At 51.1% G+C, this 242,438-nt stretch overlaps 5 protein-coding genes and 1 pseudogene across 29 annotated transcripts; 3 read left to right on the plus strand and 3 right to left on the minus strand.

The window, feature by feature from the left end:
- The first annotated feature begins 14,950 nt into the window (after window positions 1-14,950).
- KLF2 (KLF transcription factor 2) lies at window positions 14,951-17,877 on the plus strand. The gene is made up of 3 exons (XM_003316174.5): window positions 14,951-15,335; window positions 15,553-16,369; window positions 17,194-17,877. Exons 1-3 carry the CDS (start codon window positions 15,261-15,263, stop codon window positions 17,367-17,369), a joined length of 1,068 nt encoding a protein of 355 aa, XP_003316222.2. The 5' UTR covers window positions 14,951-15,260; the 3' UTR covers window positions 17,370-17,877.
- A 27,964-nt stretch (window positions 17,878-45,841) lies between these two features.
- Window positions 45,842-162,457, minus strand: EPS15L1 (epidermal growth factor receptor pathway substrate 15 like 1). Of its 13 annotated transcripts, none has more exons than XM_016935385.4 (25): window positions 162,304-162,407; window positions 132,583-132,624; window positions 132,297-132,386; window positions 131,267-131,314; window positions 128,193-128,288; window positions 127,361-127,423; window positions 124,785-124,910; window positions 119,265-119,324; window positions 115,674-115,907; window positions 111,907-112,064; window positions 108,520-108,676; window positions 108,124-108,209; window positions 104,443-104,515; window positions 95,286-95,447; window positions 94,426-94,623; window positions 93,017-93,181; window positions 86,035-86,158; window positions 84,641-84,691; window positions 83,053-83,189; window positions 76,911-76,971; window positions 75,869-75,951; window positions 67,719-67,851; window positions 64,518-64,565; window positions 52,387-52,592; window positions 45,842-46,447 (listed from the first exon to the last, which is right to left on the minus strand). In XM_016935385.4, exons 1-25 carry the CDS (start codon window positions 162,334-162,336, stop codon window positions 46,301-46,303), a joined length of 2,781 nt encoding a protein of 926 aa, XP_016790874.2. In that variant the 5' UTR covers window positions 162,337-162,407; the 3' UTR covers window positions 45,842-46,300. The 13 variants fall into 13 exon arrangements, 10 of the variants coding, with proteins under 10 accessions (XP_016790874.2, XP_063657380.1, XP_016790876.2 ...); XM_063801309.1 differs by having other exon boundaries at window positions 46,315-46,447; window positions 52,494-52,592; XM_063801308.1 differs by lacking the exon at window positions 45,842-46,447 and adding an exon at window positions 47,396-47,630.
- Window positions 103,356-104,269, plus strand: LOC748627 (small ribosomal subunit protein uS5-like; annotated as a pseudogene).
- On the minus strand, window positions 132,610-189,667 carry CALR3 (calreticulin 3). 4 transcript variants are annotated; one of them, XM_054673104.2, is made up of 10 exons: window positions 189,313-189,667; window positions 189,025-189,126; window positions 183,633-183,836; window positions 178,408-178,502; window positions 177,170-177,355; window positions 175,914-176,021; window positions 175,686-175,817; window positions 173,839-173,931; window positions 172,329-172,500; window positions 132,610-132,624 (listed from the first exon to the last, which is right to left on the minus strand). In XM_054673104.2, exons 1-9 carry the CDS (start codon window positions 189,401-189,403, stop codon window positions 172,357-172,359), a joined length of 1,155 nt encoding a protein of 384 aa, XP_054529079.1. In that variant the 5' UTR covers window positions 189,404-189,667; the 3' UTR covers window positions 132,610-132,624; window positions 172,329-172,356. The 4 variants fall into 4 exon arrangements, with proteins under 4 accessions (XP_054529079.1, XP_063657384.1, XP_016790891.2 ...); XM_063801314.1 differs by lacking the exon at window positions 132,610-132,624 and adding an exon at window positions 163,198-164,214; XM_016935402.3 differs by lacking the exon at window positions 132,610-132,624 and having other exon boundaries at window positions 172,287-172,500.
- C19H19orf44 (chromosome 19 C19orf44 homolog) lies at window positions 189,508-214,665 on the plus strand. 9 transcript variants are annotated; one of them, XR_008540964.2, is made up of 9 exons: window positions 189,508-189,739; window positions 194,071-194,830; window positions 196,346-196,661; window positions 199,985-200,058; window positions 202,801-203,290; window positions 206,319-206,414; window positions 207,791-207,957; window positions 210,436-210,653; window positions 213,409-214,665. XR_008540964.2 is itself a non-coding variant. In XM_016935399.4 (9 exons), exons 2-8 carry the CDS (start codon window positions 194,072-194,074, stop codon window positions 210,611-210,613), a joined length of 1,974 nt encoding a protein of 657 aa, XP_016790888.2. In that variant the 5' UTR covers window positions 189,508-189,739; window position 194,071; the 3' UTR covers window positions 210,614-210,653; window positions 213,409-214,665. The 9 variants fall into 9 exon arrangements, 2 of the variants coding, with proteins under 2 accessions (XP_016790888.2, XP_016790889.2); XR_008540965.2 differs by lacking the exon at window positions 213,409-214,665 and adding an exon at window positions 211,315-211,927; XM_016935399.4 differs by having other exon boundaries at window positions 210,542-210,653.
- On the minus strand, window positions 211,206-235,591 carry CHERP (calcium homeostasis endoplasmic reticulum protein). 2 transcript variants are annotated; one of them, XM_016935398.4, is made up of 17 exons: window positions 235,353-235,591; window positions 234,869-235,042; window positions 228,756-228,940; window positions 226,336-226,473; window positions 225,919-226,070; window positions 224,093-224,204; window positions 223,909-223,998; window positions 222,957-223,212; window positions 221,390-221,565; window positions 218,549-218,984; window positions 216,352-216,590; window positions 214,817-214,950; window positions 214,122-214,208; window positions 213,679-213,822; window positions 213,464-213,580; window positions 212,934-213,028; window positions 211,206-212,665 (listed from the first exon to the last, which is right to left on the minus strand). In XM_016935398.4, the coding sequence occupies exons 1-17, from the start codon at window positions 235,375-235,377 to the stop codon at window positions 212,472-212,474; spliced, it is 2,754 nt and encodes a 917-aa protein (XP_016790887.1). In that variant the 5' UTR covers window positions 235,378-235,591; the 3' UTR covers window positions 211,206-212,471. The 2 variants fall into 2 exon arrangements, with proteins under 2 accessions (XP_016790887.1, XP_016790886.1); XM_016935397.4 differs by having other exon boundaries at window positions 224,093-224,237; window positions 235,353-235,535.
- Between the last annotated feature and the right edge of the window lie 6,847 nt (window positions 235,592-242,438).

A 242,438-nucleotide genomic window follows, 5' to 3' on the forward strand; every position in this document is an offset into this window, starting at 1 on the left:
CCCTGGGCCTCCCCACTCTCCCCATCAAAATGGACCCATTCCTGCTCCAGGCACCAATTCTGCTGAACACAGAAGACACAGGAAGCCATCTGCTTCCTGGCTCTATGGAGTTGCCTGTTCTGGGCATTTCACACAGATGGAATCTCACACTACGAGGCCTTTGTGTCTGGCTTCTCTCAACATCACGTTTTTGGGGTTCATCCATGCTGTAGCATGGGTCAGTGCTTCCTTCCTTTTCATGGCTGAATAATATTCTATACTGTGCATGGACCACATTGTGTTGATCCGTTTGCCTGTTGATGGACACTTGATTTGCTTCCACTTTGGGGCTATTGTGAGTGTGTGCGTGTGTGTGTGTGTGTATAAGGATTTGTTTGCATTCCTCTGACACTTTTTTTTTTTTTTGATGGAGTCTCGCTCTGTTGCCCAGGCTGGAGTGCAGTGGCGTGACCTTGGCTCATTTCAACCTCCGCCTCCCAGGTTCAAGTGATTCTCCTGTCTCAGCCTCCTGAGTACCTGGGACTACAGGCACCCACCACTACATCTGGCTAATTTTTGTATTTTTAGTAGAGATGGGCTTTCACCATATTGGCCAGGCTGGTCTTGAACTCCTGACCTCAGGTGATCCACCTGCCTCAGCCTCCCAAAGTGCTGGGATTACAGGCATGACCCACTGTGACCGGCCATTTTTTTTTTTTTTTAATAGGGTCTCACTCTGTCACCCAGGCTGGAGTGCAATGGCGTTATGGGAAGGGAAGTGTGCCAGCCACCTCTGGTGGGCAGAGCATGTCAGGGAGTCCAACAGGGCTGATCAAAGAGATGGCTTTGCCAGACACAATGGCTCATGCCTGCAGTCCCAGCACTTTGGGAGCCTGGGGTGAGATAACTTGCTTGAGGCCAGGAGATCAAGGCTGCAGTAAGTTGTGATCATGCCACTGTACTCCAGGATGCTGTCTCTACATAAATAAATAATAAATTATACTGTCCTCCAGCCTGGGTGACAAGAGCAAGACGCTGTCTATAAATACATAAATAAATAAATTACACGTGGTGGCTCATGCCTGTAATCCCAGCACTTTGGGAGGCCGAGGCAGGCAAATCATCTGAGGTCAGGAGTTCGAGACCAACCTGGCCAAACCCAGTCTCTACTAAAAATACAAAAAAAATCAGACGGGCGTGGTGGCAGGCACCTGTAATCCCAGCTACTCAGGAGGCTGAGGCAGGAGAATCGCTTGAACCCGGGAGGCGGAGGTTGCAGTGAGCCAAGGTCGTGCCATTGCACTCCAGCCTGGCGGCAGAGAGAGACTCTGCCTCAAAAAAAAAAAAAAACTAATAAATTTTATGATGTGTAAATGATATCTCAATAAATCTGTAAGAATAAAATGAAACAAAAGAGAAAAAGGAGTCCCTAGCCCAGATATATGGCAAAGAAAGAAAGAAAAAAAAAGGCCGGGTGAGGTGGCTCTTGCCTGTAATCTCAGCACTTTGGGAGGTGGAGGCGGATAGATCACTTGAGCCCAGGAGTTCCAGACCAGCCTGGGCAACATGGAGAAACCCTGTCTCTACTAATAAGACAAAAAAAAAAAAAAAAATAGCCAGGCGTGGTGGCCGCCACCTGTAGTCCCAGCTACTCGGGAGGCTGAAGTGGGAGGATTGCTTGAGCCTGGAAAATCAAGGCTGCAGTGAGCTGAGATCGCACCACTACACTCCAGCCAGGGCAACAGAGCAAGACCTTGTCTCAAAAGAAAAGAAAAAAGAAATCACTCTGAAGTTAGCACTCGTAAATCAGACATTTACAACCACGTACTTAAAATGTCCCAGATGCTAGTGATGTTCATACTGCTGACATTAACAGTCCAGATTCGCCACTCTCCTGGACGTGACCCCTCGGCCTTCAAGTTTCTGCTTAAAAGGTTGATTGTTCGTTTGTTTGTTTGAGACAGAGTCTCGCTCTGTCGCCCAGGCTGGAGTGCGGTGGCACAATCTCGGCTCACTGCAAGCTCCGCCTCCCGGGTTCACACCATTCTCCTGCTTCAGCCTCCCGAGTAGCTGGGACTACAGGCGCCCGCCACCACGCCCGGCTAATTTTTTGTATTTTTAGTAGAGAGGGGGTTTCACCGTGTTAGCCAGGATGGTCTTCTGACCTCGTGATCTGCCCGTCTTGGCCTCCCAAAGTGCTCGGATTACAGGCATGAGCCACTGCGCCCGGCCCGGAAGAAATCTTTTAAGGCTGGGTGCAGTGGCTCACGCCTGTAATCCCAGCACTTTGGGAGGCTGAGGCGGGCAAATCATGAGGTCAGCAGATCGACACCATCCTGGCTAACACGGTGAAACCCCCTCTCTACTAAAAATACAAAAAATTAGCCGGGCGTGGTGGCGGGCGCCTGTAGTCCCAGCTACTCGGGAGGCTGAAGCAGGAGAATGGTGTGAACCCGGGAGGCGGAGCTTGCAGTGAGCCAAGATTGTGCCACCGCACTCCAGCCTGGGCGACAGAGCGAGACTCTGTCCCAAAAAAAAAAAAAAAAAAGTTTTTTTCTGCCTGCCTCCCCTCCAATCCAAGTCAGAGCCCTGTTATCCTGCCCTGAGCACTCCCCACTTTTCCCTCAGCCTTCCCATCCGCCTGTGACTCTGTGTTGCTTGGATAGAGTTTCAGTTAACCCTCAGGCTCCTCCCTGTCTGGAAGCTCCATGAGGGCAAAGACTGGCCCATTCTGGTAGACAGCTCACACTCCAGCACCTGCCCAATAAGAAGTATTCCTTAGCCAGGCATGGTGGCTCACACCCAGCACTTTGGGAGGCCAAGGCAGGAGGATCATTTGAGACCAGGAGTTGGAGACCAGCCTGGGCAGCATAGGGAGACCCTGTCTCTACAAACAAAATAAAAAATTAGCAGGGTTTGGTGGCATGCACCTGTAGTCCCAGCTACTCAGGAGGCTGAAGCAGGAGGATCACTTAAGCCCGGGAGTTTGAGGCTGCAGTGAGTTATGACTGCACCACTGCACTCTAGCCTGGGCAATAGAACAAGATCCTGTCTCAACAACAACAACAACAAAAGAGTGTTCATCAGTGTCTATTAAACGCATACTGAGGCCAGGCACGGTGTTTCACACCTGTAATCCCAGTACTTTGGGAGCCTGAGGTGGGGAGATCACCTGAGGTCAGGAGTTCGAGACCAGCCTGGTCAACATGGTGAAACCTTGTCTCTACTAAAAATACAAAAATTAGCCAGGCATGGTGGCACACTCCTGTAGTCCCAGCTACTCGGGAGGCTAAGGCACAAGAATTGCTTGAACGGGGAAGTGGAGGTTGCCGTGAGCCAAGATTGCGCCACTGCACTCCAGCCTGGGCAACAGAGAAAGACTCCATCTCAAAAAAAAAAAAAAAAAAAAAAAAAGCATACTGAGAGGCAGCGATAGTCTGGGAATTCAGTCCAGACTTTGGAGTTGAACATAGCTCTGCTGGCTTCTCCCTGTGCTTGAAGCTAACGTCTCTAAGCTTTGGCCAGAGTCAAGATTTTCTGCCTTGTGGGCCACGTGGTCCCTTTCAAAATGACTCAACTCTGTCGTCATCCCAGGAAAGTAGCCATTGCCAGGCGCAGTGGCTCATGCCTGTAATCCCGACACTTTAGAAGGCCAAGGCAGGATAGGATCTCTTCAGGCAAGGAGTTCAAAACCAGTATGGACAACACAGACCCTGTCTCTACAAAAAATCAGCCGAGCGTGGTAGCCCACGCCTGTAGTTCCAAGCTACTTGGGAGGCTGAGGTGGGAGGATCAACTGAGCTCAGGAGGTCAAGGCTGCAGTGAGCTGCGATTGTGCCACTGCACTCCAGCCTGGAAGACAGAGCCAGACCCTGTCTCAAAAAGAAAAAAAGTAGCTATAGATGATGGATCTATGAATGGGTATCGCTGACAGTAAGATGTATTTATGCACACTGAAATTTGATTTTCATATAATGTTTGTGTTTCACGAAGTACTATTCTTTTTTTTCCAACCATTCATAAATGTAAATCCATGCTTAGCTCATGGGCCAAATGAAAGCTGCAGTGCCCACATATTATATGATTCCATTCATATAAAAATGTTGGCCGGTGCAGTGGCTCACGCTTGTAATCCCACCACTCTGGGAGGCCAAGGCGGGCGGATCACCTGAGGTCAGGAGTTGGAGACCAGCCTGACCAACACGGTGAAACCCTGTCTCTACAAAAAATACAAAAGTTAGCCAACATGGAGAAACCCTGTCTCTAGTAAAAATACAAAATTAGCCGGGTGTGGTGGCAGGTGCCTGTAATCCCAGCTACTCAGGAGGTTGAGACAGGAGAATCGCTTGAACCCGGAGGCAGAGGTTGCAGTAAGCCAAGACTGCGCCATTGCACTCCAGCCTGGGCAACAGAGCCAGACTCCGTCTCAAGGAAAAAAAAAAAAAAAAGTCTAGAACAGGCAAATCCATAGAGACAGGAAGCAGATTGGTGGTTGCCAGGGGCGGGGGGAGGGGAGTGGGGAGTGACTGCTGATGGGGACAGGGTTTTCTTTGGCGGCGACAGAAATGTTCTGCAGCCAGACAGAGGTGACATTCGCAGAGCACTGAACGTACCAAATGCCACTGAATTGTGCACTTTAAAATAGTTAATTTCAGCTGGGCGCAGTGGCTCACGCCTGTAATCCCAGCACTTTGGGAGGCCGAGGCGGGTGGATCACCTGAGGTTGAGAGTTCGAGACCACCCTGACCAACACGGTGAAACCCCATCTCTACAAAAAATACAAAAGTTAGCCAGGTGGAGTGGCGCATGTCTGTAATCCCAGCTACTTGGGAGGCTGAGACAGAAGAATCACTTGAACCTGGGAGATGGAGGCTGCAGTGAGCTGAGGTCGCACCACTGCACTCCAGCCTGGGAGACAGAGTGACTGTCTCAAAAATAAATAAATAAATGAAATAAAATAAAATGGTTAATTTCAGGTTATGTGAGCTTCACCTCGATAAGAACATATATACATATGGATATAATTTACATAGGAATATGCATAGAATATAAAGAATTACACTATTGATATTTTGATTTTTTTTTAAGCTGCAAGCCATCATTTGCCAACCTCCAATTAAGATAAATAAAAATAGCTCCCAGAGATGGAAGGGTTCTTCTAGGAAAAATCTTTTTTTTTTTTTTTTTTTTTTTTGAGAGAGAGACAGTTTCGCTCTTGTTGCCCAGGCTGGAGTGCAATGGCGCCATCTCGGCTCACTGCAACCTCCGCCTCCAGGGTTCAAGCGATTCTCCTGTCTGCTACCTTCATAAACACATGATGGGCAGACATTCTCATGCCCCTTTGATGAATGAGGGACTGAAGTTCAAAAAGAAAACATCAGGCCAGCGCAGTGGCCCACGCCTGTAATCCCAACACTTTGGGAGGCTGAGGCAGGCGGATCATCATTGGGATCAGGAGTTTGAGACCAGCCTACCCAATATGGTGAAACCCCGTCTCTATTGAAAATATAAAAATTAGCTGGGCGTGGTGGCACATGTCTGTAATCCCAGCTATTCAGGAGACTGAGGCGGGAAAATTGCTTGAACCTGGGAGGCAGAGGGTTGCAGTGAGCTGAGATTGCGCCACTGCACTCCAGCCTGGGCAACAGGGCGAGACTCCATCTCAAAAAAAAAAAAAAAAGAATATCATTCACTCAAGGTCAACAAGTACAAGTGCCAGAATCTAAACTCAGGGCTCCAGCTGTCCATCGCTTACCTCACTGAACAGACCAACTGGGAGGATTAAATGAGAAAATACATCCAGACAAGCCTGGCCAACATGGTGAGACTCCCGTCTCTACTTAAAATACAAAAATTAGCCAGGTGTAGTGGCGTGTGCCTGTAATCCCAGCTACTTGGGAGGCTGAGGCAGGAGAATCACTTGAACCTGGGTGGTGGAGGTTGCAGTGAGCCAAGATCGTGCCACTTCACTCCAGCCTGGGTGACAGAGTGAGACCTGGTCTCAAAAAGAAAAAAAAAAAAAGAAAATACATCCAGATCCTCAGCATAGGGCCTGGTATACATTAGGTGCTCAGTAAGTATTGCTCTCTCCCCCTCTTCTGTCCTGTGTGTCAATAAGACCGAGGCAGTAATGGCCTGGCTGGCAAGAAGAAGATGAGAGGTTCTGATGGGAACCCATCAGTCATCAGCCCAGTGCAATCCCGCATCTTCCCCAAGCACTCGCGACCTATTTATATAGTAGTAAGAAAACTCCAGAGGCAGGGCCAGGCGCGGTGGCTTAGGTCTGTAATCCCAGTGCTTTGAGAGGCAAGGGCAGAAGGATCGCTTGAGCCCAGGGGTTTGAGGCCGCAGTGACCTATGATCACACCACTATACTCCAGCCTGGGAGACAGAGCGAGACCCTGTCAAAACACACACACACACACACACAAACTCCAGAGACAACCAGGCAAATCACAAAGTGACCTTTCCTATCAGACCTCAGCTCCAAGCATTGCAGCGACAAGGTGGTGACCCAAGATAAGCAGCGCACTTGCAGAGGGTGCCTCTGCCCGTATCTCTCCGCATCCTCAAGAAACACAGAACTATCAAACATTTTTGCAACATGAGGAGCCAAGTTTTGCAACATACTGAAAAAGGGTTGTGCAAACTTCAGCAGAAACACCCCAATTGCCCCAGCTGGGAGTCATCATCCAGTTGCTGCTGTAATGTGATTGTAATTCCTCCAGTGTTCATAATTTGTCTTGGAAGCTCAGCTGTATTTTACATGACGTGTTTTCTGTAGAATTCCTGAGTACTTGCTCTTGGGATCTGAGCCAAGTGCACACAATAGCTATTTGGGGCAAAACAGCTGGTAAAGAGAAAGGCAGCTTAGACCCTGAAGAAAAGTGGAAAGAATTCAAGGTTACTAGAAATGTCCAGGGCCCAGTAAAAGAAGATTGTAATCTCTCTATGTGCAGAAACAGGCCATATACTTCATCAGTTTCCTCTCCATGCCCAGCTCAGCATGGAGCGGAAGCTCAGTATTTATTTGTGGCTCAGACGAAAAACTTCTTGTTTGCAAGTTTCCTGAGCCCTTGAAGACAGCCTGGCAGGAGACAACAAATGCAAAGCTGCACACGTACCACTTATCCAATCCCCTGTTGGTGACAGACATCACCAGTCAATCAGTCAATCACAGACATGACCAATCCATCACAGCACTGGGCCTGGCTACAACCTCAGAATCTGCACCAGCACAGTGCTAAAAGCAACTATTATCAACAGATTTGAGGAAAATATTCTGCCTCCTTGGTCTACATTTATAATGTTGAGTTGTTAGGAGAAGATAAGGGGCAGCAAGAAAGAGATGACAATAAGATAATCACCATCGAGGCTGGGCACTGTGGCTCATGCCTGTAATCCCAGCACTTTGGGAGGCTTAGGCAGGAAGATCACTTGAGCCCAGGGGTTCGAGACCAGCTTGAGCAACAAAGTGAGACCCTGTCTCTACAAAGATTAAATATTAGCCAGCCAGGCCAGGCACGGTGGCTCACGCCTGTAATCCCAGCACTTTGGGAGGCCAAGGCGGGCAGATCACCTGAGGTTGGGAGCTCAAGACCAGCCTGACCAACATGGAGAAACCCGGTCTGTACTAAAAATACAAAATTAGCCAGGCATAGTGGCGCATGCCTGTAATCCCAGCTACTCGGGAGGCTGAGGCAGGAGAACTGCTTGAACCCAGGAGGCAGAGGTTGTGGTGAGCAGAGGTCGCACCATTGCACTCCAGCCTGGGCAACAAGAGCAAAACTCCATCTCAAAAATTAATTAATTAATTAATTAAATAAAAATTAGCCAGTCGAGGTGGTGCACACCTGTAATCCCAGCTACTCAGGAGGCTGAGGCGGGAGTATTGCTTGAGCCCGGAAGTTGAAGGCTGCAGTGAACTATGATCGCGTCTCTGCATTCCAGCCTGGGTGACCCTGTCTCCAAAAAACAAATCATCATCAGGAAACATAAAGTTCCCAACAGTGGCCGGGTGTGGTGGCTCACGCCTGTAATCCCAACACTTTGGGAGGCCTAGGTGAGTGGATCACCTGAGGTCAGGAGTTTTAGACCGAGTCTCCCTCTGTCACCCAGGCTGGAGTGCAGTGGCATGATCTTGGCTCCCTGCAACCCTGCCTCCCAGATTCAAGTGATTCTCCTGCCTCAGCCTCCCAAGTAGCTGGGACTACAGATGTGTGCCACCATGCCTGGCTAATTTTGCTTTGTTTTTGAGATGAAGTCTCGCTCTGCTGCCCAGGACGGAGTACAATCAGCTCACTGCAACCTCCACCTTCCAGATTCAAGGGATTCTCCTGCCTCAGCCTCCCAAGTTCCCAAGTAGTTGGGATTACAGGCACCTGCCACCATCCCTGGCTAATTTTTCTATTTTTAGCAGAGATGGAGTTTCACTATGTTGGTCAGGCTGGTCTTGAACCTCAGGTGATCCACCCACCTCAGCCTCCCAAAGTGCTGGGATTACAGGCATGAGCCACCACACCCAGCTAATTTTTGTATTTTTAGTAGAGACGAGGTTTCACCGTGTTGGCCAGGCTGGTTTCAAACTCCTGACCTCAAATGATCCACCCGCCTCGGCCTCCCAAAGTGCTGGGATTACAGGCGTGAGCCACCGCACCCAGCCAAGGCTTGCAGAGCTCTGAGGGTAAAGTCACCTAACTAGTTCCAGGCAGGGCTGAGAATGTGACTTCATGCCCAGTGCTCTTTCTCCAACATCATCATTGGCTGGGACTTCACGAGGACAGATACCTATGCAGGCAGATGCCAACCAGATAGCAGGTTCATAGGACAACAGCAGGAGCGGGTCTGTGCTCCAGGCCCCCTCCCAGTGCCAAGCCTCTCCTGCACAGAGAGATTCCACAGTGCCTGAGATCCCCTAAAAGGCTCATTCACTCATCTTCACAATCAGCCAGCAAGTACTGTTGAACACTGACAAATGCCATCTCATATTCTCAAAAGGAAACTGAGGTTCCGAGAGGTTAAGTGGCTTGCCTAAGGTCACACAGCTAATGTGGCAATTAAAATTCTTCTAGGTCGGGCACGGTGGCTCATGCCTGTAATACCAGCACTTTGGGGAGCCAAGGCAGGAGGATCGCTTGAGGCCAGCCAGGAGTTAAAGACCAATCTGGGCAACACAGTGAAACCTCATTTCTCTCTTTTTTTTTTTTTTTCTTTGAGACAGAGTCTCGCTCTATCGTCCAGGCTGGAGCACAGTGGTGCGATCTCGGCTCACTGCAACCTCCATCTCCCGGGTTCAAGCAATTCTTTGCCTCAGCCTCCTGAGTAGCTGGGACTACAGGCGCCCACCACAACGCCTGGCTAATTTTTGTATTTTTAGTAGAGACAAGGTTTCACCATGTTGGCCAGTCTGGTCTTGAACTCCTGACCTCAAGATCCACCCGCCTTAGCCTCCCAAAGTGCTGGGATTACAGGCGTGAGCCAACATTCCTGTTTTTTTTTGTTTTGTTTTGTTTTGTTTTTTTGAGACAGGTTCTCACTCTGTCGCCCAGGCTGGAGAGCAGTGGCACGAACTCAGCTCACTCACTGCAGCCTTTGCCTCCCGGGTTCAAGCGATTCTTATGCCTCAGCCTCCCGAGTAGCTGGGATTACAGGCACGTGCCACCACGACCAGCTAATTTTTGTAGTTTTTGTAGAGACAGGGTTTCACCACAGTCTCTTTTCACGCTGGTCTTGAACTCCCGACCTCAGGTGATCTGCCTGCCTCAGCCTCCCAAAGTGCTGACATTACAGGTGTGAGCCACTACACCTGGCCCACAAGACCAGCCCACGAGACCTCATTTCTGTAAAATAAAATGAAAAGTTCGTGTTCTTTCCATGCACTGGCAGCTCTCTGCATTGGTTCTGCTGGCCAGGCACTCTGCTGAAATGTTTCACGCTGCCCTGGGAGGTCCTCAGTGGGTGGCCACTGTCTTTACATCACTTTTGTTTCAACAAAGCGGGTCCGCAGCTGGGCCCAGGGGGACACAGAGATGAGTCAAGGGAGGCCCCTGTCTTGAGGGGTTCACCATCTGGGGAGGAAGCCAGGCGGGAGAACAGCTGGTTACCACGATGTATGAGTTTCCTGTGGTGGCCGCAACAAAAGACATAGACTGGGTGGCTTCCAACAATGGAAATGTATTCCCCACAGTTTTGGAGGCCAAAAGCCCAAAATCAAGGCATCAGCAGGGTTGGTTCCCTCTGGAGGCTCCGAGGGAGAATCTTTTTTTTTTTTTTTTTAGACGGAGTCTCACTCTGTTGCCCAGGCTGGAGTGCAGTGAGTGCAATCTCGGCTCACTGCAGCCTCTGCCTTCCAGGCTCAAGCGATCCTCCCACCTCAACCTCCCGAGTAACTGGGACAACAGGTATGTACCACCATGCCCAGCCAATTTTTGTATTTTTTGTAGCGAGGGGGTCTCACTTTGTTACCCAACCTGGTCTCAAACTCCTGGGCTCCAGTAATCCTCCTGCCTCGGCCTCCCAAAATGTTGGAATTACAGACATGAGTGACCACACCCAGCCATCTGAGAAAGAATCTGTTCCCTTGGCTAGGTGCAATGGCTCAAGCCTGTAATCCCAGCACTTTGGGAGGCTGGGGCAGGCAGATCACTTGAGGTCAGAAGCTCAAAACCAGCCTGGCCAACAGGATGAAGCCCCATCTCTACTAAAAATACAAAAATTAGCCGGACATGGCGGCACGCACCTGTAATCCCAGCTACTTGGGAGGCTGAGGCACAAGAATTGTTTGAACCCAAGGGGTGGAGGCTGCAGTGAGCCAAGATCATGCCACTGCACTCCAGCCTGGGCTACAGAGGGAGACTCTGTCTAAAAAAAAAAAAAGAAACAAAAAGAATCTGTTCCCAGTTTTGCTGCTGGTGGCTCCGGAGATATCCCTGGGCCTGTGGCTGCCTCACTCCAATCTCTGGCCATCTTCACATGCCCTTCTTCTCTGTGTTTGTGTTCCTGCATCCTTTCTCTCCTAAGGACTCTTGTCGCTGGATCAGGGCACACCTTAATCCAGGATGGTCTCACCTCAAGACGCTTCATGATGTCTGCAGAGAAACTCTTTTTGAGACAGTCTCACTCTGTCGCCCAGGCTGGAGTGCAAGGGTGCGATCTCGGCTCACTGCAACCTCCACCTCTCTGATTCAAGTGATTCTCCTGCCTCAGCCTCCCAAGTAGCTGGGACTACAGGCGCAAGCCACCATGCCTGGCTAATTTTATATTTTTAGTAGAGACGGGGTTTCCATGTTAGCCAGGCTGGTCTTGAACACCTGACCTCAGGTGATCCACCTGCCTCGGCCTCCCAAAGTGCTGGGATTACAGGCGTGAGCCACTATGCCCAGCCAAAGAAACTCTTTCTAAATAAGGTCATAGTCACAGGTGCCAGGGATTGAGACTCAGACATTTCTTTGTGGGGCCACCATTTAACCCATTACTCATGGATTGAATTACTCATGGCAAGACCCTGTCTCTACAAACAAAAATCAGCCAGGCATGATGGTGCACATCTGTAGTCCCAGCTACTTGGGAGGCTGAGCTGGGAGGATGGCTTGAGCCTAGGAGTTTGAGGCTACAGTGAGCCATGACCGCGTCACTGCACTCCAGCCTGGATGACAGAGCAAGACCCTGTGTCAAGATAAATAAATAAATAAACTATGGATTATTATTATTATTAGTTAATAACAATATATTCCTCTCTGCTCAGTAATTGTCACCAATGCGCCACACTAATGCAAGATGATAATAGGAGAAAGGTTGGGGTGGTGCGAGGGGTGCTACCTGGGAACGCCGTGTACTTTGTGCTCAATTTTTCTGTAAACCTAAAACTGCTGTAGAAAATAAAAGTCCAGACCGGGCACTGTGAGTCACGCCTCCCAAATCCCAGCACTTTGGGAGGCCGAGGTGGGCGGATCACTTGAGGTCAGGAGTTTGAGACCAGCCTGGCCAACATGATGAAACCCTGTCTCTACTAAAACAAAACAAACAAACAAACAAAAATTAGCTGGGCATGGTGGCGGGTGCCTGTAATCCCAGCTACCTAGGAGGCTGAGGCAGGAGAATCCCTGGAACCCAGGAGGCAGAGGCTGCAGTGAGCAAAGATTGAGCCACTGCATTCCAGCCTGGGCAACAGAGCAAGACTCTGTCTCAAAAAATAAACAAATAAATAAAGTACATGAGTTAAGGGAGGTTGAAAAAAAAAGAGAGAGAGAGAGAGAGACAGACAGAGACGACGGAGCTTCATAAGTGGAAATGGAAAGAAAGGAACGCTGGTCGGGGGCGCAGTGAACACAGAGGGGAATGTGCTTGGTGTGTTTCAGGACCCAAACAGAGACAGTGAGAGAGGAGGAAGGCAGAGAGGTACCTCAGACAAGCTGCAGGTGCCAGTGAGCAAGGCTCAGAGGCCCAGGGGACCAAGGTGCTCTCTGACAAACTAGAGGGATGCTGTGGTCGGAGGTCTTTTTTTTTTTTTTTTTTTTTATTAGACAGAGTCTTACTCTGTCACCCTGTCACCCAGGCTGGAGTGCAGTGGCACGGTCTCGGCTCACTGCAACCTCCACCTCCCAAGTTCAAGCGCTTCTAGCCTCTTCAGTAGCTGGGATTACAGGCACACGCCACCACGCCCGGCTAATTTTTGTATTTTTAGTAGAGACAGGGTTTCACCGTGTTGACCAGGCTAGTCTCCAACTTCTAACCGCAAGTGATCTGCCCGCCTCAGCCTTCCAAAGTGCTGGGATTACAGGTGTGAGCCACTGCGCCCAGCCGACGGTCTTGGCCAAAGCAAAGGAACAAACAAACAAAAACCCTTCCCGGCAGCTGCCCAGGCATCCCATATCCTTGAGGAGAAATTCCTGATTCCCTTAATCTTTCCATCATTATCATACGGGGAAACTGAGGCCCAGAGAAAGGCAATTCAATTCCCAAAGCACACAAGCAGGCCCATCTCCCAAGCGCTGGTAGAGAATTCAGTGTCACACAAGATGTCACCTACTTCCACAACAAAGAAAAGAGCCTGTGTGAACTCACAATAGCCATTTGGGGTAAGGTACTATTCTTATCTGCATTTCGAAGATTGAGGAGGCAAGCCCAAACAGCCAAAGCCACTGGTTCAAGGTCACACAGCGCGTGCTCAGTGGCTGAGGCTGACTCGCAGCCATTTCAGTGGCAACTGCAGAAAGCAAGTTTGTACTCAACTTGAAGTCTCCGGTGACTGGGTTTGGTGGGGGCTGCAGAGGGGACCCTGCAGAGTGCATTTCTGCAGGGGCTGAGAGTCCAAGCTTCCAGGGCAGGAGCTGCCTGCATCCCTCACCACCTGGCTCCAAGTTCCTCCTTGGGATGCTCTTCCTCCCATACCCACATGGTCCCCAATGACTTTTTCACATTAGCTCACATTTCACCCCCTGGGTGAGATTCAAAATTTCCCCATTTCCTCCCTCCCACTCCCTCATCTCACACTCACTTTCTAGTCCCTTCTACTGCTCCATTTTTCTTTTTAAACCCCTATCAGTAAGGCCAGGCGCAATGGTTCACACCTGTAATCCCAGCACTTTGGGAGGCCGAGGCGGGTGGATCGCCTAAGCCCAGGACTTCAAGACCAGCCTGGGCAACATAGTGAGACCCCATCTCTACAAAAAAATACAAAAAAAAAAAAAATTTAGCCAGGCATGGTGGTGTGCACCTTGTAATCCCAGCTACTTGGGAGGCTAAGGCAGGAGGATCTCTTGAGCGCAGGATTCGAGGCTGCAGTGAGCTGTGATTGCACTACTACACTCCAGACTGGGCAACAGAGGGAGACCCTGTCTCAAAAAAACTCAAATGAATAAACCTCTATCCTTCCCTCCTTCACTAAAGTGGAGGTCCCCTAGGGCAGGGATCTTGTCTATCTCTTGGTTACTGTGTCCCCAGTGCCCACCCAGGGCTGGCAGACAGTTGTAACAGGAGTGACAGTCCCTGGCCAGCAGGGATATGGTGTGGGGGACAGAGGTGGAGCATTGAAGGGACCCATTGGCCAGCATTGTCCTCTGATGCCCCCAATGCTGGAGCTGTATCAGGGGAATGACTGTCATCACTGTCCTCTGAGTTACTTAATTCCTTTATGGAAGTCAGTAAAGGAACCCAGCCTGCCTGTGCCTGCCACACCTCCAACTTCTCCCAGCCACCTCTGCCTCAGTTTCCCTGCACTTGACGGGCTTATTGAGGTTGGGGAGGAGGGGGTGGGTGTCTCAAATGTCAAAGATTTAATGTGTCTTGATGTTACCACACAAAAGTTTTGTTTTGTTTGTTTTTTTGAGACAGTCTCCTCTGTCACCCAGGCCGGAGTGTAGTGGTGTGATTGTATCTCACTGCAGCCTCGACCTCCTGGGCTCAAGCGATCCTCCCACCTCAGCCTCCCACTACACCCAGCTAATTTTTTTTATTTTTTAAGAGATGGGGGCCACTGTGTTGCCCAGGCTGGTCTTGAACTCCTGGCCTCGAGTGATCCTCCTGTCTCAGCTTCCCAAAGCGGTGGGATTACAGATGTGACCCACTGCACCAGGTCTACACAAGGTGTTTTTTTTTTTACAGGGTGATGTGCACACGGTGGGTCCCTCTGGGTGGTCCCACAACAGATGAGGGGCCCAGCTTCACCCATCCATGAATCCTGGAGACTCCAGACTTCCCATCCATCCAGGGTTCTGCAGCCCTCTCTGAGGCTGGGGCCAATCTCCCCTTCCGTCAAGGGATCCGGGGAGGCCGCCAAGCCCGGTGCTCCCCTGAGAGTCTCTGAGAGGCCCCGACACCGCCCCCGCTCCAGGTCCCCGGGATGCTCGCGCAGGCGGGAGCCCGGGGCGCCCGGGGGATCCCTGAGCGTCACGCCGCTGTTGTGGAGCGCGTGTTGACAACGTCGCCGGGGAGACGGGCGGGGGCGGGGCCCGGGAGAGGGGGAGGCGCGGCCCTGGCGGCGCGCGAGGGGCCGGGCTGTCAGCGCAAGGCCCAGGCCGCCGCAGTGGCCACGGCCGCTGCCGCCCGCCGGCTTATATACCGCGGCTAAATTTAGGCTGCGCCCGGAGCTCGTCCCCATCCGGGACGCGTTTCCGCCGCCGCCGCTTTGGCCCGGCCCCCGCGCGCGCCGCGCCTATAAGGCTTGGGCGGGCCCGGCCGCGGCCCACAGAGCCGTCCCCGCCCGCCCGCGCCCCGACCAGCCCGGCCTCGGGCAGCCACTCACCGGTGTCCCCGTCCGCGTCCTTCCTCCCCGGGTCCCGGCCATGGCGCTGAGTGAACCCATCCTGCCGTCCTTCTCCACTTTCGCCAGCCCGTGCCGCGAGCGCGGCCTGCAGGAGGTGAGGGCGGCGGGGACGGCGGGGCGGCCGGCACCGTGGGCGGCGGGCTCGGGGTAGTAGAACGTGGGCTGCGGGGTGACAGGACGCGAAGGCGGGGACTGCAGACTCAGGAGAGGAGGATGCGGGCCACGGGGATCGCGGACTTAGGGTGGTAAAAGGCAGGCAGCGCCCCCCGAGCCCCGCCGCCCGCTCACGCCCATTGCCCTGTCGCCCGCAGCGCTGGCCGCGCGCCGAACCCGAGTCCGGCGGCACCGACGACGACCTCAACAGCGTGCTGGACTTCATCCTGTCCATGGGGCTGGACGGCCTGGGCGCCGAGGCCGCCCCGGAGCCGCCGCCGCCGCCCCCGCCGCCTGCGTTCTATTACCCCGAACCCGGCGCGCCCCCGCCCTACAGCGCCCCCGCGGGTGGCCTGGTGTCTGAGCTGCTGCGACCCGAGCTGGATGCGCCGCCGGGGCCCGCACTGCACGGCCGCTTTCTGCTGGCGCCGCCCGGCCGCCTGGTCAAGGCCGAGCCCCCTGAAGCGGACGGCGGCGGCGGCTACGGCTGCGCCCCCGGGCTGACCCGTGGACCGCGCGGCCTCAAGCGCGAGGGCGCCCCGGGCCCGGCGGCTTCGTGCATGCGAGGTCCCGGGGGCCGCCCCCCGCCGCCGCCGGACACACCGCCGCTCAGCCCCGACGGCCCCGCGCGCCTGCCCGCGCCCGGTCCGCGCGCCTCCTTCCCGCCGCCTTTCGGTGGCCCTGGTTTCGGCGCGCCCGGGCCCGGCCTGCATTACGCGCCGCCTGCGCCCCCAGCCTTCGGTCTCTTCGACGACGCGGCCGCCGCCGCGGCAGCCCTGGGCCTGGCGCCCCCCGCCGCCCGCGGTCTCCTCACGCCGCCTGCGTCCCCGCTGGAGCTGCTGGAGGCCAAGCCAAAGCGCGGCCGCCGCTCTTGGCCCCGCAAACGCACCGCCACTCACACCTGCAGCTACGCGGGCTGCGGCAAGACCTACACCAAGAGTTCGCATCTGAAGGCGCATCTGCGCACGCACACAGGTGGGCGGCACGCACGAGCCAGGAGCGCAGGCGGGGGGACGCGGGAGGAGAGGTCGGATTCCCAGCGCGCGCCAGAAAATGAATTTAGGACCTCCCTTGGGGCGTGGCTCAGGGGGATCGGGCAGGTGGTGCACGCTTAGGACTCCCCAGGAGGCGTGGCTCGGGAGGTTGGTTGGGGGGGCACACAGGAACACTCCCCAAGGAGGTGTGATCCGAGAGTTTGGAGTGGGGGCTTGCACGCTTAGGACGAGGGGGGCCTCAGGAGGTTGGGAAGAGCACTTAGAAAACCTCCTGGGGGCGTGGCTAGGGAGACAGTCTCAGAGAGTTGGGGAGGGGCAGCAGGTTTAGGAGCCGCTGGGCACTTGGCTCAGAATCTCCGGGGTTGAGGCTCAAGTAGTTGGGGAGTAGGTGCGCGTTTAGGAACCCCGGGGAGATGCTACGTCTCAGGAAGCTGGGGAGGGCGCTCAGGCTTGGGACTCCTCTGGGGACAAGGCTCAGGACCTTGGGGAGGGAATGTTCGCTGGGAAACCTTGAGAGATTCCGTGTCTTAGAATGCTGGAGAGAGGGTGCATGCTTAGGACCCGTCGGGGGGGCGTGGCTGACAACAGTGGGGAGCGGACCTTGCGCCCCTCCGACCCCCTGGGGGTGAGGATCCGGATTGTGGGGGGAGTTGGGGATGTAGGGCAAGGATCCCTCAGGGGAGCAACACTACCGCGGGGAGCGCGTCAAGGCCCTGGTTAGGGATAGGTTGCGCTCGCCGGGGTAGCCATACGTGCCCTGTCCTGGGAGGGAAACTGAGGCTTACTCTCGCCCCCTCCCTGCAGGTGAGAAGCCCTACCACTGCAACTGGGACGGCTGCGGCTGGAAGTTTGCGCGCTCAGACGAGCTCACGCGCCACTACCGAAAGCACACGGGCCACCGGCCATTCCAGTGCCATCTGTGCGATCGTGCCTTCTCGCGCTCCGATCACCTGGCGCTGCACATGAAACGGCACATGTAGCCGGGACGCCCCCGCCCACCTGCGCGCGGCCGTGGCGGGTCCCACGCGCCGGGCGCGGCCCCCTCCCAAACTGTGACTGGTATTTATTGGACCCAGAGAACCGGGCCGGGCACGGCGTGGCTACAGAGGGTCTCCCTCGATGACGACGACGACGACGCCACCACCCCAGCCCCCGTCTGTGACTGAAGGCCCGGTGGGAAAAGACCACGATCCTCCTTGACGAGTTTTGTTTTTCAAAATGGTGCAATAATTTAAGTGGCATCTTCTCTCCCACCGGGTCTACACTAGAGGATCGAGGCTTGTGATGCCTTGTGAGAAATAAGGGCCTTAATTTGTACTGTCTGCGGCATTTTTTATAATATTGTATATAGTGACTGACAAATATTGTATTACTGTACATAGAGAGACAGGTGGGCATTTTTGGGCTACCTGGTTCGTTTTTATAAGATTTTGCTGGGTTGGTTTTTTTTTTAATTAAAAAGTTTTGCATCTTTTAAAAAAAATCACAGCACTGGTCTGGCTGCTTGGAACTGGGGCCTTGGGGCACTTGGGAGGAGGGGGGAGCGGAGAGTTTGATGGAGGGCAGCCCCACTAAAGCATCGTGTGCAGTGGGTCCTGCGTCTGCCAGCACCGGGACTGCCAGCTGCTGTGCCTGCCTGCCAGGAACCTGTGGGTTTTTCTGTAAATTTAGACACTGCATTTTAGGACTGAGGGAGGGTTATTTTAAGGTTGTTCTTTGAGCCATAAATTGCCTCTTTGCCCCACAGCTGGGGAAAGTGCTGGTCCCACTGACGTGGCCTCCTCTACATTGAAAAAACAAAACAAAACAACTTACCTCTTCCTGGAAGCCTCTGAGGTTTTAGCCAAATTTCTGGAGTGCCAGCTCTATATTTTTATTTTTATTTTTAAAGGGGGTTAACCTGCTGAGTTTCTGGCATGTTCTGCCCTTTACTCGTCTCGACATTTAGCAAGTCTTTTCTTAAGGGGTGAGTTCCCCATTCTGCTAGCGGAAAACAGTGAAACCTGCATTCGAGGGCCATGCATGAAGCTCTTTTCCAGATAAGGAAACGGAGGCCCAGAGAGGTAGCGGCAGGGTGGTGGAGTTGGGTTGTTAGCCTGCTGTGTCTGCCTCCAAGGGTCCCTGAACCCCACTGGAAGGGAGTGGTAGCTTTCTACAATGACCCACCTGTTGTGTGCATTGGAAGGCTGGGCGAGCCTCCTCCCCTGTAGGGTCTCCTGGTGCAAAAAATTCACTGCCTCAATGGTAGGAGGTGACCAGTCTGAAAACCCACCTGGAGAGCAGAGGAGACCCCTAAATCCCCACCACCCCAAGTGTCTCAGGCAAGGAGGTATCTCTCCCCCCAGATTTCCCCTGCCACCCCTCACCTTCCCCATTCTCAGGGGCCCCGGGTAACCATGACCACCAACCATTGCACAAGTTTCCAGAAAGTGAAAATAGCTCGTAAGCAGCGCCTGCTTTAAAACACTCTCACCCCGTTGCGACAGAGGCTGGGATTTCCTCCCTCCCTGCATCCTTCCTCCTGCCCAACTACAGCAGCCCTGGAAACAGCTGAGAGGTGTTTGGTAATCCACGAAAAGCAGAAATACGAGTTGACAATCTGATTCATTTTCCGAGAGTAAATAGCCTGGCCTCACTTCCGCTGCTGATGAAGGGTGTGAATGTTTTTGAGCCTCCTGTACCCTCTGCGTGCAGCTTCTGCAAAAACCGTCCCAAGACAGAATGTTGGCCCCTCGACCTGGGGAGATGATCCCCCTTTTTAAAAGCTGGCCTCTGCAGTGCAGGGGCAGAAGAAGGACTCGCGGGTGGTTTAAAACAATATTAAGGGTCTCCAGGTTTCCCTGTTCAGCTTAAACTTAGTGATCAAGCTATTTTTCTTGCTTATTTGAAAATGTCTTCCAGGTTTCTCCTGGAAGCTTCTGAGTCCAGTGAAAGGCAAATCGTTCACGGGGCTGAAGCTGTTTCTGTTTCTTGCGTGTCTGTTCTGTTGGAGAACAGACAGAATAGAAAGTGTGATCATTGAACACACAGTTGTACGTTTCAGTAAGAGACACCAACTCAGGCAGCGCTAGGTCATACCGACTAATCCAGAAATATCCCATCATTTTTTTCTGCCCCTTTCTGACACTCAAATGCCAATTTCCATGAAATATCTTCTGGATCTGTGATGCTCAGTGGAGAGTGACCCAGTCTGGGAACATTTTTGGTTGTCAACTCGGGGGTGCTGCTGGCATCTGGTGGACAGAGGTGGGGGATGTTGCTAAGCATTCTGCAGTGTACAGACAGCCCCCACCACAGAGAATAGCCCAGCTCTGAATGTCAGCAGTGCTGAGGTTGAGACATCGCCTCTGGTTCCTAAAAGATCATTGCTCTTATCAGCAAGAAGGTGACTCTGTGCCACGAAGCAAGCTTTGGTGGCAAATGCCACCCAGAAAAAGGTACAAAGAAAACCTCACCCTGGGGCCATCTTCACCTAGGATTCTACAACCCAATCCCAATGCAAGTTTTTCTTTCTTTCTTTCTTTTTTTGGAGACAGTCTCGCTCTGTTGCCCAGGCTAGAGTACAGTGGCACAATCTCAGCTCACTGCAACTTCTGCCTCCTGGGTTCAAGCAATTCTCCTACCTCAGCACCCCCTAGTAGCTGGTATTACAGGTGCATGCCACCATGCCCAACTAATTTTTGGATTTTTAGTAAAGATGGGGTTTCGCCATGTTGGCCAGGCTGGTCTCGAACTCCTGACCTCAGGTGATCCACCCACCTCAGCCTCCCAAAGTGCTGGGATTACAGGAGTGAGCCACCGCACCCAAACTCTCTCTCTCTCTGTTTTTAGAGCAGGAGATTTGTGGTCACTGGCTGAATTACTTTTCATGGCTGTGATTTTTGCTATATTCTTTCTTTTCCCCAGGCAAAGTTATAATCATTTGTCGATGCTGTTTTTTCCCCCAGTTAAACATTTGTATTGTCATTTTCATGGCTGCATAATATTCCTTTTAGATATGGCAGGAGTTATTTATGCAAACAAGCACTGTGGGTAAAAGGGTTGAAAAGGGTGAAGGTTTTATTTTGTTTGGTTTGAGATAGGGTCTCATCTGTCACCCAGGCTGGAGTGCAGTGGCACAATCACTACAATCTTGACCTCCTGGGTTCAAGCAATCCTCCCGCCTCAGCCTCCCGAGTAGCTGGGATTACAGGCATGCATCACCATGCCCGGCTAATTTTTACATTTTTTTGTACAGAGGGGATCTCACTATATTGCCCCTCCTGGGCTCAAGCAATCCTCCCGCCTCAGCCTCTCAAAATGCTGGGATTATAGATGCAGACCACCAAGCCCAGCTATGGCGGGGGGTGGGGGAGAGGTGACAGTTTTGAGGGGCTTATTGGCATGGTGCTGGGGAGAGAGGTAGGAGCTATTTTTCTGCTAGGCACTTCCTGTAGTTCTGGGGGCCCCAGCACCCAGGCAGGCTGCAGAATGATGTGGTGTGAAGTGGGAGGAGGAAGGGGGCGTTGTCAGAGGGCAAGATGTCTATAGGCTCACCCCTGACTCAGCAGCCAGCCCTGTCAACACGGTTGAGTCAGCACCCACGCCCGGCAGCCCCAGGTGGAGTCCCAGGACCATAGGCTCAAGCTGATTTGTCAGGTGCCAGGGCTGGGTGGCTCCGATTGCCCTGGCCTGAGCTGTGTCAGCTGTGCCAGACCAGCGAGCATCAGCCTTGGAGCTGGGCACAGCGGTGGCTCATGCCTGTAATCCCAGCACTTTGGGAGGCCGAGGTGCGGGGATCTCTTGAGCTAAGGAGTTTGAGACCAGCCTGGGCAACATAGAGAGACCCTGTTTCTTTGGGGGTGGGGGGTGAAGAGAGAGAGAAGAAAGAAAAAACAATAGACATTTGGAGCTGAATCATTCTCCAGTGCAGGGCCACCCTGTGCGCTGCAGTGTTCAATAGCATCTCTGGCCTTCACCGACTCAATGCCAATTAACACCCATCCCCTGGCCAGACCCGGTGGCTCACACCTGTAATTCCAGCACTTTGGGAGGGCGAGGCGGGTGGATCACTTGAGCTCAGGAGTTCGAGGCCAGCCTGGCCAATATGGTGAAACCCTGTCTCTACTTAAAAAAAAAAAAAAAAATTAGCTGGGTGTGGTGGCAGGTGCCTGTAATCTCTGTCATCTCAGCTACTTGGGAGGCTGAGTCAGGAGAATCACTGGAACCTGGGAGGCGGAGGTTGCACTGAGCTGAGATGGCGCCTGGGTGACATAGGGAGAGTCCATCTCAAAAAAAAAAGAAACCCTCAGATCAGCCGTGCAACTTTGCCTGCCTGTGCCTCAGATGAGTTTGCTGCTGTGAAAATGAAATGAGACACTAAAGCTCAGAGCCCACCCCTGGGGTGTGGCCAGCACAGTGAGTGTCCTCTGATAAAGCTGGTGTGCCTGAATTTTAAGGCCCCTTCCTCCCTCTCTCTCCCTCTCCCCACGACCCTCTTCGCTCGTTCATTCATTCATTCACCTGTTCATTCAGCAGATGCTCTGTATGGCAAGCAGATATGACTCAGAATTTCAGGAGTGACTCTGGCCGGGCGCAATGGTTCACACCTGTAATCCCAGCACTTTGGGAGGCCGAGGCAGGCGGATCACCTGAGGTCAGGAGTTCGAGACCAGCCTGGCCAACATGGTGAAACCCCGTCTCTACTAAAAACACAAAAATTAGCTGGGTGTGGTGGCGGGCGCCTATAATCCCAGCTACTCGGGAAGCTGAGGGACGAGAATTGCTTGAACCCGGGAGGCAGAGGTTTCAGTGAGCCGAGATCACACCACTGCACTCCAGCCTGAGAAACAGAGCGAGACTCTGTCTCAAAAAAAAAAAAAGTGACGCAGCCTCTGGGCCTTGCCCAGAGTCAGTGCCAAAATGTTTGTCGCATGACCTAACTTTGTGCTAACGGTGGACCCTGTGACCCGAGCTTGGGTGCTTTCATTCTGGGCACCTTCAACAAATTATCTCTTTCAACCTCCCCACAAGCCTGAGGGTTGCCTAAGCACCCCCATTTTCTAGAGGTGGAAAGTGGGGTTCAGAGAGGGGAAGGTTAGCTGGGGGACCTGGTGCAGGTTGCAGAGCTGAGGCTTCAACCCGGGTCTGCCTGGCCTGGCCACCGCAACTCCTCCTGTGCCTAGAAACATCTGAATGCACCAATGCATCAGGTTTGCCCTGTTTCCCTCCACACACAGGTTCTAGGGGTTCCTGGAAGCCCTGCTGAGTTCCTTCTAGGCTTTTGTCTAAAAGGAACTGAGAAGCCCATTTTCCAGGAATATCCCAGACAGGGAGGGACAAGGGGCCGGGAAGAGGCTGGGTGAATAGGGTTCCCTGAGGTGCCCTATAAGAAGTTAGGAGGAGGCCGGGCACAGTGGCTCACGCCTGTAATCCCAGCACTTTGGGAGGTCAAGGCAGGTGGATCATTTGAGGTCAGGAGTTCGAGACCAGCCTGGCCAACATGGTGAAACCTCGTCTCTACTAAAAATACAAAAATTAGCTTGGAGTAGTGGTGGACACCTGTGATCCCAGCTACTTGGGAGGCTGAGGCAGGAGAATTGCATGAACCCGGGAGGCGGAGGTTGCAGTGAGCCGAGATCACACCATTGCACACTAGCCTGGGTGACAGAGGAAGACTCCATCTCAAAAAATAATAATAATAAGACGAGCCTGGGGGCCAGACACCATGGCTCACGCATGTAATCCCAGCACTTTGGGAGGCCAAGGCAGGTGGATTACTGGAGGTCAGAAGTTCAAGATCAGCCTGGCCAACATGGTGAAACCCCATCTCTACTAAAAAAAAAAAACAAAAACAAAAATTAGCCGGGCGTGGTGGTGCATACCTGTAATCCCAGGTACTTGGGAGGCTAAGGCAGGAGAATCACCTGAACCCAGGAGGCAGAGGTTACAGTGAGCCGAGATTGCACCACTGCACTCCGGCCTGGGCAACAGAGCAAGACTCTGTTTCAAAAAAAAAAAAAAAAAATGCTAAACATGGAATTGCCATAGGTCCCAGTGAGTCCCTTCCTAGGTATAGTCCCAAGAGAAATAAAAACCGGGACACAAACAGATACTTGCACACACGTGTTCGAGGCAGCACCATTTACATGCGCCAGACGGTGGAAACAGCCCAAATGCCTATCAACTCATGAATCAATAAAAGTGTGGTATATCCATATGACCCAGTGGTTTTTGTGTTTGTTTTTTGGGATAAGGTCTTGCTCTGTTGCCCAGGCTGGAGTGCAGTGGTGCGATCACAGCTAATTGCAGCCTTGAACCCCTGGGTTCAAGCCATCCTCCCGCATCAGCCTCTCGGGCTGGTTCTTACTGGGGGCTCCCCTGGGTGCAGAGAACAGGCCCAAGCTGATGCCAGTTAGGGAAGCCATCCCTACAGTTCTAGAAGGGATACTGAGCCCAGGAGGCTGGAGACAGGGGCCTCACCAACCCTCTGCTCGTAGCCTGAGCTCTTTCTCCAGCGTGATTTGATCTGCCCCATCACCCTGTTCTTTTCTCTCTCATCCCATGTTTTCTTTCTTTCATTCTTTCTCTTTATTGTGATTAAATATACATAACATAAAATTGACTGTTTTTGTTTTGTTTTGTTTGAGACAGGGTCTCACTTTGTTGCCCAGGCTGGAGTGCAGTGGTGTGATCACAGCTCACTGTAGCCTCGACCTCCTCAGGCTCACGTGATCCTCCTGCCTCAGCCTCCGGAGCAGCTGGGACTATAGAAGTGTGCTACTACGTCTGGCTAATTTTTCTATTTTTTGTAGAGACTGAGTCTTACTGTGTTACCCAGGCTGGTCGCAAACTCCTGGGCTCGAATGAACCATCCACCTTGGCCTCCCAAAATGCTGGGATTACAAGAGTGAGACATTGTGCCTGGCTAAAATTCACTTTTTTTTTTTTTTGCAACAGAGTCTTGCTTTGTCACCCAGGCTGGAGTGCAGTGGCACGATCTTGGTTCACTGCAACCTCCCACCTCAAGTGATTCTCCTGCCTCAGCCTCCCGAGTAGCTGGGATTACAGGCACACGCCAGCACACCTGGCTAATTTTTGTTATTTCAGTAGAGACGGGGTTTCACCATGTTGGCCAGGCTGGTCTCAAACTCCTGACCTCAGGTGATCCGCCCCCCTTGGCCTCCCAAAGTGCTAGGAATACAGGCGTGAGCCACCACACCCAGCACAAAATTGGTTATTTTTAAGTGTTCAGTTCAGCAGCATTAAGTACATTCACAGCATCGTGCCACCTTCACCACCACCCATCTCCAGAACTTTTCCCTTCTTCCCAAACTGAAACTCTGATCCCATTAAACACTCACTTCCCATTCTCCCTCCCCAGCCACTGGCCCCCACCCTTCTTCCTTCTGTCTCTACAAATTTGAGCACTCTGAGGACCTCCTAGGAGTGGAATCATACAGTATCTGTCCTTTCCTGTAGTTTATTTCACTCAGCATAATGTCTTCAAGATTCATCCACGTGGTAGTGTGTGTCAGAATTTCCTTCCTTTTTATGACTCAGTAATATTCCATTGTGTGGAAGGACCACATTTTGTATGTCCATTCATTCTTTGATGAACACTTGGTCATTTCCACCCCTTGGCTGCTATGAACATGAGTGTGCAAATACCCATTCCAGCCCCTGCTATCAGTTTTTTGGGGCTGTGTCCCTAACAGTGGAATGGCTGGATACCCTTTTTTACTTTTTACTGTTAGTATTTTTTGAGACAGAGTCTCACTCTCTCGCCCAGCCTGCAGTGCAGTGGTGCAGTCTCAGCTCACTGCAACCTCTGCCTCCTGGGTTCAAGTGATTCTCCTGCCTCAGCCTCCCAAGTAACTGGGATTACAGGCGTGCACCACCTCACCCAGCTAATTTTTGTATTTTTAGTAGAGACGAGGTTTCACCATGTTGGCCAGGCTGGTCTCGAACTCCTGACCTCAAGCGATCCTCCTGCCTCGGCCTCCCAAAGTGCTGAGATTACAGGCGTGAGCCAACGCGCCTGGCCTGGGTATCCTTTTTAAAACTTTATTCGTGGCTGCTGATAACGCTCAAAAGAGTTTTTCTTTCCTGAGCAGCTCGCCTAAGAGCCATTGACCCAGGCTGAGCATCGTCTGCGAGCCTCCCTGAGAGCTCAGATTCACACCAGCCGGCATCTGTCGCCTCAGCCTGCAACATTCTGGGCCTCGATTTCCTCTTCTTTGAAATGGGGGTAACAGCGCAGAGCAGTGGGAGCACGGCCAGTGCCCTGGCCTTGGGGGCCGCCCGGAAATCGGGGTTTTGCAGCAGCTTGGGTTGTGCAGAGAGGCAGAGGCTGTCAGGGAGATGGACGGGCCTGAGGTGGAGGTGCCGCTCACACCCGGCACGCCCGCCGCCTGCTCAGCCCACAGCCTGCTCTGCGCAGCCAGCTCTGCGCAGCCGGCTCCCCTCCCCACCCAGGCCCCGGCCATCCCAAGACAGCCTCCTCCAGAGGGGACACAGACCCCTGCACACCAGACCCAGAGACTCTTAGGCCGGAGACTAAGCTGAAAAGCCCTCACTCTGCAGGGTGGGGAAACTGAGGCCCGGGTATCCAAATCCTCCAGCAGACAGACGCCAACCAACCTACATGGGTCTTGGGGTCTTCCTGAGCCACAAATGCAAATCCCACAGGAGGAGCTGGCCCCTCCGGTGGGGTTCCTACCAGGGACGTGGCTTGCCAGGATTTGACCCCGTTTTAACCTAGAACAGCCAGGTGTGCTGGCTCATACCTGTAATCCCAGCACTTTGGGAGGCTGCGGTGGGAGGACCACTTGAGGCTGGGAGTTTGAGACCAGCCTGGGGAACATAGCAAGACCCCATCTCTTAAAAAAAGAGCGTGGTAGCAGGCATGGTAGCATGCATCTATAGTCCCAACTACTCAGGAGGCTGAGGTGGGAAGATCACTTGGGCCCAGGAGTTTGAGGCTGCAGTGAGCTATGATTGTGCCACTGCACTCTGATATGGGCGACAGAGCAAGACCCTGCCTCTAATAAATAAATAAATACATTATTTTTATAATTTATTATAAAATTATAAATTTTATAAAAATTAATTTAATTTAATTTAATAAAAAAAGCGAGGTAGCTCATGCCTGTAATTCTAGCACTTTGGGAGACCAAGGCGAGCAGATCACTTGAGGCCAGGAGTTCGAGACCAGCCTGGCCAACATGGTGAAACCCTGTCTCTACTAAAAATACAAAAAAAAAAAAATTAAGCCGGGCGCGGTGGTGTGCAGATATAGTCCTAGCTACTCGGGTGGCTGAGGTATGAGAATCACCTGAACCCAGGAGGTGGAGGTTGCAATGAGCCACGATCACGCCACTGCACTCCAGCCTGGGCGACAGAGTGAGTCCCTGTCTCAAAATAAGTAAATAAATAATATCATCTAGAACGATGTAAACAGAACATTGCATTGACATTTTGTCAATTGCCACAAAATTGACATTTTGTCAATGGTTTGTCATTGCAAGCCATTTTGTTTTTTCTCTCCCCGCCATCCCCCCTTCTTTTTCTTTAAACATGGGGAGTTTATAAATCCATGAGACCTAACAAGCAGCTATAGGACACTCCACACAACAGCAGGACACACTTTCTTCTTGAGGGTGCAAGGAACATTCCCTGGGAGAGGCCAAAGCAGAAATCCAATGCATTGAAAAGGATCGCAATTCTAGAAAGTATGTCCTCTGACCACAATGGAATGAAGTGAGAAATAAGAAACAGAGAGGAATTTGGCAAACTTAAGAAATATGTAGAAATTCAAGAACGCATTTGTAAAGACAAGGAGGACCTACTCTCTAAGATTCATCAGAAAATCCCAGCATTTGAGACCAGCCTGCGCCACACGGTGAGACCCCATCCACAGAAAAAATACAAAACAATCAGCCGGGCCTGGTGGCGTGCACCTGTAATCCTAGATACTCGGGAGGCTGAGGTGGGAGGATCACTTGAGCCAGGGAAGTGGAGGCTGCAGTGAGCCGCGATCGCATCACTGCACTCCAGCCTGGGCAACAGAGTGAGGCCCTGTCTCAAAAAAAACGAAAAGAAAAGAAAAAAAGAAAAAGGCCATGTGTAGTGGCTTACACCTGTAATGCCAGCACTTTGGGAGGCTGAGGCAGGTGAATCACCTGAGGTCTGGAGTTCGAGACCAGCCTGGCCAACATGGTGAAACCCCATCTCTACTAAAAATACAAAAAAAAAAAAAAAAAGACAACACACACACACACACACACACAAAACAAACTAGCTGGGCATGGTGGCAGGCACCTATAATCCCAGCTACTCAGGAGGCTGAGGTAGGAGAATCGCGTGAACCCAGGAGGCGGAGGTTGCAGTGAGCTGAGATCGCACCATTGCACTCCAGCCTGGGCAAAAAAGCAACACTCCACCTCAAAAAAAAAAAAGACAAAAAAACATTCTAGCAGTGGGAAGGTCCTTTAGGGGCCTGAGCTCCTGAGTGGGGACCAGTCTGGCTTTGTGCAGGCAGGGACTCAGTGCACCTGGGGCTCTCTCTGCAGATATGAGATGTGCATGGGCTCTTCTGGATGTTGCCCTAGTTGAGTTCCGAGGGCTCCTGTGGGCTCATGGCTTCTAGAGTGGATGATTCCCCCAAGATCACTGTGGGGAACACCGAGAGTGGCTGCTTCAAGGCTGCCAGTGGGGACTCCACTGGAGGTCCGCTTCTGGGGGGCTGCCACGTGTCCCCAGCTTTAGTCAGGACCCCTCCCACAACAGCATCCCCTGCTCCCATCCACATCTCCAGGTCCTCCAACTCCTGTGACCCTTCCCCAATCCCACATCTTTGCACAGGCTGTTCCTCATGGCAAAAAGCCCTTCCTGTGTGTCCTTGGGCAGATGCCAGTCCGCCCCCCAAGGCCTGGCTCCGGCATCACCTCCACTGGGAAGCCTGCCCTGATTCCCATAGAAGCACCCCAGCCTGCCCTGTGCCAGCTTGGACCTCACAGGGTGAGAGCGCCAGATCTGTGGCTGGCTCCTCCTTCCCACTAGACTGGGCAGCAGCAGAGAGGGGTGCTGAATGACTCGGGGGACCTGGTTGACAAGGGGTCAGGACCGTGAAGGGGACAGTGGTTTTACTCCCCTGTCATAGTCACAGAGAGCAACACACAAAATCCAAGGATTCCTGGGATGACAGAATTTCTGGCCCCAAGGCCAAGATGATGCTGGGTAGAGTGTGCAACGTGTAGTGTAGATGGGGACTTGGATCCACTGGCCCTGGCTGCCTGGAGATGCTGGGTAGAGCACGTAGTGTGCAGCGTAGACAGCATTCAGAGTCCCTCAGCCCTGGCTGCCCCTACCTCTGCCCCTTGTGCCTGGCCATGGCCCTGGGTGCACGCCTGGCCCTCTCTGAGCCACAGCTCCCTCCCACCAGGGCTGGTGAGAAAAGTAAACCGAGAGTGCTGTTTCCTGCCACCCTGCTGGGTGCTCAGCCTCCCTCCACCCGCATCCTCTCGAGTGGGTAGAATCCCAACTGGGGGCCCTCTGGCAGGGTCCGGGAGCTGGCACGCGAGCAGGCACTCTGGCTCGGCCGTGCATCCGTCCATGGGCCACTCTCCGAGACACGTGGCTCTAAATGGACACAGTCATTCAGGAAATAGCGCCTCACCCACCAAATGCCAGGCGCCACTCAGCAGGCTGCTGTAACTCCGCAGGCTGCCTCCTGAATTGCCCTCCACTTTCAACCTTGACCCCAGGTTGGCCTTTCTGGGGACTGTCCCAAGATCGAGAGACACACTTCACAGCCAAGCCCTCGTCTGCAGCCTCGGAGCTATGAGATGTTCCAGCTCCAGGGAAAAAACTCAGGAATCAGAAGTCTGGCCAGCCCCATCCCACTCCTCTTGGCTTTAATGTAACTCAGAGGCACCGATCCTGGCTCTTGGGGCAGAATTCTCCACATTCCTGGTGTGTTTCCGTTGAACCCCAAACCGCAAACACATCCTGACATCTCATTTCCTCAATGCGCCCTGGTGGTGACTCGGGCCACCTTGCCGGGAGCTCGTTTTGAGTCATACAGAGATTTGTCGAAGGAAGGGTTTCTCATCTCAGAAGTTGGAGGCCGTTCCCACCAACCTCCCTCGCTGCATCTGTACAAGAATTGCTGGCGGGGCTGCTATTCCCTGATGCTTGGATCTCAGCGCTCAGTGACTCGGGAGGCACTGGCCAGGGGCCCTGGACAAATCTAAGCTCAGTTCCTCATGTCACCACTGTCAACCTCAGGCACGGGAAGGCGGCTCTCAGCCTCTTTCCTCCTCTGTAGAGCTGGGCTCTTCGCAGCTATCTTGGCCGGGCTCTATCTCAAATGGATGGAATCTGGGCTATGCCTGACACATAGTAGGTGCTCAGTGAAGGAATGGTGCCCATTAGTGAGAGAGGGAGACAGGGCTGGGCATGGTGATGTGCACCCGTGGTCCCAGCTACTTAGGAGGCTGAGGCAGAAGGATCCCTAGAGGCCAGGAGGTCGAGACAGCAATGAGCTATGACTGCACCGTTGCACTCCAGCCTAGGCAACAGAGCAAGACCCTGTCCTTAAAATAATAATAGTAATAATAATTTATTGAACTCCTGACCTCAGGTGATCCACCTGCCTCGGCCTTCCAAAGTGCTGAGATTACAAGCATGAGCCACTGTGCCTGGCCGAATAATAATCTCTAAAAAATTAATCTAAACATAATTTCTAGGCTGGGTGCGGTGGCTCATGCCTGTAATCCCAGCACTTTGGGAGGCCAAGGCGGGCAGATCACCTGAGGTCAGGATTTTGAAACCAGCCTGGCCAACATGGCGAAACCCTGTCTCTAATTTAAAAAAAAAGAAAAAAAAAAATTAGCCAGGTGTGGTGGTGCATGCCTGTAGTCCCAGCTACTGGGGAGGCTGAGAATTGTTTGAACCCAGGAGGTGGACGTTGCAGTGAGTTAAGATCATGCCACTACACTTCAGCCTAGGCAACAGAGAGAGACCCTGTCTCTAAATAAATAAATGAGAGAGAGAGAAAAAAAAAATCCAAGGAAACAAGCCCATTCATTCTACTTAATTCCGCTGGTCTCTGGGAGGCAGGTTGGGGGTGGAGAAATTCCATGTTTTTAGAGAATTCTGCCGTCACCAGCAACTGCCCCACCAGGAGCTAACTTCAGCATGGGCGGAGGGAGGGTGTCTGCCCACGACCTGACCTTGAACTGGGCCTTTCTCAAATGTAAATGTGCATCTCCTTTGGTGCTTTTTTAAGTGGGAGAGGTCCCTGAAAGGTTGTTGCCTGGAGGAAAAGTTTTGGCAATTAACTTTTATTATTGTTTGCTTGCTTAAAGAAACTGGGGGCCCAGAGCAGTGAGTGGCTTATGCCTGTAATCCCAGCACTCTGGGAAGCCGAGGCAGGCAGATCACTTGAGCCCAGGACTTCCAGACCAGCCTGGCCAACAAAAATTAGCCAGGCATGGTGGAGTGCACCTGTAATCCCAGCTACTCGGGAGGCTGAGGCGGGAGGATCACTTGAACCCAGGAGGCAGAGGCTGCAGTGAGCTAATATTGCTCCACTGCACTCCAACCTGCTGGGCGACAGAGTGAGACTGTCTCAAAAAACAATTGGGATGTTCATCAAAGCACTATTCATAACAGCCAAAAAGTAGAAACAACCCAAGTGTCCATTAGAGAATGAATAAGAAAACTGTGATCCATACATACAATGGAATATTATTCAGCCATGAAAAGGAATGAAGCACTGATCCATGCTACAATGTGGATGAGCCCCCAAAACATTCTGAGTGAGAGAAGCCAGACGCGAAAGCCCACATAGTGTGAGATTCCACTGAAACAAAATGCCCAGAACAGGCAAATCCAGAGAGACAGGAAGCAGATGAGTGGCTGCCAGGGGCTGGGGGAGGGGAATGGGGAGTGGCTGCTGATGGGGACAGGGTCTCCTCTTGGGGGATGCAAATGTTCTGGAATTAGACAGAGGTGATGGTTGCACAACATTGTGAATGCACGAAATGCCACTACCTTGTACACTTCATGGTTAGTTTTATGTTATGTGAATTTCAGCTCAATTTTAAGATGTAAAAAAAGCAATTGAGAATAAGTTGCTTCTGTTGTAAAACGTTACTTTTTTTTTCAGACGGAGTCTTGCTCTGTCGCCCACGCTGGAGTGCAGTGGTGCAATCTCGGCTCACTGCAACCTCCGCCTCCCGGGTTCAGGTGATTCTCCTGCCTCGGCCTCCTGAGCAGCTGGAATTACCGGCGCCCGCCACCACTCCCAGCTAATTTTTGTATTTTTAGTAGAGACGGGTTTCACTGTGTTGGCCAGAAGGGTCTCAAATGCCTGACCTCAAGTGATCCACCCACCTTGGCCTCTTAAAATGCTGGGATTACAGGCATGAGCCACCATGCGCAGCCACATTACTATTTTTAATACAATTATTTTGTCAATATAACATAAAGTTTGGACCGAGTATCCACTGATGAATGAATGGATAAACAAAATGTGGTCTATCCATCTATCCAGACAATGGAATAGTATTCAGTTTTTAAAAAGAAAGAGATTATAGGGCTGGGCGCGGTGGCTCACGCCTGTAATCCCAACACTTTGGGAGGCCGAGGAGGGCGGATCATGAGGTCAGGAGTTCGAAACTAACCTGGCCAACATGGTGAAACCCAGTCTATATTAAAAATACAAAAATTAGCTGGGCGTGGCGGTGCGTGCCTGTAATCCCAGCTACTCAGGAGGCTGAGGCAGGAGAATTGTTTGAACCCAGGAGGCGGAGGTTGCAGTGAGCCGAGATCGCGCCATTACACTCCAGCCTGGGCAGCAGTGCGAGACTACAATTCAAAAAAAAAAGAAAGAAAAGAAAAGAAAAAGAAAGAGAAAGATTCTGACACATACATGCTCCAACAGGAACTATCCTAAGTGAAATACGCCAGACACAAAAAGAGAAATACTGTATGAGTCCATGCATCAGATTCATAGAGACAGGAAGTAGAATGGTGGGTGCGAGGGGCTGGGGGAGGAGGAAATGGGGAATGAGTATTTAGTGGGGGCAGAGTTTCAGTTTTATAAGCTGACAAGAGCTCTGCTGCGTAACATGAATGGACTGGGGTGAGCCGTGAGGGCTGGAGGGCCCTCAGACAAGAGAAAGGATGACAGTTCCAAGGCTTCAAACAGATGCTCTGAGAGAACCAGTCCTCAGAAAGGCTGAGAATCCCTGGAATTTTTCCTGGGCTGGAAGGGATCTGCTCTATGGCTTAAAGGTCTTGGCCAAGGGCCTGAAGAACCACCCATCTTCCAGGGCCCAGGCACTCCGACTCCTGAAATTTAAATACAGGCGCTTTCTACGCATGAGTGCCAAACCATTTCCAGTAAGTCTCATTGTCAGCTATAAAAATAACTACTGTTGAAGCAGAGACAAGCTCGTGATGCAGCCAGGCAGTGCCACAGAGAGGCAATGGCATCTGTCCCTGTCAAACGGAAAGTCCCCTGGCCAAGCCTCTGAATTCAAGTGAACATCTTGGTCTTGGATGTGACCATCTGAATGGTGGTCGAGAAAGTGCTTGGTCCATAGAAGGCACCCAGGACACTTGAGCCCCCTTCTCTCCCATGACCTTCGTACAATGGCACGGAATGGAGACGCAGGGCTGGGACTTCCCCTCCACCACACCGGTTTCCTTTACAATGAGATTCCATTCCTATAATGAGGAATAATGTAGTAGCTTAGTTAATACAGACAGAACTGCCCCTCAGTCGGTTCTTGGGTAGTGGAGCTAGAATATATAGGCCCTGCTCTAAAAGCTCAAAGCAATCCCTGGACAGTAACCATAGCTTTAATAATACTCATCTGGGCCGGGTGCGGTGGCTGAAGCCTGTAATCCCAGCACTTTGGGAGGCCGAAGCGGGCAAATCACAAGGTCAGGAGTTCGAGACCAGCCTGGCCAACATAGTGAAAGCCTGTCTCTACTAAAAATACAAAAAAATTAGCTGGGCATAGTGGCGGGCACCTGTAATCCCAGCTGCTCGGGAGGCTGAGGCAGGAGAATTGCTTGAACCTGGGAGGCGGAGGTTACATGAGCTGAGATCGTGCCACTGCACTACAGCCCAGGTGACACAGTGAGACTCCATCTAAAATAATAAGAATAATACCCATCTGAATGAATAATAACAAAAACCAGTACCATTGGCTGGGAGGCGGAAGTGGGGTTATGGGGAATTGCTCAATGGGTACAGAGTGTCAATTTCGCAAAATGAAAAAGTTCTAGAGATCTGTTGCAGAATGGCATGAATATATTTAACACTGCTGAACCATGCACTTAAAAGTGGTTTTTTTTTTTTAAAAAAAAAAGTGGTTAAAGTGGAGCTGGATGCAGTGGCATGCACCTGTATGCCCAGTTACTCCAGAGGCCAAGGCGGGAGGATTGCTTGAGCCTAGGAGTTTGAATCCAGCCCGGGCAACATAGTGACACCCTGTCTCTAAAAAAATAAAAAAAGAATAAAAATTTCTATAAATTAAAAATAAATTTAGGCCAGGAATGGTGGCTCACACCTGTAACCCCAACACTTTGGGAGGATCCCTTGAGCTCAGGAGTTTGTGACGAGCCTGCACAAAGTAGTGAGACTCTATCTCTAGAAAACATACAAAAATTAGCCAGGCATGGTGCTGCATGCCTATAGCCCCGGCTATTCAGAAGGCTGAAATGGGAGGATCACTTGAGCCCGGGGCGCGAAGGCTGCAGTGAGCCGAGATCGCACCACTGCACTCCAGCCTGGGCAACAGAGTGAGATCCTGTCTCAATAAATAAATACATACATAAAATAAAATAAATGAATAATTTTTTTTTTTCCTGAGACAGAGTTTTGCTTTTTCAGCCAGCTGGAGTGCAGTGGGGCGATCTCGGCTCACTGCAAGCTCCGCCTCCTGGGTTCACACCATTCTCCTCAGCCTCCCAAGTAGCTGGGACTACAGGTGCCTGCCACCACACCCGGCTAATTTTTTGTATTTTTAGTAGAGATGGGGTTTCACCGTGTTAGCCAGGATGGTCTTGATCTCCTGACCTCATGATCCACCTGCCTCGGCCTCCCAAAGTGCTGGGATTACAGGTGTGAGCCACCACACCCGGCTGAATAAATTTTTAAATGGTTAAAATGGTAAGTTTCATGTTTTTTATCATAATTAATTTTTTTTTTTTTTTGAGACAGAGTCTTGCTCTGTCACCCAGGCTGGAGTGCAGTGGCACAATCTTTGCTCACTGCAACCTGCACCTCCCAGGTTCAAGTGATTTTCGTGCCTCAGCTCCCAAGCAGTTGGGATTACAGGTGTGTGCCACCACACCCCACTAATTCTTGTATTTTTAGTAGAGACGGGGTTTCTCCAGATTGGCCAGGCTGGTCTCAAACTTCTGGTCTCAAGTGATCCTCCTGCCTAGGCCACCCAAAGTGCTAGGATTACAGGTGTGAGCCACTGAGCTTGGCCATAATTAAAAATTTTTAATTAAAAAAAAAAATCCAGCCGGGCGCGGTGGCTCACGACTGTAATCCCAGCACTTTGGGAGGCCAAGGCGGGTGGATCACGAGGTCAGGATATCGAGACCATCCTGGCTAACATGGTGAAACCCCGTCTCTACTAAAAATACAAAAAATTAGCCAGGCATGGTGGCGGGCACCTGTAGTCCCAGCTACTCAGGAGGCTGAGGCAGGAGAATGGCGTGAACCTGGGAGGCGGAGCTTGCAGTAAGCCGAGATCACGCCACTGCACTCCAGCCTGGGCAACAGAGTGAGACTCCATCTCAAACAAAACAAAACAAAACAAAAAAACCACTACTACTGTTTCTACTACTTTACTTGAACATCTAGAATATGCCCTGAGGGATAGCTGTTATACCTCCATTTTTTTTTTTCTAGACGGAGTCTCAGTCTGTCTTGACCAGGCTGGAGTGCAGTGGTGTGATCTCAGCTCACTGCAGCCTCCGCCTCCCAGGTTCAAGCAATTCTCCCACCTCAGCCTCCTGAGTAATTGGGATTACAGTCACCCGCCACCACATCCAGCTAATTTTTGTATTTTTAGTAGAGACAGGGTTTCACCATGTTGGCCAGCCTGGTCTTGAACTCCTGACCTCAGGTGATCCACCTGCCTCGGCCTCCCACGGTACTGGGATTACAGGCATGAGCCACTGTGCCTGGCCAATGACCTCTATTTTATAGATGAAGAAAAATGGGGACTCCAAGTAGTGATTTGAGCAACCCAAGGTCACACTCTCCAGGGGTGAAGCTGTCTTCACACCAACTCTGACTTAAGGCTGTGCCTTTTCCAAGATGTTTGTTGCCCCTCCATGGCTTCAATATCTTCTCTGGTCTACCTCAGGGGAAGAGAAGCCACAGGTATCTTGCTCCAGGATCTAGAACCGGAAAATAAACCAGGGTTCTGGTCCACCATATTGTTCTCTTAGAACTAGGATCCTCATTTCCTTTAAAAAGTGTGTTTACAGTTGAACAATTGCTACATCTTGTCTTGAGTCTTTTTTTTGGCTCTCATAGTGGAAATTCTGCCCTTTGTCCTTAGTACAAAGAAATAATGTTCATCACAGACCAGGATCTCAAAGTCCTTGTTTCTGGCCTCAGAAAGCGTTCTCTCTCCCAAGTGAAGGTTAATATAGGAATAACAATGGAAAGTCACAGAATTGCTCGTTTATTAAACTAGTGTTTCTTGCAATGGTGTTTTAAAAGTTTATAAGAGATATATTATTGATATATAACATATTGATATAATTACACATTGTTGATATATTATTGAGACATTATATTAGGGGAGTTTTTTGTTGTTTTTAGAGTTGGGGTCTTGCTCTGTCGCCCAGGCTGGAGAGCAGTGGTGCCATCGTAGCTCACCTCAGCCTCGAACTCCTGGCCTCAAGTGATCCTTCTGCCTCAGCCTCCCAAAGTGCTGGGATTACAGGCATGAACCATTGTGCCCGGCCTGTACATTAGTGTTATTTGAACTAGGATTTCCCCCTTAACTATGAAATTAAGGTTATCAAGAGTGAGCAAAATATTTTAAATAAAGATGAGGCTCATAAGATAATGTTTATTCAATTTTTCTTTTTTTATTATCTGAGATCCTAAAATATGTGTCTTTTTGGAGACTTGAATAATCATCTTAAGGGCTTTTAGAGCTAGAAAGGTCTTCACTGGGCCGGGCGCAGTGGCTCACACCTGTAATCCCAGCACTTTGGGAGGCCAAGGCAGGCAGATCACTTGAGACCAGCCTGAGACCAGCCTGAGAGCAGTTTGAGACCAGCCTGGCCAACATGGTGAAACCCCGTCTCTACCAAAAATACAAAAATTAGCCGGGCATGGTTGTGGGTGCTTGTAATCCCAGCTACTCAGGAGGCTGAGGCAGGAGAATCACTTGAACCCGGGAGGCGGAGGTTGCAGTGAGCCAAGACTGTGCCACTGGGTGACAGAGTGACACTCTGTCTCAAAAAAAGGAAAAAAGAAAGGTCTTCACTGGTTGTCTGGTCCAACCTCCTTGGCCAAATAAGAAAACTGAGGTGCACTGAGGTTAGGTCCAAGGTCATGAATAGAGAGCACCCCTGCACGTCAGTCAGAAAGGAAATGAGGCTGGGCACAGTGGCCACGCCTGTAATCCCAGCACTTTGGGAGGCTGAGGCAGGAGGATTGCTTGAAGTCAGGAGTTCCAGACCAGCATGGGCAACATAGAGAGACCTCATCTCTATGAATAATTTTTTTTTTTTTTTTTTGAGGCAGTCTCACCCTGTTGCCCAGGCTGGAGTGCAGTGGTGCGATCTCGGCTCACTGCAACCTTTGCCTCCTGATTCAAGCGATTCTCCTGCCTCAGCCTCCCAAGTAGCTGGGACTACAGGCACCCGCCACCATGCCCAGATAATTTTTTTGTATTTTCAGTAGAGACCGGGTTTCACCGTGTTGGTCAGGCTGGTCTTGAACTCCTGACCTCACATGATTCACCCGCCTCGGCTTCCCAAAATGCTGGGATTACAGGTGTAAGCCACCATGCCTGGCCAATTTTTAAAAAGTAGTTGGGCATGGTGGCACATGCCTGTGGTTCCAGTTACTCAGGAGGCTGAGGTAGGAGGATGGCCTGAGCCCAGGAGGTTGAGGCTGCAGTGAGCTATGATCACACCACTGCACTCCAGCCTGGGCAACAGAGCAAGATCCTATCCCCAAAACAAAACAAAACCAGAAAGCAAATCAAGGAGTGATATTTAAAGACCCACTCGGCTGGGCGCAGTGGCTCATGCCTGCAATCCCAGCACTTTGTGAGGCTGAGGTGGGCAGATCACCTGAGGTCAGGTGTTCGAGACCAGCCTGGCCAACATGGTGAAACCCCATCTTTACTAAAAATAAACAAAATTAGCCCGGCGTGGTGGTGGGTGCCTATAATTTCAGCTACTCGGGGAGCTGAGGCAGAATTGCTTGAACCTGGGAGGTGGAGGTTGCAGGGAGCTGAGATCACACCATTGCACCCCAGCCTAGGCACCAAGAGCATAACTGTCTCAAAATAATAATAATAATAATAATAATAATAATAATAATAATAATATTATAATAAAAATAAAGACCACTCAATGTAAACACGACTCTACCCAGGCAAGCCCACATCACGTCATCTCTTTGGAATAAGCTTGCGATAACCATCATATTTCCATTTCCTTTTATATTTTTCCAAAAACAGCTCATGATACAATTTGTACAGGTCCTAGTAACTTTGGGGAAAATTTTGGAAAAAAAAAAAAGTAGCATGTTTCAAAGGAACTTGATCTGATAAGAGGCAGAAATATTGACTCCATTATTTCAAGAGGCAGTTTCTTTGTTTCCCAGACGCTTCCTGACAGTTTTAAAAATAGCCTTCCACAACTGTTCCAGGATGAGAATGTCCTTTTACATAAAATGGGCTTTGAAGATGTGATTTCATTTACTCAGAGGAGGCTGTAGATCATTCGTCATCCTTTTCCAAAACATGGCTTGGACCGGGCAATGTGGGCCCTTGAATTCCAGTTGAACACCAGTCCAAACTGGGTTGTTGGATGCGGAGAAGATAAAGGGTACCCACAAAGGGGACACGGCTCGTTACAATCTGGGAGACAAAACGCAATGGGGTTGCAGTCAAAAGTTGCCTCTTGCGACCAGGTGTGGTGGCTCACGCCTGTAATCCCAGCACTTCGGGAGGCTGAGGCAGGTGGATCACCTGAGGTCAGGAGTTCGAGACCAGCCTGGGCAACATGGCAAAACTCCATCTCTACCAAAAAATACAGAAATTACCCGGGCATGGTGGTATGTGCCTGTAGTTCCAGCTCAAGAGGCTAAGGCAGGAGAATCGCTTGTACCCAGGATGTGAAGGCTGCAGTGAGCTGAGATCATGCCACTGCACTCCAGGCTGGCTGACAGAGCGAGACTCTGCCTCTAAAAGAAAAAAAAAAAAAGTTGCCTCTTTCGGATGGGTGTGTCGGCTCACCCCTGTCATCCCAGCACTTTGGGAGGCTGAGGCTGGAGGATTGCTTTAGGCCAGGAGTTTGAGACCAGCCTGGGCAACATAGCGAGACCCCCATCTCTACAAAAAAAAAATTTAATTACCTGGGCACGGTGGTGCACACCTGTAGTCCCAGCTACTTGGGAGGCTGAGGTGGGAGGATCACTTGAGCCCAGGAGGTTGAGGATGCAGTGAGCTATGATCGCACCACTGCACTTCAGCCTGGGTGACAGAGTAAGGCCCTTTCTCTAAAAATAAAGAAACAAAAATAAAATGAAAGTTGCCTCTTGTCTGCTGTATTGGAGGTTTCTGTACCTGCTGATTCAACCAACCCTAGATCGAAACTACTTGAAAAAGGGCCAGGGGCGGTGGCTCACGCTTGTAATCCCAGCACTTTGGGAGGCCAAGGCGGGTGGATCACCTGAGGTTGGGAGTTCGAGACCAGCCTGGCCAACACAGTGAAACCCTGTCTCTACTAAAAGTATAAAAATTAGCCGGGCATGGTGGCGGGTGCCTGTAATCCCAGCTACTTGGGAGGCCGAGGCAGGAGAATCACTTGAACCCAGGAGGCAGAGGTTACAGTGAGCGGAGATTGCGCCACTGCACTCCAGCCTGGGTGACAAGAGAGAGACTCTGTCTCAAAAAAAAAAAAAAGAGGCAGGGCGTGGTGGCTCACGCCTCTAATCCCAGCGCTTTGGGAGGCCAAGGCAGGCAGATCACAAGGTCAGGAGATCGAGACCGTCTTGGCCAACATGGTGAAACCCCATCTCTACTAAAATACAAAAAATCAGCCGGGCATGGTGGCAGGTGCCTGTAATCCCAGCTATTTGGGAGGCTGAGGCAGGGGAATCGCTTGAACCCAGGAGGTGGAGGTTGCAGTGAGCTGAGATCGCGCCACTGCACTCCAGCCTGGAGACAGAGCAAGACTCCATCTCAAAAAAAAAAAAAAAGAGAGAGAGAGAGAGAAAGAAACCATTTGAAAAAAACAATCAAAAGTTGCCTCTTATGTGAAAGATCTGATGGCTAGGAGGGGTCATTGTTCATTTTCTCAGACGTGACCTTGGCATGGAGTATACGTAGCATGTCAGTCGCCACACGTCTCAGTGACGTGCGCTTCAGGGCATGTGGGCGAAATGGCATCCTGACTCCAACTTGCTCTAAAGTGCTTCTCCAGAGCAAAGGAAGACAGCCATGCGGCAAAGGTGGAAAATCTGGATGACAGTTGACGCTGGGTGGGGGTATTTACTGTCCTTTTCTCTTCAACTATTATGTTTGGAAATTTTCATCATACATTTGTTCCAATTGGATACTCTATTCTTCAGGAAAGGGCGTGAGTGTCCTTTGCTGTGGAAGAGACTGCCAATGGGAGAGGGGATGGATTTGTGGATTTGATGTTGATTATTTACACAGCAGGGGAGTGTGTGTGTGTGTGTGTAGCAGGGAAGGAAGGAAACAGGATTTGAGACTGGCTTCTAACTTTTTAAAGGGTCTGAGGACCTCTTTAAAAATCAGATGGAGGCTGGGCACAGTGGCTCACACCTGTCATCAGCAGCACTTTGGGAGGCCGAGGCGGGAGGGTCACTTGGGGCCAGGAGTTGGAGATCAACCTGTTTCTATAGTGAGACCCTGTTTCTATAAAAATAAAAATAAAATTAAAATTAAAAAAAATTAGCCAGGGCCGGGCACTGTGGCTCATGCCTGTAATCCCAGCACTTTGGGAGGCTGAGGTGGGCAGATCAAGAGGTCAGTAGATCGAGACCATCCTGGCTAACACGGTGAAACCCCGTCTCTACTAAAAATACAGAAAAATTTGCTGGGCGTGGTGGCGGGCGCCTGTAGTCCCAGCTACTCAGGAGGCTGAGGCAGGAGAATGGCGTGAACCCGGGAGGCGGAGCTTGCAGTGAGCCGAGATCGTGCCACTGCCCTCCAGACTGGGTGACAGAGCGAGACTCCGTCTCAAAAAAAAAAAAAAAAAATTAGCCGGATGTGGTCAGCTACTCAGGAGGCTGAGGCAGGAGGATCACTTGAGCCCAGGAGTTCAACGCTGCAGTGGGCTATGATTGCGCCACTGCACTCCAGCCTGGGTGAGAGAGCGAGACCCCCATCTCTTAAAAAAGGGAAAAAAAGGCCGGGCGCGGTGGCTCACGCCTGTAATCCCAGCACTTTGGGAGGCCGAGGCGGGCGGATCACGAGGTCAGGAGATCGAGACCATCCTGGCTAACACGGTGAAACCCCGTCTCTACTAAAAATACAAAAAAATTAGCCGGGCGTGGTAGCGGGCGCCTGTAGTCCCAGCTACTCGGGAGGCTGAGGCAGGAGAATGGCGTGAACCCGGGAGGCGGAGCTTGCAGTGAGCCGAGATCGCGCCACTGCACTCCAGCCTGGGCGACAGAGCGAGACTCCGTCTCAAAAAAAAAAAAAAAAAAAAAAGGGAAAAAAAAAAAGATAAAAAGTTATGAACACTCTGCAAACCCACATACAATAAAAAACAAACCAGGGCTGGGTGCGGTGGCTCATGCCTGTAATCCCAGCACTTTGGGAGGCTGAAGCAGGCGAATCACGAGGTCAAGAGATCGAGACCATCCTAGCCAACATGGTGAAACCCCATCTCTAATAAAAATACAAAAATTAGCCAGGCATGGCGGCGTGTGCCTGTAGTCCCAGCTACTTGGGAGGCCGAGGCAGGAGAATCACTTGAACCCAGGAGGTAGAGGTTGCAGTGAGCTGAGATCACGCCACTGCACTCCAGCCTGGTGACAAAGCAAGACTCCGATTCAAAAAAAAAAACGAACAAAAACAAAAAACCAGCAAATGTGCATTCAGGGGTTCACTGCTTTCCCTAAAAACGTCCCCTCCCCTGGGTAAGAGCTCCTAATTCAATACATGGTTTTCCATTTCTAAGATATCAAGAGCCATCACCTGCCTCTTCTGGGTACGGTGAATATGCAAATAAGCAGAAGACAACAAGAAACTAGAAACCCTGAAGTTTTCTAAGAAACCCTCAATTCTTTTCTCAAATCAGCAAAACAAGCCTCCGCCCCTGGCTGGCTTCGGAGCTCTGGGCAAATGACTGCAGGGAATGAGTCTCAGTTTTCCCTCAGGAAAATGGGCTAACATCCACCCTCTTCATTTACAAGGTTGCTTTGAGTTTCCAACAAGATAATGGAAGTTGAATCGCTGTGAAAATTGTGAAGTCCCAAACCAAATGGTGCCAAAGCTGTGACTACCCTGGAGAGAGGTGACTCAGCGCCTTCTCCAAAGGGATCTATCACGGCAGAAGCACATGGCTTGGGACCTTCAGATTCACTCTGGGGTTTTCCTGCAGGAGGAAGGAAGTCTTGGGAATTGCCTCCGGCCATGACCACTTTCAGGAAGCTGCTCGTTTTTGCAGAGAAGATTAGGGGCATCTCAGAGGTTACAAAGCCCACGAGGCCCCACCAGGCCCCAATCCACAAAGCAGGCCCATTCCATGGGCACCAAGAAGACGTCCCCTCCCAACACCCTCATCTCCAGGACTGCAGGGACCCCTCGAGGGCCTGTAACTTGGAAAAGGGGGATTACCAAAGGTTTGGAATCTTTACATTCGCCCAAATCCACCATAAACTTCAGTTTATGGTTTATAGATGACCCTTGAACAACACAGGTTTGAACTGGGTGGGTTCAGTCATATGTGGATTTTCTTTGTTTTGAGCTCGAGTCTCGCTCTTGTTGCCCAGGCTGGAGTGCAGTGGTGCGATCTCAGCTCACTGCAACCTCCGCCTCCCGGGTTCAAGTGACTCTCCTGCCTCAGCCTCCCTAATAGCTAGGATTACAGGCATCTGCCACGACACCCAGCTAATTTTTGTATTTTTAGTAGAGACGGGGTTTTACCATGTTGGCCAGGCTGGTCTCGAACTCCTGACCTCAGGTGATCCACTTGCCTCAGCCTCCTGAAGTGCTGGAATTACAGGCATGAGCCACTGTGCCTTGCCTGTATGTGGATTTTCTTCCACCTCTGCCACCCCAAGACCAAGCCTTCCTCCTCCTCCTCCTCCTCCTCGGGTTACTCAATGGGAAGATGATGAGGAAGAAGACCTTTATGATGATCCACTTCCACTTAATGGATGGCCAATATTTTTTCTCTTCCTTTTCCTGAGGATTTTTTTTGTTTTTGGAGATGGAGTCTCGCTCTGTTGCCCAGGCTAGAGTGCAGTGGCACGATCTTGGCTCACTGCAACCTCTGCCTCCCAGGTTCAAACGATCCTCCTTGTCTCAGCCTCCTGAGTAGCTGGGATTACAGGTGCCTGTCACCACGCCTGGCTACTTTTTTGTATTTTTAGTAGAGATGGGGTTTCACCACGTTGGCCAGGCTGGTCTCGAATTCCTGGCCTCAAGTTATCCTCCCACCTCGGCCTCCCAAAGTGCTGGGATTACAGGCATGAGCCACTGCTCCTGGCCTTTTTTTTTTTTTTTTTTTTTTTTTGAGACAGAGTCTTGCTCTGTCACCAGGTTGGAGTGCAGTGGCACGATCTCGGCTCATTGCAACTTCTGCCTCCCGGGTTCAAGCCACTCTCCTGCCTCAGCCTCCCGAGTAGCTGGGATTACAGGTGCCCACTACCATGCCCAGCTAATTTTTGTATTTTTAGTAGAGACGGGGTTTCACTGTGTTGGCCAGGATGGTCTCAATCTCCTGACCTCTTGATCCACCCGCCTTGGCCTCCCAAAGTGCTGGGATTACAGGCGTGAGCCACCATGCCCGGCCCTGTATTTTCAATCTCATGAATTACTGCCCTGAGACGAGTCTATGTAACAAAATATCTGAGGCTGAAAAACTGCTTTTTAAAAATAAATCTACCTGAGGCCAGGAGTTTGAGACTAGCCTGGCCAACATGGCAAAACCCCATCACTACTAAAAATACAAAAAATTAGCCAGGCATGTTGCCTAATGCCTGTAATTCCAGCTACTTGGGAGGCTGAGACAGGAGAATTGCTTGAACTTGGGAAGTGGAGGCTGCAGCGAGCTGAGATCACACCATTGTACTCCAGCTTGGGTGGCAAGAGTGAAACTCTGTCCCAAAATAAAATAAAATAATAAATAAAAATAAATCTATGTCCAGTGGATCCAGGTCAACACCAGCCTTCTAAGTCATGTTGATGACATGGATCTTTGATGTGATTTGATGTCAATACACTTCATCTCTGTGGTCTTCCTCCCCCAAGTCCAGCTCCACATCTAGTCACGGGAAAAACATCAGACAAATCCCAGTGGAGGGACATTCTACAAAGCACCTGACCAGCTCTCCTTGTAACTGTCATCAAAAACACACAACGTTTGAGAAACTCACACAGCCCAGAGAATTCTTTCTTTTTTTCCTTGAGACAAGAGTCTCACTCTGTCGCCCAGGCTGGAGTGCAGCGGTGTGATCTCGGCTCACTGCAACCTCTGCCCCCCGGGTTCAAGCGATTCTCCTGCCTCAGCCTCCTGAGTAGCTGGGATTACAAGCGCCTGCCACTGCGCCCGGCTAATTTTTCTATTTTGAGTAGAGACGGGGTTCCACCCAGCCCAGAGAATTCTAAGGAGATGTAAGGTCTGAATGTCATGGGGGATCCTGGGACAGAAAAAGGACATTAGGGGGAAAAACGAATTTTTTTTTTTTTTTTTTGACAGGGTCTTACTCTGTGGCCCAGACTGGAGTGCAGAGGTGCGATCTTGGCTCACCACAACCTCCACCTCCCAGGTTCAAGCGATTCTCCTGCATCAGTCTCCCGAGTAGCTGGGATTACAGGCATGCTCCACTACCACCCGGCTATTTTTTTTGTATTTTTAGTAGAGACGGGGTTTCACCATGTTGGCCAGGCTGGTCTTGAACTCCTGACCTCAAATGATCCACCTGCCTCGGCCTCCCAAATGGCTGGGATTACAGGTGTGAGCCACCACGCCCTACCTGCATTTTTTTTTTTTAGACGGTGTCTTTCTTGTCGCCTGGGCCAGAGTGCAATGGCATGATATTGGCTCACTGCAACTCCACCTCCTGAGTTTCAAGTGATTCTCCTGCCTCAACCTCTCGAGTAGCTGGGATTACAAGTGCGCACCACCACGCGCGGCTAATTTTTGTGTTTTTTTTTTTTAGTAGAGACAGGGTTTCACTATGTTGGCCAGGCTGGTCCCCAACTCCTGACCTCAAGTGATCCCCCCCACCTCGGCCTCCCAAAGTGCTGGAATTACAGGCATGAGCCACCGCACCCGGCCAAAAAAACAGAGCAATTCTGAATAAAGTAAGGACTCTAGTTAATAATAATGAATCCGTATTGGTTCATTAATTGGGATGTAAGTAATGTGTAATGTAAGATGTTAAAAATAAGGTAAACTCTCTAAGGGGCTTATGGGAACCCTTCGTATTTTCTTTGCGATCTTTCTGCAAATTTAAAACTGGCCAGGCACAGTGGCACATGTCTGTAATCCCAGCCCTTTGGGAGGCTGAAGTGGGAGGATCACTTGAGCCCGGGGAAGTGGAGGTTGCAGTGAGCTGAGATCACACCACTGCACTCCACCCTGGGTGACAGAGCTCAGACCCTGTTTCAAAAAAAAATTTTTTTTAAGGATAAATTGTCTAAGGGGCTTATGGGAACTCTTTGTATCTTTGTGATTTTTCTGCAGGTTTAAAACTGTCCTAAAAAATAAAGTTGGTTAAAACATAAAAATGGGCAGGGCTTGGTGGCTCACGCCTGTAATCCCAGCACTTTGGGATGCTGAGACAGGAGAATTGTGTGAGTCAAGGAGTTTGAGACCAGCCTGGGCAACATGGCAAGATCTCATCTCTTAAAAAAAAATTTTTTTTTAAAGTAAAAACTTAAGATTTAAAGAGCAATGTTCCACCTGGTTGATCTGCTTCCTGATACCCATGCAGGGAAAACAATGTTTACAGAGATTAAAGAAGCTTCTCTTGTTTTGTATTAAAATATTTTATATTAATCATTCAAACTTCATTTTATACAACGAGTGCATACACCACTGGGGGAGTGTCTGACTGATGCGTGGGAGGGCGGGCGGGGATGTCTGCAGCTATGAGTAGGGAGGAGGCGGGGAAGCCCTGGGTGCTTCCTCTCCTCGACTGACCGCTGTGTGTTCGTTCCCAGAGGAAGAGCGGGAGGCAGTCAGCCCCGGGGGGGGATGGCACAGTGGAGAGATGGACCTGCAGAAGTGGTGGCCAAGGCCTCTGTAAGGGCTTCCCCAGGAGATGTGACCTTTCCAGGTCTTGCAGCCAAGTCTGCTCACCCTGAACGAGCCCCCGAGTCCCGGTCCTTGGAGTACGGTGGCAACGGTGTGTGTGTGTATATATAGACATCTGCACTGCCCCCTCTCTGGAACCCACCCGTGCCCTGTCCCGCCTACACACGGCCCTCGCCTAGGCGGCAGGCATGTCAGCCTTGCTGAGCGCGATGGCCAGTTCCAGGTCCTCCTGCTCCTGCCGCCGCAGCCGCGCCAGCCTCTCCTGTTCCGCCTTCTCGCTCTCCCGCTTGGCCCACGCCAGCTGCTGCTCCTCATTGCCAAACTGCAAAGGAAAAACGGAGAGTGGGTGGGTGATGTGGCCCTGGGGCTGGGACCTGCAAGCTGGAGGGAGGCAGGGAATGCGTGGGAGGGGTCAGGGTCCTGCCCACCGCCCAGCGGAGGGTCTGATGTGCAGGGGATAAGCATGTCTTGGCTGGGCCCAGTGGGCGTGCGAGACTGTCTCAGGCCCCCCATCTGGAAAGCAGAGCGGACGGGATGCATGTGATTGAGTGACCTTAACCGTGACCTCTGGGCCTCAAAGAAACCAGCCACCCCGCCCCACGCAGAGAAGTGAGGATGGGCCCTTGATGCTGGAGGCCAAGAGGTGCAAAGATGGGGAACTTCCAGCGTGCATGGCTCTAAAGCCCCACAGCACAGACAATTCTGCACTCTGGGAATGCGGTATTTCTACCTCCAGCCATGCTCCAGAGAGCTCTGAGACCCTCTGAGGGTCATTTTCTCTTTCTTTTTTCTCTCTTTTTTTTTTTTTTTGAGATGGAGTCTCGCTCTGTCGCCAGGCTGGAGTGCAATGGCGCGATCTCGGCTCATTGCAACATTCACCTCCCAGGCTCAAGGGATTCTCTTGCCTCAGCCTCCTGAGTAGCTGGGATTACAGGCATGCGCTACCATGCCCGGCTAATTTTTGTATGTTTCGTAGCGATGGGGTTTCACCATGTTGGTCAGGCTGGTCTTGAACTCCTGACCTTGTGATCCACCCGCCTCAGCCTCCCAAAGTGCTGGGATTACAGGCGTGAGCCACCGCACCCGGCTCTGAGGGTCAATTTCTCCCAGAACACTGACAAAAGGTGTGGCACTTACACTGCCATTTAGTCAAGTTTTTATCCGTGGGGTGTTTTTCTAAAATGTTCAGTTAAAATAAAAACTTAAAAAAGGGAGAAAACCATCTTGATGCTGAGATAGGTGATTTCAAACAACTCAAAGTACTTTAGTCATGAAAAGAAAAGCCACATCCCACAAGCTCCTCCCCCAGGGTGGGTCCCCATGTCCCAGACTTCCCTGAGAGGTCACTGGCATCATCGGCCCCCTCAGGAAAGCTGCTGCTGCTTAGGGATTCAAAGGATTCCCTTATTAACGTCTCTCTGCGATGCACTGCCTCTGACCAGCTCTCTGCTCAACACTGGAGTAACACCAAAGATAACATGCGCAGTGGCTCTTCCCCAGGCACCCTTGGGAGCAGAAATATACAAACAATCCCAGAACGATCCAGGACCCAAGGACCCAGGCTCTCGAGGAGGGCCCTGCAGACTCCCCCAGGAAGGTGGGGGAAAGCAGCACACAGGAACACTCACGGCCTCTCCACCACACGCAGCACTAGGTCTGCGTGACAACCTTGGGGTGGGCCCGCTGTCATCTCATCCCTCTGACAGCTGGGGACACTGAGGCCAGGGAAGGGGTGGCTCACACTCTAGACTTTTTCCCCCCCAGGCCTGCGGGGAGCAGGATACTAGGTGAAACTGACAGGGAGGATGCGTCCCTGCGAGGTTCTGGGTGTGAGGCTCAGTGCCCGACCTTGGGGTCGCCAGGATGAAGCGTGGGGTGGGATAAGCCAGACTGAGGAGGGGCTCGTGGGCCCCAGGAAGGAGCTGGGATTTCCCCGTGGAGGCTCCGTGGGCGAGCGAGTTGGGTGATCAGATTGGCAGCGTCTGGATATTTCACGGCTTGATGGTGGCATGAGCGGGAAGCAGGAGAGACGAGGGCCAGATGGCAGGGCTGGGGGGACTGGGCAAGGTGCAGGAGCAGGTAAATGCAAGGAACCTGGTTGGGAGGCAGATGTGGCAGTGAGGGGAATGCAGGGCCCTGGAGGCCTCCCTCTAGCTGGCCTCAGGACCCAGATGGGGGACACAGGCGGAGTGTCAGTATCAAGAAAAGATGTCCCTGGGAGGAAGGGCTGAGTCTTGACTTCTAAAAGAGGCACTGCCCAGCTAAACACTTGGGGGTCTGATGAGTCTCCAGGTTGGACTCCCTCCCCGCCATTGTGTCACTGCCATGGGCACAGATAAGCATCCCCCCCACCCCAGTTTGGGGAATTTTCCAACACCTCATGGGGAGAAAAACAAGGAAAAACCAACAAGTGCAGGTGGAAATTATTCCATGGTGCTGCTGACAACAGTGGGAGGGAGACAGTGCAGCTGACGGGGACCTCACCCTCCACCAGCCTTGAGGACAGGGTGGGTGGGAGCTGACAGTAATGTTCGCGTGGATCCAAATCAAAGCCTGGAACGGCCAAGTAACCGGCCTGCTGGGTCTGAACCACAGCCCTCTGGCCGCCTTTGGCCCCACTGAGCCCCCGTGTCACAGTGTCACTGAAGCGCCTTCCCTTGACGGGTCTGTGTTTCCAAATGAAAGGTGTCAGCAGGAAAGTTCCTGGTGCCTTCAGAGTCGACGGGTTCAAGGCCAGCTCACGAATCCACTGTGGAGACTTGCATTGGTGAGGTCTGTATGCACTTAGGAGGCACGCTGGGCTGTGAGGCCTGGGAGAGCTCTCCTGAAAGGGGACTCCGCAGCTCCCTCTGTGTCTGCTGTCTTAGCCCTGGACGGGGCCACCTTCTAGTTCTCGTATCTGGGTGGGTCACACGGGCCAGAATCTGGATGTCTGTGGCCGATGCAAAACCAATAGTGGCTGGGAAACACACTGGCTCTGATTTCTGCTTCCCTCTGGCATTACCATGCAACCGAGACACCGTAGGGGCATGACACCACCCTAGCCGAGGCCTGCCCACTCAGGATGGGGTTCATTTTCAGAAGCAAATAAGTGGTTCATTTCAGCAGCCTCTTGGAAATCCGCAGTTTAGACAGCTCGGCATGCTGGGCGATGGGATGGCCCCGGGAGGCGCCCGGCACCTGTCCTCACTGGCGCTCCAAGGTGTCTGATGGCACTTCCACCCTACCATGTGCAGGACACGCCTAGCCACTTCCCATTCATTCATTTACCGACAATGAAATTGCATCCAACTCCTTCAATAATTCGAAGCACGGCCTAGCTGATCTGGTATTTGCACTACTCTTAATGCGAACTTCCAAAAGAACCGTTCCGCTAACCTAGAAATGCCACTTCCTAATACACACATTTGCCTGAGACAGAAAGGCCTGCTTTTAAAGAAATACCAGAGAGGGAAGAGGTTTCCCAGGAACAGCCACACACGCAAATAACCCATTGATGGAAATTTGGGGTTTGTAAATTAGAGGGTTCTGGAGAGGCACCGCCGGGGCACCACCTCCACAAGTGAGGTGCGGGTGACCTGGGCCCCCCTGACTGCCAGCATGGACTGGGCTGCTCCTGCACAGGTAAAAACATGCCCTGAACAGCAGTTTCAGAACGTCCACGCTGAAAGAGTCACGCTGCCAATCTGCCGAGCAGTCAGACAGCCCTCTTGGCATTTGCTCAGGGAAGTGGAATCATTCAAACCAGAGGAAGCAGCTGTGCCCTCTTCTAAGTTAGCACAAATAGTCAAGATCCAGTGAACCCAGAAACCACCGGCTGATCGGCTGAGCCCCCGAATGCCGTGAACATGGAGAGACGTCATCTTGAGTCCCCAGAGGAGAGCTGGTTATGGATGATTTTAGACAATGATACGACCCAAGGGGACAAACAAAAACAATTAAGGGTCCTGTCTTCACTCAACCCATCCCTTCAGAGTGGCTGAAGTACACTATCTGATCATTTCCTCTGGAAAAAAACTGGGGTATTTGCAGTGGGAAAAGTGATTTTAAACAGAAAACAGGCCGGGCACAGGGGTTCATGCCTGTAATCCCAACACTTTGGGAGCCTGAGGCAGGAGGATCATTTGAGCCCAGAGTTCAAAGACCAGACTGGGTAGTAAAGTGAGACCTTGTCTCTATCAGAACATTTTAAAATTAGCCAGATGTGGTGGTGTGCGCCTGAGGTCCCAGCTACGTGGGAGGCTGAGGTGGGACGATTGCTTGAGCCCAGGAGGTCAAGGCTGCAGTGAAGCTGTGACTGCACCACTGCATTCTAGCCTGGGCAACAGAGCAAGACTCATCTCCAAAAATGTAAAAACCAAAAACTTAGGGAAAAAAAAAACAAAACAAAACAGAAAACAACAGGGCTGCACCCAGGCCTGGGTGGAATTTGCTTTCCCACCAGGAGATGAGGGTGATAAAATGGCTGGCGCTATTTTAAAACTGAGGTTAACAATTGTTCTGGAACTACCAGAAATGCTTAGCCAAATGATACCTTGAAACCTTGGGTGTTTTTTTTTTTTTTTATGCTTTTCGAAAAAACGAGCCCTTTGGGGGTTGGGGTCACAGGAAATAGAACTATGAATTTCAGAAAGAGAACAGTCATTTCTTCAAGCTGCCGTTCACCCCACTTACCTAACTCTTCCCTACCCAAGACAGAGTACCTGAGTCATGTGTGAAGAGTTCTGTTTTTTTTAAATCAGCATTTAATATTTTTCCACCAGAAAATAAATGAAGGGCTATTCAAGAAACTCTAGATAAAGCAGGTTTTGTTTCTGGCTTTTATTAACAATGTCACCATTTTGTATAGACCCCCAGTGCGCATCTAGGGTCAACAAAATCAAACTCACTGCCGTTGTAAAATATTTATAGGTCACCAAGAGCCAGAAACAGGTCAGGGTCTTGGGCGATTTAAATAAGCCACATGGGCCAGTCACGTGTAACCCCAGTACTTCAAGGTGGGAGGATCGCTTGAGGCCAGGAGTTCCAGACCAGCCCAGGCAACGCAGCAAGACCCTACCTCTACAAAAAAAAAAAATTAAAAATTAGCCTTGCGTGGTGTTGCACGCCTGTCATCCCAGCTACTCAGGAGGCCAAGACAGGAGGATTGCTTGAGCCCAGGAATTCGAGGTTACAAGTGAGCTCTGATCGCGCCAATGCAGACCAGCCTGGGCAACACAGCGAGACCCTGTCACTAAAATAAATAAATTGACAAGCCATAGGATAGCTGTGCACGGTAGAGATTATCAAGACGGCTCAGAAACAAATCGGGTGCTTTCTGTGCATTGACATGGCAGGGCTGTGTTCAAAGAGCCATCCCAGGAGTCGAAGCATCTATAAATAACACGTCTCACACCTAATGATGAAGGAACTAACAAGCCCAAAGGAAGAAAGCGAGGGCATCACACATAGTGAAACCAATTCTGGGAAGACAACACCTGAAGCTTTCAGAGAACAAGATTTTCATGTATCAAGGAAGCTGCTAAAAACTCCTTGAAGCGACGGCATGTTACAATCTGGAATATTTTTTCACACAGAGAAAAACAAAGCCAGGCTTTCGAAATCCCGGGATTTGCTTCCGAAAAGGCACTTAACTTTGCTCAACAGTTTTTTGGAGCTCTTTTTGTTTTGGCTTTCAGAGTGGCTGTTCTAGACTGGATTTCTTTTTTCATTGGAGCTGGTAACTGAAATTTAAAAGCTTTAAAAAAAAAAAACTTCAAATTGCTCTTCCCTGGCGCGATCTGCTTGAAGTCCTTCAATTTGCACTTGTGGCACAAAATGCATGGGGCGGGACTGTGAAAACTTGTGCACAAAGGGCTTTTTGGGGACAGCAGAACCCTAATGTAACTTTCGCAATCTTCTTTTCATACTTCGGAAGTGTTTGACATCTTGGCTTCCAAAAACCAGTGAACACAACAGCCTCAGTGCGTCAGAAATAATACAATGAATCTACCGTGAAGGACAGATAAGTCCCGCCTCCCTGCTGGAAGAAAACGTGCCCTTATGATAGAGCATCCAAACTGCGGCTCTTTTTTTTTTTATTGAGAAACTGTTTTTCTTACAGAAGTGGCAGTGTAGAATAAATAACGCGAGGGACAGAGAGTGTGAGGTACCAAGAAGCTAAAGAAGCTGGGAGGTTTGCCTTTAAAAGGAGACAAAAATCCCAGGGAAGCTGCAAGCGGAAGGGAGGGGGGTGGCCGGGAGGCGGAGGACTCAACTTACAGAGGTGAAGTCTGCAAAGCCCGAGGCAGAGGCCTTAGAAGGTTTAGCTGCGGAGGAGGGGACAAATGGGTCTTTTCCACTAAACGGGTCCCCAAACCCCTTTTTACTTTGGAACGGGTCGCCGCTGTCAGCCCCGAGTGGCTGGAATGGATCGGGGGCCTCGGGAAAGTCTGCGGAACCAAGCTGGCTTACAGGTGTACTTTTACCTGGAAAGTTTAGGAGGAAAAAAAAAGGAGAAAGAAAGAAATATGAGTTACTCACCCGGACAGAGCAGAATGCTGGTGGGCACAAGCCCGGGGCGCTTCTCTGGGAAGAGCTTGTAACTTGGCTAACAGGCTGGACGGGGGTACCCTGGGGAATCCCAGTTTTAATCAGCTTTATCCCAGGGGCTTAACGGGTTGTGAACAACACAGGAAAAACACTGCAGATGACTCCCATACACAACGCACACAGAGCAGCTAAAACTTGAGTTGTCCTAGAATAGTTTGCATGCAGGTACGTTTCAAACAGATTCATTTTAGCATGGCAACACATTTATTAACATACTAATTTAAAAAATCATGGCTGAGCAGAAAAATACACTGCAAGCTTCTAACAGTAAAAAAAAAAAAAAAAAAAAAAAAGGCAGCGGGGAGAGTTACTTGCAAATGAAAAGGAGGAATTAGTTTCACAACGTGGTATGGTTATTAGGTGTGTTAGTTATAAGGGTCTGCACACAGCTCTGCCATGCTGAGGTTTAAGTTCTTTTTTTTTTTTTTTTTTGGAGACAGAGTCTTGCTCTGTCACCTGGGCTGAAATGCAGTGGTGCAATCATGGCTCATTGCGGCCTTGGCCTCCAGGGCTCAAGCGATCCTCCCACCTCAGCCTCCTACAGGCATGAGCCACCATGCGTGGCTAATTTTTGTATTTTTAGTAGAGATGGGATTTTGCCATGTTGCCCAGGCTAGCCTCAAACTCCTGCCCTCAAGTCATCTGCCCGCCTCAGCCTCCCAAAGTGCTGGGATTACAGGCATGAGCCACTGCACCTGGCCTTAAGTTCTTTTTTAGCCCCCACTTCTGTCCCTCTGGTGTTGGTGGCTCCAAGGGGCAGCGTTTATCTGGGCCTTTCTGGGCTTCTGCCAAGCAGGGAACTCCAGGATGCCCGGTCCCAGCAAGGTATATCTTGACAGGGAGGTGAGAGAGAAGTGTTCAGAAATGGAGGAAAATGACACTGTGTGGGGGACATGGCCTGAGGACGGTAGCTTTTCCCAATGCGTCCTGCCAATGTACCAGAACATTCCACCAAGAAGCAGAGGCCTGTTAAGATCTGCTTGGTGACGGGAGGTCCCACCTGACGGGCCTTCCAGCATCTGCAGTTTGCAGGCCAGCCGGGCTGACTCCATGCTCCTGACACCCCTCTATCTGCCCAACGGAGTCCCTGGGCATTCAACGTGGTCCACGCAGCACCCCAGACTGGAAGCTCAATAATATGCAACACGATTCCGGCGTGTTAACTCTGGAAGTTTCGAAGCTAATGTTTAGAAAAAACCAGGAACTGCCTGTCCCTCCAGGGTTGACCTTGGATCTCTGGCTGCACCTCCAGAGAGCACCCTGGCTCCCAGCCACACCTGCCACGCCCACCACCTGAGCCCGGGACACCTGCCTTCCTCATCCGGTAGAACGAGCCCACACAGGCCAGCCTCGGTCCCTCTCCATGCCCAGATCTAAAGCCTTTCCCTCTGTTCCCCCAGCAGATCAGCCATCCCAGGCCTCATTTTTGAGGCCCCAGGTGTCCTTGTGGGCTCCGGGGCTACAGCCCCCATCTGCCGCCTTTAGCTCTGGGCCTCGGCAAGGGAAAGTGCCTCCTCCCAGCTGGCCTCCGTTTCCTTATCTGTGAAGTGGAAATGAGAAGGAGGGCGCCAAACAAGGTGACATTCCTGGGGTCCAGGAGTCTCCTCCCACTCAGTGTCCTGCACCGCCGTGCCCAGCATAGGCTAGTGAGAACCTAGCCTGTAGCCCCCCCTTGCCTGTAGCCCTACTTCTGGAAATGGAAATTCACTTTTCTCTCAACCGGCAGTTCTGGGCCAGCATAAGGACTGCTGCTTTCTTTTTGCATATTCAAGGAAAAACAGTCTTCCTTCCCACGGTTTGCACAGAAGGACTCGGAGACAAACTCCCCTGCAGCCCACCCTTGCGGCCTGCCTGTCCGCCTCTGCCCGTCCCACAGGGTTCCACCGGGGTCGCCGTTGCATCCTTAGCTGACCTCTGGCCACCAGCTGCAGGAGATCCTTCCAGACTCCTTGTCTGTGTGAGTCCATCTAAGAGGCTCCTCCTCAGGGTTGGAGGGCGAGCTGTCCTGGGCTCTATTAGGACTCACATGGATGAGAAAGAGGGGAGGTCGAGGCCTGGTATCAGTCTCCTCCTGTGGCCTCAAATCAATTCACTGTCAGACCCAAGGCCCAGTTAGCAGAGGGGGCCCTGCAATCTGGAAGGGGCCTATCTTTGCCAAAACTTGTGGGCAAGCCATGCTGGAGACCCTTCCCTAGAGGGGCAGTGCCCAGCCCACGCGGGCAGGACAGGAATGTGGCCCCTCTCCTTCCGACAGCGCCTGCCCTCTCAGGGCAGTCCCCACACCCGAGCTTTCTAGGTGTCTCCCTTTTTCTATCCCCAGATGCCCCTCCCACCTTTAGCTCTACTGCGGCCTCCTCCTACCCCGACCTCCCCGGGGCTGCAGAGAGCAGGGTGATCTGGCCCAGGGTTCCGCTGGCCTTGAGGAACTGCCTCACACCCCCACCTTGAGACGGCCTCCCATGCAGGGCCACTCCTGGTCCCAGGCATGAGCCAATGGTAAGCCAAGGCCTCGCTGCCAGGTCTCCCGGAGTTGCCCCGTTCCCTCTCCTAAGGGACGGGCAGGCAGCTCTGGCGGGAGGGGGTCAAGTGAGGCGTGCCCAGCCTCCTGTGAGCCCCAGGCTGTCCACTGGAGCAGAGGGGGCTCCCTAGGGCTCCTGAGCAGGATGGAGGGTGGGCGAGGGCCCCTCACCTCCACCCTCCCGTCCCTAGAAGCCTCGTCTCCCTATTGGCCGCCCACCAGCTCGGCTCCCTTCCCTGTGAGCCAAACCCACCCAGCAAAGTGGCCTCAACACAGGCGGGCCCCAGCACCCTGCCCAGACTGCTTGAGGGCTTCTCCCACTTGGGGACGACACCCCAGTCTTGTCCAGGTGGCACCTCCTTCCCCAGGAACCCCCAAACCCAGGGCTTCTTTCCTGGCTATGCCTTGTCCCTCTGCCTGGAAGGCACTCCCAACTGGAATGCCATCACAGGCGGTGGCCTTCTCAGGAAGAAATGGCAGCCCCTTCCCCATCATGCCTGTGTTCAGCTCTGCAGCCAAGCCCTGGGGCTGGGAGTGGCCCTGGAAGACGGTGTGGGGCATGGCGGCCACCCCCCTCAGCCTGTTTCTTAATCCAAACAAAGGGCTGTGTCCCCCCAACAACTGTTCAGACGTTCAAGTCCTAACCCCTGTGCCTTAGAATATAACCATACTTGAAGATAGCATATTTAAAGGGGTAACTGAGTTAAAACGAAGTCAAAGGATCAATGACTGTCTTCACTGAAAGAACTTAGGACACAGATCTACACACAGAACAGCAATGTGAAGATGCACCAGGCCAAGGAGAGGCCTCAGAAGAAACCAACCCCACTGGCGCCTTGATCTTGGACTTTGAGCCTCTAGAACTGCGGGACAATCCATGTCTGCTGTTTAGGCTGAGATAGAGCAAGTATGAGCAGGGAGCCACCAAAGCCACCGGCAGGGGCACCCTGGGGGACAGTGTGACAGTGTCCTGCACCCCAGCCTGTGGGTTTGCAGGGGATAGGGACAGTGACCTCAGCCAGTCCCTCGAGCCCCTGCCTGCTTCTGCCCAGCTTCTCCCTCCACGGGAAAGCCCCCCCTCCCCCAGGGTCCCTCACCACTCTGCTTCCCGTGGCACTGGCCTCTGGCACGGCTGAGGGTCAGCTCTGTGAAAAGCGGGCCCAGCATATCACAAATGCCAGCCAATACTGCCCCATGTCCCTGGTGCCCTCCAGCCCAGGGCTCGGCACACAGTGGGCTTCAGGAGGTCCTGGTGAACCAGGTGCCACCTGTTACAGATTCCACGGGTCTCCAGGGACCTGGGGCCCTTTGGAGCAACACCCTGGGGAGCAAGAAGGGAATAAAGGCATCTGCCCTTCCTGGTTTGCAGGAAACAGCAATGTTACTGTGCATGCTTGGGTATTTGATTTTTCCTCGAATACCTATGTGATATGGATCAAATAGCAAGATTCTAGCAGAGGAAACAGTTAAGTGTTTCCAGGGGAGAAGCTCAAAGTCCCAGGACACGGTGTAGCCCCCTGGGACGGGCAGCAAGTCCAGGGTGGACACTGCTTGATTTCTCGAAGCCGTTCCTGCAGGGAGTGATCACCTGAGGCAGATTTGCAAGAATGTGGAGGGCGGTGTAAAGGGAGGACGCCCCAGCCAGGCCCCCAAGAGCGACTGCCACGGTACAGAAGGTTCAAATAAATCAGTCATTTTTGAGCTGCTTTTCTTCTTCTTTTCAATGAAGATCTTCCTCCCTTGGTTTGGGGGGTTTAAAAAAAAGAAATTGGTTTTTGGGAGGAGTGGTTAAGAATTCTGCCTGCTACCATTTCAAGCTGAGGTTTCTGATGCGCAAAGAGATGTTCAGAGAGATGAAAAGCTTCGTTCACACCAAGAACTGCCTGTGCCTGGTTTTGCTCTGTTGCCGAAACCGTTGTTATTTAGAAATCATGACTATGGTAATATGAAACCAGGGCACATCAACTGCTGGCCTCTTGTTTTCAGAAGGAACATCAACAACAACAACGGTTTTTTTCTCAGTTGTTAGTGTTTGTGCTTTGGTAAGAGAGGCGATTTTGGACCTGACACGTGCGAGGTCAGCCGAGTGCCCGGTCCAGCTCTCGACCTTGCTAATGACCGGACGCTTTGAGCAAAGAAAGCCCCCGGCATCACTGTAGGGCCACGGCCCTCAGCTCAAACTTCCCACTTTTGCTCAGCGATTTATTTTTAGCGGCTGTATTTTTCAAACCTTCTAGGTCTAGTTCCTGCTTTTATGTAACCACTTCTGCTAACTCCTTAATCGTTTTTTCCGATTTTGTGAGGTATAGCTTATCTCAAACGTGACAAAGTAACTTTAATCTGCCTCCAGGCCCTGAAGCAAAAGCTGCCACGCGCACCCACGCCAGGGTTTTATACTTTTTTATGGCTCCAGAAAACATGAGTAAGGAGAGAGCTTTACTGACGCGCATTTCAGAAAAGGGGATGGAAATCATGAAAACAAAACCCAAAAAAGTTGGTATAGAAACATCTGGGAATGATGGCATCAAACCAGGTGCCAGGATGATGCCTGGCACCTGGTTTGATGCCATCAATCCTAGATATTTGCAGCGGGAACTACCGGGGACCACAGCAGATGGCAGTGAATAAAGACAAATGAAATTAAAGACCCTCTTGGGTGTGCTGACTGCCTACCGCAGGGAGACTTCATTAACAGGGGGCAAGGGATACAAGACTGAAGAAAACGCAAAATAGAACTTATTTTCAAACCACAGCAGTTTCAACAGTTACCCAAGCGGTGTACCGAAACCACACACAGGACTGACTTTAGCAAAAACAATATGAACCAAATGGTTTACCACAGTATGTGCTGTTAAAAAAAAAAAAAAAAAAAAAAAACTTGGTGGCCGGCTCCACCCTGATAGAAATTTCTTTAATTCTCCTATTTCTCAAGCTTCTTCTCGAGGCTGCGCACGCCCCTAGCACCCGGGATCGGGGCTGTGATGGGGCTGGCTCTGCTGCACTAGCGTTCTTGGTCAGCAAAGTTTTTCAAGGTTCTGACTTTTCTATCTTGCTTTGCAGGAAGCCCTCCGCTTAAAAGCATCCTCAAGAGCTGGGTGCAAAGCAAAAAAAAAAAAAAAAACCCCAAAAAACAAAAAACAACAAACAAACAAAAAATTGAATAGAAATATACAATTGCAAACCATAAAAACGGTGAATGCTATAAAAACCTTGGAAAGGAAACTCTCTTGGTTTAAATGTTTTGCTCAGGAGGAGCATAAAAGGTTCAGGTGAGGTACGGTCTCAATCAATCCGATTAATAAAAATATTAGTAATAAACATGAGAGTGAGAGAGAGAGAGAGAGTGTGTGTGTGTGTGTGTGTTTGATCCTGGCTAGGTTCTGTTTATACAGTTCAGTTCAGTGCTGTACTTGGAAAATGCAGTTCTGCAGATGAGAGATACATACAAAAACAAAAAGAAAACAAAAAAATACAAAACAAGGGTTTGTGGTCAGGGAAGCTGCCCACCTTCGCTATTATCCTATACAACACAGAACGATCACACAACTCTCACTCATCCTACACAACAGTGGACATGCATACACAACCATCATTGATCCTACACAATGGGACACACACACACAAGCATCACTGATCCTACACAACAGTGGACACACACATACAACCATCATTGATCCTACACAACAGGGGACACACATGCACAAGCATCATTGATCCTACACAACAGGAGATGGCCACACAACTGTCATTCATCCTGCACAATATGGACACTCACACAACTCCCATTCATCCTACACAACAGAGGATGCCCACACAATTGTCATTCATTCTGCAGAACACAGACACCCACACAACTGTCATTCACCCTACACAACAGGTGATCCCACACATCTCTCGTTCATCCTGCACAACATGCACACCCACACAACTGTTATTCATTCCACACAACAGGTGGTGCCCACACAACCATCATTCACCCTACACAACACAGGCACCCACCTGTCATTCACCCTACACAACAGGCGATCCCACAAAACCATCATTCACCCTACATAACACAGACACCCACCTAACTGTCATTCACCCTACACAACAGGTGATCCCACAAAACCATCATTCACCCTACACAACACAGACACCTATGCAACTGTCATTCACCCTACACAACAGGTGATCCCACACAACCACAACTGTCATTCATCCTACACAACACAGATGCCCATACAACTGCCAGGTTTCTGAGAGTCACACTGCCTAGGAGAGCAGTGGCCCGGGCGGGGCACCACTCCAGCAGAGCTCATCCAAGGCCACTGACATGTCTTATTCCACCCTCCCCATCCTGCCCGAAAAAAAGCTTAGCTGCGGGGAGAGGGGAGAAAGAAAACAGTATAGGTTCTAAAATTCATCACTGCTCGGGGACTTGTCTTGAAAGAGTGCTTTTCCCCAACACACGTCAACGTCTTCCTCTGGCTCCCATCTAAGACACATGAGGGGAGTTTGTTTTTTACAATGTGACACACGGGACCACGTAAGGGACCTGCAGGCTGGGAGTCCTGCAGGCACCAGCCCCGCGCGCACTCTGCCTTAGATCAAAGCTGTGTCAAGCAGCACAGCCCTGGGAGATAAGAATCTGAGGTCCCTGCGATCGCAGCGTTGAGATTTTCCACTAAAAATATTTACCGAATTTTGAGAAAATCTGCTTCATGCATTGAAGGGAACAGGATGAGGTTTGGTTCTGAACTGTTGAGAAAAGCTGAACAAATATTTACTACGAGCCACTGCTGGCCGCTGTGTTTTCCTGCCCTGTGAGGTGTGTGAGGTGGGCAGGGGGCTGTTGAACCCAATGGCTGTGGCCTCATCTTGCCATTAAAAGAAGAAAGTGGGGAAAAGGTGCTGTGCTTTGGGGTCCTCAAAAGGCAAATATCATTTGAAGTGAGAAATAACAATTTTCTAGAGGTCACCACAAAAGGCTCCCATGACATTTACATAAAACCTGCCAGGCAAGGGCTGCACCAGCCCTGGAAGAAAAAAAAGTGTGTGTGTGTGTGTGTGTGTGTGTGTAGGGTGGGGTATGTGATTTGGAAATGAATTTACAAATCACAAGCCAGTCTTCATGACAAAAATAATACAGACTGGCAGGTGTCACAATTCTGGCTTCTTTGAAAATTCGCATTTGTTCTCTGGCGGGCACCTTTGACATACCCTGCGTGAACACCCCTGGGTGTCAGCCCCATCCTCTGGGGGGATTTCCAGGGAGAGATGCTATCTATGCATGAGCCAGGCACGGGGAGCCCTGACAGGGCAAGGGGGCCCAGCTTTGTTCCTCCCTACGGAGTGTGCCAATGTCGCAGACGCCACCTCTGCAAAGGGTAGGAAGGCGCCTTGCCCACATGTAACAAGATCCCTGAGAACGCCGTGCAGCGAGTCTGAGAGCTGGTTAGGGGTCGTGCATGAAAGGACCCAAAAGAGCCCCTGGGAGGGGAGCAAGTGAGGCGCAGAGCCCACCAGGAGCTCCCATGGTGGGGGACACTTTTGCTCTCTTTATGGCCAGATTCCCCGTTGCCCGAGTGCATGTGGTATTTTGCAGTTAGCAGTGGCAGGCAAGGGGCGCGCTGACTCAGGGCTTTGAATAGGAGAGATGAAAGATGAGGGGCCATGTTCACCCCGCCAGAAAAGCAGGGAGGCGGTGCCCAGAGCTGCACCCAGAGCCCCCTTCTGAGGCGTCTGCCCCGGCCCTCACCTCCCTCAGGTGCCAAGCAAGGGGTTGAGGTGTCCTGGAGGCAGGTACACCCGATGTCCCCAGGGCGATGGCTCCCGTCTGTTCACACCTATACTCAGATGCTGGGGTGGAAGCCCAGCCACTCTGGGCCTGCACCCCACCCTGCAGCCCCCCAGGCCTCAGCATTTGCACCCCACTGAACACCAGATGATAATCGAGTCACACGACACTCCCTGGATCCGCCTCTGGGTACAGTGTGCCCAGGAAGGCAAATGCTTCTATTTTCAAACTCAGTGGTCTTTACAGAACAGAAAGTGCTCCAAACGGCAATCTGCCTGCAGTCAGTTTAAACATACAAGGCTGACATTCCTCCCTCTCAGAGTGGGACCGTTCCTTGGCACCATCAGCGGGTCCCACCCAGCCCTAAGACAGACCTTCCAGAGGGCTCAGACGGAAGCTCTGAAGCTTCCTTGAACACAGCAGTGCTGGGGGATGGGGGGCGTGGGCAGGAAAGAGGGACTCCACCTGGTTGGCCGTTTTAGGCTCCTTGGGACCCCCTCCCCATCCTGGCTGGCAGGCAAGTGCCAGAATTTTCCAGGCCCCTCGAGATGGTGGAACCACTTGTCCCATTGTAGAATTTCACATGTACCCACCGGATTATCTCTCTGAGATCATCGTGGGAACGCAATTGAAGTAGTTAAGTTCAAGGCTGAGGTGCTAACCGCAGGGTTCAAATGGAGATGCCATTTTTAAAGTGGATCTTGTGCAATCAACAAAAGGTTTTGGGACCCACATGGGCACATGATGGGGAGAGGTCACTGAGCCCTGGTTTCGATGTTGGCCTGGCATTTCAGAGAAGTGGGAGAGCTGGCAGCACTTACGACCTCAGGGCTTCCTCGGTGGCTGCATCCTGTGTGGCACCCCCGGCAGGGAGGTCAAGAACCCACGGCCACCCTGGGTGGATGCCACACACAGGTACGGGAGGGGCTTGTTTGCAAGGGGAAGAATGACTTTTGTCTTCTTCTTTTGTTGAGAGAGCTGCTCAAATCAAACAGGACAGCCGCTGGTTAAACTGGATCCCATGTCACTTAGGTAAAAGCTGTTCGTTAGTGCAACTGTGGGGTGGGGGCGAAAAGACATGCTCATCACCATCACCTATGCGGCTTTGTTTAGCAGGTGAAAAGGTCATTAGCAGTAATAAAATAATCATTAAATTGGGGAGAGGTTAAAGGTGACTGGCTGGTTAGCGGTAGAAGTGCGCTGGCTGGTGTCACCGGGCGCTGCAGGCAGGAACCGCAACGCAGGGCCGCGCTGGCAGGAAGTGGCAAGGGTGGGGCCGGTCGCAGGATCCCACTATCGCAGCAGGGCTGAGGCCCAATCACTGACACCCACACAGCCGTTTCCTGCACTTAAAAAAAAAAATCTGTTTCTCTCTTTGCAAATCAACAACTTTTACCTAGAAACTCTTCAGCGGTGAGCTCTGACTGATCTTGATCTCCGGTCCGTTGCAGAAAATATACCATTGTTTACCTGGGGGAGGTGTGTGCCACGGCTAACTTTAACCTAACTCTAACTGACAGGTTTCGGCGGCCTGCTGGGTCTGTGCTGCATCTGCCTGAAAGAAACCAGTTTCTTCTGCCCAAAACAGACACCTGCTGGTTATTTAATACCTTGATACACCTTTCTTGAAAAGACCTCCAGGCAAGAAGAACTTAGTACCCACACCAAAGCTCCATGCATGCCCCAGGGGATGGCCCTTGGTGGTCCCCAGAGTGCACTTTCTGGCTTAGATCGAGACAGAACTGAGTATGTGGCCTTGAGGGCAGATGGCCAACTGTGGGCTACTCAGGTGTACGCTGTGACCGGAACTCTCCCTCGAGGAACCTCTGCAGGTTCCCAGGTGGAGGGGTCCACCTGTGACTGTCCAGGTCAACACCTGTCTGCCCGTGCACCCACACTGCATGCCAGCCACACCAAATGTCAATTTCACCTCAATTGACCTTTAAACAAAATAAGACAAGCAGCTCCCACGGAATTTGAAAACTGCAGCCTCTAGAACACAAGAGACGGCACCAAAGCCACACGTGACTCAGACCCAAACTCACATTTGGTCCTGTATGAGCGATGACCCACAGAGGACGCTGGAGCCCTCTTTGAAGTTCAACTCCCTGCACGCTTTTTTTAACGGAAAAGATTTCCACTAAACTGTGACCTCACAGGGAGAAAAGGGCCCAATTAATGACTCCCAGAATGTGTGCAGCCACCTCAGCTGCCCAGCCTGTCTTTCCTGGAAAAGGTGCCCATATGGCAGAAGCCTGCGTCCCGGTCCCTGTGCCGCAGGGTGGGGATGGGGGCTACAGACCACATACAGCACGTCACCGTGCAAGGCGCTTCACCCACACACCCACCTGCTAGGCCTGAGTGGGTCCCATGGTCAGGCAGGAAAACTGAGGCCCAGGGAGGTTAAGTGACCCACCCGGGGCCTCCCTTTCCTCCAATGTCCAGAAACCAGCCTGATCAAGCAGTCCCCTGGATTCTAGCAGAATTGGCTGCCCAGAGGACAGAAGGAAGCGGCCTCAGTTCTCCTGTCCTGGCCTCACACGTCAGCCATTTCCTGGCACAGAGGCCTAGCAGGGTTCTAGAAACCTCTGGGTGCCCTGGGATGGACAAACCCTGGATGGGAGCATGGGACATCAGACATGTTCCATGTGCCAGGCGGAGAGATGACAGAAAAGCTTGTTCCTTCATTGTGATTTCCATGAGTGCAGGTGCCAACGCTGTGTGCATGTTTAAGACTGCCCACTGGACAGCCTATGGGTCCTTCAGACTTTTTGTCAGTCTGTCTATCTCCACCAGCTCAAGGCTCGACCGCCAGGCTCACAGGGGGTCGCATTTCACCTTCCTCCTCACTCAGCCACACTGGGACCCACGCATCTCGCGCAAAGCCCCAGCATCTGGGAAGCCCTGGGGTGGCCAGGGGAAGGCGGCCGTCACTGTGTGCTGGCCGTGTGGTCTCCCTGAGCAGAAAAAGGCTGGGGTAGCAAGAAAGGCAGAAAGGCTTTTTTTGGTTTGTTTGTTTGTTTTAAGAAAACATAAAGTCCAGCAGTTTGAAAACGTTGGACTTTATGCTTAAAAAAAAAAAAAAAATTCACAGATTAGCTTCACTATCTCCTGTCTTAAAGAAGCCAAGAAAACAAGAGATCTGCCTTGTGTCTTCCTGGCGAACTTTCTGAGCACGACTTCACCCGACACTCATCTGCTGACCGCTCTTGCCCATAACCGGAGGCCTCCTGGCCTGCACGTGGGTCTGTGCCGTGTGGCCAGGAACCGGGAAGGGAATTGTACAGAGCCCGGCTCTGATTCCCTTGACCAGACAGCAAGGGTAGGGCAAGCATCTTCCTTTGCAATTCCCCAAAGAGCCAAACACTTCTCCCCAACATGTGACTCATCAAAAGGTCAACCACTGGGTCAACTCAGTGTTTGGACTGTTAGAGGTTAGTACGGAATCACAGGACAAATAATGCTGCAAGCTCAAACAGCAACCACCACACGGTCTGTACCTACCACCCAGCAGTGAGTACAATGCAGAATTTTTCTGTTCAGCCATTGCTTCTGGGTAAAAGAATCAAATGAGAAATATTTAGGCCTCCACACAGATCTGCAGTTGCTCCGGACTTAAAATGCTGTGCGTGCATTGGCTGTTTTAGAGAATGTTCTGAAGCTCATGGCTTGGTTCTCGTTACTCCTGTCTCGGGGCAGGAGGCAGGTCACTGGGTGTAGACCTGGCCCTGCTGCCACCTTGCTGTGTGACCTTGGGGAGCCCCCATGACCTCCCTCCCCGCCTTTCCTCTTCCAGGAAATGGGCATGGCCTGGCCTGTCTCCCTCACGGGTCTTGCTGGGACCTAGTGAGATAAGAACTGTTCAAGCACTTCCTAAGGGCCCATCAATGTTAATATATTTCTGCAGAGCACCGAGCGGCACAGCAACCATCAACCACAGCAGAACAAAGAGGCAGTGGCCTGTGCCACGAGTAAAGGAGCCCAGGACCCCCTGGGTCTCAAATTGTGCAACAGCTCCCTAAAAAGCCTCAACCCTGAAGCCAGGCCCAAGGAAGTCACCCAAACTCCCGTTATCAAACGTTCTACTTTTAACAAGCATTCTTTTCTGCTTTCGAAGCCCACAGTACACTAACAACAGAAGCCAAGGTGGGGTGGGTAGGCTTGCAGAGGGAGACACGATGGGAGGTGATAACTGAGGGAAAGTTCAAAAGCAGACCCAGCGCCGGGTTTAGGTACGTGGGGAGGCGGGGGTGGCGGTTTCCATGAAACACTGAAAATGAAGCTTTGCACCTGTGAGCTGTTGAGTGGGATGGCTCCTCCTCAGGGCCCAGCAAATACGGCACTGCTCGGCAAGTGTGTGCACCCATATGAGAATACGTGCACATGTGTGTAAATGTGTGTACACGTATGTAAGCACAGAGTGTGCATGCCCGGGTGTGTATGAGCACACACGCACGCATATGTGTGTGCACGTTTGCATGCATGCATTATGCAATATCTGTGTAATGCTCACCTGTATTCATGTATATGTTCACATGTGAATATGTGCATGTCTCAATGAATGCATGCACATATATAAGCATGGAGGGTGTGCATGCCCAGCTGTTATCTATGAGAGCATGTGTGTGTGCAGGCATGCACAATGCAGTATGTGAGTGCATGCTGCTCATCTCTATGCATGCATGTGTGTACTGACAAGAGAATATGCACACATGTCCACAGATGCATATAAGCATGGAGAGTGTGCACGGAGGGGTGCATGGGAGAGTGCGTGTGTGCCTGCATATGCGTACATGCAGGCACATGCGAGAATACTCATGTGATGCAGTATGTATGTGAATGCATGCTCACCTGTATGCATGTGTGTTCACGTGCAAACAGGTGCATGCATGCATGTGTCTGCAGGCATGGAGGATGTGTACACAGGGTACACATGTGCATGCAAGAGCATACACGTGTACATGCACATATATGCATAAAAATACATGGCCGCACGTGGGAATGTGCACATGCATGTGTGCCAGCTGTGTGCATGCATTGTGATTATGCATATATGTGTGTGTGTGTGTGTGCTTCTGCTCCCATCTTTTAGGCAGAGTGAAGAGGCCCACTGCCGTTCCATCAGGAAGCCAACAAGGATCCCTGAAGAGCCACTGCCTCTGTGTAAGGCACAGGTGGCCTCTTGCAGATGGAAGGGAGTCCCTTTGTTGTTTTGTTTTTCCTCCTCTTGATGGTAAATGTCTTTGATGTGTGGCTTACAGAAATGATCTCTTTACGCATCTGTATCTGCTCAACAGTTCACAGAAAATCTGCTCTAAATCCACACAGCCCATACTTGGTCATACTTTTTCTCCTGACTCATCCACAAGAAAGCCAACCTGGGCACTGCGGGCTGGGTCCCCATCCTCCTGAGAGAAGGCCATGACAGGAGGAGAGAGGCGGTGTTCTAAAAATAACTTCCCCTATGTTCACCTCTACTGACAGGTGGCCGAGGTGCAGGACCGAGGGTCACTCGTAACTAGTGAGCTGGGGGCATGCGGAGCCTGCTAGGTCCATTCCAGGACCTGCGATGACACAGGGGCTGCAAAGTGAGGCCAGTAGCAGATTCCAGGGGAGGGGCAAGTGTAGGCAGGAGGGTGAGCACCACTTCCCTCGCTGGAGCTGATGGAAAGGGCTCGGGGGCACGCCCTATCTAGGGAAGACAGGTAACAGAAGGCATGATCCTGGGAGTGCGTGGGTCTCCTGTGGCTGCCCACAATTCAGGGACAGTGTGGGGAACAGTCTGCCTGGAGGTTAGAGAATAGGAGGCGTCCCAGACCGGGGCACAGATGGAACAGGCAATGACCGGGTAGATAAATGGATCAGGGAGCTGCAGTGACTCCTTCTGCCACTTGAAGCAATAGCTTTCTGTTTGAGAGTCTGGCCAACTGGCCGCTGGCCTAACTCTGTCACACGAGAGAAATCCCACGTGTGAGTTAAAGGGCTTCAGAATCCTCAGGGGACCCTCAAGGGCCAAGGCTAGGAGACATTGGCAGCACTGGCCATGGGGAAGAGGGGCAGGGCCTGTAGGAAGTCCCCTCCTCAGAGCCGTGCGTTGAGATGCCTGGGCAAGCTGGGGCAGAGGAGAGCCCCGAGCCATCCTGCCTCCTCACATCAGATGCCACCAAGGACAATCTCCCGCTCCCTCCACTCTCAGTCCTGAAGCAGCTGGGGAGGGACTGGACCGGGGAGGGACTGGACCAAGCAGCGACTCCTGCCGCCCTCACCCCCAACAGGCCCTCCCTGAGCACGGACAGGGAGAAGGACGGAAGAGAAGGGGCCAGAGTGGCCACAGGGCTGCCGGCCATGAGTGGCTCCTGAAGTATAGCCAGGGCGTCGGGGTGGCACTGACATGCTCAGGCGGAGGCTGCACGAAGCGCCCCCAGCCACAAGGGGAGCTCTAAGGCCAAGGCTTTGTGCACTCCAATACAGAGCCAGAAGCCCAGGGGCCCACAGGACGGGGCGAGGGCGGGCAGGCAGGAGGCACACACCACGCACACACGGCACTTGCGTGGACCTGGGCGGCTGGGCCGGGGGGACCCTCTTGCTCCCCACACAGGGTCCCACGGCATCTGCTGCTACTCTGGGCTGGTGAGCAGGGAGGCCCTGGTCCCCCGCCATCCTGCACCGGCAGGCGGTGGCTGCGAGAGAAGAAAGCTTACTGACCGCTGGGCGGTTTAGGCCGTGGAGGAGCAGGTTTCTTCGGAGGCAGAGCAGGAGTGTCCTGTTTACTTTTAAAGGGGTCATCTGAGAATCCTGCCCCTCCCAAGGAGGAGGTGAAAGGGCCAGAAGGTGGGGGCTGTAAGAGAGGACACGAAAGAGAGGCAAAAATAGTTGTTAAAACAAAGGTGACGGATGTCCACTGAACAGACGCTCATGCTCCAAGGGCCCTGGCAAGGCCTCCTACCCTCTGGACTGCACAACATGGCCCTGCTTGGACGTGGGGTCTCTTTCAAGCCCCATGCTTTCCTCCACCCTCAACAGCAGGGGCCCTCTGGCCTGTGGGTGATGAGCTGCCCAACATAGGGTGGCAGAGAGCAGTCCCATACCTCCATGGGCTTCTAGCACCAAGGGCATCCCCAGTCACACGAGGCACACTGGGTCTTTCCTGACTCCAGGACTTGGCACACAGGGTCCCTTGGGCCTCCTGCTTACACTTCAGAGACACGCCCCACCCTCACCCCTATGCTGGCTGTGGTGCTTGGCACATGCCCTGGTGTGCCGCCTCCCCACTGAGCTGGCCGGTGTGGTCACTGCCTTCAGTTAGTGATGGACAGCTCCAGGTGCTGGGTCAGCTGGCACCAGACTTTCCTCCTCCATGCCTCTGGGCTGCACATGCAGCACCTCAGGTGGAAGTGCATCCTCACATGCCCGGCCACCCGCACTGGTCAGCATGCCCACGCCGCCTCCACTGGGCTCTGACCACCTCTGGCCCGGACCCTCGGTCAGCCTCCATCACACCCATCCACATCCTCCACCCCACACCTGCTGTCTCAAACCCAAATCGGACCATATCCTCCAGCTTAAAGAGAGAGACAGTCAGAGATAGTTATAACAATTGGATAGATGAATGGATGGTGGGTGGGTAGATGGATGGAATGGTAGTTGGATGAATGGATAGACATATGTGGATTAATGGACGAATGAATGGCGGGTGGGTGGATGGATGGATGGATGGGCAGGTAGAGACAGGGAGGCGGGTGGGTGGTAGACAGGGAGGCAGATATGTGGCGACGTCTCGCAGGTAGGTAGGTAGGTAGGCACTTCCTATAGGGAAGCTCCAAGCTCTCATTAAGGCATGCAAGGACTTCATCGCTGCCCCAGCTGCCCGATTTTTCAGGCTCACCTCTGAAGTCACCCCTCCCCTCACAATGCCTCCTTAGTCCCCAGAACCCACTGACCCCCCAGCCGCTGACTCAGCCTCCTGTTTCCAAGTCCTGCAACACTCAGGTCTCCTGCTGGGGAACTCGGCCCACCTCATCCACCAGGAACCCCTCTCCTTGCTCAGAGCCTGGCTGGACCCCACTGCCGTCCCCCAGAGCTCTCCCAGGGCTCTCCCTGGGGCTGCTTCCTGCCACCCACGCCTGCACTGCTCACTGAGCCACAGAGACACGCTTCCAGGCCTCTGCCACCTGGAGGGCAAGCACAGTCCTCTCCCCGGCACCTGCTGCCTCCAGGCCTGTGATGAGCAGATACTAAGCGCCGCCACCTGGGGGGATGCTTGTCCCTCACTTGGAGCGCCGGTGAGGCACAGGGGAGCCAGGGTCTCCATCAGCCACAGAAGGGCCAGCATATCTCAGGCATCTGAGGGAAGGGGCTGGGGTGTCCCAGGAGGGAGAAAATCACTTTCTATGGGCAGAAGAAGGATGAGTAACCACTCTTACTAAAACAGAAAATAATTAAGTCTGTAATAAAATAGAAAATAACTACATTTTTACTAACAGAGGAAACACATTGTTACAAAAATGCAAAATAACTAGGAAATTATAGGACAAAGAGATAACACTGCGACAGGAAACAAAAGGAATGGGCAGAAATAGGGGTAAAAATGATCATGTGTTCCTGGCCGGGCGCACTGGCTCACTCACGCCTGTAATCCCAGCACTTTGGGAGGCCGAGGCGGGCAGATCATGAGGTCAGGAGATCAAGACCAGCCCAGCTAATACGGTGAAAAACCCCATCTCTACTAAAAATACAAAAAATTAGCCGGTCGTGGTGGCGGGCGCCTGTAGTCCCAGCTACTCGGGAGGCTGAGGCAGGAGAATGGCGTGAGCCTGGGAGGCGGAGCTTGCAGTGAGCTGAGATCCCGCCACAGCAGCACTCCTGGGCAACAGAGCGAGACTCCATCTCAAAAAATAAAAAAAATTAAAAAAGATCATGTGTTCCTCCAAGAGCATAGAAGAGAAAGATCAGAGTGGGGCAGAGGTGGAGGGAGGGGCCGGGGGTCTTTAACTTTCTCCCCAGCAGGGAAGGCCTAGAGACAGAGAACAGGTCAAGAGCACAAAGGCACACTCCCAGGGTTTCCCTCGAGAATCTGAATGCAACAGATTGCAGATGTGGGGGAAAAGGTCTACCACCACGTCCAGCAGACAGTCTTAGAGGTATGGCTGCCTCTGCCTCCAGCGTCTAGTCACACCGATGCAGCTGACTAAGGCTCCAGCGTCTAGTCACACTGACACGGCCATCTAGGCCTTCAGTGTCTAGTCACACAGACAAGGCCATCTAAGGCTCCAGCGTTTAGTCACACCAATGCAACCGTCTAAGGCTCCAGCGTCTAGTCACACAGACGTGGCCGTCTAAGGCTACAGTGTCCAGTCACACCAGTGCAGCTGTCTAAGGCTCCAGTATCTAGTCACACAGATGTGGCCATCTAAGGCTCCAGCATCTAGTCACACAGACACGGCCATCTAAGGCTCCAGCGTCTGGTCACACAGATGTGGCCATCTAAGGCTCCAGCATCTAGTCACACAGACACGGCCATCTAAGGTTCCAGCGTCTAGTCACACAGATGTGGCCATCTGAGGCTCCAGCATCTAGTCACACAAAAGTGGCTGTCTAAGACTGTAGACTAGCCACACCAATGCAGCCATCTAAGGCTCCAGCACCTAGTCACACAGACACGGCCATCTAAGACTCCAGTGTCTAGTCACATAGACGCGGCTGTCTGAGGCTCTAGCTTCCAGTCACACCAATGCAGCTGTCTAAAGCTCCAGCATCTAGTCACACTGATGCAGCCAGCTAAGGCTCCAGTGTCTAGTCACACAGATGCGGCTGCCTAAGGCTCTGGCATCTGGTTACACAGATGCGGCCGTCTAAGGCTCCGGCATCTAGTCGCACAGACGCAGCCATCTAAGGCTCCAGCATCGAGTCACACAGACGTGGCCGCGTAAGGCTCCAGCATCTAGTCACACCAAAGCGGCCATCTAAGGCTCCAGTGTCTAGTTACAGCAATGCAGCCATCTAAGGCTCCAGCATCTAGCCACACAGACACGGCCACCTAAGGCTCTGGCGTCTAATCACACAGACGTGGTCATTTAAGGCTCTAGCGTCTAGTCACACAGACACAGCCGTCTAAGATTTTAGTGTCCAGTCATGCAGATGCAGCCGTCTAGGCTTCTAGCGTCTACTCATACCAATGCAGCCGTCTAAGGCTCTAGTGTCTAGTCACACAGACATGGCCCTCTAAGGTTCCAGGGTCTACTCACACACACGCAGCCATCTAAGGCTCTAGCGTCCAGTCACACCGACGTGGCCATCTAAGGCTCCAGGGTCTAGTCACACAGACGCAGCCATCTAAGGCTCTAGTCACACTGACACATCCAGTCACACTGACACAGCTATTTGAGGCTCTAGCTTCCAGTTACACCGATGCGGTCATCTGAGGCTCTGGCATCTAGTCACACAGATGCGACTCTCTAGGTCTCTACAATTTAGTTGCACAGACATGGCCGTTTAGGCCTCTGGAGTCTAGTCAGAGATGTGGCCACCTGTGTCTCTGGCAGCTAGTTATAGAGATGCAGTCATCTAGGCCTCTAGCATCTAGTTACAGAGATGCATCAATCTGGGCCATTTGCGTCCCGTCACAGAGATATGGCTGCCTCGGACCTTGTGTAGTCCTAGAGTCGAGGTTGCTCGGCCCAGTCAGAGCCACATCAGAGACAGAACAGGGAGGTGGCCCCTCTAAGAGGCAGCCTACCCATTCCAGGTCCCCCCGATAAGGGCAGTGGCAGGTGCCCCCAGGGAGGGGAAGGGGCCCCAAAGGCTCCTGCACACATGACCCCACCAGACCCCTTCCCTGGGCTTCACGCCGACCTCTGAAGCTGCCCAGGCAGGAGACACTCGCTCTGTGCTGATCTTCTCACCTAATAATAGGCCCAGTGACCTGGCAGGGGGTCCCACTGTCAGCACCTCTGCCTTACACACAAGGAAACTGAGGCACACAAAGGAGGCGCAGCCTGCCCACATCACATAGCAGGTCCGCGGCGGATCCAGGGCTGCCACATCATCTGCCTCCCAGGCTGGGGCCTCCAGACGCTGCCCTCAGCTGCCGAGGGCCACCCCAGTGGTGGGTGCAGGGCCTCGTCCTGGGCAGACTGTCCTGCCCAGGCTGGAACCCCAACCCTGCCACCTACTCAACACCCTGTGCCTCGGTTTCTTCATCTGTAAAATGGCAAGAGTGACAGAGCTCGGAAGGTTCCGGCAAGAAGGAAATGAGGTGCCATGTGACAGGCATCCGTCCACTCACTGGCACTAGATAAAGTTGGCACATGGACCACACGACAATGATCACACCAAGTACGAAGCTGCGATTGGAATCTGGGAGTGCCCCCATCTGCTGCCCCAGTTGTCCCCAGGCCTGTCCGAGACATGAGGGGCAGTGTCGGCCTGCAGCTTAGCTTTAAAATGGGCCGTTTAGGGTCGGCTGTTTGGGAAAGAATGGGGGAAAAACACTGGCCCGTCTGTGGGTGCTTCTGCGATTCATGGAACATGTCCCTGGGCCTAGGGCCCGTGCGAGTCCCCCGCGGCCTGGGATGGGGAGCCAAGCAGGTCTAGATGGGAAGTGGTGTGACTGGCCGGGCCTTGTCCTCCCTGGGCGTGTGCTGGCTTCTGGGCCACATCTCCAGACTCGGAGTGGGGCCTCGGTTCCAGTGGCTGCAGTGAGCCTTTCTACCCTCTGTGTCGCGCAATAGGACCCGGGCAATAAAACCACACTCAGCCTGGACGTCCAAAGTTGTAAGACCTGGTGACACACTCAAATCAGAGCCGCCTGACCCTCCAGGCTGACCGGGGACACCTCGGGCCAAGCCGGCTTGGCGCCTCCCATGTGTGTTTAAACCCACGAGGCCAATCGGCAACTCGCGAGGCGACAGGCTTTCAATAAACGCCTGGCACTGCCTCCGCAGTGAATCAGATCACTCCTAGCTCCAGAACGCCCGCGTCATTTCCGAATCCCAATTTTCATGACTTCAAGTTTCCCAAGAAGCCTCCTTGGGGACTCAACTCTTTCCTACTCGGGCAGCGGCTTCAAGGAAAGTCTCTATTTTTAGAAAGGTTTCAGTAAAGCTGTCAGGGGCTCTCTGTGCTCGGCAAGAGTGAAGTGTGCTTAAAATAAAAGGAAGACAGAAAAAGCTACTATGAAAACCAGCTCTAAGAGAAACACGTTTGAGTTCACCAGTTGAAGAACTGGTTCAAAACAGAAGACCGAATTTGTAAACAGCAGCCCTAAATATCAATGCACAGCTTTAAACAATTGAGAAGTTGCTAAAAATGGGCTGACGACTAACCCAGTATTTCAGAGATGGCTTTTTTTTTTTTTTTTCAGGGCAGAAGAGGGTGAAGTAAGTTGGACTCTTGTTTTTACTCTCAAATGCTCCCTGGAAACATACTTTGGGGAATCTGTTTTTAAAGTGAGCTTATGTCACATAGGCTTGATACTGTCTAGAAAAATCTCTTCAGGTGAGGGTGGGGCCTCAACTAAGAGTGCAGGCCCGAAGAGCCTCCCAAAGGAAACTTCTAGAATCAGGCTGTGGGCTGTGACTCTCCTCAGCAAAGCCACGCAGAGGTAAGGTGCTTCAATTCAGGGACTTACAAAAGGGCCTCCCTGCTCTGCTCAGATGGGGAAAAGTTGACGATGGTTTTTTTTGTTTTTTAAAAAAAACACCTTCTTGCCACTTTCATTTCCCTTAGCATTTTATTTATATCCACAATGTTGTTCTTGAAAAACAGATAGGTAACCAAAAAGGAAAAACAGAGCTGCAAGGTCAGGGTTGAGCTCAGAATGCGGCTGTACAAGTGTCATGAAGGCAGCTGATGGAACGCTGGAATCAAAACAAGATAGTATTGGAGACCCATTTTCCACAGCTCTGTCCAACTCTGTCCTGGCCCGGCACCGCCAATAGGAAGTGAGACCGGCTCTGAAATCACAGCTGCATGTGTGTGAAGAGCCCCTGGTTTCAGGGCCCAAGGACAGGCAGAGGGCGGTCATTAGATCCCGGCCCTAGCTCAGGCTCTGCTAGCTCTCGCTCCCTCTGCTCACAGTGAGAGGAGGAAGACAGATCCAGCCTCCCAAAGGAAGAGGAGTCCACTTGCAACAACCAGAAACGACCAGGACGCCTGCCTTAGGGACTGCTGCCACCGTGTGGCCAACGTTTTCTGCTTTCGGGAGATGGTTTCCCGCCTGCCCAGGAGCCTGTGCACTGGGCCCTAAATCTTCTGCCAGTCCCAAACCGTGTCACAGCATGGCATATGAGGGATGGAGGCCTTCTCCGTGTGCTGTAAGGAGGGGGGCGCCATGCCAGGGCCTCTGGGCTCCCTCTGCCCAGGCTCATCTGTGTAAACACACACCCTGCCTCGGTCAGAAGTGGGATCTGCTGCGCCGCCAGGGCATGCACACACGCGTCTTTGAAAACCTGAACAGAATCTCAAGTGCTTCTCGGAATCTGTGTTCTGTGATCACAAGTTGCGACCGCTGCCAACCCCAAGATGCTCAGACACTCATCTGCTCCACCAGCTGAGTGAACACGGGGCAGCCAAGGGAGGCTGCCCAGTCACACTGGCACCTGGGGCACCTGGGCATGGGGTCGGTGGGGCCCCGAGGGGGCCTCATGCCTGGGGCACGCGTCTTCCAGGTACTCCCGGGGCTCCCTCCCCTCACCACCTTCAGGCTGACAGCAGCGCTCACAGGGACTGGGCCCAGCTGCTCCAGGGGACCCCCCACACCGGCCACCCCTTACCACCTGGGCCATGGGCTCCAGGAGGGGGGCTGTGTTCTGCTTGTGGCCACTGCCTCTTCCCGCAGCGTGGATAATGCCTGGGCCTCTGCAGGTGGAACTCGTGAGGAAAGCAGGCCCCTGCAGCCCCCCGAAGACAGAGCCCATCTGCCCCTGCCTGGGGGCTGCCGAGAAGGGACAGAGTGGACGCAGGTGTCAGGGACGGGACACACCTCATCTGCTTTCCTTCATTCCTGCCAAAGAAAAATGCTCCTCACTCAAAGAGGGAAACATACAACTCACAAGGAAGCACAATGGTGCCTCAGCCCTGTCCTTCCCACTCACCACGGCCCCCATTTCCAACTTTCCAGCAGTTTCTTCCGGAAGGCACCTCAGTCGTAAGGGGCTTCTATTGTTGTTTTTTGACTTGTCCATTCTGGATGTTCCCTGTAGAATTCTCTATGCTACCTTAAAGATGAGCTCCAACCACACTGCCAGCGTCTGGAGAAGCCCTACAGCCATCTGGGACCAGAGCCACAGTGAGTTCAGGTCACCGTGTGGTGAGGGCCGGACACCGACGGGTCCAGTCTGGTAACCAGCCTCGCTGCTGTCCTCCTTCAACAGTTCACTCCTCACCTGTGGATCTGTCTGCATTTATTCACGGAGGCCGGCCCTCACTTTTCAACACCCCTTGAGAGTTCTGTCACATGGGCGACTCTGAACACTCGCTGGCCCACTTTCCCTGGACGCCTCGCACCTGCAGGCCTGCTGCCCATGGCCCTCTCGAGACGCCTGTGCCCAACGCCTTCTCAAGTTTCTACTTGGCCATGGCAATGACTTCACCGTCTGAGACCTGATGGTCGTCAGACACCAGTGGGAGCCAGGGGAGCCCAGGGCACCTATGCCACTGGGAAGGGTCAGGGCTCACCCCGCGGGACTGCAGTGCATTGGATCACAGCCATGGATGCTTTCCAGACCTGACCTTGTGTTGTAAAGGTGCCGGGGAGATACATACGTGACATGAACAATTACGCCTGGCAGCCCACACCATGACAAGAGGCACAAAGACACTAGCAGAGGCGCGGGGGCTCCGTGGAGGGGCTTTACCTTGGACATCTGGCTGAAGTCGGCAAAGCCTTCAGCACTATTGAAGGACCCACTTCCGAAGGGATCTAAGGTTCCAAAGGGATCTGCAATCGGCACCAACAAAGTCAGAGTTACAGGTCTTTAAGAGAACATGCCTTCTGGGGTGGAGGGGAAATGCTAGATGGCTCCTGAACCAGGAGACTCAGGAAGGCTGCATTTATTCATTAGACACGTGTGTCTGCATGAAGGTCCCTCAGCAAGGCCCCCCTGCCCACTCTGGCATGGCGAGACGGTTTCTCACTGTGACGACCACTCTGGGAGGGCCAGCATCATTCACGGTCATCAGAAGAGTGACAAGTTGCCACAGAGGCATGGCCCCTGGGTCCCACTGGGTCTCAATGGGTCAGGAGGCGAGGAGCAACTCCAGGGCGACCTGCCACCCACACGATTTATACAGGGTGGTGTCTTTGGATAGAGGTTTTTGCTGTGTTTTCTCCTCTAACCTGGAAGGGATTTGCCTAGAGTACTGGATACACTCGCCTATGATACCAAACACTGCTACCCGCCCCACGCAAGCTGCAGGACCAAGCGGGGCCTGTTCCCAAAAGAAAGGGGGTGTTCACAGATGCTCCCATTGCATAAAGGCTCGAGCATGCATCTGCGAGTTCTACACTGTGAGATGAGGTTCCTTCAAACACAGAACCCACAACATAGGCCAGTACCTGGGGTCAAATTCTGGATTTCTTTTAGGGAAAAAACCCAAAGATACAAACCAAAGATTCATAAGGAGGAGTGAGTAAACAGTAGTTAATATCACTGGTGCTATTACTGAATTCCTACTGCCAAAATTCCTTTCCGGAAAGATGCCAGCGCGTGCCCAGGAAGGGGAGCAGCAGGGGGTGCTTGTTTTGGCCTAATGGGCTCAGGCCAGGATCTGGGTGCCACTGACTGATGACACAAACACAGAGGCCACGCTGGCTTTGGGAGTGAAAGTGTTAACTGCGGGGGAGCTCTGCTACTGCCCAAGGAATAGTCAGGAAGAAAAATAAGCCATGGGTCTCACCTGATCCTTTTGAGGAGACACTGGAGGATGAAAAGGGATCACTGGATTCAAAGGGGTCGAGCTAAGTGAAAGGAGAGAGGAAAGAGTAAAAAGCAGTTCGTTGGTTCCATCACCCATTCATTCAACCAGACCTTCCTGACGTCGATGTACAACATCCAGTGCTGAGCCAGAGGGAAAGTGGAATGATTAAAACTCAACCCAGGCAGAGTAAAATCCCAACAGATCAACCCTCCTGCAGATAGCACCTATCAACCTGGACGGAATACCCCCAAAATTACAAATACAAAAAGCAGTGGCCTGAAGGCTGGGAAGTGAACAAGGCAGGGAGAAGACTTTGGAGGAGAATTTGAATGTGGCAGAAGAACATAGCAGGAGGTTGAGTTTCCATTCCGCCAGCTACAGCAGGAGGGCACAGTGCGGGTGCCTAAGATTCTGGTAGAATCTGACCACCAGAGGATGGAGCCCAGAGACAACCACTCCCAGGGGAAAGGAAGGGGAATCGGGATGGAGGGGCAGAGATGCAAAGATGCAAGCCCTGAACTTCATGATCCACTCTCCCCCACGTCTCAGGCTGGCCTCTGCACACGCAAGCCTGGGGGGACTCGAGGCAGCCTGTAGCTGAGGCCACAAGAACTGAGCTGGGATTGGAGCTTCTGCCATCTGCTGGTGAGTGTCTGCAGTGCGAGTGGCACCAAGTTAACTGCCTGCTGAAACAAATCCATTCCTGCTCTTTGGAGAAAACAGACTACAGTCTCTACACAGAATGCTCACCATGTATCAGATACATTTCTAAACATATAAAGAACTGGAAAAATGTGACCAACTCTCACCGGAAAAGACAATCAGTGTAGCCAATCTCAAAATAACCCAGATGGTGGAACTCTGAGACAGGGACAACGTAAAACGGTGATTATAACTGTGCTGAATGAGGAAAAGGAAAATACACTTAAAATGAGTGAAAACACAGGTGACCTTAGAAGAGAAATAGAAAATATATGAAAGAAACAAATGAAAGTTCCGGAACTGAAAAAGTGTATCTACAATAAAAACTTCATCGCCGGGGTCAGTGGATCACCCAAGATCAGGAGTTCAAGACCAGCCTGGACAACATGGCAAAACCCTGTCTCTACTAAAAATACAAAAATTAGCCTGGCGGGCGAGGCACAGTAGCTCATGCCTGTAATCCCAGCACTTTGGGGGCCAAGGCAAGTGGATCACCTGAGGTCAGGAGTTTGAGACCAGCCTGGTCAATATGGTAAAACCCATTTCTACTAAAAATACAAAAAATTAGACGGGCGTGGTGGTGGATGCCTGTAATCCCAGCTACTTGGGAGGCCGAGGCAGAAGAATCACTTGAACCCAGGAGGCAGAGGTTGCAGTGAGCCGAGATTATGCCATTGCACTGCAGCCTGGACAACAAGAGTGAAACTCCGTTTCAAAAATAAATAAGCCAGGCTTGGTGGTGCATGCCTGTAATCCCAGCTACTCAGGAGGCTGAGGCAGAAGAATGGCTTGAACCCAGGAGGTGGAGGTTGCAGTGAGCTGAGATCATGCCACTGCACTCCAGCCTGGGCGAAAGAGCGAGACTCTGTCTCAAACAAACAAAAAAAACCCCACTTCATTAGGTTAGCTAAATAACCAAGAATAAAAGAAAGAGTAAGTGAAGTTGAAAACAGAGCAGTAGAAATTACTCAATCTGAAGAAAAAGGAGAAAAAAGAATGAAAAATAAATAAATAAATAGAGCCTCAGGAACCTGTGGGACAATAACAAAGGGTCTCATATCCATGTAACTGGAATCCCAGAAAGAGAGGGGAGAGAAAATGGGGCAGAAAAAACAAATTAGGAGAACTGACAGCTGAAAGCTTACCAAATTTGTTTTGTTGTTTTGAGATGGGAGTCTCACTCTGTCACCCAGGCTGGAGCGCAGTGGTGCAATCTCAGCTCACTGCAACCTCTGACTCCCAGGTTCAAGCGATTCTCCTGCCTCAGCCTCCCAAGTAGCTGGGATTACAAGTGTGCACCACCACGCCTGGCTAATTTTTGTATTAGTAGAGACGGGGTTTCACCATGTTGGCCAGGCTGGTCTCGAACTCCTGGCCTCAAGTGATCCGCCCACCTCAGCCTCCCAAAGTCCTGGGATTATAGGAATGAGCCACTGAACCGGCAATGAAAACTTATCAAATTTGTTGAAAAGCATAATTTACAGATTCAAGAAGCTGAGCAAAGCCTAAACAGTATAAACACCAATAAAACTACACTCAGAAACTTCAAAAACTACTGAAAACCAAAGATAAAGAGAGAATCTTGAAAGTAGCCAGAGAAAAACCACCTATTACATACAGGATAACAATGACCTGAAGAAATACTCCTCTCCACCGGGCACGGTGGCTCACGCCTGTAATCCCAGCACTTTGGGAGGCCAAGGCAGGCAGATCACGAGGTCAGAAGATCGAGACCATCCTGGCTAACATGGTCAAACCCCGTCTCTACTAAAAATACAAGAAATTAGCTGGGCATGGTGGCGGGCGCCTGTAGTCCCAACTACTCGAGAGGCTGAGGCAGGAGAATGGCGTGAACCCGGGAGGTGGAGCTTGCAGTGAGCTGAGATCACGCCACTGCACTCCAGCCTGGGCAACAGAGCAAACTCTGTCTCAAAACAAACAAACAAACAAACAAACAAAAACTCTTCTCATTAAGGACAATGGAGGCTGGAAGGCAGTGGAAAAACACACTAAACAAACAAACAAAACCCCAACAACCTACATCAAACACAATGTCCTTCAAGAATGACAACAGGCCCGGCACAGTGGCTCATGCCTGTAATTCTATCACTTTGGGAGGACGAGGCGGGCAGATCACTTGAGTTCAGTTCAGGAGGTCAAGACCAGCCTGGCCAACATGGTGAAACTCCGTCTGCATTAAAAATACAAAAATTAACCAGAAATCGCTTGAACCTGGGAGGCGGAGGTTGGAAAAAAAAAAGAAAAGAAAAGAATAATAGCTGGGTGAAGTGACTCAAGCCTGTGATCCCAGCACTTTGGAGGGGCTGAGGCAGGAGGATTGCTTGAGCCTAGGAGTTTGAGACCAGCCTGGCCAACATATGGAAATCCCATCTCTACAAAAAATAAAACAATAGCTGGGTGTGGAGGTACATGCCTGTGGTCCCAGCAACTTGGGAGGATGAGGTGGGAGAACTGCTTGAGCCCAGGAGGTTGAGGTTGCAGTAAGCCAAGATCACACCACTGCACTTCAGCCTGGGCAACAGAGTGAGACTCTGTTTCAAAACTAAAAATAAAAAAATGACAACACAGTCGACCTGAGCTATAAGAAGTGCTAAAGAAAGTTCTTTAGGCTGAAGGAAAATGATAATGGAGGGAAAACCAATCTTCAGTAACAAATGAAGAGTATCAGAAATGGTACATATTTGGGTAAAACTAAATGACTACTTTTTTCCTCTTTCTTTAAAATACCCGCAATGGATTAATACAAAAATTGTAACAGTCTTATGGAGTTTCTAATGTATTTAGATGTACGAAATTCACATGACGGCTATAACATAAGACATGCTGGCTGCAAGGGTGGGTGGACAAATGGACCTACATGGTTGCAAGTTTTCTACATTTTACATGAGATAATACAATACTAACCTCAAGTAGACTATGAAAAGTTAAAGCTGTACATGATATTTCCTAAAGCAACCTCTAAACAATCATTAAAAGAGGTATGATTAAAATAATAAAAGGCCAATAGACAGAATTCAAAAAAACATTCAAACAATTCAAAAGAAAGCAGGAAACAAAACATGGGATAAAAAGCAAGCAAATAATAAAATAGTAGACTTAAACCATATCAATAATTACATTAAATGTTAATGGACTAAACATTCCACTTACAAGGCAGGGACTTCTGACTGGATTTAAAAAAAAAAAGCAAGCCCCAACACTATGCTACTTACAAAAGACACCTATCAGTTTTAAAGATCCAGGTAAGTTGAAAGTAAATGGTTGAAAAATGATGTATCATGTAGTGAATAACATGAGGAGAATGAAGTGATTAAACAGACTTCAAGACAAAGAACATCACCAGAGATCAAATGGGAATCTTTTATAATGATAAAAAGGTTGTTGTGTCAGAAAGACACAACAATCATAAACACCTATGCACCTGACAAAGCTTCAAAATACACAAAGCAAAACTTGATCAAATTAAAGTGCAATATGAACAATTCCACAATCATAGGAGAATGTTTAACGCCTCTCTCTCAGACATTGGTAGGACTAAAAAACAAACAAACAATGAAGACACAGATAATCTGAACACTATGAGGAACCTCAACCTCACTGCCATTTGTAGAGCATTACACCCAACAACTAGATACACATTCTTCTCAAGTGTACATGGTTTGTTCACCAACATAGGCCATAAACAACAACCCTTGATTAATGTGAAGGTATTGAAAACATACAGAATATGTTCTCAAATAACAAATTTAATTAAAAATCAATAATAATAGTATTATAATATACCTAGGAGAAAAAGCCAAGTATCTAGAAATGAAACAACATACTTTTAAGTAATCCATAAGTGAACAGAATTCACAAGGGAAACTGGGAAATATCTCAAAACTGAATGGCAATGAAGAGATAAAGTATTCAAATATATGAAATACATGTAAAGCAGTGCTTAAGGGAAATATGTTGCTTTAAATTTATACAGATGCTCCTTGACTTACCATGGGGGTTACATCCTGATAAACCCATTGTAAGTTGAAAATATTTTACGTTGAAAATGTACGTAATATCCCAATAAACCCATCACAAAGCAAAAAATCAGAAGTCAAACCAATGTTAAGTCCAGACACTCCTTGACTTATGATGGCACTGCATCTCGATAAAACTATTGTGAAGTCAAAAAACTGTAAATTGAACCATCGTAAGTCAGGGACCGCCTGTACTAGAAAATGAAGTCTAAAATTAATGAATGAAGCTTGGATCTTAAGACGTTAGAAGAGCAAAGTAACCCCAAATAAATAGGAGTAAGGAAATGGAAAAAAATAGAAATAGAAAAGAGAAAATCAATGAAATAGAAAACAAGCAGTAGAGAAAAATGAAGCCAAAAGCTGGTTATGGGAAAGGTCAATGAAATTGGTAAACAGATCACCAATACCAGGAATGCCAGGGAAATTCTCACTACAGGTCTTAAGGACATTAAAAAGGGGCCAATAAGAAAATACTGCAAATGAGTCTTTGCCTTCAAGGAGCTTCAAGCGCTAAAGACCAAAAGGTCCACAGGGAGTGAGCGAGGTGGGCACCAGGGTAGCAGGAGCCCTGAGAAGGAGGGATGAGTGCCCGTCTCTGAGCAGGCCCCGGGCCTGGGTTGCAGCCTAGAAAACGGAAGAAGGCTATGAAGCACGCTCACTCCATCATGAAAATCCTCTGCTCCATCACCGAGGCTGCTTTTTTTTTTTTTTTTTGGTTTTGAAATCCAAGTTGACACCTATTTAACCCAATCTCTTGGGCATAATACGCAAAATACCCGGTGTCTGCCACGCCCGGGGATGGGAGTACAGGTATGCTGGAGTTGGAAACTGGAGGGTCAGAGTTGGCTGATGCTCTCAGGAGACACCAGGCAAGGCAGCCGGGCTGAGACGCCTGCACTTACTCCTGCCGTGACGGGAGCACCTACCAAACGTGACTCTAAGGTCCCCACCAGTGCTGTGTGTTACAAGGACCGTGCAGGGTGGCCGGGTCCATGCGAGCATGTGGTGCTTGTCTGATTTAGTCTTTTTTGGGAGATGAAGGGGCAGTGGGGGCAGATGACTAGAGTTGAGGGGTAGGAATGGGGATAGAGAAATAAGAACTATGGGTGACATCCTCCTTGCCCTGATGTGGGGCCACTGGACTGCTAACTGCACCTTGGGGCTCACAGGATGAGTCACTGCAGTGACTAGGCCAGTGAGCTCCCTCACTCAGCAGGAATGAAATCAGCCTGGGATACCAGCTCCCGGAGAACAGACACCATGGCCCACACTCGCAGGCACCACGTACACTCCACGAAGGGAAGGGGGCCTTCGGGAAGCGCCACCCTTACACACACACAGCAGGCACGCAGCTCTCCCGGGCAACGTCCCACCCCACTCACCTTCGAAGGTAAGGAAGGGTTTTTCGTGAATGGATCCGAGGTAAATGGGTCATTCTTTGTCTGTTTCTTGAAGAAGTCGTCAGTGGCAGAGCCACGGAATGGGTCACTTTCTTTGAAAGGATCCCCTCCAAATGGATCTAGACGGAAAAATGTCCCATAAGTAAACATTATACCGAGTGAAAGAACCCAGACATAAAAGAACACATCACAGAATGATGCCGTTTACATGAAATTCTAGAAAGGTAAGAACGCTAGTGACGGAAAACAGGATAGTGGTGGCCAGGGGACCCTGAGGAGAGGGTGGAGGGTGACAACAAAGGGGCCTCAGGAATGACAGAAGTGTTCTCAAATTGCACACAACCGTGCATATTTATTGAAACTCATCTTATTACATAGTAAAATGGGTGAATTTTGTTGTGTAAATTATACCACTCAATAAAACTGACTTTAAAAATAATAATATCCTGGCCAGGCACAGTGGCTCATGCCTGTAATCCCATCACTTTAGGAGGCTGAGATAGGAGGATCACTTGAGGCCAGGAGTTCAAGACCAGCATGGGCAACATAGAGAAAAATAAAATTAAAAATTAGCCAGGTGTGGTGGCACACGCCTGTAGTATCAGCTACTAAGGAGGCTGAGGCAGAAAGGCTGCTTGAGCCCAGGAGGTCAAGGCTGCAGTGAGCTATAATTGTGCCACTGCACTCCAGCCTGGGCAATAGAGTAAAACCCCATCTCTAAATAAATAAATAAAATATCCTGCAGGAGCTAGATATTATAATAATAATAATAATAAAAATAAACAACGCAGGTAAATCCATAGAGACAGAAAATAGGTTGGTGGGTGCCAGGGGTTGCGGGAGGGAATGGGGAGTGACTGCTGATTGGGATGGGGTCTCCTTTTGCGGGGATGAGAATGTTGTGGAACTAGATGAAGGTGATCATTGCACAACACTGTGAGTGTGCTCAATACCACTGAATTGGATGCTTTAAAACAGTGACTTTTATGTTACATAAATTTCACCTGAAAAAAAATAAATCGGTCGGGCATGGTGGCTCACGCCTGTCATTCCAGCACTTTGGGAGACCAAGGTGGGCAGATCACCTGAGCTCAAGAGTTTGAGACGAGCCTGGCCAACATGGTGAAACACTGTCTCTACTAAAAATACAAAAATTAGCTGGGCATGGTGGTGGGCACCTGTAGTTCTAGCTAATCGGGAGGCTGAGGCAGGAGAATCACTTCAACTCGGGAGGCGGGGGTTGCAGTGAGCCAAGATCACACCACTGCACTCCAGCCGGGGTGGCAGAGCAAGACTCCGTCTCAAAAAATAAAATAAATAAATAAATTAGCAAGCAATGTGATCCCACCACACTCCAGGGTGGGGTGTGGGCAGTGACTGGACCTGGGGAGGGGAGCCACCTCCAGAAGGGAACGGGACCGAGAATGGGTGCAACATGGATGGACGGCCGTCCTTCCCAGTTACATGGCTGCCATCCCCGGTGTATGTGGACACAAGTCCCACCACGTGCGACTTCTGAGCCAGGACTGGACACAGTCTAAAGACCGGTCTGGGAAACACTGAATTTTACCTGTTGAAGTTGTCTGCTGTTCTGCAAAGGGGTCATTCTGGAACGGGTCGCCTGGTTGGAAGAGGAGAGAAATGCTTATTAGCTCTAGGGCACAGGATGCGGGCCGGGCCCTTGGACACAGCCACCCACCTCCCAAGCCTTTCATTGCCTTCTACTCCTCCAGTGTAGGGAGAGAATGTTAGTTCCTTCTCTACTATCCACCTGCCCTCAAAACCTTGGCAAATCAAAGAGGGGGACCTGGAGGAGGCAGCTGTTTCTGGCTAGAATGTTTAAGATGAGAAGGAAGGTACTGCTGGCTGTCCCACACAGACTGGAGTTGGGGAAGACACAGAGTGGGCTAGAATCCACTCCTCTCTTCCCATGCTGGGTTTCCTTTATCCCATCTGCCTGCCACCTCCCTGGGTAAGAGGACACAGGACCCTGGGCTGTCCCTCACTTTATCACCGGCCCTGCAGCAATGAGGCGGCGGCACCCCTGGGCTTCAGGGGCTGCCAGATTCGCCTCTCAGACCCGGCAGGCTTCCAACCCAAGCTGAAGCTCAAGCTCCCGCTGCCCTCTCCCCACCTCAGTGTTTTTCTCAAAAATGTAGAGAGCCTTCCTCCTGGAAATACTGTTTTGCTCTGAAACATGGACAGAAACTTGGAAATCTTGTTTCTGGAATTCTTAGTTATTCTTGACTCAGGTGTGGCTCTGGACAGACTCCTAAAATTATCCAGACCTTAGGTTTATGTAGGAATCCATGGTTTTCCAGGTACTTTCATGATCATTACTAGCTCTGATTATTTTATCAACCCTGTGAGGTGAGCAAGGAGGAAATTTATTAACCTGCTGAGGGATTAGGAACCTGAAGTACTGAAGAGTTCAAGGGGGCTGGCCAAGCTGCCTTCAAATGTGGGTCTTGTGGTGAGCTTGGAACACTTCCCACTGTATCTCGATGCCTTGGCTCTCTGGTTAACAGGGTGAGATAAGAAGCTTAAAAGGCGTTCCTGCTGGGTGCGGTGCCTCACACCTGTAATCCCAGCACTTTGTGGGGCTGAGGCGGGTGGATTACCTGAGGTCAAGAGTTCGAGACCAGACTGGGCAACACAGTGAAACCCCGACTCTACTAAATATACAAAAATTAGCCAGGTGCGGTGATGGGCGCTGAGGCAGGAGAATTGCTTGAACCCAGGAGGCGGAGGTTGCAGTGAGCCGAGATTGCGCCACTGCATTCCAGCCTGGGTGACAGCGAGAGAGCGAGAGTTCGTCTCCAAAAAAAAAAAAAAAAAAAGGCATTCCTTTCCCCCTCCATTTCAGATAGTGGCATGTCCTTACTTTTCTAGTTGAAGAACCACTCTAAATTCGACATAAAACACACAGTCTTTCAATGAGAAAGTGGGTAGCAAGTGAGATACCTTTGAAGGGGTCAGCTCCTTTAAATGGGTCAGATTTGAAGGGGTCTTCTGTCTGGAAAGGATCCGGATGCAACTCTTGCGTGTTGTTGCTAAATAACAAGGCTTTATTTTTGAAAGGATCATCCTACAATTTTGTGAAGAAACAGGACAGGGATTTTATTATTTCTGAGTTAAAGCAAAGTACGGAATTCCATACTTAACTCACATTTCCACTTTGAGTAGCATGACCCTAAAAAGAATGATTTAGCCAGGAGTTCGAGGCTGGCCTGGGCAACATAGCAAAATCCCATCTCTATAAAAACAAAAATTTAAAAATGAGGCCAGGCATGGTGGCTCACGCCTGTAATCCCAGCACTTTGGGAGGCCAAAGCAGGTGGAGCACCTGAGGTCAGGAGTTCAAGACCAGCCTGGCCAACATGGTGAAAACCTGTCTCTACTAAAAATACAAAAAATTAGCTGGGTGTTGTGCCGGGCACCTGTAATCCCAGCTACTTGGGAGGCTGAGGCAGGAGAACTGCTTGAACCCAGGAGGTGGAGGTTGCAGTGAGCTGAGATTACGCCATTGCGCTCCAGCCTGGGCGATAGAGTGAGTGAGATTATATCTCAAAAAAAAAAAAAAAAATCAAGGTGTGGTGGTGTGTACCTATAATCCCAGCTACTTGGGAGGTTGACTCAGGAGATTGCCTGAACCCAGGAGGTGGAGGTTACAGTGAGCTATGATTGTGCCACTGCACTCCAGCCACAACAGTGCAAGACCCTGTATCTTTAAAAAAAAAAAATTAATTAAAGATCATTGAAGAAGTATGAACTTGAGTGAATAATAATGTTTAATACTGGTTCATTAGTTGTGACAAATGTACTATATATGATGTGACTAACAGGAGGAACTGGGTGTGGGATATAGAGGAACTATGCACTATCTTTGCAGTTTTTCTTTTTCTGAAACAGGGTCTCACTCTGTTGTCCAGGTTGGAGTGCAGTTGCACACTCATGGGTTACTCCAGCCTCGACCATCTGGGCTCAAGTGATCCTCCCACGTCGGTCTCCCGAGTAGCCAGGACTATAGGCGCGCACCACCAAGCCTGGCTAATTTTTATATTTTTTGTAGAAATGAAGTCTCTCACTATGTTGCCAGGGCTGGTTTTGAACTCCTGAGCTCAACTGATCCTCCCACCTCAGCCTCCCAAAGTACTGGGATTATAGGCATGAGCTACCGCACCTGACCTATCTTTGCAATTTTTTCATAAATCTAAAAACTATTCTAAAATAAAAGTTCATTAAAAAATCATTGAGTGGAAGCAACTCAAATGTCCATCGATGAATGAATGGATAAACAAAATGGAAAAACAAAATTTTTTTCTAAGTCAGAAAAAAATAATGAATTTGAAATGTCATCAAGAAAATTGTAACGAGCCACACAACAGAATCTGATTCAGCCTTCAAAAGGAAGCAAATTCTGACACATGCTCCAACATGGAAGAACCTTGAGGAGAGGCTGTTGAGTGAAATCACAGTCACGAAACAACGCACAAGGTATGATTCCACTTCTATGAGAACCCTAGAGTCATCACATTCACAGTGACGAAGTAGAACAGTGGCTGCCAGGGGCTGTGGGTGGGGGGATGGGGAGTGGGTATTTCATGGGGATGAAAACGTTCTAGAGCTGGGTTCCACAACAATGTGAATATACCTAACACTACTGAACTGTACACTTAAAGACAGTGAAGATGGTCAAGTTTATGTCTATTTTTCTTTCTTTCTTTTTTTTTTTCTGAGACAGAGTTTCACTCTTGTCATCCAGGCTGGAGTGCAGTGGCGCGATCTCGGCTCACTGCAACCTCCACCTCCCGGGTTCAAGTGATTCTCCTGCCTCAGCCTCCTGAGTAGCTGGGATTACAGGCGTGCGCCACCATGCCCAGCTATTTTTTGTATTTTTAGTAGAGATGGGGTTTCACCATGTTGGGCAGGCCAGTCTTGATCTCCTGACCTCAAGTAATCCACCTGCCTCGGCCTCCCAAAGTGCTGGGATTACAGGCGTGAGCCACCGTGCCCGGCTGTTTATGTCTATTTTACCTGAAAGTTAAACAATTTTTTTTAAATCACTGAGTCAGAAAAAAATAATAAACTTGGAAATGCCATGAAGAAAACTGTAAAGAGCCACTCAACAACAGCGGCACAGGCCTCATTTCAAAGGTGTGACCTTCCTCAATCATCCTTTTCTCGGTGAGTATGTACCTAGGTGGGCATTTGAGAAAATGGAGTTTTCATACCAAGAAACTTGCTGGTTGTTTCTGTCCTATGAGGAAATGAGTACTTATGCAGTTAGAATTACTAGAGCATACACAACGCTTTGCATTTTTTTTTAAAGTGTGTATTTCTAGAAACAAACAGGTTCATTTAAACGAGAAGAAAAAATATTTACTTTTGAAGAGCACATTTTTGTAATGGGAAGTAGTCTGAAAAGGGTGGGTTTGTCATATACATGGGAACAATACAGTTGGTTTAAATAAGGACTCTGTTTTAGTTAATAAAGACACACCCTCAGTGAAAACATGAATGTTTCACTGTGATATTAAAAAAACAGCACAACACCCTCATTGAATTTGGCAGATACACTGGTATTCCTGCGGAGGACTCACAAACCAGTCCAGTATTCCAACCGACCAAAACAAAATCATTAAAAAGCCGGGGCGTCCACGAAAATAGGGACAATGGTGTGGGGCAATGACATCAAAGGTCCAAAAGAAAGTTTCCTAGCAAGGCTGCCACCACCCTGGGGCAGCCAACTTAGGGGTGCAGGACAGTTATGAGAGGTACAGAGTTAAGACAAGCCACCGGTCTGGGCTGTGAATGAGTGTGAATCAGCATGAGTGCCGCTTCCTCAGCCCCCACTTCAGGAGAATGCACCCACATCCCTGCCATCTGATGAACAGGGAATGGTTTTTCTTACCTGGGAAAGAATAGCTGGAGCCTCCGACCACAGGGTTTTCCCAAGGTGGGGAAACCAAGCCGGGTTCTTAGACAAGTTAAGTACAGATGTCCACAAGCACTGCAGCTGGAGACAGTGCTGAGTGGACGTCAGGTGCTGACGACCACAAGACACACACGCCCAGCAAGCGTCTGATGGGGGTCTCGGATGCAGATCAAGATGGAGAAGTCCTACTCTAAAGAAGCCAGGAGGCCCACGTGGAAAATCTGCCTTTCACACTGCCCCATGGAAGGAGGAATATATTTGTTCCAGAAGAAAGAGAGGAATCATGACCTGGATAAAGCAGCGAGTTAAGAATGCCAGCTTGACCTCAGAATGAAAGCTTCTATTTAGTTTGTTTTTAAAGGTAGGATCTCACTACGTTGCCCGGGCTGGAGGGCAATGGCTATTCACAGGTGCAATCCCACTACTGAGCAGCATGGGAGTTTTGACCTGCTCCGCTTCTGACCAGGGCAGGTTTACCTCTCCTTAGGCGACTGGTGGTCCCCTGCTCCCAGAAGGTACCATACTGATGACTAACTTAGTGTAGACACCCAATCAGCATAGCACACTATAGCCCAGAACTCCCGGGCTCAAGGATCCTCCTGCTTCAGCCTCCCAAGTAGCTGGGACTACAGGCACTCGCCACCATGCCTGGCTCTATTTAGTTTTTAATTGGCATTTATTTATAAGGTTTTTTTTTCAGTGTTTTCAGTCGTCACTTGGAAGACTGCCAAATAACAGTAAACAATGGCAGAGAAGAGACTGAGGTTCTGGGAATGCTGGCTGCAAGCCCCCTGCACTGACAGTCAGGCCTGCAATCACTTTCTCAGGAGTCATTGGCCTGAAGCCACAATCACTCCTTCCCCTTCCAAGGGGAAGCCTGAGACCCCAGCAGGATTCAGGAGGTCAGGGTAACTAATAGTGGTTTTGATTCCATTGCACAGAATCAGAGTGGGAAACGAGATTTCCCTGTTACAAAGATACCATCAACTCTACCCCTTGCAGACCACCTACCAAGGAGAATAGACCCATCTGCCAACTTGGGGGACACGAGTACAGCAGACAAGGGCCAGGATGAATGACACGGCCCTTGGCAGAGATGTAATATCTTGAACAAGTTCAGCAACCAGTGCGAAGTTGTACCCTTCTTAGGAAATACACACGGCAACTCTGAAAGGGGGCTGAAGAAGCTTCTGTGACATTCCCGCCCTTTAGAGGAGTGCTGGGCAGCAGGGGTGTGCTGGGAATCAGTTCTCTCAGAAAAAAGGCTTGGTTTAGAGCTTCTGCCAATTCCTGTGGTGTAAACAGTCTCATTATGGTTGATTTCAAGTTTCCAAGCAACTAGCTCACAAGTTCCTCTTTTTTGCTTTTTGGGGTTTTTTTTTTTTTTTTTTTTTAGAGATTGAGTCTCGCTGTGTCACCCAGGCTGGAGTGCAGTGGCACGCAGCTGGCCTCAAGCAATCCTCCCACCTCAGCCTCCCAAAGGACTGGGATTACAGGTGTGAGCCACTGTGCCCGGCCAGTTCCTATTTAATAATAGGTTCTGGAAAGTCAATAAAAACTGGCTCCAGCATGCCACTAGGTCTGGATGTGACAGATCAATCAACCTTTCTTAATCTGTCCTCAGTAAGGCCTAAGTCTGGGATGATTTATTAGCTTCTCTCCACAAGTTGATTGGATGGTGAGCAAGAGGCCAATATTCTCATAATCAGATGAGAGACAAGAAATAAATATGGCTTTAAGAACCTGACTTTGGCAGGTGCGGTGGCTCACGCTTGTAATCCCAGCATTTGGGGAGGTCGAGGCGGGCAGATTGCCTGAGGTCAGGAGTTCAAGACGAGCCTGGGCAACACTGTGAAACCTCGTCTCTACTGAAAATACAAAAATTAGCTGGGCATGGTGGCACGTGCCTGTAATCTCTGCTACTCGGGAGGCTGAGGCAGGAGAATCACTTGGACCCGGGAGGCAGAGGTTGCAGTGAGCTGAGATCATGCCACTGCACTCCAGTCTGGGAGACAGAGTGAGACTCAGTCTCAAAAAAAAAAAAAAAAAAAAAAAAAACCCCTGACTTTTGAGATAAAGTCACGCTGCATGAGCTTCACATGGAATTTAGTAACCTGAGTAGAACTGTCCAAACATAGGAAGTTCCAGATGTACCACTGTGGATACGCTATTCTCAGGGACCTAAAACCCTCAACTTTGACCCACAAGGGAGAACTAAGACACCTCTCTCTCGGCTCTGAAGCAGTCTTGAAGTGTTCAGGAGTAAACAAAAATCTCTCTTCCAAGTATGTATTAAGAAATAGAAACAAGCCAGAAAAATGCTTTAAAAACTGTATTTGTACAACAGGATAAAAACAGTTTTTCTTTCGGATGCCAGTTGCAAGTTTCCACGTAACATATCTTATATCTACATTCCCAAAGTAATTGTGTCTCAGGTAACCTTTGCCCTGCCCAAAAGATGAACAAAAATAACCAGAAAGGTAAAAATCTGTCTTTGGAGTTGGGGGAATCACTGGCCACTTGCAAACTGCCACTTCACTGCCAACTTTTATCCAAGAAAACCGGTTTCTAAAAACCTGCAAAAGGGACGTTTAAGAGGAAGCTGTTCCCTGAACGAAGACTGAGCAGGACAAGCCAAAAGCGGTGCCAGGGGACAATGCCAGATGGGGAAAGTAGGAGCCAGGTTGTGAGGCGGAAACACACACGCCAAGAACAGCCAGGGAGCAAAGCGAGGAGTTCTGGCTTCTCGTAACTCATGAAGGATGAATGCTCATCGTTTAAATTTAGACAATAAAGCTGGTGATGACGGGCCCGGGGGCGGCTATGGAAACCACCTCATTACGAGTCCACGAGAAAAGAGAGTATGGGAGGAAAGAGGGAGGCGGTGCACCCAGCGGGGGCCAGACACAAGAGACAGATGAGCTCGCCAGCAGTGCCTTCCCAGCAGCCCAGGGGACGCGTGTGCTTCCCCATAAATCCTTGGGACTGAGGACTTGGCTGCTGAGAAAAGAAACACGTCAAGCATTGAACATAAAGAGGCAAGTGTGGTGTTTAGAGAGCACGAGCGCTCACTCTTATTCCAGGGAGGAAGAGGAATCCATGATGTACAGAGGCCCAGGAGCAGAAGGGCTCCAGGGATGAGCCCTGGGAGAGAGGGTGGCAGCACGGACAGAGCTGCTGGAGGCAGCAGAGCACCAAGGAAACATCCAGACCTGCGCGGCCCGGCCCGTCCGCTCCCGGAACAGCACCAAGACGAAATGGGAAACTGCATGTCCCCAGGTTCGAGGCTGCAGGGGCAGACTCTGGTGTGAACAGGGGGGATGTGACCACCTAAGGAAAAGGTCACACCTGTCTTGGTATCAGGGGCTCAAGAGCTCTCAAAAATGTAAGGGGCCGACAGTCCCCTGCCCCAGGCCTGATCACAACTCCAGGGTCATGAGGTCAGAGTAAAGTGCAGAGGTTTTTAAACATAACCAAAATTTCAGGAGAGGCCAATTCTTACTTGAAAGAGCAACACCCTGGGGCGCTGCTTGCCATTACTTCCTCATCTTTAGCAACACATTTGCTTTTCAAGGTGTTCCTTGTGGAAACACACATACACATAGACACATGCCCCTCAGATGTCCCCTGCCCCCTGATTAGTAGAATGTGGGGTTTCCACAATGAGCAGAAACTGATCCAATTTTGGTTAAGTTTGAGAAGCCCTCTGAATTTGGGTGGTTGGCCCAATGTAAATACTTCCGCAGAGATGGAGGGCATTCAAAACAGGTTCTGAAAGGATCCAGGCCTATCTTGGACTTTGTTCTGGAAGCCAGGATTCAGCATGGCCACCTGTGCCAGGCTGCGAGGCCTGGTGTGAATGCGCAAAGTGGCAGCAAAAACAACAGACAGCCGCCTGCGCTTGGCTGGAACCAACGTTGGCCATGAACAGATCTGGCAGGTGGGATGTTCTGCTGTCACACCAGGGGACCAGAGCCCCGTACTGTAATACGTTTATTCAACCTTTACCATGGCTCCAAAACTGCCTCTCTCTGCCAGGGAGACGCCTTCGCTCAGGTTGGCCAGGTCGGTCAGGCTGGCACCATGGGCTCCGTCGAGCACCTGGTCATACTGCTCCAGGCTCCTGTGGGCCTCCTGGCGGCTTTCATGCAGCTGGGAAAGTTTGCTCCTTGCCTGTGCAACAAAGACATCATCAGCATTAAGCAGGGTCAGGAAAACCTGTCAGAAAAGACCTTTTTTTTTAAGACACAGGGTCTCACTCTGTCACCCAGACTGGAATGTAGTGGAGTGATCATAGCTCACTGTAGCCTTGAGCTCCTGACCTCAGGAGCTCCTCCTGCCTCAGCCTCCTGAGTAGCTGGGACTATAGGCGTGTGTCACCACCTATATTTTTGGGCAACAAACCAAGACCCCATCTCTGCAAAAAATACAAAAAAAATTCTGTATTTTTTGTAGAGATGGGGCCTCACTATGTTGTCCAGTCTGGTCTTGAACTCCTGGCCTCAAGTGATCCTCTTGCCTCAGCCTCCTAAAGTGCTGGGATGACAGGTGTAAGGCACTGCACTGCGCAAAGCAACATATCTTTGCTCCTGACACCCAACTACAAACTCTAAGGGTTAGAAGAGAAAACACTGAAAGTAATCCTACAGATATTAACCATAAAGCACAAGAAAGGGCAGTAAATCTCTGAGCGGTCCATGCTTGCGATCAACTGTGGCCTATAAACTGGCTAATGGAGCACAGAGAGAGACCAGTTCAATTGGGAAAAGAAGTGTGCCTGGCCACTCCGACACAGGCGAGGGCCAGTGTCACAACCACTGTGTAGACTGGATGCCCAGGGCCAGGACAGAGGCCTTCAACTACTGCCCACAGGAGAGCAGGAAAGGGCAACGGCTGCAGGCCATGAGAAGCCAGCGCCCCCCCTGGACTGGGAAGAGGGTGGGGGCATCCCAGGCAGCTTAGAAAATGGGGGTCCTGCATGGCGCGATGCTCCAGGATGGCGCCTCCTGAACACACCAGTGGCTGTGGAGGATGACGTCTGTTCTCTTGCCCAAGGACAAAGAAGTCATCTCTCTGACTTTGTCCCTCTTGTTTGTGTGAGGACCAGGCTGGAAAGAACCCCAAGCTCTCTCCAAATGAGCCATTAATTAAGTGTTCCCACCCCACCCCGCCTACTCCCTGAAGATGCTGTGTGCTCAGGAAAGGAAAGTGAACTCCTCCAGGCCAATGCCAACAAACTCTGGAACATGCCCTGGGGAGTCCTTGGCCCTGCGCCTCCAGGCCAGCACCACAGCCTCCCAAAAGAGACCCTCACGTAAGTAACAAGGGTGAGAGCAAAGGAGTTCAGCAGTGGCAGCCTCGGCTCTTGGGGCTCGCTGGTCCCCGGCATGTGGCAGGGACCCGACTCCGTGAAGTACCTGGTTGATTTCGTCTTGCGTTGACTTCAGGGACTTGATGATGGTTTCCAGCTGGACTCGCCCAGCCTGAATGCTCTGCTCCAGCTGGGTTTCCTCCTGCTGCAATCGGTTCAGCTCCGACTTGGCTCGGTTCAGATCATCTTCCTGGGACTTTAAGTCAGATTCCTGAGATTGGATTTGCGTTTTCAATGATGAGATCTGAAATGAGATGTTAAAAGATGTTAAAGGGATTCACAGTGCAGGATGAAATGGGACTCCGAGAAAGAACTCTTAGCCCCCATCCCCGAAACAAGCTAAGCCAGGGAGGCAGACACCTAACCCAGGCCCGGACACCTGGCTTCCTTACAGGCCTCTTTCTACACCCAAAATAGAGACAGAAATGAAAAGGCAGATGGGCTCATCCCGCTGTGGCTAACGGAAGATCACTTTGGAATAATGAGGGGCATGACCAAGCACGAACAATCTGTCCATCCCCCCAGAGGCTGAGCGTCCCCATAGAGTTTTCTGAGGTTGCAGCCTCCGGGATCTGTGAGGAGCCTCAGAGACACCTGAGGAGGGGACACAGGCACCCTGGAACTCCCTGTGTTGTGGGGCACAGCCAGGGTGGGGTGTGTTCAGGGCACAAGTTCGCAGGGACCAAGGCCATTCACTTATACAACCTGACTTCTAGGAGTACAGGGGGGTGGCCAGGAAGTCAAGCCACAGGTGCTTGGACACTTTTCCACATGGTGTTTGGAGGAACTCTATTGACCCAGTAGGGTGTCTAAGTGTTGTGTTCCCAGGTAACACGAGCTCAGGGGAGTCCTTGGGAAGCCCCTGCCTGTGCATAGGGCGCTGCCCCGGAGGTGGCCGGGACCCACCATCTGAGTCTCATCCTGGCACTTCTGCCGGACGTCGCTCAGCATGTCTCGGAGCTTGGCCTTCTGCTGGTCCATCTCGTCCAGGCGGTCTTGAGCATCCTGTTTCTGAGCCTCGAGCTCCTGCAAACTGCTTGTTTCGCGGTCTAGGTCATTTTGTAATTCCTAGGGAGGAGTTGCAGGGGTTTATGTGAGGATGGGAAAAATGAAGCATGTCCAAGATAACGGGGGGCAGCCTGGGCCAGAAGTCCAGGGAAAGCCTCCGAAACCACCCACTGTGACCGTGCTCAGGGCCAGCATTCCGTGCACACCCACGGCCAATGTGTGCCTCTTGGGCTGGAGGCCCGGGGCCACTCTCTCACCAGCTCCCTCAGCAGATATTTCCTGATGGCCTAACAGAGGCCAGGTGCAAGAGAAGGGGCTGGGTCCCTGTGAGAAAAAGGCCCCAGCTCCCGGATGACATGCAGCTGTGGCTGCGGAGGGGAACATCACCTAAACGCAAATAAACGTGGACAAGTGGCACCAAGGGGGTCACAGGGAAACTGCAGTCACACCTTGTGGGCAGGGAAGATGCCCACAAAAGCAGCATTTAGGATGGTGCCAACAGGTGAGCAGGTGCCAAGCAGGTGAAGAGCCAGGGACAGAGCCTGGCGGAGGGAACACAGGGACCCCAGGGTGGGGGGGTGTCGCACTCCAGCTAGAGCAAAAGGGAATGGGTGGAGGCATCAGAGGCTGCACCCCACAGGCCACACCAAGGAGACTGTGCTGGGCTCTGCGGTGGGGAGCCCGGTGGGATGTGCGAGCGTGGGAGGCGGGACATCATGATTCTGTTTCTGAAGCTCTCTCTGACCCCGTGGGATGGATCCAGATGGTCAGCCTGAGGCTCCACTGCCCCATGATTCCACTTCCAAGAAAAGCATCCTGGAAGCATACAGCGTGTGCAGAGGCATACAACGTCTATGACAGCAAAATCCGTAAACAATGCAGATGTCCATGAGGTGCTGGCTGGAAGGTTCCAGCACAGCCCACACTGTGGGACGCTCCTTGGCCATGGAACGGGATGGCGCCGTGTGCTCTGCCTTACAGTGGGACATGAGCACATTGCATTTGTGTGAACGGGAAGGGGAGGGTATGTGTGGTGTGCATCAACCTTTCTGGAAGGCCCCCTCCAGGAACTCATGAACAGCACCTCCGGGGATGGGGACACCCAAGGAGAGGGCAGAGGCTTCTCATCTCCTGATTTTCAACCATGCAAATGCATTATCTGTCTTTAAGATAAATAACCAAAGCTGAAATAGCACAACGGGCATTGTGACAAGCCTCCTCCCTCCAGCTGCCATGTGGAGCGTGGTGCAAGGGCCATCAGGACGCAGGAACTGCAGGGGCCTCGGGTGGGGTCCAGGGAGAGGCAGCAGCAGCTGGGGCCTGAGTGAAGTGGTGGTCGTGAGAATGGAGAGGAGGGGTGGGTTTGCGGGGAGCCATGGCTGGGTGGTGGGGCTGAGTCCGAGAGCCGGCCTGGGCTGCTGGGGTGGCTGGTGCCCTGAGATAACAAAACCAGAGGTGGCCCAGGGTCTCCCCTCTCCTCACTATGGGGACAAAGACATCCTGGTGCTTCCCTGCCTCGATAGGCAAATCATGCCTCAGGAAGCTGTGGTCTCTGTTCCCCAGTCTCCCTGCCCCTGGCCTTTCACTTGAGGGCTGGATCTGGAGGGGACAATCAGGGTCACTTCTGGACATGTTCGACAGGAAACTCAGGAGAAAGACTCCAGTGAGTGTGCCAGGAAGGGAAGATGCTGGAAACATAAAGTCAGGCGTGTCAGCATCAAGGTGGTATTTAAACACGTGGGAATGGGTGAGGTGTCCAGTGGGGGGCACAGAGAGAGCCTGAGGTAGCCCAATGCTCCGAGCGATGCTCCCACCAGGGACGGAAGCCTCTAGAGCCTCCTAAGTCTAACCCTGGCCCCAGCACCGGGTAACGCTGGCAGCAACTCCCTGGTGTCCTGGGCCTCAGGGTTCTAGTTAGCGCCACACTGGCTCCTTCCAGGCCACGGCCCATGGCTCCAGGACACTAGGGGCTCCAACGCCTTTGGCCTGCCCAGAGAAGTTCCCTCCTTTACCTCCTCCTCAAACCAAAGATGACAAAATGTGTACACCACATCCTTCATGCACAGAGCAGAGAATATTTGCCCAGAAGAGGCATGACAGGAGGACAAGAGGGAACTCACTGGCCACATGCCGTGTACTGAATGCCTGTTGTTGAAATTCTCACCCCCAAGATGATGGTATTAGGTGTGGGGCCTCTAGGAGGTGATTAGGTACAGCCCTTGTGAGTGGGATTCGTGGCCTTATAAAAGAGGCCCCTGAGAGCTGCCTCGATCTTTCCACTGAGGGAGGACACAGCAAGAAGGTGCTGCCTATGAACCAGGAAGTGGGTCCTCACCAGACACTGAATCTGCAGGCCTTGATCTTGGACTTCCCAGCCTCCTGAACTGTGAGCAGTAAACTTCTGTTGTTTATAAGCCTCCCAGTGCATGGTGTGCTGTTATGGCAAGCCAAATGGACTAAGACACACGTGCCATGTCAGCGTCTGCAGTGACAAAGGTGCTCAGGGTACCTCACCACTTCTCTAAGAGGGTTCTCACAGTCTCAACCCCTCCTCAGAAGCTCCTGCCCTACTCACTCTTGGCTCTCTCTTCCCTTTCTTTTCTCCCCACTCCCCAGCACTTTTTTTTTCTTTTGAGACAGAATCTCACTCTATCACCCAGGCTGGAGTGCAGCGGCGCAGTCTCAGCTCACTGCAACCTCTGCCTCCTGGGTTCAAGGGATTCTCGTGCCTCAGTCTCCCGAGTAGCTGGGACTACAGGTGCACGCCACCACGCCCAGTTGGGTGATTTTTTGTTTTTGTGTTTTTGTATTTTTAGTATAGACTGGGTTTCACCATGTTGGCCAGGCTGGTCTTGAACTCCTGGCCTCAAGTGATCCGCCAGCCTCAGTCTCCCAAAGTGCTGGGATTACAGGTGTGAGCCACCATGCCTGGCCTTCTTTTCCCCTTCTTGATTCTTGCTTTCTCCCTTCTTGATATATAAAATCAATAAAGCTGAAATACACAATTGTTTAAACCTTGCTGGGTAATTTTTTGCACATAGTTTCTCCCCCATTTAGGAACCTGAGCTGCAGTTTCCTTCAGGGCAGTCTCCGTCTTCCCCCTTCATTGAAAAATGTCATTGCTCAGTCAGGCCACAGCACAGCCAACCCCTGTGACGTGACAACTCCTGGATTCCCCTAGACACTAGTGGAGACCCTGGGCCAGAAGGGGTGGCTGCTGATGGGACAGAGACTGTGTCTCCAAACCCCTGAACTGAGGCATTAAGTCTAAGAAGTTTGGGGGTGATAACACAGAATAACTGAAACAGAGTTAGTTGTGGGAGCTGGGGATGTGGGTGGCCACATCTAAAGGGAGTGATGGATAAGGGAAGGGAAGATGGGAAGAGCGTTAGGCCGGGTGGGGTAGCTCTGGACACCAGGTAACAACAGTGTGGAACTGAAGGAATCTGGACCTCATTCCGTAATGGAGAAGGAGCCATCAGAAAGTCCCAGAGGGACAAAGACCCACCAGCTCGAGGTTAGGAAGGGGAGCTCAGAGCAAAGAGAAGACAAAAATAACCCCAACAGTCCACGGAGTCCACACAATCCCTGTCAGAATCCCAGCTGGCTTCTTTGCAGAAATAGACAAGCTCATTCCAAAATTCATATGGGGCCGGGCACGGTAGCTCACGCCTGTAATGCCAGCACTTTGGGAGGCCAAGGCAAGCAGATCATCTGAGGTCAGGAGTTTGAGACCAGCCTGGCTAACATGGTGAAACCCAGTCTCTACTAAAAACACAAAAATTAGCTGGGTGTAGGGGCACGCATCTGCATTCTCAGCTACTCAGGAGGCTGAGACAGGACAATCACTTGAACTCAGGAGGCAGTGGTTGCAGTGAGCCGAGATCGTGCCACTGCACTCCAGCCTGAGTGACAGAGTGAGACTCCGTCTCAAAAAAAAAAAAAAAAAATCATATGGAAATACATGGGACCCAGAATAGGCATGACGACCCTGACAGAGAAAAAAAAGATGGAGGATGCCCATTTCCTGATTTCAAAACTTCTACAGGGCTACAGTAATCAAGTCAGTGATGTAGTAGCATGAGGAGGCAGATAGGTCAATGGGATAGAGCTGAGGGTCCAAAAATAAATGCACAGCTATAGTCAACTCATCCTTGACAAGGATGCCAGGGCCATTCAACGGGGGAAAGAAGAGTCTCTTCAACAAATGGCACTGGCCCAGCATGGTGGCTCACACCTGTAATTCCAACACTTTGAGAGGCCAGAGTGGGAAGATCCCTAGAGGCCAGGTGTTTGAGATGAGCCTGAGCAACACAGCGAGACCCTGTCTCTTAAAAAAAAAAAAAAAAATTGTTTTTGAATTAGCTAGGTGTGGCAGTGCACACCCTGTAGTCCTAGCTACTCAGGAAGCTGATGCAGGAGGATCCCTTGAGCCCAGGATTTTGAGGCTGCAGTGAACTAGAATCATACCACTGCACTCCAGCCTGGGCAACAGAGCGAGACTGTCTCTAAAAACAAATTTTTTAAAGTAAAATAATAAAAACAATGGTGCCATGACAACTAGATGTCCACATGCAAAACAATGACATTGCATCCCTGCCTTATGCTATATACAAAAATTAACTAGAAATGGATCAAAGACCTACATGGAAAAGCAAAAACTATAAAACTCTTAGAAGAAAACACAAGGATACATCATGTGACCTGAGATTTGGTAATGGGTTCTCAGCTACGACACCAAATGCAACAGCAGCAAAAAAAGGATAAACCAGACTTCACCAACATTAACAACTTGTGCTTCAAAAGACACCATCAAGAATGTGGAAAGACAATCCAGAGTGGACTCTCAGTGGATGCTGAGAAGGTATTTGCAAGTCACATATCTGACAAGGACTTCTACCTAGAAATGATAAAGAATTCTTCAAATTCAGCTATAGGCCAGGCGCAGTGGCTCCCACCTGTAATCCCAGCACTTTGGGAGGCCGAGGTGGGAGGATCACCTGAGGTCAGGAGTTTGAGACCAGCCTGGCCAACATGGTGAAACCCTGTCTCTACTAAAAACACAAAAATTAGCTGTGTGTGGTGGTGCACACCTATAATCCCAGCTACTTGGGAGGCTAAGGCAGGAGAATCACTTGAACCTAGGAGGCAGAGGTTGCAGTGAGCTGAGATCGCACTACTGCACTCCAGCCTGGGCCACAGAGTGAGACTCTGTCTCAAAAAAAAAAAAAAAAAAAATCAGCTATAAAAAGAACCCAATTAACCAGGTGTAGTGGCACATGTCTGTAATCCCAGCTACTCGGGAAGCTGAGGCACGAAAATCATTTGAACCCAGGAGGCGGAGGCTGCAATGAGCTGAGATTGCACCCTTGTGCTCCAGCCTAGGCAACAGAGTGAGACTCCGTCTCAAAAAAAAAAAATGCAATTTAAAAATCGGCAAGAAAAAAATTTTTTCAATATAAAAGGGCAAGGAATCGGAATGATTTTTCTCCAATGACTACATACAAATGGCTAATAAGCACATGGAAAGATACTTGACGTCGCTAGGGAAGCATGAGGGACATGCCAATGAAATCCACAATGAGGCAGTGCTCCACACCCACCACGACGGCTAGAAGGAAAAACGGGAAATGGGTAAGTGTTGGTGAGGCTGTGCAGAGCCGGCACCCTAGTACACTGCTTATGGGAATGTAAAATGGTACAGCCACTTTGAAAAACAGTCTGGCAGCTCCTCAACAGTTACCATGTGGCCCAGCAAATTCACTCCCAGGTATACACTCGAGATAAAGGCAAACAGGTGTTCACACAAACACTTGCAGACAAATGTTCCTAGCAACAATATTTACAAAGCCAAAACATCTATCAATGAGGGATGGATGAGTAAAATGTGGCCCATCGTGGCTTGGCACGGTGGCTCATGCCTGTAATCCCAGCACTCTGGGAGGCCGAGGCAGGCAGATTGCTTTGAGTCCAGGAGTTTGAGACCAACCTGGACAACATAGTGAGACCTTGTCTCTACAAAAAAAATTAAAAATTAGCCAAGCATGGCGGTGCATGCCTGTAGTCCCAGCTACTTGAGAAGCTGAGGTGGGAGGATCACCTGAGTCTGGGAGGCAGAAGTTGCAGTGAACCAAGGTTGTGTCACTGTACTCCAGCCTGGGCAATGGAGTGAGACACTGCCTCTTAAAACAAAAAATGTGCTCCATCCACACAATGGAATATTATTCTGCCATAAAAAGGAATTCAACGCTAATATATGCTACAATATGGATGACCCTCAAAAACATGATGCTGAGTGGAAGAAGCCAGGCACAAAAGGTCATGTGTTGTATGATTCCACTGATAGGAAATGTCCGGAACTCCCAGGTACCTGAGATAAATGCAAACAGGTGTTCACACGAAAACCTGCAGACAAATGTTCCTAGCAACATTATTCGCAACAGCCAAAAGGTGGGAAAACCCAAATATTCCCCGATGGGAGGAACAGATGAAGGAAATGTGCCCCGTTGTGGCTGGGTACAAATCCATACACACAGAAAAAAGATGAGTAGTTGCCAGGGGCTGGAGAAAGGGGAGAATGGGAAGTAACTGCTTAATGGGGATGAGGTTTCCTTTTGGGTTAATGGAAAGTTAGTGTCAAACTCTTCCACTCACTGAAAGGGAACAGTTAACGATGAATCTTTCAGAAAGTAACCTTCCATTTACTGTTCAGGGCTAGATGTTTTTATGGGCCTACTGGCGCCTATGGGAGAAACAATCAGGTTCTAACTCGATAGAGTGATGGTTAATCAACACGGTGATTATGCAAAACACCACTGAAATGTACACTTTAATACAGCACATTTGACATTAATTACATAGTCATCCTTCAGATTGGTATTAAAATTTGCAGATGCTCAAGTGTGACATAAAACGGTTCAGTGTTTGCATATAACCTACACATGTCCCCTACCCTACCACCACCCCATATTACTTATTCATTTATTTTTGAGGCAGGGTCTCACTCTGTTGCCCAGGGTGGAGTGCAGTAGTGCAATCACAGCTCACTACTGTCTTAAACTCCTGGGCTCAAGTGATTCTCCCACCTCAGCCTCCCGAGTAACTGGGACTACAGACACATGCCACTACACCCGGCTTTTGCAAATATTTTTGTAGAAACGGGGTCCCACTATGTTGCCCAGGCTGGTCTCAAACTCCTGGGCTCAAGCGATCCTCCGGCCTCGGCCTCCCAAAGTGCTGGGATTACAGGTGTGAGCCACTACAGCCAGCCTCGTATACTTTAAATCATCTATAGGTTATTTATAATACCTAATATAATGTAAATGCTATGTAAATAGTTATCATATTGTATTGTTTCATCAATTTGGATTATTTTTTATTTTTTTATTTTTTTAATCTGTGGTTGGTTAGATCCAAAGATGCAGAACCCTTGGATACAGAGGGCCAACTTGTCTCAATTTTAGAAAAAGAGAAGCCACCATCTATGGTTATAAGCAACTTTAAAAACTTTAGCCTGTAATTCCAGCACTCTGGGAGGCTGAGGCAGGCAGATCATGAGGTCAGGAGATTGAGACCATCCTAGCCAACATGGTGAAACCCCATCTCTACTAAAATACAAAAAATTAGCCAGGCATGGTGGTGCGTGCCTGTAATCCCAACTACTTGGGAGGCTGAGACAGGGGAATCGCTTGAACCCAGGAGGCGGAAATTGCAGTGAGCCGAGATCGTGCCACTGCACTCCAGCCTGGCAACAGAGCAAGACTCCGTTTAAAAAAAAAAAAAGAAAAAAAATCTTCACTCTCGCCAGGCTTGGTGGCTTACACCTATAATCCTAACACTTTGAGAAGCCAAGACAGGAGAATCATTTGAGCTCAAGAGTCTGAGACCCCATCTCTACTTGGAAAAAAAATATATATATATATATATTTTTTTTTTTTTTTAAAAACTTCTTCTCCGAGAAAACACCAAATGGCAGATGACACCGGTGCAGCGGGGGGGGTGGGGGGTGGTGTCAGAGGCCCTGCGATGGGCAACCACAGTAACTTCCACGGAGGTTTCAGCAGTGGCATCTGGGGCTGGGGTAGCGGCCGTGGACGGCGCCGGAGCCGGGACCAAGGCCACGGAGCTTGCAGAGGCAAGGCCAAGGATAAGGAGTGGATGCCCATCACCAAGCTGGGCCGCCTGGTCAAGGACATGAAGATCAAGTCCCTGGAGGAGAGCTATCTCTTCTCCCGCCCATCAAGGAATCTGAGATCACTGACTTTTGCCTGGGGGACTCTCTCAAGGATGAGGTTTTGAAGATTATGCCAGTGCAGAAACAGACCCACGCCAGCCAGCGCACCAGGTTCAAGGTGTTTGTTGCTATCGGGGACTACAATGGCCACATCGGTCTAGGTATTAAGTGCTCCAAGGAGGCGGCCACTGCCATCCGCAGGGCCATCATACTGGCCAAGCTCTCCATTGTCCCCGTGTGCAGAGGCTACTGGGGGAACAAGATCAGCAAACCCCACATTGTCCCTTGCAAGGTGACAGGCCACTGCAACTCTGTGCTGGTGTAACTCATCCCCACGCCCAGGGGCACTGGCATTGTCTCAGCACCTGTGTCCAAGAAGCTGCTCATGATGGCTAGTATCAGTGACTGCTACACCTCAGCCAGGGGCTGCACTGCCATCCTGGGCAACTTCGACAAGGCCACCTTTGATGCCATCTCTAAGACCTACAGCTACCTGACTCCCAACCTCTGGAAGGAGACTGTATTCACCAAGTCTCCCTATCAGGAGTTCACTGACCACCTTGTCAAGACCTACACCAGAGTCTCCATGCAGAGGACCCAGGCTCCAGCTGTGGCTACAACATAGGGTTTTTATACAAGAAAAATAAAGTGAATTCAGCCTGAAAAAAAAAAAACAAAAAAACTTCATTCTGCAGCCCCCAAGAGCTCATGTTTCCATCCAGGGCAGACCCCTGCCCTTCCCCACCACCAGCCAGGGAGGGAAGTTTTCCTGAACTACATTTAGCACAAAGTAGATGTAACCAAAACGAGCGAGACCCTTACCTGCACCTCGCTGGTTTTCTGTCTGATTGCCTCTTCCTTTTCTCGAATGTCTTGTTCCAGTGAATATTTCTCTCTGAATGTTTAAAAATATTTCATGAAAACAAGAGTGAATAATAAGCCTCCACCCCTTCCCAAGGCCTGATTCTGTTCACCCCCACAAAAGCCCCTCTGTGTGCTGGCAGAAGTCTAAGAATGAGCCCCAGCGACTGCTCGCCCTGTACAGTCCCTTCCCCGTCGACTGTAGGTAGGACCTGTGACCATGGGAGGGATCGCTCCCAACGTAACCACCCTCTAAAAGCAGCGCGCTTTCTCCACCTGGTTGCCCAAGTGGAAGTTAGAGACATCCCAAGTGTGATAAGGACCCAGCGTGCCTTTGCTGACTTTGAAGGTGGAGGGGCCACGTGAGGGGGAACAGGGGCAGTGTCCAGGAGCACGGAGTGGCCCTGGCTGACCTCAGAAAGGAAAAAGAGACCTCGGACCCCCAGCCGCAGGGAAATGGATTCTGCCAACACCTGAATGAGCCTGGAAACAGATTCTTCCCCTAGAGCCTCCAACAAGAGCCCAGCCCAGCCGACGCCTTGACCTCAGCCTGTGACACCCCGGACAGCCCAGGACAGCCTGTCTGAACTACTACTTTTTTTTTTTTTTGAGACAGAGTCTCGCTCTGTCACCCAGGCTGGAGTGCAGTGGCGCAATCTCAGCTCACTGCATCCTCTGCCTCCCCGGTTCAAGCGATTCTCCTGCCTCAGCCTCCCTAGTAGCTGGGACTACAGGCACGTGCCACCACGCCCAGCTAATTTTTGTATTTTTAGTAGAGACGGGGTTTTGCTGTGTTGGCCAGGATAATCTTGATCTCCTGACCTAGTGATCCGCCCGCCTCAGCCTCCCAAAGTACTGGGATTATAGGCGTGAGCCAACACACCTGGCCTTTTTTTGTTTTTGGTTTTTTTTTTTTGAGATAGGCTCTTGCTCTGTCACCCAGGCTGGACTGCAGTGGCATGATCATAGCTCACTGCATCCTTGACTTCCTGGGCTCAAGCAATCCTCCCACCTTAGCCTCCTGAGTAGCTAGGACCACAGGTGTGCCCCACCAGGCCTGGCTAATTTTTTATTTTTTGTAGCCGAGGTCTCAATATGTGGCCTAGGCTGGTCTGGACCTCCTGGGCTCAACCGATCCTCTTGCCTTGGCCTCCCAAAGCACTTGGATTATAGTCATGAGCCACAGCACCCGGCCTTCTTTTATTTTTAAACTGAGATAGAATTCGTGCATGTATTTCCTAGCACTGCTGTAACAAATCACCAACTGGGTGGCTTGGAACAGGAAAAATTGATTACAGGTGTGAACCTTATAAGGGTTTAGTGCCCTTATAAGAAGGACCCCAGAGAGCTTCCTTTGCTCCTTTTGCCCTGTGAGGACACGGCAAGAAGGTGACTCTCCAGGAATCAGCAAATGGGTCCTCAGCAGACCCGATCTGCCGGTATCTGGAGGTTGGACTTTGCAGCCTCCAGAACTGTGCGAAATGTCTGATGTTTAAGTCACCCATTCAGAGTGGTTTGTTATAGCAGTCTGAATGGACTAAGACCCTCCTCTTGTGCCCAAAGAGGCTGCCTCAGGGACAGGAATACCATGTGTCTAACAGACCCTGCCTCCTGCCCGGGGACCCAGGACTTGTGCAACAATAAGGCCCTCTCAGGAACATGTCGCCAGACACACAGTAAGTGATCATTGGAATATTCATTTCCACAAGCCCAGAAACTTACAATACAAAGTGCTCTTTAAACTGAAGGACCTGACATGCCCTTGCTGGCTTATGGCAGTGTGAAATCATAAGAGGAAAGCTCAGCCCACACTCCCCGAATCAAGGGCCACTCTCAGAGCCACCTGCTCAAGGGGCCACTGCAGGCCCCAGCCTCCTACAGATGGGTACTCTACACACACCAGCCTGTCACCTCCACACTGGGGAAACAAGGCTTCTGGCTGTCTGAGGCCACACTGGGGTGATTCACGCCCCAGCGTCCCTTCCTAGACCCTGACCCTTGCACGACAGGGGCTCCCTCCATCCTTGGCCTGCCCGGTCCTGATTCTCAGGCCTGCCCAGGCTCTAGGATGCTGGCCCTGCATCCTCAAGACACACTCAGCCTTGTCAGGCTGCACATCCTTGCTGATCGCCAGTTTGGATAACACGGCCCCCAGGAGCCGAGACAGAACAGGAACCATCTGCTGCACTGAACATGAAGTGGGATGCCTGACTCAGGCTGTGGCTCAGGTTTTCTAACCAGCCACCCACCTTGATCCCCTCCAAGACCTAACCTGCCTTTGCTCATCAGGGCTCTGCTAACAGCACAAAACCAAGGCCAGAGGAGCTGACAGAATACTGCACCTGTTAATATGACCCCCGGGGATCCCCCAGCTAGGACCAGGATCCATCCTCCCTGGGAAAGTCAAAGCCCTTTCCATTTTCAGCCAAGTAAACAATCTCTTTCCCACAGAGGGCAAAGCACCTTTGGGCCCTTCTGCATGGTGCCCCGACATCACAAGAGTCCACCCTGTCCTAGAATCGACTGGAAAAAAGATGCTGGCTGGCACAGTGGCTCACGCCTGTAATCCCAGCACTTTGGGAGGCCAAGGCCAGAGGATCACTTGAGCTCAGGAGTTTGAGACCAGCCTGGGCAACATGGCGAAACCCCATCTCTACAAAAAATACAAAAAAATTAGCCAGGCATGGTGGCATGCACCTGTACTCTCAGCTACCTGAGAGGGTGAGTGGGAAGATCACTTCAGCCCAGGAGGCAGAGGCTGCAGTGAGCTGAGATCACACCACTGCACTCCAGCCTAGGTGACAGAATGAGACTCTGTCTCAAATTAAAAAAAAAAAAAAAATATATATATATATATATATATATATATATATATCTAGCCAGCATGGTGGTGCGTCCTAGCTACTCGGGAGGCTGAGGTGGGAGGATTGCTTAAGCCTAGGAAACAGATGCTACAGTGAGCCATGATCACACCACTACGCTCCAGCTTGGGTGACAGAGGGAGACCCTGTCTGAAAAACAAACACAAAAAAGGATGTCATTCTTGAAGAGGATCCAGAGGGGAATACAGGAAGTGACTGCATTTCTTTATACCAGACTCTAAAAGTACAGACAGCCCATCCAAAGCCCTCATTTACACACGAGGAAACTAAGGCACTAGGCAAGAAGGGGAGCCAGAGACCTGGAGGCCCCTTCACACCTTCAGCTGCTGGGTCCTAAGCCCGCTCCTCACCATCCGAGACCCAATTGCCCTAGCTGTCAAGGATAACAAGGCCTTCCTAGCACTGGGGAGGGGCTGATGCCTGGGGCTACTGAGCTGCGACCTGCCTGGGACCACACAGCTGCCACGGGCTCTGCCCACGACCTGCCTGGGACCACACAGCTGCCACCCACAGGCTCTGGTCAAGACCTGCCTGAGACCACACAGATGCTACGGGCTCTGGCTGAGGCTGATTCAATTGGAAGATGTCATTCTTCAAGCCCCTTGAGCCAGTTTAGGACCTCAGAAGCTGTATCTTTTCCTTCCTTCTGAATAAACCTGTGATGAGCAAACTTCCAGGTGAGCCTCTGATATTTCCGATAACAACCTGGGAGAGTTCGTGTAACGTCTGGATGTGGAGGGAAGGGCCGTTTCCAACATACCTTTGTAACTGGGCGATCTCTTGACTGATGTCATCAAGCTCCTTCACGCCAGTAAACTCCCCGGAGCTGAGAGAGCCTGAACTGTCCTAGAATCGAATTCAGAGGCGAGATCTCTAATTAGCAACCTGACATCACCTGACAGGAGGCACCAGCAGTTCTCGGGCCCAGGGATAAAATTGTCCCTTTAGTACACAGGGTGAGGTAGCAAAAGTGCCAGCCCCCTGCCTGGGGAAATACCTGGGCAGCCAAGCCACCCTCCCGGGGGCCCCTGTTGAGGAAGGCAGGGACCACAGGCAGCACCCGCCACCGTGGGCTCATGTGTGCCACCAGTGCCACCTGGTGGCAGGCGGTGGGAAGGGATGTCAATACCCCCAGGGCATGACCAGCACCACTCACCGGGCCGGGCGTGCCTCTCTCCGAAGGCGGGACCATGTCCGGCGAGAGGACTTGAGGAGGGTCGATGCCTTTACTGACCTTCTGCTGAATGAAATACATAGCTAACGCGAATTGGTCTTTGCTTAACTTCCCCGTTTGCCTCGTATCGGCCAGGGCCCTGGGAGAAACGTGGGGATGCTAATTACACATCACAGGCGCCGACTCAGCCTGAACCGAAGTCACCGATCCCATGCTTTTCAAAAACGACAGCGACGAAAACAATGGCAGGGCGTGGTGGCAAGCCCCAGCTCCTTCCCTACTTCACATCTCCTTCCCAGGAAGTGGCCCAGGGGTTCCCCGCTCCCAGTGTCCCCCACCCTAGGAGGGCTGTCAGGGCTGAAGAACCCCAAGCCCCTGACCTGGGCTGAGGAGCCGAACCCCTGGGAAAACCTCACTAGGGCTGAGATGCAGCTGCCTCTTCCTTTGGCTTATCTCGTGCGTGGGGCAGGCTCTGATGCCGCAGGCATGGAGTAGACCAGCCCTTCCGTGGAAATGGGTGCTGAGACCAAGCATTGTCCCTGTAGCTCTGGGTCATCTGAATGGCCCCGGCCACTGGCCTTCAATGGGGATGAGAGCAGCACTTTGGGGTGTCATCATGATGAAGAAAGAATCAGCAACGACTCTCTTTCCTTGTTATGAACGGAACGTTTATGTCCCCCCAGATTCCTATGTCCAAATCCTATCCCTCAATGGGATGGTGTGGGGAGGTGGGGCCTCTGGGAGGTGATGAGGTCATGAGGGTGGAGCCTCAGGAGTGGGATTAGTGCCCTTATAAAAGAGGCCCCAGAAGGCTCTCTCTGCTCCTTTTGCCACGTGAGGACACGGCAAGCAGGTGGCCGTCTACAAACTAGGCAGTGAGCCCTCACCAGACACTGGATCTGCTGGTGCCTGGATCACAGACTTCCACCCCCCAGAGCCGTGAGAAATGTCTGTTTCTAAGCCACTCTGTCTATGGCACTTTGTCACAGCAGCCCAATGGTCTAAAACACTCCTCTTATGCCCAAATGAGGCTGCCACAGGGGCATGGCCACAATGCACAGGACAGTCCCCCACAACTAAGCGTCCCCTGCCCACATAGCTCTTGGATGTCGTGAAAGATGGGCCAAGGCAGCATCTGAATAGCAGCACCTGAATAGCAGCACACAGTGGTCCTGTGGAGCTGAGGTGAGAGGCTCCGCGACACTTATAATCAAGGAGCCAGCCAGGGCCGGGTGCAATGGCTCATGCCTGTGTTCTCAACACTTTGGGAGCTGAGGCGGGCGGATCACCTGAGGTCAGGAGTTCGAGACCAGCTTGGCCAACATGGGGAAATCCTGCCTCTACTAAAAATACAAAAATTAGCCAGGCATGATGGCGCGCGCCTGTAATCCCAGCTGCTCAGGAGGCTGAGGCACGAGAATCACTTGAACCCAGGAGGCAGAGGTTTCAGTGAGCCAAGATTGCGCCAATGCACTCCAGCCTGGGCAACAGTGAGTCTCTGTCTCAAAAAAAAAAAAAAAAAAAAAATGAGGAGCCAGCCAGGAAGGGAAGGGACCCTTGTGGAGTAAGGACAAGGCCTTTGGCATCTATGAAAAATGTCTTCCTTCACCCATGCTGCCCTCTCAACGAGGGACCTCGTTTCCCACCTCCCGTGTAGTTGCGGCAGAAGCCATTACGACAGAAGTTTCCCCCTTTACCAAAAGAGAGCTGGGACCGTTCTAACAGACTTATTTATACCCAAATGCGGTCCGTGAACAGAGCTGCGGAGAATGAGCAGATCTCAAAGAACATTGCTGATAAATGCCTAGTTGTCCCCACAGTTTGAGACCCTGATGATTTCATACTGCCACTGTCTCTCCCCAGTCTGCCCCTGCGGGCCCCAGCCTGCTCGTGGGCTGCAGCTGCCTCTCCACTCCCGCCCCTTCTCTGCTGCTGCCATCTCTCAAGGAGTGTGGGCTCCAAGGCCCACCTGTGGAAGGTTCTGAGAGAAAGAAGGAGAAGCAAGCTTAGGGGTGGCTCAGTCAGCGGCCATCCGGCTCTGACACCACAACCTGCTCTGCTGACCCATACGGTGGCAGCCATCGCAGGGACAAAGCCTCTGTCTTCATGCTCCCCCTCCTCCCAGTCCCTCCTGGTGTGTCATCTACTTTGGGCCATGCCCCGCCCCAGCCACTCGCAGACACATCTAGACTTCTTTTCTCATGGTTATTCAAGAGCCCGATCATCCTTTCCTTCCCCTTTGCTGCCCGCATGGAATGACCTCTGAGTTCCTTCTTTTGATCCAGGTGGATTAGTGATTTCCTGTGTCATTTCCATGTCATTACATCATGTGTCAATTGCAGCATGCATTATAAATTACTTTCCCTCTACTGACCCCTAGACATGACAGTCAGGGTGTCAGGGCGCTAACCAGGAACTGTATGTGTGTTGGTTTCAGAGTCATAAAGGGGACACTGTGTTTTGTTGGTTTCTAAAAGGGACACTGGATCTGAGGCAGCTGAGACCCACTGTCCCTAGCCAGTTGGAGGCGGCTTGGCCATTTGGGTGATGACTCTGCGACAGCTGGTTCTCAGGCTCCCACCTCACAGTGTGGACATCTGTGAATTACCACTAAGGACAGTCATTTCCCCCAAGCCACTAAGTAACATCCTGAATTTCACTGCTCTACTTGGAGGTATTTGCCTCTCGAGAATTATCCAGCAATTCTTTCCTTTTGATAGCTCCCAAGTGAAGCCTTCTCTAAGGCCACAAGGCTCTCAGCAACAAGCTCAAAAGTGACTTCAGCCCTGGCCAGTGGCAAGAGGAGTGCCCCAGCCCTATGAAGTCGGCTGTGTCCAGCCCTGGGGGAAAGAGGGGTTGAGGCCGACTCCTCGACTGGGCTCTGAGGCACTGACAGGGTCTCCTTGTGCTCACCCTCCCGCCGGGAGCCAAAGCACTGGCCTTTCCAGAGCAGGGCCTCCTGCCCCCGCCCTCACCCCACCAGGCCACTCTGCTAGAGGCTCCAAGGCCCTGCTGCCCGCACCTCCTGGAGGTGGCTGTGACAAAGTCCAGGCCTCCTGTTAGAGCCAGCATCACGGCCAGCAAGAATAGGGCCCAGCTGTGTATGCAAATGGCCTGGGAGCACTTAAGACGGACCAGAGGCCCTGCCTACTGAAAGACAGTGAACTGACCATCACGGAGCACGGGCTTCGAGCCTTGGCACGTGCACCTTGCTCAGCCTCTGTCAGGCCAGGGAGAATAAAGGACGCCAGACATAGCGGAAGCCTGTGACAGGCTGGAGGGGGCCCCCTGACCACCACCCTCCACAGTCTTCACCCACAGGCCCCCTGGAGCCACCGACAGCCACAACTGCCACCTGTCCGGCCTTACCATATGTGTGCTAGAAGGTTCTGGGTGAGGCCCGAGTGCATGAAGATCTCCTTCACCTCCTGGCCACTCACGTAGCCATCCAGGTCCAGGTCGGTCTTCAGGAATATCTCATCAAATCGCATCTTGTCTGCCACAGGCACCACCCAGTTCACTGTTGGCTGAAACAGTTTTTGGCAAAACAGTTAATCTGGAAGCTTTTTATGACCCCCAGACACATGCTTTTTGATGATGGGGGGATTAAAGCACTTCCATGCACATTTGGCATCAAACTCTCCTCACTTCCATGAGCCAAGAGGGCAGATGAGATCCTTGTTCTGTAACTGGCGAAACTGAGGCTGAGACAGATTGAGGCTGGCTCTGTGAAGCTCACCCAGATGCCAGTCTGCACCTCTCTCCACCCCATCACCCGCTCTCCTTGTCCATCCACCCTGCCACCCAGGGTGTGAGGGAGGCTGTGATCTTCAGGGGATGGGTTCAAGCATGCCAGGAAAGACCCTCCCGAGCACCCACTTGGAAGGACCGTCCCTGGAGAACCGGCCCGGCCATGTGCCAGCCTCCCTGGTCCTCCCACTCCTCAGCCCGCAAAGGCTGCCCTACAGGCAGCCAAAGTGTCCCGTCCCAGGACTCTGAAGACCACCCTTCTATGTCCCTGACCCCACTCCTGAGACAACAAAGATACCCCCAAGGTGTGAGTACACACACGTCACTGACAGGTAACAAATGAGACACCACCATCCAAGAGGGCCACCACCCATGAGGCCCCACCAACATTCATGCAGCCCCAACCCCACCAGGGCAGATGGAGCCACGAGCCCAGTGCAGCTCAAAGTTCACAGCCCTGGGGCTGGGCCACCCGCTGCACGTGCGACCCCTCTCGCCACCGGCTCACAGTTAACTTGAGAGAGGCAAACGCCATCGTGGGTCAACCAGGGCCCGGTCACCTCCTGGTTCAGAGGCATCGAGGCCCCTCAAGCACTCAGGGGCAGGCCCTTCCCGTGGCCTACTCCGCCTGCATTACCACGGGCCTTCAATACACCCACCACGCCACAGTTCACGGCATCTGTGTCCTGAACTCTAGACGTGCTTTTCCTCTTCCCTTTTTTTTTTTAATATTTATACAAATCACTCCTTTTAAACAATCTCATAATAGCAATGAGAATAAACACCTGATTGAATTATCTAGATGATGAGGGAGTGGAGAGAAAAAGGACAGGCAAATGTGGCTGGAGGGATTGATTGTTCCTTCTCCACGCAGCAACTATACAGAAAAGCCACTCCACTCCTCACCTTCAATGAACGCCATGATGCCTGAAACTGCCACTCAAAGTCATTCCTCTCAGTTATGAAAGGATTTCTTAGGCTGGGTGCAGTGGCTCACACCTATAATCCCAGCACTTTGGGAGGCTGAGGTGGGTGGATCACCTGAGGCCAGGAGTTCGAGACCAGGTTGGCCAACATGGTGAAACCCCCTCTCTACTAAAAACACGAAAAATTAGCCAGGTGTGGTGGTAGGCACCTGTAATCCCAGCTACTCGGGAGGCTGAGGCAGGAGAATTGCTTGAACCTGGGAGGCGGAAGTTGCAGGGAGCTGAGATTGTGCCACTGCACTCCAGCCTGGGCGACAGAGCAAGACTCCGTCTCGGGGAAAAAAAAATGCGGGGGGGGGGGATTTCTCAAAGAGTTCTCACAGTGTTGACAACCCGAAGATGTCCATAGGATTGAGGAGAAGGGACTCATGGTCAAGACTGGGAAACAATGGTTAAACTCATTTACTCTTCATGAACGTCCTGTGATGTCCAAATCTAACGGGCTCCTGATACCAACTCAGGGAAATCAGAAAGCAAGCTTGGGAAACAAGGGATACCATGTGACCCAGATCAGCTTAGTTCAGGGGTTTCACGTAGCAAGTATGTGTGATGAAGTACAGCAAGGACTTGATCAAACAATTTATCAAAATCCATGGAGCTAGGCCAGGCACAGTGCTCACGCCTGTAATCTCAGCACTTTGGGAGGCCAAGGCAGGAGGATCCCTCAAGCCCAGGAGTTCAAGACCAGCCAGCATAACACAGCAAGACCCCATCTCTACAAAATAAATAAATAAATAAAATTAGCTAGGTGTGGTGGCATCCACCTATTCCAGCTACTAGGGAGGCTGAGGTGGAAGGATCACTTGAGCCCAGGAGGTTGAGATAGCAATGAGCCGTGATTGCACCACTGCACTCCAGCCAGGGCAGCAGAGCAAGATCCTGTCTCTTATATATTTAAAAAAAAAAAAATCTATGGATCTAATTCAAATGATGAGAGTTCAGATGGCAAGAGCAACCTGATTTTTACTTGTGGCATTGTACCGTGTAAATTTTGTGAGCCTTCTCAAGTCTGGTGGACGTAAAGATGCCAATAAAGGAATTCCAATGAGAAATGGGCTTGCTGCCTTTTAAGTCACGGAGCTACAGCAAGCTAACCTCAGAAGCCAGGGATCACAAAGAGGTAACAGGAGTCAGACAAGCTGAGCTGTGGCGGGACACAGAAACAAGGGGGGTTCTGTGTCCCACGGGTCCCAAGAAGAAATTACGTATGAAATTATAGCTCTGGGATGACAAGAGTCCTAATAATACTTGCTGGGCAAACAAAAGGAACTCACTGCCTGATTTCTGGAGCCTCAGAGTATGTTAGCAGCAAGATTCTGATGCCAAATTGACTATAAACCCAACACGGGGCAGCCTTGTCGTGGAGCTGGCTCTCCCAGTGATGGCTGGGCTTTAAGGCCGGCTCAGCAGCCACAGGTCCCAAAGGAAGGATATCAGACCCTGGTGGCTGGAAGTGGCTTCACTCAAACCTGGCATGAGGGCAAAATCGGGTGGCCCTGGGGAGGCCCAGACAAGAGCATTGCTGGCCTGGAGATGAGGAAGTTGGAGTAGGGGGAGCATGTGGACTGTAGGCCCCCAGAAATGCTCGTTTTCATGACTGTGATCCTACCAATGCCGTCGTGGGGGCAGGAGCTATACCCTCCCACCCCACCCCACCAGGGGCCACTGGTAAAATCGGTCTAGTCAGAGGGTCTTGAGAGAACCACCAGAAGATCACTAGAGAGGTGGGTTATGAAGCTGGGTGACCTGTGCCCACCAGTGAGTTTGGCCCCACCAGCTTCATTGCCAGTAAAGCACCTCCCCTAACCTGACTTTCAAAACTCTTGGCAAGAGCTCTGCAGACACAGGCTGGGCACGGTGGCTCACACCTGTAATCCCAGCACTTTGGGAGGCCGAGGCAGGAGGATCACTTGAGCCGAGGAGTTCAAGACCAGCCTGAGTAACATAGGGGAGACCATGTTGAAATAATGAGATAAATGAATACTTTTTTTTTTTGAGATAGAGTTTCGCTCTTGTTGCCCAGGCTGGAGTGCAGTGGCGCGCTCTCAGCTCACTGCAACCTCCGTCTCCCAGGTTCAAGCAATTCTCCTGCCTCAGCCTGCCGAGTGGCTGGGATTACAGGTGCGCACCACCACACCCAGCTAATTTTTTTGTATTTTTAGTAGAGACGGGGTTTCACCATGTTGGCCAGGATGGTCTCGATCTCCTAACCTTGAGATCTGCCCACCTCGGCCTCCCAAAGTGCTGGGATTACAGGCGTGAGCCACCGCACCTGGCCACAAGTATTTTTTAAAGACATTTCATCACAAGCTTGACCGTTCTGGGGTTGCATGTTAAGAACTCCCGAGAAACATCCTACTGTGCTCTGAGAGGGGGCTGTGCCCGCTGAGGGCTCCGTACCTGTGTTTGCTTGAGGCTGTGCTTGGGGGACAGGCTCCCTGTGCTGTTGAGGCTGCTGACGCTGCCGTGGGACGGCGTGGAGCGGAGGCTGTCTTTTGGTGGGGGGCTGGCGGGCAGGACAGGGACGGCGCCAGGGAACACAGTCTTCTTTCTCTTGGAGGGTGGGATGAGGGACGGGGGCAGGGCGGAGGGCACGGGCTCCTTCTCCAGGGCTCGGTACACCAAGTGCATGGCCTGCAGGTGCAAACAACAATGGCACTGAAGGGGCAAGGCTGGGGCCGGGACCATCAGGAGAAGGCAGAGGGCAGCCCTTTGGGGGCTGCAGTGACAGGACACTCTGTCAGGACGCTCCCAAGCTGACCAGAGTGAAAAGAAATCATTCCTCATGAGTTATCTTTTATGTGTAACTTTCCAAGACATGTGTTGAATTATTCCTCGAGACTGAAATGCACACAGAAAGAATCCAATCAAGCCAGACTCCATATGCATCCCTTCACCACTCAGGGAGGCCACCAGCTCCAGGGCTGGCACCTTCCCAGTACTGGATTTGGAAGTCTAAAGACACCAGAAGAGAGACCCATACTTCAAGACGTTCAGGAGTAGTCCCAGCTACTTGGGAGGCTGAGGTGGGAGGATCGCCTGAGCCCAGGAGATGGAGGCTGCAGTGAGCTGTGATCGCGCCACTGCACTCCAGCCTGGGTGACAGAGTGAGACCCTGTCTCTATAAAACAAAACAAAACAAAACAAAAAACAGTGGAACTGAGGATGCATCCATGAGGCAGGCCACAGCCATAGAAATAAATTCCTTGTGGAAGGCCAACTAATAAAAGTGCAAGGAATGATGGTTTTGATTAGCACATCACCATTTGGCAGCCACCATGATCATAATTAATCTTGCCAGATTAAGGCGAGACTCATCAGTGATGGTGGAACTCTCACGGAAGAGTCTGAGAGTCATGGGTGTTGACCGTATCAAGGCGTCCCCCACAAGAGATGAACTGAGCACAGAGGGAAAAAGAGCAACTGCCCACAGGAACCCACAACCTTGACCCACCTTGACCCAGTGATGAATGTCAACATGGCAGTAAGAAGACATGTTGACATCACGTTCCCCCAGGTGGGAGGCCCATGTGGGGCAGGTGTGACCTCCGTGGGATTCCTGTCTCACAAGAGTGCATGACCTGGGTCATCAAGAGGACCTGGCAGCCAGGCCCAGGCCTAGGGACACTCCATAACTGCTGGCCTGTGCTCTTCAAAATGTCCACGTTGAAACCAGGCATGGTGGCTCATGCCTGTAATCTCAGCACTTTGGAGGCCGAGACGGGCAGATCACCTGAGGTCAGGAGTTCAAGATCAGCCTGGCCAACAGGGAGAAACCGCATCTCTACTAAAAATTCAAAAAAAAAATTAGCTGGCTGTGGTGGTGGGCACCTATAATCCCAGTTACTTGGAAGACTGAGGCAGGAGAATTGCTTGAATCCAGGAGGTGGAGGATGCAGTGAGCTGAGATCATGCCACTGCACACCAGCCTAGATGACAGAGTGAGACTCCCTCTCAAAAACAGAACAACAACAACAAAAAAACAAAAAGTCCACGTCAAGAGACACGAAGAGCGATGGAGGAACTGTTCTAGATCCCAGGAAACGAAAGACAAAAGACAACGGGATGTAACACACAGGACTGGGTTCTCTTTAGACAGAAGGGACATTTTTGGGACAACTGATAAAATCTGAGTAGTATCCTGGGATTAGATAATAATAGACACGCTCATACAGAATATAAGGGGTATATACAGGATATAATGAAAACATCATAAATGCAATGCTATGATGTGAATTTCCTGATTTTGAAGTGGATAATGGTTATGTGTGAGAGAAGTCCTTGTTTTTAGGAAATACGCACTGAAGTGTTTGTGGATGAAGAGGCATCATGTCTGCAACTTAACTCTGAAATGGTTCACAGGAAAACTTCGTGCAGCAGTGGGAAGGGCAAGAGAGTGATGGAGGGAGGGAGGAAGAAGGGAGGAGAAAGATAAAACAAATGTAGGAAATTAGTGACACTGGGAAATTTGAGTGAAGAGTTTTCAAAAGAATTTTCTGTCGGAGGCCAAGGGGGGAGGTCGCTTGAGTTGAGTTCGAGGCTGCAGCAAGGGTGTTCACGTCACTGCACTGGAGCTGGGGTGACAGAACAAGACTCTGTCTCAAAAACAAAAAATAATTCTCTGTATTACAGGTTGAGTATCCCTTATCCAAAATGCCTGGGACCACAGGGTTTCAGTTCTGGAGTTTTCTGAATTTCTGAATGTGTGTATTACACTTACTGGTTCAGCATTACTAATCCAAAAATCCAAAATCTGAAATTCTTCAATGACCATTTCCTTTGAGTGTCATGTTGATGCTCAAAAAATGTCAGATCTTGAAGCATTCTGGTTTCAGACTTTCAGATTAAGGATACTCAACCTATACTGAAACTTTCCTACATACAAAGAACTATGTCAAGACAAACACTTAAAAAATGAAAGAAGGAAGGCTGGGTGTGGTGTCTCATGCCTGTAATCCCAGCACTTTAGGAGGCAGAGGCGGGCAGATCACTTGAGGCCAGGAACTCAAGACCAGCCTGGCCAATATGGTAAAACCCCATCTCTATCAAAAATACAAAAAAATTATCTGGCTGTGATGGAGTGCACCTGTAATTCCAGCTACTTGGGAGACTGAGGCATGGGAATTGCTTGAACCCAGGAGGCGGAGGCTGCAGTGAACCAAGATTGCACCACTGCACTCCAGCCTGGGTGACAGAGCAAGACTCCGTGTCAAAAAAAAAGAAAGAAAGAAAGAAAGAAGGCCAGGTGCAGTGGCTCACGCCTGTAATCCCAGCACTTTGGGAGGCCAAGGCGGGTGGATCATGAGGCAGGAGATCGAGACCATCCTGACCAACATGGTGAAACCGTCTCTACTAAAAATACAAAAATGAGGTGGGCGTAGTGGCAGGTGCCTGTAATCCCAGCTACTTGGGAGGCTGAGGCAAGAGAACTGCTTGAACCTGGGAGGCGGAGGCTGCAGTGAACCAAGATTACACCACTGTACTCCAGCCTGTGTGACAGAGCAAGACTCCGTATCAAAAAAAAAAAGAAAGAAAGAAAGAAAGAAGGCCGGGTGCAGTGGCTCACGCCTGTAATCCCAGCACTTTGGGAGGCCGAGGCGGGTGGATCACAAGGCAGGAGATGGAGACCATCCTGGCCAAGATCGGGCCACTGCATGCCAGCCTGGCGATAGAGTGAGACTCCGTCTAAAAAAAAAAAGAAAGAAAGAAAAGGGAGGGAGGGAAGGAAGGAAGGAAGGAGGGAGGGAGGGAGACAGAGAGAGGAGAGAGGGAGGGAGGGAGGGAGGGAGGAAGAAAGTGAAAGAAAGAAAGAAAGAAAGAAAGAAAGAAAGAAAGAAAGAAAGAAAGAAGAGAAAGGAAAAGAAAGGAAAAGGAAAGGAAAAGAAAAGAAAAGAAAAGAAAAAAAAGAGAGAAAGACAAACGAATCCAGCAACCCCTGCGCACTGCACATTTCCTTCCTGGGCTGGGTGGGGAGGAAACAGCAGGACTTACCACAGCAAACTCATCTCGATCCAAGTGCCCATCCTTGTCAATGTCACTGAGGTCCCAGACCTGCAAGGGAGAGACCAGCATGAGTAACTGTGGGAGGAAGGAATGGGTGAGAGTGAGACCACCTGCCGCAACTCAGACTCTCAGCCGTGGCACTCACTGGGCTCAGGAGACGGCAGTCAATATACATTTCAGGACCAGTCTGCGAGTTCTCAGAAAAACCATCACCTGTGAAGTACTGTCAACTACCAGATCTGTGGTCTGACAATCATCATGATTATAATCATATTGATTATAAGATTATAAGTTTAAAGGCTATACTTTAAACTTACCCTGAGTTTCTTCTTTATTGTCTTACACAGACATCTTAGAAAAGACAGCTTTGATTGAGTACAGGTGTTGCCCTAAACACCCACACTCCCTATGCTCACTCCTGCAAACCCCACCCCTCCCTTGCATTCTCAGCTGGGCAGGGCTGCGAGCTCATGTCTGAGCAGGTCTGTGGGTCTCGTCTCGTCTCCCCAGCAGTGGATGGTGAGACAGGTGTCAGGCCACTCAGTGCGCTGAAGAGAAGGTAGGCAGGCGTGGGTTCTGGAGCGTGCCTAAGACACGTGCAGATCTCAAGCACCATCACACTGCCAGCTTCCTGACCCATGCCAGCCTTCCTGGATGGGCACACTGCCTGCCAGGCCAACGCTGGGCAGGCTGCCAGTCCCCGGATCTAAGCAGATGCCCGTGGCTCTATCCATGATGCTTCATGTGTCAGCATCACCTCTCTCCAGCCAATCACCAGGGCTTCAGTCCATGCAGGTTTCTCACATCTGGTCCTCCTCTCCACCTCCGCTGCTGCGTCTGAGGCTCAGGCCTCACCAGCCCACACAGCCAAGAGCCTCCAGCTGGCCTCCCTATCCCAGTCTTGTCCCTATGGCTACCACAGGAACTGCTCCAGAACACACACCTGACCCTGCCCCACCCTGCTCCTCAGCCTGGCAGATGGGGCCCTGTCACCTGGCTGCTGCTGAGCCCCTGACGGTAGCAGGTCCCTGCACCCCAACCCAGCCTCCACAGACTCCACGGGGACCTCCACCTACTTTGCCAGGGATCCAGGACTCCAACAGGCCTTTCTGGCTCCACAGTCCTCCCTCAGCCCAGGGCTTCCCCACCTCGGCACTACTGCCTGTTAGGGCTGGATCGTGCTCTGGGGTGTGGGCCATGCCGTGCACTGCAGGGTGGTGAGCAGCATTCCTGGCCTTGACCCACCAGATGCCAGCAGCACCCGACCCAGGTGTGACAACCAAAAATGTCCCCAGACATTGCCCAATGTCCCCTGGGGGGTGGAAGTGTCCAGGGGGAGCTGTGGCCCTAACTGGCATGCCAGGCTGCCTGAGGCCTCTGTGCCTTCACTCAAGTTGCCCACATGCCCAGACTTCCACCAGAGTCCCCCTCACCCTGGAGGATGTGACCAGGGGCACCTCTTCTAGAAAGTCTTCCCCAGCTGCCCTGCTCCCCGTGCTCGAGTGGGTCAGGGGCCCTCCCCTCCACCACTGCCCTCACTGGGCCAAACTGTGATTATCAGGGATGCTGTGGGGGTGTCTAATGGACAGGGCAGGTGAAGAGGGCAGGCTCTGGGGACAGCTGCTCCAGAATGCACACTGGACCCTGCCCCGCCCTGTCCGCAGTAGGACCTCATCCCTTCTCCACCCTTCCACAACTGTGCGACCAAGGTGACTTCCCAACCACCCTGAAGATCTGCTTCGCCATCTGAAAAATGGGTGGTGGAGGGGTGTGAGACACAGTCCTTAACAGGAGGGCTGCAAGTGCTGGATGTGTGTCTTCACGCAGAGCACTAGGGCCCGGCCTGCACATACTAAGCCCTCAGTAAATAAGTCTCAGCCTCTTAGCTATTACTTATTTGACTTCTTTGATGGTATCTAATTATCCCCACCTTCCCACTGCCCAGCATAAGGCATGGTCCACTGCAGGCTCTGAAAAATGCTTACTGAATGACTGACCAGATGCATGATGTGTGAGTGCCTGGATGCACAGATGGATGACAGCATGGATGCAAGTGCGCACGGATGAATGTATAAATATGGACACACGGGGACATGGCAGCATAGACGTATGGGCACAAAGACGCATGCACAGATGTGGATAAATACATTGCATGGGCATGTGCACACACAGATGAATGGATCATAGCGATGCGGAGGGACATGGGTGCATAGATGCATGGATACAAAGATGTATGCATGGCCGGGCACAGTGGCTCACGACTGTCATCCATCCCAGCACTTTGGGAGTCCAAGGCAGGCAGATCACCTGAGGCCAGGAGTTCGAGACCAGCCTGGCCAACATGGTGAAACCCTATCTCTACTAAAAATATAAAAATTAGCTGGGCGTGATGGGGTGCACCCGTGTTCCCAGCTACTTGGGAGGCTGAGACAGGAGAATTGCTTGAACCAGGGAGGCGGAGGTTGCAGTGAGCCAAGATGGTGCCAGTGCACTCCAGCCTCGGTGACAGCGAGACTTCATCTCAAAAAAAAAAATTTTTTTTTAATAAATAAATAATACTTATATTTATGGTTAGATAGAAGGTATACATTCTTTTTTTTTTTTGAGACAGAGTCTCACTCTGTCACCCAGGCTGGAGTGCAGTGGTATGATCTTGGCTCACTGCAACCTCTGCCTCCCAGATTCAAGCAATTCTCCTGCCTCAGCTTCCCGAGTCGCTGGGACTACATGAGTGTGCCACCATGCCCAGCTAATTTTTGTATTTTTAGTAGAGATGGGGCTTCACCATGTTGGCCAGGATGGTCTTGATCTTTTGATCTCATGATCTGCCCGCCTCGGCCTCCCAAAGTGCTGGGATTACATGCGTGAGCCACCGTGCCCGGCCAGAAGGAATAAGTTCTAAAGTTCAACAGCACAACAGGGGAACTATAGCTAACAATAATTTATCATATCTTTCAGAGTCTTCCAGAAGAGAAGATTTGAATGTTCCCAACACAAAGAAAGGATCAGTGTTTGAGGTGATGGATATGCTAATTACCCTGCTGGGATGATTACACATTGTGTGCATGTATCAAACCACCACGTGGACCCCACACTACAACTATTATGTATCATCAAAAATAAAAATAATAAAACGCAAAATAAAGCAAAACACGGTTGACTCTTGAACAACATGGTTTGTTGAACTGTGCAAGCTCACTTATGCTCGTATTTTTCTAACCAAACGTGGATACAAAATACAGTAGTCGTGGGACGTGAAACCCGAATATACAGAGGGCCGACTTTTGTATGTGCAGGGCTGATTGCAGGACTTGAGTATGCGTACATTTCGGTGTATGATAGGGGCCCTGGAACCAATCCCCCTAAGTATACCAAGGGACAACTGTACTTTTAGTTAACAGAAACAAATTGAGGCTTTTAAAATTAATTAATTTGGCCAGGCACGGTGGCTCACGCTTGTAATCCTCGCACTTTGGGAGGCCGAGGCAGGTGGATCACCTGAGGTCAGGAGATCGAGACCATCCTGGCTGACATGGTGAAACCCCATCTCTACTAAAAATATGAAAAATTAGCCAGGCGTGGTGGTGGGCGCCTGTAGTCCCAGCTACTTGGGAGGCTGAGGCAGGAGAACGGCGTGAACCCAGGAGGCGGAGCTTGCAGTGAGCAGAGATTGCGCCACTGTACTCCAGCCTGGGCAACAGAGCGAGACTGTGTATCAAATAAATAAATAAATAAATAAATAAAAATACAAATACAAATACAAAAATTAGCCGGCTGTGGTGGTGCATGCCTGTAATCCCAGCTACTCGGGAGGCTGAGGCAGGAGAATTGCTTGAACCTGGGAGGAAAGGTTGCAGTGAGCTGAGATCATGCCACTGCACTCCAGCCTGGGTGACAGAGCGAGACTCTGTCTCACAAACAAAACAAAACAAAACAAAAAATTAATTATTATTATTATTTTTTTAAACAGAGTCTCAATCCGGTTGCCCTGGCTGGAGTGCCATGGCATGATCTCAGCTTATTGCAGCCTCGACTTCCCAGGCTCAGGTGTGATTCTCCCACCTCAACCTCTAGAGTAGCTGGGACTACAGTCACGCACCACCACACCTGGCTAGTTTTTTGTATTTTTTTTTCAGTAGGGATGGGGTTTCACCATATTGCCCAAGCTGGACTCAAACTCCTGGACTCAAGTAATCTGCCTGCCCCAGCCTCCCAAAGTGCTGGGATTACAGGCATGAGCCGCCACACCAGCCTAAATTGAGGGGTTTTTTTGTTTTTGTTTTTGTTTTGAGACAGAGTCTCGCTCTGTTGCCCTGGCTGGAGTGCAGTGGTGCGATCTCAGCTCACTGCAATCTCCACCTCCTGGGTTCAAACGATTCTCCTGCCTCAGCCTCCCAAGTATCTGGGATTACAGGCGAACACCACCACACCTGGCTAATTTTTGTATTTTTTTTTAGTAGAGACAGGGTTTCACCATGTTGGCCAGGCTGTTCTCGAACTCCTGACCTCAAGTTATCCACCCACCTCGGCCTCCCAAAGTGCTGGGATTACGGGCGTGAGCCACCGCACCAGGCTAAGACTTTCTTTAAAGAGAATGCATAAAATTTTTCCTAAATTTGCAGCAGAGTTGAAAATACTTTTACTTTGAGCTTTATCGGAAGAAAAACAGTAATTAATAGTAGAAAAGAGCCAGGAGTGGTGGTGCTCTTGCAGTCCCAGTTACTCCGGAGGCTGAGGTGGGAGGATGGCTTCAGCCTAACAGTTCGAGACCAGCCTGGGCAACACAGTGAGACCCCATCTCTAAAAACTCAAAAAAAGAAATAAAAAAGCCCGGGTGTGGTGGCTCACGCCTGTAATCCCAGCACTTTGGGAGGCCGAGGCGGGTGAATCCGAGATAAGAGTTTGGGACCAGCCTGGCCAACATGGTAAAACACCATCTCTACTATAAATACAAAAATTAGCTGGGCGTGGTGGCATGCACCTGTAATCCCAGCTACTTGGGAGGTTGAGGCATGAGAATTGCTTGAACCGGGGAGGCAGAGGTTGCAATGAGCCGAGATCGTGCCACTGCACTCCAGCCTGGGCAACAGAGCAAGGCTCCACCTCATAAATAAATAAATAAATAAATAAATAAATAAATAGACACAGACACACATTCCCACATTCAGCACAATGGAAAGGGGGAAAGCCCAGGTTGGGGAGCTTAAGACTGAGCTCTACTGGTCCCAAAGCCCCAGGCAGCAATTTCACTTCTGAGTCCACCTCCTCATCTGTGAAGTGGAAGGATTCTGGCACCTTCCCCAGGGACTGGGTGAACACTGTAAGCCACACCCTAGGAAGCCCTGAGCCAGCTGGGGCTGGACCCACAGGAGCGCTGATGAAAGCCCCTGATGGCACAGGGAGAAAACAGAGCAAGAGCCTTGTAAGCACCGTGGGGAAAGGGAACAGTGGCGCCCACACACAGCAGGGACACTGAGTGCAGAAGAACCAAGCCCGTGGCCCACTTACCCTGCCCAGGACATCAAGAGGCAGCTTTGAGTTCATGAGGACTGGCTTGACTTTGTCTCCAGAGAGCAAACCATTGATGGGCAAGAGGCTTTCAAAAATCCCATCAAATTTGGCCTTTTCTTCCACCTAGTTGGAAAGAAATAGCCCGAGTAAGTAGGAGAGCGCACCTGTGTGAGTGTCCAGACCGAGCTCTGACCGAAAGCCAAGTGAAAATGGCCACGGACCCATCATCACCCTTGGCTAAAAGCACAAAATGATCTTAGAACAGTCTTGGCCCCTTGGTTTCCAAAGTGAACATATACCCTGAAGGAAATAACGTTATGGCAACCTCGGATCTGGGAGCCAAGGTCCTCAGGAGGGAGGCCCTGGCCCCGGGTCTTGTTCTTCGTCCTAGCTGCTGCCTGAGTGTGGCAGGAGTCTCCCATGGTGGGGCAGCGTCTTTGCAGGGAGACAAAGATCAGTCTCACCTGCCTCCAAGGAGCCCACTTGTACCAGAAAGACAAAAGTGTGAGCAGATGTTAGTGCTTGAGCAAATAATTATCAAAATCAACTTAAAGTACAGGAAGTCCTCTCTTTTTTTTTTTTCTTTTTTCTTTTTTTGAGACAAAAATCTTGCTCTGTTGCCCAGGCTGGAGTGTAGTGGCACAATCTCAGCTCACCGCAACTTCCGACTCCCAGGTTCAAGCAATTCTCGTGCCTCAGCACTCGTACCTCCCGAGTAGCTGAGATCACAGGCATGCGCCACCACGCCCGGCTAATTTTTGTATTTTTTGTAGAGATGGGGTTTCAACATGATGGCCGGGTTGGTCTTGAACTCCTGGCCTCAAGTGATCCGCCTGCCTCGGCCTCCCAAAGTGCTGGGATTACAGGTGTGAGCCACCAAGCCCGGCCACATACAGGAAGCCCTCCATTTCTAATGGTAAATAAATTAATACGTAAATAGGAATAGCTCTTCATGAACAGAGGGAAGGTGCAGCATTAGGATGGGGAGTCACAGTTCCTGCTGTTCTGAAAGACACAGGGCAGGCAGCCCGTAAAAGGGGCCATGAGTGAGGCAGTGGCTTCCAGTCTGTTCCACCCTCCAAAGGAAACTTAACATTCCTGAACTGTACACTTAGAAATGGTTAAGATGGTAAATGTTACGTGATGTGTCTTTCAACCACAATAAAAATTTTTTAATTTTTAAAAGACAAAAACCAAGACAGAGCCCTCAGTCACAGAGATGAGATCACCAGCAGACACCGCATGCTCTCACGGCTGTTGGTGCTAAGAAGCTGAGCGCTGCAGGTCTTTCTCGGGGGCCTGGGATCCTCTCCTGGCCATCGGACTTGCTGACTCAGTGCCTTCAGAAGCCCAGAAATGTTCACAACGGAAACAAACACTTGGCACTTCGGGCTTGTTCTTTCTGACTGTGGCTGTGAATGGAATGCAGAATCTCTCTTGACCACAGTACACCCCAATTACAGCATCTGGTCCTGCGCTCCCTGACTCCTCTCTGCGAGGTCCCCAGGCCCCTCAGTCCCAGCTCTTCCAGTGAGGCCTGGACATAACCCCTGGTGGAAAAGAGCCATCACATTTTAAAGTATAAGATCTCTTGGCACTGTTTCCCATGACAAAGTAGCTCTTTTTCAAAGTCCACACAATGCGCTGGGTGACAGGGAGAAACCCTTCACCACAGTGATTGCCACTGGCAAAGTGCTTGATGACAGAGGTGACTGCATGACTCCTCGGTCACATGACATATCTTCATGTCCTCTCCCTGCACAGATACCCCCACCCAGCCCATGACCTCTCCAAGAAGGGAGCAAACCAACCGTGTAAACATGGGACGAAAGTGCTTGGGACCTTTATTTGAGAGCAAGAGTGTTATTCATGTCAGGATTTAAGCCACATAAACGTGAGGAAATGTGACAGTCTGAAAGTGAAGGGAAGGTGAGGAGGCCTCATGTTATCTGGAGGGACCATGCTCACTTCCTTTAGAAGGAATTCTGTACTTAGAAGACAGCCCTCGTTTTTTTTCTTCTTTCTGGAAGCAGTAGCTTATCTTTCCAGCCACAACATCCTCTGTTTTAAAAATAACACTTCAAGTGCTGAGAGAGGCTTTTCACAAAGCAATCAGAACATCAGGGAGGAAAGAATGGTAACATGCAAAGTGGCTGGAAAGAAGCCAGAAAGCAAGGGACACATTTGGGGGTCCACGTGCTTGCAAGCTCTCACCGTTTCCTCTTCTATTCTGAATAACCAACACAAGCAGCAAAAACCACAGAATGTGACCTAAAGATGCAAGATTTAAACTGCAGCCCTTTAATAATCCAACTCCTGACACTTAGTTGTCCAGGTAGGCAACTCCCAATTCCAGTGAAGGGCCACAGCCTTTGTAAAAGGTGTTCATTAGAAGAGGCGTTTCATCCAAGTGCTGTGGCCACTCACACTGAGACAGAAGAGCTGACACAATCATCCTATAAAATGTTCTGAACAACATCAAACTAGAACAATTCCAGAACAATTCTAGAACAACTGCTGGAACAATTCTATCTGAAGGAGAGCCAAGGAGGGAGCTATTCCCGTTCACTTACCCTCACAGCCCAGTGGGCCTCTGCAGAGGGCGGTGTGACCATCAGAGGGCTGCTGGTGTCGTGCTGAGAAGAGAGAGAAACATTCCTTTGTGGCTGGCACAGAATTAAATCATAGGTGGGTGGGTTTGCTGAAAAGGATACACGTTTCAAAGTGCTTTCAAAAAAGGGAAGACTTCACAAAGTTAAACACAGAATCACCACATGACCCAGCAATTCCACTCCTACGTATTGACTCAAATGAATTAAAAACGGATGTCCAAACAAATCCTTGTACATGAATGCTGGTAGCAGCACTATTCACAACAGTCAAAAGGGTGGAAATAACCCACATGTCCAGAGAGATGAATGGATAAAGATGTGGTCCATCCAGTAAATGGAATATGGAAACACTGATCCATTCTACAACATGGATGAACCCTGAAAACACGATGCTGAGAGAGAGGCCAGACACAAAAGACCATGTTAGAGAATCCATTGATAGGAAATGTCCAGAACAGGCAAATCCATTGACAGAAATAAAATTAGTGGTTGCCAGAGACTGGGAGGGGGAGACAAGGAGTGATTACTTAATGTGGATGGGGTCTCCTTGCGGGGGGATGAAAATGTTCTGGAGCTAGACAGAGGTAATGAAGACACAACACTGTAAATGCACTAAATACCACTAAATAGTTCACTTTAAAATTATTAATTTTCTATTATGTGAATTTCACCACAATAAAAGGGGAAGGCTAGAGAAAACATGGAAATATACATGCACATACACACATGCACATACACACACACACACATCTGGTATTAGAAGAATGTGAACTTGAAGGACTTGGACACTCACAAATTTAGGCGGTGGCATGCTCAAATTCAGATTGCTCAAGGTAACTTCATGGCCACTCTGTGCACAGGCCACCAGTCTCAGTGCAACATAGAAACCCTGCAAGTCCAAAGAAAGGGAAGGAGTAAACAGCACATCGCCAGTGAGGGTAGGGGGAGCTGTCTCTAACAGCAGGCTTCAGGGAAAGAGGATGTGCACTTCAACAATGAAGACCATCCGTGCAAAAACCCCTTGGAGCGTTGGGCTGAACTGGACTCACCTTGGGGACATCGCTTAAATGAATACACTAAAATGGACTTATCCCGGCCAGGTGTGGTGGCTCATGTCTGTAATCCTAGCACTTTGGGAGACCGAGGCAGGTGGATCACCTGAGGTCAGGAGTTCGAGACCAGCCTGGCCAACATGGCGAAACCTCATTTCTACTAAAAACATAAAAATCAGCCAGGCGTGGTGGCAGGTGCCTGAAATCCCAGCTACTTGGGAGGCTGAGGCAGGAGAATCACTTGAACCCAGAGGGTGGAGGCTGCAGTGAGCCAAGATCATGCCACTTCACTCCAGGCTGGGCAAAAAGAGCAAAACTCCGTCTCAAAATAAATAAATAAAATAAAATAAAATGGACTTATTCCACTGCATCTGGAAATCTGTAAAATTTCAGATGCATATATTTTCCAAAAACTATGAGCTCCCAACATTTAGGAAATGTTAGGTTGTATAAAGCAACAAAGTTAAACATGGTTAAGGTTACGAATGATGGACCAAATATGTGCCGAATTTTTGTTTGTTTTAGAGATAGGGTCTCACTCTGTCACCCAGAGTGCAGTGGCGCAATCACAGCTCACTGCAACCTCAAACTCATGGGCTCAAGCGATCCTCCTGCCTCAGCCTCCTGAGTAGCTGGGACCACAGGTGTGCACCACTATGCCCAGCTAAGTTTTTACTTATTTTTTTAGAGGTGGGATCTCACTATGTTGCCCAGGCTGGTCTCAAATTCCTGTCCTCCTGCCTTAGTTCCTGAGTAGCTAGGATTACAGGTATGAGCCACTGCACCTGGCTATGTGTTGAATTTTTTTTAAAGCAGTCATAAATACACACGGTTGGTCAGAAACTCATATCTGTGGTTCACCACGATCCCCTCGGCCTCGTTGAATGGAACGTCCCCTGCCCACCCCCAGTGGCCTGACGTGGACCCCACCTAGACACGGGAAGGAAGTTGAACTAGGCTGTCAGGTGCCTCCCTCCTAACCCAGGACCCACCACACAAAGGCTCAGTGGACTTGTGAGGGATCACTTAGCTTGTTTTTTTTTTTTTATTAACTGGCCTAAGAACATGGATACTTTTAAAGCTATAAATACTGTTAACAGTTTTAAAAGTGTCTTCAAAGAGATAAGTGCTAGGATCGGCCTTTCTCAGCCTGCTGTCCTCAGAAGCCCTTGCAGAGTGTAGAGGATCATAAGAGGGTTTTGAGAAAAGGGGACCTTTCATCCCTGCAAGGTCTGAGAAAAGAGAAAAATTAATAAATAGTAAAGAAAAAAAGAAAAAGGAATTAAGTAAGTTTAGAGGAACTGCATTAAGCAAAGCCAAATTTCTTTTCCATAGGAATTCTCAGAACTTTTAACATGCAGACATGAGGCCGGGCACGGTGGCTCATGCCTATAATCCCAGCACTTAGGGAGGCCAAGATGGGAGGATTGCTTGAGCACAGGAGTTTGAGACCAACCTGGGCATAGTGAGACCTCGTCTCTACAAAAAAAAAAATAAAAATTAGCCAGGTGTGGCAGTGTGTGCCTGTGGCCTCAGGTACACGAGAGGCTGAGGCAGAAGATCACTTGAACCCAGAAGATCGAGGCTGCAGTAAGCAGTGATCGCACCACTGCACTCCAGCCTGGGCAACAGAGCGAGGCTCAAAAAATAAAAAATAAAAAAACAAAACAACAAACATGCAGACATGCACCATGAACCTCAAAGAAGGGAGGTACAAGTGAAGGGGGCTTCCTGACAGACTGGATCACAAGTCATGGCACAGCACAAACAAGGTCCCCTCTAACAAAACGGCCATCTACGACCACTTAAAATCACTTATAAGTACAGGCTGAGTATTCCTCATCCCAAATGCTTGGGATCAGAAGAGTTTCAGATTTCAGATTTTTTTTTTTTTTTTCAGATGGGGTTTTCACTGTGGAGGCTAAGGCATGAGAATCTTGTGAATCCAGAGGGCAGAGGCTGCAATGAGCCGAGATCATGTCACTGCACTCCAGCCTGGGCAAGAGTTAGACTCTGTCTCAAAAAAAAAAAAAAAAAACTCTGATTAAGGCCTTTAGTCAAAGTTACACCAATGTCTACTTTGTTACATTAATAACACCAATGTGGCTGGGCGTGGTGGCTCATGCCCATAATCCCAGCACTTTGGGAGGCCGAGGTGGGCGGATCACCTGAGGTCAGGAGTTCGAGACCAGCCTGGCCAAGATGGTGAAACACTATCTCTACTAAAAATACAAAAATTAGCCAGGCACGATGGTTCTCGCCTGTAATCCCAGCTACTCCAGAGGCTGAGGCAGGGGAATCACTTGATCCTGGGAGGTGGAGGTTGCAGTGAGCCGAGATTGCACCACTGCACTCCAGCCTGGGCAACAGAGTGAGACTCCATGTCAAAAAAATAAAAAATAACACCAATGTTATTTTCTGGCTCTGATCACTGTGCTGTGGTTATGTAAGACACCATCACTGGGGAGAGCTGGCAAAAGATACACAGGAACCCTCCAAGCTATTTGTGCAACTTCCACGAGAGACTGGTCCAAAATAAAAAGTCTGGACAACACTTTAATCACATGTAAGGTTACAAAACATTAAAAGAAAAATAAATAAATAAATAAATAAAAGATACACTAGCCATGAAAGATGGCTCCAAGTGTTTAAAAGACCTTTATTTCAAAATGAAAACTTCCCGTGTTAAGTTTGACAGCTGTGCTCATGCCTAGTAATACTTGACAGTGGAGGAATGTGGAAGGAGCCGTGGAGGTCACCCAGCCTGGGGGCTCTGCCCAGCCCCTCCACTTGCTCTGTGTACATGTGTATATACCTGTTTGTCCAAGAACCCTTTACCTTCTGGATCGGCCAAGTCCCATATCTGCGGAAACACAAAAATGCTCATAAGCATGACTGCCGATCACTGTCCACGTGTTAACAAAAACCAGAGCCGCCACCACCCCATCACTGGCCTTGCGGGGCAGGAGTGACTGTCCCCAGGTTGTCCTGCAGATGAAGAAGCCAATTCAGAGCAGGTGAATGATCTGCCCAGGGGCGCGCAGCCAGTCAGCGGCAGGGCCCAGAGGACATCCAGGTGCACTCAGCTCCCAAGCCAATGGTGTTTATGACACCCTTCTTCCCCCAACTAAAGTCCGCAAGTGGCCAAGTGTGGTGGTTCACGCCTGTAATCCCAGCACTTTGGGAGGCCAAGGTGGACGATTCACCTGAGGTCAGGAGTGCGAGACCAGTCTGGCTAACACAGTGAAACCCCGTCCCTACTAAAAATACAAAAAATTAGCCGGGCGTGGTGGCAGGTGCCTGTAGTCCCAGCTACTCGGGAGGCTGAGGCAGGAGAATGGCGTGAACCCAGAAGGTGGAGCTTGCAGTGAGCTGAGATCACGCTACTGCACTCCAGCCTGGGCGACAGAGCGAGAATGTCTCAAAAAAAAAATTAGCCGGGTGTGGTAGCATGCGCCTGTAATCCCAGCTATTCAAGAGGCTGAGGCAGGAGAATCACTTGAACCCGGGAGGAGGAGGTTGCAGTGAGCCGAGATCGCGCCGCTGCATTCCAGCCTAGGCAACAAGAGCGAAACTCTGTCTCAAAAAAAAAAAAAAAAAAAAAAGTCCACAAGCTATCAAGACCCCAAAAGTACTCGGGTTTCTTATCTGCTACCAAAGTAGTGGTGGGGGCTGCCACCTGGGCATTTGGATCCACCAGCTGCAGCCTGAGAGGTCTGCAGCGACCAGGCCACTACCCAGGAGGCCGGGCCCCATGGAAGGAGGCCTGCACAGGCTGGCCCTGACCTGCGGGGGGAGCTGTGAGGGCAGCCACAGAAGAGAAATCACTACTCATCTTCACATACCTTCCCAAGGATAATGTCCGAGAGGCCAGACTTCTTTAGAAAAAGCGCAGCTTCACTCGCCCCCACCCTCCCTGTGTGTGCCGGATCGACCTGAAATGGGAGACCAAGAGGCAAAATAACTTTTCAGCAAATGCAGCAGCAGGTGAAGTGGCACCCGCCACGCTAACTATCCGCTGACAGTGAACAGAAAAGGACAAAAGGCCGCTCAGCCGGGCTTCTATTCTGTACTGTGCTTTCAGCTCAGGCATGCTCTAGTTCCATCTGAAGAGACATCAGCTAAACTTACCTGCTTGTAATAAGATTCATACAACGAATTTCCAGTGGGAATCTGTAAATGAAACCACAGATATTGGTCAAAAGTGAACACAACCCCTTGGGGAAAAAAAGGGTTGCCCCCTCAATTTTGTCATGACCAAAATATATGATGATAGTTAGAGTCAAAATGCATGCACTTTAAACATCCTCTGAACACAGAATTCAGTTTATCTTCAGACACAGATATTATTATGCTTACCTGATTTAGAAAAAGTAAGCTTAATGTTCTTTAATAAATCCTGATTCTAGGGCAAACAGTATAGTCACTCAGGAAAGAGCAGCAGCAGCCCAGTGTCAATTTCCATTCACTGAGCAAAGGGATTTCAGCTCCGAGAGCTCAGAGGGAAAGGACACTCTATCCTCTGAGATTGTTCTCTGGCTCCGGAATCAGAAAAGAAGTTTCCACGCGTTATCATAAATCACCAGGCCTGCAAGCTTTCGACCAGTTTCCCGGGCCTGGGTCTGGTTCTCAACCATCCCATCCATCCTCCTCCAGCTACCTGAGTGCTCAGAGACGCGCACTGACCAGCCCGCGCCCAGAGAGCGCTGGCCAGTGACTGTTCCCACCAGGCCAGGAAGGAAGTGCAGTGTCCTCAGCTTGGCACTGAAGATATTCCACTTCCCGACACCTCAGAGCCCCAAGACATCGCTGTTTAGAGGTCACTTCCCCATCTAGGGTCACGCAGCTAATCGGGGCCACCAGAGGCCACACCTGGATCCAGCCTGGCTGGCGGCCAAGTCCAGACACTTCCCACTGTGTCCTGAGCTCTGCCAGACGTCTTCCAGGGAAGGGGAGGGACACCCAGGGGAGTGTGCCAACCTGGTGGGGAATTATGCAGTCCCTGAAATGCTGGCTGTAAAAGTTTACGCGTGTTGGTGTTTTAGTGAGTGAGGTGAAAAAAGAGCACACAAACCTGCCGCTGATGTAATAAGCGATAAAAGTGAAGAATGCACAATGACACCTAATTATACAGAATGGATGTGTAAACAGCTAAAGAGAATAGAACTGGGCAGGGAAAAGAGGACTATCTTGGGGGCACGATTACAGTGTTTATCCAACAAATTCTTGGACTGCTGTTGTACGATTTCTCACAATGAATAAAACCAGGGGGACGTAGACTCCTTCCAGTTATAGTCATTGGATTTGAACCAATACGCACCCACCACTTGCATATTGTTGTGCTACAAAGGGTCATTTGAAGCTAAAAATAATGCCCAGGCCGGGCGCAGTGGCTCACGCCTGTAATCCCAGCACTTTGTGAGGCCAAGGCAGGCAGATCACCTGAGGTCAGGAGTTCGAGACCTGGCCAACATGACAAAGTGAGACCCCATCTCTACAACAAATACAAAAATTAGCCAGGCGTGGTGGCATGCACCTGTAATCCCAGCTACTTGGGAGGCTGAGGCAGGAGAATCGCTTGAACCCAGGAGGCGGAGGTTGCAGTGAGCCGAGATCGTACCACTGCACTCCAGCCAGGGTGACAAGAGTGAAACTCTGTCTCAAAAATAAAAAGAAAAAAAGAATAATGCCCGGATTATGGTCAGCGTCTCTGGGGGACGCCAACACCTGTGAATGTATAAAGAAGTGAAAGTTGTAATCCCAAACAGCACTTTGGGAGGCCGAGGCAGGCAGATCACGAGGTTAGGAGCTCAAGACCAGTCTGGCCAACATAGTGAAACCCCATCTCTACTAAAAATACAGAAAATTAGTCAGGTGTGGTGGTGTGTGCCTGTAATCCCAGCTACTCAGGAGGCTGAGACAGGAGAACTGCATTAATCCGGGAGGCAGAGATTGCAGTGAGCCGAGATCGCGCCACTGCACTCCAGCCCAGGCGACGGTGCGAGACTCCGTCTCAAAAAAAAAAAAAAAAAAAGAAGAAGTGAAAGTACAGAGAAAACTACCATGACAAAATGAAAATAGAAGGAAAATAGCATAAAGATCTGAAAGGGGAGAGGGAAAAAGTCAAAAAAAAAAAAAGAGGAAAAGAAAGGGGGAAACACTGAAAAAGCAGGAAAAACTAGAATAACATGAAAAAGCAAGAAAAGCCAGAGATTTAGGAGCCATCATTTTAAAACAGACAAAGACATCATGGAAAACACGTAGGAGGTAAGTGTGTATAGCAACAGCAGCCCCCGGACGGCTGCCCCCCTCGTGCTTGGAGGCAGTGACACCATTCCTGGGTAAGGGGTACAGGAAGGAGTGGCTGTCACCCTTAACATCTTACAACCTCGTTAGATGACAGTGTCCAGCCATCACACCTGTGTCAACTTCTGGGTTCAAACTCCAGCTTATTTCCAAAATATGTCTCCCCAGAGGAAGAAGACCCACAGAAAGGAGGCCAAGGCAGGCAGGCTGTTTGTCATCTGTCAGTAAAGGTGACAGTGGTCAGGTCTAGGCAGCAAATAGCACATCGCCTGCCATGGGTTCACAGACTCCAGAGGCCCTCACTTCAGATGACAAAGGTGTCCTTCCTGCCAATGATCAGAGAGGTCTGGATCTGAAGCACATTTCCAGTCGAGTTTTTTTTTTTTTTTTTGAGACAGGGTCTTGTTCTGTCACCCAAGCTGGAGAGCAGGGGCGCAATCTCAGCTCATTGCAATCTCTGACTCCTGGATTCAAGCCATTCTCCTGCCTCAGCCTCCCGAGTAGCTGGGACTACAGGTGCGTGCCACCATGCCCACTTAATTTCTGTATTTTCAGTAGAAGCGAGGTTTCACCGTGTTGGCCAGGCTGGTCCTGACCTCAGGTGATCCGCCTGCTTTGGCCTCCCAAAGTGCTGGGATTACGGGCATGAGCCACCACGCCCAGCCCCAGGTGAGTTTTTTAATAATCTCATGAGAAGCAAGGGAAAGAGGTTTCCAAGCTACTGTGATTCCAGTGGGAAAAAAAGGGTTTCAGTCTTTGAGGCATGCAGGGTTATTAAATATCTGCTCTACTTCCCAGGCACTAATGAGCAACAAGATCCGCAACCAAGAGAAACAAGGCCCGGACTAATCCAGAAGAGTCGCTGAAGGACACAGCCCAGAGCTCCAACCTCTGCCCATCCATGCTAAAGGCTCATCCGGCTCGAACACTTGATGACCACCGGATGTCACTCTCAAAAGACCTACAGCTGAGGGAAAGCCCAGGGAGTATGGCTCAACCATTGCTCATCACCACGGGAGTCCATCTGGGTAACCTGAAACAATGACAGTGGTCAGAGGTTTTGATCTAATTACACATATGTCAGGTTTTGCATATGCAAAAGCAGAAGGGGGAAGAAAGAAGGTAAAGCACCAGGCCCCAACTGCCACTTCCTCTTATGCCAGGCTTCTTCCCGGGAACAATGGAGTCACACCTGCACGCTGCCCTGATATGTCATTGCGACAGAACTGAAGACACATGTTGCTAATGACATGAATCCCCAGCCCCAGGCAGTCTGTCACTGGCCCCTGTGCAGAGACCTCTTGGCCCCCAAAAGGAAGATTCACAGCTACTGGGAAAGAGCCCTCTGTGTGCTGAGAGCAGCCTCTGGAGCTGCCCACCCATGTCTGACCCCAAAGTGAGCCTGGGGCCAAGCCCGAGGCAACGGCAGAGAGGGGACGCACCAGGGGATGAGGCCTGCACCGTAAGAGGCTGCAGGTGGCACCAGGATGGCCGTAGGAATGGAAGGAAGTGCAGCAGAGCTGACCCAATGTGTTCTCCTGACCCAGCCCACTGTGCTGAGAAGACGCCATCTTCGCCTCTGCAGTGTGTGAATTGTTGATGAGGTTCAGTGTAGCTTTCAGCTCGGTCTTTCAGTTGCTCTTCCTAACTCAAAATGCTAAGAGACAACATGCAAAGTTCCTGTGGCCTCCTCACTTATCCTCCAGCCCAGAAACAATTTACAAGTGGGATGACAGAGAGAGAGGGGCACAAGGAGAAGGACAAGTTCACATCCTTCTGCTCTGAAGGCTTTAAAACACCACAATTCACACAAGCGCCTGTAACTGTAACCCAGGACAACAGCAGTTGAGATGGAGAAACCCAGCAGAACCACCTCGGAGGAGAAACTGTCTCAGGATTGTGTTCTAACGACTCCTAAGCAGAGTTCACCCAACTCTGATCCCCGCACGTGGCCAAGGGCAGGACGCCTCCTACATCTTCATGCCTGGCTGCCTCCTGCCCAAACTCTCACTCTCACTCTGCTAGCAAAGTACGCGCTCTTGTGCAAAACAAACCAACGATCATCAGCCTTGGTTCAAAATGACTTTTGGAAAGCAATCCATTTTCACTGTAAAATGTTCAGAGAAGCGCCTATAATCCCTTGTTTCCTATCCAGTACCTCTCATCCTCCCGACAATGCTAAAGGGCAGGTAATATTACTAGTCCAGTTGACAGGTGGGGAAACTGAGTTTGCCCTACTCAGGACCACAACAGCCAATGAGCAACACTCAGTGAAGCACCCAGGATATGTGGTCCTGGAGTCAGACCCTCACCTACTGTGCACCCTGTAATGACAGCCCAGGTGTCACAGGGCTGGGCACCGGACCACAGGACAGCCTCATGCATATGCTGGCCTGGGAAAATGCACATCCGTGATGACGTGCTGGAGGATTTTATTAAACAGAAGAGGTCAAAAGGCAACACTCAATTTGAGCATATAAATGGACTTGAAAGTCAGTGTTTTCGATGACCTGCCATTTCCCCAGGAAAGCTGAGACCCCATAATGGCTATGTTTTTCAATGCCACTGCCAAGTTTTGCAGGAAGTTAGGCATATAACACTGAAACACATCTCAGTCTGAGTTCCTACTTAGAAAAACATATGGATGCAAAAACATAGCCCGGAGTAGAGCTTGCTTGATAATCCTTCCATTTCTGCCTTCCCCTTAGAGGCCCCCACAGGCCTTGCACAACCATCACCCGATGTGAGCCCAGCCCTCCCGGCAGGCCGGCCCACATTCTGCGGGTGAGGTAACCTGGCTCAGTCATGTGGCAAGCATGGGGCAGAACTGGGACTTGACTCAAAACATTCAAAAGGCATCAGGGAAACTCTGGGGCATGTCTAACCTTCCTGGACTGGATGGGCAGCTCTCTCCAACTGCTCCATCAGAGGTTTCTATAGCAGAGCTAAGGTAAATGTTACCAAGAGAAGGAGAAGACTTGGCAAGTGAAAAGAGAGCTTCTCCAAATCACAAGGAAAAAGACATCTCAATTAAAAATGAGCAAAGAGAAGAGAGAGGCAATTCAGAAAGAAGAGATGCAGCAAAGTTAGAAAGAAAATGTTCCATCTCACTAGTAATTTAAGTATTACAGGACCAGGCACTCTGGCTCACACCTGTAATCCCAGCACTTAGGGAGGCCAAGGTGGGTGAATCACCTCAGGTCAGGAGTTCAAGACCAGCCTGGCCAACAGGATGAAACCCCATCACTACTAAAAATACAAAAATTAGCCAGGCATGGTGGTAGGTGCCTGTAATCCCAGTTACTCCGGAGGCTGAGGCAGGAGAATCACTTGAACCTGGGAGGCGGAGGCTGCAGTGAGCCGAGATCACACCACTGCACTCCAGCCTGAGCGACAGAGCGAGACTTCATCTTCGGAAAAAAAAAAAAAAAAAGGCAGAGAAGCTAAAACAATTCTGAAAAATAATAATAAAGTGGAAAGAGTCAGTCTACCTGATTTCAAGACTGACTCTATAGCTAGAGTAGTTAAGACAGTGGAGTATTGGCAGGGGGCGGGCACAGACAGTAATGCACAGAACAGAATGGAGAATCTGAGAAACAGACACACACAGATATGCCCAGTGGATTTCTTGACAAAGGTGCAAAAGTATTTCAGGAGGAAGGAAAGCCTTTCCACAAAGGGCACTGGAGCAATCGGCATCCATAGGAAAAACATGGGCCTCGAACTAAAAGTCTTATGCCTCGTACAAAATGTAACTCAAAGTGGATCATGAATTCAAATGTAAAACATAATCCTCAGGATCTAGGGCAAAGCAAAGAGTTCTTAGACTTGACACCAAAAGCCCAATTCACAAAAGGAAAGATTGGCAGACAAACTTTATGTTTGCACTGTGAAAGAGCCATGTAAGGCCTGGCGTGGTGGTTCATGCCTGTAATCCCAGCACTTTGGGAGGCCGAGGCAGGAGGATCACCAGAGGTTGGGAGTTCAAGACCAGTCTGACCTACATGGAGAAACCCGGTCTCTACTAAAAATGTAAAATTAGCCAGGCATGGTGGCGCATGCCTGTAATCCCAGCTACTCGGGAGGCTGAGGCAGGAGAATCGTTTGAACCCGGGAGGCGGAGGTTGAGGTGAGCCGAGATCACACCATTGCACCATTGCACTCCAGCCTGGGCAATAAGAGCAAAATTCCGTATTAAAAAAAAAAAAGGGAAAAAAAAAAAAAAAGGCCGGGCACGGTGGCTCACACCTGTAATCCCAGCACATTGGGAGGCCGAGGTAGGCGGATCACCTGGGGTCAGGAGTTCAAGACCAGCCTGGCCAACATGGCTAAAAATACAAAAAAATTAGCTGGGTGTAGTGGTGTGCACCTGTAATCCCAGCTACCCAGGAGGCTAAGCCAGGAGAACTGCTTGAACCCAGTGGGCAGAGGTTGCAGTGAGCCGAGATTGTGCCACTGCACTCTAGCCTGGGTGACAGAGCAAGACTCCGTCTCAAAAAAAAAAAGCCAGATAAAAAGATGAAAAGGCAAGCTACAGATTAGAAAGAAAGGTTTGCAAAGCACATATCCAACAAAGGACTACTACCTAAAATATATACTAGAGAGCTCTCAAATTCAACGGCATAAAAAAGAAAACAATCAAATTAAAACATGGGCAAGCCAGGCATGGTGGTGCGTACCTGTAGTCCCAGCACTTTGGGAGGCCAAAGCAGGAGGACTGCTTGAGCCCAGGAGTTCAAGACCAGCCTGGGCAACATAGTGAGACCCCATCTCTACATGAAATTAAAAAACTAGCCAGGCATGGTGGTGCACACCTGTAGTCCCAGCTACTCAGGAGGCCAAAGCAGGAGGATTGCTTGATCCCAGGAGTTAAAGACCAGCCTGGGCAACATAACAAGATCTGATTTCTTAAAAAACAAACAAACAAACAAAAACACGAAGAAGAAAAGAACATGGGCAAAAGATCTGAAGGCAAAAAGACATTTTACCAAAGAGGAAATATAGCAGATGGCAAATAAACATATGAAAATATGTTTAACATCATTAGCGAAAAGGAGAATGCAAATTAAAACCACAGTGAGATGCCACTGCACGCTATCAGAGTGGCTAAAATAACAAATAGTGACAACATCAAATGCTGGTGAGGATGCAGGCAAACTGGGCCACTCATACACTGCTGATGGGAAAGTTAAAAGGTACGGTGACTCTGGAAACAGACTGGCAGTTTCTTAAAAACAACAACAACAAAAAAAACTAAACACAACATGAAACTACCACATGAACCAGCAACTGTCCTGGGCATTTACCCGGGAGAAATGAAGAGTCATGTTCATACCACATCCTGTATGCAGTGTTGGCCACAGCTTTATATGTCACTGCTCCAAGCTGGTAACACCCCGGATGTCCTCCAATAAGTGAGTGGTTCAGCAAACTGTGGTCCAAGCACACCATGGAATACTACTCAGCAATGAAAAGGAATGAACGGCTGACACACATGCAATAATCTGGATGACTCTCCAGAGAATTATGCTGAATGACAAAGGCCAAACCTCAAAGGTTACATACTGAATAATTCCATCACATAACATCATTAAAATGATAAAATTGTAGAAAGGTGGTTGCCGGGGATAAGGAAGAGATGGGCTGGGAGGGAAGTGGGTGTGGCTATAAAAGGGCAACAGGAGGGACGTGTTCTGTACCTGGCTATCAACAAGACCCTATCTCTACAAAAAAAAAATAGCCACGCATGGTGGCACATGCCTGTGGTCCCAGCTACTCAGGAGGCTGAGGCAGAAGGATCACCTGAGCCCAGGAGTTCAAGGCTGCAGTGAGCTATGATCGTGCTACTGCACTCCAGCCTGGGCAACAGAGCTGTCTCTTAAAAAAGAAAAAAAAGCTTTCAAACCTTGATTCCGTGCTCTGATGCCCTCCCCAGTCCATGTCATTCACCTTGCTGCTTTGCTGAATGTCTAAACTCTCAGGGGTGGTTCTATTGCTTCTCGGTTCCTCTCCAGGGCAGGGAATGCATGCCTTACCCCTGTGTCATGCCCCACTGCAGGCCCTGAGTTCTGTCTGGGCTGCACGGAGGCCCTGAGCCCCAGGCATGTCCATCTTCTTTTTTTTTTTTTGAGACGGAGTCTCACTTTGTTGCCCAGGCTGGAGTGCAATGGTGCGATCTCGGCTCACTGCAACCTCCGCCTCCCAGGTTCAAGTGATTCTCCTGCCTCAGCCTCCCAAGTAGCTGGGATTACAGATGCATGCCAACACACCTGGCTAAATTTTTGTATTTTTTAGTAGAGACAGGGTTTCACCATGTTGGCCAGGATGGTCTCGCCTTCCTGACCTCAGGTGATCCACCCGCCTCAGCCTCCCAAAGTGCTGGGATTACAGGCGTGAGCCACCACGCCTGGCCAGGGCATGTCCAACTTCTGCTGGTCTCGCAAGGTGGTCATTTGGGTCCCCAGAGAATCCAGGACTCTTCCTTCAGATCCTGAACATAGCCATCATCATCAATATCCCAGATGCAATACTGTACCACCATTATGCAAATGTTGCTTCAGAGGAAACTGGATACATGGTACAGGCTCTTTTTTTTTTTTTGAGACAGAGTCTCGCTCTGTTGCCCAGGCTGGATGGCAGTGGTGCAATCTTGGCTCACTACAACCTCTGCCTCCCAGGTTCAAGCAATTCTCCTCCCTCAGCCTCCCGAGTAGCTGGGATTACAGGCACCCACCACCGTGCCCGGCTAATTTTTATACTTTTAGTAGAGACGGGGTCTCACCATGTTGGCCAGGCTGGTCGTGAACTCCTGACCTCAGGTGATCTGCCTGCCTCGGCCTCCCAAAGTGCTGGGATTACAGGCGTGAGCCACCGCGCCTGCCCAGACTCTCCAACAACTGCAAGTGAGTCTACCATCATCTCAAAATGAGAAGTTTTGTTTTTTCTTTAAAGACTTAGGAAACCTAATGACCAAATGCAAGGTGACATTTGCAGACAATCAGGGAAATGTGAATATGGTCTTGGTATCAGATAATACCAATACCAAAGGCGTTATTATTAGTTGTGTAAGGTGTGATAAGGCATTGTGGTTATGTAAAGGAAAACGGTCTTAACTGTTAGAGGTGCATGTTGAAATACAATTTCTTTTATTTATTTATTTTATTTATTTTATTTTTTTTGAGATGGAGTCTTGCTCTGTCGCCCAGGCTGGAGTGCAGTGGTGAGATCTCGGCTCACTGCAAGCTCCGCCTCCCGGGTTCACGCCATTCTCCTGCCTCAGCCTCCCGAGTAGCTGAGACTACAGGTGCCCACCACCTCGCTCGGCTAATTTTTTGTATTTTTTAGTAGAGACAGGGTTTCACCATGTTAGCCAGGATGGTCTCGATCTCCTGACCTCGTGATCCACCCGCCTCGGCCTGCCAGAGTGCTGGGATTATAGGCATGAGCCACCGCGCCTGGCCTACAATTTCTAAGATTAAAAAAAACAGGCCAGGCGTGGTGGCTCACACCTGTAATCCTAGCACTTTGGGAGGTCGAGGCAGGCAGTTACCTGAGGCCGGGAGTTCAAGACCAGCCTGGCCAACATGGTGAAACCCTGTCTCTACTAAAAATACAAAAAAATTAGCTGGGTGTGGTGGCGTGCGCCTGTAATCCCAGTTACTCTGGAGGCTGAGGCAGGAGAAATGCTTAAACCCAGGAGGCGTAGGTTGCAGTGAGCCGAGATCACGCCACTGCACTCCAGCCTGGGCTACAGAGTGAGACTTTGTCTCAAAAAAAAAAACACACACAACAGGAGGCTGGGTGCAGTGGCTCACGCCTGTCATCCCAGCACTTTGGGAGGCTGAGGCGGGTAGATCACCTGAGGTCAGGAGTTCTAAACCAGCCTGGCCAACATGGTGAAACCCCATCTCTACTAAAAATATAAAAATTAGCCAAGTGTGGTGGCAGGCACCTGGAATTCCAGGTACTCAGGAGGCTGCGGCAGGAGAATCACTTGAACCCGGGAGGCAGAGGTTGCAGCGAGCTGAGATTATGCTACTGCACTCCAGCCTGGGCAACAGGAGTAAAACTCCATCTCAAAAAAAAAAAAAAACACAAGCCAGAGCCAGGTGTAGTGGCACTCGCCTGTAGTTCCAGCTACTCGAGAAGCTGAGGCAGGAGGATTGCCTGAGGCCAGGAATTCCAAGCTGAGTGAGCTATGATCACTGGGCCTGTGAATGGCTACTGCACTCCGGCCTGCACAACATAGCAAAATGTCATCTGAAAAAAAAAAACAAAACAAAACCTAAGAACTAAAAATATATGTAGGTGGGGGAAAAGATCAAAGGGTGGTACAAAGAAATCTGCAAAATATTGATAACTGTTGTAAATGGGCAGTGGGTACATGGGAATTCATTAAACCCTTCCCTCTACATCTATTTTATTTATTTATTTATTTATTTATTTATTTTGAGATGGAGTCTCACTCTGTCCCCCAAGCTGGAGTGCAGTGGCACGATCTCGGCTCACTGCAAGCTCCGCCTCTCCGGTTCATGCCATTCTCCTGCCTCAGCCTCCCGAATAGCTAGGACTACAGGTGCCCGCCACCATGCCCAGCTAATTTTTTTGTATTTTTCTTAGTAGAGACGGGGTTTCACCATGTTAGCCAGGATGGCCTCGATCTCCTGACCTCATGATCCGCCCGCCTCGGTCTCCCAAAGTGCTGGGATTACAGGTGTGAGCCACCACGCCCAGGCTTTATTTTTCATAGAGACAGAGACTTGCTCTGTCACCCAGGCTAGAGTACAGTGGTGCCATCATAGCTCACTGCAGCCTCAACCTCCTGGACTTAAGGGATCCTCCTTCCTCAGCCTTCCAAGTAGCTGGGTCTATAAGTGCATGCCACCACACCCAGCTAATTACTGTTTTTTATTTTTTGTAGAGACAGGGTCTCGCTTTGTTGCCCAGGCCAGTCTCTAACTCCTGGGTTCAAAAGATCTTCCCACCGGGGCCTCCCACGGTGCTGGGATTATAGGTGTAAGCATGCCCAGCCATCAACTTTTAATGTGTTTAAAGGCCATTTGGGCTGGGCACGGTGGCTCATGCCTGTAATCCCAACACTTTGGGAGGCCGAGGTGGGCGGATCATGAGGTCAGGAGATCGAGACCATCCTGGCTAACATGGTGAAACCCCATCTCTACTAAAAATACAAAAAATTAGCCCAGCGTGGTGGCAGGCGCCTGCAGTCCCAGCTACTCGGGAGGCTGAAGCAGGAGAATGGTGTGAACCCGGGAGGCGGAGCTTGCAGTGAGCCGACATCGCGCCACTGCACTCCAGCCTGGGCGACAGAGCGAGACTCCGTCTCAAAAAAAAGAAAAAAAAAAAAAAAAAAAAACGACCTATCGGGTACTATGTTCACTACCAGGGTGACAGGATCCGTATTCCAAACCTCAGCATCATGCAATACTCCCATGTAACAAATATGCACATGTACTCTCTGTATCTACAATAAAAAAAAAGCTGAAATCCTAGAAAGAAAAAAGAATTTCTATTAAAAAAAAAAAAAGGCCATTTGATGTGCTTCTGCCTTGGCAAGGACCCTAATGGCACAAGCTGCGTAAGGTTTAAGTGTGACAAATGAGGAGAGCTTGGTGACAGGATTGTGCTTCTGTGAAACAATACAAACTGTCATTCCTTTAGAACACACACAAGTGTGCCCTACCATGGCTACAAGGTCTGCTCCTGGGAGACTGAGAAGTGAAGCAGGAGTGGGGGAAGGGCAAGAGGGTTCGCTGTTTTCCCCCCTTGAGGGCACAGATGCAGACTGCGAGGCACTGGAAACAGCAGAGGACTGGTTAAGCTGCTAATAAATTGCTGAGTCTCCATGGGACAGAATAAATACCTCACAGCCGTCAAAACAGCAGAATGTTTACAAATGGGGTCCAATCTTCATCAGCTTGCTAAATGAGAAGGGGGCAATCTAGCAGGTGCAGTGTGACCTGGCTTATAAGCACACGGTATCCTATCGCCCCGCTACTGGAACCTGGCGGGACAGGGCCATGCTTACCAGGATTTCTACGGGTCAGCTAGTTTGCTTCCTCATGGCTTCCTATGTTCCCTGGTGTACTATGTCAGCATGAGCTGCTTTTGTAAATTAGACAGAAATAGAAAGATGTGCAAGGAAAAGCAGGATCTGAAGGAATTTTCATGGATTCTCCCCAGGGACCCAAATGAGTGCCTTGTGAGACCAGCAGAAGACGAACATGCTCAGGGCTCAAGGCCTCCATCCAAACCATACAGAACTCAGGGCCTACAGTGGGGCATGGCACAGGGGTAAGGCCTACAGTCGCTGCCCTGGAGAGGAACCAACAAGCAAGAGAACTGCCCCGAGCATTCAGACATGCAGCAAAGCAGCAAGGTGAATGACATGGACCAGGAAGGTCGTCAGAACACAGAATCAAGGTTTGAAAGCTTTCTTTTTTCTTTTCTTTTTTTTTTAAGAGACAGCTCTGGGCCAGGCATGGTGGCTCACACCTGTAACCCCAGCACTTTCGGAGGCTAAGATGGGTGGATCACCTGAGGTCAGCAGTTTGAGACCAGCCTGGCCAACATGGTAAAAGCCTGTCTCTACTAAAAATATAAAATTAGCCAGGTGTGGTGGTGCACACCTGTAATCCCAGCTACTTGGGAGGCTGAGGCAGGAGAATTGCTTGAACTAGGGAGGCAGAGGCTGCAGTGAGCCAGGATCACATCATTGCACTCCAGCCTGGGCAACAAGAGCAAAACTCCACCTCAAAAAAAAAAGAGAGACAGCTCTGTTGTCCAGGCTGGAGTGCAGTGGCACGATCACAGCTCACTGTAGCCTCAAGCTCCTGGCCTTAAGTGATCCTCCTGCCTTAGCCTCCTGAGTAGTTGGGACCATAGCCATGCACCACCATGTGTGGTTAATTTTTTTTTTTTTTTCATTTTTTTGTAAAGATGGGGGGAGGTCTCATTATTTTGCCAGGCTGGTCTTGAACTCCTGGCCTCAAGCAATCCTCCTGCCTTGGCCTCCCAAAGTGCTGGGATTACAGGCGTGAGCACCGAACTCAGCATTCCAGAAACAGAATTGCTGGAGAAAAAACATCGCCTGCAGCAGGCTTCCTGCCTCGATGCACTGCCTTGTGGAGGATGCAGGACTATGCTGAGCCCTAAAGGTCTTCAGGAGAGACTGCCCGGCTCCATCTACACCTATGGGCTGTGTTCTCCCATCTTGCTTCACTAAGAGAAGCTGTCTCATGTGGAGGTCAACAGTGCTGCCAGACAAATGTGGATTTGAGTCCTGTCCTGCTGCTGGAACGCTGTGCAACCCTGGGGCAGGACGAGCAGCCTCTCTGTGCCTCAGCTTCTGCATTTGGAGATGAGGGTGAGCACTCCCACCCCCGGGGACTTGTCAATCACCGGCTGTTGTGATTCGTGGTATCCTCCTCATCGCCCTCCTTCCACTAGCTCCAGGTAAAAATGTACCCTCTCCCCAGAAACATCCCTCCATCTCTCTTCCACCTCCAGCTGCTGACCTCCCCCCACCCTTCGCATAAAACCTCCTGAAAGCCGGGTGCAGTGGATCACGCCTATAATTCCAGCACTATGGGAGACCAAGACGGGCGGATCACCTGAGGTTGGGAGTTCGAGACCAGCCTGACCAACATGGAGAACTCTTGTCTCTACTAAAAATATAAAATTAGCTAGGCATGGTGGCACAGGCCTGTAATCCCAGCTACTCAGGAGGCTGAGGCAGAAGAATCATTTGAACCCAGGAGGCAGAGGTTGCAGCGAGCCGAGGTTGTGCCATTGCACTCCAGCCTGGGCAACAAGAGGAAAACCCTGTGTCAAACAAACAAACAAACAAACAAACAAACAAAAAACCCTCCTGAAAAAGGGTCCACCCTTGGATTCCCCAGCTCTCCCTTCTTTGGACCTGGAAATTTATTCGTTTGCTCACTCAATCAACACATGCTGAATTCGTGCTAAGAGGCAGCACTGGGGATACAAAAGTGTGTAGGACAGAGTCCTGGGCTTCAGGCCAGGCGTGGTGGCTCACGCCTGTAATCTCAGCACTTTGGGAAGCCAAGGTGGGTGGATCACATGAGGTCAGGAGTTCGAGACCAGCCTGGCCAACATGGTGAAACTCTATCTCTACTAAACATATAAAAATTAGCTGGGCATGGTGGCGGGTACCTGTAATCCCAGCTACTTGGGAGGCTGAGGCTGGAGAACCGCTTGAACCCAGGAGGCTAGAGGTTGCAGTGAGCCAAGATGATGCCATTGCACTCCAGCCTGGGTGACAAGAGTGAAACTCCATCTCAAAACAAAAACAAAAACAAAACAAACAAAAAATAGAGTCCTGGGCTTCAGGAAGGGCAGGCGGGACAAAGTCAGCCCAGGACTATGGCACAGGGGACCGCATGATATGACTGCAGCAGTAGGCACAGTGAGGGGAACTCAGGGCTTGGGGCCAGGTGTGCACTGGGACAGAGAAGACAGGTGAGCTGTGGGTGATTCAGCATGGCCCCAGTCAGGTGGAAGGGCACGTGCGTAGGATGCCAGGGTCTGTGCACGCTGTGCTGAGAAGACGGGATGTCATCCCCAGGGCAAGCAGAGCCCGGGGAGGGGGTGCCTGCAGGCCAGCAAGGTGGGCGCATATGCATATGAGATGGTAAACGGTAGAAATCCGCTGCAAGGAGCAGGGCTGGAAGGAAGCGATCAGAGAGAGACTGCCATGGCCCTCCAGCAGCAGGACTCCAGCAGCCTGGGGACTGCAGCGACTCACAGTGCAGACACCCGGCGAAGGAGGACATGCCAGTTCCCTAAAAACGAATGTGTTTCCTTGGGATGTCCCCAGGGGCATTGAGGTGGAAATCTAATTGCCATTCTAGACACCTTGGTGCAGGTGTGGAGATAAACAATGGGACCTTCCCCACCCCCAGCCTCATGGAGCCGTGACAAAGCACAGAGACGGCTGCCAAGAGCTAGATGGAAGAGACAGGATGGAGGGCCAGTCCACAGCCAGCAGCAGACATACACCCAGGGCATCAGGAGACCTGGAAGGCGCCTCCTCCATGGCTGAGCCGGTCCAGGGAGTCTCGGTCAAGCAAGGCTGTGGAGCACCCGCACCAAAGCAGTGCCGGAGACAGGCCTGCCACGGGGAGGGAGGGAGGAGGCTCCACCACAGGAAACACCGGGGGAGCTGGGTCCTGGAGGGATGGAGGGGCGGGCGTGTAGGGAAGGGCTCAAGGGTCTTGTGCAGCCATGCAGAGGGCAGAAGGGATGGAACTGGAATGGCGCCCAGGCAGGAGGGGAGCAGATTCCAGCCCTCCCTCCTGAAAATGCTGCTTAAGAGCAAAAGCAGATGAAGCCTCTGAGCAGCCCTCCCAGCTGCTAACCTGTGTCCCCTGGACATCACCCCTCCCGGGCATCTCAGAGAACAGACCTATTCAGTTCCATCTGTTTCCTTCCTCTGACCCATGAGCGGTCTCCCTGGAGAGACATGGGAGAGCAGTCACCCAAGACTGGGGGGGAGGGGGGAACACCGAGAGGGGCTCAATGACTCAGCAGTGTGTCCTCCGCAGCAGGAACACCCACCGCCTCCCACAAGGGCCCACTTCCCAGAGTCTCCCAACTTTCCAAAGTGTACCCCGGGCCTTCCCAACATTCCTTTCCTGCATCAGCTACTCCTGGGCTCCAATGTCCCTGCCATCTACTATTCCCTAACAGAGCACACTGCCCAGGACTCGGTTGGGATGGGTCTGGCCTCCTGTCGGGGTGTTCCTGACAGTGGGGGGGTGGCTCCCTGCCAAGGACGCCAAGATCCCCTGCACTGGCCAGGTCAGTGCCATGCCACCTTCCTCCTCATCGCTGTGGGTGACAGCGTCAGCCTCCTAGTGCACTGTTCTTTTTCTGGCCCCTCTAAACATCAGGCACCCCTCGAGGCTCCCGGATCCCACAGTGAGCAGAAAGATGGTTGCTGCCACCATGGAGCATCATAGTCTGGTCAGGGCATCAAAGCCAGTGAGCTGATACACACACCAACACAGAAGAGCAAACGCACAGCAGGGGTGACAAGGACAAGGACAGGGGCTCTGTCCTGATGGGAGGGCCGCCCCGCCCCCACCCCGCTTGACCCACACATGCCTCTACAGAGCCTGGCCCAGCCTCCTCACCCACAGCCCTGCCTTCACCCACTTCCCCACTGCACCTCGCACACAGCCACTCCTCTGCTCAGAAAGGCTCTTCAGGGTGTGCAACGGAGGTTAAGGTCCAAGCCCTCAGCCCAGTCCTGAAAGTGCTCCCTGGCCATCTCCTACCTTGCTGGGCTGATTTCACTCCACACACACACTCACTCACACACACTCAGCCACACACACATACACACAATCACACATGTACACTCAGGCTCACACACATACACTCACACTCACACATATCACACTCAAGTCTCACCTCCTTCCCCCGGCTGGCAGAGCTCTACTGAACATATCGGGCACCTTTCACTCCTTGTCTTGGCACAAGATGCAGTCATGCATCGTTTAACTACAGGGATGCATCCTGAGAGTTGCATCGTCAGGTTAATTTCATCGTCGTGAGGACATCCTGGAGTGAACTTACACAAACCTAGAAGGCAGCGCCTGCTCCACGCCTGGGCTGTGGTCTAGCCTATTACTCCCAGGCTACAAACCTGGGCAGCGTGGCCCGGTACTGAAAACTGCAGGCAACTGTAACACAATGCTAAGTAGCTGCGTATCTAAACATATCTAAACATAGCAAAGGCACAGGAAAAATACAGCAGTATAATCTTACGGGAGCACTGTCACATATGCAGTCCATCATGGTTATGCGGTGCGTGACTGCATTCCCTATGTTTGGGGCCGCTGCCTGCTGCAGGCCAACGCCCTGCTCTAAGATGACCCTAGGTTCCCCCAAATGAAATAAGTCTCTCCTGCCTCCACACTCCCATAGCCCCAAACTTTGACAAGGGACACTTCCTGAAGTCGATTTGATGGAAAAGCTGCTGTAATGACCGGCCCCTCTCACTACATTCTTAATGCCTGGAGGGTGGAGGGATCACGCTGTGCCCTCCTAGAAGCAGGCCTTCAGTAAATGTCTGTTGAGGGCATGGGTGAGATTAAAGTGTTGAGGGAGGCAGGTGGTGGGCTGAGTGCAGGAAGGTGCAGTTGGTAGTGGGGAGCGGGCAGACATAGCTCCGTGGCTCAGTAGCAGTGAGGACAAGCCACCAAGCCACCCTGGGCCTCAGTGTCCCCATCTGTAAAATGAGAATAGACAGCACCTGGCCTGAGGATGCTGGTAAGTCCCAAATGAGAATATGCAAGTGAAATACACTCTGCAATGGGAAGCCATTATTACATCCCCTATTATGGTTACTCTTGTATTATTATTCCTGAGACAGGGGAGCAGGCTGTATTTACAAAGAATGGTGGGCGGGGAGGGAGGTCAGGCAAGGCTGTGAATCAGCACGTGAGTTGCAGGTGTAAAATCACAGTCCTTATAGCCTGCCCTGCCAATTGATCTTTGCCAAGCAATAAAGTATTTCAACAAATGTTGGCTACACTATGGTACATATGGTAGCCATTTGCTCTCTCAACTCAACAGCTAAGCAGCTCCCAACATCTAGGATAGAACAATATTTCAGTTCGGGAATGGTGGCTCAGGCCTGTAATCCCAACACTTTGGAGATTAAGGCAGGAGGATCCCTTAAGGTCAGGAATTCAAGACCAGCCTGGGCAAAATAGTGAGACCCTAGCCCTACAAAAATTAAAAATCAGAAAATTAGCTGGGTGTGGTGGTGTGCTGAGGAGCACCTGCAGTCCCAGCTACTAAGGAGACTGAGACAGGAGGATGAACCCAGGAGTCTGAGGCTGCAGTGAGCCGTGATGGCGCCACTGCACTCCAACCTGGGCGACAGAGCCTGTCTCTAAAAATAAAAAAAGAACAGTGTTTCACCAATTCTCTTAGTCTCAGCTGTCATTTTCTTAAAAAAAAAATACAATTTTACACACAGCAAGTAAGTACACACCTGTAAAAAACCCACTTAGTGTGAATTAAAGGACATTTTAAATGTGCATTAAATGTGAATTAAAGGACATTTTCTAGTGGCTAAGAGTCAACAACAACAAATTAAATCAATAAAGTCAACTGACTGTGAATGCCAACTCAGAGGCTGGCCTAAAAGAAAATGCCAACTCCATGGCCTGGTGTGAGCAAGCAAAATAACAGCAACAATTTGCACCCTGGTGATGGACAACCTTGCCCAGCCCATCAGCAATTGTGGAGCCTGCTCCTCCACTCCAGAAGCCTCGACCCACAGAGAAAGCTTCCAAAGCCAGCACGGGGGTGCCACGGGCACAGAGCGTTCTAGTTCTCAGCAAAGAAAAAACTCAAAGGGAAGAACATTTACAAGAACATGCGCCTAGGCCAATCGTGTCTGGGACCCCTCAACCACAAACAGTGCCATTTGTAGGGTGTGGGGGGAATTGAGGGGGACAGTCCATCCCCATAACGGTACAGTCCTGGTTAAACACGCTCAGTGTGAGGGCCTCATCATCAAGTTTTTTCATGTTTCATCTTTCCCCTTTGGAGAGTGTGAAATGAGATAGTTTTCTCTTCCACTGGAAAATATAAAATTGAAAAGCACGTCCTCTTCAGATTAAGAAAAGCCAGCTGGGGCCAGGCGCGGTGGGAGGCACTTTGGGAGGCCGAGGCGGGCGGATCATGAGGTCAGGAGATCGAGACCATCCTGGCTAACACGGTGAAACCCCGTCTCTACTAAAAACACAAAAATTAGCCGGGCGTGGTGGCAGGCGCCTGTAGTCCCAGCTACTCAGGAGGCTGAGGCAGGAGAATGGCATGAACCCGGGAGACGGAGCTTGCAGTGAGCCGAGATTGCGCCACTGCACTCCAGCCTGGGCGAGAGAGCAAGACTCCGTCTCTTAAAAAAGAAAGAAAGAAAGAAAGAAAAGCCAGCTGGGCATAGTGGCTGACACATGCAATCCCAGCACTTTCGGAGGCCGAGGCAGGTGGATCGCTTTGAGCTCAGGAGTTCGAAACTGGCCTAGGCAACATGGAGAAACCCCATCTCTACAAAAACTACAAAAATTGGCAGGGTGTGGTGGCATACACGTGTGGTCCCAGCTACTCGGAGGGCTGAGGCTGGAAAATCACTTGAACCCGAGAGGCAAAGGTTGCGGTGAGCTGAGATCGCGCCACTGCACTCCAGCCTGGGTCACAGAGTGAGACTCTGTCTCAAAAAAAAAAAAAAAAAAAAGAAAGAAAAGCCAGTTTTCTACAGATTGGCGTAATGACAGAGGCACGCTTGTTGATGTCACTTGCACAAGAGGAAAGCCCTTTCCTCACCCTCTGATGAGCGGAGGTGAGGAGGTAGCAGGGCCCCAGCCCTGGTGGTGCCCTGACTGCTGTCACCGGCCAGTGGGCTCGAGCAGGCGGCTCTGGGCCCTGTGCCTGTTTCTTCACCCGAGAGACAAAACGTTCCCTTCTGTCAACTACCCTCAAAGGCAGCTGGAGAGACAGACTGCGCTCCTGGCTGCTGTTCCAAGTACCCAGCCTCCAAACAACAGATATCACCAGCCTACTATGTGCCAGGAGCCCAGATTTCAGGGACTGGGAACCCAGCAGGGAGCAGGAAAGACAGAGCTCCTCAACCCTCCCGGAGCCCATGGTGTGGCAATCATAGGACAAAATGGTGGCTTTGGAGCCCATGGTCTGATTCAGACGCCTGTTCTCCATGGGGGTCTGACCAGTTGTTTTACCTTTCTCCCTCTCAGTTTCCTCATCTAGAAACAAGCACAGGGACGATGGCACCATTGTTGGTCCCACAACACTCCCTCACTCCTGCATCAGACCTGTGCCCCAAATCTCTCCCCAGGGCCCAGAGCTGCCTGCCTGGGCCCACTCACTGGTGAGGGCAGTCAGGGTACCACCAGGGCTGGGGTCCCGTTGCCACCTGTTCTGGCAGACCAGGTTACCAGAATCAGGGAAGTGGGGGGGAGGGCATGGTGGCTCACACCTGTAATCCCAGCACTTTGGGGGGCCGAGGTGGGTGGATCACTAGAGGCCAGGAGTTCGAGACCAGCCTGGCCAACATGGTGAAACCCTGTCTCTACTAAAAATACAAAAATACAAAAAAATTAGCTAGGCTTGGTGGTGTGCACCTGTAATCCCAGCTACTTGGGAGGCTGAGGCAGAATTGCTTGAGCCCAGATGGCGGAAGCTGCAGTGACCAAGATCATGCCATTACACTCCAGCCTGGGTGACAAAGCGGGACTCCACCTCAAGAAAAAATAAAGTAAAAGAAAGAATCAGGGAAGTGGGGCTCTGAGAAGGCAGAGAGGGGGCCAGGAAGCTGTGAAGATGGTGCTGGGAGAGAGGGCCTGTGCAGAGGGTGGGGGCAGGACACTGGTCCATGCAGTGTACAGCCAGTCAGAGAGGCTGCACCCAGCTGCTTCCTCCAGGCCTGTTGGAACAGAGGAGGGAAAAGACAAAAGGAGGCACAGGCGCCCTCTTCCTCCTGTCCTTTATTCCCAGCCCAGTGGAGGTGATTCATCCCACCGCTGTGGGTGCCACCTGACTTCCACGAGTGTGTCACACTATGTCCTAATTTTCTGTGTGCCTGGGTGCCCAGCTGCAGTTGAGCTGACCTGGAGGGTGGGGCTCGGTTTTATTTATCTTGGTCCCAAGACAGCACACAGTAGCTCAGCAGACAGAATCTCATGGTGCCCCAGCCCCAGAGCTGGTCTTCTTTTTGACTGTGCCTAAATGTGGGGTCTCACGTGGCTTGGAGGGTTTCCTGCAAAGTGATGGGTTTTGACTCAACTGACACAGCCACAGCCCACCAGGCTCTGCCCACCAGGCACTCCCACTGCTGCTGTCCTGGCTCCCTGAAGGTGGCCTCAACCTGACGGCTGCAGACACTATGCCTGCTTCTTCCCCCTGCTTCCTCTCCCACCTAGACCCTCACCTGTCCAAACAGCTACCCCACATATTCCTTCCACCCCCAGCCCTTTCTACTCTTCCTAAAACAACCTCAGGCCAGGTTCCTCTTGATCACTTCATGCCCATATCACAGAGACTGTCTCAGAGCTAGAACCCAGCTCCAAGCACTCCCTGTGTAAGCAGCCAGATCATCTAAAGGTGTCACTCCTCAAGAACCTGCCATAGCTCCCTACTGCCTCTCATAATGTGGCCCATGCTACTCTTCCTTCAACAGATGATTGTTGAGCACCTGAGTGCCAGCTGCAGCCTGGCAAACAAGGATGAATAAAACAGGCACAGTCTCTGCCCTTGTGGACCTAGTCTAGGTGGTTGGGGAAGACAGACCATCAATCAACCCCGCAAAGAGAAAATTATAAACGGCTAAATGGAAAAGGTGTCCATCTCCACCAGTGGTAACAGAGATGCTGGGCCAGTTTGTCAGGAAAGGCTTCCCTGAGGAAGTGATGCCCCAGCTGATATGAAAAGGTGTAGGGATTCACCAGAGGATGAAGGGTTTGGAAAGAGCATTCCAGAGAGAGGGAACAGCAGATGCAAACGCCTTGAGGCAAGATGAAGGATCGCCTGCGCAGATGACAGAAAGAGGGGCCAGGGGGCCACAGAGCAGAGGGAATGAGGACTGCAGGCCTGGGAAACACGGGGAGCAGGTGTGCTGTCAGCTGCCGGTAGCAGCGCCTGATCCAGCCTGGCTGGTGTGCCCAAGAGGAGGAGAAGTGACTTTATGTCAGCCTGACCTGCAGGCAGTCAGTAAACAGATTCTGTTATCAGGTCTACATTCCACACCACAGGCAGTGCAGATGGAAATCCGAGACAAATGTCTGCGGTCATCTGTGACCTTTATTTTCACCCCAAAGCTTGTAGTATCAAGAGCTGGGACTCCTATGAAGGGAAAAGCCCAAAGAAGCTTTAAGAGCTAATGGTCTGCACTCCATGCAGGAGCAAACTTCAGGGCCACCACTCTGACCAGCGGTAAAGCCCAGTCCAGCGCGAAGGACAGTGGGCAGGTCTCAGCTCCTCAGCCCCCATCAGCCACTGGCCACTCTCTCGGCAAGCAGACATCCTGTCAGTTAGGCCAATTTGTAGCCCAGACACAAACTCTCACGTCTTATTTACCAAAAGACCTTCCTCCTTTCATCCCTGAGCTGCCTAAATTAAAGGAAGGACATGAACCCCAAAGTCCCAGCCGCATGTTTTGGCCCTTTGACCTAGACCTGCAGCCTCTCAGCTCTGGCTCAGTCCTCTTTGCCTCCGTGTGAAAGGCTATTCCCCGTGGCCTAGACCAGGGGTGTCCAATCTTTTGGCTTCCCTGGGCCACACTAGAATTGTCTTGGGCCACACATAAAATACACTAACACTAACACTAACACTAATGATAGCTGATGAGCTTTAAAAAATTCACGGGTGGGCATGGTGGCTCATGCCCGTAATCCCAGCACTTTGGGAGGCCGAGGCGGGCAGATCACAAGGTCAGATCAAGACCATCCTGCCTAACCAGTGAAACCCCGTCTCTACTAAAAATACAAAAAAATACACCCACCAGGTGTGCTGGTGGGTGCCTGTAGTCCCAGCTACGCAGGAGGCTGAGGCAGTAGAATGGCATGAACCCAGGAGGTGGAGCTTGCAGTGAGCCGAAATTGCACCACTGCACTCCAGCCTGGGCAACAGAGCGAGACTTAGTCTCAAAAAAAAAAAAAAAAAAAAATTCACAAGAAAACCTCATAATATTTTAGGAAAGTTTACAAATTTGTGTTGGGCTGCATTCAAAGCCATCCTGGGCCACATGCAGCCATGGGTTGGACAAGCTTGGCCTACACCAAACACGCCCTCTCCTCCATACAACCATGTCCAACACCCAAATGGAAGCCAGTCATCTGCCCCTCCTGCAGCTTGGACCACCCGTGACCTGAGCCTCTGCTGTGGGCCGGGCCTGGACAACTCAATTCTGCATGGGCCAGAAGCACTGATTACCACTCTGGCAGGGAAACCTTTGGATTCTCCTAAAGACAACTGGCTGGGAGTGGTGGCTCACACCTGTAATCTCAGCGCTTTGGAGGCAGAGGCAGGAGGATCACTTGAGGTCAGGAGTTCGAAACCAGCCTGGGCAACATAGCAAGATCCTGTCTCTACAAAAAAATTAAAAATTAGCCAGGTGTGGTGTTGTATGCCTGTAGTCTCAGTTCCTTGGGAGGCTGAGGCGGGAGGATCACTTGAGGCCAAGAGTCGAGGCTGCAATGAGCTTTGATTGCACCACTGTACTCCAGTGTAGGCAATAGAGCAAGAGCCTGTCTCTAAAGGAAAAAGGAAGACAATAAGCAGGCCTTTCCATGTCCCTCTCTACCTTTTAATGAGATGAGATTAAAGTAATAAAATAAAAACTCAGACTACATGATATCTAATAACTAGGTATAAAAACAAATGAGGTTAGGAGATGTCATAAACTTAAAAACAAACAAACAAAAAAATAACTTTCCAAGACAAGAAACTATGGTGCAATGAAGAGGCCTGAACCTGTGTCAGAAAAGCCATGTCTGCTGAGCTCACTGGGTACAAACTTGGGCAAGGGACGTAACAATCTCTGGCCTCACTTTATCTTTTTTTTTTTTTTTTTTTTGAGACAGGGTCTTGCTCTGTCACCCAGGCTGGAGTACAGTGGTACAATCTCGGCTCACTGCAACCTCCACCTCTCAGGTCCAAGCAATTCTCCTGCCTCAGCCTCCTGAGTAGCTGGGACTACAGGCATGTGCCACCACGCCTGGCTAATTTTTGTATTTTAGTAGAGACGGGGTTTCAGCATGTTGGCCAGGCTGGTCTTGAACTCTCGACCTCCAGTGATCTGCCCTTCTTGGCCTCCAGTGATCTGCCCCTCTTGCCCCTATACACTGAAGATAATACTGGCCAGAGTGACTGGGAGGATGAACCAGGCAATCTAAGATGTTTTCTTTACTCAGTCCTTCCAGCCTGGTGGTGAGACCTTTCCTGACCTCCATCATCAGAACGGAACCTGCCCTGCTCTACTCATCTCACAGCATCAATCCCCACTGAATGCACTACACATTGGCTCACTTCTTTATATCCGGGCCCCTCCCAACGATGTCAGCCCCGTGAGGCGGCACTGCCTTCAGATTCACTGTTCCATCCACTGCCCAGAAAGTGTCCAGCAAAAAGAAGATGCCAAATAAATACTCACTGAACGAACAGCGTGATCTACAAAAGGAAGGCATGAGGGCCAGGCGAGGTGCCTCATGCTTGTAATCCCAGCACTTTGGGAGGCTGAGGCAGACAGATCACTTGAGGTCAGGAGTTCGAGACCAGCCTAGGTAACATAGTGAAACTCCATCTCTACTAAAAATACAAAAATTAGCCGGGTGTGGTAGTGGGCGCCTGTAATCCCAGCTACTCAGGAGGCTGAGACAGGAGAATCGCTTGAATCCAGGAGGCAGAGGTTGCAGTGAGCCAAGACAGCGCCATTGCACTCCATCCTGGGTGACAACAGTGAAACTCTGTCTCAAAAAAAAAAAAAAAAAAAAGGAAAGCACTGAGAGCACATGCGTCACACGGCAGGGTCCTGACACTCTACTGTGACAAAGCAGGTCAAGCGAGTCCACAGTACCATTCTGCAGATGAGAAAACTAAGGTACAGAAAGTATTTGCAGGACTGAGGGCAGTGAAGGAACATCTGGGAATCCAAACAAACATCTAAGGACCTAAACATTGAAAAGCAGGCACCACTGCACCTGATGGTGCCTGCTTTTCTTTTCTTTTTTTTTTTTTGAGACGGAGTGTCACTTTGTTGCCCAGGCTGGAGTGTGCAGTGGCGTGATCTTGGCTCACTGCAACCTCCGCCTCCTGGGTTCAAGTGATTCTCCTGCCTCAGGGTCCCGAGTGGCCGGGATTACAGGCATCCGCCACCACGCCAGGCTAATGTTTTGTATTTTTAGTAGAGATGAGGTTTCACCATGTTGGCCAGGCTGGTCTCAAACTCCTGACCTCAGGTGATCCACCTGCCTCAGCCTCCCAAAGTGCTAGGATTACAGGCATCAGCCACTGCACCCGGCCTGGAAAGTTGTTTTAAAGTTCAGAATGGAGGTGGAGGGATCTTGCCCAGGAAGAATCTATTTAGTCGAAACAACAACAACAACAACAAAAAACAGGCCAGTGCAGGTCAATAAGTGACAGTCAGGGAATTCTGGATCTTTCAGGAGTGGATTTTACTCTAAAACTTCGTTCTCATCAATTTAGACTGCATTGCCATTAGCATTCTACTAAGATAGACTAGCACTTATTTCAGAGGAAGAAAAGAAACAAGGGACAAGAGGACAAGTAAGTGTCCGAGCCACTCAGCATTCATTCCAGACACACTGGCCAGCTACTGCTCTGGGAGGGGTGCCCAGCAGGCCGTCTGGAACAGCAGGGCTCTGCGGCAGGAGGACGCAGGTATGACCTCAGCTCTGCGCCCACCAACTATGAGACTTCAGCAAGTTACTCTATTTCTGTGGGTCTTGGTTTCCTCACTTGTAAAAGGGGAATAAAAGCCTCCTAGAATGGAGGCACCTACTGAAATACAGCAAAAGCTCCTGGATGAAGAACACATAACAAGGGGGAAAGGAGGAAGGTGTAGCTCTTTGGGCCCAGGGCAGTCTCTCCTCAACACTGAGCCCAGTTACCATGCGCTTCCTAGGTACAGCGGTCACAAAAGGGACCCACGGAAGGTACAAGGGAGAGAACTCTCATTCGGGTGGGGCTAAGGGAGGACAACACAGGGGAGGCCTCAAAGACCGTCCTTCAGGGCAGGCAGCATACGGCAGGAGCTCACAGTGATGTTCTAGCAACCGGAGCAACACAGCTAAGGATGCTGAGGCTAGAAAGTGTTGCCAAGAGCCAGAAGTGCAGGAAAGGGACCCAGCAAGGTTAGGTGGAGTCGATTCAGGGCTTACTAAGCTCATCAAAGCTGACTTTTTTTGAGACTGAGTCTCACCCTGTTGCCCAGGCTGGGGTGCAGTGACGCGATCTCAGCTCACTGCAACCTCCGCCGCCTGGTTTCAAGCGATTCTTGTGCCTCAGCCTCCCAAGTTGCTGGGATTATAGGCGTTTGCCACTATGCCTGGCTAACTTTTGTATTTTTAGTACAGACAGGGTTTTGCTATGTTGGCCAGGCTGGTCTCGAACTCCTGGCCTCAAGCAATCCATCCGCCTCAGCCTCCTAAAGTGCTGGGATTATAGGCATGAGCCACAGCGCCCAGCCATAAACTGAGTTCTTTTGGAGGAAGGGGAATGGGAGCTGTGAAAGGTTTTTGGAACAGGGGAATATGTTTTAGAAGATGAATCCTAGCCAGATGCAGTGGCTGACACCGTAATTCCAATACTTTAGGAGGCTGAGATAGAAGGATTGCTTGAGGCTAGGGGTTTAAGACCTGCCTAGGCAGCATAGCAAGACTTCATCTCTACAAAAAAAAAATTGTTTAATTAGCTGGGTATGATTGGTGCTGCGCTCCTGTAGTCCCAGCTACTTGAGAGGCCAAGGTGGGAGAATTGCTTGAGCCCAGGAGTTTGAGGTTGCAGTGAGCTATGATCCTACCACTGCACTCCAGCCTGGGGGACAGAGCGAGACCCTGTCTCAAAAAACAAAAAGATGACTTCCACAGTGGCGTGGGATTAAGTGGGAGGGAGTGGGCAAGTAGGAAGTAGGATGGCCCAGACCACTTTGGGGCATGGCAAGGAAATGGCCCATTCCAGAGTCCAGCAGGCTGGCAGAGGTGCAGGAGAGAGACACCTTCTGGACTCCAGAAGGCAGGTTTGAAGTCCTCCGCACAGAAGCTCCAGGGGAGGGAGCGCACAGAGAGATAAGATGCAGGTAGGGAGGCTGAAATTAGGGGACAAGAAGGAGAGACTGAAAGGAGAGAGGATGAAGAGTGAAGACCGACGGGCTCCAGTGTTGCGGAGTTCGAGGAGGATCGGCTGCAGCCACAGGGCACCGGGGTTAAGGACGGAGGGGCCACCGATAACCTCGGGGAGTACAAGGAGGGAAGAGATCTGGATGCATTTCCACGGAAGGCTTTTTGGAAAGCAGAAGAGAGCTGAGCAGGGGGACAGGGAGACACACAAATCACTGAGATGCTGTTGGGGAAAAAAAATCACTCCTAAAGAGGCAGGAGTGCAGACCTTTCGAATTTACGTTGATATTCAGGGTCAGAAGAGTATATAAGGAAGGAGATTCTGAGATGATGTCATGGAGTACAGAACAGACTGAAAAAGATGCTGATGGGAAAAGTGCAGACAGGAGTGGGGGTGGAGAAAACACACCCCTCCTCCCCTAGGCTAGCCCGCTGGGTTATCCACTTTGCTCACCTTCACCTGGCCATCTGCTTGCCAAGTGTGCTCTGTCACCTAAATCCAACCAGATCACAGCCACCTGCTGCAGGGTGCTTCCCTTTTGCCCCCAACCAAAAATTTTGGAATTATACCCTTGGTTCCCCCAGAGTTATCTGTGAACCCAAGTGATCTCCTGAGCTAGACAGTAAGGGCCTGGGAGGGCCATGCCTCACACCTGGGCCAACAGTAACCCATGGTGTAGATTTTCACTCGAGAGCAAGTGTAAAGAAGTGCTGACATTTCCAAACGAAGAAAACCAGGCCACGCCTTCATTCAACAAATGTATAGGGAAAGGAACAGGAAGAGGCTAAGAAGTCAGTGACCTGGCCAGGCGCAGTGGCTAACGCCTGCAATCCCAGCACTTTGGGAGGCCAAGGCGGGTGGATCACTCGAGTTCAGGAGTTTGACACGAGCCTCGCCAAAATGGTGAAACCCCGTCTCCACTAAAAAAAAAAAACAAAAATTAGCCGGGTGTGGTAGCACGTGCCTGTAGTCCCAGCTACTCAGGAGGCTGAGGCAGGAGAATCACTTGAACTCGGGAGGCGGAGGTTGCAGTGAGCTGAGATCATGCCACTGCACTCCACCCTGGGTGACAGAGCAATACTCCATCTCAAAAAAAAAAAAAATTGGACAGGAAGTTTTAGAAAGATCCACGCCTCCCAAACTGGGAGTGCTTAGTGCTTTCTCATGAAATGATCTTAGGTGATTTTCCCCCGACTCCCGCCTTCCCCGCCCCCCACCCCCTGACTACATACTCTAAACTGTAGCACTTAGCTATTAACACCTATTATCGGTAGGACACTTAACAGTTTACAGAGCACTTTCATGTCAGTAACAAGAACTTGCTAATTAATAATCACCGGGTTTTAGCACTGTTAACTTAGTGACAGTGTTGCAAATTGGCTAGCTGTGCACTTCTCTCTCCTTGGATCAGCTAACCAGTCATGCAAGCATGCAACCGGCCTATCGGCTCTCTTTGGGTTTGGAATTCTTAATTGCTGCGGTCTCTACTCCCAAACGTCCAAATCTGGCAGAGATTAAATGATGACAGTAATTATAGGATCACTGAGTGCCTCTCATATGCTAGGCACTGTTCTAAGCGCTTTTTCACGTGCTTAATTTTCACATAATCCCAACACATTTTTATATCTCCATTTTCCAAAGGAAGCAACTGATGGGTGGAATGGCCAAGAGCTTCAACCAAAGGCACAGAGAAATCGGGGCTGGAGCCAAGATTTGAACACATGATCTGACCCTGTGTCCTCACTCTTAATCACCATGCTGTGCTAGATCATTCTAGCAAAATGCTTATATGGTGCTTTGCACAACACAGGTATTCAGCAAATAAAGGCAGCTGTGATTAGCATAACACAGGTAGTTTCTAGTTCCCACGAGTGTCACCTCCAGGAAAGCAGCGACCTTGTCTGTCTGGAAGAATGCAGCGCTCCCAGCACCTGACCCAACGCACATTTGAGGGATGGATAGAAAATGAATGAATGAAAGTCTCCCCCAAATAACAGAGCTGCCTACACATGGCTCTTTTTCGCATGTCTGTGTCGCGCTATCGATACTGCCCCTTCATAAGCGCATCAGGCGAATTTGAGGACACAGAGAGGCGCCCGGAGACGTGCGATCTGCGCCCGGTGCAGGGGTGGCAGAAGCAGCTTCCAAGGAGGCAGGGGATCAGTCTGAGATCGCACTGCTGCTGACGGGTCCGGGCTCCGGCGGGACCCTGCCCGCCCGGGCGCCGGGACCGGAGGGAGACAAAGACTCGCTGGGCCGCCGCGCCGACAGAAACGCTCGCACCCCTCGCCCACCTCTCCGGGATGCAGCCCAGCGCCTCCGCGGGTCCCCGGCCTGGGAGCTTCAGCGGCGGCAGGGTCCGGGCCCTGGGCAGAAAGGACACGCGCTGCGCACCTCCTCGCCTCGCCGGTGCCCGCGAGGGTCGCTCGGGCACGGGAGGCCGCGGGTCCCGGCCTGTCACCTTCAGGGCCGCCTGCCCACCCGCCCGCCGCAAGCCCTTCAGCACGCGCCGCCCCCGCCGCCGCCTGGCTGAGTCTCCCAGCGCCTCAGCCTCGCCGCACCGCTCGCCTTGCGCCCCGCACCCCGGCGCCGCCCCCAGGCCCGCCCGGCCCGTACCTGCTGGGAGAGGGGGATGAGCGGCGCCGCCATCTTCCCGCGGACTCGGGCTCCGAGCGCCGGGGGAACGGGGGCGGGGCTGCAGCCACGCGTGCGCACTGGGACGACGGGAGGGCGGTGCGCACGCAGCCTGTCCCGGGAGAGGGCGGGGCCGTAGACAGGGCCACGCATGTGCAGTCAGGCCGGGAGGGGCGGGGGCAGGGGCGGGGCCGCCCACACGCAGCCTGGAGGGGCTGGGCCTGAGGCATCTGCGTCTTCCGTGCTCTCTTGCCCGTGCCCCTACGCCTCCTTCCAACGTTGTTCGGACTCTCTTGCCCCTGGCCGCTGTCCGAGTCGACCATGCTGTGTCATCCATCCAGCCCATGCCGAGGCCTGGTTCTCTGTTAGGGATGCCGTGCCCCTGCCAGTGCGCCTGGGGAGGCGGTCGCCCACCCCGCGGAGGGTCGGGACCCTCACCCTGTCCCGCAAAGCGCCCTGTTCCTGTGTGTGTGCGCGCTAATTTGGGGGACCCGCACCCTGCCCCCCTCACCCTGCCCCGCAAGGCGTCCTCCAGGATAGCTGTTTGTGTGTGTTTTATAATCTGGGTCTGCCCCTTAGGGTTTTGGCTAAGCTCAGGCGCAGGACTTCACCTCTCTGTGCCGCTGCAGCACCCACAGTGCCAGGTGCCAGGCATGATTCCCCAGCTGCTCTGTGTGTCCTGGCAAGTAGTTGAACTCGCCTTTCTGGGCCCCTAGGCCCCTCTTCTGAAAAGAGAGAATGGTAATACGTGTTTGCTGGTGTTACACATCTATGTCTCTCACTGCCCGGCACAGAGCAGCAGGCACCTGATGCTTGCTGGAGTATGGTTATTGGAGGAAAAGCCCTACTCTAGAGGACTTTTTTAAATTTTATTTTGTCTCACTCTGTCATCCAGGCTGGAGTGCAGTGGCACGATCTCGGCTCACCGCAACCTCGCCTCTCAGGTTCAGGTGATCTCATACCTCAGCCTCCTGAGTAGCTGGTATTACAGGCAGGCGCCACCATGCCTGGCTAATTTTTGTATTTGTATTTTTGTTTTATTTTTGAGACGGAGTCTTGCTCTGTCGCCCAGGCTAGAATGCAATGACATGATTTCCACTCACTGCAACCTCCACCTCCCAGGTTCAAGGAATTCTCCTCTCTCAGCCTCCCTAGTAGCTGGGATTACAGGCGCCTGCCAACACGCCTGGCTAATTTTTGTATTTTTAGTAGAGACAGGGTTTCACCATGTTGGCCAGGCTGGTCTCAAACTCCTGACCTCAGGTGATCCGCCTGCCTCAGCCTCCCAAAGTGCTGGGATTACAGATGTGAGCCACCTCGCCTGGCCAAATTTTTGTATTTGTAATAGAGATGGGGTTCCACCATGTTGGCCAGGCTGGTCTTGAACTCCTGACCTCAAGCAGTCTGCCTGCCTTGGCCTCCCAAAGTGCTGGGATTACAGGGCATTTATTTATTCAAATGCTCCAGCCTGGGTGACACAGCGAGACCCCGTCTCAAAAAATAAAATAAATAAAATAAAAATAAATATACATTGCCTTCCATTGGCTATGGGCACCCAACATGTACGCCTCCAGGGCCAATTTCTATAAACAGAGTGAAGAAGGAAGTCCGATCAGGCAACTTGACCATAGCAACACAAGGTTTCTTCAGGGAAGGTTGGCCTCCCCTTACCAGGCATCCTATGATGGTGGCACAGTGTGTCTGGCCTGGCACCAGTTCCCAGCAAGCAAGTCAGAAGGTCAGCAATCTCAGGGGTGGGGACACAGCCTCCTGTCCATCTCCTCCTATCTGGTGTTTCACAAGCAGCTGCTCCAGCATCTTCAGTGATTCAGGGTGCCTCCTGCCGCTCAGATGAGCACTGCATGCTTTATGATTCATTCAGCCACCATTCACCTGCCAAACACGTGTTGAGCACTCTACCTTGGGCCAGACTGTGGCCTAGACACAGGTGAACTAATTGTGCATCAGGTCAACACACTCTGTACCCCCAGTTGACAGTCTAGAGCAGGGAGCTGTCTCATCCTGAAACTGTGTTAGAACCACCCCACAAGGGCTTGTTAAACACAAACTGGGGTTCTTAGGCTGATTGGTAGCTCTAGGTGAGATTTGACATGTTTGCTTCCTTATTTTTTTTATTTTTATTTTTTTGAGACAGTCTCGCTGTGTCACCCAGGCTGGAGTGCAGTGGCATGATCTTGGCTCACTGCAACCTCCACCTCCCAGGTTCAAGTGATTCTCGTGCCTCAGCCTCCCCAGTAGCTGGAATTACAGGCACATGCCACCATGCCCGGCTAATTTTTGTGTTTTTAGTAGAATGGGGTTTCACCATGTTGGCCAGGCTGGTCTCCATCTCCTGACCTCGTGATCCACCCGCCCCAGCCTCCCAAAGTGCTGGGATTACAGGCGTGAGCCACCACACCCGGCCACGTGATTTGTTAGAAATCTAAACATCGTGAACCTCCAGCCTACTGTGGTTGAAACAATTCCCCCAGCTGCACCTGTGGCCAGGGGTATTGTTTAAAGGTATTTTTGGCCAGGTGTGGTGGCTTACCTGTAACCCCAGCACTTTGGGAGGCCAAGACAGGCAGATCACCTGAGGTCTGCAGTTTGAGGCCAGCCTGCCCGACATGGTGAAACCTCATCTCTACTAAAAATACAAAAATTAGCCAGGCGTGGTGGCACATGCCTGTAGTCCCAGCCACTTGGGAGGCTGAGTCAGGAGAATCCCTTGAACCCGGGAGGCGGAGGTTGCAGTGAGCAGAGATGGCGCCACTGCACTCCAGCCTGGGCCACAGAGCGAGACCCCATCTCAAAAAAAAAAGAAAAGAACAATGTATAGCCAATCAACAGCTTAGGTTATTGTATGTAAATCCTCAATAAACACTTTAGGAACTGTCCCTTCTTTTTCCTTTAAGAACCCACTTGTGGGCCAGGCGGGGTGGCTCACGCCTGTAACCCCAGCACTTTGGGAGGCCAAGGTGGGCAGATCACCTGAGGTCAGAAGTTTCAGACCAGCCTGGCCAACATGGCGAAACCCCATCTCTACTGAAAGTATAAAAATTAGCCAGGCGTGGTGGCAGGCGCCTGTAATCCCAGCTACTCAAGAGGCTGAGGTAGGAAAAGCTTGAACTCAGGTGGCAGATGTTGCAGTGAACCGAGTTTGCAACACTGCACTCCAGCCTGGGCAACAAGAGTGAGACTCCGTCTCCAAAAATGAATAAATTAAATTAAATAAGACAGCCAGGCGCAGTGGCTCACACTTGTAAACCCAGCACTTTGGGAGGGCGAGGCGGGCGGATCACTTGAAGACAGGAGTTCAAGACCAGCCTGGCCAACATGGTAAAACCCCGTCTCTACTAAAAATACAAAACAATTACCTGGCTGTGGTGGCGGGCACCCGAAATCCAAGCTACTCAGGAGACTGAGGCAGGAGAATTGCTTGAGCCCAGGAAGCAGAGGTTTCAGTGAGCCAAGATCACACCATTGCAATCCAGCCTGGGCAACAGAAGCGAAACTCTGTCTCAAAAATAAATAAATAAATAAGACAACCCACTTGTCGCCAGGTACAGTGGCTTACACCTGTAATCCCAGCACTTTGGGAGGCCGAGGTGGGAGGGTCATGAGGTCAGGAGTTGGAGACCAGCCTGGCCAATATGGTGAAACATCAATATGGTGAAACCCCATCTCTACTAAAAAAAATACAAAAATTAGCAGGTGTGGTGGTGCATGCCTGTAGTCCCAGCTACTCAGGAGGCTGAGGCCAGAGAATCACCTGAACCCGGGAGGTGGAGGTTGCAGTGAGCCAAGATTGCACCACTGCACTCTAGCCTGGGTGACAGAGTGAGACTCTGTCTCAAAACAAAGTCAAAAACAAAAAGAACCCACTTGTAACTGTTGCTAATCAAAGCATACATTCAGGGCAACTTGAATCTATGTCTCCTGGACTGCAGTCCTCAACCTTGGCCCAAACTCTCTACTTATATTAACTTTGCCTCAGCTTCTTTTGTTACATCAATAGAGTAATGAAGGTTTTTAACAGTCTTGAGTGCTTTATCAGTACGTATTCCATAAGGAAAAGAGAAGTCCTTCTAGGTACTTCAAACAGAGGATATTGAATACAGGGGATTGAGCCAGGCTCTGTGGCTCACACCTGTAATCCCAGCAATCCAGTTGAGACAGGTAGATTGATACCAGCCTGGCCAACATGGAGAAACCCCATCTTTACTAAAAATACAAAAATTAACCCAGTGCAGTGGCAGGTGCCTGTAATCCCAGCTACTCAGGAGGCTGAGGCAGGAGAATTGCTTGAACCTGGGAGGGGAAGGTTGCAATAAGCTGAGAACTCACCATTGCACTCCAACCTAGGTGACAGAGCGAGACTCTGTCTAAAAAATAAATAAATAAAAATAAATGAATACATAAACGACTACAGGGGACTGAGTATAAAAGTGTTGGAAGTACTGGAAGAACAAAAGAGGAAGGTAAGTTTACCTAAAGATTCATAACTATATGAGGCTGCTAGCCTCTCTAGAGCTGAAAGATTAAAGCAGGGGAGGTGGCTGGGCATAGTGGCTCACGCCTGTAATCCCAGCACTTTGGGAGGCCGAGGTGGATGGATCACCTGAGGTCAGAAGTTTGAGACCAGCCTGGCCAACATGATGAAATCCCGTGTCTACTAAAAATACAAAAATTAGCCGGTTGTGGTGGTGGGCACCTGTAATCCCAGCTACTCGGGAGGCTGAGGCAGGAGAATCACTTGAACCTGGGAGGCGGAGGTTGCAGTGAGCTGAGATCACGCCACTGCACTCCAGTTTGGGCAACAAGAGCGAAACTCTTGTCTCAAAATAAATAAATAAATAAAGCACAGGAGGACCCATAACCCACAATCACTGTGCCTACAGAAGGATCCCAGATGTGTTCACCCTTGCTAGCCACAGTTGCCTCCACCATGATTGCGAAAGTCACAGTTGTTGTTGTCACCACCACCTAAGCCACTGGCAGAAGTCTGAAAAAATGGTTTCTCCCCTCTTTCTGCCTCCCAACTTTGTTCTAATAAAGCATGATAGGAACGTTGCCAATTGGCAACGGCGTCCAGGAAATGTAGCATGCAGGCTTTAAGTGCCAGTATCAGAGTCTAGAAGGGTGGTGGCCATAGAAACTCTCCAGCATCATCTTGTAAAAATAATCCAAACTTGGCTGGGCACGGTGGCCCACACCTGTAATTCCAGCCCTTTGGAGGGCCGAGGCAGGCAGTTCACGAGGTCAGGAATTCGAGACCAGCCTGGCCAACACAGTGAAACCCCATCTCTACTAAAAATACAAGAATTAGCCGGGCGTGGTGGCGGGTGCCTGTAATCCCAGCTACTGGGGAGGCTGAGGCAGGAGAATTGCTTGAACCTGGGATGGGGAGGTTGCAGGGAGCCAAGATCGCACCATTGCACTCCAGCCTGGGCAACAAGAGCAAAACTCCGTCTCAGAAGAAAAAAAAGAAAAAAAAAAAAGGCCGGGCGTGGTGGCTCACGCCTGAAATCCCAACACTTTGGAAGGCCGAGGCAGGCAGATCATGAGGTCAGGAGATCGAGACCATCCTGGCCAACATGGTGAAACCCCATCTCTACTAAAAATACAAAAATTTAGCCGGGCATGGTGGGGGGTGCCTGTAGTCCCAGCTACTTGTGAGGCTGAGGCAGGAGAATGGCATGAACTCAGGAGGCGGGTCTTGCAGTGAGCCGAGGTCGCGCCACTGCACTCCAGCCTGGGCAACACAGAAACTTCGTCTCAAAAAAAAAAAAAAAAAAAAAATCCAAACTTAATCATACACTTTTGAACCCTAAGAATTATGTTGAGCCTTGAAGAAAACGGGACTGTGTGATCTGAGCCAGACGGCATGTAACTACAACTTCTGCTTATAGATTATAGATTAACTCTCCTGTTCTTGCTCTGTAGATTCATTTCAAAAGACTAAATGGCATCAGCGTTAAGATCGCCCTCCTTCATTGCTGACCTTTCCTCTATTATCTTGCACCTAAATCAGACCAGATAGTGCAAAAGGTCCTGTGACTGTTATGTCCTCTATGTGAATGTTAAATATACCCTTCCCAAAAAGACCACTGCCTTGACTAATCAGATTACTGTTAACTATGTACTTGCCTTGTGTGAAATATGTAGAAACTCTGTCAAGCTTCCCAAACCTTACCTATATAAATGACCCCCAAACTTCCTCAGTTTGGAATGCTGATTTCCATTCTTTGGAATCTGTGATCCAGGGTGGCCGTCCTCAAACTTTTGTGCTAAACTAAACTCTACATTTAACCATATTTCCTGAATTTATTTATTTAGGGTTAATGTTTTGATGATCCAGATGGGATCTGAAGTGGAGTTCCAGTGATCCCTGCCACTTCTCACAATCAGAGCCTTTGTACTGTTACCGCAAAGGGGTCTTGATCCAGACCCCGAGAGGGTTCTTGGATCTCACCCAAGAAAGAATTAGTGCGAGTCCATACAGTAAAGTGAAAGCAAGTTTATTAGGAAAGTAAAGGAATAAAGGAATGGCTACTTCATAGAGCAGCCCCAAGGGCTGCTGGTTGCTTTTTTTTTTTTTTTTTGGGAGAAGTTTCACTGTTGTTGCCAGGGCTGGAGTGCAATGACGGGATCTCAGCTCACCACAACCTCCACCTCCTGGGTTCAAGTGGTTCTCCTGCCTCAGCCTCCTGAATAGCTGGGATTAGAGGCATGCACCACCACGCCCAGCTAATTTTGTATTTTTAGTAGAGGTGGGGTTTCTCCATGTTGGTTAGGCTGGTCTTGAACTCCCAACCTCAAGTGATCCGCCTGCCTCGGCCTCTCAAAGTGCTGGAATTACAGGCTTGAGCCACTGTGCCTGGCCAGGTTGCTCATTTTTATGGTTATTTCTTGATGATATGCTAGACAAGGGGTGGATTATTCATGCCTTCCCTTTTTACTTATTTATTTATTTATTTATTTATTTATTTTTTGAGACGGAGTCTCGCCCTGTCACCCAGGCTGGAATGCAGTGGCGCGATCTCGGCTCACTGCAAGCTCCGCCTCCCGGGTTCATGCCATTCTCCTGCCTCAGCCTCCCGAGTAGTTGAGACTACAGGCACCCACCACCACGCCCGGCTAATTTTTTTGTATTTTTAGTAGAGACGGGGTTTCACTGTGTTAGCCAGGATGGTCTCGATCTCCTGACCTCGTGATCCACCCGTCTCAGCCTTCCAAAGTGCTGGGATTACAGGCGTGAGCCACCGCGCCCGGCCCCCTTTTCAGGCTGCCATATACAGTAACTTCCTGATGTTGCCATGACCTCTGTAAACTGTCATGGCGCTGGTGGGAGTGTAGCAGTGAGGACCACCAGAGGTCACTCCCATCACTATCTTGGTTTTGGTGGGTTTTAGCCGGCTTCTTTACTGCAACCTGTTTTATCAGCAAGGTCTTTAGTGCTGACCTCCTATCTCATCATGTGGCTAAGAATGCCTTAACCGCCTGGGAATGCAGCCCAGTAGGTCTCAGCCTTATTTTACTAAGCCCCTATTCAAGATGGAGTTGCTCTGGCAGCTACCTGATTTATGAATTGTTCTTTGCTCGGTTACACTCCATGAAATTTAATATGTCCAGAGTTTTTCCTCTAACAAAGTTTAAAGTGAAGTTAACTAGAATGAAATAAGATTAAAAAGTCATTTCTTGGTCCCACTAGCCACATTTCAAGAGCTCAATAGCAACACGTGACCCGGCATGGTAGCTCACGCCTGTGATCCCAGCATTTTGGGAGGCTGAGGCACGCAGATCACTTGAGGTCAGGAGTTCCAGACCAGCCTGGCCAACATGGCGAAACCCCATCTCTACTAAAAATACAAAATTCAGATGGGCATGGCGCATGCCTGTAATCCCAGCTACTTGGGAGGCTAAGGCATGAGAATCGCTTGAACCCAGGAGGCAGAGGTTGCAGTGAGCCATACTCGCGCCACTGAACTCCAGCCTGGGCGACAGAGCAAGATTCTGTCTCAAAAACAAACAAACAAAAAAAGCAACATGTGACAAATTCTCTTGGACAACGCTGCTCCCAACGAATCTTCAGAGCCTGAGCCAGTCTCACTCACCGTTTTTTGTCTTGTTAGCTCCAGTTTATTTTATTTTTAGAGACGGGGTCTCGCTCTGTCACACAGGCTGGAGTGCAGTGGCACGATCATAGCCCACTGCAGCCTTGACCTCTTGGACTCAAGCGATCCTCCCATCTCAGCCTCCCAAGTAGCTGGGACCACAGTCATGTACCTCCATGCCCAGCTAATTACCAAAAAAAATTTTTTTTAGAGACAAGGTCTCTATGTTGCCCAGGCTGGTCTCAAACTCCTGGTGTTAAGTGACCCTCCCTCCTTGACCCCCCAAATAGCTGGGATGACAGGCACAAGCCACTACACCTGGCCTGACTCACCTTTGTACACTAATTGGTACCAGCACTTTCTCTCCAGGTCTGCCTCTGATTCTTTTCACACTACTCACCCTGTTCAGAGGTGAAAGAGGTAGGCAATGTTTGCCACCCTTGCATTAGGAGGAAGGGAGTCTTTAGTTTCTCAGAGTAATAATCAATCCCTAATAATTGGTGAAAGTTGATGTAGCCATCATCAGAAAAAATCCAGGTGCAAAGGTCTGCCAACATTGACCAGAGTGAGAGCAAAATTCTGCAGAACTTCACTTCCCAGCCAGGCTTTTGAAACTGATCAACTTTCTTTCTTTTCTTTTCTTTCTTTCTTTCTCTTTTTTTTTTTTTTTTTTTTTCTGAGGTAGGGTCTCATTCTGTCACACAGGCTGGAGTGCAGTGGCACAATCTCAGCTCACTGCAATCTCCACCTCCCAAGCTCAGGTGATCCTCCCATCTCAGCCTCCCGAATAGCTGGGACCACGGGTGTGCACCGCCAAACCCAGCTAATTTTTAGTATTTTTTGTAGAGGCAGAGTTTCGCCACATTGCCCAGGCTGGTCTTGAACTCCTGGACTCAAGCAATTTACACACCTCAGTCTCCCAAAGTGCTGGGATTACAGGTGTGAGCTACTACACCCGGCCCACACTGGTCAACTCTCAATATTCTGTATATAAATTCCAATTTATTTGGCTTATTCATAACATCACTAGATTCCAAATTTCTGGTGTCACAAATTTGATTATTTTCATCATGAGTTTCAGTATGATTATGGGCCTCTTCCAGAAGAAGACTGGGCCAGGAGCAGTGGCTCACACCTGTAAGCCCAGAGCTTTGAGAGGCCAAGGTGGGAGGATGGCTTGAGTCCAGGAGTTCAGGACCAGCCTGGGCAACATGTGAGACTCCCATCCCTATAAAAATTAAATTAAAAAACAAAAAATATGGCTGGCTGCAGTGGTTCATGCCTATAATCCCAGCACTTTGGGAGACCAAGGCAGGCGGATCACGAGGTCAAGAGATCAAGACCATCCTGGCTAACACAGTGAAACCCCATCTCTACTTAAAATACAAAAAGTTAACCGGGTGTGGTGGCGGGCGCCTGTAGTCCCAGCTACTCAGGAGGTTGAGGCTGCCTCCAGCCTCAGCCTGAAGTACCTGGGACTACAGGTGTGCACCACCACATCCAGCTACTTTTTGTATTTTTAGTAGAGACGGGTTTTCACTGTGTTGGCCAGGCTGGTCTTGAACTCTGAGCTCAAGTGATCCGCCCACCTCAGCCTCCTAAAGTGATGGGATTATAGGCATGAGGCACACTGCCTGGTCAACTTTAATTTTATAAAAAGACTTTTGGGAGTTAAGAAAAGGGGATCATGGTTTTGGCCAGACCCTTGCTGGCCTCTGGCTTCCAGCGTGTAAAATTGTCAAGAGGGAACTTCTCAGTGCAAGGGGGTCACCAGGGGAGATACAACCTACCCCACCCAGAAGCATGAAACACTTTTCAAAGAAAATTGGACAAAGTGCCATGTAGACATTTGAGTTTGAAACATAGATTAAAGTAGCAATGAGATTTTACCAGTCATCCTTATATCCAATGGGGATCACTAAAGTTCATTCCTTCTGTGAAATTGATTGAAGTAATGTTTGTGCCTGTTAATTTTTCCCGACAGCAGCTCTTCCTCCTCTTCCTCGCGGGCCTTCTTCATTTCCTCCTTGGCCTGTATGGCATCCATCTCCCTTTCTGGACCCTGGAGAAAGAAAGAAAAAACATAAGCCCCACCGGGTGCGATGGCTCGTGCCTGTAATCCCAGCACTTTTGGAGGCCGAGGCAGATGGATCACGAAGTCAGGAGATCGAGACCATCCTGGCTAACACGGTGAAACACAGTCTCTACCAAAAATACAAAAAAAAAAAAAAGCCAGGCGTGGTGGTGGGCGCCTGTAGTCCCAGCTACTCGGGAGGCTGAGGCAGGAGAATGGCCTAAACCTGGGAGGCAGAGCTTGCAGTGGGCTGAGATCACTCTACTGCACTCCATCCTGGGCGACAGAGCAAGACTCTGTCTCAAAAAAAAAAAAAAAGCAAAAATTAGCTGGGCGTGGTGGTGTGTGGCTGTAGTCCCAGCTGCTCGGGAGGCTGAGGTGAGAGGATCATTTGAACCCAGGAGGCGGAGGTTGCAGTGAGTCGAGATGGCACCACTGCACTCCAGCCTGGGTGACAGAGCAAAACCCCGTCTCAAAACAAAACAAAACAAAACAAAACAAAAAAAGCCCCAGAGGCCAGGGGTTATGCTTCCATGTGGCCAAATGCATGTCAGTACTCAGGCAGACCCTGCCTTCTAGAAGCTTCCTCACCACCTAGGATAGGCTGAATAAGAAGAACCTGTAAAGATTTCATGTCCTGGCTGGGCGCGGTGGCTCACACCTGTAATCCCAGCACTTTGGGAGGCCGAGGCAGGCAGATCATGAGGTCAAGAGAGCGAGACCATCCTGGCCAATATGGTGAAACCCCGTCTCTACTAAAAATACAAAAATTAGTTGGGTGTGGTGGCAGGTGCCTGTAGTCCCAGCTACTCGGGAGGCTGAGGCAGGAGAATCGCTTGAACCGGGAGGTGGAGGTTGCAGTGAGCCAAGATCACGCCACTGTACTTCAGCCTGGCGACAGAGCGAGACTCCGTCTCAAAAAAAAAAAAAAAAAAAAATTCATGTCCTAATCCCTGGAACCTGCCAATATTAACCTTACATGGGGCCAGGCACAGTGGCTTACTCCTGTAATCCCAGCACTTTGGGAGGCCAAGGCAGGTGGATCACCTGAGGTCAGGACTTCGAGACCAGCCTGAGCAATATGGTGAAACCCCCTCTCTACTAAAAATACACAAATTAGCCGGACGTGGTGGCATGCGCCTGTAGTCCCAGCTACTTGGGAGTCTGAGGCAGGAGAATCGCTTGAACCCGGGAGGTGGAGGTTGCAGTGAGCCGAGACTATGCCACTACATTACAGCCTGGGTGACAGAGCTAGACTCCATCTAAAAAAAAAAATTTACACAAATGACTTAGTGATGTAGGAAGAGTTAATCACGTGCTTCATACCTTGGTTTCGCCCCAGGTGGCCTTGCCAAAATTATCTGCATACTCTTCATCATCTGTGATCAGAAAGTTATCAAAAATGGTTCCAGATCTCACCTGCAGATGAAAATAAGGCCTTCATTATTATGCTTTTATTCTTTATTATTTGTTTATTTTTCATTTCTTTTTTCCTTTGGAAATATATGAAGCTCAGGTGACATTTTTTATATTTTAGAGATGGGGTCTTGCTATGTTGCCTAGGCTGGATTTGAACTTCTGGGCTTGGCCAGGCGTGGTGGCTCACACCTATAATCCCAGCACTTTGGGAGGCTGGGGCAGGTGAATCACTTGAGGTCAGGAGTTCAAGACTAGCCTGGCCAACACGGTGAACCCCATCTCTATTAAAAATACAAAAATTACCAGGTGTGGTCGTGCATGCCTGTAGTCCCAGCTACTTGGGAGGCTGAGGTGGGAGGATCGCTTGAACCCGGGAAGCAGAGGCTGCAGTGAGTTGAGATCGTGCCACTGCACTCCCGCCTGGGTGACAGAGTGAGACTCAGTCTCAAAGAAAAAAAAAAAAAGAACTGGGCTCATGTGATGGTCCCACTTCAGCCTCCCCAGTAGCTGGGACTATTACAGGCGTGAGCCATACTGTCCCTGGCTACTAGGCCTTCATTATTGATGTGACATATGTAACAACTTTTCAAAAAGAAACAGTTGTATTTTGCTCAGTAGTGTATACTATAACAGCAATTAGAATAGTAGGTGGTGCTTAAACCCATTTCTAGAATATCCTTTCCCTCTAAGGCACTGGTTCCTTAAACGTGGCTGCACATCGGGATCACCAAAACTTTTTTTTTTTTTTTGAGACTTAGTCTCACTCTGTTTTTTTTTTTTTTTTTTTTTTTTTTGTGAGATGAAGTGAAGTCTCACTCTGTCGCGGAGGCTGGAGTGCCGTGGCGCGATCTTGGCTCACTGCAACCTCCACTTCCTGGGTTCAAGTGATTCCTCCCAGGATTAAGTTATTCTCATGCCTCACCCTCCTGAGTAGCTGGGACTACAAGCACGCGCCACCACACCCAGCTAATTTTTGTATTTTTAGTAGAGACGAAGTTTCACTATGTTGCCCAGGCTGCTCTCAAATGCCTGAGCTCAGGCAATCTGCCCCCCTCAGCCTCCCAAAGTGCTGGGATTACAGGCATGAGCCACTGAGCCCAGCTGGGATCACCAAAGCATTAAAACAAAAAAACAAACAAAACTCTCAGCACTTTGGAAGGCTGAGGTGGAAGGACTGCTTGAGCCTAGAAGTTCTGAGACTCCCATCTCTTTTTTTTTTTTTTTTTTTTTTGAGACGGAGTCTTGCTCTGTCACCCAGACTGGAGTGCAGTGGCCCGATCTCAGCTCACTGCAAGCTCTGCCTCCCGGGTTCACGCCACTCTCCTGCCTCAGCCTCCCGAGTAGCTGGGACTACAGGCGCCCGCCACCACGCCCAGCTAATTTTTTTTGTATTTTTAGTAGAGACGGGTTTTCACCATGTTAGCCAGGATGGTCTCGATCTCCTGACCTTGTGATCCACCCGCCTCAGCCTCCCAAAGTGCTGGGATTACAGGAGTGAGCCACCGCGCCCAGCCTAGACTCCCATTTCTCAAAAAAAAAAAAAAATCTGGATGTGGTGGCTTGTGCCTGTAGTCCTAGCTACTTGGGAGGCTGAGGTGGGAGGATCGCTTGGGCCTAGTTTGAGGCTACAGTGAGCTAGGATGGTGCCACTGCACTCCAGCCTAGGTGACAGAATGAGACCCTGTCTCAACAAAACAAAACAAAACAAAACACACACACGCAAAAAATCTAAAGTAAAGTTAAAACCAAATGACCTGCCAAAGCTCCAGGCCAATGGCACCAATGTTCTCAAATTCTGAGAGGTCATACTGCGTCAAATAGTCAGTATTCTTCATCTTACGGTGGAGCCAGACGTCTTTATGAATACCTTCGGGTTTCAGGCTATCCTGTATCAAAAAAACCATATGGGGTGGTCTCAATGACATGGGCAGTGGAGGGGCATCCCTGGGGCATCCCTGGCATCATACAAAGAGGCCACACACCTGGTACGGGGGCTTCTGGAGCATCGGCGCTGGCCAGTCCCCATCCAGCTCACCGTTCCAGTCGCTCTGCTTGCTGGTGCTGGCGTCCAGAAAATGCTTCTCCCAGTCCTTCAAAGACATGTAAGGAAAAAGTAAAATCAGTCAGATGCTCATATATTTGTTGTTGTTGCTTCTGTTTTTGTTTCTTGAGACTAGGTTTTGCTCTCACTCAGGCTGGAGTGCGGTTGTACAATCATGGCTCACTGCAGCCTCAACCTCTTGGGCTCCAGTGATCCTCCTGCCTCAGCCTCCCAAGTAGCTCGGACTACAGGCGCCCGCCATCATACCTGGCTACTATTTTTATGTTTTGTACAGTCAGGGTCTCCCTCTGTTGCCCAGGCTGGTCTCGAACTCCTGGGTTCAAGCGATCCTCCTGCCTTGACCTCTGGAAGTGCTGGTATTACAGGCATTAGCCACCACACCCAGCCAGATGCTCAGATTTGAGAAAGGAAATTCTTAGATGCCAAGTGGCAGGCACAGGCTGGTGACCTCTGTCCCAGTGTCCCTCTCCCTTCTTCAGTTTGGTGGTCAGGAGGCCAAGTGCTTGGTGCTTCCAATCCCACTGAGGACTTCAGGGCAACACCACACTGCCTAGATTTTTCTCCCTAACCTGCCATATGACTTTAGCCCTTTCCTCCATGCTATGGAGAGGAGCAGCGGTGTGGAAACCTCAAGTAGTGGCTAGAGTGAAAAATGATGGTGCAAAAAGTGATGGTGATGGCCAGATGTGGTGGCTCACGCCTGTAATCCCAGCACTTTGGGAGGCCAAGGCAGGCAGATCACTTGAGGTCGGGAGTTCGAGACTAGCCTGGCCAACATGGTGAAACCCCATCTCTACTAAAAATACAAAAATTAGCCAGGGATGGTGGTGGGTGCCTGTAATCCCAGCTATTCGGGAGGCTGAGGCAGGAGAATCACTTGAACCTGGGAGGCGGAGGTTGCCGTGAGCTGAGATCACGCCACTGCACTCCAGCCTGGGCAACAAGAACGAAACTCTGTCTCAAAAAATAAATAAATAAATAAGTAAATAAATAAATGTTTTACGATACCTTCAGATGTGTAGAGATGTGGCTGGTCTGCAGTGTGTGCTCTGGGGAGGGCATTTGGTTCTATAATATTGCCATCGTGGCTACCAGCCATGCAGCAATTGTCCAGTAACTGGGTACTTACAAACTACATTTGTGCACTTTTTAGAGTTGCCCAGGAAAAATTCACACCTGGGCTTTGTTGTCTTTAGTCTGTTCCCAATCCTTCGATTCTGCCGGGGACGTTTCCTTCTTGAGTGATGTTAAGTTCCAGTCGTACTCTATGCTGCCGGATTCAATTGACTGACCATCAATTTTCACATCGTAAGAAAGATCTGGTCTTAAAATTAGAGTGTAGAGGTGTGTGAAGCCATCAACCTGCATATTTTAGGGGGAAAAGTGTAACAATTAAATCCTTGATTTCTTTTTTTTTTTCTTTTCTTTTCTTTTTTTTTTTTTTTTGAGATGGAGTCTCACTCTGTCACCCAGGTTGGAGCGCTGTGGCACAATCTCGGCTCACTACAACCTCCACCTCCTGAGTTCAAGCGATTCTACTGCCTCAGCCTCCTGAGAAGCTGGGATTACAGGCACCTGCCGCCATGCCTGGGTAATTTTTTGTGTCTAGTAGAGACAGAGTTTCACCATGTTGACCAGGCTGGTCTCGAACTCCTGACCTCAGGTGATCCACCTGCCTCAGCCTCCCAAAGTGCTGGGATTACAGGCATGAGCCACCACGCCCGGCCAACTCTCGATGTTTTAATGCAAGTCTAAATATGCAGTTTATTTTTTTTATTTATTTTTTTGAGACAGGGTCTTGCTCTGTCACCCAGGCTGGAGTGCAGTGGTGCAATCAGAGCTCACTACAACCTTGACCTCCCAGGCTCAAGTGACCCTCCCACCTCAGCCTCCCCAGTAGCTGGGACCACAGGTTCCTGGCACTACACCTGGCTAATTTTTGTATTTTTTGTCATGACAAGATTTCGCCATGTTGCCCAGGCTGGTCTTGAACTCCTTGGCTCAAGCAGTCCTCCTGCCTCAGCTTCCCAAACTGCTGGGATTACAGGTGTGAGCCACTGCATCCAGACATTTCTCCAGAATGTTTTTTTCATCCTGAATATTTCATTCATTAATGAGGATGGATGTGGCTGAAATGTGACTGTACTATTGTAACCCTCATAGGGCAAATGATGACACGTCATAGCTCACAGTAAAAAATGAGAGTGCCCTCCTGATGGGGTAAAAACTTCAGGAAACCAGTTAAAGGAGAGAAGTATCTCCAATGGGCCCCCTAAACTGGAAACCGGAAACAGGAGGTATGTCTACAAAGACCCATCCCTGGCTCAGTTAAGTATTTTATTATCAAAACTATTTTTTCTAAACTTAGTCTGGCAGGAGTTAACACTCATTTATTTGAATACAAGAGCAGTTACCTTACACCTGATCAGTTTCTTGTTTTCGTGATACTTATTCTTGAAATGTAAAATAACATGAACTTTCTTGATATCAAATCCACAAATATCGGGTCCTACAAAAAAGATTAACTGCTCTCAATTTCTTTCCATAATGCATCACCGTAGAATAACCAACCCACAACCATTCTTTTTTTTTTTTTTTTTTTTTTTTTTTTTTTTTTTGAGACGGAGTCTTGCTGTCACCCAGGCTGGAGTGCAGTGATCTTGGCTCACAGAAACTTCTGCCTCTTGGGTTCAAGCAATTCTCCTGCCTCAGCCTCCTGAGTAGCTGGGACTACAGGCGCATGCCACGATGCCCAGCTAATTTTTGTATTTTTAGTAGAGATGGGGTTTCACCATGCTGGCCAGGCTGGTCTCAAACTCCTGACCTTGTGATCCACCTGCCTCGGCCTCCCAAAGTGCTAGGATTACAGGCTTGAAACACCACTTGCAGTCCATTCTTCTTACATATAATCAGATATAATCTGATAATCAGATATTCACACTAAGATATTTATTTATTTATTTGAGACAGAGTCTCACTCTGTCGCCCAGGCTGGAGTGCAGTGGTGGGATCTTGGCTCACTGCAGTCTCCGCCTCCCAGGTTTAAGTGATTCTCCTGCATCAACCTCCCGAGCAGAATAGCTGTGATTACAGGCATGTACCACCACGCCCAGCTAATTTTTGTGTTTTTAGTAGAGATAGGGTTTTGCCATGTTGGCTAGGCTGGTCTCAAACTCCTGACCTCAAGTGATTTGCCTGCCTTGGCCTCCCAAAGTGCTGAGATTATAGGTGTGAGCCACTGCATCTGGTCACATGTGTGAATATCTTATTATTGCTGTTAAAGGACAATGTCCTGGCTTTCCACTCACTTTTGAGTGTGTTCTGAAGCTTATTTAAATATTCAATGTGGCCTGCTAATCCCAGCACTTTAGGAGGCCAAGGTGGGGAGATGACTTGAGGCCAGTTTGAGACCAGCCTGGCCAACATGGTAAAACCCCGTGTGTACTAAAAATACAAAAATTAGCTGGGAGTGGTGGCGTGTCCCTGTAGTCCCAGGGACCTGTGAGGCTGAGGTGAGGGGATCACTTGAACCCAGGAAGTGGAGGTTGCAGTGAGCTGAGATCGGGCCACTGTACTCCAGCCTGGGTGACCAAGCGAGACTCCGTCTCAATAAAAAAAAAAAAAAAAAAGTGTGGGCTGGGCATGGTGGCTCACGGCTGTAATCCCAGAACTTTGGGAGGCTGAGGCGGGTGAATCACGAGGTCAGGAGTTCGAGACCAGCCTGACTAACATGGTGAAACCCCATCTCTACTAAAAATACAAAAATTAGCCAGCCATGGTGGCACATACCTGTAATCCCAGCTATTGGGGAGGCTGAGGCAGGAGAATGGCTTGAACCTGGGAGGCGGAGGTTGCAATGAGCCGAGATTGCACCATTGCACTCCAGCCTGGGCGACAGAGCAAGATTCTATCTCAAAAAAAAAAAAAAAAAAGGTATTTACACATGTAATGGATGTTCATGAGGAAATGTAGACAGATGGGCTCTGTGTTGCCTGTCTGAGGTTTTATGCATAACTTATGCATAGGAATTCATGCAAATATCAAGACTGACAATAACTGTGCTTCCCTTGTCCTCCTCCTTAACCCCTCACCCTCAGCAAGCTCCCCTCACACTAATGGCTGGCCCTGACTCATTGCAACAAAGTGTTCCAATAGTAACAGAGTGGGTTTGAGTAAAATGGAACTGTTGAATTAAAAACTGAAATACTAAGAAAAATTTATTTTAATCTTTTTTTGACCCCAAATTATGCTGCTTGGCAATTCAGATGTAGTAGACACATGCTATATAGGGTTATTTATTTATTTATTTATTTATTTCGGACAGGGTCTTATTCTGTCATCCAGGCTGGAGTGCAGTTGTGTGATTATAGCTTACTGCATCCTCAAACTCCTCGGCTCGGGGGATTCCCCTGCTTCAGCCTCCTGAGTAGCTAGAACCACAGGGGTGCGCCACCTCACTGGGTTAATTTTTAAAATTGTTGTACAGATGGGGCCAGGCGTGGTGGCTCACGCCTGTAATTCCAGCACTTTGGGAGGCCAAAGTGGGTGGATCACCTGAGGTCAGTAGGTCGAGACCAGCCTGTCCAACATGGTGAAACCCTGTCTCTACAAAAATACAAAAAAATTAGCTGGGCGTGGTGGCGGACACCTGTAACCCCAGCTACTTGGGAGGCTGAGGTAGGAGAATCGCTTGAACCTGGGAGGCAGAGGTTGCAGTGAGCCGGGATCGTGCCATTGCACTCCAGCCTGGGCGACGAGCGAAGCTGTGTCTCCACACACAAAAAAAAAAAAACATTTTGTAGAGCTGGGGTCTTGCTATATTGCCCAAGCTGGTCTCAAACTCTGGGGCTCAAGTGATCCTCCCTTGATGTTTCAGATATCTGGGTGTTTTTTAGTTCTATTTTTATTTTTATTTTGTATTTTGTATCATTTATTTATTTATTTATTTGAGACGGAGTTTTGCTCTCATTGCCCAGGCTGGAGTGCAATGGTGCAATCTCGGCTAACCATAACCTCTGCCTCCCAGGTTCAGGTGATTCTCCTGCCTCAGCCTCCTGAGTAGCTGGGATTATTACAGGCATGCGCCACCACGCCCAGCTAATTTTCAATTTTTTTTTTTGTTTTTGAGACGGAGTCTCACTGTGTTGCCCAGGCTGGAGTGCAGTGGTGTGATCTCAGCTCACTGCAAGCTCCACCTCCCAGGTTCAGGCCATTCTCCTGCCTCAGCCTCCCGAGTAGCTGGGACTACAGGTGCCCACCACCACACCTGGCTAATTTTTTGTATTTTTAGTAGAGACGGGGTTTCACTGTGTTAGCCAAGATGGTCTCAATCTCCTGACCTCGTGATCCGCCCACCTTGGCCTCCCAAAGTGCTGGGATTACAGGTGTGAGCCACTGCGCCCGGCTCTAATTTTGTATTTTTAATAGAAACGGGGTTTCTCCATGTTGGTCAAGCTGGTCTCGAACTCCCGACCTAAGGTGATGTGCCCGCCTCTGGCTCCCAGAGTGCTGGGATAACAGGCGTGAGCCACCGCACAGAGCCCTAATTTTCATTTTTTGTAGTGACAGGGTCTCACTATGTTGGCCAAGCTGGTCTCGAACTCCTGGACTCAAGTAATCCTCCTGCCTGGCCTCCCAAAAGTGCTGGGATTACAGGCATAAGCCACTGTGCCCAGCTGAGGATGAATATTTTGGAAGTACATTCATTCTTTTTTTGGAGATAGAGTCTCGTTCTGTTACCCAGGCTGGAGTGCAGTGGTGAGATCTCGGCTCACTGCAACCTCCACCTCCCAGGTTCAAGCAATTCTCCTGCCTCAGCCTCCTGAGTACCTGGGACTACAGGCATGTGCCACTATGCCCGGCTAATTTTTTTTGTATTTTTAGTAGAGATAGGGTTTTACCATGTTAGCCAGGCTGGTCTTGAACTCCTGAACTCCAGTGATCTGCCCACCTTGGCCTCCCAAAATGCTGAGATTACAGGTGTGAGCCGCTACACCCGGCCTGAGGTACATTTATTATTAAAGTTTTAAGTTACACTATACTTAGGTCTATTTCCTGTGGCCCAGTGTGGTCCCTTCCCAGTTCTAGCACAAATTTTAATCAAGTACCCCCGTTGTCAGGAGACATTAAATATTTTCTAGAGGTTTGCAGGCTTTTTCTATAAAGGCCAGATGGTAAAATATTTTTGGCTTTGTAAGCCTAATGATCTCTGTCATGACAACTTAACTCTGCCACTGGTACTGGCGAGCAGCCACAGACAACATATAAATGAACAGAGTGAGGCTGCATTCCAGTAAGACTTCATTTATGCACACTGAAATCTAAATTTCATATAATTTTCATGTATCACAAAATATCATCTTGTATTGATTTTTTCCAACCAGTTAAAAACGTAAAAAACATTTTTAATTCACGGGTTCTATAAACACAGGCGGTGGGCCAATTTGGCCCACAGCCAAGGTTTACTGAGTACTGAAGGATTCAAAACACAGGTTGAGGCCAGGCGTGGTGGCTCACGCCTGTAATCCCAGCACTTTGGAAGGCCAAGGTGGGTGGATCACCTGAGGTCAGGAGTTCGATACCTGCCAGGAGTTCGAGACCAGCCTGACCACCATGGTGAAACCCCATCTTGGCCGGGCGCAGTGGCTCACGCCTGTAATCCCAGCACTTTGGGAGGCTGAGGTGGGCGGATCACCTGAGATTGGGAGTTCGAGACCAGCCTGACCAACATGGAGAAACCCCGTCTCTACTAAAAATACAAAAATTAGCTGGGCATGGTGGTGCATGCTGGTAATCCCAGCTACTTGGGAGGCTGAAGCAGGTGAATCCCTTGAACCTGGGAGGAGGAGGTTGCAGTGAGCCGAGATCATGCCATTCCACTCCAGCCTGGGCAACAAGAGCGAAACTCTGTCTCAAAAAAAAAAACCCATCTCTACTAAAATACAAAAAAATTAGCCAGGTATGGTGGCACATGCCTGTAATCCCAGCTACTCAAGAGGCTGAGATAGGAGAATCACTTGAACCCAGGAGGCGGAGATTGCAGTGAGGCGAGATCAAGCCATTGCCATTGCACTCCAGCCTGGGCCACAAGAGTGAAAACTCGGGCTCGAAACAAAAACAAAAACAAAAACAAACAAACAAAAAAACTACACAGGTTGAGCATCCCAAATCAAAAAATCGCAAATCTGAAGTGTTCCAAAACCCAAAACTTTTAGAATCAACATGATGCTCAAAGGAAATGCTCATCAGAGCATTGTGGATTTCAGATTTTTCAGATTAGCGTTGCTCAACCAGTAAGGATAATGCAAATAATCCAAAATCCAAAAAAAATTTCCAAAATCCAAAACACTCTGGTCCCAAACATTTCAGATAAGGTATCCTTACCCTGCATGAGGGCAACATTAATGGTGAATAAATAACTTCTTCAGGAACACAACAGACTGGTACAGTTGCCTTTTTATATTAATTAGGCTTAATAGTGCTTGGATCCGATACACTCAATACTACTACAAACCTTGGATCTGATATACTCAATACTACTACCTTCACTACATTAGCAAAGTCTTAGTCTAAAGATCCTGTGAAGTGGGAGGGTTTTCAAAGTCACTAGAAGTGGTTGTGTTGCACCACGTAAACTCACCAAACATAATATAGTACTGCGATTTTCCATTCAGGTTCTTCTGGTCAATGTCTGCAGGAAAGACCTTAATGTAGCCCCCTCCACAGTCCATCTTCTGCTCATGTTTTACTGTGTACTGAATGACCAGAGTTTTCCCTTTATTGCTGAACGGTTTGAAGCGTGCAGAGATGGCATAGAATCGGCCATTCTGAGTGGTTTGCAGACCTTTGAACAAAATATACTCATGAAGGATCAGGAATGGCGCTGCGCTAAGTAACGCAGGAAGTTAAATGGATGTCCTTCCCTTACTCCCAAACATAAATGTCCTAACCATTTACAGTGATCTACAGTGCCAACAGAGCATTATACAATAATGCATAATGGGTAGACCACTAGCAGGCACTCTGCTTCTATATAATTTTTTTTTTTTTTGACATGGAGTCTCACTGTCACCCAGGCTGGAGTGCAATGGCGTGATCTCGGCTCACTGCAACCTCCACCTCCCGGGTTCAAGTGATTCTCCTGCCTCAGCCTCCTGAGTAGTTGGGATTACAACTACAATTAGCCACCACGCCAGGCTAATTTTTGTATTTCTAGTAGAGATAGGGTTTCTCCATGTTGGTCAGGCTGGTCTCGAACTCCTGAACTCAGGTGACTGCCCGTCTCGGCCTCCCAAAGTGCTGGAATTACAGGTGTGAGCCAGCGTGCCTGGCCCATACAACTTTTATTTCACACACCTGGAAGTTTTTGTTCTTAATATACCACTGTTATTAATTAATTAATTAATTATTTTTTGAGATGGAGTCTCGCTCTGTCGCCCAGGCTGGAGTGCAGTGGCACGATCTCAGCCCACTGCAAGCTCCACCTCCTGGGTTCACGCCATTCTCCTGCCTCAGCCTCCCGAGTAGCTGGGATTACAGGCGCTGGCCACAACACCCAGCTAATTTTTTGTATTTTTAGTAGAGACGGGGTTTCACCATGTTAGCCAGGATGGTCTCGATCCCCTGACCTCATGATCCGCCTGCCTCGGCCTCCCAAAGTGCTGGGATTACAGGCGTGAGCCACCGTGCCCGACTGGTCCCTTTCCTAAACATTCTACTCTGCCTTTTCAGCATAAAAGGCAGCCATAGACAATATATAAATGAATGGACTGCCAGGCATGCTGGCTCACGCCTGTAATCCCAGCACTTTGGGAGGCTGAGGCAGGCGGATCACGGGGTCAGGAGTTTGAGACCAGCCTGGCCAATATGGTGAAACCCTATCTCTACTAAAAATACAAAAATTAGCGGGGTGTGGTGGCATGTGCCTGTAGTCCCAGCTACTCAGGAGAGTGAGGCAGAAGAATCGCTTAAACCCAGGAGGCGGAGGTTGCAGTGAGCCGAGATTGCACCACTGCACTCCAGCCTGGGTGACAGAGTGAGACTCCGTCTCCAAAAAAAAAAGAATGGATGTGGCTGTGTTCCAGTGAAACTTAATGGACACTAAACTTTCTTTCTTTCTTTTCTTTTTTCTTTTGAGACAGAGGCTCGCTCTATTGCCCAGACTGAATCTCTGCTCACTGCAACCTCCGCCTCCCAGGTTCAAGCGATTCTCCTGCCTCAGCCTCCTGAGTAGCTGCGACTACAGGCGTGCGACATCATGCCTGGCTAATTTTCATATTTTTAGTAGAGATGGGGTTTCACCACGTTGCCCAGGCTGGTCTTGAACTCCTGGCCTCAAGTGATCCACTCACCTTGGCCACCCAGAGTGCTAAGATTACAGGTGTGAACCACTGTGCCTGGCCTAAACTTTCACATATGTGAAAGCAAATACAATTTAAAGCCTTGAGAGGCCAGGCATGGTGGCTCACATCTGTAATCTCAACACTTTGGGAGGCTGAGCCGGGTGGATCACTTGAAGTCAGAAGTTCGAGACCAGCCTGGCCAACGTGGGGAAACTCCATTTCTACCAAAAATACAAAATTAGCCTAGCGTAGTGGCGCGTGCCTGTGGTCCCAGCTACTCGGGAAGCTCAGGCAGCTGAACTGTTTGAACCTGGGAGATGGAGGAGCCATTGCACCCCAGCCTGGGTGGCAGGGCGAAACTCCGTTTAAAAAAATAAATAAGCCAGACGCAGTGGCTCACGCCTGTAATTCCAACACTTTGGGAGGCCGAGGCGGGCGGATCACCTGAGGTTGGGAGTTGGAGACCAGCCTGACCAACATGGAGAAACCCCGTCTCTACTAAAAATACAAAATTAGGCCGGGCGCGGTGGCTCACGCCTGTAATCCCAGCACTTTGGGAGGCCAAGGTGGGAGGATCACGAGGTCAGGAGATCGAGATCATCCTGGCTAACACGTGAAACCCTGTCTCTACTAAAAAAAAAAAATACAAAAAATTAGCCGGGCGTGGTGGCAGGCGCCTGTAGTTCCGGCTACTCGGCAGAAGAATGGCGTGAACCCAGGAGGCAGAGCTTGCAGTGAGCCGAGATCGCGCCACTGCACTCCATCCTGGGCTACAGAGCGAGACTCCGTCTCAAAAAAAAAAAAAAAACATTAGCCAGGTGTGGTGGCACATGCCTGTAATCCTAGCTACTTGGGAGGCTGGAAGCAGGAGCATCATTTGAACCTGGGAGGTGGAGGTTGTGGTGACCAGAGATCACGCCATTGCACTCCAGCCTGGGTAACAAGGGTGAAACTCTCTCTCAAATAAATACATAAAATAAATAAAAACCTTGAGCAAGTTGTGTGATCTGAGTCATGCAGCATGCAGGTGTAACCTCTGCTTCTTAAATCATAGATAAACCTTCTTCCTCATTGTTCTTGTTTGGCAAATGACTAGGACAAACCAGAGACCAGGCCTCCTCTATTTGTGACCACTGACCTCAGTTACAGATTAACTGCCTCCAGGACTGACCTGTACCTAACTCAGACCAGATGGCACAAAAGATGCCGTGACTGTTACATCTTCAGGGTGAAATGTTAAATATACCTTCTCAAAAGAAAAAGACCACCTTGACTAATGGGATCATGGTCATTATCTATCAAGCCTTGCCTAGAAAGATGCTGAAATTCTGTTAAGCTTCTCTAAACTTTGTCTATACAAATGATCCCAAACTTCTACACTTCAGAACACTGACTTCTATTCTTTGGGATCTGTGTTTTCCACACAGTTGTCCTTAAACTTTGAGCTTGAATTAGCTCTCTTGAAGCTAGAATTTTTTTTTTTTTTTTTTTTTTTTTTTTGAGACAGAGTCTTGCTCTGTTGCCCAGGCTGGAGTGTAGTGGCACGATCTCGACTCACTGCAACCTCCGCCTCTCGGGTTCATGTGATTCTCCTGCCTCAATCTCTCAAGTAGCTGGGACTACAGGCCTATGCCACCATGCTTGGCTAATATTTGTATATATATATATATTTTTTTCTTGAGACAGAGTCTTGCTCGGTTATCCAGGCTGGAGTGCAGTGGCATGATCTTGGCTCACTGCAACCTCCGCCTCCTGGGTTCAAGTGATTCTCCTGCCTCAGCCTCTGAAGTAGGTGAGATTATAGATGTGTGCCACCATGCCCAGCTAATTTTTGTATTTTTAATAGAGACGGAGTTTCGCCATGTTGGCCGGGCTGGTCTCAACCTCAAGTGATTCGCTTGCCTTATCTTGACCTGCCTGTACAAAAGTAAAAACTCATTGTGTTGTACCCTGAAGAATGTGCAGGCGACAAGATGTAATGTTTATCTCTGTATTTTTTTCTTTTATTTTTTGAAATGGAGTCTCATTCTGTCACCCAGGCTGGAGTGCAGTGGTACAATCTCAGTTCACTGCAACCTCTGCCTCCTGGGTACAAACGATTCTTCTGCCTCAGCCTCCCAATTAGCTGGGATTATAGTTGTGCGCCACCACACTTGGCTAACTTTTTTGTATTTTTGTGGAGACAGGGTTTCACCATGGTGACCAGGCTGGTCTCAAACTCCTGACTTCAAGTAATCCGCCTGCCTTGGCCTCCCAACATGCTGGGATTACAGGCGTGAGCCACCGTGCCTGACCATATTTTTCTTTTTTTTTTGAGATGGAGTCTCACTCTGTCACTGAGGCTGGAGTGCAGGGGCATGATCTCTGCTCACTGCAACCTCTGCCTCCCGAGTTCAAGTGATTCTTCTGCCTCAGCCTCCCGAGTAGCTGGGACTACAGGCATGAGCCACCACACCCAGCTAATTTTTGTATTTTTAGTAGAGACAGGGTGTCACCGTATTGGCCAGACTGGTTTTGAACTCCTGACCTCATGATCCGCTTGCCTAAGGCCTCCCAAAGTGCTGGGATTACAGGCATGAGCCACCGCGCCTGGCCTATTTTTCTTTTTAATACGAAAATTAAAATGAGAAAAAGTACCCACTAACCTTTTCCTTCTGAGGGGCATGGCCCTTGATCCTCAAATGCACTTGACTAGTGTCTATTAAGAGGGGCAATTTTGGTAATGCCTACTAATAACACATTCATATAAATATAATCCAAAGAAGGTTAAATACCATTGCATATTTGACAGTGCTTCAAGTATGATTTTATTATACCAAATAAGCTGAATATGTCTCCTTGGACTTCAGGGGACCTAATACCAATAAAAGTAATAATAATGATAATAGGCCAAGCACCATGGCTCACGCCTATAATCCCAGCACTTTAGGAGGCCGAGGCAGGTGGATTACTTAAGGCCAGGAGTTTGAGTCCAGCCTGGGCAATGTGGTGAAACTCTGTCTCTAAAAAAATTAGCAGGGCGTGGTGGTGCACGCTTGTAATCGCAGCTCCTCAGAAGCCTGAAGCAAGAGAATCACTTGAACCCGGGAGACGGAGGTTTGAGTGAGCCAAGATCGTGCCACTGCACTCTAGCCTAGGTGACAGAGCGAGACTCCTACTACCAAAAAAAAAAAAAAAAAAAAAAAAGGAATCTTCGGCAATAAAGAAAGGAGAGAGGAGGCTGGATGTTGTGGCTCATGCCTGTAATCCCAGCACTTTGGGAGGCCAAGGTGGGTGGATCATGAGGTCAGGAGTTCGAGACCAGCCTGGCCAACGTGGACCCTGTCTCTACTAAAAGTACAAAAATTAGCCGGTCATGGTGGCGCGCGCCTGTAGTCTCAGCTACTCGGGAGGCTGAGGCAGGAGAATTGCTTGAACCCGGGAGGTGGAAGTTGCAGTGAGCCGAAATCGGGCCACTGCACTCCAGCCTGGGCAACAGAGCAAGGCTCCATCTCAAAAAAAAAAAAAAAAAAAAAAAAAGGAGAGAAGAAACAAAAAAACAAGGAAAGGAGCCCCTTAAGTTCTACCTTTGCCTTAATGTCTTCATCTGTAAAACGGGAATAAAAGCGTTTTGGCTGTGCCACAACTACCTAGAGAGGTTGCTATGGAAATGTAACATTAGGCTCAATTTGGTCCTGATTCTACACTAACCTTTATCTTTCTCTTTATGACCATAAAACTTCCCCGACGAAAGTCTAAAATGCCCAAATCGGGAGTCATTGGTGGACTGCAACCATCGGTTTCTCCAATGCTCTGTGGGGAAGGGGAAATAACACCGGTTAGAGGTGATAATGGTTAATTTGGGCTAAGGGAAGGGTGAAGGGGACCCTCGAGGATTCGAGGGTTCGCTGCCGTCGACCCCGTGGCGACTCTGGCCAGCCTTAGGGGGCGGAGATGGGGGAGCTTACACCTCCGCCACCACGGGCGTGGCCCCTTCACCTCCGTCTAGAAATTCCTCTTGGAAATAGACGGTAGCCAGCGCCACTCGCAGCACGCATATGGCCCACAGCTGGACCAAAGCCCGGGTCATGGGGGCGTGCACTGCGCTTCCGGTCGCCGCCACCCCTTAGCTCCCAGCTCTCTCTGCGGCTCTTCAGGCGCGTCCCGAAACTACAACTCCCGTCACAACTCGCGATTATGACCTGAGGGTCCCATTGGTCGCTGCGGCGCGGGGCACGTTGGGCCCGCCCCGGAACTACCGCTCCCATGACACCCCGCGATTGTGATTCGGGGCGCCATTGGTCTGCGGGGCGCGGTGCTTCCCGGGAGATGTAGTCTCTTCTGCTCTGGCTCTGTTGCCCAGGGCAACCGCTCCCTCAGGCCTGAATGTGGCGGCTGCCTCTGCGAATGGACGGCGTGGGAGGAGGTCGGCAGGGCTGGTGGGGAGGTGACCTGGCTGGGCGTCCGGGCTCGCGAGGGGGATACGGGGAAATGGGGCCTTCTCCGGGGCTGAGCTGGTTGGGCGGCTGCAGGATGGTCCCGCGCCTCAGTTTCCCTGTCTGGGGTCTATTGGAGCGTGGTCCTGCGCGGGTCGCTTCATAGCTGGGGAGAAGAGCAGAATGGTCTGAGGGGCGCCAGGGTCTTCAAATTTTGGTTTGTTGATTTGTAACAACTTTATTGAGCCTTCATTTACATACCATAGTGTTCGCCACTTTTAAGCTGACGACTCCGTTATTTTTAGTAAATCTACAAAGTTGTGAAGCCGTCGCCACCATCCAGCTCATCCAGCTTTAGAACTTTGCGTCAGGCCGGGCGCGGTGATTCACGCCTGGAATCCCAGCACTTTGGGAGGCAGAGGCGGGAGGATCACTTGAGGCCAGGAGATCCAGACCAGCCTGGGCAACATGGCGAGACCCCATCTCTAAAAAAGATAAAAATAAAAAATTAGCCAGGTGTAGTGGCACGCGCCTGTAGTCCCAGCTACTCGGGATGTTGAGGCAGGAGGGAGGATTGCTTGTGTCCAGGAGGTCAAGGGCTGCTGTGAGCTGTGATCATGCCACTGCACTCCGGCTAATTTTTTGTATTTTTAGTAGAGATGGGGTTTCACCATGTTTGCCACGCTGGTCTCGAACTCCTGACCTCACGTAATCTGCCAGCCTTGGCCTCCCAAAGTGCTGGGATTATAGGCATGAGTCACAGCACTGGCCCGATCTGCTTTCTGAGTTTATTGGTTTGCCTTTTCTTGACAGTTCTTACAAATGAAATGATAGGGTGTGTGGAGTTTAGTGTCTGGCTACTTTCTTTTTTCTTTCCTTTTTTTTTTTTTTTTTTTTTGAGACAGATTCTCGCTCTGTTACTTAGGCTGGAGTGCAATGGTGCGATCTCGGCTCACTGCGAACTCTGCCTCCCAGGTTCAAGCAATTCTCCTGTCTCAGCGTCCTGAGTAGTTGGGATTACAGGCGCATGACACCACGCCCCGCTAATTTTTGTATTTTTAGTAGAGACGGGGTTTTACCATGTGTGTCAGGCTGGTCTCGATCTCCTGACCTCGTGATCCGCCCGCCTTAGCCTCCCAAAGTGCTGGGATTACAGGCGTGAGCCACCGCGCCCGGCTTGGCTACTTTCCCTTAGCATGATGTATTTGAGATTCCTGCGTGCTGTTATATTAGTATTTGTTTTTTAAATTGCTGAACAGTATTCCACTGTATGGATGGACCATAGTTTGTAATCCATTCACTAATTAATGGATAGTTACATTGTTTTCTGTTTTAGTCTACTAGGAGTAATAAATATTATGGGGCCAGGTATGATGATGTGGGATTGTAATCTCAGCATTTTGGGAGGCTGAGGCTGCGGATCTCTAGAACCCAGGAATCTGAGAACAGCCTGGGCAACACAGTGAGACCTTGTTTCTACAAAAAGTTAGCTAGGCATGGCAATGTGTGTCTGTAGTCCCAGCTACCCAGGAAGCTGAGGTGGGAGGATCGCGTGACCCCGGGAGGTCGAGGCTGTAGTGAGCCATGATAACACCACTGCACTCAGCCTGGGCAACAGAGTGAGAGCCTGTCTCAAAACAAAACAAAACTATTACGAACATTTGCATACATTTGCATTTCTCTTGGGCCACATGGGAGTGGAATTCCTGGATCACATGGTAACTCTATGTCTAACCTTTTGAGGAACCAACTGTTTTCCACATTGAGGACTACATCATTTTACAATTCCCCCAACAACATATGAGGGTTCCAATTTCTTTATTTTTTTTAGAGATAGGGTCTTGCCCTATCATCCGGGCTGGAGTCCAGTGGCACGATCATAGCTCACTGCAGCCTCAAACTCCTGGGCTCAAGCAATCCTCCCACCTCAGCCTCCCGAGTAACTGGGACTACAGGTGTGTGCCATCACACCCAGCTAATTTTTTCATTTTTTGTAGAGATGGAGTCTCCCTATGTTGCCCAGGCTGGTCTCGAACTCATGGGTTCAAGCAGTCCTCCCATCCTGGCCTCCCAAAGTGCTGGGATTACAGGTGTGAGCCACTGTGGGCTTCAATCTGTTCACTTCCTCACTGACACTTGTTACGTGTATTTTTGATTATAGCCATGCTAGGGGATGTGAAGTAGTAGCTCCTCATGGTTTTTTTCTTTTTTTTTTTTGAGACGGAGTCTCTCTCTTTTGCCCAGGCTGGAGTGCAATGGCGCTATCTCGGTTCACTGCAAGCTCTGCCTCCTGGGTTCATGCCATTCTCCTGCCTCGGCCTCCTGAGTAGCTGGGACTACAGGCGCCCACCACCGCGCCCGGCTAATTTTTTGTGTTTTTAGTAGAGACGGGGTTTCACTGTGTTAGCCAGGATGGTCTCGATCTCCTGACCTCATGATCCGCCCACCTCGGCCTCCCAAAGTGCTGGGATTACAGGCGTGAGCCACCACGCCTAGTCTGTTACTGGCATTTAAATGTTACTGAGCACTTTTTCATGTCCCACACAGAATATATAGGAATCCTATGAGGGTAGTAATTGTTATTTTTACAGATGAGCAGGCTGACACAGAGTGATTAAGTAACTTGCCCAGGGTCACATAGACCAGGAAGTCTGCATTATTTCTGCCAGGCATATTTTTCTGTTCTCTGACCCCTGTGGTCAGTCCTGTGCTGGGCACTCCTAGTACAGGGTAGTTAAGATAGGAACAAGCAAATAAGTTTATTAGGGAAACAGATTGTTAAATAGGAATCATAATTCATTCTTGTATAGAATCTTTTTTTTTTCTTTTTTTTTGAGATGGAGTTTTACTCTGTCACCCAGGCTGGAGTGCAGTGGCGCAGTCTCGGCTCACTGCAAGCTCCGCCTCCCGGGTTCATGCCATTCTCCTGCCTCAGCCTCTGGAGTAGCTGGGACTACAGGCACCCGCCACCACGCCCGGCTAATTTTTTTGTATTTTTAGTAGAGACGGGGTTTCACCGTGGTCTCGATCTCCTGACCTCGTGATCCACCCGCCTTGGCCTCCCAAAGTGCTGGGATTACGGGCATGAGCCACCGCGCCCGGCCTGTAGTTTTTCATCTTTTAAAGTCTTTGTAATCTTCGGAAGCCTTTGTAAGTCTTGCAGTGGGTTGTTCATACTCTTTCAGGGGTATATGGGAACTCTGAGAATATGATGAAAGCTCTGATATTTCTACCTAGAAAAATATACACATATGGTAAAGATTTGCTGGCCTGCTGGGGAGCTGTGCCTGTCCATAGCCCCCCTCTTTCCCAGGGTAGCGGTTCTTCTTTTTTTTTTGAGACAGAGTCTCGCTCTGTCGTCCAGGCTGGAGTGCAGTGGTGTGATCTCGGCTCACTGCAACCTCCACCTCCCGGGTTCAAGCGATTCTCCTGCCTCAGCTTCCTAAGTAGCTGGGACTACAGGTGGTGCCACCAGGCCCGGCTAATTTTTGTATTTTTAGTAGAGACGGGGTTTCACCATGTTGATCAGACTGGTCTTGAACTTATGACCTCGTGATCCACCCACCTCGGCCTACCAAAGTGCTGGGATTATAGGCATGAGCCACCACGCCTGGCGCTTGGCTAATTTTTGTATTTTTAGTAGAGATGGGGCTTTGCCATGTTGGCCAGGCTGGTCTCGAACCCCTGGGCTCAGGTGATCTGCTTGCCTTGGCCTCCTAAACTGCTGGCATTATAGGTGTGAGCCACTGAGCCCAGCCATTGGTAATGGTTCTTACACTAAGTGAAATCTGATTTTCTGGTGGCTTGTTAAATACAGGGATACCTCGATTTTCACACGTCACCTTATTGCTCTTTCAGGTAATTTGTCTTTTCTTTTTTCTTTTTCTTTTTTTTTTTTTTTAGACAGGGTTTCACTCTGTAGCCCAGGCTAGAGTGCAGTGGCAGGCATGGTGGTGTGTACCTGTAGTCCCAGCTACACAGGAGGCTGAGGCAGGAGGATCACTTGAGCCTGAGAGGTTGTGCACCACCACATCCAGCTAATTTTTGTATTTTTAGTAGAGACGGGGTTTCACCATGTTTGCCAGGATGGTCTCAATCTCTTGACATCGTGATCCACCTGCCTCCGCCTCCCAAAGTGCTGGGATTACAGGTGTGAGCCACTGCACCCAGCCTGGTCATTTTCATTGTCATCCTTGGGCTTGAAGGGAAGACTGTGGCTGGGTTGCAAAAGACAGTGTGAGCTTTAGCCAAGTAGGAGCCATTGAATGCTCAATACAAACAGCAGGTACTCTTATGCAAAATTGCTCCTCTTCCTCCACAGAATGGCTTCTGCAAGGAAAGCCAGCCGTCCCATGCGTGATGTTTTTGGTGACTTCAGTGATGTTTCCTTGGAAGATTCAACAATGGAAGAAATCAGAAACTTCCAGATCAGTAGAAATCTTACCAAAATAGCACCTGGTCATAGCAGATTTCTAAAAAGAAACCAAACTCTAGATGAGAAACACTTACTCCTGAAAGAGAACCCTGTGCTGGGGAGTGGACCCAGGCTTGCCTCATGTAGACCGCCCACCACTGCCTCCAGGATCCGAGCCAATGCCGCACTCATGAAGCTGGCCCAGCTGGAAACCCGGATCATGAATCGGAAGCTGCAGAGGAATTTGTCTGACACGGAATCTGACTCAATGACCGCCGATGCCGGTCTTCCAAAGAGAGCTGACAGAATCCTCTCCGGGGGTGCACTCGAACTCGCGTCCCAGAACACAGACAAAACTTCCCAGAATCAAGCCCGTGAACTTCCTGTCACCGAAAATAATGCACAGAACGCGAAGGTCAGTAGGTTTCTAAAGAAGAAACAAGCACCTGTTGAAAACATATCCCCTGAAGCACCTGCTGGGAAAGAGAGGACTTTGCAAACCCCCAAACAGAAAGAACCTGCTAGAACATTTGATTCTCCAGACAGTGACGAAGAAGAAATGAAAGTATTGCTAGGAAGCTTGATGGACTTTTCTAGAGAAAAAAACACGAATCAAGGCTTCAGCAGCGCTAACGTCAGCGAGGAAGAAGAAAGAAAACTATTTTCGGTAAGTTTTTTTTTTTTTTTGGTAAATTTATTTTAATTTATTTAATTTAATTTTTTTTTTTGAGATGGAGTTTTGCTCTTGTTGCCCAGGCTGGAGTGCAATGGCACAATCTCTGCTCACCGCAACCTCCACTCCTAGATTCAAGTGATTCTTCTGCCTCAGCCTCCCGAGTAGCTGGAATTACAGGCATGCACCACCATGCCCAGCTAATTTTATGTGTTTAGTAGAGATGGGGTTTCTCCATGTTGGTCAGGCTGGTGTTGAACTTCCGATCTCAGGTGATCTGCCCGCCTCAGCCTCCCAAAGTGCTGGGATTACAGGCATGAGCCACCATGCCTGGCCGGTGACTGGCTACTTTTTTGTTTTTTGTTTTTTTTTGGAGACCAAGTTTCGCTCTTGTTGCCCAGGCTAGAGTGCAGTGGCGTGATCTCGGCTCACCGCAACCTCCACCTCCCGGGTTCAAGTGATTCTCCTGCCTCAGCCTTCCTGAGTATCTGGGATTACAAGCATGCACCACCATGCCTGGCTAATTTTGTATTTTTAGTAGAGACGGGGTTTCTCCATGTTGATCAGGCTGGTCTCCAACTCCTGACCTCAGGTGATTTGCCTACCTCAGCCTCCCAAAGTGCTGGGATTACAGGTGTGAGCCAGTGTGCGTGGCCTATTTGTGGAATATTTTCTTTCTTTCCTTTTTTTTTTTTTTTTGAGATGGAGTCTCACTCTGTCGCCAGGCTGGAGTGCAGTGGCCTGATCTCGGCTCACTGCAACTTCTGCCTCCTGGGTTCAAGCAATTCTTTTGCCTCAGCCTCCCGAGTAGCTGGGATTACAGGAGCATACCACCACGCCCAGCTAATTTTTGTATTTTTAGTAGAGATGGGGTTTCATCCTGTTGGCCGTGATGGTCTCGATCGCTTGACCTCGTGATCTGCCCGCCTCGGCCTCCCAAAGTGCCGGGATTTACAGGCGTGAGCCACCACGCCCAGCCTTGTGGAATTATTTTCTACTCCCAACATTATCTTACCTAAATATTGTACTGTGACTTTCAGAAATGAAGAGAGAAAGGGGATGCAGTAAGAGAAAAATGTGATACCTGCGGTCTTGGTCTCATGCTCCCCGCTAATTGCACTGTCTGTTTAACCATAAGAACTTAGGTATCAGCCAGGTGTGGTGGCTCACACCTGTAATCCCAGGGTTTTGGAAAGCTTAAGTGGGTAGATTGCTTCAGCTGTGGTCAAGGCCAGTCTGGGCAACATGGCAAAACCCATTCCTACAAAAAAAAAAAAAAAAAAAAAAAATTAGCCAGGTGTGGTGGCACATACTTGTAGTCCTAGCTGCTTGGGAGGCTGAGGTGAGAGGATTGCTTGAGCCCAGGATGTCGAGGCTACAGTGAGCTATTGAGCCACTGCCCTCCAGCCTAGGCAACAGAGTGAGACCCTTTCTCAAAAAAACCAAAAAACAAAAAAACAAAAAACCTTAGTTGTCATAAGTTTGTTAATTTCAAGTGTTTTATATCAGGTCCCATCTCAACTGAGAGCATTTACTGTACCCAGCGTGGAACTCTCCAGGGCAAAGCCTTCTCAGACATCACACCTGCCAACCTCCCTGGCAGCAGACAGAACCCTTCACAGCACTCGCTCAAGAGCAGACTACCCACAGAGTCACGTTTCCGGTGACACCGCCTCCCACACGCCGTCAGTTTCCATCACAGGCGCCTTTTCAAACTCAGTGTCTTTAAAGATGGGGCATGTCAAGCTTGTGTCCTCCCCGGGAAGGAGTGAGGCTGAGACTGTGGACGAGCCAGTCTCAGAAGGTGCTGATGACAGCCTCGACGGTAATCCCAGTCCCGGTGCAAAGCCAGTACCTTGGGCAGGAAGGGTGGGGCCACCTTTAGAGTCCCTGACGCAGTGGTCATGGGGCATTGCCACAGGCAGGGAGTTTTGAGTCGCATCTCACACTCAGCTTTCTAACTTTCTTGTCTGGTTGAGGGTCCAAGTCCAATTTTTGTGCTATCTTTATTTATTTATTTAATTCTGAGACAGGGTCTTGCTCTGTCGCTCAGGCTGGGGTGTAGTGGGCATGATCAGGGTTCACTACAGCCTCAACCTCCCAGGCTCAAGCAATCCGCCTGCCTCAGCCTCCTGACCAGCTGGGACCACAAGCGTGTGCCACCACACCGGGCTAATTTTTGTACTCTTTGTGGAGACCAGGTTTCACCATGTTGTCCAGGCTGATCTTGAGTTCCTGGCCTTAGGTGATCTGCCTGCCTTGGCCTCCCAAAGTGCTGGGATTACAAGTGTGAGCCACCACACCTGGCTTACCAACTCATCTCTTGAGTCAATTTAAACCTGTTGGAAGCTGTTGGAGGCTAGGCCTGGTGGCTCACGCCTGCAATCCCAGTGCTTTGGAAAGCCTAGGCAGGAGGAGTTTGAGACCAGCCTGGCAACATGGTGAAACCCTGTTTTTACAAAAAATACAAAAATTAACTGGGTGTGGTTGTGTGCACCTGTAGTCCCAGCTACTGGGGAGGCTGAGGCAGGAGGATCGTTTGAGCCTGAGAATTGGAGCCTGCCTGGGAATTGGAGGCTGCGGTGAGCTATGAACACACCACTGCACTCCAGCCTGGGTGACAGAGCAAGACTCCATCTCTAAAAAAATATTTTTTTAAACCCAAAAACCTGTTGGGGCACCAGAATCTCCACAGAGAACCCCACACTCCTGGGTCCCGGCACACACTTGGTTCAGGCACTGGCCTCCATCCTAAGGTTCTGCGGTGCCTTTGACTTGCTGTACTATTTTTTTGTTTTTTAGAACTCTTCTTTTCAGAACTCACAGTCTATTAACTTGCTGTAAATGACAACATAGGATGCTTTGGGGCCATGTCTCAGGTCTGCCCCTGCTCCACAGTCTTCCCACTCTTTCCCCCCAGCTGGCTGGCTGCCCTGCCACCTCCCACCCCTTACACCACACACGTACTTCTCAGCAACTTCCAACAGTGCACTCTGATCAGCTGCTAATCTGTCTAGACCAGGGGCTAGCAGGCCTGTCTTCTGTCTGTTTTGTTTGTTTGTTTGTTTGTTTTTTTGAGATGTTGCCTAGGCTGGAGTGCAGTGGCGTGATCTCAGCTCACTGTAATCTCTGCCTCCCAGGTTCAAGTGATGCTCCTGTCTCAGCTTCCCAAGTAGCTGGGACTATAGGCGCACGCCACCACGCCTGGCTAATTTTTTGTATTTTTAGTGGAGACGGGATGGGGTTTCACCATGTTGGTGAGGCTGGTCTTTTTTTTTTTTTTTGAGATGACATCTCGCTCTGTCACCCAGGCTGGAGTGCAATGGCGTGATCTTGGCTCACTGTAACCTCCGCCTCCCGGGTTCAAGCGATTCTCCTGCCTCAGCCTCCCAAGTAGCTGGGACTACAGGTGCCCACCACCATGCCCAGCTAATTTTTATACTTTTAATAGAGACAGGTTTTCACCATGTTGGCCAGGATGGTCTCGATCTCTTGACCTTGTGATCCGCCTGCCTCCGCCTCCCAAAGTGCTAGGATTACAGGCGTGAGCCACCGTACCTGGTGGTCAGGCTGGTCTTGAACTCCTGACCTTGTGATCTGTTCTCCTCAGCCTCCCAAAGTGCTGGGATTACAGGCATGAGCCACTGTGCCCGGCCCTGTCTTCTGTCTGTTTTTTTTTTTGACAGAGTTTTGCCCTTGTTGCCCCGGCTGGAGTGCAATGGCGTGATCTTGGCTCACTGCAACTTCCGCCTCCGAGATTCAAGCAATTCTCCTGCCTCAGCCTCTCGAGTAGCTGGGATTACAGGCTCTTGCCACCACGCCCAGCTAATTTTTCTATTTTTAGTAGAGACGGGATTTCAACATGTTGGCCAGGCTGGTCTTCGACTCCTGACCTGAGGTGATCCACCTGCCTCGGCCTCCCAAAGTGCTGGGATTACAGGCATGAGCCACTGCACCAAGCCTGTCTTCTGTCTTTATAAAGCTTTCTCAGAAGGCAGCCACGCTCCTTCCTTTACACATTGTCTATGGCTGCTTTCACACTATGACATTGGAGCTGAGTCAGTCTGTCCCCAAAAGCTGGAAATTTCCCAGCTAGCCTTTTATTTTTTATCATTGTTATTATCATTATTTGTTATGATTATTATTTTTGAGACGGAGCCTTGCTCTGTCACCCAGGCTGGAGTGCAGTGGCATGATCTTGGCTCACTGCAACCTCCAACTCCGGGTTCAAGCGATTTTCCTGCCTCAGCCTCCTGAGTGGCTGGGACTACAGGCACGTGCCATCAAACTTGGCTAATTTTTGTATTTTTAATAGAGATCGGGTTTCACCATGTTGACCAGGCTGGTGTTGAACTCCTGGCCTCAGTTGATCTGCCCATCTCGGCCTCCCAAAGTGCTGGGATTACAGGCGTGAGCCACCATGCCCGATGATTATTATTATTTTTTAGAGAAAGGGTCTCTCTATGCTCCAGGCTGGAGTGCAGTGGTGTGATCATAGTTCACTGCAGCTTTGAACTGGTCTCAAGAGATTCTCCGGCCTCAGCCTCCTGAGTAGCTGGGACTACAGGCACCCGCCACCACGCCTGGCTAATTTTTTGTATTTTTAGTAGAGACAGGGTTTCATTGTGTTAGCCAGGATGGTCTCGATCTCCTGACCTTGTGATCTGCCCGCCTCGGCCTCCCAAAGTGTTGGGATTACAGGCGTGAGCCACCGCGCCTGGCCATGTCTTCATATCTTTCTAAACATCTGTGGGAGATTAGGCTGGCTGCGGTGGCTCACACCTGTAAACCCAGCACTTTGGGAGGCCGAGGCAGGCGAATCACTTGAGGCCAGGAATTCAAGACCAGCCTGGCCAAATGGTGAAATCTTGTCTGTACTAAAAATAGAAAAATTAGCCGGGCGAGGTGTCAGGCACCTGTAATCCCAGCTACTCAGGAGGCTGAGGTGAGAGAATCACTTGAACTTGGGAGGCAGAAGTTGTGGTGAGCCAAGATCGTGCCACTGCACTCCAGCCTGGGTGACAGAGTGAGACTCTATCTCAAAAAAAAAAGAAAAGAAAAGAAAAAAGAAATTTGGAAGATTTGTAAAAATTTATGGAGTAAATAAGAGAGTAAATGTAAATGCTTATACTCATTTTTTAATTACAGAGTTTAGAATAAATATTTTATCGCTTGACGGTCTGGCTCCAGCTGTCAGTGAGAACTCCGATTTGGAACAGGAAGTAAGTACAACAAAGTCATTTTTCATGGTCGATTGTTTTTGGCTTCAACTTTTTTTTTTTTTAATTTTTAAAAAATTTAAAAATTGAGGCAGGGTCTCACTATGTTGCCCAGGCCGTCCTCAAACTGGGCTCAAGCAATCCTCCCGATTCAGCCTCCCAAAGTGCTGGGATTACAGGTGTGAGCGACCATGCCTGGCCCAATGTCGATTCTTATGTGGAAAAGCAAGGAATGTTTCATTTAGGCCTATAGTTTTCAACTCTGCCCCCCAGGGGACATTGGCAATGTCTGGTGACATTTTGGCTGTCATGACTAGGGGGTGGGTGACAGATGCCACTGGCATTGTGAGTGGGTGGAGGCCAGGAACACTGCTCCGTATTGTGTAATGCACCGGGTGGCCCCCAGCTGCCAAGAATGTTGTGGCCTCTGATGTCAAGAGTGCAGTAGGTGAGAGACCCTGATTTAGGTGCTAACAGGATGAAGCTACCTTGGTTAGCTGGTGATTAAAGCACATCCCACGTAAAGCCGCCCATGACAACATCTGCACGGAGGCAACACTTCACCAGCCGTATCCAGTCACACTCCCTGTTGTGATTTTTGTCCTGGTGGCCACCAGCACTGTCAGATACACGTGTTGGTTATACACAGTGATGACATTTTATTTTTATTTTAAAATATTTATTGTTTTTATTTTATTATTATTATTATTTTTTTATTTTAAACTTTTTTTTTTTTTTTGAGAGAAGTCTTGTTCTTATCCCCCAGGTTTGAGTGCAATGGCTCGATCTCGGCTCACTGCAACCTCCACCTCCCGGGTTCAAACGATTCTCCTGCCTCTGCCTCCCAAGTAGCTGGGATTAAGTCCCCTGCCACCACGCCCAGCTAATTTTTGTATATTTTAGTAGAGACGGGGTTTCACCATGTTGGCCAGGCTGGTTTCGAACTCCTGACTGCAAGTGATCCACCTGCCTCGGCCCCCCAAAGTGCTGGGATTACAGGCATGAGCCACTGCGCCCGGCCTATTATTATTATTATTATTATTATTATTATTATTATTATTATTTTGAGGCAGAGTCTCGCTCTGCTGCCCAGGCTGGAGTGCAGTGGTGTGATCTCAGCTCACTGCAAGCTCCGCCTCCTGGGTTCACACCATTCTCCTGCCTCAGCCTCCCGAGTAGCTGGGACTATAGGCGCCCACCACCAGGCCCGGATAATTTTTTTTGTATTTTTAGTAGAGATGGGGTTTCACTGTGTTAGCCAGGATGGTCTCGATCTCCTGACCTCGTGATCCGCCCGCCTCGGCCTCCCAGAGTGCAGGGATTACAGGCGTGAGCCACCATGCCCGGCCTTATTATTATTTTTTTGAGACAGAGTCTCGCTCTGTCGCCCAGGCTGGGACTACAGTGGCACAATCTCAGCTCACTGCAACCTCTACCTCCTGGTTTCAAGCAATTCTTGTGCCTCAGCCTCCTGAGTAGCTGGGATTACAGGCACCCGCCACCCTACCCCACTAATTTTTGTATTTTTAGTAGAGATAGTTTCACCATGTTGGCCAGGCTGGTCTCCAACTCCTGACCTCAGGTGATTCACCCACCTCGGCCTCCCAAAGTGCTGGGATTACAGGCATGCGCCACCATGCCTGGCCCAATTTATTTATTTTTGAGACAGGTCTCACTCAGGCTGGAATGCAGTTGGGGGATCATGGCTCCCTTCATCCTCGATGTCCTAGGCTCAAGCAATCCTGCCCAGCCTCCTGAGTAGCTGAGACTACAAGCGTGCACCCATGCCTGGCTAATTTTTTTTTTTTTTGTAGAGATATGGACCGGCTGGGTTGTCCAGGCTGGTCTTGAACTCCCAGCTTCAAGCAATCCTCCTGCCTCGGCCTTTCAAAGTGCCGAGATTACAGGTGTGAGCCATTGCCCCCAGGCATGATGAAGCTTAATTTTTAAAATATTTTTTTTCTTACAGAGGTAGGGTCTTGCTATGTCTCCCAGGCAGGTCTTGAACTCCTGAGCTCAAAGGATCCTGCCGCCTCAGCCACCTAACATTTCATCAGTCCATGATGAAATGTTTTTTTTTTGAGATAGAGTTTTGCTCTTGTTGCCCAGGCCGGAGTGCAATGGTGTGATCTCAGCTCACCATAACCTCTGCCTCCTGGGTTCAAGTGATTCTCCTGCCTTAGCCTGCCGAGTAGCTGGGATTACAGATACGTGCCACCATGTCTGGCTAATTTTGTATTTTTGGTAGAGACGAGGTTTCTCCATGTTGGTCAGGCTGGTTTCAAACTCCCAACCTCAGGTGATCTGCCCGCCTTGGCCTCCCAAAGTGCTGGGATTATAGGCATGAGCCACTGTGCCCGGCTGAAAATTTTTTAATTTTTTTTTTTTTCTTATAGAGGTAGGGTCTTGCTGTGTTGCCCAGGCAGGTCTTGAACTCCTGAGCTCAAAGGATCCTACCGTCTCAACCACCTAAAGTCCTTAAGTCCATGATGAAATGTTAAATGCCATCCACGTGCCACCTAAGCATGCGTCACACCATCAGGATTCCTGCAGCCCCGGGGACATGCCGTACTGAAGATGCCACAGTTCTGTTTAGAATACTCCGTGCCCACATCTAATGAGGACCTGGTGTGTCCCCTTGTCTGCGGGAGTGCCGCAGGTCCCCAGCTCCTAGGAGTGCAGTGTTCCTAGCATGTTGATATTTCCAAAACACTTCCCAGCCACCTCTGCCATTCTTCATTTTAGGAGGAAAGTGCTCAGAGAGAAAAAACAGCTGGCAAAATCTTCAGAGCCGAGGCGTCCACTGGGCAGGATGCCCCGAGGCAGGCCCAGGCGAGGAGCTGGGCATCACAGGGAAAGGCCGCCTCTGCAGAGGGGGATGAGAGCGAGGTCTCGGAGCATCTCAGTGCCAGCTCGGCTTCTGCCATCCAGCAGGACAGCACTTCCAGCATGCAGCCACCATCTGAAGCCCCCATGGTGAACACAGTCAGCTCAGCTTATTCGGAGGATTTTGAAAACTCTCCAAGTCTGACAGCATCTGAGCCAACCGCCCATTCCAAGGAGTCTCTTGACAGAACACTGGATGCTTTGTCTGAATCCTCTTCAAGTGTGAAGACAGACCTTCCGCAAACAGCCGAGTCTAGGAAAAAGTCGGGCAGGCACGTGACAAGAGTGCTTGTGAAGGACACAGCTGTGCAGACGCCAGATCCCGCCTTCACCTACGAGTGGACCAAGGGTAAGCCTTGGGGCCCGTGGGGGCCGGGGCAGCCGGGACAGGAGCTCAGCGTGTGGTTTACAGCATCCTGGGAGACACGTGGGAGAGCTCAGGTTCCTGAGATTTGGGCTCTTGTTATTAATCACCTGGAGGGGTTGGCCAAGCAAGGTGGCTCACGCCTGTAATCCCAGCACTTTGGGAGGCCGAGGCGGGAGGATCACTTGAGGTCAGGAGTTCAAGACCAGTCTGGCCAACACAGGGAACCCTCTTCTCTACTAAAAATACAAAAATTAGCTGGCTGTGGTGGTGTGTTCCTGTAATCCCAGCTACTCAGGAAGCTGAGGCTTGAGAAGAACCCGGGAGGTGGAGGTTGCAGTGAGCTGAGATGATGCCCCTGCACTCCAGCCTGGGTGACAGAATGAGACTCTGTCTCAAAAAAAATAAAAGTCACCTAGGGACCTTGGCTCACCATTTCCTCTTCCATGGACGAGGGACAGCCGCCCTCGTGTGTCCCGATGTCTTCCTAGCCCTGAAGCATTCAGAAGGATCAGAACCAAGGACTAGGGTAGCACCTCCCACAGGATGATTCACGGGGGGACTCCAGCAAGGTCTGGAGACATTATTAGTTGTCACAACTCGGGGTGGGGAATGCTATCGGCATCTGCTGGGTGGAGGCCAGGGGTGCTATTCCACACCCCGCAGTGCACAGGATGCCTTTGTCCTGGAGAATGAACACCCTGGGTGACTTTCCAGATATTTCTCTCTCTCTCTCTCACTCTGTTTTTAGAGATGGGGTCTTGCTATGTTGCCCAAGCTGGAGTACAGTGACCCAATCATAGCTCACTGCAGCCTCAACCTCCCCAGGCTCAGGTGATCCTCCTACCTCAGCCTCCTGAGTAGTAGGATTACAAGCATGCGCCCCCATGCCTGGCTAATTTTTATATTTTTTGTAGAGACAGGGTCTTGCCATATTGCCCAGCCTGGTCTCAAACTCCTGGGCTCAAGCAATCTGTCAGCCTTAGCCTCCCAAAGTGTTGGGATTACAGGCGTGAGCCACTGCACCCGGCCCTGTATCTTTTTTTTTTTTGAGATGGAGTCTCACTCTCTTGCCCAGGCTGGAGTGTAGCGGTGCAATCTTGGCTTACTGCAACCTCCACCTCCTGGGTTCAAGCGATTCTCCTGCCTCAGCCTCCTGAATAGCTGGGATTACAGGTATGTGCCACCACGCCCAGATAATTTTTGTATTTTTAGTAGAGATGGGGTTTCACCATGCTGGCCAGGCTGGTCTCAAATTCCTGACCTCGTGATCTGCCTGCCTTGGCCTCTCAAAGTGCTGGGATTACAGGTGTGAGCCACCGCACCTGGCCCCCTGTATAATTTTAAAATGTTCTTTGTAGAGACAGGGTCTCACTATGTTCCCCAGCCTGGTCTTGAACTCCTGGGCTCAAGTGATCCTTCCACCTGCCCATGTTGGCCCCCCAAGGTGCTGGGACTACAGGCATAAGCCACCATGCCTGGCCTTCGGGCATTTCTCTCATTCCCAGCTTCAGTCTCGGCTCTTGCTGGTGGAAAGGCCCCATTCTTTTAAACATTCCCATGTTATTTTATTTTATATAATTTTATTTTATGAGATGGGGTCTCGCTCTGTTGCCCAGGCTGGAGTGCGGTGGCACAATCTCGGCCCACTGCCTCCTCCACCTCCTGGGTTTCAGCGATTCTCCCACCTCAGCCTCCCCAATAGCTGGGACTAGAGGCGCCTGGCTAATAAACATTCCCTTTTAATATCTCTTTTCTCATCCATATGGCTCTTGACAAGGTAGACTGGATGTGAAAAATGATGTAGTTCCCAGCCTGGCCAATATGGTGAAACCCCGTCTCTACTAAAAATACAAAAATTAGCCTGGTGTGGTGGCGCGCATCTGTAGTCCTAGCTACTCGGGAGGCCGAGGCACAAGAATCGCTTGAAACCAGAAGGTGGAGGTTGCAGTGAGCTGAGATCGTGCCATAGCACCCCAGCCTGGGCGACAGAGTGAGACTCTGTCTCAAAAAAAAAAGAAAAGAAAAGAAAAGAAAAGCAATGTAATTCTCACTGGATCTATTTGTTTTGATTTGGGGGCTTAACCTAACATCAGCCTGACGGGCCCCCCGAGGAGAGGGTGACTGGTGTCTGTTTCTCAGGAGGGAAAGTCAATCACATGGACTGAGTCAAATCACCTTGGAGGTGTTAAATGGTATTTTCAACCTGGGATCTGGGCTCAGAATTGTTTGTGTCTCTCTGCATTTCTGTCCATATTTTTGGCAATTTCGGGATGCTTTCATGAAACACTGGCGAGGCTGTTTTCCTAGACTAGGACTGACAGGGAAAGGAGAAAGAAAAAACAGCAGCCATAAACACGCTGGCCTCAGAGCCCAGAGAACACGCAACATCCTGAGGTCAACAGTGACCCTTAGAAGAAGGGCTGGGAAAGCACATCCTCCACGGCTCTCGACTGCGGCCACCGTGAGCCGGAGCCACCGCTGCACCCAGCTAGGATATCCGTGCCTTGAGCCAAGAAAACCTAGCAGAAAAATGGAGGCAGCCTTGGGAAATACTTGAAAGGGGAAGAGGGTAAAAAAAAGTAAAGAAGGGCTGGGTGCGGTGGCTTACACCTCAGCACTTTCAGAGGCTGAGGCAGGAGGATTGCTTGAGCCTAGGAGTTCAAGACCAGCCTGGGCAACATAGGGAGACCCTGTCTCTACAAAAAATTTTAAAAATTAGCCAGGCGTGGTGGCGCACCTGTAGTCCCAGCTACTTGGGAGACAGATGGGAGGATTACGTGAGCCCAGGAGGCTGTAGTGAGCTGTGATCATGCCGCTGCACTCCAGACTGGGCAATAGAGCAAGACCCTGTCTCAAACCAAAAAAAAAAAAAAAAAATGCAAGAGTGGCGATCACCTTCAGAAAGAGGGAAGAACAAGGTCACGTAGTTTATTCCAGGATCGTATCTGTGGACCCGAAAGTCATTTCTCTGTGTCCTGCCTGCTTACCCCTCTCTTTGTCCCCGAGATAGTGGCCAGCATGGCAGCCATGGGGCCTGCCCTGGGAGGCGCCTACGTGGACCCGACACCCATCGCCAATCATGTTATCAGTGCGGATGCAATAGAAGGTAACAGCCCGGCTCGGGGGATCCTTCCTGTCACATTTTACAGGACTCATTTCACTTGCAGATTCACACCCACTCTGGAGGTGTGGCACCCCTTGCATGCTGGCTTCCAGGGGTCCATTGGGCAGGGATTATTGCAGCCACAGGCACCTGCCATGAGGAGAGAAAAGGTGTGGATGCCCTTGAACCTTCTGTCTCTTGCAAAGAGACACCAATGTCACACAAAACAAGAGGGTGAAGAGTGATGCTTCTGTGCCCTGCACCCCAACAAGGCCACTTTTTTTGTTTGTTCGTTTTGAGACAGTCTCGCTCTGTTGCCCGGGTTGGAGTGCAGTGGCGCGATCTCCACTCACTGGGACCTCTGCCTCCTGGGTTCAAGCGATTCTCCTGCCTCAGCCTCCCGAGTAGCTAGGATTACAGGCACCTGCCACCACGCCCGGCTAATTTTTGTATTTTTAGTACAGACAGGGTTTCTCCATGTTGGCCAGGCTGGTCTCGAACTCCTGACCTCAAATGATCTGCCCACCTTGGTCTCCCAAAGTTCTGGGATCACAGGCCTGAGCCGCCCTGCCTGGCACAAGACCACTTTTGTTTTGTATGTTCCCCTTGGTGGCATTACATCAATAAGCCATAGTTTATTTCCCCCGAAGACATGTATTTGACTGATGCTGAGTTGCACAGCCTGGGTAGACATTCCCTTGCCTCCTGGGCTGAGTCTGTGTGGCCCTCACAAAGGCTCCAGTCCAGCCTGAGGCATGAGGGAGGGGCCCCAGCAGCCATCTTAGAGAGTTTAGTCTTTGTCGAGTCCAGTGGAGCCACTAAAGGCTTGTGATACATGTAGGGGTCCATCTGGTACCTACTATTTTTCTCCCTTTTCAATTTTTTAATTTTTTTTTTTTTTTTGAGACGGAGTCTTGCCCTGTCACCCAGGCTGGAGTGCAGTGGTGTGATCTTGGCTCACTGCAACGTCTGCCTCCCAGGTTCAAGCGATTCTCCTGCCTCAGCCTCCCAAGCAGCTGGGACTACAGGTGTCTGCCACTACACCTGGCTAAATTTTTTTTTTGTTTTTTTAGTAGAGATGGGGTTTCACTATGTTGGCCAGGCTGGTCTCGAACTCCTGATCTCGTGATCCGCCTGCCTCGGCCTTCCAAAGTGCTAGGATTACAGGTGTGAGCCACTGTTGCTTAAACCCAGGAGTTCGAGGCTGCAGTGCGCTGTGATGGCACCACTGTACTCCAGCCTGGGTGGCAGAGCGAGACCCTGTCTCCAGAAAAAAAAAAAAAGATTTCAGAGAGCAGCCTGGCACCTGAGCGGTAGGGGGGGGCTGCAGAATTTGTGGGGCCCCAGCGAAGCCACCGAGTAACGCAGAGCTTGGTCAGCCCTGACCGCTTACAGCCCGGCCGTGCTGGCGCTCCATGATGTGCTGAAGCAGCAGCTGAGCCTGACGCAGCAGTTCATCCAGGCCAGCCGGCACCTGCACGCCTCCCTCCTGCGCTCCCTGGACGCGGACTCCTTCCACTACCACACCCTGGAGGAAGCCAAAGAGGTGAGCGCAGCTCCCCATGGGCAGGGGCAGGGCAGTAGGGGAGCGGCAGCTCCCAGAGGCCGGGCCGAAGGGATGTGGGCCGGGGCCTGGGCTCCAGCGCTCAGCCCAGGGCTGCAGGGATGCAGTGGGGCCATCACCTTCTGTCCCTGTGGAGGGAGCCTCATTTCCTGCCACCCTGTGGCAAAAGCTGGTACAGGGTGGGGTGCTGAGCTCCTGCACCTTGCAGCCAGCCCCGCCTGGGCTGTGTGACCTCAGACTAAAGGGACCTACTGTTCGTGGCACTGTTTTCTCCCATGGGAGGGGTCCTGTCCCTTTCCCTGAGCCTCCTGAGACATCCCCGAGATGGGGCCAGAGGCGGCCCAGCTGTTCTCCTCAGCAATCACCCTCACCTCTTTTTTACCCTCTAAGAATTTTTATCTGATTACCAGCCAGGTGCCGTGGCTCACGCCTGGTGCTTTGGGAGGCTGTGATGGGTGGATCACTTGAGGTCAGGTGTTTGAGACCAGCCCGGCCAACGTGGTGAAGCCCCATCTCTACTAAAAATACAAAAATTAGCCAGGGTGGTGACGGGCGCCTGTAGTCCCAGCTACTCAGGAGGCTGAGGCAGGAGAGTCGCTTGAACCTGGGAGGTGGAGGTTGTAGTGAGCTGAGATCGTGCCACTGCACTCCAGCTCGGGTGACGAGCAAGACTCCGTCCCAAAAAAACTTTTTAAAATCTGATTACCAAAAATTACGTGGCTGTTTTCTGAAAATCTTGTTGCAGAGATGTGTAACCTGCAAGTTCTCCTTAATTTCAGAGGTAACTATTACCAAGCTGATAGATATACTCCTTCAGACTTTTGTATGAACCATAGTATGCCTATTTCTTTTTTTTTTAAATTTTTTTTGACGGAGTTTTGCTCTTGTCGCCCAGGCTGGAATGCAGTGGTGTGATCTCAGCTCACTGCAGCCTTCGCTTCCTGGGATCAAGCGATTCTTCTACCTCAGCCTCTCAAGTAGCTGGGATTACAGGTGCCTGCCACCATGCCCAGCTAATTTTTGGGATTACAGGTGCGAGCCACCATGCCTGGCCACGTATTTCTTTATAGAAATGGCATTATACTATATGCAGTCCTTTATGGTGATCTACTCATAAACTTTTTTTTTTTCTTTTGAGACTGAGTTTCGCTCTTGTTGCCCAGGCTGGAGTGCAATGGTGCAATCTCAGCTCACTGCAACCTCCGCCTCCTGGGTTCAAGTGATTCTCTTACCTCACCTTCCCGAGTAGCTGGGATTACAGGTGCGAATCACCACGCCCAGCTAATTTTCCTATTTTTAGTAGAGACAGGGTTTCTCCATGTTGGTCAGGCTGGTCTTGAACTCCTGACCACAGGTGATCCACCTGCCTCGGCCTCCCAAAGTGCTGGGATTATAGGCGTGAGCCACCGCCCCCTGCTTTAAACATTTTACATAACAAATTTTTCGGTGTTTGTTTATTTCTAAAAAGTGATGTTAAAGGCCAGGTGTGGTGGTTCATTCCTGTAATCCCAGCACTTTGGGAAGCTGAGGCAGGGTGGGTCGCTTGAGCCCAGGAGTTCATGACCAGCGTGGGCAACATAGCAAGACTCCATCTCTATTAAAAAATACAAAAAAACTAGTTTAAGTTTAGCATAGTGGTGTGTGCCTGTAGTCCCAGCTCTCTGGGAGGCTGAGGTGGGAGGGTCACTTGAGCTGGGGAGGTTGAGGCTGTAGTGAGGGAGAAAGCAGGACTCTGTCTCAAACAAACAACCATAATGCAATAATACACAAACCAAATTTAGTAAGTATCAAGGAATATCCAGTGTTGAGATTTCTGCTTGTCTGATTTAAAGTTGTGTGTTTTGTTCCGATTTTGTAATTCGGATCCAAAGTCCATACTACCCGATATGTCCTTTGAGCCTCTTAATCTAGAGCAGCGACCGGTTCTCAATGCTGAGCAGTTGGGGATCCCCTGGAAGCCCTGTGAAAGCGACGCTGGGCCCGCAAGCAGGCGGGGTGGGCCTGGAGCTAGGCGTTTCTCCCACATGCCCCGGGACGCTGCTTTGGAACTGTGCCGAGTCCCCTGCACGCCAGGCCTCTCGTTTCCTTGTGGTTTATCTGCTGAAGAGGGCAGGTTGTGAGTCCCACGGGTCTCTACAATCTCAACTTTGCTCATTGCACCCCTCTGGGGGCTTTGAACTCATGCCTCTGTTGGGCGTCCATCAGCCCATCCGATGCAGGCAGAAGCCATCTGACTGTGCCACCTGGCTGCAGCCCACCATAGCTCCCAGCTGCTTGCTCCAGGCGCTTCTCCCTGATCTCAGCCACTCCAAGGGCACTCACAGGCACCCCTCCCTTTCTCTGTCAGGGCTCACCCCTCACAGGGCTGACCTGGATGTCCCTCTACCCTGTGTTCCCACAGCCCCGTGTGCCAACCTGTCACACACATCCTGTGGTTTTACACTTCTGTCACTCCGACAGGAGCCTGCTGGGGACAGGTGCTGGCTCCACTCCCTCCTCCAGCACCCTGTCTCAGAGTGTACTGAGGTGACGATGGTGATGGCGTGGTCTGTCCTCTGCCTGACAGTACATTAGGTGCCACAGACCTGCCCCACTGACCATGGAGGACGCCCTGGAGGAGGTGAACAAGGAGCTGTGAGCACCAGCAGGTGGAGCTTGACGTGACGTCTTAACAAAAGGTATCCCGTCCTGTGTACTCAGTGCACACACACGCACACAAACACAGAGCTCATCAGTGTCCAAGTGTAACGTTCCGTGGTGGGGGCAGGTGGTACTGGGGTGATGGACACACACACACACACGTCAGCATCCAGGTGTGACATTCCATCGTGGGGCAGGTGGTGCTGCGGTGAGGGCCCCAGACTCCTCTGAGCCAAATCCCAGCTCAGTGACAGCTCTCCCAGCAGCATGCCCAGCTCCGTGACACCACAGGCCAGTGGAAATAGAGTTTCAGTGGAGCTGTCCCCACTCACAGCAGGACAGGGGCCACCAGCCTCTGCAGAGCAGCTCCACCCAGGCAGGTCCTGGCATCCCAGTGAGCCAGAGGGAGACAGGGTAGATGGGAGAAGCCCTGCTCGAGGGTAAGGACATGGGACCAGGTCAGCACGCTGGGGACGCCATGTGAGCCCCTGGACACGGCCTCTGACCCCAGGCTGCACAGCTCAAACCAGGACACGTGTCTCCTCACTCAGCCCGTGCACACTTCTGACTTACACATGTGCGGGAGAAAGGTCTTTAAAAAAAGGCTTTATTTGAAGGCAAAACAATGAAATCCACAAGAAATTACTAACAGCACGTGTTCACGTTTTATCCTGAATCATACATTTTAACAATTCACAGCTACAGGAAATCTAGAACAAAATCAAATATTCATCACGTTGGGTTGAAAAGTTGGAAGATTTTGCATCTTATTGAAAAGAATTTTTCAAAAATGTTTCTGTACAAATGAATGGAATTGCACCAGGCTGCCCATGGACACCAGGTGTGGCCGATTCCCAACGGTCACCCACCAGCTTCTGGCAGGAGCAGCTCCCCTCCTGGCCTCCCCTCCCTTCGGGGGTGTGAAATGAAATGATGGAGCGGAAGGCGCTGGCTGGGGTCGGGCTCCATGCTCTGGATGGGACTGGGCCGTCGCACACGCCAGCCGGTGCAGGGTTCTTCCAAGTGCAAAACTCAAGCAGGGGACGCGACGGGCACAGACTCCGAGGCAGTGCTCGACCTGAAGTGTCTTAGGCTGGTTTCCTGTTAGAATCTTGTTTCGCAGATAACAGCAAATGGCTACATTCCAGAAAAAAAATATCAACTTAAACAACTAAAATAACTGAACTAAGGGCCAGTACGCCTTCGAAGAATTAGGTTTCAGAATCTCACTGGGCCTCCTCTCAGGTCAATATTCTTCTTTCTAGACCTAAACCAAGGAGAGTAAAAATGAAAACCCTGCTTCACTTCGCAAGTCAAGTCAAAGTTTTGTGTTTCTGTTTTTCAATCCGCGGGCAGTCATGGCACTGGGCTTCGGCTTTGTCCCTACACAGCCGAGGGGAAGCCAGGTCAGGGCCGGTGGGTGCGGGGAGCTGGAGGAAGGAGCTGGGGTGCCGGCTCTGGCTCAGGCCAACCCTTCCTGCACATGCTCCTCCTGGAGCCTAGGAGGAGGCTTCAATCTGACTTAGGGCAGATGCACATCCATCCCTTCGTGGCTGAAGAATTTACTCGGGCGGAGGGTCTCGTGTTTTTTGCTTCACTATAAAGGAAAACGAGCCTGGGGCCCTGGTGGCTGCAGCGCCTCCTGGTGTGGTTTGTGGGTGGCACCCGTGCCCTCCACGCCATGGAGCACGGCGTTCCCACTGGGCATGCGCTGGTCTTCCTTCTCTTCCTGTGGCTCTCCACAAGTGGAGACGGTGTGAGAACTGAGCTGTCACTGCAATCTTCCTCTGCCAGTCAGCCAGGAAGGTCCCACAGCTGGCACCGCTGGCCACCGGCGCGGCTCCCGGCACGGGCGCCTACTTACACTCGTCCCTGGCCTTCATGCGGGCGATGAAGGAGTAGCTCTTGTTCCTGCGGTAGTTCTCATAGGGGTCGTCCAGAGCCACGCCCACGCCTTTATACTGGTCCCACTTATCCCGGACGTCCCCGCCCTTGATGGGGTCCTGGATCCCTTGCTCCTTCGCACCGAGGCCGCCTGAGCCGCTCCAGCCTGGAAACAGAGACGCAGTCACAACCACAACAAGGCGGAGGCAGATGGGGGTGCATGTGGGGGGCTGAATGTCCAGACAGACAGTGTAGACATGGGAAATGGGTAGAGAGAACCCGCAGGCCGGCCCTGTCTAGAGGGTCTGGGTGGAGTCAGAACCGGCCTGACTCCATCCATCCCCACATGCATTGAGGAAGAGAAAGCGCTGGTGACTCCCGGGCCCAGCACGCGTGAGGACCCATCCCGTGCCCTCCCCATTCCCTCGCCTTACCCATCTTCACCAGCATCTGATGGCCTTTGTTCTCTTCTCCGAGCCTTGAGTCAGGGATGGGAGGCGCCGAATTAGAACCCAGACCAGCAGAGGAACTAAAATCGAGACAGGTTATTCTTTTTAAGAAGTAACTGAGACATTTATTGGAATGACAGTGATGAGGACACCTCACAGCCGCAGCTTGCGTGCATGCTCACTGTCATCAGGTGACACCGTATGCAGATTTTGCATCTCTACCCGATTATCCTGTCTCAGCTAGATAAGGGGGCTCCAGACGCTGGCCCCCACCCCACGCTCAGCATTGAGAGCAGGACACCTCAAACCCAGATGGTGGTTAGAAAGCAGACCCCAGTTACTGCCTCAGGCTTCGCCAAGTGGCTACTGTGGTGAAGGGTGAGGGGTGCCACTGTCCCCGGGCTAATGCTGGCGGCCTCCTAACACAGTCTCCTAACCACCAATGTTTCCACATTCACAGCAAAGCACCGCAGCTTCCCAGAGTTACCAGCGCAGCACTTAAGACAGGATCTTACGGCGGGGTGGGGCTCCTGGACCGTGACCGGCGTCTTCTTCCTGGGGAGTACGACTTGGACCGGGACCGCGACTGGGACCGGGAGCGGCTTCTGGAGGAGCGCGACCTGCTCCGACTTCTGCAGGGAAGGGTGCCCAAGGGTCAGCAGCAGCCAGGCGTCGTGGGGAGGCCACAGGAAGAGGCCTCAGGCACTGCCCTGAGGCAGCCTCTGCCTACCTAGATCTGGAGCGGGAGTAGGAACGGGAGCAGGAGCGCGACCTTGACCTTGAGTACGAGCCTGAAGACTTGGAGGATCTTGAGTTGGAGCGGGAGGAAGAACGCCCTCGACTCTTGGATCTGCTCCGAGACCTCGAGGGTCCGCTGCGGGGAGAGGCCTGATGATCGGGTGCCCCAGTGGATGGGCTGCACCCAGCCCACCCTGGCCCTCAGGTTCCTAGACCACCCCAGATGCAGGGGCTCTGGCTGTGGATGTGGCGCCATAGCCACAGCAACGGTACCAAGTTCCTAAATAGTGTGGCCGAGCCTGCTGCTGTGTGAATTTAGGCCATAGGCACAGGCTGTGTGAGGGCGGACGTGATGAGCGTATCTGGGGTCTGCTCCCACCCATCACAAGCTGTGGACCCTGGCCCCCCGGCCACTGCAGACATCTGCGCTTTTACCTGTTCCTCTTCTCCTGGCCTTTCCTCCGCCGGGCCCGCATTTTTGCTCGGAAGAACTCATAGAGGCCGTTCTGCTCCCAGCCTTCACTGTAAGACACGGCATTCCGTGTGTGACCACGTGACACCCACCCACAAGGAACTCGTGAAAAAGTCATCAGGAGTTAATCCACAGAACCTTGGAGAGTACATGGCCCTGTGGCTGTGGGCTCCGAGCATGGGCGCAGTAGAGCTTGGGTCAGTGTTCCCACAGGGCTGTCCTCCTGCAGCCCAGTGGCTCCTCTGGTGCCCATGCCCTTGCCGCCCTGCTGTTCTGCTGAGGTGGTGGGGACCCATGGTCTGTGGAACTGGGAAACAGGAACACTGACTCATGGGTGGACGGGCCTGCAGCCCAGCACAGGAAGGAGGAGTGACCACTGGGAAGGGTGGGCTGAGGGCCCTGTGGCAGCCGGCTGCTTGAGAAGTGCCGCCGTGCCACACCTTCCCTAAGTTCTTCTGATGTGTCTCCATTAAAACGCCCTTCATTGAGGGCCACGTGTGTGCTGTGCCTCTGACACACACTTGTCACTCAGGCGGGGGGAGGGCAGTTTCTCCTGAGGGACAGCCACATTTTCTAGCCTGGGCAGAAGGTGTGGTTGCAGGGAGCGGGGAGAGGGGACAGAGGCCTCCCGCCCACCCCACTGACCTGGGCCCCTTACCTGTTCCTGGGCCTGTCGTGGGACGGGGGGCTGTAGAAGGCCTCCACTGCAGCCAGCAGCCTCTCGCTGGGTGGCATGGGGGGTGGGAGGCGGATGTCTTTAGGGTCCAAAGGCTTGTACTCGTGATCTTCCAGCTGCAGCAGAGAACCCAGCTGTCACCATGCCTGGGCAGAGCCCTCTCAGGCCCACCCAGGGTCTGCAGGGAGTGGGGTCAGGGCAGGGCCCAGGTTCAGTGTCAAGGGTACCCTGGGCACCAGAGCTCCTCATGCTTCCCTCTTGGGGATCCCACTCTCTTGTAGGACCTCAGCCACACCAACCATGGTGGGTCATAGCTGCTCTGAGGCTGATGACAGTCACAGGGTTCTCTCTTCAGAAAATCACCCACAGGGGACATGGTCTCCAAACTCAGGTGACCTGAACACCCTCTGGTTTATTCACAGACATGCAGCGGGCCCCTCACGTCACCCTTTGCTTGCAATGCCTACCCTGGGCACCCCCTCAGAACAGCCTCAGCCCCCGCCCTGGAGCCCCCTGGCCTGTCTCCTTCTTCTGCTCCGTCTCTGTCCTCCTGTTGAGGCCCTGCCCTGCCTGGCTTGCCTGGGCCCCCGCCCGCAGCTCTCCCTGCTGCCCATGGCTCCATGAAGTCTGCCTGGACTTCAGGTGCATGTGCCTGAGGGGGGATGGGAAGTGGCAGTGGCCAGCATGCCCTTGGAGGCCCCGAGCCCCAGCCCTGGCCTCCCCAACCCCCCCCTTTTTTTTTTTGAGACGGAGTCCTGCTCTCGCCCAGGCTGGAGTGTAGTGGCGTGATCTCGGCTCAGTGCAAGCTCCGCCTCCCGGGTTCACGCCATTCTCCTGCCTCAGCCTCCTGAGCAGCTGGGACTACAGGTGTCTGCCACCACGCCTGGCTAATTTTTTGTATTTTTTAATAGAGACGGGGTTTCACTGTGTTAGCCAGGATGGTCTCGATCTCCTGACCTCGTGATCCGCCCGCCTCGGCCTCCCAAAGTGCTGGGATTACAGGCGTGAGCCACTACGCCTGGCCAGACCTGGCCCCTTCTTGCCTCACCTCTTGCCCTATGCTCCGGCCACCCCACAGTGGTACCAGCTGCTGCCAGCCCTGCCCGGCTTCTCCAGGGCCACCCCCCTCCCTGTGTGCTTGGTAGGCACAGCTCACAGGTGACTCCTTCTAAGACATTCCCTCCATCAGCAGCCCTGGGACAAGGTGCTTCTGAGGCCCTGGACCAAGAAGGACGAAGAGAGGACTCGAGCCTCATAGCCCAGCTAGCCCCACATGGCTGAAGCTCCCTGTGGTGGGAGGGATAGGACGGGCAGGGCAGGGCAGACATGGTGTCGCTTACAGCCACACCGTGCTACTCCGGTTCGGCACCTCCCACTGACGGATCAGGGTCCCTAGGGAGTGGGAGATGAAGGGGAGCCCCGGGAGGCACCCGGTCCCGTGCATTCACTTTTCACAAGGAGAAACGGGGACCAGCATGGTAAGCGTGCTCAGCTTGGAGCCCATTGTGGGGCATTACCTTCACGAGGGGGGCCATCAGCCCAGCAGGGAGATCGAAGTAGGGCACGTTGGGGACCAGGCTGGGGTCATCGTGGTTGATGTGGGGCGGGCCCTGTCGCCGCATGTGTGGGGGCTGCCCGTTGAAGCCGTGGGGGGGAGGGCCGAAGTCAGGGTGCTGGGGTCCAGCCCAAGGCGGGTGCTCGTTGATGCCAGGATGAGGCATGCGGTGGCCAGGGTGGTGGTGAGGGGGCCCCATTTCTGCAAAACAGAGACTTGCCTCAGGACCACAGGCCAGTCAGGATCTCCCAGGCGACAAGTGCTGGAGGGGAGGGGCTCAGTGAAGGGCCAGGAGACGAACCCCTCCTGGGAGCCTGTCCAGCATCTTCTCTCACTGCTTAAGACCAGGCAGCGAGGCACTGAGGAGCCAGGCTCCGAGGGGCCTGTCCCGCACCCATAGGCACAGCCGAGGGAGCTTGAGGCTGAGAGAAGAGAACCCCAAAACCCCAAAACTGCAAGGTGAGGGCTAAGTTGTGACCCTCCGAATCCATACGCTGAGGTCCCAGCCCCCAGTAGCTCAGGACGGAACTGTATTTGGAGACAGAGCCTTCAAAGACACAAATGAGTTAAAATGAAGCCATAGTGGCCCGAATCCAACGTGACTGTTGCCGTTATAATAAGAGATTAGGACACAGACATGTAGAGAGAAGACGGTCACCTATGAGCCAAGGAGACAGGCCTCCAAGACACTAACCTGCACCCGCCACACCTCCACCTCGGACTTCCAGCCCCCAGATCCTTAAGACAATACATTCCAGCTGTTGAAGCCGTCCAGGCTGCGGGACTTTATCATGTCAGCCCAAGCCAAAAAGTAAAAGCAATAAATGTGCCAAGCGGTCTTCAAGCTGCATTTATAATCAGAAATGTATTTAAAGAGAGAAGGCCGGGCATGGTGGCTCACGCCTGTAATCTCAGCACTTTGGGAGGCCAAGGCGGGTAGATCACTTGAGGCCCAGAGTTTGAGACCAGCCTGGCCAACATGGCGAAACCCCATCTACTAAAAATACAAAAATTAGCTGGGCATAGTGACTGGTGCCTGTAATCCCAGCTACTGAGGAGGCCAAGGTGGAAGAATCACTTGAACCCAAGAGGAGGCTGCAGTGAGCCGAGACTGTGCCACTGCACTCCAGCCTGCGTGACAGTGAGGCTCAGTCTCAAAAAAACAACAAACAACAACAACAACAACAAAAGGCCAAGCGAGGTGGCTCACACCTTTCATCCCAGCACTTTGGGAGGCCGAGGCGGGCGGATCACCTGAGGTCAGGAGTTCGAGACCAGCCTGGGCAACATGGTGAAACCCTGTCTCTACTAAAGACACAAAAAATTAGCCAGGCATGGTGGCGCACACCTGTAATCCCAGCTACTCGGGAGGCTGAGGCAGGAGAATCACCTGAATCTGGGAGGCGGAGGTTGCAGTGAGCTGAGATTGTGCCATTGCACTCCAGCCTGGGCAACAGGGTGAGACTCTGTCTCAAAAAAAAAAAAAAATACTAAAAGATTAGAAATAAAATCAATAACAAAGATACTAGGCATGGTGGCTCCCATCTGTAGACCCAGCTACTCTAGAGGCTGAGGTGGGATGACTGCTTGAGCTCAGGAGTTTGAGAGTAGCCTGGCCAACATAGCAAGACCCCATCTCTATTTAAAGTAAAATAAAAATTTTTTAAAAAAGAAAACTAGTTTTTTGGTTTTTTTTTTTGAGACAGCGGTCTGTCGCCCAGGGTGGAGCACAGTGGTGCGATCACAGCTCACCGCAACCTCAGCCTTCTGAGCAGCTAGGACCATAGGCGCCTGACACCGCGCCAAGTATTGATTTTTTAAACGAACTAATACAACGGGAAAACTGATGCAAAAAACAAGCAGCAGCAGTAAAAAGAACGAGGCCCCGCCCTGCCCTCGCCACGCCCACCCACGGCAGGAACCTTTTCCTACTGGCTCTGCCTCATCTGCAGCCAGCCGGGCCTCATCAGGGCGGCAAAACTGAGTCTGTGCCCCCACTTCCTGAGAACCCAGGCCGGGCTCCTCGGACGTCCCATGACCCTGTGTCTGTCACTGTGCACTCAGGAGCATGGCAGGGCCACAAGCAGCGCCACCAGCCTGCTCGGCAGGCGAGCCGTGGATGCCTCCGCCAGGCCCTACCCAGGCGCCCGTACACTCACCGGCAGGGAAGTCCCCCTGGGGGTAGTCGAAGCGGTGGGGATAGGGCGGCCGCTCGAAGGGGTGCCGTGGCGGGAAGTCGTCCTGCATGAAGCGGGGCGGGAAGCGGTTGAAGTTGTGGGGGTGCGGAGGCTGGTTGAACTGCGGGTGCTGCTGGTGGGGCGGGAAGGGCCCCCGGAAGTGTGGGGGCCGCTGCATGCGGAAGGGCGGCTCGCGCTGGCCCCCGCCCCAGGGCGGCTGCTCGTGCTGGCTGTTCCAGGGGCCCTCGAACTGGCTGTTCCAGGCGGCGTCGGGCTGGTTGTTCCAGGGCGCGTCGCGCTGGCCGTTCCAGCCGGGGTCACCGCGCTGCTCGCCCCACATGCCCTCGTGGCTGTTGTTCCAGGGGGGGCAGTGGGGTGGGCCGCCCTGGTGGTGCGGGTAGGGTGGCTGCTCTGGCGGCTGCAAGGGAAGGGACAGGCTTGAGCCCTGCGTGGTCTAGGCCCTAGCGCTCGGCAGCATCACAGCGCTCGGCAGCATCACAGCGCTGGCTCAGACCATGGAGGCGCTGCCCTGGCCACGTTGAGGCGCCTCCTACGCTGACGCCTGCGAGGATGCTGGGCACCTGCTCTCAGCCCGGACCACATGCTGCTGCAAAATGACCAGACACCCAACCGCTGCACCCGCATCTCAGTCCCGGGGCTGTTTCTGCCGCTGGGGCGCGCTGCACCCGCACACAGGCCGCCCGCGCCACAAGGTGCTCCCCGCTACCACTGCCAGACAGACGCCAGCTCCCTCGCCCCTCAGGGGCAGGTGCAGAGGCACAGACGGTATCGCTTCTCAGGGCACCCCAGGCACCCATGGGGCGGGGCTCACTCTGACACCCCCTGCCCTGCCTCACTCCCCCTCTCCCCAAAAGCCGTCTGCTGGGCAGATACACTGCGGCACACACATCCTTGTCCTGGGGTCTGCTTCTGGGGACCTTCAAACCAAGCCAGCATCTTCCTGTAGACTGAAGACAGGAGGCTCTTCCCTCATCAGCTTCTGCTCTGGAGACTTAAAGCCAGGAGGGCAAACTCCAGCTTGGGCAGGGGAGGGGAGGAGCACAGAGGCCAATGAGAAGGCCGGTGTTTAGGGTCACAGCTGGGTAACTGCGCTGACCCCTACTAAGGGGAGGCTGGCCCAGGCTGCCACATTCACCAGGCTTCCAAGAGAAGCCAGAGAGCCAGATATTAAATATCAGGAACTACTTGTTTTTCTTTTTCTTAATTTGAGACAGTCTCGCTCTGTTGCCCAGGCTGGAGTGCAGTGGCGCGATCTTGGCTCACTGCAACTTCCACCTCCCGGGTTCAGGTGATTCTCCTGCCTCAGCTTCTCGAGTAGCTGGGATTATAGGCGCCTGGCACCATGCCCAGCTATTTTTTTATCTTTAGTAGAGGCGAGGTTTCACCACGTTGGCCAGGCTGGTCTCAAACTCCTGACCTCAAATGATCTGCCCACCTCAGCCTCCCAAAGTGTGGGATTACAGGCGTGAGCCACCACGCCCAGCCTTGCTTTTCTTTTTTAGAGACAAGGTCTCACTCTGTCACCCAGGCTGGAATGCAGTGGCATGACCATAGCTCAATGAAGCCTGAAGTCCTGGCTGAACCAATCTTCCTGCCTCAGACCGCTGTGTAGCTGGGACGACAGGTGTGCACCACCATGCCAACTTATTTTTATTCTTTGTAGAGATGGAGTCTTGCCTTGTTGCCCAGGCTGGTCCCAAACTCCTGGCCTCAAGCAATCTTCCTGCCTTGAGAAATTACTTTTAAACGTGTTAAGACCTCACATGGCCAAGTCAAGCAGGCCAGGCTGCTGTTTCTCAGTGTGGACTGCAGGATGCACTGCTGGCCTAGCGGGCACCCTCAGTGAGGGGCGTGCCCATTGTCCTGAGCCCAACCCTCTGGTCTGCAAAAAGACTGAGCCTGGAGACACTAAGGGCCTGTTTCCACACCTACAAAACAGGGACAAGAACTGCCCCCTCTCCAGCAGAGGGTACCTGCAAAACAGCCACCACCATCTGGCTCCCGGCCAGCACTTGGAGGTGGGAGCTATCTTTATGGGGGTGTCCAATCTTTTGTGAGGTTCAATTTCGTGTCCTGAAGCTGGGGATGGGAGGCTCAAAGCCACAACCACCAAGTCTCAGTCCAGAGCCAGTCTCCTTGCCATCCTTACACCTGTCCCTGCAGACAGGGAGTCACCTGGAAAGGCCACGCTGCAAAGCCAACCAGGCCCCACGGTCAAGGGGGAAAGTCGCGCCCTGGAAGACCCGGGGCTGTGCCTCAGTGCTGAAAGTGGACCCAGCACGCTCCAGCACATTTCACAGCCATGCTGTGCCAGATAAGGTGGCCCCTGCCTTGGCCCAGGGGTATGTGACCCATAGCAAAGCTGCATCTGAGGCCTCCCAGGGGCAACACGGCTGACATTTCTGACATTCCCCCTTTCCTTACAAAAGCACCTTGTTCTTTCCAGGATGACAAAACACTGACACTCAACTAGCTTAACCTGTTTAAGGAGGACAGGAAACAGAACACCCTGCCGTGCCTTGCAGCGTTAAAACTCCCCTGCACTCGCAGGACAATGGTGATCTATACTACAGAGAAGCCCAAACCATCAAAGCTCGGGGAAGGGACGTGAAGACCTGTCACTTGACCTGTCCCGGAGCCACAGGAAGACAGGGCTGTCACTAACCCAGCATAAGCTCTGCCACAGAATATCCCTCATTGTTCCCCAGTAAGCCACTCAATGCCCACCAACTGGCATAGGGGAGGCTACCCCATCAGGCCAAGTGTGCCCCATCTGCTCCCACCCCAGGTTCCAATCAATACCTGCTGCTGGCCCCAAGGAGCCACGGGGTGAGGCTGGTCAAACCAAGGGGGCTTGTTTGGTGGGATCTGGTCGTGTGGCCCGGGGCCCCGGGGGCCGGCGGCTGCAGGATCCTGGACCCCTCCGGGAGCTTCGTACTCTGAAGAGCCAGGCATCTGGATGGGAGGCTTGCTGTCATCTAAATCCAAGTGACAGGCAGTTAGAGCAGGCCTGGCAGCAGGAGGCGCTGTCTCCTCTCCACACTACCCCAGAGCAAACCAGGCTACCGCTTTTAGTGCCCAGTGGATGATCGCTTCAGGACCCACTAAAACCATGACTATCACTGGCTTCCAGGAAGGGGACAGGGCGAGGGGAGGTTTCGACCTTGAACATGACACACATCTGTCCTTTTCAAAGCTTTACAAGAAACATGCCTCACTTCTGCCTTCTTGGTTTGCTGAAGAATTTCTATCCACACTGAATTTGATTAGACATCTTTACTGTATCTAATTAAAAGGTCTTTCCCCACATCTGTTATTTTCTATTCTATACAATCCTCATATTCCTACAACAAATCTTCTTTGATCAGAATGTAATTTTAAAATCCTTTGCTAGGCCGGGTGCGGTGGCTCACGCCTGTAATCCCAGCACTTTGGGAGGCTGAGGTGGGTGGATCCCAAGGTCAGGGGATCGAGACCATCCTGGCTAACACGGTGAAACCCCGTCTCTACTAAAAATACAAAAAAGTAGCTGGGCATGGTTGCGGGCGCCTGTAGTCCTAGCTACTCAGGAGGCTGAGGTAGGAGAATGGCGTGAACCCAGGAAGCGGAGCTTGCAGTGAGCTGAGATCACGCCACTGCACTCCAGCCTGGGCGACAGAGCAAGACTCCATCTCAAAAAAAAATCAAAAACAAAATCCTTTGCTAGATTCTGCTAAGATTTCCTTCAGTATTTCCGTGTCTTTTTCAGAAGTGACACTAGATTGTATTTTCTGAGACAGGGTCTCGCTTTGTTACCCAGGCTGGAGTGCAGTGGTGTAAATGCGGCTCACTGCAGCCTCAATCTCATGGGCTCAAGTGATCCTCCCACCTCAGCCCCCAAGTAGCTGGGACAACAGGTGAGCACCATTTTTCTATTTTTAGTAGAGATGGGGTTTCACCATGTTGCCCAGGCTAATCTCAAACTCCTGGGCTCAAGCGATCTGCCCATCTCGGCCTCCCAAAGTGCTGGGATTACAAGCGTAAGCCACCATGCCTAGCCAATTATATTTTCAGTCTGTGCATTGTCCTTCCTGCCTGATGTAATAGTTACCCTAGTCTTGGGGAATGATCTGGGTACCTTTCCTCTATTTCTTTTCTCTGGGAACAGGAAACAGATTTTCTGCTGTTCAGGAATGGGATGGTTGTAGTTTTACTCTAGGATCACCTGGCTCGTGCTTGTAAATGGATGAAAACCTGGGCCTAGGAGCAGGCCTGGGACGAGGGAACAAGAACTGTGTCTGAGGGTGGCAGACTGCTTTCTGACTACACTCGGTGCCCAGCCTCTGGGGGCTGTTTCCTGGGAGCAGGCTGAGCTGAGGGAGCCCCATACCAGGCTGGGTGGTGGGCGGGATGGCAGGGGCAGGTGCTGGGGCCGGGGGTGGAGCAGGCGGTGGAGGCGTGGCCTTGACTTCAGCCTCCATCTGCGGCATCTGGAGCTGCTGCTGCTGCTGTTGCTGCTGCTGCTGCTGCTGCTGGGCCAGGCTGGTGACAAACTCCTCGTGCTGCGTCTTGAGGGTCTGGATCTGCTGCTGGAAGGCCAGCTGCACCGGCTGGACCACTGAGGAGTACTCGTTGATGAGGGTGGCCTGAGAGAGAGAAGAGCACCCGCTGCTCAGTATGCGGCCTTGGGGCTCGCTGCCTGGCGCCAGAGGACAAACGCCTGGAAAGCAGCAGAGCCTGGGGGACCTGGGGCAGGTGGACAGGGAACCGTCACGTGAAACAGCCAACACAGTCTGGGCAATCAGAGTGTGCGCTGGGATCTGGCCAGAGATTTGGGGATGAGGATGTTCGTTGCAGCGTGGTTTACGACTCCCTGATAACAGAACGAGCAACGACAGCCGTGTCCTGGCCGCTTCGTGGCGGCTCAGCGAACACTGCCCACCGACATTCTGGGACACGCTCATGGGCTCTGCCTCCCACTCGCCATGTGGCTCTCAGCAAGAGGGGCTGCCACAGCCTAAGCCACGTCTGGGCTTCCTCACGCTTCCACCACACCGGAACATGCCTGACCACCAGAGCAAATGGGCCATGTGCAATGACTCCGAAAGGCCGCCTGGTTCTAGTGTGCCAGGAAAGTCAGGGAGACACACCTAAGGCCTGGGAAATGTCACCTGGGACTCTCTGGTCAACACACACTGGCTACTCCTAGCACAGGCAGGGGACATGGGCTCTCTGGCTTCTGGGACCTGCTGGGGTGGCAGCTGCTGTCCCCACACTCCCAAACCCTCCTGGGGAACCCGCCCCAGCTCTAGGGTGAGGTGTGGGTGGGCAGGGACACTCACCTGGTACTGACCAAGCCCCAGGGCTGGGCTCTGTAGCTGCTGAATGATGGAGTCATCGAAGTAGCCGTTTTTCTCCCAGAGCTGCAGGAGCTGGCGGTGGGAGGAGAGAGAGGCCGGGTCAGTGGGGAGGGGAAAGGCCTGTGTGTCCCGGTCTTGCCCAACCCCTGGCCCGGGGCCCACGCACCCGGGCGATCTTCTGCTGCTTGTCTTCCTCCACGGCCAAGAAGCTGGTGCAGTAGATGGGCACCACGACCTTCTGCAGGGCGGCCAGCAGCTCCCGGGCCTGCTTGCGCTGGCTGTGAGGGAGAGACTTTCCGCGCGTCAGGGCCCTGGGGCGGGACCCGGCCACGCGCCCGTTACCATCGCGGCTCCAGCCTCAGCGCCCTCTGCCTTCTCGGGAATCGGGTCCCCAACCCGGTCAGGGCGATGGCTGGGCTCCCACGAGACCTGTGCTGGTGCCTGGGCTCGAGGAAGGGACAGATGGAAAAACAGCAAGCAGGGGAGGGAGAGAACGTGGCCTGGGGCCGTTCTGAGCAAGGCCTTTTGGTCCAGTCCCCTTGATAGGAAATAACCTTCCCTCCTTCCCTCTTGGGTGGCGCTGCGGATGAAGGGATATGGGCCGGCAGGAGCCCCTGCCTGTGTATGATGGGCGGGATGGGACTGCTGCGGAGTGGGGGTCTTGTCCTTTTCACTCATTATGCACAAGGAAACCTCGGCCCAGGCCAGGCCTCTTGGGAGAAGGAGGGAGGGTGCCCAGTCCCTCAGGAACCTAGAACACTTTAGAAGAGTGACCGGATGCCCAGCGGGGGGAGGCGCCGGGCCCATGTCCTCTCAGGGCTGCTGTGCAGTGCTGCACAGGACACTGTGCATACCTGGCCTGGGAGGCCCCTGCCGCTGCGCAGGGAGATGGCTGCCCCTGGGGAGGGACGCAAGACAGGAGGGGAGCAGCTGGAAGCCCCTCAGCCCTCAGCTTGCCGCAGGGGGCTCAGGGGAGCAAGGGCCTGGGCCGGGCGAGCAGCACTTGGCTTCGGACAGAGTGGAGCTAGAGAGGCGCGTGGCTGGAGAATGCGGGAAACTGTGCATCCGTGCAAGGCACCCCTGACTCAGAGGCAGGGAGAAGTGGAGGCATGAGGAGGAGCAGAAGGGCAGAGCTGGTGCCGAGCCGCAACTCACTTCCCAGCAGGAGAGAAACAGGGACTGAGGTGGGGAGGCAAGAGGGACTCAGGCAGTGCTGCATGTGGTAGATGGGGCGAGATGGGTGCTGGCAGCCTGGCCCACTGTAGAGGCACATGAGGCGCCAGGCCAGGACTGCTGCCCGCTAGGCTCAGTAGCAATGCTTGTCTCCTCCTGCACGTGCGGGCCTTTGGCCTGGGGTTCTATTGTTTTTTTTTTTTTGCTAATTTTTGTGAGAAGGGCCCCAGTGACCCTGTAGAAGGAAATACCCACCCAACCTTGGGGAGGGTGGAGACAGCAACAGTGGGAAGGGTGAGGGCTGGGTGGGGACAGAGGGTCGGCAGATGTGGCTCTGTTGAAGCCTGAGAGATGGGTCAGGGCTGGAGAAGGGGATCCCAAAGGAGGGTCCTGATGGCTGAGCAAAGTCAGGTGACCGCGTGTGTGCGTGCAAATCAGTGACGAGGGCAGGAGACAGACACAGAGGCCAAGGAGGCCGTGGCTGAGAAGGCAACAAGGAGACGCCAAGAAGCTGCCCCATGAGAGGAAGGAGTGCAGGGGACAGTGGCCCCCAGGAGACAGCAATGTGACAGGTGAGGCCGGGGTCTAGGGGAGAGGACAGGGCATGCAGCGAAGGTGCACAGGACACCTAGACCTCGCAGTCCTGCAGACAGAAGCCTGGTGGCTCACAGAGACCCCCCCACCCGGGGTCCCCGGACAAGTGCCCCCTAGTCTCGGGACAGGCCAAGCCAAGCTACCGACTGGAGCAAGCGGCCAGCCAGGAGGATTGAGGAGGAGCGCGAGGAAGTGGCGCTCTGGGCACGGGGTGGCGGCGCTCACCAGTGGTGCAGCACGTCGTTGATCAGGTAGATGAGGTGCAGCCGCAGCTCGAAGTGCGCCCCATCAGCCGTGATGCGGTTCCGGAGGTGGCCGGCCATCAGCTCACAGTGCGGCGGGGACTTGGCATTGCTGAACATCCAGTTCTTCCCGGCCTGCAACAACCGAGCCAATGATGAGTGAGCAGGGCCGCGGCTCCCCCAGGCACCCACTGCCTCCCTGACAGTGCGTCACCATCAGCTCAGGGAAGGACACACCATGAGGGTGGGGGGCACAGGGTCCCACAGCCTCAGGAGCGTGCTCAAGGCGGGAGGGAAAGGCACCCATTGTAACAGCCCTTAGCCCAGACTGGCTACGACAGGCCCTGCCTCAGGGAGGGACCAAGGGAAAGCTGGGCTCTGGGAAGTGCTGGCCCCTCACCGAGATGGCGTCCTTGGTGCACGTGTCGATGATGGGCTGCAGGAGGTTGTCAAACTCGTTCATGTCTAGCTGGGTCTCCTCCAGAAGCTTCTGCATCTGCTGCTCCACCGCGTGGGCCACGGCCGCTGTCACTTGCTCCTGCGGGGGGATCAGTGGGGTCGAGAACACATGAGGAGGGACCCGCAGCCTGAGCCCTCCGGCCTGGCTCAGCAGGGGCGGGGTGGGGACATGGTGGCGATGCCCGGACTCTGGGCTGCTCTGGCCATCAGCTCCCTTGCTTATCCCCAGCAGGAGGAGATTCTGTCTCTCATGCCTGCCGTGAATCTGTGACAGTCCCTCCTGGAGTGGGCAGGGCACTGACAGGACATACCAGGAGACAACACCTGCCCTCCAGGTAACCAAGGAAAACACTGCAGCCCAGAGGAACAAACAACCTCTGCAAACCAACTCAACAAAAAACAAAGGCGGGGCGCGGTAGCTCATGCCTGTAATCCCAGCACTTTGGGAGGCTGAGGCGGGAGGATCGCTTGAGCCCAGGAGCTCCAGACCACCTGGGCAACGTAGCGAAACCTCATCTCTACAAAAAATAAAATACAAATTAGTTGAGCATGGTAGTGTGTGCCTGTGTTCCCAACTACTTGGGAGGCTGAGGCGGAAGGATTGCTGGAACCCAGGAGTTCAGAGTTAAACAGTGAGCTGTGACTGTACCACTGTACTCCAGCCTGAGTGACACAGCAAGACCTTGTCTCTAACAACAACAACAAAACAACAACAAAAAGAAAAGAAAAAAAAAGACAAATGAGGGATGGTGTGAACGACAGGCAATAGAGGAAGAGGATACACCCATGGCCTCTAGTGAAGCAAGAAGGGGGCAATCTCATTCCTTAAGAGGAAACACCGGTTAAAGTGCGACTGGTAAAAACAGAGCTGCCAGGGGGACCAGCGGTCAGTTACGGCTGGTCAAGGCAGGCCTCCCACTCCATGATGAACAGAAGCTGAGGGTGAGCATTCTGGAACTTTCTTTTCTTTTCTTTTTTTTTTTTTTGAGATGGAATCTCGCTCTGTCGCCCAGGCTGAAGTGCAATGGCATAATCTCAGCTCACTGCAACCGCCACTTCCTGGGTTCAAGCAATTCTGCCTCAGTCTCCTGCGTAGCTGGGACTACAGACACCTGTTACTGCACCCAGCTAATTTTTGTATTTTTTACTAGAGACAGGGTTTCATCATATTGGCCATGCTGGTCTCAAACTCCTGACCCTGTGATCCGCCTGCCTTGGCCTCCCAGAGTGCTGGGATTATAGGCTGAGCCACTGCGCCCAGCTGGAACTGAGAGCAATATGACAGTGTGATTTTATGCCCTGAACCTAGTACTGAGCATGGGGTTGGTGTTTTGGAGGTTTGGTATTCTATTCCTCTCATTTTTCTGGCAATGCACTTGTAGTCTTTTATTTATTTATTTTTTCTGAGACTGAGTCTTGCTCAGTCACCCAGGCTGGAGTGCAGTGGTGCAATCTCAGCTCATGCAACCTTTTCCTCCCAGGTTCAAGCAATTCTCCTGCCTCAGCCTCCCAAGTAGCTGGGATTACAGGCGTGCACCACCACGCCCAGCTAATTTTTGTATTTTTCGTAGAGACAGGGTTTCATCATGTTGACCAGGCTAGCCTCGAACTCCTGACCTCATGATCTGCCCATCTCAGCCTCCCAAAGTGCTGGGATTACAGGTGTGAGCCACCACACCCAGCCAATGCACCTGTATTCTATTTGGCAAAAGTTATCAAACTGTTGGACCAGGAAGGACAAAAGGGTCCTTCTGGCCAGGTGGATCACCTGAGGTCAGGAATTTGAGACCAGCCTGGCCAACCTGGTGAAACTCCATCTCTACTACAAATACAAAAATTAGCCGGGTGTGGTGGTGCATGCCTGTAATCTCAGCTACTCCAGAGGCTGAGGCAGGAGGATCATTTGAACTCGGGAGGTGGGGGCTGCGGTGAGCTGAGATCACGCCTCTGCACTCCAGCCTGGGCGACAGAACAAGACTTAAAAAAAAAAAGGGTCCTCTCCCAACCAACAGCTCCAGGTGACCTAGCTACTATGTGGTGGGGCCAATGGTAGGCACCAGAGGCTGCCTGGCCACAGCCATTAGGGAGCTTCAAGGTGCATACGTGCCCCACAGTCCCACTCAGGGGGGTCCACCCCAGGGTGATGGGTGCACGCACGTCCAGTGGCTTCACTGAGATGAGAAGCAGCCTCTGTGTCTGGCATCAGGGCTGGGGGTGACAGTGGCTGACATGCACCGAGCCCTGGGTGGCAGGGGGGGCCCTGTCCTCACTGACACCTGTTATTCATTCTGATGAGCAGATGCAAAAACAGAGGCACAGGGGAGCTGCTGGTGTCTGGCTGAGGAGGGGGCAGGCCCATACCTGTCTGAGCGCCAGCAAGTGCTGCTCCTGCTGCTGGAGGTTCCACTGGCTCTGCTGGATGAGCTCGTCCATGGATGGCGCGCCCTGGGCCGGCGGGATGGGCGCGGCGGGGGCCAGCGGGGGCTGTGGCAGGGGTGGCATGGTGGCGGCTGGCTCCAGCTCCGGGGTCTGCTGCTTGCAGATGACTGGAGGGAGAGGAGGAGGGGTGCCCCGTGAGAATGCAGATGGGGGTCTAGGTGTCCCCTTGGCCACCTCTCAGCCACAGGGGCCTCCCCCTCCCCAGGGACTCACCATCCACGAGGGCCTGTTCATAGCCTCATGCCCACGCAAACCAGCTCCTCCTAGTCTCGGGCCCTGCCCTCCCTCTCACAGGATCCCAGCCTCAGCATTCCATCTTCGGGCCGTCCCCTCCTCGGAGAACCTAGGAAGTCCCCTGGCCGCTCTCTCGCCAGCACCATCCAGTCCTTGCACAGTGTCCTTCCGGTGCAAGCTAAGCTTGAGCCTGCCCACCTCCTCACCCACCTAGGCCCCACCTGATGCAGAACCCTAGGCCTCAGTACCTCTCATCCCCCGACCTCCTCGGCCACTCCCTGACCTCTGCCACTTAAGCTACCCATTGACTGTTAAGATGTCACAGCCACCGGGCCTCTGCACATCTGGCCAGAAAGGCACGAAGCCGCACCCCCGAGCGCACACTGCGGCCTCCCCCACACCTGCCTTGTCCTTCTACTGACTCTCCTTGCTTCTCCAGCCCTTGGGGACAGAGACCCCTCTGCATTCAGGGGTGCATCCAGTTTGAGGCAGCAGTGAGACACCCATTCTGCCGGCAGAAGCCTGGGTCAGGGTGGGCGCAGGTCCCAACTCTGGCCAGATGGGGCGGGTGGTGAGGTCTCTGAGGAAGGGACCCGGCTGATAAGGAGGCCCTGGACAAGATGACCCGCCTCTCTCTCCGTCTTGGGGCTGCCTGGTCTAAATGTGACCATGTACCCCTGGAGTCCTCCAGAGCCCCACTCCAAGGGGACCAGGACAAAGCCAAAGATAAGGGGGGTGGGGTGTCAGGTGGAAGGTGTCGCCCCTCACTGGGCGCTCAAGTCAAGTCTCGGGGCTGACTGTGCCCTCCAGTTTGTGCACCCAAAGCCACCCTACAGGATGACCCCCAACTTCTGCACCGAATCCCACCCCTCCCACTGTCTGAGGGACACTGCTTATTGATATTTCTTCTCTCTCTTATTTCTCCAACTCCTCCCTCTTTACCCGCCCCTCCCCAGCAGCATCTAAACACATTGGGCTGGGCATGATGGCTCACGCCTATAATCCCAGCACTTTGGGAGGACAAGGCGGGTGATCACCTGAGGTCAGGAGTTCGAGACCAGCCTGGCCAACATGGCCCTGTCTCTACTGAAAATGCAAAAAATTAGTCGGGCGTGGTGGCGGGCACCTGTAATCCCAGCTACCTGAGAGGCTGAGGCAGGAGAATTGCTTGAGCTTGCAAGGTGGAGGTTGCAGTGAGCCGAGATGGCGCCACTGCACTCCAGTGTGGGTGACAGAGTGAGACTCCATCTCAAAAAATAAAAAAGGAAATAAATAAACACATCAGAATATTCTGGGTTGGAAACTTCTCCCTTTACCCCATGATCCCTCTCTAAACGATTTCTCAGACAAGACTCACTCCAGATCTTCACCTCCCCTTTATCTCAGCCTGGTGCCTGCTTGCCACTCCCCACACCCCCCTCCTTCCCCCAGGCAGCTGAGGACACCCTCACTCAACTCAGCCCCCCGGGCCTGTCGCAGGTGCTTGCCTCCCTTGGCCTCCATGTGTTCGCCCCCTCAGTCCCTTTCTCCCCCTTTACCAACCCCTCTCCCGTTGGACCCTCACATGCTGGGGTGCGCGGCCTGTGTTCTGAGCCCTGTCCTCCGCTCTATGCAACCGCCGGGCAACATGAGCTACTCATTCCTGTGGCTGCAACTGTGCATGGTGTGATTCCTAAATCCATCATCTCCATTCTGGATTCCTGAGCTTTGGCCCTAACCACCAACTGCACGGCCCACTGTGTTTCCAAGGGGCCTGTGTTTCCTCTCACCCCCTACACCTATGTCCCCTCCTGTGCTCCCCGCACCATGGTTGGCACCACCATCTGCCCAGAAACCCAGGCCAGAAGTAGCATGTGCCTCCCACTGACGAGCCACATAGTGTCAAGGCGGCCTCCGAGACATCACTCCAATCAGTCTATGTCCCCGCTGTCACCACCATGGATCTGCTGTCACCTGCGTCACCCCAGAACCGGTCTTCCTGCATCAGGTCCCATCCCTCTACCTCTTTTTGACATGGCAGTCATGGTATTGCCACTTATGGAGTGGTCCCTGGGCTACCCAGCGGTGACAGACGGTTATGGAACCAGAAAGGGAGCATTTCAAAACCTTTCTAGCCGCGTGATGGTTCACGGTCCACATTGTTACTGTGCTTTGCAGAAGTTTTGGTCCACACACAACAGGTTAGAAACTTAAAACACAACACCAGAAATGGTCCTTCACCACAGAGTTCGTGAAGCTCCATTCTACAACAGTTGAGGCCCAGGCTTTAAGGCGTGGGGTGCAGAACTGGCTGTACTGTGGCTAACCCAGCTTCACAACACAGACCTAAACCTTTCACGAGTCTCTCCCACGCTTCCAGGATACACTCCTCACTCCTCTCCAAGCCAGGTCCCCGACTCCTCCCCAAGCCAGGCCTCCAACTCCTCCCCAAGCCAGGCTCCCAATTCTGCACCTCCACCTCTGGCCACTCCAAGAACCCCTCCTACTCTGGGCTTCAGCCACCCTAAGCTCTGGGTTCCCCATTCCCTCCAAGGGCTCCTTTCTCTGCCCGGAACACTTTTCTCCCCTTGTTTTCACCTGGCCAACTCCAACACACCCTTTACATCTAGCCAAGGTATCATCACCCACAGAAAGCACTTCTTGGCTGGGTACGATGGCTCACGCCTGTAATCCCAGCACTTTGGGAAGCCAAGGTGGGCGGATCATGAGTTCAAGAGATCAAGACCATCCTGGCCAACATGGTGAAACCACGTCTCTACTAAAAATACAAAAATTAGCTGGGTGTGGTGGCGCACGCCTGTAGTCCCAGCTACTTGGGAGGCTGAGGCAGGAGAATCGCTTGAATCTGGGAGGCAGAGGTTGCAGTGAGCCAAGATCTCGCCACTGTACTCCAGCCTGGGCAACAAGAGCAAGACTCCATCTCCAAAAAAAAAGAAAGCGCTTCTTGGCTTCAATCTTCCTGGGCTATAAGCATAAGCACCCTCTCCTTCCTCATAACGGCACCAGCTTCCAAGTGGCGTCCCCCCCGCCCCAGAAAGGGAAAGCAGCCCTTAGCTCAGTCACCCAAGCCAAAGCACCGTCTGAGGTGTCTTCCTCCCCTGCTCATTACACCATCAGGTCGTCAATATCCAACTGGCGCCCAAGTTCATGGATTCTACCCCTTCACCCCACCTGCCCCCCATGCTCCCTCCCTCAGGCTCAACCTACTGACTTAATTCAGACCCCACCATCTCTCACCTAAACAACTGCCTTGTTTGCTCCCCTGCAGGCCTCACTGCTCCCCAGGCTGGTCCCTCTAGCTTGTCCTACACCACTGGCCACACAACCCAAGCCACCCTCTGCCTTGTTTAAAACTCTTGTGGCTTCCCGCTGCCTTTAGAAACGGTTTTAAACTTGGTGTGCTGGGGCTAAGGAAGGATCGCTCTAGAAACACATAAGCACATACAATATTTTGCTTACGATTTCAGGCAGCTGATCTCTCCCCACCCCACCCCCGCATCTCAAACCTAAATAGGCATCAGAAAAACCCCTGGATTGAGTGAAAAAACCCAAACTTTTCCCCTGGCAGTTAACACTCCAGGTCAAACTCTTCCCTCATACAAGCACATTCTTTTCTTAAATAGATTCTCTACTATGTCACCCAGGCTGGAGTGCAGTGGCTATTTACAGGCGTGAGGCCACTACTGATCAGCACAGGAGTTTCAACCTGCTCCATTTCTGACCTGGGCCAGTTCACCACCCCTTAGACAGTCTAGTGGTCCCCAGCTCCCAGGGGGTCACCATACTGACACTGAACTTACTGCAAACACTCAATCGACACAGCGCACTACAGCCCTGAACTCCCGGGCTCAAGCAACCCTCCAGCCTCAGCCTCTTGAGTAGCTGGGGGTACGGTGTGTGCCACTGTGCCTGGCAATACACACATAAACTCTCTCTTTCTCTGTTTCTTGTTCAAGAAACTGCCCCTTTGCAATGTTCTACTCTCTCAGCCTTTCAAGTTTTTGTTGTTGTTGTTGTTAGATGGAGTTTCGCTGTCTCCCAGGCTGGAGTGCAGTGGCACGATCTTGGCTCACTGCAACCTCCACCTCCCAGGTTCAAGCGATTCTCCTGCCTCAGCCTCCCGAGTAGCTGGGACTACAAGTGCCCACCACCATGCCTGGCTAATTTTTTTTGTATTTTTAGTAGAGATGGGGTTTCACCATGTTGGCCAGGCTGGTCTCGAACTCCTGACCTCAAGTGATCCGCCTGACTCAGCCTCCTAAAGCGCTGGGATTACAGGCACAAGCCACTGGGCCTGGCCTCCTTTCAAGCTTCTCTTTTTTTAGATGGAGTCTCATTCTGTCACCCAGGCTGGAGCACAATGGTGTGGTCTCGGCTCAATGCAACCTCCAGCTCCCAGGTTCAAGCGATTCTTCTGCCTCAGCCTCTCCAGTAGCTGGGACTACAGGTGTGTGCCACCACACCTGACTAAGTTTTGTAATTTTAGTAGAGATAGGGTTTCACTATGTTAGCCAGGCTGTTCTCAGACTCCTAACCTCAAGTGATCTGCCCGCCTCAGCCTCCCAAAGTGCTGGGATTACAGGCGTCAGCCACTACGCCTGGCCTCCTTTCAAGCCTTTTCTTTTTCTTTCTTTCTTTTTTTTTTTTTTTGAGATGGAGTCTTACTCTGTCACTCAGACTGCAGTGCAATGGCGTGGTCTTGGCTTACCGCAACCTCCACCTCCCGGGTTCAAGCGATTCTCCCGCCTCAGCCTCCCAAGTAGCTGGGACTACAGGCGCGGGCCACCACACCCGGCTAATTTTTGTATTTTTCGTAAAAACAGGGTTTCACTATGTTGGCCAGGCTGGTCTCAGACTCCTAACCTCAAGTGATCTGCCCGCCTTGGGCTCCCAAAGTGCTGGGATTACAGTATGAGCCACTGCAACAGGCCTCCTTTCAAGCTGTTTAATCGAACACCAACTGTGTGTTATATATTAAGGTACAATGACCTTATACCTTAATACAAGGCGAGCGTGTAGTCCCCTGAACTACACGCTCGCCGAAGCCAAACAGACCTTGTTTGGGTCATTGTACCTTAATACATAACACACACTTGGCGTTCGATCAAACAGCGGACAACCACCTCTCAATGTCCATCTACCTGGCAAACTCCTAGTTATTCATTTAAACAATCTAGAGACGGGGTTGGGTACTGAACGTGACAGATGTGATACCTGCCCTGAGCAGCCGCACCACCTGGTGACTATCCATTATTCAAAGGCCAGCTCTGCTTCCTAACTTTAAACTTCTTTAGAGCAGGACTGGAATCCTGTTGCCTAAATGAACGAACATTGATAAACACTTGCCAATAACTAAAACTCAGAGGGATAATTCTTTTTGATTTCTGCTGCAGGCATCTGAAATGCACAAAACCTTGCTGGACCCACAGGGAGACGGCAAAGGGGGCTGGACAGTGCCTGTCCCATGGGCTCCCATCCGGCCTCTATCACTTCCTCCCTAGAAAATACTAAAACAATCACGCTACTCCTGCTAATCTCCGTCATCAGTCTGCAAAACAACAGCAAAATCCCTGATCCAGAGCCCAGGGGGAGGATCGAAAACCTCGTTGTTCTCCATTACAGTGGCACCCAGCAGCCGCTGTGTGCAGGGCCGTGGGAACAGCGGAACAGGGATCGTGTGGACCGAGCTGCTCCACTTCAAAGAATAAACGACCCGAAAGAAAGGTTTGTGGCAGAGCCCGGACTGGAATCCGAGAAAGGAAGCGCTCAATGGGGCGGCCTGAGTGCCGGAGGGGACTCACGCTGCTGCTGCTCCAGCGCCAGCTTGCACTTGTAGTAACTGTAGAATTCGCCTCCGAAAAGAAACGAGAATTTGGGGTTGTCCTTCTGCTTCTCCATAGTCATCTTCTCAAACTCGGGCCCATTGCGAGCCACGAACTGGGCGAGCTTGTCGATGACATTTCGAAGCTCCTGGTCTGGAGGACGGAGAAAAGGCCACGCGGGGCGTCAGCGAGGACCGCCCAAAGCCGGAGGACTCGGCGCCCCAGCCCCCGTCCGCCTTGCCGGGGACCCCAAGGGGATGGGCCCCGAAGAGGCCGCCCTTGTACGGGTCCCGATAGGGGCCACACGCTCGCCGGGAATGCGGGGACCCACGGGAGAGGCCGCAGGCGAAGCCGCGAGGCCGAGCCCCGCCCCCTCCCAGACCCGGGGACTCCAGGAGGCGGGGCCGGCCAACAGGAGGTTCCGGGGAGAGAGAAACGGTCTCTCGGCCGGTTTGGGTCTCACCATCGGGGGGCAGCGGCATCTCCATGGCTCCGGCCGCGGGGAACGTCCTCCGGCGCCACACGATCGACCACCAGCGCCGTCTGCAGAAGCCGGCCGGAAGTGGCGCGAGGGAGCCGTTTACGGCGGGCTTCTAGGGCCGCTTCCGCCCGCCACTTACGGCCGTCGCTGGGAAACTCCGGAAGTGAGAGCGGGAGGCAGGCGGGAAGAAGCCGCGCGATGCCTGGCGCGCGGGAGGGGCTAGCGAGGCGCACGCGCAGAAGTTTCCTGACACTTTCGCAGAGTGGGTCCCCGTCGCGCGGCGCCGCGGAAAGGCTGGAACGGCGCGGGTGGGTGTTAGTCGAGACCGGGGGGCGCGGGGCGTGCCCCTTGGTCGGCGTCGCAGCCCGACGGGCTGGCTGGTTGCTGCCTCCGGGCGACCAGGGGCCTGGGGACTTCGTGCCTGGGCCAGGGTCTCTTTCCTTTCGCGGGCACAGTGAGGAGACTGCGAGGTGAGGTGCGTCCGGGTGGATCCCGGGCTGCGGCGACTGTCACATTCTCCCCGGCCAGACCGGAGGTGGAGCAGAACTGGGGGCGACGAGCTTGACAGGGATTGCAGCTGGACGTATTTAGGTTCAAAACATTCTCCTCCTGGCTTTCTTCCGCTCCACTCTTTGGTCAGGAAGACTTTGGGGCGGGGTACCCCCCAACCCATGCCCTCAAATTGCTGGCCTAGAGGGCACAGCGCCTTTCTAAAAGCTGCAGTTGGGTTGCCTCTAAAATAATGAAGCTAACCCTTGCTAATTGTGGGGAAAAGATAGCCAGAAGCAGCAAATTTCTGTTGTGGACGTCTGATATAAACTGATCCTCTTGAGATGGTTAATGCTTAGTTGGCTATACCTGCCCCCCGCCCCCGCCGCTTTTTTTTTCCTTTATCCGTTTTTTTTTCTTTTTTCTTGAGACAAGGTCTTGCTCTGTGGCCCACGCTGGAGTGCAGTGTCATGATCATAGCTCACTAGCCCTGAACTCCTGTGCTCAAGTAATCCTCCCGCCTCGGCCTCCCAAAGTGCTAGGATTATAGGCATGAGCTACTTTACCCAGCCTGTTTTTTTCTGTGCAAATAAATGCACATGTATTTTAGATTAGTTTCATTTTTATTGTTAACAGCATTTTTCCACCAGACGCTTATGGATTGACAACTCTACATCAAGTGTTGCTGTAGGCTAGGAATCAACAAAACTTTTTGTATAAAAGGGACAGAAAGCAAATATTTTAGACTCTGCAGGTCAGGAGGCAAGATCAAGGATTTTTTTTTTTCTAAATGTCCTCCAGTTCATATTTTCTCATGAAGATCGAGGATCTTAATTGGTTTTTTTTTTTGTTTTTTTTTTTTTGAGACACAGTCTTGCTCTCTCTCGCCCAAGCTGGAGTGCAGTGGTGTGATCTCGGTTCACTGCAACCTCTGCCTCCCGTGCTCAAGCAATTCTCCTGCCTCAGCCTCCAGGGGAGCTGGGACTACAGGTGCGCACCACCACGCCCGGCTAATTTTTGCATTTTTAGTAGAGATGGGGTTTCACCAGGTTGGCCATGCTGGTCTTGAACTCCTGACCTCACATGATCTGCCTGCCTTGGCCTCCCAGAGTGCTGGGATTACAGGTGTGAGCCACCCTACCCAGCCTTATTTAGGTATTTCTATAACCAGAAAGAAAAGTTCATAAAATTTTTGTTGGTGAAAATCAAAATATGATAACTGAGTAGTTTCTTAAATACAAGTTGCTACAGTTTGAATGTTTGTTCCTAATCCCCAGTGAAACGGTATTAAGAGGTGGGGCCTTTAAGAGGTGATTGGGTTATGAGGTCGTGCCATTCATGTGTTAATGGATAAATAGGTTATCATGGGAGTGGGACTGGTTTGGAGCTTGCAGTGAGCTGAGATTGCACCACTGCACTCCAGCCTGGGCGACAGAGTGAGACTCCATCTCAAAAAAATAAAATAAAATAAAATAAATAAAATAAAATAAAAAGAGGAAGAAAGCCAGGCTCAGTGGCTCATGCCTGTAATTCCAGCACCTTGGGAGGCCAAGGCACGCAGATCACCTGAGGTCAGGAGTTCGAGACCAGCCTGGCCAACATGGATAAATCCCATCTCTACTAAAAATACAAAAATTAGCCGGGCATGGTGGCGGATGCCTGTAATCCCATCTACTTGGGAGGCTGAGGCACGAGAATCACTTGGACCCGGGAGGCAAAGGTTGAGGTGGAGGTTACAGTGAGCCAAAGTCGCGCCACTGCACTCCAGCCTGGGCAACAGAGCAGGACTCCGTTTCAAAAAAAAAGGAAGAGAGACCTGAGCTTGCACACAGCCTGCTAGCCATGTGATGCCCTGTGCTACCTCAAGACTCTGCAGAGTCCCCACCAGCAAGAAGGCCCCCGACTTTGGATATCTCAGCCTCCAGAACTGTAAGAAATAAATTTCTCTTCTTTAAAAATTGCCCAGTCTCAGGTGTTCTTTTATAGCGATGCAAAATGGACTAAGACCCAAGTCTATTCATAAGAGTGGAATTCTTTTGGGGGATAACATTTCACTTAATTGGGGCTCCCAGTTGTATTTCCTGTCGTCAATTGATGGTACATGTTCACCTTTGAAAAACCTTCCTGGCTCACAAAAACAGGCGGCCAGTTGGATGTGGTTTATAGATACGGTCATGCACAACTCAGATCTCAGCTCTGCTCTCAGGGGACTCAGTCTATGGCGGGGAAGAGTCCCAAAATCAGTAAACAAATATATCATCTCAAAGGTGTTATTAAGAAGAGGATGCTGAGACTATGATACAAGGGAGGGTGAGGCCCAGGCTGATAGGGTTGTCAGGAAAGGCTCTCGAGGTGAGGTCTGCACTATGATCTGAACAAGGGGCCAGCTCTAAACACCCTAAATAGGCAGAGAGAACAGTGTGGGATCATACTGTTTATTTAAAAAATATTTTTTATTTTTTATTTTTTTTGAGATGGAGTTTCACTCTTGTTGCCCAGGCTGGAGTGCAATGGCGTGATCTCGGCTCACCACAACCTCCGCCTCCCGGGTTCAAGCAATTCTCCTGCTTCAGCCTCTTGAGTAGCTGGGATTACAGGCATGCGACACCACACCCGGCTAGTTTTTTATTTTTAGTAGAGACGGGGTTTCTGCCTGTTGGTCAGACTGGCCTCAAACTCCCAACCTCAGGTGATCCACCCGCCTCAGCTTCCCAAAGTGCTGGGATTACAGGCATGAGCCACCGTGCCTGGCCCTAAATTTTTTATATATATTTTTGAGACGGAGTCCTGTCTGTTGCCCAGCCTAGAGTGCTGTGGTTCAATCTCGGCTCACTGCACCTTCCGCCTCCCACACTCAAGTGATTCTCCTGCCTCAGCCTCCTAAGTAGATGGGATTACAGGCGCCTGCCATCACACCCGGCTAATCTTTGTATTTTTAGTAAAAACGGGGTTTCACCATGTTGGCCAGGCTGGTCTCGAACTCCTGACCTCAACTGATTTGCCTGCCCTGGCTTCCTAAAGTGCAGGGATTACAGGCGTGAGCCACCGTGCCCAGCCCATACTATTTGAAGAACAGTCAGTAATCCAGAGTGTGGGCACTTTTCATGCCAGGTAAAATCTACATGAAGAAGTTTTTTTTTGTTGTTTTTTGTTTTTTTTTTTGAGACAGAGTCTTGCTCTGTCACCCAGGCTGGAGTGCAGTGGTGTGATCTCTGCTCACTGCAAGCTCCACCTCCCGGGTTCACGCCATTCTCCTGCCTCAGCCTCCCGAGTAGCTGGGACTACAGGCACCCGCCACCGCGCCCGGCTAATTTTTTGTATTTTTAGTAGAGATGGGGTTTCACCGTGTTAGCCAGGATGGTCTCAATCTCCTGACCTCGTGATCCGCCCACCTCGGCCTCCCAAAGTGCTGGGATTACAGGCGTGAGCCACTGCGCCCGGCCTACCCCCAGCTAATTTTTGTATTTTTAGTAGAGATGGTTTCACCATGTTGGCCAGGCTGGTCTAAAACTCCTGACCTCAGGTGATCCACCTGCCTCGGCCTCCCAAAGTGCTGGGATTACAGGTGTGAGCCACCGTGCCCGGCTACATCAAGGAGTTTTAACTTGGGATCTCCAATGGATAGATTTCAGAGAACCATAAACTAACAAAATTGGTAGCAAAATAAATGCCTTTTCGAGGGTTGAAGATACACAGCGTTTACAGGATTCTTAATAGGCTCCTCAATCAGAACAGGTTAATGAATCTGTATTGTCACTTTTTTTTTTTTAGTCAGAGTCTCTCTCTGTTGCCTAGGCTGGAGTGCAGTAGCATGATCTCGGCTCACTGCAACCTCTGCCTCCCAAGTTCAAGAGATTCTCCTGCCTCAGCCTCCTGAGTAGCTGGGATTATAGGCATGTGCCATGACACCCAGCTAATTTTTGTATTTTTAGTAGAGACAGGGTTTCACCATGCTGGCCAGGCTGGTCTTGAACTCCTGACCTCGTGATCCACCCGCCTCGGCCTCCCAAAGTGTTGGCATGACAGACGTGACTGCTGCGCCCGGGCGATGTTGTGATTTTTGAGGCTGCATAGGATGCCATGGTGTGGACTCACCACAACTTACTGAAGTGAGACTCTAGTCTCCTGGCTTGGTTCAATTTTTAGGCCACTGTTAAAAGTGTCTTAAGTGTATATAGGGTTGGGCGTGGAGGTTCACGCCTGTAATCCCAGCACTTTTGGAGGCCAAGGCGGGCAGATCACTTGAGGCCAGTTCGAGACCAGCCTGGCCAACATGGAGAAACCCCGTTTCTACTAAAAAATAAATAATTAGCCGGGCATGGTGGCATGTGCCTGTAATCCCAGCTACTCGGGAGGCTGAGGCAGGAGACTCGCTTGAGTCTGGAGGTGGAGGTTGTAGTAAGCCGAGACTGCACCACTGTACTCTAGCCTGGGCAACAGAGTGACTCTGTCTCAAAAAAAAAGTGTCTTAGTAGATACAAACCTTGTGTAGAGTCAAAGGGTGTGCAAATTCAATACTGATATTGCTCAGCTACCTTCTAGAAAGTTAGTACACCCACGGTCACTACTTTCATACATTTGTTTCAGATTGTTTAAAATGCTGCTGGGTATGGTGGCTCATGCCTGTAATCCCAGCACTTTGGGAGGCTGAGGCAGGCGGCTCACTTAAGTCAGGATTTCGAGACCAGCCTGGCCAACATGGTGAAACCCCGTCTCTACTAAAAATACAAAAATTAGCCGGGCATGGGGGCAGGCACCTTTAATTCCAGCTAATCAGGAGGCTGAGACAGGATAATCACTTGAACCTGGGAGGGGGAGGTTGCAGCAAACCGAGATTGCGCCACTGCCCTCTAGCCTGGGCGACAGAGCGAGACTCTGTCTCAAAACAAAAACAGAAACAAAAAAGCCATGTATCTGAGATTGAAAATATAAGCCTCGGAGGGACCTCTACCAAGCTCATTTCAAAGGGTCAAATCAGAATCTACTGGTCAGAAGAAAGCAGTAGAAAGAGCTGGTAGACTGGCTGCTGCAGATACTCTCCAGCAAGTAAAGTGGACACCCCGAGTGAGATGAGCCTTGTGAAGGGACTCACCTAAGCAGCAACGTGGAGGGCCAGGTGCACTGAGGGGGTTCTGTGGCCCATATGTCTGCTAGTTGTGATTTCTTGACTCTGGACCCCTTAATCGGAATGGTCTCATTGTGGTCAGGGTCAGATGGTAACTAAAGTTTTGTGGGGTTTTATTGAAGACGGGGTCTCGCTCTGTCACCCAGGCTGGAATGTAGCAGTGCGATCTCGGCTCACTGCAACCTCTGCCTCCCACGTTCAAGCGATTCTCCTGCCTCAGCCTCCCAAGTAGCTGGGATTACAGGAGCGTGCCACCACGCCTGGCTAGTTTTTTGTATTTTTAGTCGAGATGGGCTTTCACTATGTTGGCCAGGCTGGTTTTGCACTCCTGACCTCAGGTGATCTGCCCACCTTGGCTTCCCAAAATATTAGGATTACAGGCGTAAGCCCTGCCACCTCCCCCTAGTCCCCCATCCCCCGGGTCTTAGCATTTCTAAATAGCTCCCATGTGCTACTTAGTTACATACCTGTCATTTAGGCTGAGTGCTTTGAAGGTAGGAGGCTTACATATCTGTTTCCTGCTGCTTGACACAGTCGGTGCTTAGTAAATCACTAAACAAAAAGATTATGAATGAAAAGGACATGGGCAACAGTTTCAGCAGAAACTCAAACCCTTTCTGTCTGAAAGAAATCCTTTGCTGGGGATGGCTTAAGTAATGGGGAAAAATGGGTTCTGGAGCCAGATTTAAGCAGTTATGTAATCCCAGATGAGTGACTTGACCCCGTTGGGCCTCATTTTCACCTGAAAAACAAGGCTAATAAAACTCACAAAGGTATCGTGTGTGAAAAGCTCACCACTGAGCTGGGCATGTAGCAGGTACACAGTCTTGGCTGTCAATACTCAAAAATGGCTTCAGGCTGGGCACGGTGGCTCACACCTGTAATCCCAACACTATGGGAGCCAAGGCAGGTGGATCACTTGAGCCCAGGAGTTCCAGACCAGCCTGGGTAACACAGAGCCCCATCTCTAAAAATATTTTAAAAATTAGCTGGGTGTGGTAGTGTACACCTGTACCAGCTACTTGGGAGGCTGAGGCAGGGGACTGGAATTTAGGGTTTGATGCTGCAGGAAGCTGTGGTTGTGCCACTGCAGTCCAGCTTGGGTAATAAGGTGAGACCCTGTCTCTTAAACCAAAAACATAACAAGCCAGATAGCTTGAGCCCCAAAGTTTGAGACTAGCCTGGGCAACAAGGTGAAACTCCATCTTTACAAAAAATACAAAAATTAGCCAGGTTTGGTGGCACATGCCTGTATCCCAGCTACTTGGGAGGCTGAGGCGGAAGGATCCCTTGAGTCTGGGAGGTTGTGGCTGCTGAGAGTCGGGATTGTGCCACTGTACTCCAGCCTGGGCGACAGAATGAGATCCTGTCTCAAAAAACATGAAACATACCAAAAAAAAAAAAAAATTCATAAGCACAGCTGCCACAATGTTCCTGGACTTCCCATGTTATTC

Source organism: Pan troglodytes, chromosome 20, assembly GCF_028858775.2.
Source record: "Pan troglodytes isolate AG18354 chromosome 20, NHGRI_mPanTro3-v2.0_pri, whole genome shotgun sequence".
Classification (NCBI taxonomy): domain Eukaryota; kingdom Metazoa; phylum Chordata; class Mammalia; order Primates; family Hominidae; genus Pan; species Pan troglodytes.

Bases quoted from the DNA above. Each gene is read 5' to 3' on its own strand.
- KLF2 (XM_003316174.5), top strand. From the start codon at position 15,261: ATGGCGCTGAGTGAACCCATCCTGCCGTCCTTCTCCACTTTCGCCAGC. The intron at 15,336-15,552 runs GTGAGGGCGGCG...TGTCGCCCGCAG, and splicing joins GCGAGCGCGGCCTGCAGGAG to CGCTGGCCGCGCGCCGAACC. The intron at 16,370-17,193 runs GTGGGCGGCACG...CCCTCCCTGCAG, and splicing joins GCATCTGCGCACGCACACAG to GTGAGAAGCCCTACCACTGC.
- EPS15L1 (XM_016935385.4), bottom strand. From the start codon at position 162,336: ATGGCGGCGCCGCTCATCCCCCTCTCCCAGCAG. The intron at 128,289-131,266 runs GTATATACACAT...TTGGACTTGCAG, and splicing joins AAGGGTTCTTGGACAAACAG to GGTTTCTATGTTGCACTGAG. The intron at 86,159-93,016 runs GTAAAGGTTGAA...ACAAAATTGTAG, and splicing joins GAGGCAGTTTTGGAGCCATG to GATGATCCTTTCAAAAATAA.
- CALR3 (XM_054673104.2), bottom strand. From the start codon at position 189,403: ATGACCCGGGCTTTGGTCCAGCTGTGGGCCATATGCGTGCTGCGAGTG. The intron at 177,356-178,407 runs GTAACTGCTCTT...TAAAATATGCAG, and splicing joins AGAAACTGATCAGGTGTAAG to GTTGATGGCTTCACACACCT. The intron at 173,932-175,685 runs GTCATTTGGTTT...TTTCATCTGCAG, and splicing joins TTGGCCTGGAGCTTTGGCAG to GTGAGATCTGGAACCATTTT.
- C19H19orf44 (XM_016935399.4), top strand. From the start codon at position 194,072: ATGGCTTCTGCAAGGAAAGCCAGCCGTCCCATGCGTGATGTTTTTGGT. The intron at 194,831-196,345 runs GTAAGTTTTTTT...GTTTTATATCAG, and splicing joins AAGAAAGAAAACTATTTTCG to GTCCCATCTCAACTGAGAGC. The intron at 203,291-206,318 runs GTAAGCCTTGGG...TCCCCGAGATAG, and splicing joins CACCTACGAGTGGACCAAGG to TGGCCAGCATGGCAGCCATG.
- CHERP (XM_016935397.4), bottom strand. From the start codon at position 235,377: ATGGAGATGCCGCTGCCCCCCGATG. The intron at 221,566-222,956 runs GTATGGGGCTCC...ACTTGGATTTAG, and splicing joins CCCGCCCACCACCCAGCCTG to ATGACAGCAAGCCTCCCATC. The intron at 213,581-213,678 runs GTAGGCAGAGGC...CCTTCCCTGCAG, and splicing joins TACTCCCGCTCCAGATCTAG to AAGTCGGAGCAGGTCGCGCT.